This window comes from Hippoglossus stenolepis, chromosome 15, assembly GCF_022539355.2.
Source record: "Hippoglossus stenolepis isolate QCI-W04-F060 chromosome 15, HSTE1.2, whole genome shotgun sequence".
NCBI lineage: Eukaryota > Metazoa > Chordata > Actinopteri > Pleuronectiformes > Pleuronectidae > Hippoglossus > Hippoglossus stenolepis.
Window position 1 is genome coordinate 3,251,814 of NC_061497.1, and position 234,207 is coordinate 3,486,020.

The following is a 234,207-nucleotide window of genomic DNA, read 5'->3' on the forward strand; positions in this document are numbered from 1 at the left end:
CACTGTGCATCTGCACATTGCAAATGCAACATGTTGCAAACCACTGACAGTTATGTCCAAATAAAGACACATGTTCTTACTACGCAAAAACTGCTGCACGGTTGGTTAATGACCAACAGACTGATAACAGTTTTCCTGTCTGGCAGTTGCCTTTCCCACTGTCACTTAGCTCCCATCCCATTTTTTTATTGAACCAGTTGTCCAATTGACCTGTATCTTGAATTTTGATCAAATTCAGGCTTCGGTAGTGGCCCTGTGGGCTGAGACTAGAATACAGATCAAAAAACGTTGAGAGTAAACAAGGTAATCTTCTTTTCTTCTCCTCCAATCTCTTTGCCAGTTATAATAATAATAATAATAATAATAATAATAATAATAATAATAATAATAATAATAATAATAATAATAATAATATATTTTATTTAATGGCACCTTTCATGAAACTCAAGGTCACCTAAAATCAGATAAAACCAACAGCAATAAATCATATAATCATCATAAAACATAAAATCAACAGCAAAAGTAATAAAACACAATTTCCATCAACAGTGCAAAAAGCAGAACTTGAAAATCAATTTGTTGTAACAGAAATATAGATAAGGGGCAATAAAAAGGATTTAGAGTGAGTACGTTAGTTTAAACAGATGGGTTTTGAGAGCAGTTTTACATTTTGTAATGGAGTCCAGTATGCGGATGTGGTGGGGAATGGAGTTTCCGAGTTTGGGTGCAGCATGAGAGAAGGCCCTGGCACCTATTGTGCTGAGGTTAACAGTTTGTACCCTCAGTAGATTTGCTGATGAGGACCATATAGAAGGGGAGTGTAAGTGTGTAGGAGGTCTGTGAGGTAACCAGGTGATAAAGTATGAATGGCTTTAAAGCTTAACAGAAGGATTTTGAAGTTGATGCGTTGTTATACAGGGAGCAAGAGTAATTGAATAAACAGAGGAGATGTTCAGTGGGTTTTGCACATGTAACGATCCGTGCTGCAGTTTTGGATGAGTTGGAGTTGGTGAATGAGTTTGTTGGGGATGCCAGTGAGGATTGTGTTGCAGTGATCAATGTGTGATGTGACCAGGGCATTAAGTAGAACCTTTGTGGAGTGCTGTGTTAAGGCTGGGCGTAATCTGGAGATGTTTCGCAGATGGAAAAAGGCTGTGATACATTATTTATATGGCTGGAGAAGGAAAGAAAACTGTCCATTATAACGCTAAGGCACCAAACCTGTGTGGAGATTGGTATGAGGGTGTCAGCTATGGGGAGTGAGCAAATACTTGTTTTTGAAATTGTGGATTTGGACCCAATGATGAGTAGCTCATTTTTGTTTGTCATCCATGTCTGTAAGTCCTTGAGACAAGCAGTGAGGGTATTTGGGGGTCGAGGTTGGCTTAGTGGACACATTAGGGTACGTATCATCTGCTTAGGAATGAAAATAGATGCCATAATGGCGGGGGATGTTGCCAAGAGGGAGGAGATATGAAATGATAAACAAGAGGGGGCCCAACGCTGAACCTTGCAGAAATTTGTGGGCGACTATGGAGCTTTCTGATCGATAATTCTTAATTTGTACGAACTGTGTCCAGTTTCTGTGCTGTTTGGTGCGGATGCCTGGTGGGAATTTCTCAAAGTGGTTATTGTTGTCAAAGTAGCTTTGGAGTTGAAATGTGACTACTTTCTCATGGATTTTAGAGATAAATGGTAGTTTGGATATGCGCCACTAGTTGTTTTGGTCATTGGAATCTAGTTCAGGTTATTTTAGGGTTGCTTTGATTATGGCAACTTTGAGGGAAGGAGGGAGTATACAATTAGACAAAGAGGAGTTGATAATAGAGGTTATAAGAGAAATGATGGAGGGCAAACATGCTTTAACTAAAGTTGTAGGGATTGGATCCAGGTGGCATGTGGAGGTGTTGGACTGAGTAATGAGTTCAAGGATGTTATTTTCCGTTAGTAGGGTGAACTCACATATAGGGCAGTTGAAGGGGGCAGTTTAGTGACCCTTGCTGATGGTGTATCGGCATGCATGTTGTTGGCAGAGGCAAAGTTGGCTACTTTTGCATTGTTGCACTCATAACATGCTCATATTAAGTATTACTTTAATAGAATTCTTGAGAGGGGACACAGATATTTCACCTCACCTTTGTTCATGGTGACAAACTCTGTTTGCATGTCAATTTTCAGTTGATTTCAGCTCAAAATTAAAGGTAAAATTAGCTACTTTTTCGTAATGGCACTCATAACTTGCTCATCTTAAATATTGTTTTTGAAAAATGTTTGAGAGATGACACGAATATTTCACCAAAATGTTTTTCATGGTTACCAACACTGTCTGCATGTCAAGTTTCGAGGAAGGCAAAGTTGGCCACTCTTTCATTAAGTCACTCATAACTTGCTTTGATGAAATATATATTTTTTTTAATCCTTGAGAGGGGACAAAGATATTTCACATCAGTGACAGTTAAAGGCAAATTTGTCTACTTTTTCATTATGGCACTCATAAGAAGCTCATATTAAATATTATTTAAAAAATATCCTTGAGAGGTGACACAGATATGTCTACTCTTCTAGTCTTCTGACCCCCACTGTCGGTAAGTCAAATTACAGAAGATTTTACTGTAGATGTTTTGAGAAAATGAAAGGCAAAGTTGGCTACTTTTTCATTAAATCCCTCATAACTTGCTCGTATGAAATATTATAATTGTTTTAATTCTTGAGAGGTGACACAGATATTTCACCTCACTCTTGTTCTTGGTGACCCCAACTGGGAATATGTCAAGTTTCAGAAGATTTTACCGTAAAATATTGAGAAAATTAAAGGCAAATTTTGCAACTTATTCATTATTAGTTTGAGATGTGACACAAATATTTCACCTACCTCTTTTTCATGGAGACTCAAATTGTTTCCATATCAAGTTTCAGAAAACTTTTCTGCAGAGATTTTGACAAAATTAAAGGGAAAGTTGGCTACTTTTTTTTATATGAAATATAATTTTTGTATAAGTCCTTGACACAGATATTTCACCACTGTCTGTATGTCAAGTTTCAGAACACTTTATGGTAGAATGTTTGAAAAAAACAATAGGCAAAGTTTGCTACTCTTTCATTATGGCACTCATAACTTGCTCATATTAACACTATTACTTTTTCATTTTAGGATTTTAGGAAATATAATCTGTGACACAAAAGTGAATCTATCTGGCCCTGTATACATTATACACTGCTCAAAAAATTAAGGGAACTGTGGAGGAGGGATTGGCACAGGAGAGAGAGAGAGAGAGAGAGAGAGAGAGAGAGAGACACTTAGCTGAGCTGCAAAGCTGACACACCTGCAGAACGTGCTGGTGTATTTAAGTCTCTGGCTGTGTGTGGGAGACCCCGGTGGCATCGTCACATGCAACAGGAACCTTTAATCATCACAGTATAACAGATGATAAACAAGTCAGTTAAACTTCATGGATATAAATCTGTCCATTTAGGAAGCACAAGTGATTGTGAATCAATTTCACCTGCTTTGATGCAACTGAAGTGACAACAGGTGCAATGGAGAGTCAAAAGCAAGACAACCCCCCAAAGAGGGAATGGTTTTTCATTTGGTGGCCACAGAGGTACAGTACTGTGGCCCAGACAGTTACTCTCTCCTTATCCTTCCTGACGGATTCTTCTCTAGTCTTGTGTTCTGCTAGTGTCCTTGTCACTACCAGGGAGAGAAGTTTAGAGTACTCCCTTCCAGGTGCTGCACACCCAAACTTGTCTCGTGGGTTCCATTTTCCCACAAAAAACTCCATTGGAGGCAAATACACTGGAAATGAATGAATTGTGCTTTAAAGAAATTAAAAAGAGAGAAATAAATTAACCCAAAATGATATCTGGTTTGTTGTGGTGGTTTTATATCTGGCCACTCCATCGAGCTCATATTTTGTTACATTCAAATTACTTCAAATCTTAACAGATACAACGGGTAAAATAAGTATTGAACACGTCACCATTTTTCTCAGTAAATATATTTCTAAAGCTGCTATTGACATGACATTTTCACCAGATGTCGGTAACAACCCAAGTAATCCATACATACAAAGAAAACCAAACAAATAAGTTCAGAAATTAAGTTATGTGTAATAAAATGGAATGACACAGGGAAACAGTATTGAACACGTGAAGAAAGGGAGGTGCAAAAAGGACCGGAAAGCCAAGACACCAGCTGAAATCTATCAGTAATTAGAAAGCAATCCTGCCCCTTGTCAGAGCAAATGAATACCAGCTGGTTTAGTCCCACCTGATGGCCTATGAAAAGGTGTCTCATTCCCAAGGTGTCACACAAGAAACATGTCATGATGGGTCAAAGCAAAAAGCTCGCTCCAGACCTCCGCAACCTTATTGTTGCAAAACATACTGATGGCATTGGTTACAGAAGGATTTCTAAACTTCTGAATGTTCCAGTGAGAACTGTTGGGGCCATAATCCGGAAGTGGAAAGAACATCATTTCACCATAAACCGGCCACGACCAGGTGCTCCTCGCAAGATTTCTGACAGAGGAGTGAAAAGAATTATCGGAAGAGTTGTCCAAGAGCCGAGGGACCACTTGTGGAGAGCTTCAGAAAGACCTGGAATTAGCAGGTACAATTGTTTCAAAGAAAACAATAAGTAATGCACTCAGCCGCCGTGGCCTGTATGCACGCTCACCACGCAAGACTCCATTGCTGAAGAAAAAGCACCTTGACGCTCGTTTAAAGTTTGCTGCACAACATTTAGACGAGCCTGTGAAATACTGGGAGAATATAGTCTGGTCAGATGAGACCACAATTGAACTCTTTGGATGCCATAATACACACCATGTTTGGAGGTCGAATGGCACTGCACATCAGCCCACAAACACCAGACCGACAGTGAAGTGTGGAGGTGGGAACATCATGGTGTGGGGCTGGGTTTCAGCATACGGCACTGGCAAACTTCATTTAATTAAAGGAAGGATGAATGGAAAAATGTACCGAGATATTCTTGATAAAAATCTGCTGCCATCTACCCGGATGATGAAGATGAAACGAGGGCGGACATTTCAGCAAGACAATGACCCCAAACACACAGCCAAGGAAACTCTCAATTGGTTTTAGAGAAAGAAAATAAAGCTGCTAGAATGGCTCCTGATGGAAACCTATGGAAAGAACAAAAGATCAGAGTTCATAGAAGAGGCCCACGGAACCTTCAAGATTTGAAGACTGTTTGTGTGGAAGAATGGGCCAAAATCACACCTGAGCAATGCATGCAACTAGTTTCTCCATACAGGAGGCGTCTTGAAGCTGTCATTACCAACAAAGGCTTTTGTACGAAGTATTAAATAAATTTCAGTAAGCGTGTTCAATGCTTTTTCCCTGTGTCATTCCATTTTATTACACATAACTTAATTATTGAACTTATTTGTTTGGTTTTCTTTGTATGTATGGATTACTGTATGGTTGTTACCGACATCTGGTGAAAATGTCATGTCAATAGCACCTTTAGAAATATATTTACTGAGAAAAATGGTGACGTGTCCAATACTTCTTTTACCAGCTGTATATAGCCACACACTTCCTCCTGAACACAGACGGACAGGGAGATGCTGTCAGTGTGTGACCTGTGTTGGGCACAGTATTAAACGCTGTGGCTTTAAGAGAGCAGGAGGCCGCTGCTTCCATTACAACACACAGGGGTGTGGCGCACAACACACCGCATAATAAAAACCCGTGTACAGTTCCTGGCTGTGTTAGTGTGATATTACACAACATCTGGTCTCAACATGTCTGCCGATGAGTGGAAGAAGAAGTGTGAGGCTGAGTGGAGCCTGCAGGGAGCTCCGCTGCCCGACAGCCTGGACTGGAAGTCCGTCTACGAGGCGAAGCCGCTGGGGAGAAACTTACTGAAGAACCCTGCTCCTCTCGGTACCACGACTCTTCTGCTTCTGCTTCTGCTGCTGCTTTCCTCTTCAGGGCTGATCAACACTGTGCTGATAGGAGCGTGTAATACTCTAACTTGGGTATTAGCGTTTCCGCTCAGGTTCCGCATCGGTTCTACGTTGAGTGGAAAACCTTGGGAGTCTCTTTCCCAAAGTTTTGTTCTGATTCAGTTCAGATATAAAGTGATCCAGAGGTGGTTTCAGTGCTGGTGCTGAGTTCACTGTGCTGCTGCTCCTCTTCAGTAACACGTGGACATATTGAGCCAATACGGCACACACGTCCTCGTGAACATCTGTCAAACTGCCGTGTGTAATCTGACTAAGGGTGTGAAGAAAGAGTGTTCCAGAGCTGTGTTAATCCTCCTCACTGCTCCTCTTGGTTTGGTTTTTATTATTATTCTACTTATCACTGCAGCATCTGCACTGATGATTGGTTTAATGCAGCCTCATCTGTTCCAGTAGTACTTACACCAAAGGGGATACTAGTCAATGTCTGCTTGTTGTTTAATCAATATAACAGAACATTCATTTGTGTAAACCACAAAAACAAACAGCTTCATAGAGGCACAGAAAAACATGAATTAGTCCTTATTATACGGCATATCACGTGTCATATATGCATAGTGCAATAAGGTCACTCGTTTTTCACAATAAAAAGAGTTGGTTGACTTCTCACAAGTGATGAATTTTCCTCTGACCCATTGTTGCGTAGAGATACGCAGTTTTTTTTTTTAACCAAGGTTTTTGTGATCTCTTCTTCTGAGATCAAACAAAAAATAACTGCATGTCTCTGCTCAACAAGGTTTTTGTTTTATGAAGAATCGTCACTGGTAAAATTTTCACAAAATTCCAAATATCTACAATTGAAATAGGAAGAAAGTGACCGGGTGATAGTCTCTATGAGCTGTGTGGATAGAAAATAAAGGTAATTGTTGGATTGTTTTATTTTCTTAATTCTCTTATTAAAGATATAATTATACGAGTATCTTATTTTTAAAGAAGATGTTATAGATTGGTCCAGTCCAGTTTATAATGAGGAATTGCAGCCACATTTATCACCAAGAAGAAATTCGGAAAGCTACGTTCATTGAACACTAAACTATTGTTTCTTGCGTGGGAAGGAATCGGTGAACGAGGTCAATGCATTGTAAAGCTGTCATGTTTAAACTAAAATGATCAGTGTGTTTGCTTAGAGAAAGAAAAATAATCTCTTAAGTCTCAAAGGGCATACAGTATGTGAGATTTATGAGCTGCTGACTAATTCTTAAAGTGTGTGTTTTTGAAACAAGGGCACACCCACTGACCCTGTCTGAAAGATATATTCTTTGGCTTTGTGATATGTATGGTGTGATTACTGCGGCTTTAGTAGGTGTGGCCCCTTTTTACAACTGTCCCTTTGTCTTAATCCTGACACAGGTTTGAGTAAAGACGCTCCTCCACCTGAGCCTGAGCTGCATGATGTGCCAATGCATGGACCTCCACGTTTTCAACTTGACGGTGAGAGAAACAGCTGATCAGCACGTTACGCAGCAAATTGAAAGTAAAGAGAATGAATGAAGTTTTGCTGAGTTCATCTCTTAAATCTTAGGTGACTTCACCGGCTGGACCACGTCTGTCGAGATCCTCCCCTATGATACCAGTGGCATCCCACAAGGTGCCATGATCTGTCAGTTGCCTCAACACAGGTGGGTCGGATGTTAACCATACTATTGGTTATTACAGTGATTACCAATGAGCATTTTCAAAAAACTTGCATGTCTATATTAATTCCACAAACGTCTGTCTGTATCTGATACACATATCGCAATCACCGTTTATCCTATTGGCCTCACACTTGGCATGTGTATTCTTAGTGGCCCAGGGAAGTACAGTGTCACATTTGGTGTAATTTGGACAGTCCATATCTTGAATATTAATAAAACTTTAAAAAATAGTCGACCGGCGCCCTGTAGCAGGCAGTCGGGACGTAGTTGAACATGTCCTCTGCTATGTCCTCAGATAAACTACAGCAGTGGTCAGTAGCTGGCAGCCTGCGGCCATTAATATCTGTCCCACCAGATCATTTCAATGATATTTCACCATAACGGACTGACAGACAATCTTAGTGGCTGATCTCTGTCGTCACAACAAAATTCATAGACTCAATTCCTCTCTAGCAATTTGCATTCAAAGTCAAAACAGAATGTTGTTTTTGTTGCTGCAATTCTTTATATTGAGCTGAATTACAGAGCTTTTATTTTGAAAGGCTTTGAACTTGGGTCTGAAGATTGTGTCACTTCCTTATCAGATCTCTGAAATAGCTGACATGCAATGTATGAAAAAAATAAGACCAGTTCAATCAATCATTCAAACTTACTTAACTAAAACTATTGACTATAAAATCTTCATTGGAGATAAACCAGGTAGGATGAACACAACGTTTTCAAACTTCCCTCTGCTCCATAGACCGTTTATAAAAACATCTGTACACAACGTCCCACACACAAAGAATAAAAAGTGACTCACTAACATCAAGGAACAATTCTAAAGTAGCTCCGGAGCATAAATACAAGACAAGAAATCGGCCCATTCCAAATGGGCAGATTTACAATGGGTACTGCATTAGTATTTTTGACTCATGTCTGCTCTGTTGTCCTCAGCTGGTTCTCCATGGAGCAGGTTGTGGACTTGAAGGCAGAGGGACTGTGGGAAGAGCTGCTGGATACATTTCAGCCTGAAATAGTCATCCAAGACTGGTGAGTTGATGAGCACCACCGCCCTGTTTTCATAATAGACAGTGTATGATTCATTGTCACTGTCAGCATGATTGGTACACACTTAGGTGACACCATACTCTGCCAAGGTCTGTGCATTTGGAATTTCTTGGAGAAAAAGAACTTGCCCTGGATTATTTAACTATTTTAGCTTAGCATCGAAGCACAAATCCCCGTAGACAGAATCAAAGTGTTTGTGATCAGTAAAGTTGTATATAATCTAATGGGACTAAAACATGTCGTTAGTAGTTGTAAGGGGAATCCAAACATGAGCAGATATAATAATAACCTCATGTAACTCTTCTCTGTGGGAGCAAACTAGACATGGCTGAACACACACACACGCACACACACAATTATATGTATTTGCATGTTCAGCATATCTGCTGTTCTCTGACTGAAAGACTATCAGGTCAGTCTAACGAGTAAGAGTCAAGCATTTATCGGTCTTGATATCAAACCACACAGGTCTTTTAAGATGCCTCTTTGAAGTTAGCACAGCTGAGACAAGGTAGTCCATTAGTCAATTGAAATTAGAATAAATAGTAATGATGATTAAATAACGATTTCAGTAATTTTTCAATGACAAATTGATATTTTCTGGCATTTCATACACTAAAGAAACAATTGCTTGATTGAAAAAATAGCAGGTTTATCAATATAATTATCAATTAGTTTCAGCTCAAGACTCTTTCATGGAGTAAACTGGAAATGAAAAAATTTGTAAGCATTTGCTGTGCTGCCATCTGTCTTGAAAGAGCCTCCCAATGAAATGATGTGTTACTTTCAGCTATGAGGAGAGTCAGGTGCATAAGTTCATCTACCAGCTGCATGTGAAGCTACTGGGTGCAGACAAAAGCACAGTGATCTCAGAGCACTCAGTCAACCCCACTGAAGACCTCAGCACTTACTCCCACACCTGGAAAGAGGTGAGTGGCACAGTCCTCTGCAGAAACATCCGCTCGCATTCAGGTCAATCATTGCATTTCTCTGTGTTGGCCTGCAGGTGTCGCATGTGTTCTGCAACTATGGACCTGGGGTGAGATACGTCCACTTCCTGCACCGACTGAAGAATAGTTTCATGAACGACTTCTTCCCTACAAAGTTCACTGGCAGCTCAGTGATTGTCAGACCAGTCACAACCAGCTCCTAGGCTGAGTCCTGCTGAAACACTGCAAAGCACTTACAGTTGCTAACACGCTCAATCTAATCAACCTGATCAAACCATATTTGCTTTGAGATTATCAATATGGGTTTGGTTTGAATGCACTTTTAAATGATCAATCTTTGTCTTAACTTTTTATGCTGATTGTTTAGATTGACTTAATTGTTTTTTTATTTTGCATTTGCTTTTTTTAGCACTACACTTGTGTATAATAAAACATTTCATTTTGATTTCATTTTTAACTGTGAAATCATGTTTCTGAAAAGCACTAAAGGCCGACACTTGAATAGTACAAAAACATACACACTACATCAATCAACAGAAATAAGGACTCGAATGAAAAAGTTTGACTACTCAGAGGAGGAGGTGGTAGTTTTAGTTAAACTTTCCTTTATAAAGCTGAATTAATAAATCTCATTTAAACTTAAAACTGGTTGAAAGTTATGCAACCAGTTCCTCCATGGATTATATTGGTGTTATTAAACATTAAACATAAACATTTTAATTGCATTCTGACATTATGCTGAAACAAATAATATCTCCTAAATAACTTTCATGTTACCACCTTGTAACAAAATAGCATTCTCTTCTTAAATCACCTAATAATGCTCTAGATTATAAGCAGTCAAGAAGAACTCTTGGGTTTCCAGACTGAAAACTCTGACTGGTGTCTGAAAAGGGACTATCTGACCCAAAGTCTATTTAAAATCTTACAGCAGCCGACTTGATGATTAAATCCATTAATACTGACTTATCAGTTATAAATTCAGATTTAGTGGGCTAGAAAGTGTGATACCAATAAGCATTTATTAATTACTATACCATCACCAACATTCAGAAAGCACAATACCTAAATAAAATAATAAACACCAGCCAGAGGGATTTTTCACAGCCTGCCAAGACAAAATATGCTCTCACTATAGCATAAAATACATAGTACAATTTGTATCTACTTTCCAGTGAAAATTGTGTTTTAATTGCTTCCACATGCATTGTACTGACAGTCAAAATACAACCAAGAGAATATAAATTCAACAACATAAACAAACACTGAGAGCTAATGTGTTTCCGCTTAAGCACTTAACAACAGTGAAGAGAAGAAGAAGAAAAAAAAACAGGAAGAAACCTCAGACAGAACCAGACTCATTGTGGGTGGAATAATAAGTTGAGTCACCAGGGGAAGATCTGGAGTCAGAAACAACTGCAGAGAGAAATGATTGAATTTTGTGGATATCACATGCAGAGAAGCTAATGTGGGTCCTGTCCTATAGAGACTTATTCCAACAAGAATACACTACAATGCAAACATGCCAACACATACAGCACTGTATCACAGGTTTGTTGTGATTCTTATTCATCACAATCACATCATGGATGCACCTGATTAGTCCCAAATTTGTTCTGCAGCAGGACAAGGAGCCCAAGCACACAGACAGAACTGTCTTAGGACACAATAAGGAGAGAAAGTCCTGCTGCAGGTAGTTGGGCCACTGCAGAGCCCAGATCTCATCACCATGGAGTCTAGATTAAAGCCACAGAACTTCTGAGCCAACTTTTCTGAGATGCTTGGAACAATCCAAAGACAGATTGTGGATGTGTACTGCAGAGAACTGGTGCTATTTTAAAGGCTAAGGGAGGATCAGAGCAAATATTGATTGGACTGAACCATTCACTGCCGTGGTGCCATCTCCTCGACCTCTTGTGACCCCAGCTGATGAAGCTCTTGCTATCACTGTCGTCCAGGAGGTTTTGACCAAAAGCAAGACTGCACCAGCACAGCAGCCAACATCCAGCCTTAAAAAAGACTTGTTTCTTTTCTGCCTCCTCTTCTTACTCCTCCTGATGAGTCTCCTGGTGAACCAGCGAAGCAGCCAACTCTGCAGTGTGATGGAAGTTTTCTCGAAGCTGGTGAAAGGAGTACTCAGGCAGCAGCTGATGTCTTAAGGAGACCAGAAGGTGAAACAATATACAAACGCTAACAGAGTAACATGAGCAATTGTCACCCCCAAGTCTGAAGATGTCTCCCACAGCATCCCAATTTATGTCCCTCATCTTGCGTCACCCCTTCTAGAAGCACATCCATGAAAGCATGCATACCTAACCTTTACGTCTAGCCACTGATGTAATACGCAAATGAGTTGGATTTGGGTCCTCTCTGTCTGGGCATCTGAATTAGGTATGAAAGTCCATGAGCGTAGATGATACAATGTACTGTTGGTTGGCCCTTTATCTATAACCCAACCTTGGGTACTGCTTAGAGAGAGAAGGCAGTATCTGTGGAATGAGTCTGGCTGTAGTCTCTTCATGGTGAACAGATTTACTGTATCAGGATGGTCAAACATTCTCTCACATGCAGCAGTGTCAGCTCCAACATCTCCTCTGACACTACTTGTCTCCAGTCACTGCTGAGTCCACCATTCCTCACTGGAATCCAAGGCTTTTTAGCCAGATCAGACAAACTCTGCTGCCATTTTCCGCCTGAAGAAACAGGACTAGAAACTATTTTCCTCAGTGATTATTCACTTTTGCATATTCATTGTGTTTTAAAATAAAATTATAAATTTGTTGTTGCATTGCAGTAAGTCTCTACCAGTCATTTTCCTTTACTGTGAACTGCAACACGGAATGAAAACATAAACTATAATGGCACTCAGAGCTCATGCCTCCACCAAGATCCAACAGTCCCTTTACTTTCAATCAAGCTGCACCAAATTTCACACACTCACTCTAGATATCAGCCTCCTAAGTATGCCTGCTTTTTCATTAAGACCCATTCATTATTTACAAGGAATTTGGTAAAAAGGTTGAAAAATGCTCTTGTAATAATCAAGAAACAAACACACACACACACACACACACACACACACACACACACACACACACACACACACACACACACACACACACACACACACACACACACACACACACACACACACACAGGGAAGCATAAACAAAAGCCTGCTTCCATCTATGCCAGCATGCAGGGTAAGGAAACTGCCATGCACGGTAGGAGACAACAGGGGCCAATAAGCAGCTGGATAGTAAGAGGACAATGTTAACAGATGTTTTGCTATAAATTTCAACCTGAAACTATACAAATTTAATTCCCAGCAGAAAGTAGGGTATGCTTTTGGGAGTAATTACTTTGCAGCTCCACTAATGACGACTGTACAGTCCGCATACTTACAGTGTCCTATTTTTCGATCGCTAACATGCATTGGTCAAAACTGAAGTCACGTTGTCTTCACACAGTCAATGAAACAGAAGGTTATGTGGGCCATTTTTCATTGCTTTAGCACAAAATGCATTCAATGACCAAACTTTCCAAAAACCATGAACTCATGGATGAGTCAAACACAGTGTGAATGACACCGTTTCGAGTCGAATTTGAATTTCAAGGAGTCACCAGTTACTTTAATTATATGGATTTGGCTGCAACGCTGTTTAGCCCTGAGACTCCTAAAGTGTTTTGCGGACTCAAACACTTCACCCACTCCTCCATCGGCATAGTGGGGAGTAGATAACAAGTGACTTTTCATTTTTTGGTGAACTATTCCTTTAATTGTTTGGCCAATATGCTTGTTGCTAGTTGATGAAGAAAAATCTTCTGCACAGATATCTGATTATATGGCTGAATTTGCATTAGGCATGTGACAGATAGCAGTCTACATCACTACAAATTACAATACACTACAAGGTAAATGTTCATTGTGTAAGATGTAGTTGAACAGATCTATTGGCAGAAATTGAATATGAAATAATCCTAGTGAAGTTTTTTGTAATCATCTAAATTGTACAAATTGTTGTTTTATTTACCCTAGAATGGGCCCTTTATATTTTAATACTTAATATTTACATCAGGAGCGGGTCCTCTCTACGGAGACCGCCATGTTTTTGACAGTAGCCCAAATTGGACAAACTAAACACCTTTTGAGTTTTTATGACAACTGAAGTCTACCACAGGTTCTCGTTCATGTTTGGAAGGGGAGGGTGAGGTGAGGTGAGGGGTATTCAGTTGCAACATGAAACTTCACCACTAGATGTCCCTAAATTCTACACACAGAACCTTTAATGTCCATTATCATCATAAGATACAGACTGTGGTTGTTAAGCAAACACCAGAGACAGGATGACAACTCCAAACACAAAACATAAATATGAAATGTAATATAATATAATAATTTAACATAAAATAACTAATCTAAAGTCTGCTCAGGTCGACCTTCTGTTCATTTAGTTTAGGCACATATTTTGTCATACTAAATATTAAAGGTATCAAAATGTGTATAAGTAACATTCCCTGACAATATTGCTTAAGAGTTTTGAAAAAGTGGCTTCACTATTGTTTGATAGCAATTGAAAAAAAAAACTGTAACACCTTACATACACAATCTGTGCTTAATCCTGCGTGTGCTGCTTTCACGTGCTCTCAGTAACAATTAGGACGAGGCAGCCATGTATTATGTATAAGTATTTAAACAAACCACCTCTACCTGCATCTTGTAACTGGAACAAAAAATAGCAACTATAGCAGCAGGAAGTTTTGGAAGGAGACCGTGAAGGCAACACGTCAGCACATCATAGCCCTCCCCTCCTCCTCTCCACTCCTCCCCTCCCCCCATGTGAGCTCTCTCTCTCTCTCTCTCTCTCTCTCTCTCTCTCTCTCTCTCTCTCTCTCTCTCTCCCTCTCTCTCTCTCTCTCTCAGCAGCAGCAGCATCACCGTGCTGAGTTAACGGGGATGTGAGTGGACAGGAAAGTTCAACTGCATGAGTTCAGCTGCGGGCACAGTTTTACCAGGAGACCTCTCTGAGAAGCGATGGCAGCCTGTGGTGGAGCTGGACCCTAAAGCCGAAGGTAAGAGGGTGGAGGAGGCACAGGACAGGTTTATTCAGGGGGAGACATGCTGAAGGCTACGCCCTCGACTGTGACCCGTCTGTAGTCCTGATTGATAATGTGAGCCCGATGACCGACAGCATTAGTCACATAAAGTCTTTTATATACCGTCTATGGGTATTACAAGTGTTTTTATATGGTTATTACAAGTGTTTTATCGACAGTCTATTGTTACTACAACTTTTTTTATATACAGTCTATGGTTACTACAAGTGTTTTATATACAATCTATGGTTACTACAAGTGTTTTATATACAATCTATGGTTACTACAAGTGTTTTATATACAATCTATGGTTACTAAAAGTGCTTTATATACAGTCTATGGTTATGACAACTGTTTTATATACAGTCTATGGTTAATACAACTGTTTTATATACAGTCTATGGTTACTCACGTGTTTTATATACAGTCTATGGTTTCTACAAGTGTTTTATATACAGTCTATGGTTATGACAACTGTTTTACATACAGTGTATGGTTATTAAGTTGGTTAAATTATGGTAAGTGTTTTTACATGTTTTTATTTAAAGTTTAGTTATATAGTTCTTATAGTATACATGTGTAAATAGGATGAATGAGGTCAGTAACACCAAAACAAGTCAGATCTTTAATCATATGATTTTAATATAAGCTTTGGTTCGTTTTGAAGCCCCAGTAGCATATTCCAGTGTGAACTGGTGCCACAGAACATGCAGTCTTCACCATATACTTTATATTTCAACAAGTCAGCACTGAAAGAAAAAAGTAATGTCCCATATGAATGACGAGAGGAATCTGCAAGCTGCAACACATGTATGTAAATGAAAAATAACAGAAATATAACAGCATTTTCTGCCAGCTTCTTCTCACTGAATGAGGAAATTACAACTGCTCTGCCACTTCAGTCTTAAAGAAAGTGTAGTGATGTTTGTCCCTGAGGGAAACTTTGAGGTCCCCATTGATTTGTTTAATTCAGAAACATCACTCTGCTTGAGGGCTGAACTTCAGAGCTGACATTTAACCGACAGCATTCATTTAGCAGATTGGCAGCGCCATGTACCACATCCTCACTCGCCCATCTCCCGTGTCCATGGCAGTGCTGGCTGCCCAAGAGCTGTGTTAAGAGTTGGTGATGTGTGAGACAGGAGGGGTTGAGGGAAGATACACCTCCAGTGCCAGGCCATTCTAATTGAATACATAGGCTACATACCTCTTATATCACTTTGCACATAAGCATGCAAATATCAGTATACTTGTTTTTTAGTGTTTGCTAATCTGTGTATGTGTATCTTTTCTTCATGGCATGTAGTTTCTCATATCTTATAAATATGTCATTTAAATTGAATCAAGGTGTTTAAGAATGGATAACAGGAAAGTGTGGGTCATTGGCCAATAACACATTAAAACAGACATATATTATAATTAAACAGAATAATGGCAAACATATTCAACAAATGACGAGAGTCTTTGTTATATTATTAGAATGTATTTTGTTGGTTTTAGTGGGTGCACATGTAGAGCTGAAATTGTAATTAACATGATTGATATGTTGATCAGAAAATATTCTGATAAATGTTTATAGTTTTTGAACCACTTAAGTAGAAATGTCAAACATTTGCTGATAACGGCATTTTAAATGTGAGTATTTTGTTTTGGACCGGTTACGTTGATGTATGTGTCCTTAAGCTTTTAATAATTGCGACAGGACATTTTTATTTTGATATTGTATGGGGAAAACAATGAATCAAGAGCATAATTAGAAGGTTTATCCATGATATAAAATAATATTTGCATCTCACATGTTGTTCGCTGTATACACACTGGCTGTCGATATGTGTTATATGCCTGCGATAATAAGCTAAATCCAAACAATCCACCACTGACGCTCTGTGACATCCTGTAATGCAACCTCCTCCCCACGTATGTGACAGCACACGTAAACCAATGCTGCGGCTTTGTGTGCAGGCACCGATATGCTCGGCAGTTGCAGGTGCCACAGGACAAAGGGCTATACTACACCTCACTTTTCTCTCACGTTTCCCCCCACAAACTGCCTGTTAAACTGTACAATTGATCAGACTCCCCCCCAAAACCTTTCATCCCCTTCATTTAGGGAAGTCAATACCTATGGATTGGTCTCCTTTACCTCGGGTGAGTTAGATTACTGTACGTCATTTTGTAACGTATGTGTAATGTGACGATATGGTAATTATTTAGTCCAGAATCCCCTTTCATGGACAGTTGGAGCAGAGAAGTGATGTAGATTTTCTAGTTAAATAATAATGATCATGTATACCTTTATCTTTATGTCTAACAGTTTAATGCTGTAATGGACAGTATTTACCAGTCTCTCTCTCTCAGTGTGTGTGTGTGTGTGTGTATGTGTGTGTGGGAGAGGAGAGTCAGTGCCTGTGGGGGTCTGTTTTGTTTTCATTGACTCCCTGCTCTATTGTGTGTTCAGGCCTGCCGGCTGCCTCTGCACATTTTGTTAACATTTTGTTGGTCTAAACTCGACTGATGCCCTGAAATCGAGCGCTCACTCATGGTGACAACTTAAAGGCGCCACTACATCTGCATCTGCCGTGTTAAAAAGTGTTTGAAATGGAAACGTTTGTAAGTGCTTTGTTGAATTTCCCTCTTGCGTTATTCTTTAGGTTGTGTTTTCTCACCCAGTGAACGATCAGCATGAGAAACATGTTAACTCAGACTGGGTAATAAGTAGAGGTGTTCTTCTTAATGTGTCACATCATGGAAATTTCAGAGATTAGAGATTGCTCACAGAGCTTAAATAGTTAGAGCCCAGCTCTAGTGCAGTTTCTGTAAAGTGCATGTAGTGCCTGTGCATATGATCAGTGGTGGAAAGTAAGTACTTAAACTAAAGTACTGTAGTACAATATATATATTTTTTGTATTGCATATTCTTGTATAAGTATAAATTAATATAATAAATTCAAATTTATATTATAGCAATATTTAGTTTTTCCTTCTATCCTCATCTCACATGCCCTCATAGACAAAAGTAACTAACTGTATATAAAATAGTTATCTCCACCAAGGGGAGTGGTTTTCTGTCTGTTATTTAGCAGGATTACGCAAAAAACTACTTGAACTATTACCATGAAACTTGGTGTAAAGATGTGGTATGGGTCAGGGAAAACCGCATTAAATTTGAATGTGTATATTGATCAGGGGGCAGATCCAGTGGAATTTCTTTTCACTTTCTTTAACATTGCGAGATAAGGCCTTTTTCAAATTTTTTGTTGATTCCTCAGAAGATTACCTGCAAGTCCTGAATTCAAAATTATCGTAAATGCACAGACGTACTATCAACAAAATAGTAAGTACCATCAGTACCAGTGCAACAATTTAAAAATACTTGCAAGTCCTGCAATCAAAATCTTACTAAAATAAATGTACCTCTACTTTTGATATTTATATCAGTAATAGTACATTTTGATGATAATACTTCTGTACATTTACTTGTGCATAATTCTTAAAGCAATTTGAACCGTATTTGAGTGTTATTAAACTGTTGTACTTTACTTAAGTAATAGGTTTGAATACTTCTTCCACAACTGATATTGACACGTCACTCGTTGACAGCCAGCAACAGCCCTGTGTTTGTATATTCTAAGTCTGCTGTTGATGTTTCTGACAGTATCCTGAATATTGCATAACAGGTGTCCCTGTCTGGGTTCATGCTGAAGTTGAGAATGCTGTTCCTTCTAAGGTGACAGGGCCGCCAGTGGCTGGCCAGGGTGTCTCAGGTAATGGAAACCTCAGGAGCTGCTGTCTGCTAGCTGACAGTCGTACGTCTGACCGCCCCATGCAGCCTTGCTCCATCCTCCTCCTTCACAGTGAGCCTGTAGTGGAGACTTCTTAGGAAAAGGAAGTGTGTGACGATTTCAGTCGAGGCAGAATGACACGAGAGGGAGAAACGAGAGACTGGTTTAAAGATGTCAAATGGATTGTTTCCCTTGGAGTCAAACTGAGATGCTAAACTTCCTAATCACCCATGAGATCTCAAGGGGCCCTCGTCTGAAACGTAACAGGATTGAATTCATGCTTAGACCTGAAGTCACCCTTAGACGTATCGAGTAGGGATGGGTGACATGACAACACAAACGGAAGTTTTAGACACAGAGTAAGAGTGTGCATACTATCAAATAATGGAATGAGTAGTTCTTCTTAGTCATTTAACTTCATGCACCTTTAAAAACTGTTTGTCTTGTCTTGGCAGTTTGTTCCAAGTACCTCAGAGAATTTGTTCTGTGGATTTAGTCTCAGTATCTTCTTTCTCATGTGATCCCACACTGATTACAAGATGTTGAGGTCAGATGACTCCATGACGGGATTGATGGTGTTTAAGAACACAAATATCTGAAGTGGCTGAAACCTTTGCAATGTATAGATATTTTTTCTAATCAACCATTTGGCAGATGTGAAATAGAAGCAGTCATTTAAGAAGGAGGATCCTTAGAATCTGTCACATTTTTAAAAACAATTTTTGGTTCCAAAAACAAGGGGCAGGGGTGGTGGGGATCAAAGTAGCGGGCGATTAAATTTCTGTTGATCAACTAATCAATCAACTGATAATTTCAGCTCTCACAAAGATACTGTTATCAACTTCACATCTTGCCGGTCTAATGAAGAAACATTTCTTGTCTTCAAGAGTTACTTGGCTGAGGAGGTAGAAGAGGTTGTCCTCTGACCAGAAGGGTGGCAGTTTGATCCCGGTCTCCACCATTCCACGTGCCTAAGTGTCCTTGGGCAAGTTAATTAACCCCAAATTGCCCCCTGATGGCTGTGCCATGGTGTGTGATTGATGTGTGATAGATGCACTATATGAATGTGTGTGTGATTGGGTGAATGGCAAAGCTTTACTGCAAAGCGCTTAATTGATCATCAAGATTAGAAAAGCACTGATGGACTTCTAATCACTTTCTTCTGTGGGAGCTTTCCATGATGCAGCGCTAACAGTCCATAAAAATTTACTCGGATATTCTTTTAGGATATAATGGAACCAAAAAAACTCACTGTTGATTACTTTTACCCACTTTATTATATGAAGTTAAGTCGTTACACCTTCATCAGGCATAATTGTTGTTACCTGTTAAGATCATTGTTGTACCATCGGACATAAACAGGTTAGAGGAGTGGGGCTGAACGGAGGCGACTGAGAGTACATCACCGAGCAGTGTGGCAGTGCGCCCCACCCGCTGTAAACTAAACCTTGTGCTCAGTCAAGCTTTCACTGAAGCTGTCCAGATTGATGGTGATTTTAACCCAGTGGACACAGAGGGAACAGAGACTGTGCTCGACTTGGCTTCTCTCTCCGCCGCTACGTGAACCGTACACCTTTCTGTCAAAAACAAATTCATGCCTCTGGGGGACTGATTGAGCCAGTGTAGTCAGTTTATACTGTACTGAGTGACTTAACACATCGCAGAGATTGGCTAAAGCACTTTGAGTGACAGCTGCTGATGATGAAGTTTGTTTGTAGGTCATGATCTTGGTAACTAAATACTAAGCAGACACATTGTGGGTATGCGCACAACTGCAGCTGAAACTAAGAGGATCAGTCTGCATGGAGGTTAACAACTTTATGGACGACAGCGCGAGCAAGCATGCCTCAAAGTGTGCTGCACACAGTCATGCAATGCAAAACGCTCAGTTAGGGATCTTTAATGTTATCATGAGTGTAAAAAAAATGTTGTGTAAAGTGTAAAACAAATGTTGGCTCATTATGAAACTGTCACTGGTGACCCATCATCACATTTTAAATTGTCCAGTGACAAATTAATTATTCGTATTAATTATCATTACGTTATCATGCGATTAAGACATGTACTTGTCTATATAATGCAATTAAGGTCGTAATACTTAAAATTAGGGTTGTCATGATACCAAACTTTTAGCCTTCAATACTATACTATACAGAAAAATACTTGATACCAATTTCAACACCACACTATAAAGAAAAAAGGTCCTGTTATGTTGAGCAATATTGTTCATGTAAAACTTTTTTCAAAGCAATTCATATTAATTTAATTAATCAATTGATACAATGAATGGGTGGCCGGACCAGTCTGTAGAAAGCCACAGGTTGAGGATCAGTTGATTTTCCTCTGTGTTGTTGCAGCCTTGGGTCGAATATCTGATTGTAGATCTGCTTTGGTAATTTTCAGTACCATTGTAAGTTAAGTTTACGAAAATTGTATCATTTGTATTGAAAAACAATTTCTTTTGACAATCCTACTCAATTGTCTTAATTCAACGATTGTTTATTTTGAGTATGACCTTATTCAGGTCGGAAAATGTGCAGTGTCAGGCTATTGTCTTAATGAGGCTAATATTGGAATATTGATGTCCATGTAAACATTTCTAGTGTTGTGTATTAGCAATCATTTTAGACTCAGTGGGAAGATGTGGACAAAACCACAGACTTATCGTAATCATTTTTGCTACCAACACATAGGTTATTGTACCTGAAGTCACAGAAAATGCAACAGTTAGTCTTTTCAGTGGCGGATCTTTAAAATAAATCCAAACTCCAATTTGTACGTTTGGGTTTTTTGTAGCAAGTCATGGAAATTGAAACCATGGCTCTGAGGTCTTGTGTGGATCCATGTGTTCAGGGTGTAATCTGATGTGCAAACCTCCCGCACAGACTCTATTTCATCAGTCTGTCAATGCGTTTGGTGCATTCTTACATCCGGCCCTGTACTGAGCAACTAACATGACTAAACCTGTTTGTGTGAGAGATGTGGTAAAATAGTTTAAACATTTGCAGAGACTGTGCTCTGGAAAGTTTTAGTTGTAATGGAAACAACTTAACCAGATAACTGTTTAACTCTTTAACAGACCCTGGTTTCCTCCGCGTCTCTCTCTCTCTCTCTACAGGACCAAGCCTCTGGGTGTGTATTTAAAAAGTATTATTACTTGTTTTTTTGTGGAAAAGACTGATATTAATTCAATTCAGCTCAAATAATTCAAAATACTTTATTCATCTCCATAGGGCCAATTCAAGACCAGGGGGAGAGCTAACAATAGTGCACAGACAATTAATCCACACATAAAAAACAAGTGTGAGTACTGACATCTATAAATACAGACCATCTTAGGAGGTTAAAATATTATTAATTACCTTAGGCTTGTGGTTTAGATAAATATTAAGTCTCCTTAAATATTTCTCACATTTTCTGACACAACAAAACAGTTGAAATGAATAGAATTTCAGAAACAAAATATTTGTTGAAAATATTGGGAAAATTGGCTGTGTTTCCTTTTATTAAACTAAATTTATTTTAAACTGACAAACATCAAGTCGTGATGTGAACAAATGCCTCACTGTGGATTCACTCTTTAAATGTGTACGCCCAGGTTAATGTTAAAGAACTTGTTTGGTCCAGTGCTCATGTCTGTCTGTCTGCCTGTCTGTCTGCCTGTCTCTCTGTGCGACCTAGTGGATTATTTTACACTCTGATTCATCTGCTTCATTAAAAGGCCCACAGCAGCAAGCCAAAGCCCTGTGTTACTTATTAAAGGGACGGATCCCTTTCCTTTCTTTAACTGCAAACAGAGAGACTTGATTTGTGTGTAACTTGAACGGATGTTATTGTGCTTTAATGGATGTGTTTCAGACTGTTCTGTTCAAATCCAATGAATCATCTGAGGGGAGAATAGTTTGAAGGTGTAATAATCCATGACACCTCCACAGGGAGACAAATTCAGATTGCCTTGCATGCATTTCCTTAAATAGTGTAAGAAGCAGCACAACTTTTATTCTGAAAGTGACTCTTCCACCTTATCCAATAGTATCTTACTCTGATTATCCACCAAGACTGAACACATAAGATCATCCAGAGACAAAGATAACAGCACCAAACTTTATCAACACATCATTCAAGGAAAAGCTGACAACACTGAGAGACAAATGATCTTAGACAGGTGCGGTGAAGTAACCAGCAACCAGCAGAAACATGAACATGCATTTGAAAATAAAAAAATAGACATCACGACACAACCCTTCCATAGATTCCAAACACTTTCAGCTCATTAAACCAGTACTGATGTGCAGTAGTAGATGCTGTAAAAATAGCTGTGAAGACCTTCTGTTCTAAAGGTTATCAGGATTATTCCAGTGCTGTAAAACTGAAAAGTGTTGTCGAAAAGAGGTGGAAACACGTAAAGCTACATTTCAACACGACCCTAGGATCTTTATTTGCCCAGTGTGTTCAAAAAGAAAGCTGACTAGTTTGATATCACAACTATTATTACTGTTTAGTAAAAAGTCAAGACTCAGGCCTCCTTTCCTGTAAATCCTGAACGATTATCAAATCTTGTTTATACAGACAGTAATGTAAATGAAAATACAGCATGTAAATTCATATTTGTATAAAGGGCTAAAATGTTCTGCTTGAAAATATTCACATATACTTCTCTTTAACAGAAAGAGTAGATTCTTTTTAAAGTCCTAGGGGCGTTTGCAGTTCATTTTGACACAATCTGGGGATTTAAAATCAGGCTAAGATTAACGCCTGGTTATGTTTCTCCATCTGTGGAACAGAAGCCTCCGAATGAATTATTTAAAGCTGCTTTAGTCAATATCTTTAAATTTACAACTGATTAAATGATGAATCCAGAAAGAGCTAGGACCTGACAGGGGTGTGTTGTAGTGTCTTTTAGCTCATTGTTTAGTTTGGTTTTGTTTCGGAAAGAAACACTGTACACTACCTGCTCAGCACCAACTAGTAAACAGATAAAGTTAGCGACTTTAGCAGGTGAATATAGTGGATTATTTTGCAGCCAAAAAGCCAGACATTTCCCTCAGGAGTTCATGGACAGAGTGAATGTTAGACTTACATTCACAAGATAACTAAAAACTCATCTCGAAATGAGTTTGGATGTATGTTCAGTAAATGCTAAAATGTTTACTAACGTGTTCTCCTGATCAAAGGAGTTTCAACCATATAGCTACCGTGTATAAAGATGGATGATGCATCTGCACTGTCTCCCACTGTTCAGAAATGAAGCCAAGACATCCAGGATACGAACACTGCCATTTTGCGCCGATGAATTTATATGGAGTCAGAGTCTACGCAGTAGTATAGTTTGGTCCATGTCCCATCCACTAACTTGGAGGAGACAGGTTTTATGACCTATACTGCAGCCACCAGGAGGTGATCAGGACTCTTTGGCTTTACTTTTGGGGAGCTGTCATGTCGTCCATCCTTATATAGTCTATGATCAGAAAAATGAAGTTGTAACTGCATAGAGAAACTCACTTAAAAATGTATTAACTTATGTTGTGGCTGATGGTGGCTCTGTTTAGTTTTTTGGCATATGGAGCTAGTTCTCTTTCAAATGACAAACCTTACACCTTGATTCTTAAGGAAACACTTGGATACACAATTCCCTCTTAAAAAAATATTGTGGTAGCAGCAGAGGAGCTCTTGACAAAGTTTGTGAATAGCAGTGGAGTCACTCATGTATAGATTAACTTATTTGTTTATGGAGAGCTGCAGTGATGTTACACTCATGAGTGTGACCTTCTGCTATCTGGATTTTTGGGGCATGGGGCTTCACTGGGTGATTGACTGTTTAAGATTAAGTACAACGACGAGTTTTGATTGGCTGTCTGTTAAACTGATACATGTTTTCGGTTTACCTGGGCACAGAGTTTACTTCCTGGAAAGGCGATCTTTGTGAATCTGCACACAGGTTAATGTTCAAACTGCACGGCCAATGTATCATCACCTTTTGGTGGTGGATTGATGAGAAATTAGGGTGTGTGTTGTGTGTGTGTGTGTGTGTGTGTGTGTGTGTGTGTGTGTGTGTGTGTGTGTGTGTGTGTGTGTGTGTGTGTGTGTGTGTGTGTGTGCGCGTGTGTCTGCATATGTGTGTTTGTAATCATTAACGGTCTTTTTTCTTGTTACTTTAAGAACATTTTACAATTTGACTGAAGCTGAAACCATGTGAGTAAAATCATAATTTGAGCTGTAGAGTACACTTCTTGTAAAAATGTTCACTGAATGGTGCCCGTTAGCTGCCTGACAATAATGAACCCCACCTTGTTAAGGCAACAAAAGCTCTTCTGCTCTGCATGTCTGAAGGAGCATCCCTCACCTGACTGCACACCACCAGGAAATATTAAACTGTCACCGGTGCTAACTCTCTTTTTTGGTGGCGCTCACTCGATCAGGGTAAGATAACCCCAGGCAATCACTTATCATTGGTGCTGACTGATAGTGGCCGTGTCAGAGGCAGTAAGGGGAGATGAGCTGTCACCCAGCTCACAGCTCCTGTGTGAGAAGTGAACAAGGAGACCACAGTTGTGTCAGCACCTTATGACCCCCCCTTCCCCGCAGTCATAAGAGAGGCTTGTAAAAAGAGAGTGATTCTTTTTTTTTTTTTACATGATCATCTACTGTAGAGCTTTTTCCCAAAGCAGCAGCAGCTTGATATTAAAGAAGCCAGTGAAGATGACTTCTGGAAGAAGATCTGAATGGAGTTGCTTTGAATCAGAGTCACTGCCGAGGAGAGTTCTGTACTATTTAGGTTTGCATTATGAGTTTCAGTGGTCTGCCGATATATCACCCTGTCTCCTTGCTGGAAAGACTAAGAGGTAGTCTCTTTAAAATCTACCAGCACTCCATCTCAAAGATTACACAGCTATTTGTAGGTGACATGAAAGGAAACGATACACTGCTATATTTAGGTGAATGCATTTATCAATAATTCATCCAGCTCTTTCAGCTTCTTGGCTAGCCAGCACTCATAAACTGTATTGCCTTGGCATTGATGCATTATACAGATTCACCACTTACCAGATAAAACAAATCTGTATTTGGATCTTAAGTGCACCACACAGGCATTGGACTCTTGCTAAGTTAAAATACATTATTATAGGAAAAGCCAGTTGGTAAAAGTTTTAAAATGTTGATAAATGTTGATTTACACTAATCCTAATTGTTTGGGGGTCTGTTTGTATCTCTGTGTTGCATATTGCAGGTTTCTTAGTAAAGTGTTGGATGTTATGATAGAAACAAGGCAGATACTCTCATTAAAGCTTAGCAATATTAATGCGAGCATCATACAAGAATTGATTTGACATTACAGATGTATTTTACTGTTTTCATTATGATTCGCTGTGTTGTGACACGTGGCCATTCTGTGCACCATTGTTCTCCAAATATGAATGTAGAGGGAGTTATTTTTGGTGAGCCTACCCCCCATCAGCAACCGCTGGTGTAAGGTGGCCCTCTGTCTGAGGTCGTGGTAACCATAGCAGGCCTTGGAAAGTGAAATGTGATGCGGCGGGCCCTTTGGGCTGTGCTTCTGAATCACAACTCCATAATGAGCTGGCCGAGCTCAGGCTGCATCAAAGATGCAGCACCCAAGTATCTGTTTCAACTCATAGCGCACAATGGTGCAGTGTCACCTGTGCAGGTGGAGTGGAGGTGGGGAGTGAAGGCTCTCTGCCATCATGGTGTATGTCATCCATACATCCTCAGATTAGCTCACTGTAAAATACCTGTTACTAACTAAACATTACAGTTTAACATGTCTGCTCCACTGATACATTAGTGTTTTGATGTCATTATTACACACTCAGACTCACTCACGCACACACACAGACTAAAAAAAAATTACCCTCCCATCTAACATGACAATTATGAAGCATGCATTTCTCATGAACATAATGAGTTCCAATATTTTGTGCACACACAGATCACCTGCCACACACACGGACAGCCAGGGCCCAGTGTTAAAGGTTAAAGTGTATCGGAACGATCCCGATTCCCAATCCGACACCATCGATTAATAACTAAATAAATGTGAAAAGTGATAGAGACAAACACACGCATACACGCTTTCCTTTCAAAAAACGTGACAACTCTCTATAAAGTTCAGCATCAACACATTTAATGTACAGGTGATATTAACACTGTGTCTTGGCTTTAGTTCGTCACTATGTTTTTTTTTTTCAGTTAAAGTATTTTATAACATAATGAAATAATTTTTATTACTATGGTGACCGAGAGAGCTCAAATTAAGAATTTGTATTTTTAACACCTGCAAATTAAGAAAACAACTTCATCAATTTGATGACACTTACTGCAAAAAGTCATAACACATGCAAATACAGAAGTTATTGAAGTCTGCTACTTGTCAGTGGTGATGGAACTTTACAAAGCATTGAACTACAGCCAGGTTCATCCCTTTTTTGGAAACATATCCATCGTCATTTTTGCAATTTGCAGCGCATTTCTCTTTTTGCATGTGTTGTGACTTTTTGCAGCACATGTGTCGTCAAATTGATGAAGTTGTTTTTTCTATTTGGAAGTGTTTGTTTTTAATTTGCAGTGCGTTGAGCTCTCTCGGCCGCAGTATATTGCTATATTATTTCTATAAGTGGAAATGTGAGTTTCAAATCGGCAGAATGTGTGGTAGCGTCATGACCAACTGATTAGTTATAAGACCCCTGATGGCCATTTAATAAGTCATGTTAACACACATAAGGGTAACTCAAGCAGCTTGCCAGTAATTGTTGTCAATATTACAATATTTACCAAATTATTTTAAATCTGCAGACATGTCAAAATTCTGTCTGTTCTTTCATTCTTTCCATGAAATTGCAGAGGTTTGTTTAAAATTGAAATATACGTTTCTGCAGGAAGTGTTCACAGAGATATTGGCATGGAGCTGCTGACAGAAACACGTGAATTACTGCTTAGTCATTCTTACCACCAGGGTTCAGTGATTAGTGCCAGATAATGTTAACCACAGGAGCTGCATGATTTAACAATCAGGCTTTAGTTTCAGAGGTCATTTTGATATGCAGTTAAGACGACTCAGTGGGGTCAGTTTACTTTTAACTTCTAATAACAAGCCTTTGTGCTTGTGGCAATGACTACAGAAACAAAACATCTTGTCCCCTGGCTGAGTGTGCGGGTCAGGACAAAAGACGTCCCTGTAACTGTTTGAATGGGTTGGTGCTTTAGTCACCTGCTGGGTAAAGCATTAGGGTAAAACAGAGGGTTACCATGGGAACAAGGGGTTTCGACCAGGTTTTGACAGATGAAAGTGATGTACATTTAATAATCCAACAAATAATCACAAAACTGATGACACAGAAACTTTACAGTAGATGTGTATTTTCGTTTTACTTTTTCTGTTTCTGTTTTAATCCGTACTGTGTGCAGAGATATATTTTACAACCTGTGTCCTAATGTGTTTTTGTGTATTTTTACACAAAAACCCAGTGCTGGAGATAGTATTTAATTCAATTTTATTTGTTTAGCACCACATAATAATATACTTTTACTCAAGGCACTATTACATAGTAAGGTCGATACCTAAAAGTACACTTTACTTAAAGTACAAAAATGTACAAAAAAGTAAAAGTATTTCCAGAGTGTAGCCTATTCCCTAATGTAACTACATCATTAACTGTGTCATATTAATAAATGGCAGTAGCCCTGTATCTAGCTCTATTTGACTGAGGTCTGCGGGGTGAGCAGAACAAGGACCAAATTTAAATTCATTCAAAACCACAAATGGGTTCATATCTGGACACAAATTCATGGCAGTCCTTTCAAGAGCTATTGAGAAATTTCTGTCTGGACCAGACGGACGGACAGACAGACATCGCATCCACACAAAACCACATGATAACAATCTTTCTTTATTAGTAGTATTGATAGTGGGCGACTTCTCCTGTCTTGTTAATTTTTGTATTACTCTTTTAGAATCATTATTCTTTTATAACAGATACAATCTAAACCAAGATGTGCTGCAAAACTGTTACACCCCTTTGCATCTCGTCATTGAGAATAACATGGCTCTGTCTGTGTCTACAGGAGAGTCTTTTGACCCATCCGCTCCCCCAGTGACCACCGTGCTCCTCCTGACTCAGGGCTATCATGGGACGCCTTCCAGTTCACCTCTCCCCACCCATCCTCCTCCTCCTCTTGCTCCTCCTGGCCCACCCCAGCACTCCCTTCAGGCCACAGGTTTTGGAGCGGGCATCTAGCCCTGATGATGAGCCTCAGCCCACAGGCAACTCTACGGTATCTGGGCTCAAGTGTGCAGGCGTCGTAGTGTGTAGACCTGGTGTCCTGCTGCCGGTATGGCTGCCGCTCAACCCTCCACTGGGGGAGCAAGCGGGGAGGGCTATCATCTACTTCCTCTGTCTCATGTACATGTTTCTGGGTGTGTCCATCTTGGCAGACCGCTTCATGGCATCCATAGAGGTCATCACCTCTCAGGTATTATTGAACTTTGTGCTTTGGTTTATAGCGTTATGGTATTATGATGTCACAGTGAAGTTGACCTTTGACCTTTTGGATATTTTGGATCATCATTCTATCCTGTCAGTCATTTGTGTAGACTTTTTTCATGATTAGCATATGTTTTTTTGAGTTGTGGCGCAAACCGTGTTTTTGAGGTGACCTTGACCTTTGACCTTCGATCCCCAATATTAGTTCATCCTTCAGTTCAGTGAGCATGTGTGGAAAAATTTTGAAATTTCCTTCAAGACCTTACTGAGATATTATATTAACAAGAAAGGGATGGATAGATGTATGGACAACCTAATATTATAATAACTCGGCTGTTCCCAGCATGGAGGCATAAAAATATGTCTGTTCTGCGGCGAAGTTTAGTTTTAAATCACATAAATCTCAGTTGAGATTACAGTGAAGCCACAACATGTAAAATACTATTACAATAATATTGAAATAAGCTCACTACAGTTAATAAAATGTGGGAGATCAGACTGTGGAACTGCTCAAGATTTTGGACCTCCCAGAAATCCAACTGAACCTCAAAATCCAGCTTATTGTCCAGAAAATGCTTCTGTTACCATGACTCCCCTCAAACTGTATGTCTAACCAAAACCAGTCTGGCAAAAAATGACATTGATGACAGTAATGGAAACACATGTGCATCATCAGCATAATTTACATTTTCTCAAATATCCGTCCCTGCAGGAGAAGGAGGTGACCATCACCAAACCTAATGGTGAAACGACAGTGACAACTGTGAGGATCTGGAATGAGACTGTGTCCAACCTCACACTCATGGCCCTGGGCTCCTCTGCACCTGAGATCCTGCTCTCGGTCATTGAGGTACTCAGATACAGCAAACCAACACACAAGAGATAGTTGTCTTTCATTGAGAATGTGGTATTCATGCATCTTTAAAAAGAGTCTGACTTTTTCTCATATTGTAAATCATTTACATATGCATTTATATGAAAGTTGTAAAAGAACTATCACAATAAAATAAGTGGAAATTGGGGTAAACAGTAGGTCTTACAAACAAATACAGTACAATTACAAGTAAAATTTGCAGGTTTATGTCAACGTGGAAATAGATTATTCTCATTGTCTGTAATGTATAGTTATTCATTTAAAACATGTTCTATTTAAATATTCCCACAATTCTTGATAGACTGAAGTCCAGTTCCTTTAGAACTTCCTTTAAAAAGCTCTTTGATTTGCGTCTTTGTGATGTTTGACTTGTTTCACTGTGACAGGTGTGTGGGCACAACTTTGATGCAGGCGAGCTCGGCCCGGGCACCATAGTGGGCAGCGCTGCCTTCAATATGTTTGTGATAATTGGTCTGTGTGTGTGGGTGATCCCTGACGGAGAGTCTCGCAAGATCAAACACCTGCGCGTGTTTTTTATTACGTCTTTCTGGAGTATTTTCGCCTACGTTTGGCTCTACCTCATACTGGCTGTCATCTCACCAGGGATTGTAGAGGTGTGTTTCTGTATATTTGACTTTGGTAAACTATACAATAGAGTAAATCAAGTGTGTAAATCATGTAACGCTCATATTGCCTGTATTACCAGGTGTGGGAGGCCGCAGTGACGCTGCTTTACTTTCCGGTGTGTGTGGTCTTGGCTTGGATTGCTGACCGTCGCCTACTATTCTACAAATACATGCATAAGCGTTACCGCGCTGACAAGCGGCATGGCATTGTTGTGGAAATGGAGGGTGACCTCGAGCCCAAAGGCATTGACATGATCATGGATGGAAAGTTGTCGGACAGAAGCGCATGCCCTGGAAACTCCTCCAGTGTGACGGTCTCTGTGCAGACAGGCAATGAACTAGACCAGAGCCAAGAGGAGGTAAGACATGTGGCTCATGAAATACTTGACCACATTGTAGACACAGCTTTTTTCTTTTTGTTTGACATCTTAGTTGTGTTCAGTAATTAAAGCTCTTTGTCACTCTAGTGACTGTTTTAAAAAGAAAGACTACTTCTGTTGTATTTTTTTTAAAGGCACGAGGACAGTAAGAAAGCAGGCCAGCAGTAGTCTGAATGGCGGCAATGCAGCAATGGTAGCATTTTCTTGATAAAGATCCTCATATTAGTCTTCAAAGTTTTGTCTCCTGAAACACTAATACTTTTAACATTATAAGCTCAGTTATTTGCATGCATCCTGCTGTGGACTCCCACCCAATCCTCTGCAGGACCCGGCTTCACACACAGCTTGTTAGTCTTAACTTCAAACCTCTGTTGTAAAGGGAAACAACTTATAACAAGTTTCCTCTCTTGGATAGGTGATTCGCATCCTTAAAGACCTGAAGGAGAAACATCCAGACAAAGACTTGGACCAGCTGATTGAAATGGCCAACTACTCTGCCCTGGTCCACCAGAAGAAGAGCCGCGCCTTCTACCGTGTCCAGGTGACACGCATGATGATCGGTGCCGGTAATATATTAAGGAAACATGCTGCTGAGCATGCACGCCGCACGGCAGGCCAGGAGTCCGACAAGGCCACATGCTCGCACATCTGCTTCGAAAGTGCCCAGTACCAGTGCACTGAGAACTGTGGCTCTCTGAGCCTGGGGGTGATCCTGGAGGGGGGCACAGGTCAGAACACTTTCTATGTGGACTACTGTACAGAAAATGGCTCCGCCAACGCTGGGGCGGACTACGAATTCACTGAGGGAACCCTGGTGTTTAAGCCAGGGGAGACACGCAAAGAGATCAAGGTGAGTAATTAAAGTGCTAGGTATTTTGTTCGTCTTGAATTTTAAATGATATCATCTATGAAGTCATTATCCTACCATAAGATCATAAATCATTTTTCTGTCAATATTAGCTTTAGGTTGTGTCTATAGTCTCATAGGATACAGAGATACCTTGACATCATACAGTGCATCTATGTGTAGCACTTTCTCTTTCACACATCATTCCCTATCATATGATGAGGGAATGAGTTTATTGATTTATGGACCTCATGACATCATCTGGGGAAAAAAATATTCCAAACAAGTTTGGCAGAAACCCCACCCATGCATTGGACACGCACACACACACACACACACACACACACACACACACACACACACACACACACACACACACACACACACACACACACACACACACACACACACACACACACACACACACTTGTGTATATGCTGAGTAAGATTGCAATGTTAGTTTACATTAGACATCAGTCAGTGGAGAGAAGACTATTACTTCAGGGTTAGACATTAATGGATCCTCAAAATCAGTCAAATTATTAAGTTGTGTTGAAGTGACTTTTGAGAATCTACATCCATGAGGAGAGTGAAAACTTTTCATCCCCAGGTCAGCATCTTGGACGATGACATCTTTGAGGAGGATGAGCATTTCTCTGTGCGTCTTCAGAAACTGAGGTTAGAAGAAGGTGCAAATGAAGGGACAGGAAATCCATCCAAGGGTAGACTAGTGGAGCCGCTGATTGCCACCATCACTATCTTGGACGATGACCACGCCGGCATCTTCACCTTTGGTCAGCGGGTGCTGCGGGTGAGTGAGAGCACGGGCATGCTGACGGTGACGGTGGTGAGGAACTCAGGCTCCAGGGGCACTGTAGCTGTGCCATACCATACAGAGGATGGCAGTGCCAAGGCGGGGGTGGACTATGAGGAGACCGGAGGGGAGCTGGAATTCACCAATGAACAAACCAGGTGAGGCAGTGACTGGCAGGTATGAATGTAGGAGTCAGAGTCTGATGGATGTGTTTCCTCAGAGAGTCAATCTGTTCTTTTGAGACTGTGACTGACTTTGTGTCTCTTATGGTTATATAATTTGGCTCCTTAACATACAATACAATAAAACAAAGCTCCACAATGATTAAGAATCCTCAAGCAAATGTGTTTTGTAGGTCAAAGCTTGCAATATTCTATATTTGTCATTTTTTATTAATTCCATGAAAAGACAAAATGCAACAGTGAAATGCCCAACTTTGGACTGTGATAGTCAGTGCCAATCACATTAGTCCCTATGCTGAAGACATTCTTCTTTAGAAAGGGGCCACAGATACATAGTTTCATTTTTTGAAAGGAATAATGATTTACCATTTGTATCAAATGTTCCTTAATGATACGTACAGATTTGGAGTATTTATGGCAGCAGGACAGTTTGAAGTGGTGTAATTAACTAAAAATAGATTACAGCATCAGGGCAATAAAGGAACACTAAATATACGCTTTGACTCATTTGTGGGTTTTGAATCTTTTTGTAGACAACAAAACATTTATTTGTAGGATCAGTTCATTGTTCATTTCGGTCTATTCATTGATTAGTATATATAGCACATCAAAAGACCTTATCTTTAAGTTTTTGAAGGGAGCAGAAATTTTGAATGAAAGTGTAACTGCAGTATATGTAAGTCTTCAGAACAGGCATCTTCATTTTCTCATTCAGCCAACTTCAGCAAAATAACTGAAAAAGCTGAATTATGTTATGATAGTCTCTACATTCTTGGTATAATCACCACAAACACATAATCAAAAAAAACACTGACAGTTTTTCCAAACCACTAATTCTGAAACACACACAGCATCCTCAATGCTTCTAGATATATTGGCGTATTAGTGCTGTCAGTAAACAGGCACCTGAACCTCACTTAGAGATTACTATAGGTTGTCAGTCACCCGCTCCAGGTAGAGGAGGTCCTTTTAGACAGAATTACCGGACGACTTGACACCCAAAGATAATACCATCCCCGATCAGGTGTGGGAACCGCCAGTCACCCCATGTAAGGTGACAGATTGTTTTCCCATTAAACTTTCAGGTTATATAAGCTGTGTTTGCACATGCACTAATTGTACACTTAGTGAAAGACTCTGTTATGTAACAGCGCCCATCAATGGATGCTACACAGTCACAACAATAACAATTTGTGGATTAGAGTTAATGGGCAAGTGTTCAAGTGGTTAGCTTCATTATTTTATTTCTTTTTTTCAGCTGTGAACTTGACATGGTATTAGGTATTCAGACAGTGAGGAACCAGTGTTTACAAGCTGTTTTGCACTTCATTCAGTTTATCTATTTCCTTGGAAAACTGTGTACACAATGTTCATCCCTGAATTATTTATACACCCATTGTGATTAATTATTTAGGTTACATCTATTTGTGATGTGATTTAGATGGTAGAGGAAATGGTTTTGTGTCTTTATGTCCCTCATTGTTCATAAAAGTTAATAGCACGCCATTATTTTGTTACAGAAATAAAAATGTGTGTGTGTGTGTGTGTGTGTGTGTGTGTGTGTGTTTGCATATCTCCAGTAAGACGTTACAAGTGCGCATCATAAATGTGGAAGAATATGAAAAGCAGGAAACCTTCTTTGTTGTGCTTGAGGATCCCAAATGGCTGAAGCGAGGACTCTCTGGTGAGCTTTTACATTTTATCATTGATGTCTAAATGACTTGTGTCGTTATAATCAATAATGATGTGGTAATCAACAATAATCAAAGAAATATATTTTACTTTCTCACTTACATTAACTTAAAAAACGCTGCAAGCAAGATAACAGCAATATCCAAGATCAGGTATCAAAACAATAACAAGAGCAGCGCGGGCGGCTGCGTGCCGGGCACCTGCGTCAGAGCCAGTAACCGAAGATTACACGCTGTCATTCACTGGAGTCTCTGTTTCACTGTAGCACTGCAGCCACTGCAGCCAATTATGAATTAAGTATCCTTTAGTTCCCTGTTCCCTATAACCTCAATGTGACAACAGGATGGTGCAGGAACTGGGTATGTCCATGTTAGTGGAGGTCAACAGAATCAATTACATCAGTGTAAATGAACAGTAATTTATTTAATGAGGTAAAGTGGAAATGGAAGCTATCAATGTGGGCGTGCCGTGCATGCCAAACGAAGACAAAGGAGAGTGTCTTTTTGCTTTTGCAGTTTTAGATTCTTTGAGTCTACTCCGATGTGTTAGAGAGAGGTATTGAATCTTTGTCTTTCTTCCCTCACATGCAGCGTTGTTGTTAAACCAAGGTAAGGTTTGGCTGTTAAAGGTGTACTGTGCAGCATTTTCAAATATCCATACATAACTGGGAAATTGCACATTCATCCATAAAAACATTGTTGCTTCTTTGAGATCAGTGAATATCTCGCCCAATGCTTCCTGGTGTGAAAAAGATGTTTCTTCTTTATTTTATTCTCCCTGGCTTAGTGCTTCTGCTTGTTTTACTGAAGAGCATAAATAAGGTTTTAGTCTTTTGTTACTTCCTTTTCTTGTCATAAGCATCTCTGAAAGCTTGCTTTGGAGACTAATGCCACCAGTGGTTGTGGTGCTGAGACAAATTGTGAGGATGGGACTTAAGTTTTCCTAGGCACAATTCCTACTAAACACGAGGAAGGTAGGGACACAGGCTGGATGCCACCACCGGTGACAGGAACAAGAGCGATTCTGAGGCAGGAGCCTATAGTTACTGCAAGGACTAGGCCTCCTGTTGTTAGTGATGGCAGTGTCCAATTCACTAGAGGAGTACACAGGTGGCTGGAGTAGGTTCAGTAGTTAGTTTAAGAGATCATCTCTTTCATAATAATAATAAGAACTTGAATTTATATATCGCGCCTTTAAAGAGACCCAAGGACGCTTTACATATAAAGCACCGCGTTAGTTCATGCAGGACACGGAGTCATGTGCTCAGCTGTCATAAGCTGTCAGCTACTGATAGGTTTATGGGTGCACGTCAGTCACTCACCAATCACAGCCCAGGTTTAGAATGTGTGTGTTTTGTAAGTGGTATATTACAGACATGATCATTAAATAACTGCCCTCTCCTGACAGGAAACCCTAGCCCTGAGGAGGAGGAGGCCAGGAGGATCTCTGAGATGGGTAAACCCATTTTAGGAGAGCACAGCAGGCTGGAGGTGATCATAGAGGAGTCCTGCGAGTTCAAGGTGTGTGAGTGTCTGACAGACGACAGCCAGGCTCTGTACTCTGTGCAAATATATCATTTATTACAAGGAAAAGACAAGTTTGAAAAATATGAGCTTTTTATTATCTTCATTGGTTCATGAAAACAGTGGAGTGACAGAAGATTTGACATTTAAATTATTAATCTGAGTGATAATAAAAAGCATCTGCAATGTGGAAAACTTGATGTATATCTGTTATTAACCACCTGGTGCCCTCTCACACATCAGACTCCCAATGGAGTACTTGACCAGGTACAGTTACTGCCAGCATGCTGTGTGTTGTTGAGACTGATTAGACTTTTCTCATTCCATTCCCTGCTTCATCTCGCATCATATACTACTTCTGCCATTCCTCAAATTTTCTTGTTTCATGCATTTTAATTTGAGATAAATGTTGTAGATGTTGTAGATGTGGGTGTCAGTATGCTCTGTGTGAGCAATGTTAGAGTCGGTTTATTCTGAATTTAATTCAAGTTTTGCAGCAGAACTGGGAAGCTAGTGGTTTTGTGGATACACTATATGTGCCATATCCAACACTGTCATAATTGTACTGAATATTACGCTGGGCCTTTTGTGCATCAAAGCTCAAAATAAACAATTTGAGAGTCTGAAGAACAAATTCCAAAGAGGCTGAAGAGAGAAATGTGGACCCATATAATCTATGTGCAACCATATGAGCCGTCTTCTCACTGACCTTTTCAATGTGCTATAACAGAACACTGTGGACAAGCTCCTGAAGGACACTAACCTGGCTGTAGTGATTGGCACTCATTCATGGAGAGAGCAGTTCATTGAAGCAGTCACAGTCAGTGCAGGTCAGTGGCTGTTAATGCATTTGTTTTTGTGTGTGTGTGTAACCTGTTAATGGACAGTATTTACTTAGGATTAACTAGGAGTGAGTGTAGTGCAAAAGCTCAACATTAGTCACATTCACACAGTGCTGCTGTACTATGTATATATAGTGCTTCCCTATCAGAGACAATTTGGAGTACAGCTGCATGTCTGTTGTACATATATGTTTTTTCAACCAGGTAATTATGTGGTAAAAAGGTCCATTTAAATTTTTTCATGTTACAGACTTTGCCAGAAATTATTTAAAAAATCCTTTAACTTAATTTAAAATGTGAAATGAATCTGTTACAGAATGGTTAAATAAACTTGTATTTATTTAATGTAGGATTTGAAGCTGCAGTCTGACTTTGTATTGAAACAGAGTCAGAGGCATGGAGTATGTCAAAGAAGATTTAATGAACAATATGAAAATGTGCTACTAAATAGTGTGAGTCAAGGAAGCTAACCGATAACACAATTAAGGGCAAACCTACACCAAGGGCCAATAGTCTCCATATGAAACCACATTTAAATTCACTGCACCAAATTACGCACACTCATAAATATCAGTATATACTCTCATCTATTTTTTTCCTCAATTTTTTTTCATCCATGAATTATTCTCTGAGAAATCAAGGAGAATTTAGAAAAATGCTGTATCTCTCAATGTTTTAGAGAGGGAAAGTTCCTGGACCCCTGATCTGGATCCACACCACAATTTAATGTTGTCTTTCCTGACCCATACCACATCCCTCCACCAAGTTTTGTAATAATCCATTTAGTGGTTCTTGCAAAATTCTGCTAACTAACAGTAAGACAACAAACGCAGAGAAAAGCTTGGCTGAGGTAGCAATCAAACCAGGTGGTGTGGGGTCGGATCAGAGTGGTTTCCAGTGGGAGAGCAGGGGAAGTGTGACAGTTGTAGATGATCCTGGGCAGAGAGATAACAGAGGTTAGGGATCAGGCAGGCATACAAAATATAAGATTTATCAGGCTCAGAACAAGCTGAGTGTAAATACCATGAGGTAAGACACCTTCTTGGCAGAGAGGCAGTGTTCACACAAATACCAGAGGCCGGTGAGTTGCCGAGCCAGGATGGAACCGCAAAGGAAGACTAAATGTCCAGATTCACAACAACAACAACAAATTATTATAGCACTTACATGCAATATTCTTGTTTACAGATTAATTATAACACTATAAGCTTATGGACTCAAAATGTGATTGCATAATTTGCGGTCGATGCATTTTGTTGCTTAGTTTGATTTTTCTTCACTGTGTCTTCTTTAATCAGGTGATGAAGATGAGGGACAAGAGCAGCGAATGCCCAACTGCTTAGACTACTTCGTGCACATAGTGTGCTTATTTTGGAAGGTTGCGTTTGCCTGTATCCCGCCCACCGATATCTGGAATGGCTGGGCGTGCTTCTTAGTATCAATCTCTGTCATTGGTTTCTTGACCGCCTTTATCGGAGACCTGGCCTCCCACTTTGGCTGCACCGTGGGCCTGCGAGACGCTGTCACTGCAGTGGTCTTTGTGGCATTGGGGACTTCACTTCCTGGTGAGTGAAATGTACCTCAGTTTGTATTTATTGAAGCAAATCAGCCAGAGCTGATTTAAAAGTGGGCAGTCACTGTTAAGCTCTATATGCTGTATGTCCCCAGGTATGTAGGATAGTACACACTGCAACTAACCTCTTTTCTTCTCCAGATACGTTTGCCAGTAAAGTGGCTGCCACTCAGGACCAGTATGCAGATGCATCAGTGGGAAATGTGACTGGAAGCAATGCAGTTAATGTGTTTTTGGGTATTGGGGTGGCCTGGTCTGTGGCTGCTGTGTATTGGGAAGTCAAAGGTAAGGTCTTCCGTGTGGACCCTGGCTCGTTGGCCTTCTCCGTCACACTCTTCACCATTTTTGCCTTCTTCACTATGGGAGTGTTGATGATTCGCCGGAGGCCGTCCATTGGCGGCGAACTGGGAGGCCCACGGATCCCTAAAATCATCACCACACTGCTTTTGTTTGGACTCTGGTTCCTCTACATCCTCTTCTCCAGCTTGGAGGCCTATTGCCATATACAAGGCTTCTGAGAGGGCACGGTGTGACGAGTAATGACTGCAAACACACACATCACCAAGACATTGACCTGGTCAGTGCTGTTACAGTAACTACCACTGAAAGGCCTGTCACCACTTGACAACTGCTGCCATGGTTCAAGAAGAAATTAACAAAATTCTACAGACCGGCACATGCAAATTTGTGCGTTACATCCACTCCAGGACAGTTCCAGTCAGTAAAATAGACAGACTGGTTATTTTCCGTTAAGTGGATTAAATAACCTGCAGTGACCATTTTTGATAAAGGAGTTCAAATGGTCTGCACCTCTGTGAAGTCACTGGATTTTGCTTCATACTGGCTATAACCTGGACTTCAAGTTTGGTCTTGTTTCTTGTAGATGCTGGATCCGTAGATTAGACTCTGTAACCCAGAAAATAAATAAGAAAAGCAACGTCAGGTTGCTTGATTACGTGATATTACACAACAAGCTGCTCTAAAAATCAGGGTTGAACACCACTCTTCTTTGTGTTACAGCAGTGGAGCCTGCTGTTATTTTATATCATTACACCTCTGAGTTTATGCCATGGACACTACTCACAAGCAAAAAGAGGCTGTCATCAAACTGTCTTATTTAATGTCAGTGAACTTGGACCTGAGCATTATTCACCCTCTACAAGTCAATTTGATCCGTTACAGTTAATGCACAACATAACTCTGTGCAAATGTCCTGTTGCTTTGGCTACCTCCGTTTTTTTGTGAACAGATTTAAAACAATAGTTAGACTGATGAAAACTGTGTGAGTTGTCCTGGTGTCGATTTTTGATTAAACCCTGCCAGCCAATCAGAAACAAACAGCTTCTGTGGCCATGGTATAAAAACTGAGCACAGTTTGGGAGATGAGACCTTGTGAAATATCTCACGCTAAATTGTGTTTCTCCAAGATATGTGACATGTTTAGTGGAATGTACTGCACCCACTGAAGTTAATTTCACAATAAATATTGATGATAATAATGATGAGAAATGCACTAGATGGATCAAATATTGAAATGTAAATTGACAATGAGAAACACAGACAATGAATTTCTAATAAGCTGTGTAATGAAAAAATTTGACCTAGTATCTGCCATTTAGTGTGACTGTTTGAAAGTGATGATTCATACACCCTGATAAGTCTTACATGTTTATTTATCAATGCTGTATTTTAATGTCTTTATAATTCATGTATTTGACCTGATATGAACAAAAGTATATTATTGTAATTTATTGTAAATTGTCAATTACATTGAAATTTTAACTGAGTGTCTGCATCGGATCCATCATCCACAGTGGTCAAGAACTGCATTACTTCCTCATTAGTGCAGAAGAGGACATGGCTTTTATGAGGGAATGTGAAATTTAGGGCACACTGATATAAATATACAAACTTTTAAAATCTGAAGATATGTTTCAGGTTTGCAAATCTAAAACGCATATGCATTCAGGATTCCTAAAAGGGCAAAAAAATGGGGTATTTAGGAAGATTTTATGATGTTAAAATGTTTTTTTAAAGGCCATGAACCCCAAATAGACATATGAGATACAATCCAAGTAATAAATGCTGTGGTGCAAATACAGGGACAAGATTTATTTTTTGGGTCAATTTTTGAATTGAGTTTCTGATAAATGTCTCATTTACAAAGTAAGTTAAGGGGAAAAGACATTTCAGCATTCTGGTAATAAACCTACCAGGCTGTGTAAAAACTGTCATGGAAAAGTATTGAGTCCATAGAATTTACATCAAGATGGACAACACGTCTTCACTTCCTCCCATTGTACACAAATTCTGCTTAAATATTCTGGACTCTGGTATCTTGCATATTCGACGTAAAAGGTCAAGCCTATTATTCAATTCAATTTTATTTGTATGGTGCCAAATCACAACATCTCAAGGCACTTTAAGGTTGAGTCCCTACAATATTAAAGAGAAACCTAAAAGTCCCCACAATGACTGGCAGCCATGGAGAGAGAGAAAAACTCTGTTTAACGGGAAGAAACCTCAAAGAGAGAGAGAGAGGGAGAGAATGTAACATCCGTTTAAGCTCTGTCAGGTTGTTATAATGAAAATAATATGTATGAATAGATGTAATACATGGGCTAGACATATCCTTCTCAATTCTCAATAATGACGTTCAAATAACTAATTCAAACCAAATATATCAGAAACATTCTGACATACATCAGTGTTATAAGAACTACATAAATTGACAGAACCCATCTTTGAGAAAAATGTATTTAACATCTACTTTGAGTGTTTCATTTGGTCCATGTCTTATCAACTAACATGGAGGCAGTGGTACTTATGACCAGTACTGCAGTTAAGCACCAGCAGGCGACCAAGATGATTATCTACACTTTTGAAACCTGTCCATCTTATGCACAGTCCATTACTGAGTCAAGTGACAGTGGGGCTGGTTAGGTTTCGTTCTATAAAAAAATTGTCAAAAGTTCTCAGATTTTGCTTGTTGTCCAAAATGTTTTCAACCCTGGAAGATGTGATACATGTAATATGAATGATCAGGGTGAAGGCCACCCTCTGAAAATAAATCAATGGTTGTTCTAAATAATGTTGGTCTAAATACAACAACTACTACTACATTAGTACAATGACATTTAAAATCAAATTCAGCAAATGATATGCTCTCATGTCTAAAACCAAAGACATCAAATTATATAATGCAAAGTCTTAAATCAACGACAGTAGATACAAAAAAATGCAACATCACTTAGGCAAAAGAAAATGATAAAAGAAACACAAGTTATAGCAGAAAACTATCAAAAATAAGTGGCAATGTTAACTGTTCATTAAAAAGCCGTGATGCGATCACAATGTTTGATCACCACTGAGTGTTCATGTGTGGAAGATTTATAATTATTTGAATCTTTTTTGCACAATTTGCATAATAAAATCGGAGTTTGGGGAAAACGGGTGTCTCGAGAAAGGTGTGGAATAGAAATTCGTTTTTCCCACTGCCCGTGAAGGCGGCAGCGCTCGGGCAGACAGGACAACATGGCTGCTGCTGCGGGCCGATACTACGGAGAAGGTGGCAGAGCGACGAAAAGACAGAAAACTGAGGACGGAGGGATGACGACGGTGAGGCCCTGCGGGTTGTCTTTTACTGTCGTGAGATGCTGTGTTAAAATGTGCCAGGTTTTGCTTTTCTAAGAGATGAATTAAGCTTGAAAAAGGGATGCTGGTCTCGCCGCTAGCTAAACTGAAGAAGCTAACTAGCTCGATAAGTTAAACCAGTTCTCCTGTATGCTGGTCAGGCCATAAAGAGGGACAGGCTCAAATAGAAACACATTAGAGTGGTAACGGGGTTTATCCCGCTGTCTAATTAAAGATAAGTTACTGAATTATATGTTTATGCCTTTGTTTACGGACAGGGAACATGTTAAAGGTCTTCATAACATGATTAATATGAAGATAGTGTCGGGTTTTCCGCCCGTTATCGTTCATGACGTTGGTTGCTAACGTTGATCTTCTATAACCTGATACATATTATGAAACCAAATGATTTGGGTCACAGTGTTCACATCTCCAGCCGCTGCTCCGAGCCCTTCTGTGGGCGGTGGAAGTATTTTAAGACCCCACAAGCGTCATCTTGTTCCGTTTTCAGGAGAGCTACGAGGACCCTCACAAACCGCTGCCCTCCCCGGTGGTGCACATCAGGGGCCTGGTGGACGCGATCATGGAGGCCGACCTGGTGGAGGCCCTGCAGGAGTTTGGTGCCATCAGGTAATAGCAGGCCACTTAAGACCCCTGTGTGTCTCACATTCTCTCTGTGTTCTTCAGTGGTGTAATTCTTACGCTGTCCAGTTTCATAGTAACCACGAACAGACCCTCACAGAAAGCCCCACTGTCAGCGAATCAAGCGTTTCACTGTGGTGGTTGTGGGAGAAAACATAGTCAGCCATGAAAGACTATTATTATTATTATTTGCAGTCAGACACTAGACACTTTGTAACTCGTCTGTGCTGTGGAATGCCACACATGTAGTTGTCTGGGACCATAGATTGTAGTCTGGGACACTATCTATCTCTCTCTCTGTTTCTCTCTCTCTCCCGCTCTCAAAATTACAAACACATTGACAATGGTCACATCAGTTAACTCAGAGTGGGTTAAAGCAACATCATTTGGTCCTGATCACAGTAGTCACACAGGATTCCTTACAATACTAGGTGTGAACAGGTTTTTGTTATAAATCATTCCACTAGTGATCAGATCATTTGGAACATATGTTCGTGACATATATTGCACTTCTTACCAGCCTGTGTTTTTACATTGTCTTTTTTGGTAGTTTTTCCCCACTCTTGCTGATTAATGGCAGATGATGTTGCACCTTGCTAGGTCTAAATAGAGCCAGTGAAACTCAAAGCCTAAACTATGAGCTGTTCTAATAAAATGTAGTTAGGTAAAGGCAAAATCAGTTCCATCGAGTTGCTCAGGATTTTAAACATTTATATAAATGATGCTTTTTATAGATGAAGCATGGTTAATTGACTCGGTCAATAGTAATTTTTGTCTTGAAATATTTATTTACAGCTTTGTGGTTATGATGCCCAAGAAGCGCCAGGCCCTGGTGGAGTATGAAGACATGAATGGCTCCTGCAATGCTGTTAACTATGCCGCAGAGAATCAGGTTTACATAGCAGGCCACCCTGCCTTCATCAACTACTCCACCAGTCAAAAGATCTCCCGGCCAGGAGACGCAGATGACACGCGGAGCGTCAACAATGTGCTGCTGCTCACCATCATAAACCCCATCTATCCTATCACCACGGTAATGTGATTATGAAAACAATCATTGTGTACCACAATAGCTTCACATAATAATTTCTATAGTATTGTGCTAATTGGTGTACAATACTGTATAATTACGAATTCAGACCGAATCATTCATCAGGCCACCGTACTTTAAGCTTTGTTTGATTTGAGCAGTGATTGAAACTGACTTTATGAATAAGAAAGGGACTAGGTTCATTTAATTTACTGCTATTTGGCTGGAAGTACTAGTGCCAATATAGCCATCAAACAGTACTATAAAGGGGGATTGGTGACTTTTGTGGTATTTCAGTGTGGTTTTAAAATGCAGATGTCTTTTTTTCCACACAATATTCTAAACACAGGTACACTGAATTTCATGTCCACCTTGATATTAATAAATTATGTTTTTATTGCAAAATATAGTAACTTGGTTTTAGATAGCAATCACCAGCGCAGGATGATTTAGTGTTTGGTTGTGTATTAAAATTGAAATGTCATATGTGATGTTTGTATAAAGAGTACTGACAAAATCTAAAGTGTAAATGTATACGTGTGCTCCTGCAGGATGTGCTCTACACCATTTGTAACAACTGTGGTCCTGTGCAGAGGATTGTCATCTTCAGGAAGAATGGTGTTCAAGCCATGGTTGAATATCCTTTTTAAGAACTACTGTATTTTTTTACTGGCCACGATTCTCTATATTTGGATCCACTATGATTCTATAACAAGCTGACATTTAAGGATACTTGATTGATGATTTATTTGAATTCAGACTTCCTCTCATAATCAGATCTCCTTAACTTGCTGTTGCCACATTTGATTCGGTCCAAAGTGCCCAGAGGGCTAAAGCCTCTCTGAATGGGGCAGACATCTATTCTGGCTGTTGCACTCTGAAGATTGAATATGCCAAGGTGAGTCTATGGCAATATCTAATCCATCTTTGTACCAAGAGAATAAACATTAGGTCTTACTGAGAGGAAACTATTTTAAAAAATGTTTTTGCAATTCACAGCCAGCACGCCTTAATGTCTTCAAAAACGACCAAGACACGTGGGACTACACTAACCCCACCCTGAGTGGCCAAGGTAACATGCAGCCCCCAAGCCTTCCTTCTCCCATTTTTCTTCTTCTTTTCCTCTCATGCCACTGTATGGGAGGGTTAGGGTTGTCTGCCTCCGGGGGCACTGCCTCAGATCACAGATGTTCCACATGCCTATTGACTATGTGTTCATAGGCAGTATTCCTGTGATGCCTTCACAGTCTTAATGCATTTTCTCGTCACACTGCAGGCACAAAGTAAGGGCATGAGGAGCAACCTCAAGGGCAGCCAACTTCAGTTACAGTGTCATGCATGTGTACCGCTCAAAGCAACCGTCACAGTAGCATATGCAGGCACACCATTCTTCACATAGTTTCACATTCCCTATAGAGCATGCCACAGCTGCACAGCTTCACGTCCCTGCCTACCCTCATCCAGTAAACACTAAAGACTATCACACCTTTTAGCATCCTTTCAAACATAGTGGAGATTTTATAGCTGAAGTTAGACATTGCACTAGCCAGCTGAGTTGACTTTAGAGACAGCTAGACATGCCTCTGGTTAAAGGTCCCATGAAATGACCCTTGAGATGTGAATTGTTTCCCAGGCATTGATGTGCTCTACATGTATTTCAACATGAAGGTTGACCTGGGATTGAGGGCAGGTGGTGCATAAAGCTGTCATCAGGTGTCAACTACTTATTATGGAGCAAAAGAACATTCTGCATTTCATGGGACCTTTTTGGTGTAAAATATATATTACAAACACACTTCATGGCATCTACATCATTCAGCTTTCAAATCTATATTTAAAATGTGTATTGTTTTTAGAATCATTAATGAACTTTTAAGAAGATAGATCATAGTGTGTATAAATATAATTTTTGTTATTGGGTGCTTTCTTGATTATAAAGCAAAAACAAACATTCATAAATCAATGTTTTGATCTTTCTGAAAACTCCATCAGCCACTTGGCACATTATGGCCACACTTGTATGACCTAAATACTGGTTGAAATACAGGATACTGCTAAATGCAAGTAGACCAACTGTAATGTAATTAGATTTTCACTGAAGTATTATGTGCTCGGAGCCTTGTTCCTACTCAAACCTCATTCGAGTAGTAAACATTTTCTTCAGATTCGTTGTGGACCGCAGTAGAAATTTGCTGGTGTGTTTAAATGTATTTCATTTTTCTTTTCTTTTTTCGTCGGATACTCTAAAAGATGTAATTGTTTCTCTTGTACACAGCCGGTACATGTACATTGCAGGTTTCATACAGGTGTTTGACATCTCGTCCTCTCCAGACATTTCTTGGTATTCTAGTTTGTGCTGCCTTACGAACCAGAGGTACTCCTTGTGTCCTCACTGTGCAATCTCATACAGGCTTACCTCAACTTCTACAGCGACAGTATAACAGCAGCACCCACAGCTAAAGTAAATCAGCTCTGTGGCTCACATCGGACACAGTGGGGCAACAAACACCGGAACACAACTTCAACTCTGTACTTCCTTATTCCAAGTCCATCATCACCCCTATCTTCACCACCTGACATGGGAAACCGCTTTATTTTTGGTGTTGGACAGTAGACACCATTTCAAATTGAGGGACAGAAATATTCCAAGACCACGCAAACAGACACCTTGTATATCCACCACAGACTGACGATAGTTTGATAAGCATCTACCACCACCTCTCATCCAGTGCAGCACATCTGCAGAGCCCTGAGGAGTCGCCACTTTTGACACAAAACATTGATGATGAGGGCTGGAGTCATGCGTGTGGTCGTTTCTGCCACGCCTCTTAGCCCTCGGGATGTGCCTGCCATAACACAACCACAGGGAGCAACAGAGGAGTTTTCAGACACACTCAGCCTGACCAGGGAACAGATGACATCACATACTTGGGGCAATAAACAAAAAAGACGCCATTCTCTTTCTCAGATGCTAATACCGCTCGTCTCTGCCATCCTGTGCCGAACACAACATGACAACACAACGAGCTGAATATCCGCGACAACACACAGAGCTGAACCACCACGACAGCACATCGTCACTAGATGCCTTTTCAAATAAGCAAGCATCATGTGAACGCCCATTTTTACACAAGAAGAAATATCCACAGGGGGGCCCCATGAAGACACAAGCATCAAACACCTATCAAGCATATAAGCACAGAGGCAAACAGATTACAATCCTTTCGCAACGCTTCCTACATTTATGGACTCTGGTGTTCTGTTTTTCCTTGTGCCTTCCTCCCCATTTCCCTCCTCTCTGTGCTGTTCTTGTGTTGTTCTGCGTTATTTCATTTACCCTTTTTTAAATATTTTTTTGAACTGGCCCATAGTGATACCTTTAACGCCTCCCGTGTGATGCAGGTTTGGCTCAGTGTGTCTATGGACTGACAGCCCACTCTGAAATGGTGCAAATGTCCCGCTTTGTGATCAGAGCACGGTAAGCTGGAAATGAGCCTCGATTAGCAACTTTCAAAACAAACTGGCAGCAAGTCAAAACCAAGCTTGGACCATGGGTGTACTTTTCTTCCTGGTGGTGGGGATGCAAGGAAGGACAGAAGAAGGAAAGGACTGAGGAGGGAGAATGAGTTGAGGCTGGAATCAGAGGTATGCGGGTAGCACCCTTGCTGAAGACTGCCCCCTACCTGCCCACTGTGTCCCATGCTCCATGTGTGGTGCTGTAAGTACTTGAAAGAAATGAATGAATAATCTGACTGATGTGGGAGAAAAAAACAACTTGTTGCCATCATGTTCTCTTGTGACCTTAGTAACACCAGCAAATAATAGATGTAGGTAAATTATTTACAAATTTTGGAGTCCTTTTTGCAACTTCCCATTTGAAATTATAGTTACAATATTCAAAGAATATGTAAAATTTATGGCAGTGTGATTACACCACATTGTGTCCGTTAACCAAGCACCTTAGTATTTCTGGGAATGAGCTTGTGAGTGGTTGAGTAATCGTAAGTTTGATTTATAGATAAAATTAAGTGCGTTTGGAAAGCTGTACATGGATTGTACTGTGTTGGAGCAGTAGTGGCACTTCAGATGGATTTTCAATGTAAGCTTTTATTTAACTGATTTAGATATGGGTTTTAGTAATACACATTGTTATTGTGGTGGCACATAATAGTGACATTATCTGTTACCACAGGAGGTTTTGTTTGCTGTGGATGGGTGTGTGGGCTTGTTTTGATATGTGTGTGGGACTTCAATCTCAACACAACGGACAACATACCATGATGAAAACACTGATTCACCTAACACTTATGAATTAAATTTGGGTGTCAATAAGAAAACATGTTTGCTGATAGGCCACTATATTTCTGGTTTATAAACCTGCTGAGTGTAACAATATAGTTGGGCACATCTGTCCTACTTAAATCAATAATGTTTTTATCTTGATTATGGTTGGGCAGCATCTTCTGATGGTAGCTTAAGCGTAGATGTTGCATCAAATAAATTGTGAACACTTTAAAGGGCACAGCCAAGTTTTTTTCAGACGACTTGCACCCTACACTAATGCGGATATTTTGCAGAAAACATTTTTTGTCTGGATTTGGGCCGCTTGCCCACATGCATATGGCGTTTTGAATCACCAAAATGTTTTTACAAATGCATTTCAAATTGCAGACTTTCAAAAACTCTGGTTTCTATGTGCCTGTGTGAAGAAGTAAAATCGTCTGGGAAACGATGCTGTCACAGTTTACATAGCGCTTTCCCAGTGTTGCTTTGTAATGAGCATTTGCCAGAAATGACAACAACAATGGCAGCTATATACCAGTTGACATGAGTATAAGCTAACTGAGCATGCTCACAATGTTCTTCTCTGGTATTTACTTGCTTGAGCATTTGTAGTCATTTTTGTATTCTTGTCTGAATGGAGACATTTTGTTACACGATTGTCACATAGACATAGCTTCTTTTTTTAAGTAGGGGAAAATGTCTGTTCAAAAAATATCTACAGTAGTGTAGACAAGGTGGATGTGCTTTAAACAAATCCGTGTAGATGAATAGACTTGAATAAACATCAATTGTGGAGACTCGTGAGGCAGAAAAGTGTCAATACCCACAGGTCAGACTAAAAAATATTTCCCTGTTTTAATATTTACTGCTGATTATAGTCAGCTAAGAGTAGATTGTTGATCTGCTAAACTTCAGAAAGGGCCTCTAAAAGAACATGGATGCTGATGCACAGAATTCAATCTTGGTTTTATCAAATGGAGCTTTTAATTTTTTTCTCCACAGAGCTTTTAATTTTTCTTTTAAACATATATAATTTACTTATACATGTGAATATTTTAATTTTCCTGATGAATTTAAGCCAGTTTACAATTCTGTTTTAATTTGTTTCCCCTTTAACACTGTATTCTAGTTTAAATGCTTGATGTCTTGTCACTTCTGATGTGAAACCTGTGTCTTATCCTGATTTGTTGTCGTAGTTTCCAATAAAACATGCTTAGACTGCAGGTGTTGCTCATAACATTGATGCCTATTTTAATCTCTGATCCTCTCCATGAATGTTTGTTCCAAATATTTTCTAAGATATAAAGAAATGTGTTGATACATTTTTGCCAAAATTATAAAATTTCAATGTTAATTTTGGATTTGACATGTGTATGTATGTACCTGCACAGATGCTGATGGTGAAGGCAATTGGAACAATTCACAAGGTGTGTGTTTGTATTAGGATGGCAGATGTAGGAGGTCTCGAAAGCTATCTTTCAAACTCACCGTTTAAAAATCTCCATTATGTCACATTAATTTAGCAAAATAGAGCTTGCAGGTTTTTCTTTTACCTCATTAGATGTTAGTTCCTTTTGTTGCATGCCAATCACAGTTCTGCACCTTATCACAATGTAGCTCATGTAATTTAATGGTTTGATAGGCAACTTTTGTTTTCCCCATTTTAGATCCCAATGGCAATCCAAACAAACGGCAGAGGCAGCCTGCCCTTCTAGGAGACCACCCACCTGATTATGGTAAGTATTCAATAAATACAGTGGTCTTGCATTAAGAATGGTGGATAACACCCTAATACTGTATCTTTACCTTTTCTTTAATTAAGGTGGTCCTCAAGGAGGTTATCATGGCTACAATGACGACAGCTACGGCCCCCCTCCTTCCCACCGCATGGGGCAAGGGATGGGTGGGCGTGGTCGCGGTAGCCAGCGCTATGGCCCTGGATATGGACCACCGCCCCCTGAGTACGGTCCTCATGCTGACTCCCCGGTTCTTATGGTGTATGGCCTTGAGCCCTCCAAGATCAATGCTGACAAGGTCTTCAACATCTTCTGTCTCTATGGCAACATAGAGAGGGTAAGTAAAATGGAGCCTAACACCCCCTGAAGCTCTACTCTTAAGATACCAAATATTGATCACTGTAGTTGGAATAGTAACAAAATACACTGTTCATTGAAATGATGGGTGGAGTAAAAGATGAAAGGTTATGCTACCAACAGTTCTCCATCAACAATTTTATGATGAAGTTGTTTATGTGTAGTGAAGCTGGATGCTTCTCTTCTTCAGGTTAAGTTCATGAAGAGTAAGCCCGGAGCAGCAATGGTGGAGATGGGAGACTGCTACTCTGTGGACAGAGCAATCACTCACCTCAACAATAACTTCCTTTTCGGACAGAAACTCAGCGTTTGGTAAGAGCTGCACAAAATATTACAGGATAATAGCATTGACTATTAAAAAAACTAAGAAGATACGGTGTACGACTTCTGGCTGTCTTTCCTTGGCAGTGTGTCCAAGCAGCAGGCTATCGTGCCAGGACAGTGTTACCAGTTAGAAGACAACACCAGCAGCTTCAAAGATTTCCATGGCTCCCGCAACAACCGCTTCACCTCCCCAGAGCAGGCAGCCAAAAACCGAATCCAGCACCCCAGCAATGTCCTGCACTTCTTTAACGCGCAACCTGACATATCTGAAGAGATCTTCAACCAGGTATGGAAATCCTCCAGGGTCATCCCTGTGAATGATAGATTTTCTACAAACCACCTTCTCACATTTTCACTGGTGTGTCTTTCTAGGTGTGTGATGAACTCGGTATTAAGGATCCCACAAGTGTGAAGCTTTTCTCTGGAAAAAGTGAGTAATTTGTTTTTGTCATGAATGCTATTTATGATTCTATGTGTGACGGATTGTGATTTGTTGTGTAAAGCACTTTCAGGTAGGACTGTAAAAACACTACATAAATGCTGTCCATTTACAATCCATATAGCGTTTCTATATGTAAAGTGCAGGGATGGGGATGATTGCTAAGCTAGCTTTACACTCAGTCTGTATGTTGGCCTAACAGTTCCTATGGCATATGCAACACACTATCACTTGTATTTAGCTTCAACTGATCCGCATGATTAAAAAAATCACATCAAACCCCCACGCCATCATCTAAATCTGGCATACTAATCAAATTCTCTTGTATACAACTGTAATTTGGGAGGGTTATATCATTAGCATTAATATTCTTCACTGTTCAATCAATCAGACTTTATTTGTATAGCACTTTTCATACATGAAAATATGTAGCTCAATTTGCTTGACACAATTCCCCCCACCACCCCACCATCTACCCACCCAAAGCCCAAACACTTCAATAAAATGAAGTAACTAAAAAAGAACATTGCAGGAACTGTACTGAGGAAACACTATCAGAATTGAGGAAACACCAGGGGCAGGATAAGAACTTAAAACTAAGATGATAGAATAAATAAATACATACACACATACGTACGTAAGCAGTAGGTAGATAAGAAAAGTTTACTTAAAAACCTGACTGAAAAGTTAGGTCTTCAGTTTGCCTTTAAAAATATCAACACTATCTGCGGCCCTCAGGTCCTCAGGCAGGCTGTTCCACAGACGAGGACCATAATACTGAAAGGATGCCTCACCGTGAGTTTTTGTTCTTACCTTGGGAATAATTAAAAGGCCACTGCCAGAGGACCTCAGGGTCGAGATGATTCCTAGGATGAAAGCAAATCTGATAGATAGCTAGGACTAAGACTAAGAACTAAGAGCTTTATAAACAAGTAAAAGAATTTTAAAATCAATTCTGAAGCTCACAGGTAGCCAATGCAGAGACTTTAAAATTGGTGTAATGTGTGCTCTCTTTCTGGTCTTCGTCAGCATGCGTGCAGCTGCGTTTTGTAATAATTGCAGTTGCGCAATATTTGACTTGGTAAGACCAGAAAGTAAAGCGTTACAGTAGTCAATTCTGCAAGTAATAAAAGCTTGTGTTAGTGTCTCTGTTGGCTCGAGAGAAACTGTTATACCAGATGAACGTCAAATAAATGTTTGTTGAAATTTTATATATATGATAGATTCTATGAATGGGCTGTCTTTTTGTTTATGCTGAGGCTTTTTCAGATCTGTTTAGTTGAGTGCATTAACACACAGTTGAGTATAATCCATTGTGGTAATTTAATCAGTTGTCTTGTGTGGCACAAAAGGTGAGCGAAGTTCATCCGGCCTGCTGGAGTGGGAATCCATCAATGATGCTATGGAAGCCCTTTCTCTGATGAACCATTACCAGATGAAAAACCCTAGTAAGCACTCATCTCATTACATTAACATACCAACACAGTCATGTACATTTGACTACATACTGTTCATTTTACATTTTGTCTTCATAATGTATTTTAAAATGTTTCATATTTTTGTCTCTGTTACAGGTGGGCCTTACCCTTACACACTGAAGCTGTGTTTCTCCACTACACACCATGCCAACTAAATACTCTCCCTTCAAGCTATTTGTAATGTTTTGTGTCTTTGCATAGTTTACTGCAATTCAGTTGTCACATATTAAACATTCAACCAGTGATGACCAAACCTAGGATTGATGTGCTTGAACTGGTTTTGTATAATTTAATTTGAGTTTAATCATGTTTTTCAATCCGTTTGTTTATTTTGTATGTTAACACGATATTGGATTTGAATCACTGCACACTAACCCAAATATAACATTTAATTATGGGCCTGTTATTGGTTTATAAATAAAGTTCATAGTCACCAATATGTAGTCATTGTCTTTCAGTAAACAGTACTATGAGTATTACTTTGGTTGTGTTTACTTAATTATCTAAAGCTTTTTTAAAATATATATATCAGGAGAAGACCTAAGCCTGCATCAGACAGAGGCCACATCCAGACACTGGTTGTGAATTAGCCCTATGCTGCATTGCTTTTAGAAGTGCTGGGTTGATAAATTAACTTACCTAATATTTATTCTTTGAGTAATTGGCAGCACACCCAAAATGCATCACTGGAAATAAGCACTTTAGTTTTACTTGCAGACCACATGACATTATGCCATTAGTGTTTTCTAATTATTTGTTGGCTGCATGCACACGTCTGGTGGCCTTTAACATGAATTCTCTCTAAATACAGTCTTTACACATAAACCATGAGATAATGCTGCCATTATCAGGAAGTTGTATACTCTCTTATCTTTATAAATATGATAAATGTATGTTCAACAGCTCTACTGATCACGCTTTCACTTTGATATCGATAGTGTGACAGAAACAAACCTCAGTTGTTATTGTTCATAGTCAATCAACAAGACCCTGAATTTAATATCCATCTATTCTTCATCTTCCTCTGAACCTTTGATGTTCACATGGTTTCTAGAGCTAGACACATTTTCTCCACATTAACATTTTCAATGAACGTGTAATGACATCTTCTAACCTTCTAAGAGGCTTTGTTTAAAACAACAAATATCCAGGTATCTCGCAACAGAAACCTTTTTCCTGTTCCCTCTCCGATTATACAAATGGGATGATATTTTTATTGTGCTACATTTAATCATGTAAATCTGAACTTGTGCCTATTCCAGGATCTTTGATGAAGTGATAGTTCTGTCTAGTTTTACTATGTGTATGACTCTGCTTCCGGGATATTATGAAATGAGAGTAATATTCACAATACTAGACTGGATGTCTTATCTGGGAACGTAGACGAAAGGGATTCAAAAATAATCTTGGATCCGCCCATTGAACCGGATCCACAGCACAATGTAAATCTGTTCTTCCCTGGTCCACGTCACAACCCTCCACAGAGTCTGGTGCAACTTTATTCTACGTCCCTTGGACCAGAGAGACACGTGTAAACACATACGTTCAGCAAAATATAAAGAAAACGGCGAAAGGAGTTAAAAACTACAACTCCCACTCTGCCCCGCGTCATAGTCGCGTAGGTGTTTCCGGTGTCTTATAACATTTTACTTCCTTCCACACAGACCGACGCGAACAAACCGAGAGAGGAAACGTTGCTAACTTTTAAATGTCGTCACCAGCGGTCGCGTTTCTCTAGCTCAGATTTCCTTTGACTTTCCGTAGTGAAATCCGCGGCATGTGGCGGCTCGCGTCTGGGAACTGAAGAACAGCCGAAGAGCGCAGCGCGTTACGTGAAGGCCTCCGAAGAAAGTTTGGTCGAGGGCCTGTAAACAACATGTCCTCCGCCTCGCAGTCCTCCTCCAGACGGCAATGGTGCTACCTCTGCGATCTGCCCAAGATGCCCTGGGCCATGCTGTGGGAGTTCAGCGAGGCCGTGTGCCGGGGATGCGTCAACTACGACGGCGCAGACCGAATAGAGCTGCTCATCGAAACCGCCAGGCAGCTGAAGAGCACGCACGGGGTTTTAGACGGCAGGTCCCCGGGTCCTCAGCAGAGCAAACCCAGCTCGTCCGGGCCCGTGGAGCCAGGGCGGCAGCATGGAGAGCGTCTGGACAGGGGGAGGGGTGAGTATGGGGTGTCCTCTCGCCTCCCGAACGGGCTGCACAGAGCTGAAGATGTGGCCTTGTCCGAGGGCAGCCGGCAGAGTCCAAACACTCGCCGGGCCATAGCTGGGCCAGTTCCTGGTCTCCATGGCACCATATCCCACGCATTGCTAGCTCAGGGGTTAGTCGCGACCCCTCATGGGCTGCTAGCCCCTCTATCTAGCTCCAGGGGGGGGAACACACCTCTTGCAGTTTCAGCACCTATCATGAGTGATGCTGGAAGAAGACAGGCTGTGTCTCTGAGTGTGGGGGCTAGCACCTCTGCTCTGGTGGGTATAGATCCTGCATTGTGGAGGAACAATGAAGTGATGAGTGAACTGAATGAGATTTCTCGCAGCAGGGTTGAAGGCTGGCCAAACCGCCCCAAAGCAGTCAGGGACGTGCTCGTGGCTCTCAGCAGCTGTGTCCCCTTCAACGTGCGCTTCAGGAAAGACCACAACCTGATGGGCCGTGTTCTGGCCTTCGATGCCAGCGCGACCCCGGAGTTTGAGCTGAAGGTGTTTGTGGAGTATCCTTCCGGGTCAGGAATGATCTTCTCAGGGGTCCCAGACCTGGTCAGGCAGATGTTCCGCGACTCGGCCAAAGATGCAGGTAAAGCGGTGAACTCTGGGCTGCGATATGTGGAGTATGAGAAGCGGCAGGGCACAGGAGACTGGCGCGGGTTGGCTGAGCTGCTGAATGATGGTGTGCGGATGTTTAAAGAGCCCCCAATCCCAGAGGTTCTGCCACAGCCAGATGTAGTGTTGCCCATGGCAGCTGCTGGACGCCCTGTACAGGCAAAGAGCACAACTCGCCGCCGCAAGGCTTCTCCAGGCTCAGAGAATGGAGAGAGCGACGGGAGGCCTGAACACAGCGCAAGAGAGCCCTGGCCCAGAGGTGCTTACTCAGGCATGGAGCCGCTTCCTGGCATGGCTGCCCCTCAAGAAGGCCCGCCCCGTTTACACAGCCAGCCCTCACCCATCTCAGCACTCATGGGAGTTGCAGACAGCCTGAGCTCCAGTCAGATGGCCAGAGAAAGCCCCAGCATGTCAACAGCCCACTCCTCCTCAGCTGGGCGTCCCACCAGCAGCAGTCCCTCCACTGCCTCCACCTCAGTCTCCCAGGCATCCATGGGGCAGGGCTTAAATTCGGTGGGGCCCAGCAGCAACCCCACCGCTGGTGAGTCTTCAAGCAGCGCTCAGGGCACCTTGCTCTGCTGCACCCTCTGCAGAGAGCGCTTGGAGGACACTCATTTTGTCCAGTGTCCCTCTGTCCCGCACCACAAGTTCTGCTTCCCCTGTACCCGGGGATTCATCCGCAGCCAAGGTCAAGGAGGTGAGGTGTACTGCCCCAGTGGGGAGCGCTGTCCCCTGGCTGGATCCACCGTGCCTTGGGCCTTCATGCAGGGAGAGATCTCGACCATCCTGGCCGGAGACGGAGATGTGACAGTAAAGAAGGAGAGCGACCCTTGACGTCTCCATCCTGTTGTGGTGAATGGTAAGATGGTGAGAAAATTGTTCTACTTATTGTCCAACATCTTTCTTTTACAAGTGAATCCAAGGGATACATCTATCCCGAGAGGCTTGGTAAGGATTCGTCACCGTTCTGTTATTAGATTTAACATTTTAGTTACAAAACTTGGGGTGGCACAAAACAGTAGAATCAGTGTCATCAACAGCTGATGTGTTGTTTTGATGTTTTTTTTCCTCTTTCAGATGTGACTCTTCTTTACTTGAAATTGCACAATATCACAGCAATTGAAAGTCAATGTTAATGTTCCAATTTATTTAATCTCTATCCAATAGAATAAACAAAGGTGAAGACAACCTTAGACTAGTGACAGGAATGATGAGGTGATTAATGCCTCTGTCACAATAGCTATATATTTATTCATTGAGATAGTGTAGAAAGATTATTAAACATGCATCTAATCAACTAGCACTAATCATCATGGTATTTAGTATTCTACAAACTGCACAGGCTCCTGTAGGTAGAATGTGCATGTTGAATAAAGGAAGCTGTGGCTGCAGTGAAAAGTTACAGAGGTGAATAAGTGTAAATAAACATTTAAACAAATTTCTTAAACCTTGGATGTAATGAAAAATGACCTACTAATGTTAGTTCATCAGCTGGCTCACACTGGAAATATTTCCCCCACCGCATCCTTGGTTTTCAATGAGGAGATTAGTGCGACAGATGATTAATCCACAGATTTTTCTTTTAAGCATTTTCCTTTTAAGCTTAATACCAGGAGAAAGATTTGCAGCGTTTCTTCCTTTTCTTCTCTCATAGTGAATGTGACCTTTTGACCCGACAAACCAGTTTGTTTTCAGAGGTTTCACCTTTGAATAAAAAGCATTTTCACAATTTTCTAAACTTTTATAGATCAGATTCTTTATTTATGATAAATTAAGGTGAATCAATAATGAAAATAATCCTTAAGGCCTAATGGAATAGAAGCCACATGATCAACACACTCTTATGAGTCGTAATACTGTGTAGTCTGTCATCATGATACCTCAGTGGTTTTGTTGGATGCTGAGTTAAAAAATGGGACATTATAAACCGTTTCAATCGTAATAATAAAAACAATGAAAATAATAGAAATAGAAGCCTTTGAGGCATAATTGTCATTAACTTGAAGTTCAGTCCCAGTGATAATCTGGTGTTAAAGCCCAGTGGTTAGTTAATAACAATTAACTAACCACTGTACTCAATGTGCTGTAGAGCATCAGGTATTTGCTGGTTTCCTCAGACTCTTTAGCCTTTGAACTGTTGCTTGGACAAAACAAAAATATTTTTGAAAATGTCGACATGGGCATGTTCTGAGATATTCAGAACATTTCTGAGGACTTCACCCTCAGAAACATAGAAACCAACAGACATTAATAAGTGAAATAACTGTTAGCTGCACTCATGTATTGGGTGATGGAGAGGAGACACATCTTTGATGTTCTACAATCCTTAAAATTATGTCATATTTACAAGAACAATATGACAGCTTGTTCTGGTGATTTAATACAAGCAAAAAACGCTTGCTAACCCCAAATAATATCACTGCTCGGTTGTTTGAAAAAATAAAAAAGTTGGCAGTTGTTTGTACCGTTTGTTCAAAATGTTCCCAAATCCTCACACCGACTTCTCTTCTTTCTCCCCAGTGGATCAAACACTTTGAAAGCACTTCCCTATTATCTCAAGCAGAAGTCCTCTGGCTGCAGTTCATCATTTGTGCCTCGGAGAACACAATAACTCTGAACCCCTGCAGGACAGCGACACACACACACACAAACACACACACACACAGTCAACTCAAGACACATCAAGACTCACTCGTGAGTGGCGGGACATGTCCGTCCTGTCAGGGCTCGGCTCACCTGCGAGGGACGACCGAACGTTGAGTCCCGACCACGTTTCTCCCTCTCTCGTGTGTCCAGCGCAGCAGACTCCTCATCAGGCCTCGTTTCAACGCCCAGGATTGAAAGCACATGCTTGATTTTTTAAAGAATGACAATCTCTTCTGTCTTTCGTTTGTGTGTTTGTCATATATGTTGCATATTGTCCTACACAGATGGGTGACAGCGATAGTAATGGATGGTTTCACAGAATCCTACAATTCTAAACAAATGAATGTTAAAAATGTGGCAAAAACCATTGGGTCCTTAAAGCCAAGGATTAAAAAATGTAATCCCATACTATGTCTCTTAGGTATTCTCCCTATATTGTATGTCAAAAATGTGAATTTACTTTCAATATGGCTATGTAATTTCTATTTTTGATACAATACAAATTTATATGTATTTGTTTATAGTGATAAGAAGACCAAAGATGGCTTCATGCGCAATGTAATTTTATTGTATTGTAGCTGTGTATGCTGTATTCACTGATAACCTTGGCATCAGTCACTAATTTGTTCATCTATCACAGACGTAAGCTTGTTTTGTCTATTTACTTTTTAACTTGTATGTATGATGAAATAATTAGCACCACAATCTTCAATGGTTAACCCACATACTCATGTGATCTTAACAGGTCAATTCTACAATAAATTACAAAATAGTTATTAGTCATAGCTGCTTTTTTCTGCTGCTGGTTTGTTTTCTAATAACCACAAATGTTAATTCACGTTTTTAAAATAAAACTTTATTATATAAATATTATAAACCAAAACATGAAAACCCCTCTATTATAAAAGCCCATGAAAATGTAATTGTGGCAACATGAACAGATTAAGCCTGCATGCCTTGATACGCAGATCACTAGTTTCATAAACACACTGCTGAAGTGTGTAAAGTGCACGGGTCAATTTGAAAGTCATCAGCCACTCTGAATATAACATGCATGACTTGATTAAGATAATTACTGGAACACTGTAAACACCACACCCAAATTCAGCTAAGTTAGCTAATATCACTTAATAGATCTGCTCCTATGTAAACACGTCATCCATACAAAAGACAGTGGTATAAATCCTTAGCTTCTTTACATGTGGTTACATTTAGAATCATGTTCACGCCACTTATTTGATTATTAGACACCAGAATGAGTGATCGTCTATCAGACTCCTTCTGGAACATCATGGTGGTTCAGAAGGGGCAGCCGGTGTCTCCCAGGGCCTCTTGGGCGGCCTTCAGTGTCTCCTTCTTCACACACTTCCAGTAGCCAGAGAAGCCGTTCTGAGGCTGCACCTGAGAACAGGACAGAATTAAACTAGGCCAACAATACTGTGACGTTGAGAGGCGACACACTGGGGCATAAAAGACCATTTGATAAATGAACAGGTGCATCTTAAAAGTGTGTTTAGTGTTAGGATCTCAAAATTTCAGCAGCAGTCTGATTTGCTATCTGCACATTATGAAACAACTGAATATGAACATTTATCTAGACATATTTGCAACTTACAAAAACTAATCTAGAAACACCCTATCCCACAATGTTATAGAAAGTTATAATAAATTCCTGGATCCAGATCAGAAGCAAAACTGAATGTGTTCTTGCCTGACCCATACCACATCCTTCCACTAAGTTTAATGGTGATCCACCCAATATTTCTGCGAATTCTTGCTTACAAAGAAAGAAAGAAACAAACCAACAGGGCTGAAAACATAAACTCCTTGGCGGAGGTAAGAAGTTTCAGATGGATGACCTCACCTTCAGCCCTCGCAGTACTCGGTCTTTCATCACACCAATGAATTCCTTATGGCTCAGACAGTTGTCTCCGTCCATATCAAAGAGTTTAAACACGGTGTCCAGCACATTTACAGACAGATCATGTCCCGTGGCGATCCTCACAGCTCTCTTAAACTGGGCTACAGTCACAAGCAGAAAACATGTCATCCACTGTAAATAGTGTGAGGAGGATACTGTCCTAACCAGACGAGCTCTTACCCATTCCAACAGGACGGTTGGTTCCAGAGACCATTTTCATTGAAAAGGAAAAGTCCTCAATATTGTTGGTGAACAGGCAGAAGGCTTTGAACTCATCAAATGTGATGCTCTGCAACACAAAATGTGTCAGTTCACTGTCAAGTGACATTAAACGTCATTTTCACAGCATTTCTGGTGTATGTGAGAAGCAGAGTCAGTACCTGTCCTGCTGGGATCCTCTTCCTCATGTTTTCCCAGTAGATGTCATTGTCTTCTTCGTTGGTGTAGTGAAGCAGCCACTCTGCAAAGTCTTCTCTTCGCATGGTGTCCATACCTTTGGAGAACTGCAGGAACTCCATCTCCTGGACTTCAGCCTGCAGGTCCTCCATGAACCTGAAGGACACATGGTTTATTGGAAATGTGACGCTTTCAGTCCTGCTGAGCTTTGTGAGGAGACAAAATCGCCCCAACAATATCAGCTAGTCACTTTATTACTATTTCTAACACTAAAACCATTCTTTACAATGAAATCCCAATTCTTTGGAAAAAGTCCTGTTTTTTAAACACTGATTAACCTACTGTATAAATAAAGATGATATAGTTAGTGTGACTTTATTCTACTGTAAATTCTGCATTTATACGAGACAAAATGATGATAGCGATTAAACATCAGCTTACAGTTTTCCTTCTGTTTTTATTTCAGAGGTCAGCCTAACAGTTTTCATTCACTTGTGTAAATACACTACCATAACAGGCTTGATGCACTGCAACTTTGTGACTTATAAAAAAAGGACCTAGATCACGTCTGCAGTGATTGCGCCCTGCAAAATAGTGTTTTGGTGAAACATATGTATGCCGGGTGGCGAGCACTGTCAATACAATGGCTAATTCACTGCATAGAAAACACCACGAAAAACAGCAAGACGCTAGGTTGCCTTTGTGATTGCAGGATCCAAATCTTTGTCAAACCATGTGATTTTCAGCGTGTAGATTGTAGTTACAGTTTCCTGTAGTGAAGAGGGTTTTGAAAACAATAACAGGCAGATGGCAGGCAGGTAGGAGGATGCTGCATGTGACTCGCAGCCAATGGCAAACATATCTACAGTGAGTCAGACTATTGCTGCTGTCGTACATTAAAAAAACATCTTTTCCTTTACGGAAAACATCATGAGGTCGAAGAATTGGGGACAGAGTTACTGACGACTTACGAAAAGAAAACAGCCGTGCTAGAATTTGATTGCACGTACTCCTGGCTACATACATATACAGATTTTATTGGTCTGGAATTGTGCAGAACTTTGAATATTGCTATTTCAAGGAATTGTGGGATGGCATTATCTTCTTTCCCTTTCCAAAGGTAGGTGAGAGTGTTTCTGTAGAGGCCATTTTCTTACTTGAGGAAGTCCTTGTACTGCAACTTGTTTTCTCCTTCCTTCCCAAAGAAGTAGGCCTGTAGCGTCGTCTTCACATCTTCACCTTCCTCTGCTGGTTTCTGTAAACACCATGTAACGTGTATAGTTAACATTTAAACTGAATGGCCACATGTTACACTTTATAAGTTATGCTGAGCTATGTCTCTTTTTTTAAGAGAATGTGAATACTCACCTCAGTGTCCTTAGGAACTCTCAATTTACTTTTCCCAATAATTTTCTTGAGCTTCAGCAAATAAAAAAAGAAAAGAATGTTTTTTTTACATTTAACCAAAGAAAATTAAAAACATTTTATGAGTACATACATCCTTCTTCTCTGAACTACCAAAAAAGAGAACAAAAAAGTATAATTTCACCGATCAAACCAGAGAGGCGACCTTCATCTCAATCACACACACAGGAGACTGGAGCAGATCTCATGCACTTGGCTCGTATTATTGAGAGCTTTGGGCCTGTGCACCAAGTCACAACACGAAACCATACGACACAAGGTTCATGACGTGCCAACATGCAGTCTACTAGTCTAGGCCTGAGCTAGACAGCCCGCCGAGGTCTGCTTGTCATCACAGAGCACACGCCTGATTGGACGAGACAATAACTGCGAGTAATATAGTTATATAATAACTGGCGTAAATTTAGGAGCTGACTCAGGCTGCAAACACAGAACAGATGACACGAGCAGTGCAGCTGTCCCTCACCTTCACACAGATCCACGTCTCCATACTTACACTGTGGTAGCATCAGCGGCAGCATTAAAGGTGGTTATATTTAGAAATTGATGTGCACACAGACATGTGAACAAACAGAATCATAATTCTTTCTGTAACACATATTGGCCCTTGTGACTATGTCATGTTAAATATTCCTTTGATTCTTTCTCTGCTAAATTATCTGGATATGTCAGAGGTCCTACCTTGAGAAATTCCTTTTTGTCCACTTGCTCATTGCCGTCCACATCAAGCATTTGGAAAGCTATGTGAAATCCTGTGCGCGGCTCTGCAACAGCAAAGCATCGACAGTTATCAGGACTCTGTCTGGTTTTCTGAATACAGACGACTTCAAACTAATCAATTAATTTGGTTAGTGGACATCTGAGGAACAAATATCAGAAGCTCCCGATAAACTGTCGCTCTCATCTCTAAATGTGTAAGTGTGCAAAGGTTAAACAGAATTGTGGGGAAAAAAGCAGTATCATCACTGAATGCAAACAAAAGATCCCATGCAAACCCGTTACTGAGATTACTACTCAGTAGTAATCTCTTGAGTCAGGGAAGTACAAGGCCCAGCAGCTCATGTAAGGTTTGGAGATGTATGAGTGACTTACTGGTGAGGATGGTCAGCAGGAACAGGTACTCTGTGTAAGATATCAGGCCTGCAATACATAAAGACATGTACAATACATTTTCCTTTGGACAGAAGATAACCAAGAAATATAACGATTGATATTGAAAAGAAATAACGTGCAAACATGCAGACGTATTTTCCAATACACAGATAAACACAAGTTAAGTGTGACCTGAATCCAGTCTCAGAGAATCCAGACATACTGTGTGAACAGATGTCTGGATTCAGGGTATTAGGCCTGGAGCTCCTGTGTATTAACTCCACTCTGACGACAGATTAATAACTCACCATTGTCTCCTAAGGTTCTGAACAGATTGTTACCAGCACACGCTCTAGACGCAGTGACCAACATCTTATTAACTTCCTGGAGAGACGCCAACAGGAAACAGACGACAGCACTTTTAGTCCCAAAGTATGACTGTGCTCTACATGTGCAGAGAAAGGGAGATGTGACATACCTGTGTTGTTAGAATCTTCTTCTGCAGCTTCCCTACATGAAAACAAACAGAAAAGATTAACAGCAGGAGGTCAGCATTACATGTAAATTCATTTCATGCATCTTGGTTTTATATGTCCGAGTGTCTGCCGGGTATTAATGTTCAACATAGCTGCATTAATTTAAGGCCTTTTTGAAACCATCAACAATGAACAACCACATGACACAAGAATAAAACATGCATATTTGTAGGATTAGTAGGTGGACATTTTTACATGATTTCCAATGATTTCAATAGTTCACTTATAGCATTAATCTAACTGTAACTACTGCTATCACAAGTGAACTGCTGATTAAAACGGCTGCCTGAATTAAAAAAAACGTGTCATTAACACACATTTTATTCTCATAGTTTGTTTTTTAAGTAAAATATTTTTGTATGCAGCTGAGTTACATTTATAAGGGATGTTTCATTCGTCAAATAAAAGTAAATTACAAATCCCACCACAACCTAACTCATACATCATATTATATACATATACTCATCTATGATGTTATTGAGTTTTGTCAGTCTAATGATAATAAAAGGAGCGATGATGCTTTAAAGTGCAACAATTTCATATTTCCACTCTTTATGAACATTCAACTTCTAGGATGACGCAGGTAACTTTGTAATTCACCATTACTTATTTATTGTTTTAGTGGGCTGATCTGCTAAATTATTTACAAATCTATTACAATATCTTTCTGTATCTCCATGTCTCTTGATCCATGCCTCGGGGTGGACAATAAGGCCAAAAATGATATATCAAGATAAAAAATGTCATTACATTACATTTCATTTAGCTGAAGCTTTTATCCAAAGCGACTTACAGAGCATTCAACCATGAGGGTATAAACCCAGAACAGCAAGAATCAAGTAAATACAATTTGCTTCAAAAAAGCTAAACTACAAGTGCTACATGTAAGTGCAATATATAAGTGCAACTAACTTCTTTTTTTTTTGATAGACAAACACCAGCGTAGGCGGTGGTTATTAGACATCATCTTCTTAACCAAGGTATAGTCGGACGAGATGTGATTTTGTGTGTGGACTTCCTGCTGTCCTGATGTCAATAAGGAGCTCCTTCCACCATTTGGGAGCCAGGACAGCAAACATGATTTTGTTGGTGGCTAGCTGTCCCTCGCAGTGAGGGAGCAGCAAGCCGATTGGCCAATGCTGAGTGTGTATGTTCATATCAATTGATACAGATAATTATCACAATAGGTTTACACACAGATTTTCGCTCCTGAGTGAAGGTTGTGGTTTCAAACATTTTACAAATCTGAGGTAGATCGATCATGTGTTACACCTCCTCACTGTGCGACCTTCTTGTTTAATAACAACTAAAGCATGATTTATCGTATTAAGATGACTTTTCTTGTTTATTTATGACTTTATTCTCGTAATGACTCTTTTCTCATTATAACTAAAGCTTTATTCTCGTTATGACTTTTTCTCTTTAAATGATCCCTTTATTGTCCTGATGTTGACTTTTTGTCCTGTTGAATTATGACTTAGTTCTCAATTACGACTTTATTCTCTTAATATTACGACTTTGTCATAATGACTTTTTCTTGTTGAATTACGCCTTTATTCTACCAATAATATGAATTTATTCTTGAAAACTCAAATTCTTTTCTTCAATAATAACAGACTACTTCATCGTATCACTGTGGTTGCACAATGCATAAGCATTGAATCAATATATGCTGGACTATGCTGGACTATTCTGAATATATGCTGGACTACGTTGCTTTTCATGAAAGTTATATTGAGATAATTATAGATATGGTTTTATCGCCCAGTCCTATGTGAGACTCCATTCAGGCTCCACAGTGTCATGGGGAGGACAGAGAGCAGCTTACGGTCCACGTTCTCCAGCATGACTGAGAACAGGAAGTCTCTGGGGGTCATGTAGGGCTCCTGCTCGCAGACCACTGAGGCAAACTTGTTGAAGCGGACCTTCCTGGCGGAAAGATGAGGAGCAGCAGCTTCCTAAAGCAGCACAGACAAACACCATGATCATCACAGGCAGGAGCAGAATGAGCTTTAGGGAGGATCCACAGTCTGTGTGCTGTGTCAGTGAGTGGACGCTAGAGGGCGTCATTGTTGATATACTAAGTGTCCACGCCCTGTCTGTAGCTCTGACTCACATTTAGCTGCTATGTGTTTAAATAACTCACAGATGAAAGGTACCAGGCCCAGTGCGTGTGTGTGTGTGTGTGTGTGTCCGCTCTCACCTTCTGTTCCTCAGCGTGAACAGTGAAGGGCAGAGTCCGGATGTTAGCTCTGTTGTTAGCATGGTGCTGATAATAACAGAGGAGGCCTCCCGCTACAACAGAGCCCACAACAACCGGAGCCACAGCCCGGCGGACAGCGGAGCTCCCCAGAGTCCGGGGGCCCCTCAACACGTTCCTCAGCACCGCAGAGACCCTTCCCCAGCTGGCCATTTTCAGGAAGCTAACTCGTTAGCTGGCTACAATCAAAGGCTTCCGTAGCAGCGCCCCGCCCAGATGAGCGTGCAAGAGCCACAGGTCACGTGACAGCGCCACGCCCATGCCTGCAGTCTCAGATCCGATTTCACCGTGACGTCATCCTGACTGCAGCGCATGTCTCTGCTCATCCTCTCGCCACAGACATTCTGCGGCCTGATGCTGTCATCTGAAGAGACGTCCCTTTCTGATGACGACAGCCCAGCTGGATCAGTGTTCTGTATTGACTTCCGATTGTCTGATGTCTGTAGTCCCCTTAAATGTACACAATGTCCCAACACTTACCAGCAGGCTTTTAGAAACGGTTTGACCAACATCTGTCACTCTTTTCTAACTTAATTTATTATGTATCAATCAATCAATCAAATGTTATTTGTGTAGCCCATATTCACAAATCACATCTTCTGTCCTTAACCCTCAACAAGAGTGAGGGAAAAACTACCAAAACAACCTTTTCACTATGGGAAGAAACAAAAAAACGTAGAAAACTCATGTGATGGATCCCTCTCCCAGGACGGACATCACCATGTTTTGATATTCTGTTTGTAAATAATTATTTATTGTTTAATGTGTCTAATCATGATGTATTAGCCCGGATGCTTCAGGGGAAAGTGGTAATATATACTATATATACATAACAAATAAATGTCCCTTTCCCACCATGTGGCCTGAGAGACTGAGGGTTCTACAGTATCTTAGCTGTTCTCTGGACTGAGCTCTCCTGGATCTGGAGATCTCAAATGTTGTACCTGGAATCTGCTGAAGCCACTCACCCAATTTGAGGGTTACAGCCCGAGTGCTCTGATCACCACTGGCATCACTGTTGCCTTCACGTTCCACATCTTCTCTAGATCCTCTTTCAGTATATCTCAATCCTCTTGTGTTCCTTCTTCACATTGCATAAATCCCATCTCACTGGGGTTGCTTGTATAGTACCATTCCAACAATTCCACGTTTTCCGCCCTGGACCATGAATGTCTTGTTCCAGGTAGGCTGGTAGCATTGAGGTTAGTATTGGTGAATTCTGGTGAATGCTCATGGCTCCTCAGAGCAGAGATCAGAAGCTTCCAGATAAAGGACGATTTCTAGGTCGAGTGAGCATCAGGAAGGATCAAATGAGAGAACTGATATGTTCCCATACTGTTCTCCTCAGTACGTCCTCAACACATGACCACAGTGATGTAGCACAGAAATCGGGGCCCTGTTTATATGCCTCACGTCCTGCCCTTTTTGTACAAGGGCAACAACAACACAAAGACATATGCATCTATACTGGACATTATAAAATTAATGAAGAAGTCCTTACCACACATAACAGATTTGTTTCTTCTGTTACTGTATTTACTCTTTGATATTTTCTACTTTTGCAAGTTAGTCTGTCGTAGTTTTCATTTTACTTTGAGCACGAGACAGCATAACCTCATTATTGTGTGCATGTATGTGCATGTCCACAGAATCGATAACTAAACAAAGGGAAAATGAGCCACAAAGCAGCAACAACATCTATGAGATTGGAAGCTAAACTAAAAACATCAACCTCACAAAAAAACAAATCAGTGCGCATGAATGTAATCTTCTAATTCTGTATAATAACACACTATTATGTTGAATATTGGCGACCACATTTAGTAACCACATGTTTAAAAATCCCCTCTGGACTGAATAATTATAGTTATTTCGGTTTGATAGGGCGGCTTTTTTGTTTTGCCACACTGTGCTCACTTCCTGTAACTTTTGTGTTTCTTGGAACCGAAAGACATTTTGTCCTATGGAGGAAAATCATACAGTATTTAACATGTCATGCAGGGATCTGACTCCAAGTCAGTGGAAAAACACACAGCGGACGAAGCGTCTTTCCAAACAGGTCAACAAAAGGAGAGAAGCTGTTCAATACAGAGAAGTGAAAAATGATTGTGCTTGAGTTATGTACACATGCAGACTAAGTGGTAGAAGGAACAATGCAGGTGGTTCCTCCTCATGTCAATGTTGCTGCCCCCCCCACTCTGCAGCAGCCTGAATGACACCAGGCTCACTTACAGAGAGCAGCTTCCTGTCACAAAGAGCACGGCAGCAACAGCAAAGGTTAAAGTTCAAATTCATCTGCCTTGTCTCAGTGAGCTCTGTCAGTCACTCAGAGACAAGAATTTAACTTACACCTAAAGCCACGGCAGAGGGGCTGTTCTCCGAATGAGAAGAATTCCTTTAATCAATGACAAGCAAATGCTAAGATTCTTTAGGGAGAAGATATTTGAAGTCGTTACTGACAGTTTAGACAGGCATGCAGAATGTCCTCTATAATTTGTCCACAGAGCCCAGGCATTTCTCTGCAGCGTGACCTACACACACGTTATTTGCTGTGGAAACAGGTCTTTGCTTTGACAACAAATAACAATATTCATCATTTGTTTAAGGAGACAGGAGAATGTTTTGAATGGCTCCAAAATGGTCTTTATTCAAACAAGAAACTCTTCAGATCTCAGTGAGCTGCAGAGGATGAGTACTTACTCCATTGAGAAATGAACAGTGTAGTTTTAGTGTGATAGGAAATGTATTTAATATTTTGGTGACATCTATGTCAGATGATGCCAATGTGATACCGTATGGAAATGGCTTGTATGGCGGTTTTCCTGCCTTATGCAACACTCATAGCACTTTACAGTACAAGACACATTCACACATTACACTTTCATATAGTGCTTCTATATGTAGCACATTTTCTATCACACACTGTCAGCACAGCCGTTTAGGGTTCAGTACCTTGCCCAAGGACACTTCAGCATGTGGAACGGATCCTGGGATCGACCCACCGACCTTCTGCTTAGTGGACGGCCCTCTCGATCTCCTGAGCCACAGCCACGTAAGTGTGTGCCACTGTGATTTAAGTTGTGAGGTTCACAATCAAGTGAAAAGTAACAAGAAAAGGCCAATGTACAAAGGAAGATTGACACCTGGAAGTACAACTGACTGGAAATACCCTGTGACGAGTCAGCAACTGTTTCTTTTAAGGGTTTATGAGACAGAGAATAACCATGTGGCTCTTCTCTCCATGCTGCATGAGGTAAAGAGATTTGATTTATCACATCGTGCCTGTAATTCCTCTAATAATTAGCAACTCTCAACATTCATGAAGAATTTCTTCTACACAGCTCAGTTTTTCATGGAATGGCAATAGTTGTTAAAACCCTTTGGGGAATGGTCTACAAATATTTTTGCACATGCCACAATACAGATACAAGCTGCTCAGCATCCTCAGAGATGTATTGCCAATTGCAATCAATCAATCAATTAAATCAACAGTTCATTTGAAGCATTTTAGGATTGCTCACAGGATCATTTACTTCTAAGAACTCTCATGTAGCGTAGCATTATAACGTGTCCATCATTAGCTCGTGCTATAAAGCTATGGAGGGGAAATAAGACAATGGCAAAATGAAGGGATGAAGAGATTTTATGAGACAATACCATATTTCATATTTCCACAGACAGATATTGGCAGATGTTATTCAATTCAATAAACAAATCATATTTAAAATGTACATTCTTGAAACATACATCAAGTTGTGCAGAATTTGTGCAATACTGTATACATGTATGTATGTTTTTCTTTTTCTTTAATTATAGAATAGACCCTGCATCACCACTACTGTTTCACACTGTGCACGGGGCTGTACTTTAGTGCATAACAAAAGTTGCATGTACCTTTATTTTTGCTCACATGAATGAGGCTATTCACATGTCCTCTCACATCTTATTCAAAACTGCACGTACGTAACCTGGATGAGATTCAGCACTTTCATCGGTTGCTGTAAGAAAGCCATAAATACAGCATCAAAATGTCTGCGTTGCAGCGGTGACTGTATGTACAGAAGCGAGCGAGGTGGATTTGAAGCATTGAGATAAGTTGTTGACATGGACACAGTTTGGAAAATACCAGCCCTTCAGTTGATTTCCTCCAATAGTTCAGTCCTGTGGCAGAGTGTCAGTATAAAGGCTTGTTCAGCTCTACGTCCATGAGGCGATAAACACGTTAAGATGACACACACACAGAATCGAATGTTTCTAAGAAAAAAATTCAACATTTTAGTCCTCCAGATTTTGTGTGTTTACATGTCAGTGTCCTAGCAACATACTTTACTGTGGTTTGTCCTGTGTATGACCCCCGGAATGTGCTCCGTCGGTTTGGAAGCACAGAGTGAATGTAGCTGATCAGTCAATGTTAACCAGTGTTGCTGCGACCTCACGATGACAGAGTCATGCGTTTCAGCTGGAATTCATGGACACTGTGTCAGCTTCAGCAATGAGCAAGTTAGAAGAGAACCACACTGCTTGATTGTGTGTTTGCGTGTGCGTATGCGAGACCAGCGTGCGTGTCCACATCAATTCCACGTAAAGTTTGCATCAGCAGGGTTGGAGGTTTATTTAATGTCATAGCAGCAAAGTTGTCATGTAAAGTAACAAAGACATACACACTTGTAAGACCATCAATGAAGGAAACAGAGATTGCACAATATTTTTTTTTCTTCAGTCACAGTTTATGCTGCCTATTTCATTTCAACTGTCACTGTTATTATAGGATAGTGGGGGGGAAATCCTTTGTGTTTCATAAAAGTGATGGAAAGCAAATACTTAAAACGCACATGGTGATGCGGGATAAATATCTGCTGTGAGCGAATGACTCAGAATAATTACAGCCACATGAAAATATTATAGCTCCTATTCCAGTGATAAAAATATGTATTGCACTGACAGGCTCACTGTCAGATGACCGCGGAGTCAGATGAAGTGTTCTTCATCTCAATAACCAAAAGCTTTCTCCTCTGAACCACTCTCTCTGCAGACTGCATGACATGGCACGTATGTAAAGAAAAACAATGGCTTCCAAATGAAAATGAACATTCACATCGTAACATAGCTTATCTGTTCTCGTTCAACCCGATCTGAGGGCAGCAGCGAATGCAGACACAAACAGCAGCACTGTCACCAAAATCCTCAAGTCACTCAATTCAAACACTGCTGCATCAGAGATATGCTTTTGGTGTTTTAATAGAAAGGAAGACTCTTTTTTTTTCATATTTGCAGTTTGACAGGTTGAAATGTGGGAAAACACTGACAGCAGAATCTGAAGGAAGCCTCACTTACTGCCTGTGTTTCACTACACTGTATTTCCTGCTTGTCTGTAACGTGAGAACAATGTCAAAATGACCAATGCCTTTAACGGAAGCTTAACCGTCCTTATACACGTAAAAGAAAATATGAGAAACGATAGGGGGACAAACGCCTGTTCATTTCTCATCACAGCACACTGTACTTAAGTTTAATCGCCAATAAATTCAATAATCCAGAGGAGCACGTAGCTCAGGCTAGTTGACTATCTCTTGTTGGTAATACATACACTGAGCACACCTCTCACAGACACACTGACTACTCAATCAGCTATTGTTACAAGTTCTTACTGGGGCTGCGGGGCAACTCCTGAATCTGATATGAATAAATAGAAGCATATAAAAATACGACAAGCATACCTACAGTATGTCCCTGCTCTTCCCTGGTAAAAGGTGTTTAATACAACTAGATATGGTGTACTTATATACACTATGATAGTTAATAGTGACTCCTAATTTGCATATTTTTCATTTAAATGTGATAAACATTAATATATTCTCGAGTGATGATTGTTTTTTTAAATCTGTGGATTAATACAAATGTTTTAATTTTACCCATTTCGCTTCAGAGTATTGTTTTTATTAGAGCACTGGATTTATTGGTATACATACAAAGATAGATATATACAATTCATGACTTGGATCATGACAGTTTTACATTTAACTTGCCTTTGGTGGAGAGATTCCAATCGGGTTGAGCTTCAAATGAAGGACACAGGGTAAAGAGAGGTGTAACTCTCAGCCAACGGCCTTTTACAATTTTGGGCACCACTGACTCTGTGGCGAGTGAACATTTCACAGCTGAAATCAGTACATTCTGAGGAAAATAAATTGCAGTGATACAGTACAAACAGCAGAGGGGGCATTTGGCTTTGTAATTTATGTTACAGATCAAGAAGCAGTCAGTACTTCTCCCCTCTCCCTCTTCGTTCTCATGCGCACTATGGATGGGGACCGCCCACTTTGTCGGACTTACCGTGGCCCCGTGATAGCAAAATACAGTTACTCCCCCCTCTCACATTGAATTATTGCAATTCCAATACTGCCCAACGTAGTTCAAGAACATAAAAACAAAGGCAAGTTTTAACAGGTGCACTAACAGATTATTTCATGCAATGTTCAGATTTTTGTCATGTATACAAAGGCATTGTGTCACATAGGCTTAGTGTTACTTTGAGCATTGCCACTTGGAACCACACAACTCAGGTCAATGGATTAGAATCTGATGAAAAGCTCTTTTCTTGACATGGATAGTTATGAACTAATAATAATAATAATATAATAATAATATTAATAAAAATAACTCATATTAAACCGTAGAAATGTGTGTTTGTTGACACTGATGAAGTCAGGTGGGTAACACCAACATTCCATAATACTAACAGGATTGAAAGCTAGCCATGTGATGGGATTAAATGTCTTTATGATTAGTATACAGATGTGTCAGGTGTCTAAGGTGCACAACTGCCTGGCATAAGCTTAAGTGGAAGTGACAAATCATAGAGTTGCAACTATTTCTTGTTTCCTTTCCCATTTTCTCTCTCTAACAAAGAGAAGAAATAAAAAAGTATATTGCTTCAAAAATCTTTTTTTCTTTTTTTCTTTTTTAATATCGTGGAACATTTCATTCACCACTTCTTGGGTTTGTCTAGATAGACAGAGCATTACATTATCAGTCAAAGATACATACAGAAGGATGCTGTGAATCCAAAAGATTAAACGATCAACAATGGGACATGACAGTGACTAATTCCTGGGACCACTTGCTGGAGTCAGTCAGTCTGTCTGTCTGTGTCTGTCTGGGCCAACCTGCTGTCTACCAGCAGGTGGCGCAATGCAAGCACTGATGTATTGCCTGGGTGAAGGGGAGGGGCTGAGAGATGAGTCTGTCACAGTTACAGTAGTCAGTCCAAGGACTGTGGCCTCAGTGTGTTCCGGCTCTATGACTGAGGATCTGCAAACCTATAGCTGCACATGCTCTCCATCCATCCATCCCTCCCACCCACCGCCTCCTACGCCTTTAGTCAGTGAGTAAAATGAAAACACAAAGTGGCTCCTCATTTGCTTTTTCCAGACGTGCTGGAGCCCCCTGCCCCGCCCTCCAGCTTGTCAGCGATTTCTGACGTGTCTAACTTCTCAGAGCCATCCCCCTTCTCTGACCTCTCCTTCTCGGACCTCTCCTCCCCCTCAGCGAGCTCTGACCTCTCTGACCTGGCATCCGCGTCTCCCTCCGACTTCTCCTTCCTCTCCGAGTGGTCAGGGTCCATGGACGAGGTGCCAGGCTTGTCCCACTTGGCCATGTGCTCATGGTCAGATATACCCGTGGTGAGGTTTGAAGTCCACGCCTTCAGGTCCTCCTACACAGACCAGAACAGAAAGCTTATACAAGAACTCTCTTACTTATCTACTACTAGATTTTGGGATTTACAAAAATCTGTTTTGAGATTTACAGCATCTTGTAATTATAGGAGTGATAGACAGTATCTGAGCCTGAAACAAAGGAGAGCAACTAAAACTGTGATAATGCCCTTATTTGAACAAACTGATTTCAGGTGTCAGTGTTGTAAATTTACTCTACTAGTGTTTGCAACCCAGGGGTTGAGGCCCTCTAAAGAGCCACAAGATAAATGTGACGGGTTATGAGATGATTAATGTAAAGTTCTGATTCACAAAACCATATATTTTATTTGGAAATGTTTCATATCTTTCCTGTTTGAGAAATATTACCTCAGTGGTCCTCAAATAGTTATAGAAATGAAACTATCTCATGAGTTTTGAGGGACTTGACATCTGAAACTTTATTATGGGCCTTAACTAAACAGATTTTTGTGAGATAGCACAAGCTACAATGTTGGTAAAAGAGATTATTTTGTATCGTATTCTACAAGTTTAGTCCTTTTTTGTGCATCTTTAACAAAAGCTGGGACTGTGTTAAGGTGAATGAAATGCTCTTTAACACAGAAAAGAGTATCATGTATGTTCCCTTTGCTGTTGCCCTGAAATCTGAAATTACTGCCTGTACACAATACATTCTGCTGCTATTTTGGTAACTCAGTAGAGAAACACATTAAGGAAATTAAATTAAAAAAGTGATGCAATGTCTGGCATTTATTTGCATCAAAATCACTTAATTTCTTCAATATCAGTATTTTGTGAATATTGATCCATTTTTCTAAATTTGATATACTCTAGAATTAAACAAAAGATTGAGTTTGCCCTTTAATGCTTTCCCACACACATACCTTGTCGGTGGCTCTCAGCAGCAAGTTCAACAGTTCCTACTTAAAATTGAAATCTTAAATAACAACTGAGCCTTTCCTCAGTTAAAAGAAAGGTGGATTATGTCTTAACATTCGCTTCTCTTACCCTTGTCTTGAGTAAAAATGTGCTTACCTCATCCTTTGCATGGAATACAAAGAAGTGTCCATCGTTTATTCTGTTGCAAAGAAAAGCAACAGGGATTATTAGTTCCTCATCCAAGTTAGGGAACATTACACTTTGAAATTTGCATTTTAAATCACAATTTAAAATCTCATTTTCTGCTTTTAAAATATGAATAACAAAAAAGGTCTTACTGAAGAAGGAAAACATTTTTCTTCTTCTTGTATCCCATTGAAGGATCAAATGAGCAGTTACTAAGCTCGACGGGAGGCTCTCCATTGTACGTTGTGTTGTGGTTCCTGGCATCCTTGTAGAAGGTCAGCTGTCCCTCTTTCAGCACACAGTATACATTCACCCAGGACTTACTGTTGAACCACAACGACACATTAAGTAGATGGTAACAGATTGAAACCGAAATCATTGCTAGATTATTACATTATAATAAATTTAAATTTGACTTTTTCCCAATGTATTTTTTTTGCTTCAATATTGCTTTCATGTTTAAAGATTGACACGCAACACCTAACAAAAAAGGAATTGTCATCTTAGATGAACCATGGAGAATTTCCTCTGAAAACAAATTTTTATTCAATTTATTAAACATGAATAACAGGGCTGTCCACCCTCACCAGTAGAGAACATGGAAATAAAGAAACAGCCATGTTTCTGTAGTACAGTGAAGACCTAGACAATCCTAGTATTGTGTATTATTAAACAGATGCTGTATATACATTTTTTTTTGAGCTGTGAAGTAAATTTGCTGACTTTTATTTGATAAAATACATGAATGCTGGTTTTAATGTCACATTTATGGGTTGAACATGGCTTAAAGCCACCAAGTGTATTGGCCCCTGCAGGTCCAATGCCTAAGTAGAGTTAATATATATATATATAATAATCAAACTAATATTTGCTCTAACATAACACTGTGTGGATGCTTAGCTTATCATCATGCATATTTTCACAAATTATGTTTTCACTTTTAGCACAAAGAGAAAAGGATTTTAGAGTGTGGACTAACAATGCATTTGACAAACACTACCTTGTTTGCTACAGGGTTTCTAACTTGTAGTACATTGAAGAACAGGAAAGATCTGCTACTGCAAACATTAGCAGAAATACTGATAGCATCCAGGGTCGACTTCCAACCAGTGGGGAAATAAAATGTCCAACATGTCTGAGCTAATGCAACCCAACAAACAACTGTAGGAAGTTCACAATGTGCTCCTTGTCCTCGGTAACTCATTAGCTAGTTAACTAGTTAGTTATACTTTACTAACATTTGCATATTCCAGCACTTATGTCTTTTGGAAAAGCTTGTAAGAAAAAAGTCACCGACCTTTAAGTATTTAAATGCTGAGTATTGCTCTTGTCAGAGATGCACACCATGTCAACATATGAAAACATGTGAGGCTTCACAGATGTGTCGTGCAAAGCTACAACTGGGTTTATGTCTGTTGTATGATTTGTCAGTGATGGCTGTACCTGTTGGGGCTCCTCTGCTGAGCTTCTAGGTCAGAGCTGTTGGTCTTTTTGCGATAGAGGAAGCCTTCATTGTGGGCATTGTGTGAGGGTGGCTGGGGTGTCGTTGGGGCTCCAGTTGCTGGGGCTGAGCGAGAACGTCGTGTCTCCTCAGGCTCTTTTGGACGGGGCCTCCTCCTTGGTTTTGGACGGTCACGGGCACGAGGACGTCCGTCAAAACGAGTCACTGGTGCTGAAAGGCTGCTAGGAGGCCGATAGGGGTCTCCCCGTGCCTGAGAAAGCAGAGAAAAACATGAATCTGACGCAAAGACACAAAGAAAATGAACATTAAAAACATTGTATGTAAGCTAACTCACAGATGCTGCCTCTCTCTCCTGGACCTGTTCTACAATCTCTGCCATGGTATTTCTCTTCTCCCTGCAGTGACAACACAGATGAGTCACCCAAACAACAAACACAATCATTATGCAACCTTAAAAATCATTGGGATCACACTTGACAGTGCTGATGAGGCATTCGCTGTAAAGCCAAATTTTGCAAAGTTCATTTGAATTGCAGTGTGACCAGCACGACTCGTACCCTGAGCGCTTGTCAGAGCCATCTTTAATGGAGCCCTCCAGGTCACTAGAGTCCTGCCTCTGCAGCCTCGGCTTGCCGCTTCCCTCCTGTTCACTGGACGACTGTCTCTCCAGGCGTCTCCTGTAGCGCTCCTGACGCACAATCATTGGCAACTCGTTTAGCCTGGCCTGGATCTCCTGTTCACTGGAGGTCTGTCTACCCAGCTTGTACTCCCTCTCTCGCCTCAGATGGTCCATCTGAGGGTCAGAGCGACTACCGCGGGGATCCCTCTGGAGACGGCCATGGAGGAGCTCCAGCCCAGACTCCGGTCCCATCATGTCTGCCATTGGGATGTCACCGTACTGTTCCCGCTGCACTCTGCTGGCTTCTAGGAGGGGGTTTACAGCCTTGTGGATGTGGTTGATCCTGGGCTGCATGAAGTCAGCTTTAAGGTGCTGCCATGCGTATGCCATTTTAGGGTCCATGATGCCGCCACTCTGAGCTAGGTAATTGGAACTGCCCAGACTTCCACTGCTGTACTGATTTTGTGCCAGAAAGCCTGAGCTACCAAATCCCCCACTGCTCGGATAATTCTGCGGTATGTATCCAGAACTCCCCATATTAGGCTGTTGCACCAAGTACCCAGAACTCCCCATGTTAGGCTGCTGGGCCAAATACCCAGAACTCCCCGTATTAGGCTGTTGTGCCAAATATCCTGAACTCCCCGTATTAGGCTGTTGTGCCAAATATCCTGAACTCCCTAAATTAGGCTGTTGTCCTAAGTATACAGGACTTCCCATATTTTGTGTTTGGGCCAAATATCCAGAACTGCCCATATTCTGTTGAGCGAGTAATCCAGGGTTTCCTAAACCTCCACTACTTGGCTGCTGAGCTAAATTACCCGAACTCCCTAATCTGCCACTGCTAAAATGGTTTTGGATACTACCCACACACCCAGCAGTCAGTCCAAAATACCCAGAGCTTTCTGCACTGCCAACAGTTTGATGGTTTATTCCAAGGTAAGTAGAAGTGTCTGCTCCACCACTATGGGAGGTCAATGCAGAGAAACCGGAGTCACTTCCACCTCCAGCTGCCTGGTGGTTCATCCCAAGGTACGGGGAGCTCATCAACTTCCCACTGGACTGCTGTTCATGACCGTGGTAGCCTGATCCATTTATGACTGGGTTGTAGTTGGCTAGCGTTGAGGACAATCTCTGGGTGGCCGGAGTGGCACCCATATCCAGACAGGACTGTAAGGGTTTGGGTTCTATATGTGCCAGTACCGTCTGCCTCAAGAAAGGTGAGGTAGCACTGGTTGAGGCAACGTTTGGAGTCAGACAAGATAATGGGAACATCCTTCTGCTGGACAGTGGGGTTGTCTTTTTCTCCTCCTCTTTCTTCTTCTCAGCCTAAAAGACAGAGTTTAAATGAATGATAGCAAGACATAAACCCAGTTACAACCAGAAATCAAAGGTAGGATGGATCCAATAAATTGTTGATATAACAACTTATCAGGGATATTTGTTAAAAGCAGTGTTTTACTGGCTACTAAACCACGCTGCATGAGAAGCAGATGGGGTGCAGTGAGTGACGGTGCACGAAATGCAGTAAACGTCACAAGACGGATTTAAGCCCATAACAATACATGCACCCATGTCTGCTAGGCAAACACAACAAGCCAAGGTCACATTTTTTCCTTTAGCAGCATTAAATTCTGACTCCACCAAACTGATTAAACATTTATCTACAGTCGAGCTTACTGCGGAAAGCTGGCGGAGGGAGCTGAAGCGTTCTTTCCAGGTTACAGCAGCCTTGCGGAAGGCCTCGTGGCGGAGGATGAGCTGCTCAGCCTCGTCTGTTTGGGCCGGGGCCTCTCCTCCTTCTGGCTGCTTGGAGGTGATCAGCGGCTCCTTGGCTTTTAGCCAGGCTTCCGCCCTCACCGTCTCCTGGGCAAACTGGAAGTATTCCTGCTCTGGAGGTGACAGCAGACCAACAAGATGGTTACCATTACACCGCATTTTAATGCACACTCCAGTAGAAATCTGTTGTTTACATACAGTTTGTGTGTACACATTGTGTGAATTATGGTGATGGTTATGTTGTTGTTATGTTTTAGCTCACATCTTAGATTTGTATCTGTGGGTGAGCGTGTAATGTTGGCACAAACAGGAACAATAAGATTCATACATGATTCATGATACATTAACTGCACATAACAGGATGAAAGGGAGTTTAACTCCACTCCACATTTAACACTTTGCTGTGTTATAAGCTGCTTCTGCTCTAACAGAGACATGTATTGAGCTACTCACTGCGCTGTAACCTTTCCTGGTGCTTGTCCCATTTTTCAACAAGATCCTTCTGCTTAGACAGAAGACTGTCCAGCTTCTCTTTTATCTGTGGTGACACACAAATGGCAGTCATGACGACAGCAACATACTGCTCCATCTTAATTTGAATAAGTATTGTATTGGTTTTTTGAATTGTATTTGTGGCTGATCGATAACCAACCTCTTCTGATGCAGGGTTTCCTGCAGCTATCAGGATCTTGCCCAGATCCGCACACTGCTGTATGGTCTTGCTCCGGCCGTCTATTTTGGCTTTCAGCTCCATGTGTTGTTTTATCATCACCTCCAGAGCTGTCAAATCCCTGAGGAGAGATTAGTTTGGATAATTCAGATTAGATTAAGGAAAAATACTTTTAGGGTACTCTTGTATCTTCAGATTGTAAAATCACATCTGTATGATTTACAACTATACCAGTTTACATATTGCACTCCAGCTAATTAAACATATGAGTAATTTATTTAAAATAATACACAGAGCATTCCCTGGGTTAAGCTTCATGAGTGGAAACAATTTATCAGGATAAATATTTTTCATGTATATTAATTTAAAATCACACATTTGCCTCAAAGGGTTTAGAATCTGTACAGGTGAAGACAACCCTTTTCCAGACAATTACTGATTAATGTGAAATATTGTTTAAATTAATGAGTTATGTTATACTTTAAAATGGCAGAAAATACTGAGAAATGTCCTTATGTGTAGGGTGACATCTTAAAATGGATCATGATGGATACAATATGCCTACTCACATATACTACTATTACTGGCAATATCTGGCAATATTATTTTGTTGATGTGTTCAGCTACATGAGACATCTATTGCACTTCTGTTCATCCTGGGAGAGGGATCCCTCAAAAGTGGGTTTCTCTGAGGTTTCTACATTTTAAATAAATGAACAAATAAAAAGTAAAAAAATAAAAAATCTATCCCTTAAAGAACACAAATTAAACCTAAGAAAAATAGAAGCAGCAAATCTCACCATGTAAGAAACTGGAAATAGGCCATTTTGAAACTCAATTAACCAGTTATCAAAATACTTGCTGATTGTTTTGCTGAATCTGTTGTTATTTCAACATTTACTTAAAGATTTCAAGCCAAGTTGGAAGTGTTTCAAACTTGTAGCACAGTTATACTGGGAAAAAGATAATGGCAGTGATTACAGTGTAAAAGTGATAGCCCACAGCTACACCATATGAAAAATTTAATAACAGATGTCGTCAAAATTAGGCCGAGGTAGCACAGCAGCTTAATTTGACACTGCATGGTAATGAAATTCTGTCTACAGGGACTGTACACGACTTTCAGTTTAACTGAACAGTGAAAAGCTAAATCAGAATAAACCTGGACCACACACTGTCAACTATCTAGTTTTCATCTCAACACAGAGGAGTAGCCAGTGCAAAGCTGGGCAGGAAGATGGCAAATGTCTCACCTGGGCTCATCCCATCCTATCTGGCCCATGATGCCTTCCATCCACATCAGGTTTTCACGCACTACCGAGAAGAACTGCACCTTATCGGTCACTGAAGTAACCTGGACGCGACTAGCCCCGCAGGAGCTCAGCAGCTCCTTCCACGCCTCCATCACCTCCTGCTCTTTGACCATGATGGCCTCAGCCTTCTCACCAGCATAGATAGTCCTCAGCTGGGCGGCGTTCTCCTGGAGCTGCCTCACCTGCACCAACACAGGATAAATGAATGGCTTGAATGACACTGAAGCCAATGTAAGTACAGTCAGTGAGGAAGAATTTATTTAGTCTGGGTTTCAGATCGTTAATAAAACAAAACAAGCTTTTTCAAATACATACACAAACAAAAAAGTAAATAATGAAATATAGTTGTATAGTCTAAAGGCTGGGTTAGGGTCACTTGTATAGGTTTTTTAAAGAAAAATAACTCCAACTACACTATGACTCATAGGTTTGGAAAGAAGTCATATCACTTGCCTGTGCTACTAGCAGTTGAAGGGCATGCTCAAAGGAGTGCATGAGTCTCTGCAGGGTGGCTGGATTGGTGATGTTGGCCTGGCATGCCCTCACCTCTGGCAACTGCTTCATCTTCCCTGCGATCTGAGCCAAGACCTGCAACACAGGACAGTGGCGTCATCACGAGCGCTTTAAAAATAGAAGGCGCGTGTCACGGCCAGACAGGCTCCCTTTGAAGCGGTACGACGCACCTAAGTCAGAGACAGATATATGTTTTGACTGTACCTCTTTGCAGTCGGTGAAGAACTTGTGCAGCTGGTGCGAAGCTGCCAGCATCTGTCTGCGGGTCTCCATCAGCTCCAGGAGGTCCGCCCACGACTCATTTAGTCCATCCTTCCACTCAGCGATGGTGGCCGCGTCCGAGTGGCCACAGTCGATCATCTCGTTCACCATTTTGTTCACCTGCTCCATGCGCTGCTGCCCGATGTTGTTGGTTTCGGAGGCAAACTTGGTGAACGTCTCCTGAAGCACCTGAAACACCGACAATTGCACATCACTACAGACACTGGACACAGTAACGTGAACTCACTCATACTGATACACCAGCCCTGCGATAAATACCACCTTTGTGAGGCATATTATTCTTTTTATTCAATGAGACAATGCATGATTTCCATTCAGCTAAATATATTTAATCCCATGACCTGGAAATCAACCATGTTCTGCCATCAGTGAGGATGATAATGTATGTTTTGTCATGCTCATACAAAGACTGTGTGTCAGGTGTGTGTGCATATGGATAGAAATATGAGCTCGTACAGGCACAACCTCATTAGTGATTTATTTTACTGTGCTGTCAACAGTATTTATGATATTCAGCTGTATATATAGGAAAATATATATCTATACAGCGGCACACATTCCTTCATCCTCACATCTCATCTTGGAGCTAGGATGATATTTTACCTGCACCAGCAGATATAAATAGAGTCCATTCTTCCACCATCACATGTTTTTATTAAACTGTTTTGTTTCACTGTTTGGAGTCAATGCAAATTGGTCATCTAAAATGTAGAATGTGATTGCGTTCACAAAACTTCTGGCACGCCGCCTCATTCTGTTAAAGTAGAAAGGATCTAGACCTCCTTGCCACTTGATGGCTGAACGATGTACTGGTTCACATAAAGTTGATTAAAATAAAATACAACCTGCAGGGAAGTATATTCAAATTGTACAACGGTGACCAATCCTAGAGAATAGATTACAACTCTGGATTAGTCCAAGTCTTCTCTGTCAGTATTAGGATTGTTACTGTAAGTGTATGTACTATATGATTTATTCATTATTTGTTTAATTGTCATATATTTAGTTTTTACTTATTCTTTCTCTCATGTAACCAATGCGAGGATGTTGAGGAGAGTTGGTTGTGGGTTGGAGTGAATTTGTTGTTTTGTGTACTTTTCATTTTATTAATTATAAATGTTATCTCTAATTTAAGCCAGGCCTAACTTTCTTTTACATCACATGTCAATTAGCTGACACTTTTATCCGAAACGACTTCCAATTAGGGCACTCAACGTCTATGAGGGGCCAATCAGGGTTCAGCATCTTGCCCAAGGACTCTTCGGCATGTAGATGGGGAAGACTGGGGATCAATCTGGTTGGAGGACAACCACTCTACCCCTCAGCCACAGCTGCCACCAAGTTTATAACTTAAAACATGAAGAATTCATACAGGGACAAACAATTACCATTAGGGTCTAAACTGCTGCAATGCCAAATTGCTAATTATTTTCTTAGCATGAGGCTGTAAAACTATATATTAGTTGCAAATTATTATTTTTTTTAGATCAAATCATAAGACAACAGTAATAAGATAGAAGTTAAGTTCTATATAATTACTTAAAGTATACTTAGGCCCAATCCCATTTCACCCCTTGGCCCATCCCCTACCCCTTGTTTTCGGGGCTTATCTTGCCCCTTGAAACGGAGTCACAAGTGGTAGTGGTTGCAATCGTCCCTTACGAATTGGGACAGCCCTTCAAGAAGCCATTACATCATCAGTAGTTGTTGCCAAAACCCGACACGTCATCAGTAGTCGTCGATGTATACAGACGAGACAAAGGTTTTGCGGGGATGTCTTTGTAATAACATTGTTTAGATCTTAAATAAACCAATGCTATTGTTTGCAGTTACTAAAATGACAAACCTATAATATCCTAATAATGTCATTGATGCAGGTGAATCAATGACATTTGAAATTGAAAAGCTTGGCTGCTCTGCATTATTTCACATATGAATCAAAGTCTCACTGCTTCAGGCTGCTAGCAGGGGTCTGTATGCTACCCTGCCAGGATGCTTTGTTATTAGAGGAGCAGTTAAGTTCAGTTCTGCTATATGCTAGTTAAATTAAGTGCATTGTGTATCTTCAAAGAGGAGGGGTGTGATATGAAATTATGTGAAAATACGGGATTATCATGCAAAAAAGATCGCTATCATGCCAACGCTAGCTCTTTTTTTAAAGGTTGTTGTGAAAAAAATGACCATAATAAACTGAAACGATATTAAACTAAGATATTACAATCATAATCGTAACTTTAAAATCCATATTAATGGAGAAATTGCCACATTTTTGCTTGCCGGGGATTCACAAGGCATTCTGGGTACCCCTTGGTTTGAAGTGAGGGTCTGAAAATCTTCGTTTCGAGGGCTACACAGCCCCAACACTTAGCCCTATCCCTCCGTCCCAACAGGTATTGGGACAGCCTACCCCTAAATTTGAATGTGCAAAACGAAGGGTAAGGGTTAAGAGCTAGGGCCAAGGAGTGAAATGGGATTGGGCCTTAATCTACAAAAATAGGAATACACCCCTCTGTAACATATAATATAATATAATATAATATAATATAATATAATATAATATAATATAATATAATATAATTATGGGTCAGTATAATTCATAGATCTTGATGAACTAAATCAGACATGTTTAGAGGACTGATATTTATGAGTGTGGGCAGATCTGGTGTCAATAAGAATCAGTTAAATAATTGGTAACTGTATTCGGTGGACCCACGTAAAAAGATGTCGTATTATTACACTGATCATGACTGATATGATCATGGTTCATGCCGTTTGCACAAAAGTTTTTATCTGTCTGCTGTGGTTACAGTGGTGTAGCTGCTGAAATGATGGACTGACCGTGACGTCCTCGAGGTCGTGGCCCAGCTCGGTGGAACTGGCCACCGCCTCGCGCTCAGTGATCCACCTCTCTAACTCCTCTACATCCTTGTTGAGCTGATAGAGCCAGTACTGCTGCTCCAGTTTGGTCTTCCTGTGCTCTACCATGTCCTTCAGAGACACGTACAGCCGATCTATGTGGGACTGCTGCTTGGTGATGTGCTCACTATGGAAAGTGTTAGAGCAATCAACAGGGGAATTATTGAAAATGTTATTCTCATACCATTTTAGAAGAAAATGTAGAAACAAGACATTTTAAGTGTGAGGGGTGTGAGGGCAGGTCATGCCACACCTGTCTGGATGTCCCATTTCCAGTAGACGCTGGCATTGCTGGGATAACATGCCGACTGTCTCTGCATATGTCTCCACTGTTTGCTCCAGAGCCAGGTGGGCCTTCAGCAGCTGCAGGGTGCTCGCCTCATCCTGAAAAATATGAGACTAATGTGAGGTTGTCGGTGTCATATGTTCACTGAGGATTTACCAATATGAAATACCCAGGGTTGTCCGTACCGTGCCTTTTTCCTCACTGACGAGATAGAGCTTCTGACCTGACAGCCAGGACTCCACTTTAGCTGCCTCGCTGTAGTACTGCTGAGACTGCAGCATGGCGTCCAGCATCACAGACCTCCTCTCCGTCTCCAGCTGCAGAACTTCCCACAGCTGGCGCACGTGACTCGCGCCTTCACGTACAAACTCCACCTCAGGAGTCCTCAGTGAAGCGATGATGCCCGCCCGATCCAGAACCTCCTCTACACGAGCCCGGCGCCCGGTCAGATCCCTCTGGAGTGTCTGAGGGACCAATCAGAGGTAAGTTCCCTGACTTAGAAGTTAGGTCACATCCCAGCTGACCGTCACAATATGTCATTTTTGACACTTACCTGGTTCTTCTTTACATGCTGCTGTACACTCTGGAGGTTATTCCCATAATCCTTACAGGAGGCCAGGGGAAGCCTCTCCTGAATCCACAGCTATCAAGTAGACAAAGTCAGGTCGTTTTTCAGAAGGATTTATTCGTCTAAATTCTGATTCCTTAAATACATAACACCATAAAACATAACCCTCCTACTGCGGTTTAAACCCATAATGTTCGTTGATAACATTTGACAGGTTTGAAAACAGTAACAAGCACGAAAAAGAGACCTCAAAATGCTAATATTATATAAAAATATTTTTCAAATGCAAGCCAACACTTGTCGTCTCTAGTAAGGTAAAAATGTGTGAGTGTGAGACTGTGTGTGTGTGTGTGTGTGTGTTTGTGTGGTCCAGGTATTACTTATGTTCTGGGGACCTAAATCTGTTTACACAATCACATTATGGGAAACTGTCCTTGTTTATGGGGACATAAATCAAGTCTCCATAACTTAAATCATTACATTTTAGAAAGGTTAGGTTTAGGTTTAGGTTTAGGTTTAGGTTAGGGTAAGGGTAAGTGCTAGGGTTAGGCAAGTAGTATATATGTTACAGTTAGAGTTAGTCTCCAGGAAATCAATGTAAATCTCCAGGAAATCAATGTAAATCAATGTGATGTCCGCTATAGTCATGGAGAGTGTGTTTGTGCATGTTCTTGTACCAGTTGAAGTTATACACCTTAGAGAGTGAGGTGAGATTATTATAAAATTATTATTACTAGATTTCACTACTATTATTTTTGGTTTTATCATTTCTGTTATTCAAGATGGTTTGCCAACATTTGCTATACATTTCTTTGCACAAATAACCCTACCTGGTCACATTTGAAGCATACGATGATCAACATGAGTTTTATTGTATTCAGTAAGTCATTGTTGGGGTTGTAATGACGCCTTGTTTTGATCAGAAACAATTAAACGTATGCAGGTATTCAGATTTCAAAACTGATGAAATTTGACCTGCAAACAGTAGGAGGGTTAATGCAGTAACTCTAACTGGTGTGTGAAACGGATCTGTGTGTATGGAGGAGAGCTGTGCCACTCACTATCTCATCCTCCAGGTCCTGGGCGACTTGGTGCATCTCTTTGGAAGCCAGCAGGATGCGGCGTCTCTCCTTCAGGGGCTCAATGAGGCGGACGATGCGCGTCTCCACCATGCCTGACTGCTCGCCGCCTCCCTTGTCACCTGCCATCAGGCCTCGCTGGGGTAGGCAGACCCCCTGCAAGCTTCCCAGCTCCCCCACATCCTTGTAAAAGTCCCCTATCTGAGACTCCATAGCCTGCACGGGGGGAAGAGGGAGGTCATGTTACAGGCATGGACAAACACAGCACATCAGCTTTTTCCTATCAGAACATTTCAGGGTTATGTAATAGACTGGCTCACTTCAAAGGAAAAAAAGCATATGGTGCATATTTGAATGCCACTGAACCGCGTGTTTAAGAACATACCACAACAGTGGCCTGTGTGAACACATGTAACAGCTGGGAAAATTACATAAACTACAATGAGCTGAACTATACAGTCTGTCAAAATCATGAGCTACAACAGGGCTGATTATAGACTTTCAGTCAGACTGCTGCTTGAGTTAAATGTCAAATGGGTGGAGTCCAAAAAGTAGAGTTATGATGATATATAGGTATTGTGCTCTCACTGTATATATTCTATTTACACTGTAGATATCATTTCTACTCTACTAAAAACATTTTTGTGTTTATATTGCATGTTGACTTATTACTTTTACTGATATCTATTTTTGACTGTCCTTTTTTCTCCTGCAACACATCAAATTTCCGAGTTGAGAGATTTATCTTATATCATTTCATCTCATCTCATCTCAATTTATCAAAAAGATTAAAAAAACTATATAATTATTCTTGGAGCGGAAAATGAAAGACTTGGGTGAATATGCCCGGATCAGTCTGACTTTTGGTTGGCTGGATCATTTACTGTCACTCTCCCAACCCCTCTCACCCTGTTGTGTGTCGTATTGTCACTGTCACTATCTAATGAAGGCTAAGTGCCAAAAAAATCTGAACAAATCTATATTTAAATAATATATACTTCCCTAGTAGGCTGTGCCATTTTGTACATAAGCAACATATACAAAACGGTTTAATCTATAGAATGAATGTTTGTAGGCGCTTGAGTGCAAACATGCAGTTTAAACAGGGCAGTGTAAAGGATGACAATGAGCTAGTGATGGCTGAGGATTTACAGAGGTGACCGATTGTTGGTGGTAACTCTAACAATTGTATCATGTCTGGCCTCAGAGCACCTGCAACTTGCTTCACATATGAAGGGTTCTTCTCAGAACCACCCTGGGGAGCCTTGACACTTGCCTGAAACTTCTGCAGCTGCTCATTGAAGGTGGGCAGGTGGTGCGCCTGCTCCAGCTGAGGGGGCTGCTGCTCCAGGTGGGAGAGTTGGTTGTCGAGGTCTGAGTAGCTCTTCACCGCCGGCTCAGGCTTGTTGTTTTCAAAGAGCTGGCGGGCCTTGGCCTTGGTGGTGCTCTCCAGGTCGGACCAGCACTCTCTGATCTCCTCCAGCTTCTGCTGGACCACCGGACGCAGCTCCGGCTTCTCCTGGATCAGCTCCTGACCCTCCTGGAGCCAGAAAGTCAAGTTTATCCACTGAACAACACTGTTCGGACTTTACTGCAACTCACAGTGTATTTCAACACATGCTAAACCTGACCTATTTAGAACTTACATTATGTGTTGGGCTGTCATTTCCTGGCTGAGTGATTTATTTTGCCTCTAATTTAAATGTCAGCTCTTTCTTCAAGGGATGGTTCTTATGGGCTGATATGATTGTTGCCTCACTTGGGACTAGAAATGAATTACAGTGGAAACGTCCACCACTTGAGATGTTAAGATTAGGTATCTGGTAACCTTGTATCAACTGTTTTTTTTATTAAAAGGCACTTGTTGTTCATAGAAAGAGTAATATTGTAGGAACTAAACAGCCCTATTCTCTACCATGAACCTTTGGACCTGCTTTATTCCATATAATTCCAATTTAAGTTTACACCCTTAACTCGAACTCTTCTTGTTTTAGTTAAATTGTTTGTTTTAATTCATAAGTTAGCTTTAAATTAAATTTCATGTACTGTATTTATTCCTAAGGCTTTTAATTTTGCACTTGCTTTTGCTATTTTGCAAATGTTTCTGTTTCATATTTTTGTTTACTTGGTTTGGTGGAATGCTTTGTTTATCTAAAAAAAAATAAAGGTTGAATGAGTGAATATTTATTTCATTGTATTTATTCAATTATTTCAGATCAAGACTATGAGAGTACCATTACATAGGGTTAAGAATCTGGGTAGCATAATTCAGTTCTTTCCCCAAAATAACTTGGGACAACTCAGCTCCATGCCAAGGCTCGGAGCCCCCAGCTCGCAGAGAGGCAGGTGTATGGAGCAAAGTGTGGCCCCGGGCTGACCTAAAAATCATGCATGGTAAATCTAATAAAGCCCTGCTCTGTCCTTTGCTTGTGCTCCTCTGACTCCTCTCCCCTCTTCTAAATCTCCAGCTTCGTTCACGTCGTGATCTGGATGCAGGGAGATCGAAGATTGTGGCATTTTCCTTTGAGACAATGAAGCATTTCCCTGAAATACACTATCACCACTCCCCTCCCATTACCTATGGTAGGAGGTGTTTGCCTTTTATGACACGATTTGGGATATTTTTTAAATATGGCTCACAAAAGCTCATTTGTAGTGCAGGCATTTGAGGCTTTCAGGTCCTTGCAGTTGCAGTGTCTTTCTCTCTGTGTTTTAAGAAACAAGCTCTGTTTTTCTCCTGATCTATACTGTATGATAGTGGGTGATGTATTCATCATTTACTTAGCTTGTGTTGTAATAACAAGTGTGCAGATGATGGATTTTATCTTCTAAATCCTGCTTCACTCCTTCATCTTTCACAGAGAGCTGGGCCTATATCCTATGGCTTTCATAATGCAGTGCTGCATTCCTCCTCTTGGCACAGGCTCACTGCTTAACTGCTGCTAGTGCTCACTCTCTCACATCCCTCTCTCTCGCTCCTATCTTCCCTCAGCCTCGCTCTCTGTCTCATAATGCAGAGCCAGCAGAAAGCAGGTCTCTCTCTCTCTCTCTCTTGGCTTTACTGACACACAGAGTGAAGCAGAGGGAGAGGGAATCAGAGAGGGGGTGGAGAGAGGAGAGGAGAAAGGCAGAGTAAAGGAAGAGGGGAAGCAGAAGGAGAAAGAATCAAAGGTTTGTAGAACAGGGATGGGGCTGCGGGTGTGTGCTCGGCTCTGCTACAGCCTGGGCACAGTTGGATCCAAAGGGCATCTGCGAGGTGAATTTTCCAGGCAGTCATGGCTGACATAGTGTGATATTTTAATGGCTATACCACAAATGAATAATGCTATTATGGCATCACTGTCTTCTTCTGCGGGCTTTTTTAAAATGCTGATGAAGCATAGTGAAACAGTGGGTGTTATTACAAACAACAATGTATTCACACCTACTGTGTGGATAAAGGTAACACTGGGAACTTCTGCATAACGTTAAGCTTCTGCTAACGTTTAATCCACAAAAACACCTAAACCCTGAGCAGATGTCCAAACTCAAATCTGGCTAATCAAAGAGTCATCATACTGCGAATGTCACTACATGTTATTTTGTCCCCTGCAGCCCAACCCACAATGCAACACTAACATTACCATATATGTATTTACAGTGACATCAGCAAAAGCAAATTTTTTGCCACCAGCGGCCTCTGTTTGCAATTCTGGATTTTTCTATCTGGATGTAAACTAAGTCATTCTGTGTAAAACTCACACTCATGAGCTGCATAGATCATTTTTGAGAAGGCTGTGGCCTGTGCTTTAATTTTGAAAAAACGAGAAACAAATTACTGACCAGTGTAGCATGGATGGCAATTATTATATAAGTACCATTATCATAAAATGGAAACGTATCATCCAAACAACTGTCTAATATTACATGCCGTTGTCTGCCTTTGTTCTAAAATGTATTTCTCCTAAATAGCAGAAATGACATTAATCTATTTTACATGATGGGACGGTGATGAGCTCTGGCAAAGATATAACAAGATTATTTAGATGTAAAGTGAGGCATGTTTTTAATCTGGAGGAAAATGTAAAAACAAAAAGGTTTAGCAGACAGAAAATACAGACACGTGAGGACAGATTTCAAAAGAAAAAAAAGAACCTCGATATTGACTCAAACACCACTAAAAATATCTATAAAAGCTAATGAGGTAATTAAAGTAACATGTAATATAAGAATCATCTGAAAAGTAACTGACTTGATTAACAAACATACTAAGACAAACTACACAACTGAAAGAAACTGCAGGATGTTTAATTCATCCCTGTGATACTCATCAACCTATTACAGGCAGGACCACTGATAATTGGACAATGAGAAATAATACCAATAGGTGTAATGTTACTATTTACTGCCCATTTAGTTTAGTATTACTTTACTGTTTCATATAACTTATCTTATTTTCATTTCTATTATAATTTCCATAAGGCACTCATTTGATCGACATCATCTCTACATATTAAAATTTTCACTTCTACTTTTAGACCAAATACTCTATTGTTACATTCTACTGAACACTATTCAATTGTGTTACTGTAATCTTGGAGAAAGCTGGTACAAGAATCTCCTATTCGCAAGCATCAAGAAAATATTAGGTTTGTTAAACTACTGGATGTGAATGCCACTCATCAAATCCAAATATGACGCCAGGTTTATTTACATACCAGTGTGTTTGGTGGGACCCGGTTAGAAAAAGCCCTGAGAGGTTAGTTACATGCAGCTTCAACTGAGCCTGTGTCTTTTTCTTGTGCATTGCCAATATATTTACAGAATCCTGTGAGGATGAAATGTATATCACTACTAGTCTAAACCAGAGCTGGGGTGTTTCATGAGCTCTAGCTAACAAGTCTTTGGAGAAATAAACTTGAGATTATTTGCATTTTGTCCCTGATTTAACTTTATTCACTTCACTGACCTTGTGAGTATTGATGCAAGTTACTGAGATCCCTATTGCACAACTAGGAACTGTCTGAGCAGGACATTGTTTCACACACCACATGCACTTAAGATCTGGTATAAGAGGTTAAAATTAGCTTACGTAACAATTCCAAGCAGCGATATTGTCAAAATCCTTAAGTAGATGCGACCTATTATGGAAATGTGATAGCAAGGTTACCGTCATGTAGTATTGATACTGCTACAGTATGCCTGGTATTAAATGATTAGCCACCCTCATAGTAGAACATGTAGTCTTGATACAGATTTAACACCATGAGATAATGTGACATACATGTTTCAGTCTAATATCGCTTGGTCTTGAATTAAGTGAGCCTTGAGCGATCATGTTTCAGCACTGTTACTTAATGTGTTAGACACAAATAAATGACAGGATATAATAATGTAATAACCTTAAAGCTGACTGGATAATTCATAGGTCAAAACATCCAAACTGCTCAGGAATTATATGTTTATTATGGCAGGAAACAGTAAACCTCCCTCTTTAGTTGCATCTGCTGTGTGTGTTATAGTTCTTGTTGTTTACTGTTGGAATGAAATATAAAACATTTCTCCCATAGAGTAGATGTAGACAGTTAAGGTATGTTTGAGCTGTGGATCCGAATTAAAGCAAAAATTGAATCACTTGCTTTAATCTACTATTTAATGTGTTAAATATAGGATGAGTCAACAGTTTCCTTAGAGTATTTCATTCTTCTGTGCCATAGTTAGATAATCAGTTCGAAACTATATTTTGGGAGATGGTGTTTACCTGACATCACTATAACAACACCAACCAATAAAGAAAAATATATAAAATCTGTAAATTTATGAAAGAGAAAAAGAGTAGAGGGGCTGAATGGGTGATTTATTGTTATTTGGATGCACAACTTAATTTGACCACAGTTTTTCACCATTAAAAACACACCAAAGAGTCACACTTAAAACATATACACCCTGAAAGGGAAAAAAAATGTCTTCCTTAAGGCTGCGGATCTCTTCATGTGTGAATTATCAGGTCATGTTGGAATGTAAATATAGTGGCAGAACTTGGTGCTGGTATTTATTCAGTTTACAAGGTCAATGTTGTTTTTTAATATACACTAAGAAAAATAAAGAGATAAAGAGATATTTTAAGAAATAACTTGAGGGATATGAGAAGGAAGTCTTTGCTTTTTATTCCCCACAGTCAGATTTTTTATGCAATACATGATGGAAATGGGGCATGTATATTTACTGGAAAGAAATGATGATAAAAAGGGCTCCACCACTGTACTGGGTGACATGTTCTTTCCTTAAATGGAAATCTATAAAACACAATATATATAAAGTACACCATCCTGCTAAATACTCACCAGAGCGTCACATGTGTTCATTCACCCCTGAAAATAACTGAGAGCAAATGCATAGTGTTTCCACCCATTTGAGCAACACTAGGAATAATTTAGTTTTAATTTGGTTTGGAGTGAAACAGACAGGGAAAGGATGTCCGACAGTGTAGGGCCTTTTCACAGCAGACCCTGACTTAGTCATAGGAAATAGGAAATAGGCGTTGCTGATATGAACGTTGGCTCTGTTCTGTTCAGGAGCCCCAGTGGGTCAGGACAGTGTGACATTAACAAAACAGGAATCTGCGAGTGAAGCAGCTACATGGGAATCAGTGATGGATGAACTCGTATCTTAGTTTTGGTTTTCTGGGATTCACTGTTTGATCATGGAATTTACTGATAGTTAGAATATTGTCAGCTAAACATAAACTGAGGCCTGGTGCACACTCTTAACCGATTCTAAAAAACGTGGGTGACCACATAATGAGAGATATAAACGATGCACAGACTAGACGATTTGGCCAGAACGTAAGACCACACACTTGCCAACGATTTCATAGTGGTGATTTCCGAGACTTGGGATCTCACAGAAACTCGCGTGATCAAACGTGACCTCAGAAAAAAACACAAAAAGCAAGGAGGAGGATCCATGTTGTCACTATATGCAGTTGAGTGTGGTCTGTTTTGAGCGAAAAACAAATAAAGAGAAAATAGGAATCGTTATCAGGGAGGCTCCAACACAATCGGTAGTATTAAGATTATTTTTTAAAGCCCTCACACCTAAAGATTATTTGGGCAGATAATCAGCTCCAATTGGCCTCTAATCGGAAACGCCCAGCGATAGTCGAAAGGCGCGTATCAGGTCCTAAATCAGCCCGATTATCCTTAAGTGTGCACCAGCCCTGACACATATGTGGAATGTATGTAATACAGTGAAGACATCATCCTATTCCCTACCATCTGATTTCCTTTCCTCTCTCTCTCTCCACAGTCACCAAAGCGTTTGCTTGTTGTGGGAACTGTTGGGTAACATGGACCTGACTACAGTGCCTCGAGCTGATGTTTGTTGTAATTTGGTGCAATACAAGTTGAATTGAATTAAATGTCTTATCAATCACATACAAAGGAGGAGCTGAAGATTAAGAGTGATAGATGATTTAACTGTAGACTGTGTGAAACACAAAAATCTCAAACTGACTCTTATGTTGATCCCACATCACCAGAAGGTGTCCAGCAGCGAGTAAGTCAGAGGTGAAAAACTACGACTGATGACAGTGGTGTCACTGATCTATGATCTCCCGCTAGGTGTTTACAAAGCATTGACCCCTGGGCCCACGGTGAGCCCTGGCACAAGGTCAGCTGTGAGTCCTCTCATTGAGCACCTACAGATCCTCCACATACACGCGGCGGCGTGGAGCTGTGCGTCCGGCATCATGTGCTGAGTAAGTACTGAGAGAGAAGGGAGGTAAGGGGCTGAGGCGGGAACCCTTCCAAAAGGACGCAGAGTTCTCCGATCATGGCAGGACGCAGCGTCATCTCTTCTCTCTGTCTCTCAGGTAACGACAGGGAGAGCAGTGGGGGTAGATTAAGTAATGCTAGCAGGGCTAGGAAGACATGAGGGTCGGTGGAAGTGTGAGTATGGGACTACACACAAAGGCGCTAGCTCATGGGAGACATCCACTATGGAGCAGCCATCTTCTGCACTCAGAGTCAGTCCTTTCAGCTTTTTTCTCTGCTGTTTAGCATCAAAGGTTCAAAAAATATGCTCATGATTCAGAAGTAAAGCAGCACACAATACTGTTTACTGTAGCACCTATAATGGCAAATTAAATTAACATAAAAATATAGTTGCTAAGAAATGTTCACAACATTGTATAACTGTGGTCATTGTCCTCAACTAATATAAAACATGTTGCTCTACATTACTCATGTCCAACTCCTCTTGAAAAATCATCTATCCCAGCTTAATGCATTTAATTTTACTGGTAAAAATGATGACAGAATTGTATAACCAGAAATTTTCAAGAGGCCTTGTTGAGTTTGCTTTTATGTATAAAAAAAATGCTTTTTGCTAATATCACAACTCTCATTTCTTATTCTTGAAATGCTTTTCTTTTGACATCTCAACCCAAACCTGGCTCATCACTTTAGATGATTTGGGATGTGGCATGTTGAGAAGTTGGTTTAGGAATCCCAAAAACTAAACCTAACAAACAATGACACCAAAAAAAATGTCATGATGTATTTTTGATTGAATCACTTGCTCAATAAAATATCAGTGATGTCAGTCACAAATGCACACCACAATTTTCTAAGGTGCAGTGCAAATCCCAAAGAGATTCTCCATGATAAACAACCAACCAAACTGAGATGTTGGGAGTATTTTTTTTTTTCTTTAAGCTGAACCCATCATCCTGTTTTTGAACTTAAACATTAAAACTTAATTTATACTAAAATACTGAATACATAAATTTCTCAGAAAATACCTCAATGGACTCATAATGATCTCACAACCTGTATCTGTTTTATAATATTGAATCTTGTACAGTTCCATTTGAGCTGCTGCAGTACAGCATATTTGATTATTAATTTTCCTATATATGAGCGTCTGTGCATTTGACTTTGTAAGAACACCATCCCAGGTGTTTCCTCCATGTGTTGTGTACTATTAAACCGGCTATACTTGAACGAACATAATATCCTGCACTGCTAAGCCACAGGACATGACACTGCTGAGAACACAAATGAATATGGTTGCACAGATTCAGTCACTAAACCTGAATTAAGAAAAATAAATAAAATGTCACCTGGTAAAAAGCACAAACCTGTCTGCACACATTGATTGGTATGCAACACAGTCATATCACAAGTCATCTCTCAGCTGTTTAGCATCGTGACTGAACTAAAGCAAGGTGTCTGCTGGCTCAATGGGGGGGTTCTAGACTATAGCACGATAAGCCTTAAAATACATTTCACACATGGGTGACTCTGTGAGGATTTCTTCATTAGGTAATATACAGTCGCACACAATCTATACTTTCTTAATGTCTGGGGAAAAAAAAGATTAATTAAAGCACAAACAAATGTCAACAGAACTGGTACTACAGACACAGATTGTTTTACATGTGTCTATAAGGGACCGTGTTATAGTACTGTATTATATTGTACTGTGTTATAGTCACAGCTTTGACTTACTGATACTGGATTAATCGGAGCCACTTCATTAATATTAGAGTAGGTGCGAAAACTAAGAATCAAATAATCAAAAACAGACACATTAAAGGTTTTCTAATGTTCTTATTATGCTTGGGGCTAAATTCATCGTACACTTCCTGGTTAAACACATCACAGTTTCGTGTAATTATTATTATTATTACGATGAATCATTACAAAGGTACAGTGCATCTGTTTAAAAGTCAAACAGATGCACGTATCAAAGCATCACATTTTCCTCTTCCCCGTCTCCAATAGATGCTCATGGTTGGTACTTTTGGGTTTCTCAATATAATATTGGAAGTTCTTGACTGTACTATGTAAAGTACCTTAGATAATGATATTGTATGTTATAATTTGGTGTTACAATGTTATATTGTGCGGAACAAACAGACAAACAGCAGGTTTCTACATTGTAAGCAAAAAGGACAATTTATACAGACTGCATTGATGTCATATTCTGTGCATCAGCATCTTGACATGTGACTGAGCTGAACACACATTTAAATGTCCAAATGCAATGTGCCATTGGCAGAAATGGAGTCTTATTGACTAATTCACATGTAAAGAGCCCACCTGAGCTCCACTGAGGCAGAGGGCATGGAGAACATTCTGTGTGGATGGGATGCTGCAAAGCATGATGGGAATGCAGGGCAAAAAGAAGCAAACCTGAGAGGATTTTCTTGTGAACTGACTTCATTTTAGCTGTGCGTTCCTTGAGGACATTTTGTAAATAAAGAAATATATGTTGAATGTGCAATCTCTGTACGTTAGGCCTTCACTACTGCAGATGTTTATGTGTGTGTTATGTGAAAATAAATTTGCATGGTCTGTTCTGAGAGCAAACAGACCACGGAGCCACAGGGATCACACCACCTGTGAACCTGAACACAACACAGCCACTACAACGGTATAACCTTGAGAATGTAATTCAGGATGTCCCCAAGCAAAGCGATGAAATGAAAACTGGGTGATGACATCTCTCCCACTTTCACATATTCCATTTCACTGCCACCACACCCACCATCATCCCTGTTTCTCGGTCATGTGCTCTCTTTGGCGTGGTACCTTCCCCCCAACTCACCTGCTCTGCCTATCTGTCCTCCCCATCTCCCCCTCCCTCCATCGCCATGCCCTGGTCCCCTCCACTCACCTGTTCTATCTTGGCCAGCCATTCTTTATTGCGGGCCAGCTCTGCCATAAAGGCCTGGTGCTTCAGCCACTTCCTGTGTAGCTTTTGAGCCTCATCCCGCGCCGTGTCTCGGGCCATAAGCATCTTCTCTTCCACCCGCTGTCCCAATCACTCAGCTAAGGGAGACAAAAATAGCCACCATCAGGAGCCCAACACTTGAGCCAGCCCTTCTTCACCCCTTTCCCACAGGACGTCCTGCCTGCGCCTCTACGCAAGAGCCACCCGCAGGGGCCTGGGTACCTGTGCTGTCACCACCCTCCCCAACCCCCACCAGACACCCTTTTCTGGAGGAAAAAAAAAAATCAAGATAAGCACCTCAGCAGCAGTGGTAGCAATGGAAGCACTCAAGCCCTTCCGCTGGGTCGCCCCTGGGTCCTCATGCCCTACCTCTTCATGGGTCTTGCGGTCCTGATGCTGCAGTGCCTGCTAGCCAGTCTCAGAGAAGGCAAAAGCAAGCAGTGAAATAGAGGAAATGCGCCAATGACAACACTGGTAAAGAATGACACACATCCAAGATTCCTTGAGGGCTGTGGGGTATCTTCAAGCTCCAAATGTCAATTAGAATCCAGCCATTAGTGGAGGTGTAAATGTAGCATAGCCATAGAAGAATCTTTCAGCCGGGGCAAAACCTGACCATCCACCACTCTCCAGTCCCGGTCAATCTGTAGTCCTGTCTAACGATGCTTTAGACAGGAGGAGGAGGAAGAGTTGGAGTGGGAGGAGCAGGGTGAATGGGATGCAGAGTCAGTGCAGAGGAGGCCGGATAACATAAGCTATCTGCTCTTGAAATGCATCATCCCCGGTGCTGAAAAGATGCACACACAGGCTGGTGTGAAAATAGCACACTAATTTCTCTCCTCTGTTCCTCTGCCTCGTTCCCCCGAACAGCTCAGCCGCGGATGGTGCATGCTGCTGCAGTCCTTGCCGCTCAGCTACGCTCCTGTGTGTGCTTGTGTGAGTGTGTGTGTGTGTGTGTGTGAGTGTGTGTGTGTGTGCAATCACAATCAGCACTGCAGTGCTAGAGCAGGGAGAGAGAGAGGGAGAGAGAGAGAGAAAGAGAGAGAGAGAGCGAGAAGGAGGGAGGAGAGGGAGACAGCAAGAGGAGAAGGGGAGAGGGAGACAGGGAGAGGAAATAGAGAAAAGGGGGAGCGTCAGAGCAAAAAAAAAAGAAGGGGAGAGCAAGTCAAAAGAGGGAGAAGATGGTATGGGCAGGGGGGGTAGTGAAACAGAGAAAGAAAGAGAGAGCCTGCGTCATCCCTCAGTGTCACCAGGGACATTTCTCTGCACTAGAAATGACTGCACTCGGAGCGGGAGCAGGATTTGGAAAGGGAGGGGGGTTGTCGTTTTAAAACAGCTGAATGGGAGGGAAGGAGGACGCATGCACACATGGTCCACGGTGCAGCTGACTGATTCTCTGTGCTCTCACCCTCTGTAAGGGGACCTGCATTTGATCCTCCTGCTGCAAATATGTCATGTGTGTACAGAGGGTGCATGCATTGCACTGTGTGTTTTGGCTAATACATCTCCATTCAATCTGAATTACACAAAAAAACGCTTCATGTCATCAAAATGTTCGCTCTGAATTTGGTTCTTATTTTTGAGTGTGTTTTTGCTGCAGCATCGAGTTTTTTTTATTTATTTATATATTTCTTTTTTTTTTTTTTGAAAACACCAATTTTTATAAAATGGAATCATCATAGCATCCAGAGAGGATTAAAATTTCATGAGTAGAGGCAGAGAGCACTACCTCACACCAAATTCTGTTGTTCAGGCTGGTCGTGGGTTTCGTGTTTAGTCCAGGATTTAAATCCCTCTTTGGTTTATAATAAAAATCTTAATTATTATACTAGATAGCATTTTGTCATAACATTATACATTAAACAACATTGCATGAGACACTTCTTGCTGGCATTGATCAGTTCCTATCAAAACCAACTTCAACCAATATTTTTCCAAATATTCACAAATATATACTCAAAGAATTTGTCTCACGGTAGATCTGATTTTTCTTTTTTACTCATCTGATCATAACTGTAAATACAGGCCTATGCTAACCCAGTGTGTTCAGTGATATAGTGATAAGTTCGGTGAGCCTATCTGGGCCTAAATGCAGACACACAAATACAGGCTGATGGAGCAGAGGAACTTACAGGTACTCAGGAGGCAGCCAGATGGAGAACAGGTTACAAAGCTGATAATCCAAATTCAAAAGTCTGTGGGAAACATGAGCAGAGGCCTGAGGTAGGACAGGGGGACAGAGGAGACAGACTGACACCCAGTGAGGGGAAACAATGAGGCAGTGTTGCGATTTGTCCACTCACTCACACATTATGTTTCTATATGTGTTTACTACATGGAGGACTAACCAAGGCATACATTCACACAGCTGTTGATGCCTTTCGGACATTAGTTGGATGATACACAGCCAAATAATTATGAACTGGATGTTCCAGATTATCTCTGTTGCATAAACAAACAGCAGAGAGACAGCAAAGCATCTGCATCACATGTGAGACAAAATACACGTTTGTTTTTAGCAACATTTTGTTACGACTCATGTCATGCAAATATTTCATAAGCGAGCTTGTTTCTCAAATGATCCCAATAAGTGTTTTAATAATCATTGGGAGACCTACGGCTACACGGCTGAAACGCTGCTCACCAGAAATCAAGAGGAATATCACATTAGCTAGCAGCTAATGTTAGCATTGTGTTGTTATGAGACTCACATTGTGTACACAATTAAAAGTGTGTGGACACCTCTTTAATTAATGAGTTCAGCAGGTTAAAGAATCAGAAAAAAGAAAACCTGTAACTGTCCATCTCTCTCTCAAGTCTGACAATGCCTCTGACGGTACAAGCAATGCATGATGGTCTGACTCGATCGATGTAGGGTCCAGCATCTGTTCACGAGGTCCACTACAAAATGGCTTATTCACTACACTATGATACTACACTACAAAATGGCTTATTCACTACACTATGATACTACACTACAAAATGGCTTATTCACTACACTATGATACTACACTACAAAATGGTTTATTCACTACACTATGATAGAACACTACAAAATGGCTTATTCACTACACTATGATAGAACACTACAAAATGGCTTATTCACTACACTATGATAGAACACTACAAAATGGTTTATTCACTACACTATGATAGAACACTACAAAATGGCTTATTCACTACACTATGATAGAACACTACAAAATGGTTTATTCACTACACTATGATACATTACACTTGATACTACACTACAAAATGGCTTATTCACTACACTATGATACTACATTACAAAATGGCTTATTCACTACACTATGATAGAACACTACAAAATGGCTTATTCACTACACTATGATACTACACTACAAATGGCTTATTCACTACACTATGATACTACACTACAAATGTTATTTCGAATATTCACTACACTATGATAGTACACTACAAAATGGCTTATTCACTACACTATGATAGAACACTACAAAATGGCTTATTCACTACACTATGATACTACACTACAAAATGGCTTATTCACTACACTATGATACTACACTACAAAATGGCTTATTCACTACACTATGATACTACACTACAAAATGGCTTATTCACTACACTATGATAGAACACTACAAAATGGCTTATTCACTACACTATGATACTACATTACAAAATGGCTTATTCACTACACTATGATACTACACTACAAAATGGCTTATTCACTACACTATGATACTACATTACAAAATGGTTTATTCACTACACTATGATACTACATTACAAAATGGCTTATTCACTACACTATGATACTACACTACAAAATGGCTTATTCACTACACTCATTCACTACACTATGATACTACACTACAAAATGGCTTATTCACTACACTATGATACAACACTACAAAATGGCTTATTCACTACACTATGATACTACACTACAAAATGGCTTATTCACTACACTATGATACTACACTACAAAATGGCTTATTCACTACACTATGATAGAACACTACAAAATGGCTTATTCACTACACTATATAATGAAAAAGTTGACTAACGTCCTGTCCACACTGTATATTTTGCAAAACAAACTTTTTCCTCTTGTCTCTCTTCCACACAAAAACATTTTAAGTCACTAAAACAGAGATTTTTACAAATGAATTCCAAAGTGCAGACTTTCAGAAACTGTATCTTTCTGTGTGCATGTAAAACAGAGCGTTTGGGAAAGGATGACTGTTTCTCTGCGTTTGGTTATTGCTGCTAGGTCTCATTCGAAGTTTGTAGCTTAATCTAGCATCACTGCACCACATTACCAGCAAGGCCTTGTCCAACATTAATTGGAGGACAGCGTTGTTCTCTAGTATTTGACAGATGGTTGATGTAGACTTTATTGCCACCTACTGGCCTGGAATGCTTGTTTGAGTGTTTGTGGTCATTTTTATTTTCTCGTCTGTATGGAGATATTTTGTAAAATGAAGGTTGTGTGGACGGAGACTGTTTTTTAAACAGAGAGGATAAATAAAATCTGTTCATATAAAAATTTGCATTATGTGTAGACAAGGCATTAACACATGAGGCGGTGGTAAGGAGACATAGGGGAAACACATTAGGGTGGGGGAGGCAATGACAAAGACTGGGGACAAACAACAAGAGTAGACACATGATAGTAATTTACAAAAAAAACAGGAAATAATGCAGAGTCCAGAAAAAGACTACAGGAGCTCATGAGACCACGATGCTGTGATTATTGTTGCTTCCTGCTTCACAGTCCAAAGACATTCAGATTGGGGTTAGGTCAAATGGAGACTCTAAATTGAGCGTAGATATGAATGTTTGTCTCTATGTCGGCCCTGTGATGGGCTGGCCTCCTGTGTGCCTCGCCTCTCGTCCGATGCCAACTGGCTCCAGCTCTTTACACGACCCTAAGCAGGATGAGCAGTAAAGATAATGGATGGATCATTTACACTAAAAATAATAAGTAAATAAAAGCTGGAAAGGTGATGCATAGCCTACACTGCATGCATGCTGTGTCATGCTGGAGTCTAAATGTTTGGAAGGGTGTACCACCTGACCATCAGATGGACGTTACTTGTGTACGTGTTGTCTGTGTAGCAACTTGATGTGAATCAAAATGAATATGAATTAAAACGATTATTAATTAGTATTAGTTCAAAATTAATAAACAATAAAAACAACTGTTGAAGATTATGCAACACTGGGCTGGAAATATAATAAAAGAGCAAAGGCTCACATAAAACGTACATGAATATATAACATATCACTTTACAATGATTTAAATAATCTATAAAATACGAACCAGGAGAAAGCCTTTGTATAATTATTGGTTATAAGAGGAGACCAAAACGTTGAATCTGAGGATCTCAAGGGGACTCTAGTAGAAAAGGCCCAGTCGCCCTTGATGCTCAGCTGAGACTGTGACAATGGTTGTGTTGACAATCTGTTTTTCCAGAACAGGTCACAAAAGTCAAAAATCAAATCTTACCATCAATTATAAAATGGACAACAATGCAAATGCAAACAAGAAGGTCAAATGGTAGTAATGTGCTCTCTCCTTTTTGTTCTTGGTTAGAAGTCTGGCTGCTAGATGTTATTTATGTCGATATGATTATGTATGGTTAATGCATCGTATCTACTAGTGTCCATTCATCCTCCTGCTTTTTTTTTTGGTAACTTCAGAATAACAAAAAGCAAATACAGCCTACTCACACCACCTACAGGGAATAAAGGGTATATCTACCTCCTGTCCTCACACACTATGACAATATCCTTCAACCTTTTTGGCCTGTCACTCCATTTTCACGTTCTCAAGATGCTGCCAGTTTATGTGCATGAATAAAGTTCCAAAAGGGAAATAAGAGGGACTGGGGATGTACATTTTTAAACCTAGGTCTTATTGTTGAAAATACTATGTAATATATATATATATATATATATATATATATCTGTGTTAGAAATCTTTCAAACCTGTGAGATGTCTGGAGTAAATGGGGGAGAAACTCTATGACGACATGTTTCCATCAGGTCCCCCGTTTCCTTCTCAACTGACAACTATAGGACAAGTATCTCCCTCTTACTGTCTGTCACCCTCCCGGACCCTTCCCCCTTCATTAGGAAAAGAAACACAAGTCTAAATCTCATCACAAATCTAATACCTTCAAACAAAAGCATTTCTCTGTGAAAACCCTTACAGGGAGACAATAATTATGCCATTTTAAACCACTGACATTACATGGACATCACAAGGCTGGAGAAATATTTCTAATTATATACATTAACTTAACCATCCCTCAGATCAGACCCTATCAAAATGTCACTTTAAGCATACAATGACAATATGTGTTAGTTAAATAGTAATTTTAAAATTCTGCCTGTTGGATAAGTTTAAACATCTTAAACAGTTTTAAACAATGGTGATCTGCTATCTGGCAGATAAACTAAGTCAATATTTCCCACTTGATATCTCCACTGTCACTATCAAATAAAGACAAGTGCCAAACTACTGTTTAAAAATCTATATTGTCTGATTGTTAGCAGGATTACACAAAAACTACTGGATGGATTAGCATGAAACTTGGTGAAAGGATGTGGTATGGATCAGGACAGATCCCATTAAATTTTCGTGCGAATCCAGGAATTATTTTTCAGTCTATTTAAAATAGCACGAAAGGGTGTCTTGCAACATTTTTGTTGATCTCTCAGAGAACATTTCATGGATCTTGATGAATAAAATAGGCGTGTTTAGGGGACTGATATTAAGTGTGTGAAATTTGGAGCAGATCTAAACAAAGATTTGAAACTATAGATGATCCTTGGAGGTATGTGCTCTCTGAGCGCCCTTCTTGTTTTAAATTCTGGCAATAGATTGCACACTGAACAGTTCTGTGTTTCTTTTGGGTTGCCTTTAATCCTTTCTCACAGCACCTCTACCTGGCAAGACTTAACATATTTAAATAAGCTAATTTCCTGGTCCTCACATAGATAAAAGACTCCTCTACATTGTCATGCTTCCTGGAGTTGCTGGTGTCCTCCAGAGCTATTGTCAAGTTGGATTTTGGCTCCCTCTACAGTCATTCTGCCATTTCCCATCTAAAAAACAGCACAAACCAACTGCATTTAAATAACCAATCTAAAGCAGCCTTAGTACTTGTGTGTGATGTTACTACCACTAGAGGGCAACATTTCTACAACAGTTCTCTTTCCCTGCCTTTAATAATATGACAGCTATGAGAGAGAGAGGCCTTCTTATTCCTGTCACTAAGCGGCACTGATGTATAAAACTATTGTCTTCCAAGCTGGAGTTGGAGTTCAACATGTAACTGCATTACAATAAGTGTGACACTGTAAAGATGGGAAATGTTTGAGGTTTTAATAATTTTTGTACAATTATTTAGGAGCTATATGACAGCCATTTTCCGTCCTGTTTAAAGTATCATATTCTCTAAGGATGTGTGCAGCAGTAGCAGAGTGAAAGCCTGGGAAATGAGATCAGTCTCTTGGATTGACATCAACCGTGGTCAAACAAAAATACTTGACAAATTACTCTTGGGTAACTACCAGTGTTTCTGTAATAGTTGAAGGGATAATAGCAACATGTACAACAAGATAAATGCAGTGTTTCAGTGTTGTGTTGCAGAGGAATGTAAATTGCATTTGAAACAAGTCAGTCTTGAAACAATCGTCAGGTGGTAATATGAGCACTGAAACAGACTGTTGTTGTTTTAATAATTCCAATTATTCCCCACTTTTTATACTGACCATTAAAACATGAATTCTTATTCAATGAGCAGTGATTGGGGACAAAATACACAGACTCATTTCAAAGTGTCATGTTAGCTTAACTGGAAATACTTCTGAATGCATTTCTGCACAAAACAAAGACCATCTAAAACACATGGATCACTTATGTCCATTCTGAACATTATGGAGTGATCACAGCAAGCAAAAACAGTCCCACTGTTTATATTCACACCGACTGTAGCTTTAAGATAGACTTTGACATTGTAAAACCTATCATTTGACTTATTCTACAAAAAAGTTGATATTCAGGATTAGAGAGAATATTATATATATTTAGTTTAAGATACAACTGTGGACTTAATTTGGTGGAACAAGTTCAAATCTTTCTCTAAAAGCTTGTAGAAGGTGTGGGATCTCTGTTCTGCTGTGAGAGAGGTTGATGGCCAGAGGCAGGACAAGGTTATAATTGACCCCAAACACAAAGCTACAATTATCAGCCATGTAATGACAAAACTCCTTCAGTTGATTGTAACTTTCCTTTGTCCTTAAACAAATATGCTCCCAGTCAACCAGCCAGCTATTCGATATTTTTATTTAGATGTATTTTTTAACTTATTTTACAGATCACAGATGATAAAAGTAAAACCACGGACTTCTAGCACCTGTCAATCAATCTCCATTCCCAGGACGAGACATTTCACGGACATCACTTTAGGGGAGTGCTGTAAACGTATTAGAGCCATTTAACCAGAGTATTGGTCTGATGCTTTGTTACCACTCCTGTGGTCAGAGGGCTTCACTTTAACTGCTGTGGGTTGTGTGGGAACTAGCCTACGGACAGTTAACCTTGACCACATGTTCCAACACTCCAAATGGACCCTTTAATGACAACCCCGAGTAATGACTGACTTCTCTTTGGAAGGAATGCACGATGAACATACACCGCGGCGTTTCGGGATTCTCTTTTTTCCAACTCTATGCATATTTTTTGGTCATGTCGTACATTAACCTCAGCGTTTGCATGGCACACAATAAAACGTGATTTAGAAGCTTAATGCCTTCCCACTGCACCGTGCAATAAATACAGGTCTTTTCCAGCAGTGCCTTTGGTTTTCAGTTCATATGATTTTACAGTAAATGCTCTCCTGTAAAAACCAGTGATTCATATTGTGATTCAAGTATTTAGGGCAGGGGAGGAAGTCTACTGACATTCCAATGCGGACGAAACTGTTAGACATGTCATGACATCAGTACTGACAGATTTGCATGGTTTTGTTACAAGGTATAAATCACTAACAGCAGAGGTTATAGTAATGTTCTGCTTATGGCTAAATTAGAGAGCACAGTATCTCCTAGTGACCCAAACATTAAAAGTGCTATTTTTCTCCACACAGCCATCAGCCCACCTTCATGACCTGACTGAAAAGATATGTCTCATTAATCAATTGGTTACTGTTATTATAAAGACAGGGTTGACATAAAAAAAAACTAAATCAGATATTTCCATGTCAAGAAATTTGAATTTGAATAATAAAAAAATTATTAAAATGTTAAATTGTGTCTTTTTTTCCTGGCAAATGTATCCTGGTATGATTAACTGCTCGATGAAAGATGATGACAACTTGAAGTATTTATAGGCCTTAATCAAGATATGCTCTTCCTCCTCTTAACAACCATCTATTTTACGTTTTATCACAGCCCTGGAAACGTCTCTAATGTTGCAGAGTACACCTCAGCACACCTTTGTGATTAATAGCCAACGCTGTGACAGATATTGTGTGAATAACACTTTCGATGCTGGGCAGTGCCTGCTCTAGTACCCGAGGCATCGTCTCAAGTCAACAACAGAGATTTTATAGCTGCCGTGCACTCTGACAGGCATCACAGCAGCCAGCTACACGTAAGTGCCAGTAATTTCCATCAGAATGATTCACATTTGTTGTGTCAGTATGAATTGCTCTCAGCAAGTTCTGTTTTTAACACGTTGGACGAGATCTCTAATGCAGACACTCTCTCACCATGTCACCAAAATTCAAGAAGCGTGTCTCACTCAAGTACGTCTCTGCGGTACACGCTGACGGAGGAGTAGAACAGCTCATACACAACCCGACTATAACTCAGATCTTTTTTTTTGTTCAAATGTTTCTTCAAGACTTCATGTCTCACTTTGTTCAAGAAGAGTGTGACTCAGGGAGGCCTGAGAGTCTCCTTCACTGGAGGCTTTGAAACTATCAGACATGGCAGACAGCATTTGGTTCTGACAGAAAAGACACAAAATGAAAGGTGGACTGAGCTGCTGAGCTGCTGGATGAAGACTGTAAAGGCCACAGCCCACTGGAGCCCCTGTATTTGTACAGTCCCAGAGAACACATGCTAAAAACATCCGCCAAGGAGGTTTTGTTTTCATCTGTGTTTGTTTGGTTGTTTGTTAGTTAACAGGATTACGCAAAAACTACTCGACTGATTTCCACAACATTGTGTGGGGGTGTGGGGCATGACCCAAACAATAACTAATAACATTTTGGTCTGGATCCAGATCAAAAGAGGGATCCAGGATTTCCAGGAAATCAGGCATGCTAAAGAAACTAAAGAGTTTAATCAATTTAGTGCAAATCCAAATAAAAATCAGCATCTACTGAATTTAAACCAGGTTTCATAAGGTGCACTTCCACTATTTGTATCATCACCAACATGATGCATAATTATACATTCAAATATCCAGCAGTAATACAAATGTATTAGAATGCCCTGCATCTTAACCAGCTGTGATGTTCAAATGCTGCCTACATGTTACTGTATGTGTAATAAAATCCCACTCAAAGAAAATATACTGTATTGAAAGGACAATTCTGCATGACATGTAGTTTTACTTTGATGCAAGTTGATTTTCATGTTATCACTTTTTACTTTCACTAGACTAGAAATCTGAATGAATACAGGAGACTGGTTTTACAAAGTTACACGTGTTTAGTTTGGTTAAATTTGTTTTACTTGAGTACTTCCTCCAACATGGGGACTGAATAATTATCCTTGCACCAAAAAAAACTATCAAATAAACTTGGGTAACACAAAATTCACAAAGAACCAGAATGGATGAGGTTGTATTACCTTCTCTGCCATTTCTGGAACATGGAAAACATAACTTTGTCCTGAAAATAAGGAATGTTCCATGTAAATCCCATCCCTTAAGGCAATGCAGTATTTCTGCAATAAAAGCGATTAGACTATGACAAATAGCATAACTGCCATGAAAGGCCACAGATTGGCAGTTTACACTTGATAACATTGATTTTTCAGACAAGGGATTGTGTTGTGGTAAATAGTGGAGGGACACAGATAAGTGCAACCCTTTCTTTTTTTTGACTGGAGGCTTTTTATTAAGGTGAGAAAATTCCATGGCAGACACCGAAAACATGCATTAACATACCACTGCAAAGCCAAGGTTAGCGAACCCGGACCTTACTCACTTATTACCCCTAACTACCCCTTAGGAAATATCTATAATGTTTGGCACACAGACCTCTAATAACAAACGGCTAACAACCAGTCATTATGGGGGCTATAGCAGGAGATTTACAAATCTAAGGTTCAGGGGCGTTGGACAGATTCCCCTTGCTTGAAAATGGTTATTCCATCAAGGGCACGGCGAGCAGCGTGATAAAATCTAGTGATTTATTCCTGGCGGCTGATAATTACTGGTGTCTTGTCACCTGTCAAAAATGAATGGACGGGGAGAGTCCGAGGCTGTAGTCTTCATGCTCTTTACACCACAGCAGTAAATCTGACATGTTTGTGAAGCCATAAATCACAGCATGTGATAGAGCCTGCATACTCCGGAGCGGTCCGCGCTGAACATTTCAAACAGTTGAAGCTATAAAGGTATGCAGTAGATCAGCAGGGTTATTTAAAAGGTGTGCTAATTAAGAGGTTACTTTTTACCTTTAACATCATCATTGTGATTAAACTGCTATAAACAATGACACAAATAAAAACTGCATCATATTCAGGTTGTGAACATTACTAGCAGTGATTATTTAATAGTAGTGATTTAGGCTCATGACAAATTTCACTGGATTTAGGGGCAAATTTAAATTTAGAAAACACAAACATAGTGTGATTTGCTACTTTGATTTATGAATGGCTTTTGGATCCAGGTCTTGACATGTTAATAAAGGGATTATTGTTATGTGTTACTTACATTGTATAAAATGCATCTGGTTTATTCAAAGTGTAATAGAGAATATTTTGCAAATTAAAGAAATGTGTGTAGATTTTGCAATAAACTTGGAGCAATAATAAATTGTGCAAACCTCAGGATGTATCAAAGCATTTGCATTTATCTTTAACTTGGGGGTATACGAATAAAAAACTTTATAATGAGTTAATAATCCAGGTCTAAGTTGATCCTCTGGACACAGCAGTAAAATGACCAGACTGAATTTTCCCATCTCTTAGCTGTGCTTTAAGAACTGAAACTCTGGGCTGTAATTGTTTTAAAGGTTGGCGTCTCTGAGCCGCAACACGCACAATAAAACGAAGAGGGCAGGAAGGAAGCAATGCTTCTCAACGACCCCCAGTTCAGTGTCTGAGGTCCTACCCTTTAGTTACCTGACCCATTGCACTTGGCCAGAAGCCTATAGCTAAAGGTCAGTGCAATCACCTTTCACTGTCCACATATCTGATACAGAGATCCTTCATGGGGTTGTAGGCTTTTCCTCCAGCTCCAATATTCAATAAACCATATTGTCTTAACAGATCTAAGATGTGTAAAGAAAACACAGGATAGTCTATTTATATTCTGCATCTGGTATGTACTGTATTTGTTTAGAAAATGACATGTAACTCATCAACTTACTGGGTAATTAATAAAAAACTATTACAAAGCATTTATTTATTTAAAAATATATATTTTGAAGAAGAAAAAGGCACCATATCTTCACTATAAAAGATCGATAGCTTAAGCCAGCAGTAATTGCAGGCTCTAATTGTGAAATTTTTGCCCTTGTTTTTTCCCTCTCTTTGAAGTCGAAGGCTCGTTCTACTCTTGTCCTCGGGTGCTGCCCGGGCCTGATTTATGGGGACGGGTTCCAGGGAAGCTATTCTAAATTACATGGCCCTTAAACCTGAGCGGAGAGAGACGGAGAGACAGGAGAGAATGGCCACTCTCGAGACAGCTAATTGCAAGGACAAATCTGACCTACGGTGGATAAGGAGGTTCTTCTCTTCCTGCACCTGAGAAAAGGGGAAATGTGTTTAATGGATCAGGCCACTTGGGAAATCAAGTTTTTCAACAAATGTCCCTCAGACGAACATTCAGAGAAGACAGATGTAGACAAATAACCCTTCATAGATAACGATGATGAAAAGAAAGACATGTAGATGGTGCAGAGAAAGAATGTTGGTAGTCATTCAGCTCAAGTGTTGTTCTTTACAATGTCAGAGAATGGAGCTTGAGTTTGAGACTATATGAAGAGTGAAGGAGTGAGAACAGACAAATCTAATTAGTTATAAAGCTGTCACAGGAAGTGTGAAATTAGTTTTCCAAATAATTAGTGGGCTTAGATTCTGTTTTTAAACTGATGTGCAGTGTTGAAACTGTTCCGTAAGATCCTGTAAGAGATGTGAGGGAGAGTCAGAGGAGGAGGAGGAGGTGACAGTGCCATTTGCCTGGAGGGCGCCCATAAACCTGCAGTGGGAGAGAGAGAGAGAGAGAGTGCACCATTCCTCAAAGGTGACTGTGCCATGTGACTTCAAGAGCTTTTAAAAGCAGGCCAACCTGTACAAGAGTTAGGTGCAAGTAATCACAAGGCAGCAGAGGAGTCGGAGGAGGAGAATACCTGGGCTGTCGGCACAGCAGCGCAACACCGACAGCCCCACAAAAACAAACACCCAGGGAGCAGTGGCAGGCTGCACACGCACCTCTGACTTGTCCGTCCGTCTCTGATATCGACAGAATGAGCTGCAGCAGTGTTGAAGCATCAGAGTTCTCTGAGGAGGAGCTGGAGCTTGGAATTCTGGGAGAAGAGGAGGACGACGGGAGTCACAAGGCCTCTTACGAAGACAGCGAGAGCTCAGCCAGCAGCCCGAGTGACCTGGAGGAGGGCCAGACCAAGAAGCGCAATCGACCGGTGCGTTCAAAAGCTCGGAGGATGGCAGCCAACGTGCGCGAGCGAAAGCGCATCATGGACTACAACCAGGCCTTCAATGCCCTGCGTGTCGCCCTGAACCATGACCTCAGCGGCAAGCGGCTGTCCAAGATCGCCACGCTGCAGAGGGCCATCAACCGCATCTCCGCGCTCTCGGTGTTCCTGAACTCCAACCCCCCCGGCAAGGCCTGCAGCCACCGGGAGTGCAACCGGGCCACCGCGGGGGCAGCTGTCACGGGAGCACCTCGCCCGGACCAGACCCGGGTATCCGTTCCGCGCCTCGAGCATCAGAGTTACATCCCCTGGCACACGTCCCTCTCTCACCAGATGCAGCCACAACAAGGGCCCCACGTGCACAGGCTGCCCGCGGAGCCACATGTCTACATTGACAACATGGTGTCATCGTGCCCTCCGTCACCCCACTATCCCTGTTACCCCACCGAGGGACAGCTTTACGCCTCGCATGGACACTGCAGCAGCCCCCACCACCACCCGCCCAGCCCTCTGGGGTACCCTCAGGTGGGCGAGGGGTTGGGGTACCAGCCGGGGATGTGGGCCTCCTGCACGCAGGGATATGTGGACACTTTTGTGGAGCCGCCTCCCGCGCTGGGGCTTCCATGGCAGGTGAGCTACAAGTCAGAGTCGGAGCACAGCCTGCCTCTGTGCTCTGACATACTGTAACAGGTACATCCATCCACCCCCCCCCCCCCTGTGCGCCCTGACGACTGCTGACGACACCAGTGGTGGTCTGTGACACCATCTCAGGGAGAAACGTGACATGACGTTTTTGTGTTTTCTGCTGTTGCAATCAACTCCGTATAGTAGGAACAATGTTACTGACAGGCATACATAAAAGTTCAATGGCAATCGAGACTGCAGAATGTTGTAAATACTAACAAATGTATTTTTGACCTTGCATTTCAAAATGGTTAACTCCAAGAATGTTGTACAATCTGCTGTTCTAGTTGTTAAAGCTGCAATATTGCTGAATTACTGTACATTATTTGACTAAATGTGTGCAACCATGAAATGCATAAGCCGACTGGTCGACAAGGACAGCCTGCATTTGCTGTGGTATACTGTTACTGTTCCTACGCAATATTTTCAAGCAGTGGAAAGTGGATCCTACAGAAATGTGATTCCGATTAGAGCCCAAAGCTCAACATTTGTAAATGTATTTATTCTCTGTGTGGAATATAAAGTCTCTGTGGGTCTGTTGACCCAGTGTTTGTAAAATTGTAAAGAGCTTGTACATCGTTTTCTAAACTTCAGAATTAAATGTTAAAATGAGATCGCTCTTGTTACTTCCTTTCATGACAACAAAGTTTCATTTATTTGCTTCTCTGATCTTCCACATAACACAAAGCATTGTTGTTGCATGAGTGCAAGTGCGAGAATGCATGTCTGTGTGCATGCATGTCTGTGTGTGCGTGTCTATGTGTTTGATTATAGCCTAAGGTCAGAAGGCTCAACCTCTCGGGGGAAGAGATGACAGAGGTCCTTCACTCATTAGAAAAATGTCCTTACAAGTCCATTCTTGTCACTGTTCTGGAAGGAAAGAGTCAAGGTGCTATTTACACAAAATAAAATAAAAGTATGGGCTGACAGCTAGAAAGACAAGACCGACGGTGGTTTTGCTATGTGAGGCAAAAAATCTCAAAGTATGAGAGGTGAATGTGGTGTATCATGCACACTTAGCTTTTCTGGATATTTTTTGCTTTTTTTATGGGTAAAGCTCTGCAACAACAGCAAGTGAGATCACTTCTAGTGCTTGCTCAGCTCATCCAGAGGGTCAGAGGACAATCAAGAAAAGTAAATTCTAACCACAACCTCTCATCCCGGCCTCACAGGCTCATGTTCGTCAACAACAGCTTTCCCTCCCCTGCCGAGCAGCATGTCATGGAAAACAGCTTTAATATTAGACTGTAGGACAGAGCCCACCGACAGATTTATGTGGTCTCAGGAAGGAAGAGTGTGCCCCGTCATCAGTGCGGTGAAATCCCCTGTCGGGCTGCGCTGGCCCGCAGGTGCAACTGGGTGTGGGAGAGGTTTTTTTGAACATCCTGGAGGTCTCCCAACAAGGGCCTGGAGATGCTGCTGAAAGGAGCTGGCCCGGGGAGAGGCACTGCAGGCTGACTGGAGAAATAAATGGTGTGGTACGACAACAATTAGCAGGCAGGAAGGAAAGCGAACGCAGACAAAGAGATGAATGGAGAGGAGGAGTGGAATAATAGTAAGAGGAGGATAAGAAAAAAGGAGGACAGTGACTCCACTTTGGGCCCGTTGCTCAGCTTCTGCACAGACGTGAATCATTGGAAAACCTTGACTCACAAGCGAGTGTGGCTGACAGCACTCAGTGACGGCATGTCTCTTTCTCCTCCCTTTTTGGCACAAACACAGATCTCCACTCACTACAGCCAGTTTATCTACTTGTCTGGGTCCTCAAGATACTCTGAGAGTGAAAGTGGGCTGATAGGATCTTGCTACTGATGCTGCGCCGGTCGTCTAGTTCTTGTTGCTGGTAGAATTCACAAAGAGGAAAATCTCTACATCAGATGAATAGGAGAGTAATAAAAAAAAGGCCGTCTCTTTGTTGCTTTATAGAAAAGCTGCCGTATAGAAAAGATTGAATAGTATTTTCACCGTCAACTCGGCTTTGCTGACAAGCGCAAGAAAAGTCTGACACAGAAATATTCTCATTTGAACTGTTAGCCTACTGAATTAATGAATTGAATTGGTTTCTAAATAATGGTGTTTCACGTTTACAGTGAATTTCTTCACAGTGAAATTTATAAACATTTAATCAGTTACTCAATCAGCACAAATGTGATGAGCTCATCTGTCTTCAGAAAGCTTAAAATAGTGATTGCGGATTATGATGATGGGTCATGTTCTAGGTGGTGGCTAATCATGGACTATGATTACAACAATACTGCTTGATACACAAAATGCCCACTCACACATTACTGTTAATAACTGAATAACATAGCTGCTCCCTTCATCTCTATCAGACATTTTATTATGTATAAATACTTTTAACATTGACACACCTTTCCATTATGTTAAAAACTGTTTCATCTAATCAATGTTGTAAATACTGTTATTTTGTTGATGTGTTCAGGTACGCACGGGATCTATGGCTCTTTTGTCTGTCCAGGGAGAGGGATCCCTCACATGTGGCTCTCTGAGGTTCCTACGTTTTTCCCCTGTTAATGTGAGGACTAAGTATTTTTTGATTTTTAATGTGATGTCAAACTGAATATGTTTGTGGTTTCAATCTACAAATTAAAATAAAATCAAGAAGTATTTGGCATTGAATAGTGCTTGACTAGGTCATAGTGTCATTTACGTGCAATTGTGACTCACCTGAGGATTTACCTCACTTCTCCGACATGTGAGCCTGTCAGTGAGGCATCTTTTTTCCTTTTTTTCAGGACGTTCCGCCTCCTCGACTGCCTCTGCTGCCAAGCTGACGGGAAAGAAAACAGGCAAACATGAGAGAAATGATGCCAGGACACGAGGGTGTGTTCGCTTGATATATGGGGATGAGTCAGACTTCAGAGTGAAGATGCCTGTTGCACACACACACACACGCACACACACACACACACACACACACACACACACACACACACACACACACACACACACACACACACACACACACACACACACACACACACACACACACACACACACTATTCCGATATGACATCACTGATGAAGGTGAGAGAAGTGCCAGAGGGCATGATGTGACAGACCTACTATAGCTTGTTCCCGTAACATGCACAAACATATTATACTGTATGTTTATAAGACTTTTTCTGTGAGACTGTGTCAGGACGTTAAATCAAATGTCACAGACCTGTTGAGTCACCCACTGAAGTTTATAGTAGATAAACTATACTTAAAAGAATATAGTTTTCATGTGAACTGAATGACAGCAGAATGATTACGGCAAATAAATCCAATCATGTATTTTACTGCTCTCTCTCATTTCCTGTCTATCTCTACACTATCAACTATCAAATTATAAAAATCACATGGTATGATCATATCACCAGGTTTTCAGCTGAAAGTCAATTAACAATATAAAGCAACGGACATATTAACGGTAGGACAGTGATTTAGATTAACTCCTACATTAAAAACAGGAACTTTACAATAGCAACTTTGTTTCCATAGTTTTTCGGATAAATTATAATTTTCTGTCCTCATTATTCAATAGGTCTTTATTGTACAACATTTTGTCTTTAGTGGCTGATCCCATTCACCTGTTTTCAAAAAGAAAACTTGAAACAACTTTACCAGGTGTAACATTTACATAGAGTCGGTGTTCACAAAAGCTGCTGAATTCTATGACAATTAAAAACAACCTTTTCATACTTTCTTGTTTCAGTTTTTTTCTTTTACACTGATTCACCTTGTATTTCATTATTTATCAGACTTTTGTCCTTGTTAGAAAAAAAGCACAACAACGCTTGCCTCACCCACTCAGGAAGTGTTATCTCTGCCCTTTTCTCTTGACAAATGGAACAAGATGCAGCTTATTTTATTGATTTGTTTGTCTCAGCAGAGCCACGTGTAGTTTCACTAGTGAACACTAGATGGAGACAGCATAATACATCTCTGCGACTCAGGGTGCTCAGAGTCAGAGGCCTGTGCTCCACAAATACTCAGTAAATGACAAGAACAGCGGCAGGAAAAGCATTGAATTGTAAACCAAAATAAACTAAAAAGCACAATTAATTTTGTCTACCATTATAAAGATCTTGCTGTTTTCATTGCCATAATGATATACATGGTAAGGTTGGAAATAAATGTGTGTCCTGTGGAGATTAAAGTGCTCAAGGTTTCAAATCTCATTTGATGTTGCAGTACTGTCAGTGGGAATGCGACAACACTGCTGCCTATTATTCACATTCTGTTTCATTTCAGAGGCTTCAGGGTTTTGTTTGCTTCTCTGTTATGGAGCAAGTTATATAATTTACAGGAACTGTGGATAGTTCTTTTTCCCTGGTATAGCAAACCATCCTTCTGTTTAAGAATGAAAACTCTGGTTTGAACTCCCTCCAACAACATATAATATCAGATGGTGTATAATAAAACAAAAAAACAAACAAGAAGAAACAACTTCAATTAAATCCATGGTTTTTACATTTTTGATACTGAACTCCACCACTGGCAGTCCAGATTAACAGAACTGTCCCACCAACATTTAAAATGTATACAGCACATGCAAGGCATGTCAACATGGGCAGGTGTGGCTCAGTAAGTGGAGTGGGTTGTCCACCAGAGGGTCAGTGGTTCCATCCTCTCCAAGTGCTGAAGTGTCCTTGGGTAAGAGAACAAACCCCAAAATGCCTCCAATGGTGTCTATCACACACTGAGTGATGTGTGAGAGAAAGTGCTGCACATAGATGCACTGTATGAATGTGTGTGTCAATGAGTGAATGACAAAACTGTACTGTAAAGAGGTTTGAGTGGTCATCAAGCATTTACCATTTGTATAACCCACTGGTGTTTATGAGCATCGTCTTTGTATCTGTGAGGAGTTTCTCTGAGGATCCTCCCACAGTCTGAAGACCTGCCAGTCAGTTTGAATCCTATCTGCCACTTGATATGAACATAAGAGTGTGGGTGATTTCCTAATCTGTGACTACATCCACACAGACATTTCTCATGTACGTTAAATTAAAGATGGACCAATTTGTCCTCCACTCATAAGAAATCTGTTCTAGTAGTGCAGCTTCAAAGAGGTTACTTTGAATCGGAGGAAGAGAGCAGGATTATTACCTATTTCTCTCCAGCTGAGATGGAAATAATGTGGCATAATAACGAAAAAGGCAACGGGGGGGCTGCAATTTTTGAGAGTGAGGCTCTTGCTCGTGAAGTGCTGGTTATTTGGCTCATTAAAGGCTCAAAGGGTTTCATGTGAACATACTGAATGACTCCAGTGACTTTGAAGTGAACTTGTGATGTTAAAATCATCTCCCCATTATCTGTGAACTGTGCATGTCACACAGTCTCCATTAAGTCATCCCAGACGAAACGTAATTATCTTAGACTGGGAAATGGGGAAAAAAAGTGAAAAGGCGACCTGGTGACCTGAGCTGCCTCGAACATGACTGCAGCAACTGTGCCGGTGAGCTTCAGCAGACTGTGGCAGGAGAGCACAAAGGTGACTCTCTGACAAGATGACACATCTCCCAATCCACCGTGGATAACCTGCCCAGATGACACTGAGGTTACAGAGATACGGGGATGAGCAGAGAATAGAGGGCGGCAGCTCTGGCTCTGGGATTCGAGGGGCTGAATTCAGCTTAGAGGTGAAGCGGCCACAGGTTTATTAATTTGAACAGTCTCAGTTTGGTGTCGTGCAGTTAGATTTTTTTTTGTAGATATTTAGCAGGAAATAAGAGAAAGCAGCAGGGAAATTTGACATTAACTGTTTTGGTCTCTCTCTCTCTCTCTCTCTCTCTCTCTCTCTCTCTCTGAGAGTGAGAAAAGTACAATGTCATGTTTGGCAATGTATTTTCAAACAGTGTGTACACAACTGTTCTGTATTGTCCTTCATTCTTTTGCTGCCTTCAGCATGTGAGGATTCCTCCTCACATCCAAGGACAGTGTGCTCCAATTAATCCTGCATCATAAATGGAAGCAGAGAACCTGACAAAAACACACAGTGTGAAAAACCTTTTAAAATGTCTGCACCCAGATGGGAACTGCTCAGATCTCCGTGTCCAGCCCTCTCAGCAAAAGCGGTATCTGCTCAGTGTGTGAGAAAAGTGCTGTTCAGAACAGTCAGCTGTAACAAACAAACCGAATCGTCCAGACAGAGGAAACACTGGTAAATGAAGAGAAAAAGCTTCACCAATTTGACAACACGTGAACGGCAAAAACACACATGGGCAAATTTCCTTACCCATAAATAGAAAACAGAAAAAACAAAAACATACAAACACACAGTGCAAATAGAGTTTCAAATGTGTATCCTTGTGTTTTCTCTGTTTGCCTGTTTTCTGTTTGCTGCGCTCCACATTTGCATAAATTGCTATGCTGCATACAGTATGTGCTGTCAAATAGGTGAAGATATTTTCCTCTTTGATTGTGTTTGGTCTGTCTGCAAGTCTCAGAGCGCTGGGCTCTGGGGGCAAACATAAAATACAGTGCCTGCGCACTATATGTGGAAAAGCTGCTTCTCTCAGAGAGTCACATATCTGAAGGAGACAGCCTGTGGGCCTGTGACGAGTGGTTCCACTGAGTAGAAGCTCAGTGGAACCACTCGTCTGACACAGAAGACAGTGTTGGTATCGTGCTGTGGTTTGTCCACACTGACCTGTGTTCTCTTCATTAGCTGCAGATTTGTCAATATCCCTGATGGTCGGAACATTGTCCACTGGGCTTCAATAAGATTTAGTTCAAAGACGCTGCTGCCCTGACCTCGAACAATGTTATCTTCTGTTTTCACGTGAATTATAATCATTATAATAATAACAAGTATGATTATTACTAGTACTAGTAGTGGTAGTAGTAGTAGCATGTAGCAGTAGTAATAGGAGAAATATTAGAGGTAGTAGTAGTACAATAAGTAGTAGTAGGTTTATAGAAGTAATATAAATAGTATTACTAGGACTAATAGTAGCAGTATTAGATGTAGTAGGAGTAATAGAAGTAGTAATAGTGGTAGTAAGGTTATAGAAGTAGTATTAGTATTGTTAGTAGTAGTTGTGGTAAATGTAGCATTAGTAGTTGTGGTAACAACAGTGGTATTAGTAGTAGTAGGAGTAATAGAAGTAGTAATAGTAGTAGTAAAATATGTAGAAAAAGTAGTAATAGGAGTGGTATTATTGGTAGTAGTGGTAGAAGTAGTCGTAGTAATAGTAGTATGTAGACCAAGGGTTGGTGAGCTGGGAACAAACTGTGACAAGCACACAATCACTATTCGGCTTACAGATACACAAAAATACACAAAATAGCATAATTTCAGGTCTTTTCCAACTCACCTCAAGGATGTCAGGATAGATGTGATTTCTTCAGATAGTCGCAGACATCATTTGTCGAGACGCCAGGCTGCAAAGACGGTATTAATGTCAACGATGCAGACGTTTCCCTCGCTCATGCTTCAGGTGCCTCGGATCCTGACAGCGCTGACACCTGTGTAAAGAACAGCACCTTTGATGAGAACGTTGAGCTGTGAGTGTGTTCAGATCATTTATTAAAAAGTCCTCTGTGAATACTTCTCTTCCTCCTGTGTTTTTTTTAAGTAGCGGTGTGCACACGGCACAGTAGGTTACAGACTTTACAGGAGACTTAATAATAATGTATCAAACTGAGGTGAACTTCAATTTCACAAACTGACCTCTCCCACAGACAGCTTGTACACATCTAGATGACCCTTTCCCACAATCCACTGCCTATTAACTCAAAAGGTCAATACATACACTTCCACACTGAACAGATTTTGAGCTGCTGTCAGTTGCTGGCATTTTCCATGATGTACTTCCAATTTTCTCAGTAAATTAAAATAAAATAATGTGCTCTGACAGATGTCAGGGTGGTGTATTTGTTTATTTCTCGTTCAATTAACAGTAGGGTTTATTAGAGAATTTATGAGATTATTTTTTGCAAGAAACTTTTGCTTATCCAATTTAAAGTTTGAGCTGATTTGGAACGGTCAGACGTTTTCCCGATATGTCCACTTGAAGGTAAATTCATTGGTATGCTGTGTAGCCCCTAGTCTGGAGAGTGCAGAGGCTAGATCACTTAAAGTTGGTAATTTAGTTAATAGAGTGGGTCTAAATAATTGTGAAAAGTAAATTGGTCTTTTAAAGGGTTATCTGCACTCTGACACAGAGCCACCTCTCAGGAATATAAAACAACACCTTGCTAAGTGATTGGACAGGCTCATTTCAGCAGCTTCTTTCACTGCTGCACCATGGATATTTAATTTTCCCTTCCTCTTCTTGGAGGCCACATCTAATGGATTGATTTTTTTCCAGGGAAATTGGTTTATAAAACGTTCGTGTGTGGAGAGGGCTGCAGGAACGTGTCAGATGAGAGGGTAGAGAGCTGAGGTGTGGACAGTTTGAAGAGAAGTGCCAGTGGAGACCAGGGCTGAAATCCGTGTTTGCGCCTTCACAGGCTCGCCAAGCAATTACAGCTCCTCTTATTCCATAAGCCCCCTCGAACCAATTGTTTGAATCCATTTCATCACAGTCAGGAGGAAGAAAATTAACATTACTGATTGAACTTCAACATCCTGAGGTGAAATGAACACGCGACCCGAGCTGATGTCTTCCGGGGGAAACGTAGATATTCATGCACATTTTATCTCATTCAAATCAGTGTCCTCCGGGAGAGATAGCAAAAGGGCTCAGCTGTAATGAGAATACCAAAGAAGTTGTGTCATTAGTCACAGATAAAGAAACATTACATGCCAGACTTACTTGGCCTCTGGGGCTTTACCGTATTTTTCTTCGACTGAGGTTTGCTTTTTTTCCCCACTCTATGCAGCTGAGGCTCACAATTTAATCAATTCCCTTTTCTGAGGCTGAGAAGTAGAAAGAAAAGCCTGTTACTGAAGGGGAAAACATCATATGGGTAAAGAATTGAAGCCCAACTGCCAGAAGAAGATGGATTAGGTTTGTTTTGTTAGGTAAGTCAAACAGGCTTTATATTTACAGTGTGGTTGAGGAAAATGAAACCCAAACATCATAACGTTGAGGTTTGACTTAGCCTACATGCACAGAGAGAGCATCTCTCAAGAGGGAGCTAATCCATGATGGCGTGAGGCAATCAGTGAAGCCTAATGTAAACTCACCCACATGAAGCGAATGTTAATCCTCACTTGGATAACAATGAAAAGCAGCTTGATAATGGATGGCTAGTTCCTGAACACCACCAACTACAGGATTGTATTAGGTTTCATGAAGGTCTTTCAGATGTAATTATCTGCAGTAAAATGTTTATTCGTACTACACACAATTTTACCCTTTTATCTATTTTTCACCTGACACCTCCAGTTTTTTCCTTCTAATGCAAATCCTTGTTGCTGCTATGCAGATTTTATGGGAGATAATAAGAGCACAAAAAGAAAAAAGGAGGAACCTATACTTAGCTTTTTAGTTATTGAAGGACAACACATTAAAGAGTTAATAGGAGCTAGCAACATTTTAGTGATGCAGATAAGCTGTTACAATGTAGGGAAAAGTAAGACTTGTAGATAACCAAGACCCAGGCTGTGTCCGATATCCCCCACCTACTCACTAACTATATAGTGGACTACACAGTGATTAGTGTTTGCAGTTTCAGGTTTACAGTCCCTCAACCTTCCTGCTCTCCAGTCCCTCTGAATCTGCACTGCAGAGTGAGCATCAATACATATTTTCATTGTTCTTTGGGCTGTTCATTTCTCCTTTTGATGAAATCCCCATTAGGAATACGTTTGAGAAACTCTTCCCACATAGCCTCCAAATATTGATTTGCAATTTAATGCTTTTGTCTTGGTGTGTGATCTGCTTCATTTGAATTCCTCTGTGTGGGTTCAACTTCTACTGCATGTACAATGAGCTATATAGTGCACAGTATGAACTCATTTTCTTATCTAGCTTAGATGCATCATGACCTTTTTGTTCTTTATATTTGAGTATTGCACTATTTCATTCCTGTTTTCCCCTCCGTATCTATCTAGCTATGGCTGGTGACATTATGTTTTTTGGTTGTCCATTTGTCCGTCTCATTCTGGTGAAATCTCAGTAATGCTTTGAGGCCTAAGGAATCAATTGATTTTGGGGGTCAAAGGTAAAAGGTCAAGCTTCGGTTGACCTTCACATTTCTGGACCCTTGACTCTAGTGTGTAAAGAGCTTGGACTCAGGGATAAACTTATTAGAATTTAGTGGTCAAAGGTCAAAGGTGACTGTGGCTTCATTGGACTAGTTGGAGGATGCAGAAAATCTGGAGGATGTTATTCTATTTTTTTTTATATATATATAATCGATTATATAAATGAGTTTCTAAAATCAATAGCAATAAAATAGTTTTAAGCTTCAAGATATCAATATATTTATATAGATTCTTGTTGTTCTGGGTTTGTACCCTCATGGTTGAATGCACTTATTGTAAGTCGCTTTGGATAAAACCGTCAGCTAAATGAAAAATGTAAAATGTATATCTCTCATTGTGCAAACACAGTGAGGAGGTACAACACATCTTTAATCTACCTCAGATTTGTAAAGTTTTGCCGTTTATCAAGTGTTTGTAATTCTCTGCTCATAGAGTTTAAAACCACAGGAGCAACAATTAGTCTTTAAACTTGAAATACATAATAATGTGACATTTATCACGAGATTCATCAATATCAACTGATAAAAACATTTCTATCTTGATATCATTTTTGGCTATATGGTCCGGTCCTACTATTGGTGTTTTAATATATAGCCCCTTTTCCACTGCAGACATTTTGACTTATTTTAGTGGAAATTGCAGGTGTTACTAATACCATTAATAACAAGTGCTTTCCTTTGAGGTATGCAAGTTCAAGGTCCTTGTGTTGTGCATCCTGTCTACTGGCAAGGCTTACTGAGACACTGACCTGGAACAGAGCCATCGTTAACGTTAGAAGTAATGCCTTCCGCTAAAACAAGTGGAAATGTCTGCTGTGAGAAAAGATCTATTCCAGAGCCCAGAAACTGAAGCAGCTAAATGAAATTCTGCCATCACTCATTTTATTATTGACACTTTTCCTACCGTGACATGTCAAAACATGTTTTGAGAAAAAGGCCTATTGTTGAACTGTTGTTTGTCTTTCACTTACACTGGGACCTGATAACTGATTGTCTGTCTATGGGCCTCTTTGTATTGTGTCTGTTGAGATCTTTCTCTCAACAGACATCCTCACTTGTCAAAAACAACTGCAAGTTAACATGATTCATGGCTGAATTCCATTCAGGTGTGTCAGCATTGTCTTGCTGGGACATTAAAATGGAACAGACCCATCATTAATGTAATTACAACTGTGATTTTCCTGTTGTGGCATTCGTAAATGTCTGCTGTGGAAATAGCAAACAAACTAGCACACGACTGTACTAACACAGGTCTTTTCTATTGGACTTTTTCACCCATTCATAAAGTGACATGAATGTTTTGTTATTTTTTTTATCATTTGATGTGCTCATGCATTGCAACTGGAATCACTGTACCTTAACTTAATAACTAGGCAACATTAGGCAGTGAACAGTCAAGCTTCAACACAACAGAAGAGATTTCTTGCTTCATCACTTAACTTCTTTCACCTCTGTTGTTCTGTAATTGCCTTTGAAAGTGTACATGCTGCAGAACTAATGTGCTTTGCTTGCTTGATTCTAGTGAAATGCCAAACTGTTTCCTCGCTGGTCAGTGATCAGCTGCAGAGGCAATCTAGATGAACTGCTGAGTACAAGCTCCAGGATGTGAAAAAATGTGAATAACAACCCTCCCTTCTAAAATGTGAAATACATCAATATAAATATCCCCCAAAAATTGATTTATTGTACATGATGTGTTTGACTTTTATTTCTGGATGCACAAGTATTTAGAAAATATAGATATTACTAAACAAGTAGACTTGTAAACACTCAATACCTCCATCATCCTCTGAACAGCTCAACATTAAGCAGGGGGGTAATTATAATGCTTGAACATTACCATAGAACTGGAGAGCACTCACCCAGAGGGCAATTAGCCTCATATAACCCTCACATGACGGCTGAAGTGAGCTAAATAAAAGCAGATGTTCACAGCGGGCCAGAGGTCGGTTTTTGATTGTGAAAATGTTCTTTTAGTCTTAAACCCGTGGTACGCCCCAGTAATACAATTGTAAAGTGTATAAACAACACATTTTAAATAACAGCATGCACATTAAGTGTTTTTCTAATAACTTACATGAATGTGGATGGTTTTGTTGTTGAGATATCCATTAACCTTGTGGTCAGTAAAGACAGTAAAGCAAAAATTAGGTTAAAAAGTGCCTCCCTCAACCCTGCAAAACCGATCCCTGTTTGCGTATTCACTTTGAATAATGCTACACAAAGCACAACACACTAATGAGGATGCCGAAACCCTCTCTAGATAACAGATTGTTCTTGACAATATAGAGCATAACTGGCTCATTAAGACAAGGGCAATTTACTGTGTTATCAGCCACGGCAAGCTTCATCTAGCTTAAAATAGCACATTAACTCTGTCAGCAAAGTGACACACTGATAAATGTCTGAAATGAGTGCAAACTGAAACGCTGCGAGGCAGGAGAGTTTCAAAGAGGTCAACAGACAGCCAGCGCGGGAAATCTGTCAAATTACAGGAGTGCAAACAAGATATAAGATGAATTTGGGAATACATTGATCAATATTAAGATGGACTGCTAAATGATTCAGGGAGGCAGAGCTGGATAGGAATTCAGGAACATGGCAGAAATGATACAATACGTGTTTGATGTGTCGAAAGCGCTGGTGAAATTTAACAGCAGATGACAACGAATGTTAGACTCTGCACTCAGTAAGATTTTGATATAAGCACAAACCATTAAACTGAGCTGCTAAATATGTTTGCAACTAAGCTGAGTGTCTAAATTGAGATTATTGTTAATTTCCTTAATGCAAATGATGAAGAAGCCAACCTTTTTACCATGACTGAGATGAGACAGGGACAATGACTCTATCAACATTACTGTGACAAAAACACAACATGGAACTTGAGATTTGCCCACTTGAAACCTCCTAGGGTTCAAGGTGATGGCTGACAATGATACTTTTTATTGGTGATCAGACACTTGAACTTTCAGTGCGGCCTCCTTGTATACATGAATAAAGCATGTACTCTTTACAGTATCCAGGTTGATAGAAAGTATTATCCTATTTAAATACAATCAGTTATACTTTATGTTGATTGTTTGGCATTTACAGTGTATGTCTAAATTTGAGTGTTCACTTTTTCTGGTAGGAGGTCAGAAACTCTTTTACTGCACGTTAACAATGACAACAGAGCTTGAGAGAGAGAAACAGGGGGATGTTTGAGCCCATTTTTGTTCAAGATAAACAAAGAATATAAATGTATTGCTGAAGGGAAGTGGCCATAAAATAGCTGGTAAAAACACCACAAACCTGAAGAGACACATTACGGCTCATCACAATAAAACTGAGGTAAATGTTATGTTGTCTCTTAAGCTTTATAATGATGTATTTCAGGGCTGCTGTTCAGGCTTCTGATTAACTGTGTAGACCTTCCTCTTTTCTAGGACTCTAAAAATCTAAAAATAGCTGACTACATCAACACTAACTGAAGGGGTACTCGTTCTTTTCACACGTACATGCCCACGGTTCCATTTATACTTAAATGAGGTTCTGTGTCGGCCCTCCAGCCATCCGTACCCGATCCAACATGCCATTCCAGTATAGGTGGAGTGGTTGCACCTGGAGCATGCACAGTTGACACGAACAGTTAGCTCAGTCACACATCTTGGGCTGCACATGAACGACCGCAAAGGGGTCTGTGCCTACCCTAGTGGACATGGGTGGGTGATTATACACGTCACAAGGATCACAGCGGACCCCAGTGGACTGACAGACTCGGAAACTATGAAATCACATTTTCCTCCTTTGGGTTCGTATATCGTCTTGCCTACAACGCTCTCTGTTCATAAAGAGTAGGGGGAGGGGAGGTCCATGAATATAACACATAATAGCCTTTTTCTTCAGAGGTAGCTACACATACACGTGTAGGAGATGCATGAAATCTATATAATAAATTGCCTCAAGTGTCACTGAGTCAACGTTAGTTAAAAAACGGGATTGTGTGGAGTCAGAGAAAAGTGAGATGACCATACCTCTGTAGCCTGCACCTCATCTCTGGTTGAGGCTAGCAGCTTAATGCTACATTAGCTACCACTAGCTTAGCATGCTCAAAGCTCAAACCACACTGGTCCAAACCAAATGAGTTGCATTGTGGTAATGTAGTCACCGGCGTTTACAAGGAGTATGTGTGAAATATATGACACCCCTAGCTCTGCTCCTTCAATTTTGTACAATGCTAAATCAGGCCGGGACACTGTTTTACGACAGAAATTCAGACTTCATTCTGAACATCACTGTTCACAGAGAGAAGTTGTCTCATCAGTGTTTAATCATTTGCTGCTGTGGTTCACTTCATTAGAATTGCATCACATGAATTGAGGATCAAGATGTCAAATCATTTAAATACTTTTCTCTCTGTCATTATCTGGCTGCAGATGAACAAAGTTTCCCAGTGCAGCTTTGAGGAGATTAATCTTGTAGTTAGTCCAATAAATGAAATGTCAGATATCAAGTACGCTGCTGCTGCATTATAATGAGTGACTTGTTTGATGAGCAAGCTCAAACCAGGGAGTAATACAAAGCAGAGGCAGTGTCTTTCCTAAATGAATCACACTCGTGTGTGAATATTCTCAGACAAGTGATTAGCCTTTGAAATAACAATCAGTGCAGGTCAGATTGTATCAGGTGAATATTACTGCAGCATTAAGACATCTACCACAGCAGCACTGGTAACAGTGAGAATGTCGTGGCCCCTTAACCAGCATCAGTCTAATTTGGACCAAAAGATATGATTAAATGTGCAGTTTGGCTTCATTGGTCCAAATGATTACATTTCCAATCCCCTGGAAAACCACAGAACAAGGCAAAGAACAGAAGGGCTTATTGTGGAAAGCCTGTATTAAATGAGTTTGGCAAAATGATCCCAGATTAAAGTATTTCATGAAGCCAAAGTAGAGCTCACATGATAATATTAAGACTAATTCATGATTTAAAGCTGCTATAATCAATATTTTCATCTTATCAATGATGTGATCACTTTTTTTTTTATAAAAGGTGTCACTTGTAGTAATGGCAGAATTCTCAGAATCTGACTCCATTCTCTCATGGCTCTAAGGAGCTTTATTGTGTTTTACCTCCTAGTTTGTGTCTTTTGCACCACAGCGATCCATGAGATTAGACGTTTTCAGGGACCTCTCTTTGACGAAGTGTTTCAAATTACAGTGTCATATTTGTGCAAAGCAAACTGCTTGCAGAAAATCTTTTTTTTTTTAAATCATAATGCAGAGCTTGAGTTGAACCAGAAATAATGCAGTTTGATTTAGCAATTAAGCTCCTTCCTTCCCCTGAGACCACAATTAACAATAATAATTAATAAATTATTAGTCATGGCTTTCAAATTAGAGTGTGTCCTCTAGCTAGGAAACAGATTAAAATTTTATTTCAAAAGGAGAAACTGCTTCAAAAGTTTGAGAGCTGCACTTCTAACTACAGTTCCCCAAAGACCGCCAAGTGTGACGGCTGAGTTGAAGTGGCCATCCTTAAAGTGTGACCCCAAGGAGCCGTCCTGTTTCGAGGATGTTATCCAAAGTGGCACAGACAGCGCCCACAACGGTGAAAAAGCATTTGTTGTCATTTTTGGCTGCTAAGAGTCAGCCTTCAAGCACGAAAGCCTGTAAGTCTGAACAGCTGCCAGAGGCTGAAGTTGGTCTCCATCAGCTCCCACATTCGGCTGTGTAGCAGTGGAGCCCCGTGACAGCTGAGCAGTTGATCTTAGAGGAGTTGCCACAGAATAACAGCGGGGAGGGTGATTGGTGCTTCTTCAAAGATGAATGGACCCGAAGGCCTGTCGTTACAAGAACGTCCTCCAAGCTCCATTATTGCTGCTTAATATGCAGACAGAAAAACTGCAGGCTCATGTCGCACATGGTAACAGCCATGACACTAAAGCCATTCCACTCAAAGAGGCCCTCATGGGGAGGGCCAGAAGGGACAGTGGCCCCCATGGTAATATAACTGCCAACCCCCACAGGCCTGCACAGCTTAAGTGCCCTTTTCAAAGTCTGATATAAATTCAATCCTGGGCAGAAGCACTGAGGTGCTGGCCGTGAAAAACAACACTCCTTTGAATGAGCCCACTGTTCAGAACAACACTGTCTTCCTGTGGCCAACAAAATGTCCAGAACTAATCTACAATATTGCCACATAATTACCTAAGGAGAGTCATTCTCCACTAAATTATGATTTTTTAATGTTCAGTTTAAAGAGTCAAAGCACAATAAAGAAGACAAATTATCAATGATGCTAACAATTTGATCAACGGGAAAAAAATCCTTATAATGATCTATTAATATAAATTTGAATTGACCAATACAGTGACTGATTATTTTAAATTTTATAGCCCCTTAGAAAAGTCCACTGAATATTGATTATTCATGGCTGGCTACAGCCCTGTGCATCATCAAGAAAAGTCAAAGAAGTCCTTCAGTGTGTTCTCGATGGATAGGAAAGCCTCTGTGATGACCCAGTGTTCAATTTCAGAATGTAGTGTGCTAATTTTAGTTGTAAGTAAAGACATGATTGGAGATTAGAACTGAGACAGATTTTCAAACACATCCGCCCAAAGTTACCAACGACCTTCTCATGGCCTCAGACAATGTACTCTCATCCTGATGGATCTTAGTGCTGCATTTAAAAATCACAAGATTTTATTGCAGAGGCTGGAACATGTTTAAGTCATACTCACCTTGTAGATTTCAGTTTGTTAATGTTAACAATGACTCTTTCATGTACACAAACATTAGTCATGGAGTTCCACAGGGTTCTGTGCTGGGACTGATACTTTTCACTTTATATATATATATATATATGCCTTCTTTGGGCAATATCATCAGAAAGTGCTTCATAAATTTCAGTTGTTACGTAGATGACATCCAGTTGTATTTATCGATGAAGCCAGATGAAACTAATCAGGGCGTCACAAAAGTCAGAAGTTATTGCACTTTCCCCAATTCACAGAAACATTATCTCATCATACTGTTACTGTCCGGGTACACAAAATGGCAAACGAGAACCCAATAGCACGACACTTGCAGTTTAGATGTAGCAAGAGTTCAGGTTTAATGAACGAGCAGGGGTCAAAACCAGGCAGAAAGTCAACGAGGGCAAACAAATCCAATAGGGAGCAAAAAGGGAATCCAGGGTCCAAGAAGGCAGTTCAGAACAGGAATCAGGCAGAGCAGAGAAACACGAAACAACCCTGGAAAGGTAGGAAAACACACTAGACAATCTGGCAAAGAACACAGGAAATGGGCTGGTATATATACTGAGTGACTGATTGACTGATGGAAAGCAGGTGAGTCTGGGGGTGGGGCAGGCCAGGTAATTGGTATCCGTGGGAAGACGTGATGCAGAGCAGGGGGGAGTGGCTGAGTTCTGAAACGACATGAGAGTTATGGCAAAGCAGAAAACAGGATAGCAGACAAGGAAAATACTATGAGCTGCCTGAAGTTGTGACAGTTACTTTAGATTACCTTGGCCTCCAGTTCTACTATAAGGAGCATTGGAGTTATTTTTGACTATAGTGTTGAGTGTTAATTGCAGGAACTGTTGTTCTTTTTATAATATTGTAAGGTCTTGACTTTCCTATGTTAAGTGCCTTGAGATAATCATTTAATTGAATACTGCCGCAGCAAGTGCAACTAACATCCGTTTTCTGCATTAGCACATTCTGAGCTTTTCTCTAGCAACAAGTGAAACCTAGTCAAATCATCAGCTTTGCACATAAAATATCAGAATCAGATTCAGCTTTATCGGCCATGTATGCGTACACATACAAGGAATTTGACTCCGTTTTTTTCGTTGCTCTCAACGTACATACACAGAAATAGACAAATAAGGAAAAAAAACAAGGACAACAAAGCAGAACAGTTTAAGCTTCTATATACATTTAAAATCTGAATATAAATATATATACAAAAGTATACATACATAAACATAAAAAAACACAACAACAATGAGAATGAAATGGGGAAACAGTGTTATATAAAATATACCAAATCCATAAATCCATGAGTCCCATCAATGGATATGAATGATCTGCAGATGCTGATGAATCTTGATGTTCTTGGTAACATCATATCCTTTCATCCAGTATAGGCCAAGCTGCCCACTACACAACGAAATATAAAAATCAGCACTGAATCAGTGTTAAGCACACATACCAGCAAATCTTTCATCAAGTGAACTGACTATATTGAATCACCACAATCACTGACTGGATGGGTACTATGGTACATTCAGCATACTGAAGTGGGGACAGTCAGAGTCAGCTCTGAGTGTCATAGTGGTATAAATGGTAAGTCAGCATAGGAAGTGAAGTGTATCTGAACAGAGGTGCAAACTCCTGTCTTGGAAAAAAGTGAGCCAACGACAGTTACAACAGATGTTGTGAACCAAAAAGTCTACATCAGCAAAGTGATTTGTAATGGACATTTGTAATACATACTGAATACGCCATTACATTTGCTATCAATATTAAATTATATATTACTTTATTGACCTCATAATCATTTGAAAAACAAATCCATCCAGTCAAATAATGTGTCTGGCTCTGCTAACTGATGGAACGATATGCTTTATCCTTACCCTGTGCAGTGATATACTGTGAGACTATTGAAAGTTTCCACTCTTAGTAGAAATGTTGGAAAGGTTAAAAATGTGAAAAATCTAAATTATTAGGCGAGTACAAACGATTAAATCAAACACGTTGAATTTGTCACTTAGACATCTACTGATGCTTTTACTCCCTTGAAGACAAACTGCAACAGACAAAAACACCAGATCAGTGTAAAATACTTTGAACAAATAGAAATGCCATGTTACTATCATGTTTACGAATAATGTCATTTTTCACCATTTGAGCTTTGAGTGGAGCTCTTTTAATTAAATCATCTCAGTGTGTATTCTTCTCGAGCAATGCTTTGTTGGCTTCCCAGTGAAAAATTTGTGCAGCCAACTGTTTACTTCCATGAAACAAATTTTAATTTCCTTTCTTTTTTTGGATAGACTTAATAATTGGTTTACCACTTAAAACAAATCTTACAAATTGCTTCACAAAAAACAGACAATAAAAAAAATACAGGTTAAATGAATGAATCACATCAGGATTAATTGAAACTCCTCTGGATACACCACTGATTGCAGTCAGCATGGGATCACAAGAGGTCTAGGTACAATCATAACAAGTGTGAGGGTTTGAGTGAAGCTTAAAAGGCTAATGTTATGTGATTGAAGGAGAAAAAAACATTCAGACCGTGGGAGCTTTTTCAACTTCATGGGAAATGTAAACCAGTCAGCGCAGTTAAATGGACACAAATCGAACAGACATCAGTGGAATTGGATGGGTTTTAATGTTAATTTGATGATTGGTCACTCATCTGTACTGTCGACCATAGACTGTGCATAAAAAGCTCTAGACTTGTCATCATTTCTCATAATGGTGAGGGATTTTGGAAACGTTTCAAGATTTTGCTATGAAACTGACGTAGAGTACTGAGTTCAGAGCCTGCTGAGATTGATCGGGAGAATCAAACTGCACCAGTGTCCAAAGCATTGTGTAAAGTGACTCACAGGGCGCATTGTTTGCCGATTAAGCTGAGTCAGCTTTCAGTGCACAGTAGAGAGATCGTTGTTTGTGTGATCCTGTATGTGTGGATCTATTATGCTCTTGCTGCAGTAAATATTTTTAATATATATTGTGCTTGTTATTGAGATAAAACTGCATTAAAAACCATTTCATGAGAAGAATTCCTGTTTGGTATCATGAAGATAATAAGAAGCAAGTGAACTTTTTTTCTGAGTGTACTGACTTTTACCATTAAAGTGCTTTTATAGGAAGAGATTTGAATCTGGATATTAAAGAGATCACACTATAGATACTGAATATCTGCTGCTGTACTTGCACGAGTGCACATTGCCTAAAGACAGAGCACTGTAAAGTTGATTGTTTGGCTTTTGTTTGAATACAAAAATTCCAATTAGTGATGAATTATAAGGGTGTGAATAAGAATTTCTGCTCAGTTTCTCTTTTTGTGTGGTCACTCATGTGGTAAGGGGGCAGCTAAGAGGGGATTCTTCTATTGAAAAAGTCAATTTTGTTCTGCAGCAGAAGCACTGCAGGGTGATATTTTTGATGTAAACAGAAACATTGCAACATAAAATTTCAGATTCTTTTTCTTTCCATAAAATACTCTTAATTTGTTAGAACAACAACTGCTGTCATTGCAACACAGCGATTCACCATTGTTTTGTGCTCTGTGGAACTCAGTAGGTGGATGTCTAAAATTATCAGCGTTCACCACCAGCACAAAAACACCTTTTGGTTGACTTTCACCAAGCAATTTATTGATTTTACACTGTTGTGTGTTTTCTTATTTTATCACCGTGTGCTTGTCAGATGGATTTACTGTGACATTTATTGGAGGCTGCAGCTCCTCTGAATGCTGAAAGCTGTTCAGACGCAGTAATCGTAGGTTACACTAATTATGTAGAGTTTGTCCTCTTACATGTCCTCTATTCTAAAAAGGCACCACAGGGAGAAAAACATCTTGTTATTTAAAGAAGAGGAGAATGGCTGGGTGGATGAGAGCAGGATGAGGAATAATGGCAACTGTCACACACCCTGAGACAAGGTGCACGTCAAAATCGTAAAGTGTATGGAAGAAATACAGTATTAATAAACTCTCCTTCCCATATAATCAGATGTGTTTTATTTAAAACCATCTGGGGCCCATTAATGTAATAATAATTTACGACGGTGAAGACGACATTAAAAGAGAATGGAGTGTGTGTGCTGAGAGCATGAGCGGTGAGCTCTCCCTATACACCGCCTGCATGTATACTGTACTTAGACACTGATGACTGTGGGTCTAGCGTGAGTGCTCTCTGAGAGGGTATCCATTAGTTGAAATTAAGTCCAGCCCAACAACAGCCCTCATTAGAGGATAGGTTGCAAAATTGAATGCTCGCTCGAAAATTGGGCTCCTTTTTGTTCCCCTATCTGGTTGTAATCATGGAGCAGAGACAGATGCAGAGCATGGCATATGCAGGGGATGGAACTTGCATCTAATCTATTTAATTTGCACCTAATGCACATAATGACCAGTGGAACTCTGCTTTTACTGGAACAGAGCAGTATATATGGACCTGTTTCATGACGTCGGTGAAATTGCCTATTTTTTCTGATCCACAGCTTTTGCCATAAATATATAAAACAAACATTGGTCTGTTTATAAATATGAGACATTTTCCTACTTCTCGGTTGTGCACTTTACATTTTCATATAAAAGGTATGTGTATGTGCTCCCTATTTGGAGTGTATAAATATTCAAGCTATATATATTTTTCATGAAAGCTTTAGCATTTGCATGTCCTGTAATTTTGTTTGTTAAAGTAAAACCAATTCATGCAGGACTCAGTTTATGTTTCATGGTTTGTTTGGAATAAATGGAACAGCTGCTGCGTCAGCCATTGTGTCTCCACTTGAGATACAAAAGGAATGACTAACCTACCGTTTAATTTCATCATCAATTAATAAATGGTTTTGCTGAATTGGAAAAATCTTTGTCAGAATATCTCTGGGTCCAAGGTAATGTGATAAAAAAAATTGTTTGTCAACAACCAAAGATATTACATTTACAATCACAGAAAAGGCACAAAAAACAGAGTCTGTTTGCTTAGAAAATAACAAACTAATAATAATTGGTTGTCAAATAGTATTTCTGCCTACTGAATACAGTCATTTTAGCAGTTGTGACTCAGTGTGTTTTTTTATCAATAGAAAACTAAATATGATATAGATGTATAATACTAAAATATAATATAGCAAACAATATTGGTTCATTGCACATATGTTTGTATATTATGTACATGTTCATATTCCTATTCTTCTGTGGGTGATACCTTGCTGCTGCAATACAGGAATTTGCCAGTTTGAGATCAATAAAATCCGTACATCCATCCATCCATAAGACATCCATTGTGAAAACTGTGTGAATTAAAATAAAACAGTTACAGCGGATTACTCCATTTGTGTGTATGGAATAACATAACGTAGGGCAATTAGTTACATTAGACATATGTGACTTCACATACTACCAGCATGCACTGATGAACAGTTAACATGTTTGAATATACACAAAAGGTCTATTCACATTTTCTTTGAATTTCAAGAGAAGGTTATAATGTGTAAGTAAAAAAAAACAGGTCCTTGTGCATGAGAAACAGAACAGTAGGAAAACAACTGTAGCCCATAAACCTCAAATAACCATCATTAAAAAAATAACAGATGGAGTTGGCATCAAGCACAACAGAGCCCGAGGATGTGTGAACAATCTGACCTTGGTCCCAGACGTCTCTATTGGCAGAAACCAACAGAATACAGTCGGTTGTGATTTATACAGTGAGATGCAAGTGCTCCTGTTTGGATGGAGGCTGTGCTGCTGCAACACAATGTTTCTCATTGAATCATATGTGGAGCTTTATTTCCCCCTGAAAGCTCTGCGGCAACACAACCAAGCCACGTGTGTGGAGCTGCCAATAAACTGTGTCATGCGGTCTTTTGTGTTCTCGGCTGCTGTTGTGTAAATAACATGATATAAACGAAAGATAGAAGAGCAATAAAAACATTTAAGATGACATATACAATGACTGTTTTAGGACAAAAATTTGATAAACAGCAGGTTTATAAACTAAATTAATTGGCTCAAAAGATTGAAATGTTTCACAGATGCTCTTTTCATCACGATTCTAACCATAGGCCTGATATAATTCAGTAATTATGAACATTTAAATGAGTAAGACCCATTTACTCCCTCCAGTATTACTCGGTGGTACAGTGTTTCATTAGCATTCACCGCTCTGCCATTACAAATCGGGACTTAAAGGCTCTTTATAAAAAGCAAACTTTTAAAAGATTAGCAGCAGTAATCTCATCCAGGCTGATTTAATCTTTTTGTTTCTTGGATGTGTGCTTAGTGACAGTCTTTGTCTTTCCATGTGTTTAACATCGTCAAAGACAGCCATTAGAGACAAGGCTGGGGACACTTCACAGAGCAGTTCCAGGTCCATTTGCCTCCCAGTGGATTGCAGTCACTTAGCTCACCATTTATCACTTCAGAAATTAGCCTGGCCTCCCGTCATTACATTGAACTCCTGAAAGGTAATCAATCTGCAGGCGATGCCCAAGGAAAGGGAGAGCTGAGTGATTGATGCAGGAATGAAACAAGACATTACAAAAGGTGGAATTGGACTAGTGCAAATAAACATGTGATCCAGAGGAGGTGTTCTGTGGGAGGCAAGAGCTGGACTCACCACAGCTACTTAAAAGGATGAAATCTATTGTATTTCTCATCTCGTGTCTGTGTGAGAGAACAAAGAGAATGGTGCACATGCAGTCCTTGGCTGTTGTGTGTGACAGCACAGAAGGCAGGGTGAGACTGGCACAGATAAGCCTATTGTGTGATTTGAAATTAAAACCACCCAAACAGATATTCACACAGTCTGTGTGTGGCTCCATCTCCAGAACTGGCCCTCTGAGACTTGTCTTTGAAGCTGGCAGGTGGAACGGCAGATTCAGCAGCACAATGGTGCATCCACTGCCATCGCTACATGACACAAATGGTAGCTGTTGACAAAGGCAGGCAGACCAAGTTTAAGAAAATGGCTCTTGAATAAAAGTGGAACATTTTCATAATATGCCAGAATTGGGTGATTGTCGGTTCAGTCCATATTTCACTGTGCTAAAAACATCACTTTCCAGCACCCACACTTCCATCATGGTTCAAGAGCAGTCAACCTCCAAATTGCCTGCCTCAGGGATCTGCTATTACCACCAGCACTGGCTTTTCTCTCCCCCATATCACAACATCAATAACTGCAAACTTGAAAAATTACACCCTGAAATGTATGACCCTGGAATTAGAAATAAAAACTGACACACTCGCTGAGGTAAGGCTTTCTTGCTGTTTATTTAGCAAGTGTGTTGGAGATAGGGGGATCTGTGGGCAGAAATTTATTGAAATATTTATAATGATCTTTTCATTACTTATTAACTAAAACTAAGAATCAAATTTTTTTTAAAAAGTCTTTGGAATTAGCCATTTATATCGGCATGTGGAGTGGGCCCTCTTCCACTGATTCTGCCATATTACACTGCCATGTTACACTGCCATATTACACTGTCATGTTACACTGCCATGTTACACTGCCATGTTACACTGCCATGTTACACTGCCATGTTACACTGCCATGTTACACTGCCATGTTACACTGCCATGTTACACTGCCATGTTACACTGCCATGTTACACTGCCATGTTACACTGCCATGTTACACTGCCATGTTACACTGCCATATTACACTGCCATGTTACACGCCTACACTGCCATATTACACTGCCATTTACACTGCCATGAGATGTTACACTGCCATATTACACTTATGCCATGTTACACTGCCATATTACACTGCCATGTTACACTGCCACCATGTTACACTGCCATGTTACACTGCCATGTTACACTGCCATATTACACTGCCATGTTACACTGCCATGTTACACTGCCATGTTACACTGCCATGTTACACTGCCATGTTACACTGCCATGTTACACTGCCATATTACACTGCCATGTTACACTGCCATGTTACACTGCCATGTTACACTGCCATGTTACACTGCCATGTTACACTGCCATGTTACACTGCCATGTTACACTGCCATGTTACACTGCCATGTTACACTGCCATATTACACTGCCATGTTACACTGCCATATTACACTGCCATGTTACACTGCCATGTTACACTGCCATGTTACACTGCCATGTACACTCAGTAGCCCAACATTAAATCCAAACACTGGCTCTGGACAGGGACTTTCGTGTTTTAATGTATTTTCTCCTACATGCATGCAAGGGGTATTCATTTGGTTCCAATGTGCAACTCCACGACTAGAAACCACTACATCCTACAAACTGAACCTTTGAACTTTAAAACTAAAGCCAACATTGACTGGTCCCCAAACTACATTTATCACGAAAACACTCTCAGTGAGTCTGACTGATCTGTCACAGCCTGCTGCAGTTAATAATAGCTGGACTGAGTTTGTGTTACACTGTCCTTCACACATATGATTATTGTTATGTATGTAAGTAAAAACTCAGGGGCACCTCACCACTACAAGAACCTTCACCGCCATGTGCCCGTCCTGTGCTCTGATTGGCTGGAGTGGGCTTGAGATTCTGATGACTATTACAAGATTCGAGCATGAAAATCTGATCAGAGTCTCCGAATCCCTAGGAAGACTTTCTGATTACGTCTCTGTAGAGCTCACACATAGCAATTGGTGACTGTCAATCAAGCGCTCATCTGGGGCTTTTGTCAGCGACTTGCAAACTTTAACTACACTTAAATAGGAAGTTATCGATGTATCGATCCCCTTCCTGGACAAAAATATCTTTTGTCAGTGTCCTTGGGCAAGCCACTGACTCCTGTTTGGACTGGCACATCACTTGTTTTTTTATGGTTGAATAGCTGTAGACTGTGAGCATAGGCAGTATATGATCAAATGTTATACCCCCGTGAAATATCTCTTTAAATGCACCAGGGAGAGCAGACAAGAAGTTTTCCTTAAGTCTTTGTATTCCGATGAGTGAGTGCGATGCCGGTGAGGGGGTGACCTTTGATGCTGCCAGGAGGAACTGAGGATGGTGAGTCATTATACCCTTGAATGACAAGTAATACACTGCATTTGCACAGGCGGATTCAGCCCAGGGATGGAGAAAACATTGGATGAATAGATGAAAGAACTGGCTGTGAATTAAATCAAGGCTTTTTCTTCATGACAGTGCCCACAGTAACAAGAATGTCCCCATCATAATTTAAAATTGAATTTCCTCAGTCTCCATGTCTAGGTTCTCTGAGTCATACATCAGGTTTGATGTAATCACGGCAACAGCACAGCAAAACGTACACCAGGTGGTCCTTCAGTAGCACCTACTTTATCTCTGGTACTCAAAAGTACTTAAATGAAAGTATTTAAAGAGTGTGTACTTGACTCTACACTGCTCCTGTGCATTGGAGCCTGACTGATTAATAGCCTAAGATGATAGGCTGATTTAATGAAAGCTTTAAAATCCCGTCTGGGACATTAAAACAGACTTTTGTGTTCCTGACATGTTTTTCCTCTCTTATTAGTGGTTGCTGCTGCTCTGTAACCTTTGTGGGGGTTTTGGCTTTCAAACACAGAAAACCTAAGAGGGACATTTTGATGAACAACGTGGGATGCTGAGTCATTCAATGTGCCTGTTTCTGACAGTTAAAGTGCTGCTACTTCATTTGTCAGGAAGGTAACTAAATTAGCTGACTACTATGTTACTGTACATGCCAGTGTTACAATCCTCTGACACATAAGCAACTCGTCTTCCCGCACATTTATTTTTGACAGAATTTTGTCAACATCTGCTTTTCCTCAGCAGTACTGACATAATGTTTTTGTCAACACTGTGGGAGTCGGCTAACAGCTAACTTTTGATGCTAATAGCAGATGTCCTCATTGAAGTCTACTGGCCCTTATGGGCATCAGCTGATATGAAATATGACTCGTGGAAGTGAATTGACGTGATCAACAGCAACTTGTGTTGTTGAAACATGAGGTTGATGTCTCACAATCTTTGACAATGACTGCACAAAGACCACATTTCATTACATCTGCCCAGGAGGTTATGTTTGTGTTTGTTTGTCAGCAGGATTATCCAATTACTACTGGCTGGATTTCCATATAATTGGGTGTAAGGATGGGACGTGGGCTAAGAAAGAACCGATTGAATTTTGATTCACATCCATTTTCACCAAATTTCCCACTGAATAATTAATTGATCTTGATGAATGAAACCAGGCTTTTTTAGGGGACTGATATCTGTGAGTGTGTGTGATTTGGTGCAGGTTGCATGATTGTAAGGGAACTGTTGGGGCTGGCAGATGTATGCACTCCACTGGGCCATTCCAGTTTTGTTTTATCATCGATAAAAAATCATCGTTGTGAAATATACATTAATCAGCATTGGCTGATGGACCTGCCACCAGTGGTTTCTGATGTGGAGTGAAGAAAGGATCAGATTTTTTCTTTCGCCAGTAAAATCCAAATTGGTCCAGATAACAATCCTTATTGGCTCGGGATGTGTCAAATAATAATGAAAATAAATTGGAGGTACAAGGGTACTTACATTTTCAGGCTTCTGGTTGACTAATGGACCCTGTCCCCCTTTTATGGTTAGAGCAGTCTGTGCATTTCCCTTCACCATGATGTCCCTGCTCCCATATCAACAAAAACTATGTTTCTTTTTCAACTGTTAAAGGAAAATAAATTGTTCCTCAACTCCTTATAAGTCTGCAGTCATTTTCACCCCAAACGGTGGAGACAAGAGAAAGTATTGCGGCAGATATAGGCTACAGTAACATCCAATCATCTGAGGGTGTCAATCAGTTAGCATTGTGTTCTGGCAGGATGCTTCTAAATGGGTCTTTTTGTGGCAGCAATGTTCCAGAAAAGATTCAATAAATCTGCTGTATATCATCTCTGTGCATCTGAGCAAAGGTGTGAATCAGACTACTGATTTAGAAGACCTGTATAACCCCTCCCACACTCAGGCCGTGACCCATCATCTGGTGTTCATTAGGAGAAACCTGCAGATAAAAATAGTCATGCTCATATCACGCATGAGCTCCACACACACAGGCGAAAACAATTCGCAGGATGACTAATAACAGGTAGTCATGAAAATGACATAAAAATGTAATGCATTTTGAGCCCAGTGTGAGCCCCTACACGTCATGGAAAATTCAATCTGTGTTTTTCATGGGCACAATAATACAGAGCTCTCATCGGACTGAGTAAGGTGGAGACTCGGCACAAAGCAGCGAGGGGGCTGAGAGTTTATAACTGCCGATGCTCAGGAAATGAGACACTGGGATAAATATCCGTTTTTGGACATAGCAGAGTGGATATTTACGGTTTAGTTTCAAAGCTGCACTAAATAAATCTCAGTCTGTGCTGCTTGCTATATTGGGCTCTGCTTTAAAGGCTCCTGAAACTCAAAACTGAAAGAGAAATCTCAGTATAACCCAGACACATTTTCAACCACTGAGCAACACCATCGTCTTTATCTGCTCATTATAGCAGGCTAACAGCATGCTGGGGGAGAGGGTTGAGTCAGATCATGTTGTAACTGTGATCACAGGCTAGCTACTTTGTGCATTGTCTTCCTATAGCTGACACTGATAATGATAAAACCGAAACAATATTTACAATATTTTCTTGAAGACATTAACAACAACATAAACAACTTTTGCCTATGTACACATGATGAGTTTGGTTTCTCAGTCTAAAATATGGAATCCCTTATCTATAATAAACAGAGCTACTCAAGCAGTTTATTATAATAATTATCAAATTATATAACATTTGGGAGTTAAAGAATGATGCTTCCTACAGAGCGTTACTAATTCTTTCCATCAGAAGTCTCATTTATATTTTCTGCAATGAATCACAGTCTGCTGGTAATCATGTCAAATGGAACAGATATGGTCCAAGAATATGATGAGTTATTTTATATTCTTACACTTACAAGCACTAGAAAATTGAATGTGCATGACGTAACCAAAAGCCTGTGACTCTGTATGTACCGGTACTGAGCACTTGCACATCCATAAACGCTGTCAAGCATATACATAAATGCATGCGTACACGGAACACCATAACACCAAGTGGCTGGCATAGTGTAAAAGAACATCTGCACCCAGTATGGGCAGGAGGTAGTCATAGATGTAGTGATCTCAAGTGACAGGAACATCATGAAGAAGGAACACAAGAAGCTCGAAAATACCAAGGGTACGTATGTATTGCATTGTATATTGTATTGCATGCATGTACTGTATGTGAAAAATGATGGTATTTTAGGGGCTTATGGGAAGGAATGTGATGCAGTATTTCTAGTTGTAGTAGAATTGTATCTATCAAACCAACACGATCCTATAATGTCATTTAATATCCTATCTTAGTAAATGGATGAATGTGAACAAAATCACACAACAAATGCCGTGTAATTGATTTGTGTTTTTGCTCCATTTCATCTCAGGAAGCAGCATTAATGAGATAAAATGTCACTACATCAAATTTAAAGCTACAATGTTAATCAAGTTTGCACAAAAACACAACATTCGATTTGAGAGAAATCGCTGTACTGAATCGATGATAAAAGACTAGTCTGAGTTAATGGTCCTTGAGAAAGAAGATTTTTAAAAGTCAGCAATTACAATGGAAAGCTGGGTGGTAAGTGAAAATCATTTCTGTTTACATTGTAATGGACATTTATTTTGGAATGCATTATAGACAGATCAATTTTAGCAATTTGCCCAGGGAGGAAAAAGACACGCAAGTTAACAAGGACTCATATGAAGACTATCATCCAGGTTCCCCCAGCCATGTTAGCAGCTCATTGTGGCTTCACCTAGGCACAGAGGTTCTTTGAGCTAAACCTATACTAACATTGTGCTTAATATCTTATTTTAGAGTAGTATCTGAACATTGGCTAACTAGTAACACACGGTATATGCCATATGGTTATAATACTTATTATAGCATACTTATGTATACTTATCCATGAACCAAAAATAATGACGGCACAAGATGAAACGAGATCAATAAAGTTATTACAGCTCATCCCGAGGCGGTCACAAATGTCTCATTATTTCATGGCAATCCATCCAATAACACTCATGGAACCACCAAAGTCAGCAGAATTAATCCCGTGACCTTCAGTGTCTCTGCAAAATTGAATGACAACTCATCCAATAGTTGTGGAGCTATATCAGGTCCAAAGAATGAACAATAGAGCAGGGAGAACAAAGCAGCGTGTAACTAAAAGATGAAGAAAAATAAATAGAATCGTTTTTATGGCCTTCCTGTATCTCAATTAGAGAACTGAGTTTATTTATTTTCACTTAACTTATAAGTTTTCTCTCTCTCACACACACACACAAAGAGAAGACAGAGCAGTTGATGTGGTTCAGACGGTGAAGATCCTCGCGTACACAGTGGGAGTCCTGAAGATGAATAAAGAGCAGCTACTTCATGTATAAGTCATGCAGTATGACGCGTAAACACTGGGGGCTATGGTTGCAGCTCCGGAGAGGGCTGAGGAGGACGGTGAGGCAAAGATAAAAGAGCAAAGGCCTTACAGAGAGATTTAACCTCATGCTTCAAAACACGTCCTTCATGTTCATCCCAAGAGGTCAAGGCATGACTCAGAAAGCCAAATAGGTCCCTCTGTCATCACTCCAGAAAGAAGGCTGTTTAAACACTCTGTAGGACAAATTGTGCCTTTCAAAATGTTTTACTGGATGCTAAAGTATATAGTGAGTCATTCTAGTTTTATTTAAAAGTCCTATATTCTGCCAAAACTATGTGAAGCAAAATTTATTTAATTGCTCTTATTTTTCTCTTGGTAGAACAATTTACAATACAATCTGCAGATTCTCCAAGAATTGCTTGCTTTAGGGATAAAAAATGAATTTATTCAAACTCAAAATTAAAATGCTGTGGCCCAGCAAGGCACACTTCCTGTTTATTTCTACCCGGGGTGTTTGAGATTGATTACAGTGAGATTAGAAACCTGGCTTTGGTTTGGTAAAAACTATCTCTGAAGACAAGTAACAATTCTCAAAAAGTCATAATCATGCCAGTAAAGCAGCAGACCATTTTGTGAAACTGCCCTAAAAAAAAGACCTGAGTAAAACATTTAATGTGGAGTCATGGCTCTTACTTCTGAGTGGAAAACTCATAAATACAGTAAATTTTTATGTGTGTGTTCAGTTTCAAGAAAAATACAGAATCTGAGATTACATTGTCGTCATTGGATGTCCAAAAAGGTACCAAATAAAGTCAAAAGAAATACAAAACATCAGTTTACAGCCATATTAGCAGGTCTGAGAGACTATACTTTATGATGGTGCTTTGAGCTAAATGCTAACATGTTCACAGTGATAATCCTAGTATGCTGATATAATAGCTGTGACTCAATTCAGGGGCCAAAACCTTCGGATGACACGTTCTACGTACCCGACATCCTTCATCGGCCGTGTAGACCACATCAGCCGAATTGAATTGAGACAATCTGGTATTCTTATTGCGTCACCAGCTTGTCGCCTAGCAACAGAGGTAGGGACAAAAAAGTTATTTAATTGTTGAAAAGATGTTTTTTAACATGTCTAATGTTAGGTTGAACACTAAATGCAGCTTTGGCAAGTTCTTCATGCAGATGGCTCCCCCATCTTTTCACTGTTCACTGTGTTATTAATTATTCCAAGAGCTCTTCTGTCCTTTGACTGAGAATGAGTCAATTGTGATTTGTGAATATAGATGATTTGATAGAAGCATAATGAATCATGGCATATGATGGGCTCGTAGGGATCTACCTGGTTGAGCCTCCGTTGCTCTGGGGTGGCAGGACACGTTTGTGGTCCGCATTTGAAGGATCCTTGGAAATGAGACAGTCTAGTCTCGCTGCAATGACGCTAACGGTATTCAAATGCAGCCCCCGAAGGAATGCGGCCCCCAAATCGAGACACAGCTAATGTTGGCCATGTTCCCAATTTTGGTTTAGCATGTTAGCATGCTAGCCTTTTCTTTTTTGGCTTTGAGATCTACAGAGAGAACAGCTGAAGTTGATAGGAATTTTTAGTCATAAAACAAAAATTCATTAATTAATTCATTCAAATCAATTCGTCTCGAGGGGAAGAGGAATGTCTGCACCAAAATCAATGGGGATCCATCTGCTACTTTTTGAGACATTTGACTAAAACACACGGATGTCAACAACAGATGATACAATGGTAGCATTAGACAAAAACATTGGGCCTCATTGACCAACTGTTCTTAAAAAGAAATTCCTTCTTAAAACCCACTTACGCAGTTTTTACGAAGATTCTGACATACACCAATGTTTTCTTAAATGTTGAAGAGGAGAAGAGGATAACACACACACACAGAATATTTGGTATATACTGCAAAAGATACAACTTTTTGATCACATGAACATGTTGAAGAGAATATTTTGTCACAAAAATAGTCACTTATCTTTAGGGTTTACACACTGGTATTTACATGTTAAATGTGTCACATGTTCCATAGTTTTACTGATACAGCGTTTAGTTAAAATGTTCTGTCCAAGTGTAGCCTGTTAATTCTGAAAACCAGGTTTATTTCTGTTCTGAGATGAGAGATGGCTCAGGAGATGCAACCGCACCACACGCTGTGCACTGCAGCCGGGTCTGTGCACCTTATTGGAAACATTTCCAGCAACATGTCCAGTCCGATGGGTCCCGTCAGGCTCAGGTCGAGTATCCAGACGTTCAGCTGAGGGTTCAGAGAAGATATTGGTGAACGAGGCCCATTGGGTGGTCTATACACGCAGCAGGTTCCATCCTCTTGTAACCATGAATGTTTGTGCCAAATATGATAGTTTATTCTGGTTCCATCTGATAAACTGACATCTTCATCTGAGGATCCATGCTGCTTTGCACACAATTGAATATAATGCTAAGAAACTAAAATTGTTTGCTCTAATCAGGACCGGTAGATAACAGCATTGTTTATGCTTTGAATAGATAGTTCCTAATTTCATTGAAAATGTTGCCATTGTAGGACAGTTACATTTTGGCAAAGAGTTTTAAATATAGGTTTCATTGTAGAGCAAGTATCAAACTGGTCAGGTTACACCTTAAAGGGACAGTTCACCGAAGAATGAAAATTCGCTCATTTAAAAACATAAAATGCCTCCATACTGCTCCTGTGGTGTCATCCAGGTGTCCGTAAGCCACGGCATTAAATGTTGTTTTTCTGTTGTTTTTTTAACGTTTGAAGGTGTGGTCCCCAGTTACTTCAATTGAATTGAATTTAGCTGCAGCGCTGTTTACCTCTGAAACTCCAAAAGTGTGATGTGGACTCAAACACTTGTTTGAACTATCCCTTGAATACAGCTGCTATAATTTTGGTCACAAATATTGCACAGCTAGTTTATACTGTGTCCAAAAATATTTTGACATGAACAGTGGCATTTTGAGTCCCTGAGAAGAAAATGTTTTCAGCACACAGTCAAAGACAGATTAATGCCCCACAGGAGTGTCCTGAGGTTCTACTGCACTTTGATGCTTTACACTTGGTGGGTAAACCAACTGAATTCCCTCATGGGAAATTACAAACTAATAACACTCTGACAACTTAGCTATTACTATGCCAAGCATTTGTGTTTGTGTGTGTGTGTGTTTGCTGTAGAAAATATATACGTAAACATTGCACCAACATATGAAAAGGATTTAGGCTTTTTCTGCTAAGACGTATATCACCAATCTTGTACATCAGTACTTATGATCCATCTTGGTATAGAAAATGAAGCGATTCCTTCCAGCTTTTCAAAATGATCCAGAAGAATAGATACAGCAGTATGAATTAATTTCACACTCATCATTTGAAACTGTAATGGTTTTAATATTCCAAGAATATTAAGATGCATGGATGATGCACTGTAAAATCACAGACGCCCAGGAGAGACAGGCGCTCTTAATGCAGCATTTCCATGCAGTTAACAAGATTTAGAAGTTGGTATCTTAGAATATTACCTTTGGTACTGAGTACCACGTTTTGGGTGTTGCTGCTCTTATGTTCAACATTAAGTACATATTTATTCAGTATCACTATGCAAAGAGATCCTCACGCAGATGCACATGAAGCCTTACTACAGGGATCATATCTTTTGATGTCATGTCTTTGTCTGACTTGCAAAGTGAATGGGGTTTTCCATTTGTGCCATGATTGCTTGTGGATGATTAAAAGAGGCAAGGCATTCAGAGACATGCTGATTGTGTTTGCCATCTCTACAGCTTTAACCGTACGGCCCTCCCTATACCTTAATCCAGTTTATCCCTCTGAGGCAGAAACAGCGAGCACGCTCATAGTCAATCTCTTGATTGTTCAGTGACCTTGAGCAAGCAAATAATAAGAGTGCTCGGTTAGCACAGACCATTGTTTGGCAGAGCCATGTCAAAGAGATGGACACCTGAGGAAAATGACTCACTCATTAAAACTAAGACCTGCAGATTAAATCAGGGAGGCGGCAGAAAGGAGCAGCAGCCTGAGAAGGCAAGATGGATGAAGAGGGATTGGAAACAACAGTAGCCAATTAGTGTTTTAATGTAGGCACCTATTAATATATTAGCTTTTTGAATTGTGTGGAGTCTGTGCCTAAGTCTACGTTTTAATCATTTTTCCAGCAGGGCACTAGGAACAGCACTTTCTGTCGGTCGGGCCCAGGGGAAACAGCTATTGGATAGATTACAATAAAATCTGTATAATCATGGTTCTCAGAGGTTTTTCATTACTTTACATTTGCAGTTTTGAAACATCTTAACAATTGTTAAACGGTAAATTGTCTATATTCGCGTTTTTATAGGATCGACGACCACTGTGCTTTATAGTTTTGTCATTTACGCACACATTCATCCAGTTGCTGCTATGTGCAGCACTTTCTCTATCATACACACATACATTCATACACTGCCGGCTCATCCCTCAGGGGCAATTTGAGGTTCAGTATCTTGCCCAAGGACACTTCGGCACACGGAATAGAGGAGACTGGAAGTGGACGCTATGTTGCCATGAAAGTTTCACCCTCAGGATGAATTGTATTGATGATGCCTTGATGCTTTTAAGCTCGAACCATCGTCTGGTCAAATTCTAAATTTGTATTCATGGCTATATAGCAAAACTATAGTGACAGGTGTGAACATGGTGGTCAATATGATTGTTAACCACATTACATGCTGAGATTACCATACCTGTGCTCTAACTAAGACAAGACTAAAATACTAAGCCTATAGCCTCACTAGGCATTGGCACAGCAAAGCACTGCTGTGCTGTGAAGCACTGTGAGCATATACTGCACTGACGTCCTGTCAACCTGAATATGAGATGGAGGACTACTTGTAGAATATCCCACTTGATTTACAGAGAATTTACAGAGATGGTTTAGTGTCCAGTGCTCAATAAAAAAATAAACAGTGATACATTGACTACACTTTTTAATATTTCCACAGCGAGGTCAGAGAGCGGTAAGGAGGAAGAGCTAGACAACACCTCTAACAACTGGGGTAGCTAAGGGGAGGGGGGGTACGGGTTGGGCTGATGGGGGAACATGCAAACACCCAAATGACAGGCACATGACAGGACTTGGTCCGAGCCCCTTTGCGCGTATCCCATTGACAGTTGACAGTTTTACAGTCCCATTTAGAGTATTGACACCGGATTCTTTTCAGTGCGCACTCAGAATGATCGGCGAGCAGGCCTTGAGACACGATCTTTAACTAAAAGTGTTTGGGATTAGAATTGCTGCCTGTAGCCAACCTTTAAACAACAGGGAGATAAAATCAAAATGCATCCCTTCTTCAGTGACTCATTCTCAGTCAAAGGACAGAAGAGCTCTTGGAATAATTAATAACACAGTGAACAGTGAAAAGATGGGGGAGCCATCTGCATGAAGAACTTGCCAAAGCTGGTTTAGCTTTACTGAGGCACATTCTGCCCACACACAAAAATGCTAAAGCAAGTTGTCGTGGCTCAGATGAGGTGTTGGCCTGGCAAATAGGTGGGAACATAAAAGTCAGAGTTACTGCAAAGGGTTTCATCTATAGGTTTATTGCTCTGCACTCTAAGAAGAGTTGTGGGATTGTCTTTTACACAATGAGAGTACCTGCAACACACCATAAGCTGCTGTGTTTAAAATCAGCACAAAAAATGAAAAGCAAAAGTGCACTTTGAATCTTTGAAGGGATAACTGTCCATTTGATGAGCTGTTGAATGAATCTGTGCCCAGACATGTTTGATTTTAAGAGAGTATTTTCTAGCTGAAGTGCTGCTGAGGGATACTAATTCTACAATTAGTCTGCAGCTTTAAAAGCATGCCCCTCCACTAGTCATTCTCTGTTGTGTTGCAGGCCTCACCGCCCCTCTCTTTATCCCCGCTCCGACCAGTCTGAGGCCCCCGAAGGGGAGAAGGATGGTTGGAGACATCCCCGAACAAATTAGGCCTCACTAAGCATTCAGACAGGGAACACGCTGGATTCAGCACAACTGAAATGATACTGGAGCCACGAAAGAAATGTGATTTGGTGACATCACCAAACAAATATAACCCTTTTTTTTGTTCTTTCAGTTTGAGAGCAGGACTTGTTTATTTCAAGTTCAGATTGTGCAGTGCTTTCACTCAAAGCTCCACACTTGCACTCAAATATACCCCTCAAATATTGCTCTGCTTGTTCTCAAACGGCGTGCTTGCACTCAGGGATTTTGTTCCTATAGGACAGATGAGTTGCAGCTCTTCTCCTCGTGCTAACGCCATTTCTGTGCGCATATGGAATTTTTCTTCCGGATTTTTTGTGCAACAAGTCTGCCAAAATTCCCCTTTCAATAGAATGCCATGTGAAATGTTAACAAATTAAATTGTCCACTCTTGTTATGGGTGTTGTAGCTTCTTGCTTGAGAGTAGAAATCTTAGAGCAGATATTTCTCGCATGCACAGAAGCAGCATGATTGCTAGGAGAAGAGCTGTAACTCAGTGCTAGCACACAATTTGAGCACTAACAGAGTAAATCTAAGCCCAACCAGTGACTATTTGAGCACACGCGCAGGGTTTTGAGGGAAAGCATTACAAAATCTAGATGTAAAATCAGTCTCTGTTCTACTACTCACACTGAATGCACAAAAATGCTTTCTCAATTCATTGTCAAAAGTTAATTTATGGATACCGCTCTCACATCTGTGTGAGCAATATAAAGCTACAGCCAGCAGCTAGTTATCTTAGCTTAGCAAGATTGGAAAGAGGGGGGGGGGGACCCTCACAAAGATGTGCATGTTGTATTGTATCTTGCTTGTTGAATACAATGGGATTAGGTTTCAGAAGTGTGGGGGACGCACTAAAGTCAGAGGTTCCTCAACACCAACAAAAGTATTTAGAAGTAATAGCGATTTATTGTATTCTTTTATATTACTTTGCATAATCTAAAGAATAAATTATGAATAACCAGTTCATCAATATTTCCATAATAATGTTGTGTAATTTTTTTTATATAATACACTCGCCCAATAATCAAGTACAATTTCCTCAAACCTGAATTTTTGATAAATATTGTTATGTGATATATAATGTTGGAAAAAGAAAGTCAAACTTTTTCAATGATCTTAAAACTCAATAGATAATGTTTGGTTTCTATCACCACCGCAAAGAGCTCAGCCTTTTACTGCATTAGCTCAGTTTGAAGATCGATTTGGCATCTTCTTGGACCAAATATCTGAAACTACCTTGATTTACCTTCAATAAGAAGGTGAGTGTCTATGACACAGAATGAGTGATGGTTTTGATGAATACACTTATATCTTATATGTGTTGTATGTGTGTATGAGTTGATGGAGTTGCCTGTTTCTGTTGACAGGGTGCATCACTGTGTAGCCACTAGTGGCCTAGATGCATACCTAATGTGAACAACCCAGTTCCTGACTATTTGTCTAAAAATACCTTTCTAGTTTGATATATCCATCACACATCAGTCATTTAAAAATCAATCATCTGAGCTTATGAGTCACCCTCACATGAATGTTCGCATTAAATAAATAAAGGATTGTGTGCTCTGACAAATTATGTGGGGAAAAAAACATTTCTTGTTGTAAAAATATAATTTTTACGGCCTCTGACTTTAGCTTCGATGCTTCATGTAGCAATTATTCTTCACACATCAGCTCATCTTGCTTTTGGCTGTGGTCTGAGTCTGTGTTAACAGTTCTCTTGTAGTGTGTGCTGAATATATTGGCAGGTCAGTAATTGAGCAAACATCCAGCGGAAAGCCAGACAGCTAAAACTGTAACCACTGCTGTGTTTCGCATCACAGATTCCTCCGACTCAGCTAATTCGACTATCTGTGACATTTGAAAAGGTAAAACGGCAAATTTGGATCAGCAGAATTAAACATGAAGAATATTTCATGTGTTTGTTGTGATTAAGAAATTAAACGTTAGAATGATGCAGTTTTAAATATGCAGAGTGTTTTTATTAGCATTTCTCAAGGTAAATATTGCATTAAACTTAGGGCTAAAGTGTAAATGGCCATAATACTATACACTGGAAACAAAAGAAACAGTGTTGTACTGTATAATTTGTATTAGTCTATCATCAAGAAACCTGTGGATTCTACAGTGACAGTCCTCTGCTTGTTTCTATTCTAATATTAATCAGCCATGGAAACAAATCTATATTTAATTTATTGAAGTACTGCTTCAGAGGTCTAGCTGCTGTGGAAACTAGATATATTATGTTTAAAGCTAAAGCTCTGGCCACGCATTGATATTCATGCATGCTGACTGTTCACGTATAGAGAATTGGGAAAGAAATGTACAAGTAAAAAGAAAAAAAAACAAAAGTCAGGCATGAATAGCTTTCGAAGCAAGAAGAGATGGATCAGATGATATTACACATGGAAGATAGGGGATGTGAAATGTTTTGGCTGGATAGAGCTCTGAGTTCAAGCTTGAGATCGAGATTGACTGTGTACTTCTGTCAGGAGTGGGGAGGTCATAGCACCACTGGGAACACAGGGAGAAGAGAGTTGAGGTTTTGAATTCAGAATGAGGAGCTGGGGAGCTGGTGAGAAGGGGATGAAATGGAAGAACTTAGTGTGGAGGAAAATGAGACAGGGCTTCTGTATTAGTTGTGGAGGCCAGAGAAAGGTCTGTTGGGAGTCCAGCCAGCAGAAAGTTGTAGCAACACAAACTAAAAACGATGACTAGAATTTGGAAAAGACAGGGTGGTGGTTACAGTTGCACTGTGTGAATTCACATCAAGATGCTTGGTAGTACAACAACAAGACTGCTTGTAATACAATATTGTTGTACCATTACTGGCATTAACTCCTCCTGCATCTCTATCAGATTTTTCCTATGCATGAATACTTTGAACATTGACACACCTTTCCATTATGCTAAAAACTGTTTCTTCCAATCAGAGTTGTAAATATTGTAATTTTGTTGATGTGTTCAGCTACACACTGGATTGAGTGATTGATTGATTGATTGATTGATTGATTGATTGATTGATAGTACGTGCAGCAGACTGTCGTGTTGTCAGTGAGACCAAGGGCTTCTACAAAAGGTAGGATTTGCAGGAGAGGGAAGACAAATTTGAAGATTGATGTGGTTGGCAGAAAACCAGCTGCAGATGTCAGCTCAGCAAGCAGAGGTGGAAGCCTCGATGTGTCTCGGTCAGAGAAAAGGGTTTGGTGTTGTCAGCATTAACAATGGCAGAGAAACCTGTGGGATGTGATAGCTGAGTTGGGGAGCAGCAGCGGGAATGTAGGAGAGAATGGAGACCCCAGTGAGGGTCGGACTTCATATCAGTAAGGAGTCAATCGCAAGAGATTCTTTGGTGAGCAAACACGGCAAATACAAATTGAGCTTCACAGGGTTCGAAGCAAAGAAAAGCTTCTGTGGAGATAACTCTGAAAGCCAGACCTCTCAAACAATGAACAGTATTGATTTTTTTCAAATGAAATTTTCTCCAGACCTGCATGAGGTGGGGGTTTGGCTATGACACATTACAGTTAAATAGGATCAATCAATACATAAATCAAGTGATTTATCTACAGCTAATGTTACCACCAGCCCTATGCTACAACTCCCTAAACAAATCATCGAGCACCGCATCTCTTAGTATCTGCAGGACGGTGGTCAGACAGCGCCTTCATTTTCAATCAGCAAAATCCTTGTTTCAAAAATATCGTCTGATATAATGATAACACTGACAGCAGATTAGCTGTTGTGTGTTAGACATAGAATGTATTATTCAGTAAACAATTAAGTTAGCTGAGATGCACAGATAATACCTGACGAGTAAGCTGACGACAAAAGTGTCAGATGATGTATTGTCCACCCCAACATTTAAGCCTTTTAGCTTTTGTTAGAGAGTCCTTAGGCAATTTGTGCAAAGACTGTGCTAGAGCCGCCTCTAACAGAACAAGGGATCTGCTTAGATCCCCCTCCATATCCTCTAGCTTGCTAACGAAGGCGTAACTGCTTCTCCTCAGAGGTTTGCCATTTGGAAATAAACTCACAGACTGGCTGTGGTCGAGAGAGGAACTGCTCTCATATTGGTGAAAAATAAATATTTCTCGGTCTTAAATCAGAAGACAAAAGAAAGAGAATGTCACTTATGATTTAGAATCAGTTTGGTCAGCAGAGGATACGAGGAGGGAGCAGAGGCGAGTGGTTTGGAGGAGGAAACTAAGATGTATGTACAGTACAGTATATATGCAACATTTTAATAAAAGCACATTGGAATGCATGAATGTGGAGCAAGAAGAAAGGAGAAGAAAGAGACTAGTTTCCACTTAAAAGACTTGATTTCAGTGAATTGCTTTTGCAATTCAGCTGATGCTGACGCAATAAAGATAGAGGGAAATGAAAGTCCAAGACAAATTCATACAAAGCTGATTTTTGCCACTTTCAGTCAGCAGGATGAATTAATAATTCATCCCGCTGCCTGTTAATTGTCAATTAATTGTGCAGGGTTTTGGCAGCCAAGCTGCAGGAGGGAATCATGGCAGTGAAGGTCAAAAGGAGAAGTGCAGCCTGTGAAGTTAGTGAAGACTGCAGACTCTACTAAGCAGTGATAGTGTGTATTGAAACCAAATTAAAGGGTAAGTTGTGAACATGGAGGCTGGCATATGTAATATTAACAAACTCAATAGAGTTAAAGAAGTGTATGAAACTGAAACAGGGAAGCAGTGATAATAAGACAGGCATAAGTCTGGTTTAATGTTGCTCTCTAATTGAGAAAGAAGGACAATGCTATGCACAGAGCAGAGACATTGCTTTGAGAAGATACTGAGGTGTTGTGGTGCATACAGACAGCAGCAAGTGTTTCTGCCTGGTCCGAGGTGATCAACGTGCAGCAGGCAGCACAGAGAGGCAGAGGGGAGATGGGAGAGATGAGCTCTGGTGTCCTGACTGCCGACTGACAGCTCCAGCATCTTGTCTCTACAATGGTCTGAGCACAAGTCGGGCCTGAAGGGTTGAACGAGCCAAAGTGACGGCAGAGCTGGGGACTGATGCCCCCCCCTTCCCTCCCATCCTCAGAAAAACCGAGCAGGAGATATGGATGAGGATACAGTGAAGGAAAGAGTAATAAAAGCAAATAGGCAGACTGGCATGGATTTACTCTGCCCTTTCTCAGAGGACTCCTGCTGTCGAGTTTTTGTGCAGCTCTTTGTGCCAAGAGGGCACACTACAGAGCCTGCCACTCTGCAGTACAACTACAGGAGCAAATGCTGAGGAAAAAAGTGATATTAATGCTGAGTGTAATAATAACAGGGGTGATAAGCTCCGCTCTTTATAAAGACAATAAGAAACAAACCTACAGCACGACATCAGTCAGCTGACGGATGACAGCAAGGTAAAAGCTAACTGCAGCTTACTCCCACGAGGCAGCAAACAGAGCTCAGGAAGCTCATGATAGTTTCAAGGCAAAGAAACGCTATTTCATATCTATAGCACTTTCCTTTTCTGTAAATGGAAACTCACTGTGCTTTACATTTAAGTACACGGGCAACGATGTGAGGATGTGCTCAATAAAACGCAAGAACAAAGAACAGCGACAACCACACAATCTCCAAACGACACAGACAAAGCATACACACAGATGAATGCCCAAGATGTAACTCATAGTCAGGCTTCAGATAACTGTCTACATTCATCTCTTGTACAAGGTTGTCTGGGTCTTCATTATCTTAATTACTATTTTCTATTTATTTAATAATTCAAGAAATCTCTCCCTGCTTACATATCTCAAGAACCGTTCATCTTATCTGCTTCACACTTGGCATGTGTGTTGTTAAGGGCCCACTGAACTGCAGTATTGAATTTGGTGCGATGTGAATATGCGATGCATTCAAAATTGATAGTTTGAATTGACAGCCGACCAGTGCTCTGTAGCAGTGGCAGCTGGGACCAATCAATGTAAGTGATGTTGTATATCACACTAATAGCACGTTTATGACAACCGCAACCACAACCGATTCTCCATTTCTGGTTTCTGCTTCGTGAGACGAGCTTCACCAAACTTTGAATAAACAGGTGAAGAGCTATTTATGCTGCAGCAGTGGCGTCGGAGTTCCGCTGACTGAGTCCAACAGTTTGTCTTTACTTGCTCAATTCCTGCAGGTCACTTTTACAGTTTCAGAAAAAAAGCTGCAACCAGCATTACCACAGGCCAAGCAAACAGCCCATTCCAAACAGGTATGTTTACAAAGGCCACTCAACGAGCTAAATTAAGTATTTTATTCAAAGTAAATAACATGCTCAGACCGAGCTACGACTTCAACCCATCAGCTCTGATCTCCCCAGCAAAGACAATAATATAATATAAAACGTTTCCCCTCACAGTACAGTGCAGACCTAATTTTAACAGTCTATGGTACATATTGTATTTATACACAGCCCATGGTGCAGACGTCTTTATACACACACTATGGTGCAGACGTGTTTATTTACAGACATCCATATACTGTCTGTGGTGCAGACGTCTGTATATACTGTCTGTGGTGCAGACGTCTTTATACACAGTCTATGTTGCAGACGTCTTTATATAAAGTCTATGGTGCAGACGTCTGTATATACTGTCTTTGGTGCAGACGTCTTTATACACAGTCTATGTTGCAGACGTCTTTATATAAAGTCTGTGGTGCAGACGTCTTTATATGCAGTCTGTAGTGCAGACATCTTTATATGCAGTCTGTAGTGGACATCTTTATAAACACTTTGTGGTGCAGACGTGTAGCAGCAAGAGCTGCTGTGGATTCTCACTGGCAGGACTCAGAGCTTCTGCTAACTCACCAGTCAGCTCAGACACAAGAGAATGACTGACAGGTTACTGCACTCTGCCTTCTCATTACTCACTCCACAACACTGTTAGCAAGACACAGATTATGAGGTGTCATTGGTCAGCAGGTGTCCCTGGTTGTTACCATGGAAATACCGGTCAGCAGGTGTCGGGATTGTTACCGTGGAAATACAGGTCAGCAGGAGTCTCTAATTTGCTACTATGGAATTATGGCACTGACAATTCATCCAAATTAAACGACAAAAGGTATTGCTTGTCTATGCCCTCAACAGAACAACACACAAGTTTCTGGACCTTGGTCGTACTGTGTGTGTGCCAGCAGACAGCAAGTTACTTTATTTTGTTTTCAAACTGTCTGTGCACTCCAGTTGTAGGACTGTGTCGCATTGTGTGGGCATCTGCTGCCTGTGATCACTTAGTGGCTCTATTTTATCAAATATCTGAGCAGCATTTTAACATGACATACAGCAGGGAGGACTGCCAGAGCTAAAGGAAAGTAAGAGGATGTAGTCAGTGCAGGACAGATATACAGTGCGGAGCCAGAGCATTCAGTGATTAAGACAATAAGTAGAATTGTATTACACTTGGAGCCAATGAAGTGATTTAGGTACTGGAGTAATGTGTTGCTGGATGTGTGTATGGGGACTCTACATAGTGACAAATCTGGAACCTTCCTGTTGTTTGTTTATGTAATACAGTAATTTAACAGAGATGAGATGAATGCAAGAACCAGCTTCATCAAACTTTATGTTTTTCATGTTACTGTGGTTATTTAAAAAACTGTCCTGTTTAAATTAGTCCAAAATACCTCAGAGACTCCTGACTTATTCACAGTGACTCTATTTTACAAATATAGATTTTTTTCTTATCCAGCTGTATAAAACTTTATTGACATTCAGCAATGTACAATTGTTTCATCTGCATATGAGTGATACGTTATGTTCTTTTACAAGGTTGAGAATTTGGACAAATTAAATGCATAGGTCCAAGAATTGATCCTTGTGGAACCCCTGAGAGAATATTTGTTTAAGCAGATGTGAAACCACCGGGGACACACACTGTTCTGACACTGACAGCAGAGGCAGCAGTGAGACAGGAACGATTTAGGTAACTGATTACTATGATAAGGAGTGTTTGAGTACATGGTTAGATTTGGAACCTGACTTAAACCCATTATTGTGTGAAAGTGACATTATCTTGTTTATATTCAACATTTTGCCATATTTTACCAAAGGTTTCAACTCAGCAAGGAGCTGTTGATAATGTTCAATTCAGCGATGTGGGCAACACAGAGAGACAGATTTACCGAGCAGACTCTAAGGGGGCAATTGTTAAAAAATTTAAAACTAAAACACCACAATAAATTAGGCACTGTTCTAATACTTAATTTCCTGGCTCAGCTGATCTCAGCCAGAGGACCATTGTTCTTTTGCTTTTCTTATTTATTACCATAATTTCAGCAGGCAAAATCGATTTCTGATTCAGAACTCAAACTGCTGAGAAGGAAGGTAATGTTAAAACTGCTCACCTCCTGATCTAATGCATTGTTTTGTTGTGTAATATCTTGATCAACACATTCATGAGATTTTCTGCTCACTTTAGTGTATTCTTCTACATCGTCTTGTGTATACTTGGCATTTTCTATCTAGAGGCATTCAAGGAGGTGAATAAGTAAACACTTGAAATGCTTTACCGGTTGCACATTTTTCTGGATTACTTCTTGTATGACTCTGCAGTAGCCTACACATAAACCAGTAACAAAGTGTAAGAGTACTCTGATATGAATGCCCCATGACATGCTCATGTCCCAGTTAGATGGAGGATTGGAGGGCAATTAAATTCGCATGGAGGCCAGAATGAGAAACAAAGATGAAGAAAAATCTGTCAAATCCTGACTGTACTGTATGTTTTGAAATGCTGATCAGATCTCCCTGAACATCTCATCCTCCCCACATTTTGAAACTTCTTCAAACCACTACACTTAAAGTTGAAGAAATAAGTCAAGTTGTTTTAGATCCCCCGGATTTCTTCAGATGTTTAATGAAACAGAGCCTTTTGACTTGCGGAGACTCCAGCTCAGATTAACATTTAAGAACCTACACTAAATCAAAAGACCGTGTGCGCCCTTGAAGACACTTGTGCGCTTCTCTCCATTTTTGTTTTTCTGTCACGCGCGGCAAATTTGCGGGTGAGGCGCTGTTCGTGGTGCTGAAAAGCAAAGTGACGTCAACAAAGTCAACCATGGCCAATACATGTTCATAATGGATCGGAATCTTTTACCCTGATCGGACCAATCATATACATATACGGCTGCCAAATAAATGTCATGACATTTTTTGTTGTTATTATTATTTTTTCTACCTTGGCGAGCGTGACCTTGCAGGATCTGTCACTTTCTTTGCCAAACAGCCTCACACGACTGCTGGGAGGTTTGGTATATTTGCTGTTCGGAAGACGTGTTACATTGCACCTAGTGTGTGGTGAAGCCACAGTTTATAATGAGCCCCCCCGTGTATGTGTGCACTGCAAAGCTGTGGACTGGTGGACACCATTCTCCCGTTCGCACAGCGGAGGAGCTGTGACGCGTTTAGATCACCAATGCAAATGAGACTGACGACCCCTCCTCCTCCTCCTCCACACTCCCGTCAACACACACACACACACACGCTCACACACACACAGCGCCTGGGCTTTATATCGCCGTGCCAGCCTTTCAGAGTGACGGCACTGGCTGAGAGAGAGAGGGAGGGAGAGAGACAGAGACAGAGAGAGAGAGAGCTTATATAACACCAGCTCTGGGAAATGCTGGAGAGCCGGGGGGACGTTTGCCGGACAATAATCGGGGAAAACGGCGACCACAGCGGCCACAGACTGAGATGCGGTGGCTCGACACCGGGATGCCGTCGGACGCGCACCGCGGCTGAAGGTAAGCCCCGCACCGCCTCTCTACTGTAAATGGTGGAGGCACAGTGAGAAGGGGTTTTTTAAGATGGAAGACCTCGACTCCTTAAATAGGTGACGCGTGTTTACTCTCGCTGTTTATTCATTAATGCTTCGACCTCCCCTTCTTCCCACCGAGCCAAATCAGGCGGCGTGCTGGATATTTCAGGGACACAGTTATTTCGTGCGTAAAGATCCGGAGTTGAGCATAACTTGGCCACTCGGACTTGATCAGAGGCTGTTCATTCTGCAAACTGTTGCTTCAATCCTCGGGAACACCACCGCACCCCTACTTTTTTATTTGATTTGTTTATCTGAGGGTGGGGGGGTGTTAACAAGACAGGCCTGAAAGTGTAGAGCTGACGGGCATGACGGTGTGTGACGGCCACCGAGACATTAGTAGATATCACTGGATGTGAAAAAGGGGGGCATCTATTGAGGGGTGTACAGACAGACTAGCTGGTGTTACTTGGGAACTTGTGTTGGCTGTAAATACAACCAGCTGTATTAATGAGTAGGGGGCTTGCATGAGACCGTCGTGTCAGAAAGACACGGACACAGACAGACATCTGCAGGTCAGGGCTGCACCTCATTGCCCAAATCTTTAGTCAAACCATCAGCATATCGCCCTGACATCACCAGGATGCTTCACACCCTGATTATTCACAAATCTTTGCATGTTTTTCATCCACCACTTATCCGTCTCTCCACAGATGAGTCTGCTCTGATAATCCCCATCTCATAAGCGGCCCTAATGCTCTCTCCAGACAATTTTTTATCTCATCATGTCATTGCAGTGATAACTGAGATTTAAAATGTGAAGCTGGGAGATACAGCGTTAAATTAAATATAATCTGACGGAATTAGGCCTAAATGAAATCTCTGCACTGGAAGAGAAACCGCTTTTTAAAAGTCCTTTTTAGTAGAGGTGAATGTCATTTCTTTATTCTAATAAAATGGATTACTGTGATAGGAGAGCACAGTCTCAGCACACTGACGAAACATAGCAGAGCACAACTTCAGGCAGGGTTTTGAATTAGAAAACAAATGGCACCAAAGCGAAGCAGCAGACACCAAGGGATCCATTGCTGCAAGACAGAAACACAACCCCATATGTCAACATAAGCCGTTCATCCACCATACCAGACATATTGAGTACATGCAATCCCTTTGATTGTGCTACCATAAAGAAAAATACACGTGTGCTTTAAATCCAGCTCCTTGTGTCTTTCTCTGATTTTGTGCTTCAGCTTTTCCTCACGGATCATCCTGGAGTCAGTGACCAGAGCCTGGATATGACATCCCTCTCTGTCGTAACACATTCACTGTTTCTGTGCTGCTATTGGTCATTGTGGCAATGAAGGATCAAGACACACCGTCTATACCACTGCCAGATGCTGTCGGACTGTCTCAAAATCATGAAGTTCTAAGTAGGCTACACATCCATCTTCTTGCTCGTAATCCATGAACTGGCCTTCCGCTGAGGTGAGAGACAGTCAAACGGCGTGGGAATGGTGGCACCTCTCTACAAGCTGCACTGCCTGTTGAAGCGGGCTCAGATGCTGCTGCTCTGCCTCGGCATCGCCTATCTGATGGCCGGCAGCATCCTGCTCCTGCAGCGCTCCAGCATCAGAGTCGCCCAGCCAAACCTCGCCATCCTGCCGCCCATGCTGTCCCTAGCAGCGCCTCCCACCGCCCTCAGGACAGCGGGCCTGGCCGTGAGGGCCCGCTCCAGATGGGCCGCCGTTCAGTCTGTCTCTGGAGGGGGAGCCAAGGCAGGGCGACACTGGCCCGCTTCCCGCAGCCTTGGGGTCCAACACTTGCATCGCCGCTGGTTTCACAGTCTGCTGCCAGAGAGTCCAGAGCAGAGAGTCCCTCTGCACAGGAGCAGCAGGCACAAGGGTAAATAACGATACAACTTTCACTGTTCTAAGAGGGTATATATTAAATAAAAAATATAAATTGTATATATTATATATAAAATATTAATCTTAACAATCAGTGTTAGGAGTTGGATTTGTCTCCACACTGATTTAACATTGTCTTATATTCAGTCCAGGTCTAAATTAAATCAGAGGTGTAGCTTCTATAGCTTCCCTTATAGCCAGCTAGCCAGCAGGCAAGCAAAGCAAAGCCACGAGTGTTAATATTCACATGTGACTACTGAGCACTGCATGCCCTAATTACATTAATTACTGCACAAGTAAGGTGTTAACAGTTTGGCAGTGATAGTTTACTATGGCTACTGCAGTATGTTCAACTAGCTGACTAGAATTATGTGAATACAAAATTACTATTGCTCCCCACAAACTGCACAAAAATAAATAAAGCCCAAATTCATTTTCTTCAGGCCGTAAAATTCTGATCAGCTACTTATTCTGCTTTTCCACAACTCATGAACCTCCACAATGTCTGCCCCTCAGATATGTTACCTGAGAGGCTTGTGGTTGTGTGGTCTCCTCCCGAAAGCTAATGTGGTTTTGCCAATAATTAACTGCCTCTGTGTATGTGTAGCCAAGGTTGTGCACCTCTCCTGCCGTTAAACAGGAGCAGATATCACTGCGGAGTCAATGAAAAAGATCTCAGCTCTAACACTACCTTTGCCATCTGAAGTGAAGCAGTGGAGGAGGATATGTGGGACAGAAATATCCTGGCGAAGATGTGTTGACTGAGACTGTGGTTTTCCTAGTGAATAATATATGAAGAAGCAAATATACAAGTTTATTTTCTATTCTGTGATTTACTTTTTTAGCTCAGACGGCCCTGGGGCGAGGTAACGCACTCTCTGCTTCCACGGCGCACTCACATCAGACATTCTACATTTACGAACAGATGAGCATGACCTTAGAACATTTAGAGGAGCTTCATTATACATTTATATGACATTTTACGTGTGGGTGCCTCAGATCTTGTAGATGTGTGAGAGAGCTCACTGATCCTCTCGACACCACAGGGGGAGGGGGCAGGCAAACACTAAAGAAGTTTCTAAAAAATAAATTAGTGATTATGAAGATAAAAATCATACTATTCCTTCCTTGTACGCTCCGTCAAAGAGCCTTCACCATTATACAGAAAGATATCTCTAGAGATGTACTTTATTGTTTAACGGTGCCTGTCAGTGCCATTGCCATTTTGTTGAAAAGATAAATATAGTGGAATTACTTTCAGTGGAACATTTGTTCCTCCAGCTCATTCTTGAAAAGCATCCTATAAGAGCTCTTAATCCTTTTTTTAAACAGACACTACATAACCACTCAGTCACTAAGCAGGGTAATAAAGATGAAAAATGTTGGGAGGCAGGAATGAGATCAGTTTCAGTAACAGCCTTCTGGCAAAGGCTCCTGTTGAAAAGTATTACCCTGGACACAGAATTGAATTAGCCAGGTCTGTTGTGTCACATGTCCTGGAGGAGGAACTGTAGCTGTCAGAGAAAAAACACTGGACCACAATGTATGATATAACACATTAACATTCGTTTAGCTGATCGTTTGATAGAAAATTAACTAATCTGATAATCGATTATAGCTTAAAAGAAATGATTTCTTGCTGTGGGTTGGATGATCCCCTGTCACATCTGTCCAGTGAATATCAAGCTTCAGCAAGCAGTCAGCTAGCTTAGCTTAGTATAAGGCATAAAACAGGTTGGAGCTGCTAGCCTAAAAATCCACATCTAAAGCTCACCTATTAAAATATCTTGTTTGTTTTATTCAAGCCACGAGAGGGAGCCTCATCGTCACTATGAGGTTGCCAGGCAACCGCAGAAGACCTCAAGAAGTCAAACGAACAAAAAACCTTTGGTTCTAGTTTTTCATCCAAGCTAAGCTAACAGTCTGCTGGCTGGAGGTATATTTAAGATATGAGGATATAGTGATATGAGAGTCATATCAACCGTCTCTAGTAACAGACGAATTGCATTTCTCAGAAAGTCAAACTAATCTTTTAAGTCATTTATTGATAAAAGACACTTAATCATTTCACATGGTTTCTCTTATTTGCTTCTGTAATTGTAAATTCAATGACCTTTTGTTTTTGACAACAGGTCAAATCAAAGACGTAATCTGAAGACTTTCATCTTATTTTGGTGACAAGCAATTGACTAAATGAGTAAAAGACTAATTTGAAAGGCGAATTTTATGGAATGAATTAAATAAAACCATCTTAAGCTGCAGCTGTAGTTTCAATGTTGCACCAATGTCACATCCCATTTCAGTCTGTCGGATTAAGACCTACTTCTTACTCAGCATAATAAAAGGGAGGGAAATGTTTCTTTACAAAGTGAGTCGAGTAGAAAGGATAAGGTGGTAAATCGGGACTATCGTGATGTTGCAGACACTGAGCAGCTCTCATTAATCCGACACAATGTTGTTATCCAAATCTCACAGCCAAAGTCTCTGATTTAACTCCAACATATACCAGATGTTTGAAGCAGATACATATGTTATATCAACACTTTAAAAATGTAAAATGTCCTATATTCTACAGTGTAAAATAAAAACTCCTGAGTGTTGGATAATCTACAGCAAGTAGCTTAAACCTATCTTTGTATTGCAGTCACTGAAAATGTATTGACTGATGCCAACTTTACACCTAACTGCACAATATGACAGATTGAACTCCTGCACTTCTAATAAGTCTCCTCCCCTCTCCGTGTTTGTAATACAATATTTTAGGTCTATGGTTTCCTATCAAATCTTTATTTCTCTTATTTTCTTTCCTGGATCTTTATTCAGTGACACAGCAGTAATAATATTTCACCGCTGGGAACAATAGTTTGCACATGTGTTTTCCAGTCTCAGATATTCTCAGATTCAGGATGCTGCCTACCTATTCAAACACTTTATAATAAAAGTGGGAGATGTATAATACTTGTATAATACGTTTTGTCTGCTGCTGGAATATTCGTACCTTGCAGGGGTGAGTCACAAATTCCTTGATATGTAAAGTACATATCCGATGTATTACACGCCCAGAGACTTGCAGAGGGATCAGAAGTGAGACATATTGCAGTGGTTGCATAGTGAGAGTCACACTCACTGTGTGGAAATGTCCCAATACTTTGGATTAAGTTTGTGTTGATTCACCTGTTAAGTTTGAAGTAATCAGGAAGCGCTGGTGATTCGATTGTTGTTATTTGCTGTCATTGGGCATTTAGGGGCCGCTGTGTTTCAGGGGGTAGAGCGGGTCTTCCCCTAAACAGGTTGTTGGTTCGATCCCAGTCCATTTCCGCATGCCGGAGTGTCCTGTGCCGTTCTCATAGAGAAAGTGCTGCACATAGATGCACTGTGTGAATGTGTGAGTGAATGGCAAAGAATATAATGTAAAAATTGCTTTGAGTGGTCATCAAGACTAGAAAAGCTCTATACAAATACAGACCATTTACCATTTAGACATTTCCTATCAGACAACCTCTATGACATCACCCTGTCCGACCCCAGCATTAGGCAGCCAACCATGTGTTGAGACCCTCTCTGCTGTGGTTTTGATGACTCCCCTCACAATAGTGAGGATATTAGAGAGCCCGCAGAGAGACTGTGACCCTTCTTCAGCCCGTTTTAATGAACAAACAGACCGCACGTCTCGACCGTGGCAGTAGCACATGTCCTCATACTCTGTCAGTCATTAGCCTCCTCCATCCTCTCCTGATGGGAAGAATCTGCTCCGGCACAGCCATCTGTCTTAGTGTCTAAGAAAGCTACACAGTGTCAGACCTAAGTGTGGTCGTCCCTCCATTAACACTCAGCAGCGTCTGCCCACGGCTTCTCCTTCACTTTGATTAAAGCAATGACCTGCCCTGCTCGGTGGAGGGGGTACGGGGCCTCGAGGTGATCTCTCTTGAGATGCTTCTTGCCTCAGATGTGGCAGACCTGGCCTCTTGGAGCTTTCAGGCTGCTGGTGTTCAGAAGACAAGCAGACTGATTGAATCATGAATTCGATATGGTGGTGCTTGGCCTGCCAGATATTTCACAGACCATTGCTTGCTTCCATCTTGTCTCCGAGCCTTGCTGCCACATCTCTCCAGTCCTACTGACATGTATCTCCTCTAACACTCTTTAAATCCTCTCTTTGACCGGTTGGCATCAAGTCTATTTTTATTCTCTCAGTAAACACGAAAACACTGAATCCTCAGTGTCCTTGAAACCTTCAAAACATCCATGAATACAAATTCATACCCGGGTTTGTGAAATAAACCTAACAACCAGCACTGGTGAATTATCTGCATATATCCCATGCACAGAAAGAGTGACTTTAAAGAAGAAACATCCAGCATATAGCCTAAAAATATTCCAGTCTCAGACCCAAGGGGCGAGATGTAAATGAAGCCACCACACAAAAGAAATGCATACGCTCTCCTCCACACAGATATTTAGAAAGGTATTTATAAAGAGACTTTAACGTGTCAGCTGATCTAGCTTTGATGTGGCAGTGTGGCAAAGACATGGGTAACATCAAACACTGAATTTAGGCGACATTTTATATGGAGCCTTAATCTTGTCAGCACATCACAATAGTCTGTCGGAGCCTATTATGCATTACATGGAGATGATTTTGTATTCCAAGGCGAGCAAATAAGTTCACAGTAATGTGGGAATAAGAAAAATCTATACTGAATGATAAATTAGGCTTGGTCATGTTATAAATTATGGCTCACAATGCATGCTGGTGTGTATAATTACAGCGAGTAAGTGGTGATGCAAAGGCTGCTCTGGCACCGTTAGACGACAGTACCAGTGCCAGACTGGAGGCAGAGGAAGGCTGGTTTATGTCCAAATGTAGTTTAAGTGGAGTGTGTGAGCATTCATATGCGGCTCTTAGAGCAAATTGTATTATTGTCAAGCACATGCATGCGATCTTGATTTGAGATTTAGAATATTTAGAATAACAATGATTCTAAATTATTAAAATTTTTATGAAAATATGCACAGAATCTAGCGAAAAGAATGAGTCTGAAAAGCATCTTTATATTTGGTCTAATGTTATTAGGTTGTGATAATTTGGATTATCAATTAATCTGTAATGATCCAGACTGATTAAACATTTACAGTCAAATGAAAGAACTGGAGCAATCCCTCACATTTTCAAAGCTGTAAATAAAGATGGTTTAGTATTTTTTGCTTTGCAAATGCTTTTTCATCGACCACCTCCATTTTGTGAGGGCATTTGCTGATGCCTAAAAAGGGAATTTTTCCAACTTCATTTTTTTTCTTTTTTCTTTTTTCTTTTTGACACATGCAGGGACCTACATCGGTTGCTTTCTGCACAATGCCAGTGATCGAGCCCTGGGAGGGACCATGCTTTATGACCTGCGCAAAATGACCAGTTCTCTGTGTCAGGACACCTGCTCGGAAAGGTAATGCGTTTGCGGCGTGCCCCTGTGAAGGGACCACAGAAGGCCTGCTGTTTGAGTAAATGCTTTGGATCTCAGTCTCCTCCATGAATGCCTCCTGTGTTTGGACTCAGCGGAGAGCCAGGTGGCTGGATGACAGTAAAAGATGAGGGGGGAAAGAGAGAGGGGAAGAGTGAGGAGCAGGCCAGGACAGAAGGCCTGATCTGTTGCAGAAGAAGGAAGGAGGGAGGTGGGTGTGTGTCAGAAAGCTTAATGAGCCGACTACAGCAGTTGTTGAATAAATCAGTGGTTAGATATGTGCTGCTCTGTGGCTGCGGTGCGATAAACTCTGATTGGGTCAGTGTGAGCTAAGTTTGCAGCAACTCTCCAAACCTGCAAGACAATATGGGGAGGAAGGTGGACATTTAAAAAAATCCTCATTGAATGACCCGCTTGAATTATTCCTTTTCATATCTCAGCAGCAAAGAAAGCAGTGTAGCCCCAGTGAAGCAGAAGAGCAGAGGACAGATGGAGGCAGTCAGACTGAGTGTTGGTGCTCACATCTCAAGCCCACTGAGCATTTCCCCCTGTCCGACCCCCCCGCCCCCACCCATTCACATGGAAAGCAGTCATGCTCGTTACCTGAGCGGGCCAATTACCGCAATGAGAAAAAAGTAAAAAGTCAAGGCAATTTATGAGGAAGCTTCAAAGGACATATATGAAAAGGTCAATTTTGATGAGGTCTCAGTCTTTTTCCAAAGAGGTAGGGGAAGAGAGAGCGAGAGAGAGGGGAAGAGGGATGAGTCACAACAGCTTTGATATGTAAAGTACAGATCAGAGGTGGCCGCAGTTCAGCCGGAAAAAAAGCATTACACGGTCAGACGAGTGCCGAAGAGGAGCACTGACAAATATCACAGGGGACAGACCATCCACATTTGATGCTAGGAAGTTTGAGTTAATTGATGAGTTTGAAATGTTAACTAACGTCCTGTGGGATGTTTTAGCCTAAGGCCAGGAGCTTGAGGTTATGGAGTGCCCTTGGCTAAGGCAATGACAATGTGTCTATCTGTGTGTGTGTGTGTGTGTGTGTGATTAGTGGGTACCAGTTTGCAGGTCTGGAGTACGGAGCTGAATGCCACTGCGGGAACCGGATCACTAGCCTACGGGCTCCTGAGGAGGACTGTAGTCTGGTCTGTCGGGGTGAGCGAGGTTCTCCCTGTGGCGGTGTCGGCCGACTCTCCATTTACAAGGTGGAGGAGCAGCTGCCGGGTCACAGAAAATGTGAGTCAACTTCCCTCGGGGAAGGAGGAGGACTGTTTGCTGTCTCTTCTGTGAACAAGCTACAGTGTGGTTGACTTCACAGACGAGCGAGAAAATTGTTGTGCTTCAAAAACATTATCAAAAGGGTAAAATTATATCAGTAAGGATTGTGCAATTTTCACACAGGAATGTTAAACAATCTAAAAGGTTGAATTGTAGTTTATTTCTACATTATCACACATATATACTTTCCTGCTGCAAGAAATACTCACTAGAGCAGGGGCTGCCTTTTATGTAATGTTCTACCTTGTTTTATTGATTTAAACATGTCTTTGTTTTTATGTAATGAGCTGATGTGAGAACACAGTTGGAGATCCTCAAGAGGATTGATGACATTTCTAACGTGACAAATGCAAAACTGAAAAAAACTGTTAAATATAAAAATATCTGAGGATGTAGACGCCCTGCCATAAAAGACATTGACAAAGGTGTCAAGAGAGCTTTTGTTGATAAGGGCCGACTCCGGTGTCAATGTGATGTAAACAAAAACACGTGATCTCCACAGCAAAATGTATATGTTGAGTCCTCTCTCTGCATGCTGCTCCACCCCTCACGCTCCGGAGAATCTTCTATTGCTTTGTTTATATGTGAAAGGTAAACTGCGAAGAAAGTCTCGACCCAATTGTGCAAATGCACCTTCTCCGGAGTTCATGTCTGAAATTGGCAAGTTTGTATGTCCCTATGGCAGTATTCCAAAATATGGCAGTTTTGCAGTTAAAACATGAAGTTAAACCAAACAATTAATAAAAATCAAGTATGCTATTTGTAAAGACAAAGACCTTCAGCAGCCATGAGCCAAACAGTCTAATTTGACTTCCTTTGGTTACCTCAGTCTGTGCTGAGGGTGAGATGCGTCAGCAGTTTTTCGACCTGTTTGCAGGAACAAATCTTTCCATCACTGCTGACAGTCGTCATATCTGACAGCCGTGCATCTGGAAAAGTGTAGGAAAGAAAAAACGCCGGTGAGCTGGCGTCAGCAGTACAATGGCCCATTTAACAGGGCTTTGAAAATGTAATATGAAAATGTAGTTAGTGTAAATTATTTTTTTTTAAGTGATGACGTAAAGATGAGGACACCCTTGGCCTGGAGAGAGGGAGAGGGAAATAGAGAAATCCTTCTTTTTCTTGACAAAAACATTCATAATGTAAAATAATTTAAGTGGAGTCGTTCGACTAAGTAATGAGACTCTCTGCTTTGTTGTTGTTCCACTTCATGATTTAGGCTGAATAAACAGGTGGATTTTTGCATGAAATCATGCTTAGCGCAGCCTTCAACTTGATTTATGACATTTGTTGAAACATATTTCAGTGAAGAATATTCTCTGAGGCTGCGACTGGAGTATTTTCAGTGTGAGTCAGAGGATGGGATAGTTCTTTTTGGACAAAGATGAAGATTTCCTCAACAGACTCTCACACTGACCGTGATGCACTATGATTTAAGATACTGTATATTTTATCTGAAATTATTTTAGTTGTATACTGGTTAAATGATAAGCCATTTGTATTACTTATTATTATTTAAGTTTCATTATTTCATTATGATAATTGGCAAATTCAACGACACTGATCATCCATGAAGATTTCTAATGCAAGACATTTTTTATACAGCCCCTTTCTGTTGTTGAAAAGGTCAAATCTATTATAGAAGGAATTAATTTCATATACAGTATTAATATTCATGATTGAATGCTTCTGCATCTCTGGGGGTTTGGAGCTGAATTTTGAATGTACTATACACCAAAATTCAGTCATGTAAAGGAATATATTGCCAGCATAAATTTTGGAATAGTTGCTGATTTAAATTAACCCTGAAACCAGATTATAGTTTTTGGTTTGTCATTTAACAATATGATAATTTATTGCTGAGTAAGATGTTTACTTGCTCTCATCTGCAGGTAAATAAAAATCCTTCCCAAATCTGGCCAATGTAGACGACTGCTAAAGGTCCATTTTATAGTTATCCTGCCACTAGCATGCTACTCTTTGCTCATGTATTTTTCTCTTTTCAGTCAGAAATGTTCACTTCCGCGGCTGCTTCAAGTTGAAGAACAGCACAGTCGCCACCTTCCCCGTCTACTCCCTTCAGCCCAACCTGACAACACAGTCCTGCATAGAGACCTGCACTGATAAGGTTTGAGGGTGTTCTCTGAAATTACAGATCTGATGATCAATTTATTGCACACACTGTATCTCTCTGCAGTGGTTCTCCTCTCCCAGGAGATCACATGTGGGCGCACAGAGCTCCTTGAATTTTGCTGAATATTTAAGGTTTAATGTGCCTCTGATTAGAAGTAGTCTGGATCCTGCGATGAGATCTGACTGGATACAGCTGCATCTCCTCCGAAAAACTGAAACTGCTGTTAGAAATACTGCACATCATCTGGTGGCGACCGCAATTTGATTAATTCTCACTGTGTGGAGTGTGTCTGCATGTGTGTCTGCATGTGTGAGTGATTATGCATTAACAATTCTCAAATTTTTACTGCAGTGTGTGTCCTTGTGCTTTGACATTGAGCATTCTGACCTTCTGGAGCTGGAAAAGGGACAAAAATAATGAACATTAAAAAATGAAGAACAAAGAATTTGCTGTTGAAGTGAGCTCACACATCGGCCTTGGGTAGAAAAGAAGCATTTGGAGAGAAAAGTAAATACGATGAGTCATATGAAAACATTGAGCCTCTCTGTGCTTTTTGTTTGCAGGAGCTGCCGCTGGCTGTGTTCAAGAAACCGCACTGTTTCTGTACTTGGACGTCTCCTCTGTTCAGTCTCAACACTGCTCTGAACACCACCAGCAACTCCACACCCACAGCATCCACCGAGCACGACCACTACCAGGTGTATCACACGCCTGTGCTTGGTGAGATACTTGCTCCACAGATGCAAGCCTGTGTCAATCATCTGCACATCACGCGGTTATGTTTAATACTCCAATCATGTAAAGCCTCATTGTGACTGCTTTTACAGGGAGAATTGATAATGTAATAATTACCAGAGCGTGCCTGTGTTTTAATCCCATCCCGTTCTGCTTTGTCAGTAATTTTTACGGATCACACACAGCAGTTAAAGTTCCAGCCTGTATTGCCTCCTGTAAAAGGTCCTGTAAAAACAACCGTGACTATTCTATTCTCTGAAACTGTGTGTGAATATTGTCCTTGTATAAAAGAAAAAAAAGATACATTTCCTTTGTTCCATGTTAACTTTGTCCTGAAAATGAATCCACACTTTACAATTATTATGCCCCTCTGCTGCTCTATAACTGACACTGACAACAAAAGCTCTGTGGCTGCAGACTCCAGGTGCAAAGAGAGGATGTTTCTGCCTCAGAGATCCAGCTCCCTCGTGGCTCTTTCCAGTTTTCCTGGTGCAGGCAACACCTGGGTACGACACCTCATCGAGCTTGTGACCGGCTACTACACTGGCAGCTTCTATTTCGACGGCACGCTATACAACAGAGGTGTGTGTGTGTGTGTGTGATTGGGGGGTTGGTCACCACAACTCTTTTTATATAAGTGTTGAAGTGAAATTTTGCCCTTCAGCTGACACTTATTTGTTGGTACCAGGTTTCAAAGGAGAGAAAGATTACTGGAAGAGTGGCCGCAGCATCTGCGTGAAGACCCATGAGAGTGGTCAGAAAGAGATTGAAATGTTCGACTCGACCATCCTGCTGATTCGAAACCCTTACCGCTCCCTCATGGCTGAATTCAACCGCAAGTGCGCCGGACATTTAGGACACGCTACAGATACACAGTGGAAAAGTAAAGGTAATACAGTCCAATCCACACAGACATAACAACCGAGTGCTTTATGGCTCTGCTGGAGGATTCTGTGCTTATTGCTGCATAATGTCCTGCTGCTGATGTTACAGCAACATTAGACCTCAGGGCATTCTGTGAACTGACTGTGAGTTCATCACAAAGCTGTTTGGTTCTCATATATACAGGGAGGACTGCAGTGCCCGAGCTGTATCACAGCTTCTATACTTCTAACAGTAACATGCGGTACATATAAGTCATTCAAATACAAAGATCTGAAGCTTTAACAGAGGAATACTACATCATGTAAGGAAAACCCAGTAGTGCTTCAGTATCACACCCCCCTACAGTGTACTGTTTGTAAATTGAAATTTCTGCATCCAACAAAATATACAGCGAAGATGAAGGGGACTGTATGTGTGATGTACATGGCACTGAAAAAAGAGTTATATATGTGTGTATATATAAAAAACCTGGTACTATAGGAGCAGTGTCAAAGTAACACATATAGTAGCGGGGTTTTTTGGAACAAATTTGTAGTCCATATTAAAACACTGTGGTGCCCAGGTGCTGAAGTGTGCAGACAATCACAGCAAAGAAAGAAGCAAAGTGTGGACAGTGTTATGTAGATTATCCAAAGAAAATGATTTAACCCCTTGAGATGTACCATCTCTTTTTCGAGGGGGTTCTGTTATGATGTTGATTATTTATGTTGCAGTATAGTTTGAGTGAATTGACCCTTTTATACTGATCCCTTCAGACTTGACATCATATCTGCACCTCAAATAAATGTCTCTAATGTGAAAAACAGATGCAGCATTTTAAATACCTTTCTATTGTTATATAAATGTCATACATACTGCATATAAGAGGAATACTTTTACCCTGTTCAACAGTTAATAGTTCTGTAGCCAATTATATCCACAAATCAAATCATCCTTGGTTGAATGTGTTATGTGAATAATTCTCAACTATGCTCACTTTCACCTGCAGAATGGCCAGAATTTGTCTCCAGCTATGCCCCCTGGTGGGCATCCCATGCACTGAGCTGGCTGAAGTTTGGACACCGCCTGCTGGTGGTGCATTACGAGGAGCTGCAGAGAGATCTTCTCCCTCAGCTCCGTCTCATCACAAGTTTTCTAAATGTCACTATGACTGAGGAGAGGCTGCTTTGTGCCCAGAGCAACCAGGACGGCCATTTTAAGCGTTCGGGGGCGCAGAAGTCCTCCTTTGACCCGTTCAACCCCGACATGAAACAGATGATTGACTCCTTCATCCACACTGTTGACGAGGCACTGCAGAGCAGGAACTTTAGCAGACTTCCACAGGAATACCTCCCTAGATGATGATGATCTGAAAAGGTCACCGATGCCTGGTCCAGCAGGGTAGTTCTTCACGAAGTGCTCTGTGGGGAAGAGACACACGCTGGCTTATACAAGTGGACCACCTGACTGTTTGATAAGCCAGACGCACTATGAATGGCTGGAGAGTCATGGAAACACAGCAGAGGTCACTGGAGAAAACATGACAATTCATCGTGAGATCCGCCGGTGAAGAATGATGAACGCCTCAGGGCCGGGGACTGCCGCTCTGCGAGCAGCAAATATGACAAATACTCAGAGAGGATTTGATGTGATTTGTTGGACTGCAGCGCCGGGATTATCCAGCAAAGTGCCCGACTGCACAAATATGAATGTGTGTAAATCCAGGGCAGACTCATTTCAGTTAAAGAGGGGTTTTTCTGTGACTCTTCCCAAGTTCACTTTAGTACATATATATTATGTTTCTAATATACGACCGTGTTAATAAAATGATCTGTCATACTAACACAGATGATAGACACAGGAGCATTACTCTGATTGTACAGTGTTTAAGGGGGGATTCCACTGGTTGCTCCATCATGGTGGATAAAAGCCTTAAAGCCGAATGATGTGACTGAATGGACTCTCCGTACGACTCGTACATGACTGTACACGAAGCAGAAATGTGTTGATTACAGTGAAGCTGCTTTAAACTGTATGTGACACCCAGCTGTTTCAGTTATGAGCATTTTATTTTATTAAATGCATTTGGGTTGAATTGAAAGACGCAAGTTTGCATTAGTTCAGATGTTTTTTCACTTAAATGGACCAAGGTGAGGCACATCCCTGTCTCAGTAGCTTTGTGTGTTCAGCGGCCACAACACGTCCAATGGAAAAGGATGATAGTCACAGGACAACCCTGACCATAAAACTCTGTTTACATATTGTTCATGTGAAGACCAAACACTTTAATTATCCTTGATCGTGACAGAAAAAACAGTGCCACCTAATGGTTGGATTTTAGACTCTGCAGTAAAACAAGCTTGATCATTTTAGAATGAGGCATGCACACCTCAACCTGCTTGAATTAATTGAACTTAATAGCAGTGGTTCTCAAATGGGGGTCTGTGGACTCCCAGAGGTCCATGGCACGCTACCAGGGGATCCAGGAAAAGTTTCCAGATTCATCCATTAAAATTATGATATATTGGTATTCTGTGTTGACATGTTAAAAATATTTAGAGCACATACCTCCGCCAATTCCCTGGGGGAACCCAGGAAACACCAAAATTTAACCTGTTCTTCCCTAACACATCCTTCTGTCAAGTTTTGTGGAAACCCGTTTAGTTGTTTTTCCATAATCTTGCTTATAAACAAACAAACAAACACACCAACTAACAAACAGATGAACAGGGTAAACATAACCTCTTTGGCTGGGGTAGTAACAAAAGGGAACATCGATAGATACTGTCAATATGTCTGTCACTATAAGAAGAGACACACAATGTCAAGAGCACAAAATAATGCAATTAAATGCAGTAGTCTGCAAATAATATTTACATCGTGGTTCAGGTTATAATATAAACATAACATGGGTGCTTGAATATAAGAAACTGCAGAGAGGCTAAATCAACGAAAACTGAACTTTATAGTTTCACAAAAGTACGACTGATTCCAGGACTGTTGTATTGGACTGAACAGATTTTCATTATAGTCTGTCAACCCACTGACACAGAGAGACAATACAACTCTGCTTCCAGCTACAAGCCACAAGGTTAAAGTCCTTCTGCAGCAACAAATGCCAACATTAAATGTCACAACAACATTCCATCCTGAGAGGAAGTGTCCATCCCTGGACTGATGAGCTGGTTCTTAACCCTGCTGTGAGCTAGGTCTTCATAACACATGTATTGAATGCATGCAGGTCTGTGCAGGAGCCCTTCTATATGTGTCTGAAGCGCCTGGAAGAGAATACTGACTGCTATCACATGAATGCTGGGAAAATGAAAATTGGAGTGAATGAAAATCATGGAGATGGTTTTGCAAAAGCAAAGCAAGTGTCCCAATAAGAAGAATTCAGGTTTACAAAATGGTGGGTACAGTGCTGCTAACAGGGTAACATGGATATGTGCATCTTGGTTCCAGAAAGGGTTTCACACAGGGGCAACATCACACTGAAATTCCTTAATGGTGCTTGTATGACAGCACCGGTACAGCCTCAAAAACTCATCACATTCACCCCATACACTTTGCTAGAGTTTCAAACAAAACTATGTACACTTTGTGGTGTAGCTACTTGATCTGAAGAACTGTGATCACACTACAAATAAAAGATTTTGTTGTCAGTGTTAGACTGAGCTGTTTTATTACAGGAAACACACAAAAACAGCTTGTTCTATAAAACTACATGTGATTTCAAAACAATAAGCTCTTTGAAAAAGGACGACTCTGGTGGTAGTTAGCATGCCAACTTCAGTGGAAGAAAAGAAACAGAAAACAGAAGCAAAGTTAACATTAGATTCTTTCCCCAGTGAGGATCGCTCCTGGCGAGTAAAGGATGAGTTGGTGTTAACTCTTCGCTTGACTGTGAAAACCCGCTGCTCAAAAGCATCTGAGCTCCCTCAAGACCAAAACTACAGTGATTCCAGACTGACAGAAGCCTCAAATAAATTTAAGTTGTGTTGTGATGTTTAAATAAAAGTTGCTAACAAGCAACTGTATGTCTGTAATGAGTTTGAAAGCTACAGACTTGCGGGTGAAATTTAAATAGATGGGAATTGGCCCAGAACAGCACAGAACTTGGCCACAACCAGTGAGTTTGGACGATTATTATCACAGACACACGAGAATAAACATAAATAAACTTCAACTTAAAGCAGACTAGCTTTGCAGCTCAGTCCGGGCGTCCCTCGAGTGTCTGAGTTCTTCCGTGAGGCAGCGCAGACGCTGCCTTTTAAGCACGAGGACCAATCAGCTAACAGCTCTCACCTGCGCTGATTGATCCTCTGTGGTGCAGGTGAGGGGGCTCTCCCAGCCCCCTCACCTCCACAGCCGTAAAGGATACTATAACCAAGTCGTGAGGTGATGAAGGCGTGGATGAGTGTTTCAGCTGAGAAGGAGAGGAAGTGGCGTATTCGGGAAATGTTTTTTAGGTGGAATAAGGCTGTTTTTGTAATGTGGTTGACGTGGTGTTAAAAGGAGAGGGTTGGGTCGAAGTGGCCGGAGTGATGGATTCGGTGGAGATATAGAGTTGGGTGTCGTCATTATAGCAGTGGAAATGGAGGCCATGGTGGCGTATGATGTTACCGAGGGGGATATATCAGCCAAAGAATGGCAGTGTGCAGTGTAGGTTGGTTGACAGGCATGTAAGATCACTGTGTTTTAACACTTGTGTTATTCCCAGAGGGCCGTGAGTTTGAGACCGAGCTTAACTAGTGAAGCGGTGCCATAAGGCCTCACAGTCAGGTGTCTCTCACAGTGAATGGACTGACAGCTAGTCTGGGATGTATTAAGACAGCAGACACCATCTGCTTCAACAGCATGTGATGTTTTACTGGCTTTCTATTCCACCGATTTGCAAACATGAAAACGATTAAACTTGCGAAAAAAGAGAATATATTGATACACAAGAATAAAGTTCCAGCAGAGGACAGATAAATTAAGGATGTTGTCAGACTGTGGATGATGTTCAGGCGGAGGGAGAGTCTACACATTAACAGAAATCGAGCTTGTTCCCTGTGCAGCACAGACAGCGAGATGAGCCAGTCCTGACAGATCACAGGGAATCTCAAAGGACTCACTATGCCAATACCAATAAGGCTTTAGTCTTATGTTAAAGGGAAGGTAAAGGGGATGCTAGAGGATGTGATTATATATTTCATATGCACGTAAAAGAAAGTCCAAAAAGAAAGAATGTCACAAAATGAGATATAGACATTGCATGATTTTCACCTCACACACCGAGACCTACAATATGTTATTACTAGAAATAATCTTCAAAAAAATGTATTAAAGTTGTATTTGTTCAATTAATTTCCACTTTGATATTTGTTTTCCTTGTCTGTCTTTTCCTCTAACTCAAGAGAAATACAATGATATTGTTGATGTGAAATACTTCAGTAAACATCAATACAGGCCTGGTGTGTGTGCGTGTGTGTGTGTGCGTGTGTGTGGTGTGTGTGTGTGTGTGTGTGTGTGTGTGTGTGTGTGTTTTAGAGCACAGATTGAACTGCAGCTTGCAGGCTTTATGGTTTTATAAACATTTTATGTTAAACATTATTCAGCCTGTCCCTCACGTGTCATTAGGCGGACAGTGGCGCCCAAATGAATACCGTCATCTTTCATTTTAACGGCATTTTATGAAATTCATCCACTTCAGCCCAGTCTGTTCTAACTGTGAGCCACAGGAATTCATGATGCTGTTTAAATAATCATGAAACATACACTACTTATTCCTGTGTTTCGTGCCATTCCTACAAAGTGTTACTGCTTCTGAGTTCAGTGGTTTGACTCCAGGTGTTAATTCACATCTTTCATGATGAATTCAGCTTCGCATCATTTTAATTCTCCACCCACACAACAAACCCTCAGATTGAATCGTCATTATGTCAGAAGTAAAGGTGAAATTCTCAATCAACTTTTAATTTAATTTATTTCAGTTTAATTAGGAAAAAACTCAATCAAACACAGAAAAAGGAGATTAAAGAAAAGGTTGCTGCCTGTCTTGACCAGCTCATTTGATTAAATTAATTAAACCAATGAGAACAACAAAAAGAAAAGATGCACTGACTGTAATTACTCTTTTTTTTTAACTCATATTAAAACATGACTTTACGCCTTCTCATCAACACTAATTAGAACTAGCATAACCAATACAGGTCTCCCAGTCGACACTAGGCTTTAATGTGACAATGCCCTAACCCCTCCTTTGATTACAAAATTGACCAGCAATGATTGCTCTCATAGAGACTGCACAGCTCCAGTGAATCCCTCTCACCACACAGTATAAATCCCAGAATGAAAGTGGAGTTATTGTTCTGGCCCCAAACAACCTCAGAAACACATTATCTAATGATATAAATACAATGGATGACACCGCCCTGGCCTCTAGCGCTATTGTAAGAAATCTTATCTTGATCAGGATATGTAGTTCTAGAATAAAACTACAGGTCAGCCTTGCTTCACCTACATAACATTCCCATCCCACAAAAAAAGATGCTGGAAAACTAGCAAATGCATTTGTAAATGTTGTAAAGTCTCTACAGACTCTCCAGCTGATCCAAAATGCAGCAGTGTGAGTCTGACAGGAACTAGTAAGAGATCATATTTCTCCCTTATTATCTTCTCGGTATTGGCTCCCTGTAAAACACAATTTAAATCCTCCTCCTCAACACTAACAAAGCCCTTAATGGTCAGACACCATCGTATCATAAAGAGCTCATAGCACCCTATTACTGCACTAGAGCGAGGTGCTGTGAAAGTGCTGGTTTTCTTGAGGTTTCTACAGTCTCGAGTAGAACCTTCAACTAATGTGAAGTGGGAAACCTTCTTCCACTTTGGGTTCGGGAGGCAGACACTGTCTCCACATTGAAGAGTAGACTTAAACTGTGCCTCTTTGATAAAGCTTATAGTTAGTGCTGGCTCAGGCTTGCCTGAAACATCCCCTAGTTATGCTGCTATTGGCCGGGACTGCTGGGGGACTTCCCATGATGCATAGAGTCCCTCTCTGCTCCTCACCATGTGTTCTCATTCACATCTCAATCTCATGAATGCATAACTCTGCATTTTCCCTCTCCTGTAGTTTTGGCTCACTCATCTCTCTCATGTCACTTTGTAGATATTTCTCCCTCCAGAGCTGTAGATTCTAATTGTTGGCCTGCAGGCCACCCACTGACCCATGATCCTCCTTAACACCTACTGCTATGAATATTATTCTTGTTACATATTTTCATGTGGAACTTGCATCGTGATATATTCTCTTTCCTTGTGCTCTCTCTGTGTCTGAGATAAGTTCTGTTATGATTTGGCATATGTATATATCAACACAATCGAATCAGTAAGAAGTGAGCAGCACAGAGAGCAGATACACACTCTACATATAATGGAAATCGGTGCTGATAAGTTATTAAAAAACAAAGGTCATGTGGTGGAAATCTGAAAATAAAGGTCGCACATCAGACCTGTCTTTGTATATTTTATTGTATATTTTACTTCAAACCTTTGCAAAGGGGTCAATACAGAGACAGAGTCACCAAACGTCTGCCAGAGATTGACAATGTCTCTCTTTTATTCTCTTGATGTTATCAAACCAGATGTCCTAAGCATTGATGTCCTAAGCATTGATAAGGTCTGCCGCTATAACAATGATTTAATGATTGTTTTGCACTTAGAAGGAGTAAATCAACGTTATGGCAGCACCCTGCAGTTTTGTCACTCCTAAGTAAGCAGAAAGAAAGCAGAACAGGAATTCCATTACAGTCACTACTCCTACAACATAAAAACATGCCACTCTGATTTTCTTCTATTTTCTATGAAGAATGAGAACAAGATGATATTAACTGGCTGATGGGAACTTGATGGTTGATGTAACACCAGAGGATCAGACAAATCAATATTAGGATTCATCCCTGATGGTGAACTGTTGTGTATTACCCTGTACCCTTTACTTTTATGAAACATTTCCCAACAGCCTCTTATAATACTATCAGTATGACTATAAGAGCAAATAAAAATAAAACATGTCTTCATGCATCAATGTGTTCAAACACAATTTATGTTGGCGTGCTGGAGTGAGGGTATTGAATGAAGAATAACTGTAGTCCATATTTTTACAACACTGAAGTCACTGCAGTCAATAATAAAGAATCTTCACTAAAATGTACTTTTAGCTTCTTAATACAAACTTTTTAAGGTCTGACTTTTTATGAGAGTTTATGGATTCATAAAGCAAAGTTTAGAAGCTTTGTACAGTTTGGCATAAGGGTATCAGGTCATGTACCATGGTGTGAACTCCAAGCAAACAATACACTGATACCTCCCACGTGTTTCTCTTAGCTGATTTAAGATGTATTAATTATTCTAAGGGTTCGGTTGGAATAAAAAACCTGCAGCAGCCATTGTTATAGATTATAGTAACATGAAGCAAACTCTGAGGGAGTTGAAGTATTGCGAGTATGTACCTTTAGTCTGGTGAAGGCAGCACATTGGAGCCACGTCCTCTGGTTCTACACTGATCAGGATTTCACTTCCTCTGCTCTCATCGGTCCGAGCTGCTGTGTTCTCCATCTGCTCCTGCTCTGTGGACACATGAAGTTCACACATGGTCTCCATGAAAATGAAAACAAATGTATATCACACAGAAGGGATGGGGATGTGTTACAGTTTCTATATTGGCTGATCGTTTTTCAGATTATATGAGCCTTGTTGTAAAACATATGACGACAGCAGCAAAGCCCAGGCTTTAGGACAAACAGAGCCAGGGGCTGTTGAGAAATGATGCTGTGTTGTTTGGTGCCACTCCACCCCAGCTATCCAACCTTTCTTTTTATTGGGTCTTTTATGCTTTGAAACTAAATCAGCAGGTGCCACAGGAGGGATAAAGCACAAAAAAGAAAAAAATCATAAAACTGTCACAGGCTGACTAGATCCATGGTGTTGTAGCTTCAAGTATTATCTCCCTGCTGGACTGCTAATATAACACTTGACTATAACATGTCTGGATGGGCGCTGGGCTGTAGATGTCAGACCCCCCACTCAAATGAAAATCCCATGGCCTTTTCCTCTGGATTCCCTTCAGTCCTCAGCATGAGTGAAAGGTTAAGAACCCCTGTGTGGATAAAGTGCAGCTACACACTCAGAATCAAAAAAAGAAACTGACAGATGTCACCTCAGATGACTTTCAGAATTCATCATTAATGTACATCATTCATCCCCACATTCACAGTCTGACTTTTAAAGGTTGTTAAAAGTGGTTTCTATCCTGAAGGATTTACTGAAGGCTTCTAAACAAATTACTGTGCCACACAGACACGTGGATAATACTTCACTTGTTAGCCAAAAAAGTAAAAGTGTAATTATTCACTTTCATAATGATGACAATGAATTATTGCTCAAATTCATCAAACTTGGCACATGCGGCACCTCGGTTGCTGTGAGGTGGTGGTCTATGAAAAGATATAGGATGGGACCAACTATCAACACTTGTAAGACACAGAGTGTCATCCCCTTGGCAACCTGTGGGGGAATATTTTAGCTCAACAACAATTATCTCGCAGCTTTGGGAGGTTGTTTCAATAAATACATCCACATATGCTATTGGTGACAATGCTAACAAGCTAATATTAAGCAGCTATAACGTTTCCTATGTTTTAATATTCAAGTTTAGCATGTTGAATTGAAATCTCGCCAATATTTCCCTCCCTTCATTGGCTGCCATTTAAATTTAAGAATAATTTTATTAACTTTTAAAGTTAGGAAGTCCATCTTCCAGTTATGATACAGAGCCACAAACTCCCTACACTTCTTCCAGCCACAATCTTAGATCCTCAAACCAACACTTTTGCCATCAGGGCCCTGAGGCTCTAAATCCTAGTCTGAGGAGATACAGTTTTTTCATAAAACATATTTCACAGTGAAGCCTTTTTAAGCCTGATTGTTAAACTGGTTTTAACTTATGTTGTTTGTTTTTCATGTTTTCTTGTAAGTTTTCTTTTGTATTTTTGATTTGTCTTGTTTCGTTCTGTGTTGTTTTATTCCCATGAATGTTGTAAAGCACTGCAACCTTGTTTAAATCAGTGCTATAGAAGTTGTATTATTAATATTATTATGTTAGCATGCTAACATTTTATTTCTTTAGCTCTGACAACTGAAATTTATGGGAGAGTCATTAGTGTGACTCTGGTTACTTTGAGAATTAACTTTAAAGTTGATAGCGACTAATAGAATTATGTAAACCATTCCAATAAATCTATCTTTATCTATTTATCTAAAAAATAAATCCTGACAAAATTTAATCTCACCTCTCAATATTTGAGTGAGTATTTAGTGGTAAACCAAAAGGATCACCAAAGTGTTCATGATTCATCCTGTGGGGAGCATGAATGTGTATATTGCCATTTTAAGCCAATCTATCCTATAGCTGTTGAGACATCTCGCTCAAAACCACTAATGTCAACCTCATGATGGAACTAGAGGGGATCGGCAGAGTCTGTGTTATTTATCGTCTGGTAATCATTCATTCTGGAACAAAACTTTCTGATCTGTTCAGTATGTGTTAAGAAATGGGAAAACTTTAACACTAGAGGAAATGCTAGGAGATCACCAAAACCCATTCAAGTCAACCATCAAGCGACTATGGAGCTTGATTAAGAGATCTGGTGGCAATAAATCCAATCGTATATGAGGAGCTGTGGTATATGAGGACACTGTGCTATCTCTATGGAGCCATGTGATTAGTAGCTGACACATGTTACAGTCAGTTTAAGTACAAACATACTCCAGATGTTGCCAGTGTCATTTCCTCGGAGTGGTTGATTGATTCAGCTTTGAACAGCTCTTTGTCGAACTGCATTCGCTGAATACTGATGACACGCACATTATTCTCACTGGGGCTGTGTTGATTGCGAGCTGATTCCTTTCCAGTCCTGGTACTGGCTGCTCTTGGAGACATTAATCAGTGATGGACCACAAAGTTAATGGACTCCATCTTCATTAGAGTATACAGTATCCATCAGACTAAACACGGGCTCTTTATTTGCATAAAGCAAAGCTACAGCGACAGACAAAGAAACACTGCAGGCTGTTGAGATACAACAGGGTGCACTGCTGGTACCGACTGGTAGATCTCTGGGAAAGAGCAGTGTCAGTAATGTGTACTGACAGTATGGCAGCCTGGGTAGCTTGGTCTTCTTCTAAACTTGAAAACCCCACTCTGTGGTCGCCCACTTCAGCCCACAGCCGGTTACAATCCCACCATGTTCTGCCACATTTAATACAGTGGTGTGCTGCGTAGTTTCTGTAAGGCCACAGGATAACATGAGGTTTGCTAAATGATAATTTAAATGGGTGGAAATACAGACAATGTGTCAGCACTGCAGTGTTTATTTAAGCAGGAGCCGAGCTGACAATCTTCAGCGACTAACACATCATAGGAAATCACTGTCACCTCAAGTGGTTTATACCACACAGGCAGTTTTATTGATATCTGCCTCCACCACAAAACAATATCTATGATCAGCACTTTGTTTGTGTTGCCCACAAACCATTGGAATATGACATTTAAAGCCCCCATGAGAGGTTTAACTTGGATTGTGCCTAGTTAGACCTCGCCCGAGGCAGTGGTGGAAAGTAAAATGTAATCTAAATGTAAGTCTAAATTACTTTACTTATGCACAATTTTGAGTAAGTTTTACACTTTTATATAACGTAAAGTCTCACTGCAGCAGCTTATTACATTCTCTAAAATTCTTTGCTACACAAAATTACAAATTCAAAAGATTGTCAAGAAAAAAATGTCTCTCATGACCATAAAATGGTTTAAATGTAACTTTACACATTCCTTCCTTGTTAAGTGACTGTGATCATTGTCCCTGCTTCCTGTCGCCTCAATCTCACAGCACCATCTGCAGGTAAGGAGCCTTTTCCAGCGACTGAGACCCACCTACAAGTTGACAGGATTGGTCTCTTAGGTTTGTGACATAACAAATCCCAGTTGTCTGAGGGCGCTGGCAACCAATACGCAAATGCAGAGTGAATATCGCAGGTCACCAAAGTTGAACTCCAGGAGAAGCCATGCAGCAATTTGCCTCGCTACAGGATGCAAATGTTTTGTTCGCCTCCTCACTCTCACAGACTGGAAAAGAACAGGAGGTGAAGGTTTACCACAGATACATTTGCTTATGTGTGACCGAAGCAGCTCCGTAGCTTGCGGGGAGTTCAACTGTGGTGAACTATGACCAGTGATTTCAAAGCCTCAACCAATAGCCCCGACGTTTGTGCGGTTGACCCCACTTCGCTGTCATCGGTGCATCCTCCTGCCTGCAACAACCCATCTCCTTCTCCTCTTAATCACCACCAACAACGCCAGCATCTTCCTCTGTTCTTTAACCACAAACACAACCTCAAACAGAGCACACAACTGATTTCTGTGTGCGTCACATCCTGCACTGCCCACATTCTGCAAGTGATGGTATGTAATTTGCCTCAGCAGGTAATTATCCATTTCAAATTATTTTTCAAAAGGTCCTTAAGAGGAGACAAAGAATTTTAATCTCACACTTGTTCATGGTGATCCCCATTGTCTGCATGTCAAGTTTCAAGAGATTTCGGGAACTGAAGACATTTCGAGAAAATTAAAGGTAATGTCAGTTTACATGATGGCATTCATAACTTTCTCCTATTTAATAAGTCTTTAAATAGATTGTTTATAAAAAAAAGTTCTTTAAATCTAATACTAAAGAGCTTAAATAAATGGTTAGGTAGTAGTAACAATTTCAAAATAGGCAGCATTGGTCACCATGGGGACCACCACACACAGAATAAAGTGCAGAGAAAGGAAATGTCACGCTAAGTGTATCAATTTGTTGAGCAAAGAAGAAAAACTAAAAAAATACTCAATTGGACAATAATGAATGCCTGTTACTTCCTAAAGACCAAAATAAAATAACATGTTCCACACTTAACAGCCACAGTTAGAGAGAAATGCTGTCTGTTCTAACAGCACACCATAAAAGTAGGAATCAGTTATGGTGGCACGGGTCACGTGTCAGTATGAAAGTTTAGACACTGACTAGTAGTTTATGTTAAATTCTAATCACTGAGGTGGATGATGTAATGACATTTGAGGCAACTTTCCCTTTTAATTTTCTCAAATTTCTACAGTAAAATCTCTTGACACTTGACATGCAGACAGTGAGGGTCACCATGAACAAGAGTCACGTGAAATATCTGTGTCACCTCTTAAGGACTTTTTAAAAATAATATATAATAATGGAAGGTTATGAGAGCTGACGTTTCCTTTTTCATTTTCTTTCAAAAACCAAGCATATAGTATTAAATTTCATTAAACGTGTTTATGTCTTTTGTGGAAAAAGCTAAATCGTTTTCACTCATTTTGTCAAACGTTGTTCATCAGCTACATTAACTTTTTCAATATAAAACGTGCTGCTGGAGTGAGCGGGTTTTCGACGGACCACATGAGCTCAGTCCCACATGAGCATCCACAGCTAGTTACTCACCAGCCTGACAGACATGTTGTGAGCTCAGCATCGAACTGTTCACCTGAGCTGAGACGAAACATCCTCTGCTCCTGCTGAAGTTAGCATGCTAGCCTCCATAGCTTCTGATGGTGCGTCGCTGCAGTGCTCAGTCTGTCCAGCAGGGGCAGTGTGGCGCAGGGGACCAGTTAGAGCCTCTTGTCCCGTGAACGCAGAGATGATTGACGCTCACCACCGCCCCCTTCTGGCAACAACACGCATTAGGCGGCAGAGAAATCTTCATAACACCTTACCTAAAGAACCTTCTTATGGTCCTTTTTTAATTATTTAAAAGAATTTGAAAGATTTGATTTCTCTGAAATAAATATTAGACTGCACAAAATGTAGACAAAGGTTGCAGTCTCAAACCTGAATATCACTCAGCACAGTGCGTTTCCTCCACCAAGTCCCAACACTCTCATTAAATCTAATCGAGCTGTACCAAATTTGACTCAGTTCTAGATATCAGTCCCCTTAACAGGCCTGATTTTAAAAAAAGAATCAAGATCCACGAATTATTCTCCATGAAATCAATGATAATGTCAAAAAAACACCCAGAACAATCCACAATCTCACAATGTTAAAGAAAGTGATGTGTACATTTCTGGAATCCGCCCCTGCTCCGGATCCGGTTCTTCCCGTACCCATACCAAACCCTTCATTAAATGACCTGGTAATCCATGGTTACCATCTTGCCTACAACCGACAAACTGACATGGATGTAAACCTAACCTCCTTGGCAGAGAAAATAAATAAAATGTATTAAATAAATAAAGTGATTTCTGTTGAATAATCACAATTCAGTATAATATCTGTTTCATTAAAGGAACAGTTCAACGTTAGGGTTTCTACCTGAAAGTTGGAGAATACCATTCTTAGGATTGTATAGAAAATTCTAAAGGTACAGCCAGCAGCTGATTAGCTTAGCTTAGCACAAGGACCTCCAACCTGTCTTCAGTCAGACAGTGAGTGGCCTTCAGAGGTGCTGGGAGATGGTTCTGTTTAAAGATAATAATTTCTTCTTTTGGAAAAAAAACAGCTTTTTCCTTAAAAACTATAGCCTCTAACTTTTACATTAACATGTAGCTGTTGGAATAGCTGCAGAATGGGCCTCTTTTAAATAGAGCCATAATGGTTTATAATGGTGGTAACACTGTCGTGATATGGGTGGCAGGAAATCAGGTAATTAACTGATGCTATCCATCAAGTCTACCACAAGATGGCGCCAGAGCACTCTCTAGTGTTAAAACAGCACTGCAGTTTTCTCATCCAATCAGCAGACGGTGTGATCTGCTGGTGTACCAGACCTGAGGATGTTGGTCCAGAGACCAACAATACCACTGACTCATTGTTACTGTGATGTTTCAGATAAAGCTGAGGAACATCTGAATGTGATGGGACAACATGTGTTTTTATTACACAGGCCTGCGAGGAGCTGTCAGTCACGTCAGCCTGAAATATTCCCATATGTTTAAACTTGAACTAGCTTCTTCTCACAGATGATGCACAGGCTCCTCAACACACTGAGAACATGGCAGCTCTGTCTTTTCTGTCATAGCAGCTAATTGTGACACAAGTCTGTCCCCTTTGCTCATTTACATCATTAAGACAGAGCTGCAGTGGCTGTGTCCTCCGTCTCTGCACTGATGGATTTCGGTCTGACAGGCCTGAACAGCAGCAGCAGCAGCACCAGCAGCAGTGCTGTGTGTTTGCTGTCTGGTGTGCAGGCACCAGTGAGCCTGTGAGGGACGGAGACATCTGTATATCCAGGTTTTCTACTCCTGCAATGCACTGCTCAGTGTGCGTGGCAGGACAAGAGGAGGTACACGCTCGCCTGGCTGCGTGGCGGGCCATGGCAGCCATCATTGTTGTGTAAGACGGTGAAATAAAGATGAATCAATAAGTAAACTACAGTTTATATATATATATATATATATATATGTGTGTGTGTGTGTGTGTGTGTGTGTGTGTGTGTGTGTGTGTGTGTGTGCGTTGTGTTCAGTGTAGGGCCTAAAACATTTGAGCTAATTTCAGGATTTCACATTGAGAAGAAGGAAAGGATTACATGAGTGGAAGTAGTCAATGCATTTCCTGTCACTGGTGAATGGTGAAAGAGGATATATATTCGTCTATATGTTTATATAAACACCAAGAAAAAAATATAACTGGCATCAGCACTCACTTAAAAGCGGTGTTAGACTATGCTGCTTGGCTGTGGAGATTTAAAACTTACAAAAAAAACGTGAGCAGGTTCACAATAAAGTCATGAGGTACTTTCTGGGAATAAATAAATATGCTCCAACAATAGCTGGGATGGGGATGTGGTGGGAACCATGTGAGTATGTTGGGATGCTTGTATGAGTAGCTATAAATTCCTGCTGTGTTGCTTGGGCAGAGTATGTTAATGTCATTAAATATGGTGTGAGGAAATATATTTATAAAGACGGTTCATTCTGGTTTGAAATAAGATTTTGTTACTGTATTGTTTAAGGACAAATTTGCTTCTCGGCTCTGGAAAGTGAGTTTAGTTCAGAAAATGATGTGGAACTGAATCTACCCAGAGTGAAAAGATCTCTCTTTACACACCGTGTCTTATCTTATTATCTGGAAACAATGAATAAGATAGGGTATGTGAGTGGAACTAAAAAAGATTATTTCTTTCATTAGATGGAGACATAATGAAAAGCATATGAAACGGGCTCTTGCCAGGCCTAGGGACACTAGGGGCCAGTTTAAGATCTTTAGCCAGAATAGAATGTGCTGTGTTAACATCAACTCCACTGAATTTAGTTCAATTGTACAACGCTAAATTAAAACATACATTATTATAAGAAACTTGGCAGATTAAAGTGGAAGTGGAGGAATTAACCCAACAACACTTGGCAATCGTGAAGATAAAAAAACAGAACCAGAGTCAGGTTGTAGGGGGGGGGATGAGGTGATGGTGGCATCGGTCTCATTCTCAGGTGGCAGGTCAGCAGGGAGCATAGTAAATACAGACCAGGGGCAGTTATTCTATTGTATTTATTCACCGTCAGACTAGTTGCTGTAATGACAATTACAACAGCAATACCCATAGGTTTAATGGAGCTATCAATAATTACAAAAGTAATTATAACAGTACCAGGTCATTATCGTAAGAATAATAATAATAGCGATACCAGTCATACATAATAAGCTGCCAATAATCATAATAGTTGAGTGGTAGTTGCAGATCCGGATGCTGCAGCTCTTAGAGCTCAGTGCATGATAGGAGTTGCCCGAGCAGTCTAAGCCTGTAGCAGCATAACTGAGGGATGGTTCAAGGCTCATCTGATAAAACCCCCAAACTATAAGCTTTATCAAAGAGAAATGTTCTAAGTCTAACCTTAAATGTAGAGATGGTGTCCGACTCCCAAACCCAGAGTGGGAGCTGGTTCCACAGGAGAGGAGCCTGGTAGCTGTAGACTCTACCTCCTGATCTACTCCTACCGTATCTAGGGTTATAAATGAGCCTGTATTTAAGCAGCAAAGTGATCTATTGGGGAAACACGGTGCAATTAGCTCTTTAATATACGATGACGCTTGCTCATTGTGGGCTTTGTTTGTACAGAGAAGGATTTTGAATTCTATTCTGATTTATACAGGGCAACAATGCAGAAAATCTATTATGGGACATATAGTATCTTTCTTGTTCCTGTCAGTAGCTGCGCTGCAGCATTTTGGATCAGCATGTTAACATACTCACAACATGTCGATGCTGAATATTTATCATGTTTACCATGTTCCCAATCTTCTATAGCATATTAGCATGTGAACCAGCTGTGTCTGGTGGGAATGTCATTAGCTTCGCAGGTTTTGGACAAACCAAGATTTTGAGTCGATTATGGAGCTGGATGAAAAGTCAGAGAACACTGAAGATCTTTTAATGTATCCTGAGGAGAGAGAGGAGTTATTCAGAAGTTATACAGATATTTAACTCAAAACAGCATGAGTCAAAGGTTGAAATGACACTAGAAGTCAGGGGTTCACTAAAGCTGTGATGGTCCATCCTCTGAGAACAATGAATGAGTGAAGTCCTAACCATTCATCCAGTACAGTTGGAGAGGTATTTCGGTCTGTACCTAAGTATCAGATTGTCCATATGAATTTGCAGAATCTGACGGTGAGGGACAAGACCTTAGGGTCGTGAGGTTTCTCTTTTCAGTTTGACCAAACACGTTTGAGCAGGCTTTGGTTGCCCGCAGGTAAACAGTCCATGTGGAGCGCATTGACTGACATGCATCGGCTGACGGTTTTTAAATTGATCAGTTTATAGAGCTGCTAATAGAGATGAGCCAAGATGTTGTCTGGACCTAAACAACTTCAAAAAGTATCTGTTTGTGTTTTGTGTGAAGAAAAGTTTGACATAAAAGAAACTAGTCGGACTGTAAACTGAACACAGAGTCTCAGCCCAGATATCAGCTGTCTACACTGGAAGCCCCAACATATTGACAGATGCCAACAGAGGCTAATTCTTCGTGCAAGATTGATACCAAAGTGATGGATCAACAATGACAACTGCTGAGCCATGCTGTTAGCACTCATGGCTAAATGTGCGCAGGAGCGCTTCAAGGTTTTAAGGGCGAAGGGTCCTGGGGCTCCTCACATCAAACCAAACTGAACCCCTACCCCAAGAATCACATGATACCAAGCCACATCATTCAGATCTTCAAATGATTTCTCTTATCAAAATTATAAACAGTGCGTACTGTGCATATACATAAATCATAGCAAAGCAGTAGTGTTTAAGAGCGAACCCCCACCACAACTCACAAAGTGGATGTTGCTGTAAACATTTATAGCCTTTCTAGGGGCCCCCTCTCAGCTCGGGGCCCCAGACAGGAACCTGATTTGTGGATCCTATTGCAACACCCCTGAACATGCTGCACAGGTGTTTTTATATTGTTTGTCTAAAGCATGTTTTACCTTCTTGTCTTGTCTTGTTCAGGTACTGCTTAGCATTTGTGATATTTAGCAATGACTTGATTTCCTTAGAACCATGAATGTAAACCAATGGAGCTCTGTTCATGTGGTCCTAGTGTATCATTAATGTTTGTATGAAATGAACATAAAAAAAACTCTTAATTTATTTCAATATTAGTTGGAACTACATTGAATTATATTTCAACAATAAATAACATGTAATTTACTTTTGCATGTGAACATTAAAAAGCATAAAAACTAAAAGTTTGTGTATCCATCTGCTGATAGGTTTACTGCTGAAACCGCACACGCATACACACAAACAAACACACACATACACACACACACACACACGTCTGGGTTTGTATATTTTCAAGCCTCATTTGCAACATACGAGAAGCTTTTCCTCTCTTAGTGTGAGATTCCCGGAGGCCACTTAACAGAGAGGCAGTCAACAGATTCTGATAACATGTACGAGCATGATGTTTATTTTACTCATCAGAAATCAAAGTCGCCTTTGTGGCGAGCAGAGGTTGCATTCCCAGGCTTCAGAGAGGTCTCTCTGAGCTCAGCGTAGCGTTTCCAAGCTGCGGCTGAATCACAGGCGCAGGGATTTCAGAACAGCTGGGAAGCTCCCTCCACAGCCCACATGAAGACACCTAAGCAGAGCTAGTGGGGGATGAGTTGGCATGAAGACACCGGCTCATCCATTATTGCTAGTACTGCATAATAACATCAAAAAATAAAATGATCGTGCTGCATTCATGTCACGTGGGAATCAGTGGAGAAATGACTCCTGGTTAGAAGGCAGAGGGGTGGATGTGTTCATGTCTGATGCACTTTGAAGCCATAATGACACAGTGACTGCAGCTGTCCTCCACACAAGCCCTCTCACATGTGCACTTGGTTATGGAGTTCATGTTTTACAGCAAGCCAAACATAGACATGTGAACCACAAATGACTCATCCAGCACACTGGATGCTGGATGTGGCATTTTTACATGTCAGCAAAAAATAAAAATGATTAAAGTCGTGCAGTTCTTTAGGTTTATTTTAAGGTGAACGTATGATGCTCTAACTTATGGTCCGACTGAAACCAATTTCTCACCACTCCAAAGCTCAACTGTGTGGCCATTTAAAAATGTAGCATCTTGGCCAATAATTATTTCATAATAATCCACTTATCAGTATCGTTTTTGACCAGAGACAATAAAAAAAACCAAACAATAGATTTTATTTGTGTGGCACCAAATCACAACATACATTATCTCAAGGCACTTTACATAGTCGGGGTCAAGACCTTACAATGATATAGAGAAACAGTTTCCATAATGATCCATCACTGTGGAGAGAATAAACTCCTGAAAACAGTATCTTTGAATGTATTACTTCCTACAAATATTTTATTTCAATCCATTTAGCATTTATACATTTACAATAAATCGTCTATACCACACACGTATGTATATGTAAGATATAAGGGATGAGGACGTTTGTCTCCTGTATAAACAGTTAATGAATAATAAGTTGCATTTACTGATATGAGTTCACACCAATGCTGCTGCTTTATTAATTGTTGATACGTGTGTGCAAATCCTCCACAGGCCCGTTTGAAACTGTTTATAAATGACGTGAAGAGATGACGGAGTGAGGAACTCCTCTTCTGGAGCTTTAGGCTTCATCTGGTGGCCTTCATGGAGTCTGCTCAAGTGTAACACAATTATTATAGTGAGTTATACTATTCATATGCTGTTTATAAATTCTTTAGTGGTGTTAAAATAAAGTGTTAGCAAATAAAATGGCCACCATTTACATCATTAAGTCACCGACTGTTATGTCACACGTCACTTTTACATGTATTCACTTTACACAATCGTGACATTATAATATGCAGCAAGTGTTTTTGGGGTTTTATTTGTTTAACTCTAAGTATGCAGAAGAATTCCACTGTGTAACATACATTACCTCCCACCCAACATCGGCACTGAACGTGTTTGATCCCAGCGCTGTGTTCCACTGATGATCAAAGATCTGAAGCAGGCCCCGTCCTCACAGCTCTCATCACACCTCCATGGCTTTTTAAAGCCGTGACAGTGGTTGTTCCCACGTCAACCCTAACCCTGGGACAAAACCTACTCCCCTAAATAAAACCTGAATACGTATAATGTGCATGAGTAATAATACGCAGGCATCTGTCCTGATGTTTAGAGTCTTATATTTTTGCAGGATAAGCTCATCACCAGGATTATTTATGAGAGCAGACAGTTTGTGTGGTCTGGTCTGCTTTATTCAAAAGAATATAAAAAAAGGTTTAAAAATAGAGAAGATAAAAATAGGATCACTTGAGGGAGAAGAGTCTACTATCGGCATTCATTCAAAATGTGGAACAGCTAAAATAAATTGCCTGTGTTCCTAGTAACTCTGATGCATAAAGACTTTTTCTCATCTTTGGTTTCATCATATTTTCTGAGCCTTTGGGGAATGAAAACATTCCTTACAATGAACAGATCTTTATCTTGCTTTATCTTGTATTTGGGAACAGGAGTCAAGTGATTGTATTAATTATCTGGAATTAATTTTAATTCTTTAAGATCAATGAGCAAAAAGAGCAATATATATTTATATATACACGCACACGCACGTAGATTGGGGTTAGGTTAATTGGAGACTCCTCATTGATCTGTGTATCGTCTCTATATGTCGGCCCTGTGATATGCTGACCTGTTCATGGTGTAACCCACCCCATGTCCCCCCATTGTATATATATATATATATATTTGTATTTGTATAAATGTCCATTCAAGTTTATACTATTCAACCTATTAAGGGAGAGTTTATGAGTCAATAGTTTCTGCATTTCAGTTACAATTAATCAATTAGTTGAGTGAGAGAAAATTAAGTGGCAACGATTCTGAGATATGATTAATTGTTTAAGACGACATACATTTTTCAATCAGAAATTAAAGCAATTTGTTGGTCGGACAAAACTGAGAATTTGACGACAGAACCTTGGTCTTTGGTGACTGAACTGTAACACACATCTGTTTTTTATACCTTATAAACCAAATGACTATTCCGCACAAATAATCAGATTATATCAATAATACAATTAATTATTAGTTGCAGACCTAATTGAAATAATCTTTTCAAAATACATATAATTCCATTGTTCTATGTATTTGTAACTTAAAACATAATCCTATAATATTTATATAAGATATAATATATTCAGTTATATATTACATTATGTCGATCAACTCGTACACACTGTTTGAGACTGATGTAAGTGAAGACCTGTCAGTCATTAAGTTGATTAGATTTGATCATGTGACCTGCATTTTAACTTCCTCCTGTATTGAAAATTAAAATAACTCAATCAGCACAAATGCACGTTTGGTGATTTAATTTGTAAAAATAAAAGTCTGAGTAACAACTTTATAGCAGTTACACACAGCACATTAATGAGTCCTGATTTAATCGTAATGCCAGCGTCTATCTGAAGCCTGCAAACAGAGACAAATAAAAACGTTTGGTAAGATGGGAAACCAAGAGTGTGTGTGTATATAACAAAGGCTGTAGAATGTCTGACAACAGCTTTATAACACAATTAGTCATGGCTTAACACAAAGCATGTAATCCATTTATTACACATATTGTGAGGTGGACTTTTATATATAAAAAAAGAAAAAAGCTTCACAAATGAATCCACTGCAGTGTCACCATGCATCAGGCTGTAATGGGACCTCCGGAGTCGATCGGACTCCAGAATTCATCTTATTTTGAGGTGTGTCTTGAAATGTCCAGCAGTGTGAGAGGTGTAATGTTTTATAAAGTGGACTTCATGCTAAGTGTGTGGGCTCAGAGTTGAGGCTGGTGCATGATGGGAGCTGATATGACAAGCTGCCAGTGGTGGCCCGGGCTGAGCTCCATGCTTTGTTCCAGGATCGCAGGGTTAATGGTTTTCCATACTGGGTGGTGAGGGAGGAGCTGCATAGGTTTTTTTTCTTCCAAGCATTCTGTGTTGGAAAATTAGGATGCAGCCTCTGTTGTCAGAGCTGGGGAGCTGTCTGCCACTTTCCCAGCAGCCCTTGGGCCGGTGACAGGGAGATGGATGATATCTGCAGCCTAGCTGCACTGCTCCCCCAAAGCACGAGCACGCACGCACACACGCACACACACACACACACACAGATGGAGCAAATAAAAAACACGCCTACACATAGACTCTCTTTCCCCCTCTCCTTGTATTTTCTTTTCTTCACACACACACACACACACACACAGACACACAGACACACACACACACACACACACACACACACACACACACACACACACACACACACACTCTTAACGAGAGTATGACTATTTGTCTAATACACCTCTCTCTTTGTAGCCTTAGGCAACAAATCCAATATCCGACATATCAAGGGGGAATGAAAACCTCACAAACAAATGGAAAATGTTTTGAGGGGAAACTGCAGCATTCTTTCACTGTTTACTTACATTAAATAAAACATTACATTTCAAAATAACCAAACACACACAACATATTCAACAGAGACCTTTATTGAAATCATTCTGTACAAATATAAAATGTAGAAACTGTAACATCTGCAATTATACCATTTTCTATGGAGACACAAAATGCAGGTGATAATGAAGTGTAATGCATTTTGGAGACTGCACCATGTAAAATGCGGTAGGTTTTATTAACACAGATAAAACTGCACAAGCCACGTTATTACTACAATAACTCAAGTAGCCCATCTCTGCCCGTAGTGATACTTTAATTAGATAAAACGCACACTGTCCTTCACTGTTTGGCTTTGAGAGGGAGGCTGAACTTGAACATGAACATATGTGTATGAATCACAACAGTGCGTAAGTGTGTGCTGTCCCATCACCCATCTCTCGCCCTTTTCTCCCTCCTGCTCTCACTGTCCTTACCTGCTATCCCGCTCCCCGCCATGCTGCTGATCTTCCTGCAGTCGGGACCGGCTCCAGCGGCCATGTCACCTGAGCAACAGCTGCAGCATGCTAATGAGGAGCTGCGGGGAGGGGGGTGGCTTGATGCTGCTCGCTGCTCGCTGCTCTGCGCTGGCAGGGAACACCTCCTCCACTTCACATCAGCCCCCCCAACCCCACTCCACCTTTCTTCTTCCTCTTCCTCCTCATCACTCTGAAAGAACAGAGAGAATGGGAGGCAATAAATAGGACGGTGGAAAAACAAGGAGCGGTGAGGGGACAAATAAGGCAGAAGTGGTGTTGGAGCAGCGCAGAGAAGAGGAAAGGAGGGGAAAATGGTGAGATGAGAAGGAGGGAGGGTGGAGAGGGGGAACGAGGGCTGGTGGGGAGCAGGGTGTTAGGGGAAACATCCATCACTGTTTTAAGTGACTGCAGTGGGATGGAGCTGAGTAAAAGGTCATCTGGTCTCTTTCTGTGCACAGTGGGCACCTGGGCAGAGCTGCGCTGCTTCCAGATGACTCCAGGCTAATTATCTTGCGCACGCCGTCTGTTACGGCAGTCTGACACTTTTACTGACTCACTCGTCTAGTGCTGGTGCACAAGCAAAACAAGGCAGTCAAAGACCCAAACCACTGCCCCCCTTCTATTGTTTGCAGGTAAAATGGTAACTAAGGTTTGGGATCTCTTTTTCTGTGATTTGTGATTTGTCTTACCTCTGAGCGCGGGGAGAGAGACAATTGCCAGGGCTCCTAGACAAAAAGAGATAATGATAGCAATTTAGCATAAATGTGGGAAAATACAACTACCTTCTATTTCAGAGGGTTTCCACTGCTTCAAAAGGATGGAAAGACTTGAAATAAAATATAGCAGAGAATATGAAACGTCAACTCTGGTAAAATATCAAAGGTGAAATCACTCAGATCACTTGTGATTATCCAAGTGTCCATCTGCGCACAAGCTGAGTGGATGCACTTGAGAACACACAAGGAATTTGTGGCCATGACCTGTTTCAGCAGGGACACAAAGCAAATCGGTATGAGACAAGGATCTTTGAACGTGTGTGTGTGTGTGTGTGTGTGTGTGTGTGTGTGTGTGTGTGTGTGTGTGTGTGTGTGTGTGTGTGTGTGTTACCTGAAGTCAACTCATTTGAAACGGTGGCACTAATGCAGCACTGGTGTATAAAAGGCAGAGTCACAGAGTGGCCGAAAGCGTGACCTCTGATTGGACATCTCTGCCATAGACAACAGTCTGGTGGCCAATGGGTTAAAAGCTTTTTCTTGCAGCGACAATGCGGGGCCAGCTATAGGTTGCAGGTTGGCTGTCCAGTGGCTGGATAGACAGAGCATAATTATCCCAGCCAGTTACAGTTCAATAACTCCATCAAGCTGCTCGCCAGATACCAGGTTTCCCCGGCAACGCCTCCGAAGTGAATCACAGATCAGAAAGAGACGGGGGATAATACGGGACCCGGGGAGGGAGCAGGGCCAGGGGGGCCGAGGGGAGATACTCCCCTTAAACACTGTGGACCTTTACTCAGAACACACACATTCACACACAACACACCAGGTCTGAGAGCATTCCAGTTGGCTGTGCTGAGACCTCTGGCCTGTCAGGCCGCCAGTCTGCTCCCTTTGAGCGTTGTTGTTTGGTTTTCAATCATCAGCCTCACTTTCCAGACTCCTGCTCTGTGCCCACAGGCCCACTGCGAACATCCTCGGGTGTCAGCGCAGCTCGGCCGTCCTTTCAATAGACACCCCCACCTCCCACAGCACTTACTGTAATCTGAAAAAGCTAATGGAGTTTATCTCTCTTCTCTGTCGCCCTGAGAATAATAGAGAAACTTTTGTGCTTTCGATGCACAGGGATAATTACATTACAAGTGGCAATACGATTTATGCCCTTGATTGAATTAAAAACAAAATTGATTTGGCTTTAGTGCAGAATTCAAGGGAGGGGGCTGTGTGTATAAAGTGGGTGTCTGCTTATTTTTTAACAGTGCATGTGTGATGTGTCATTGGCACACTTTAATGTGAGTGTGTGTGTGTGTGTGTGTTCAGGTGACTGTCTGGCCTCCTGCCGCAGTGTCTGGAAACTCAGACGCCACCCCCCCCCCCATCTCCATACCCCCTCTATTCCGAGCTGCTGCGCTATCAGGCTTACCTGACGCTCCCACACACACACACACACACACACACACACACACCTGCGCTTTCCCCCCCACCCTGCTGCGATAAGAGATCCTCTGAACACTGAGCTGCTTCACCGGACAACAAAACCTGACAATCAATGCAAAAGAAAAGAAAAAAAAAAACAAGCCCTCTTATTCACTAAATCCATCTGATTTCCATGTCAGCTCCAGCCCAAATCCAAATGTGGCGGATAAATGTTAATCTGTTCTTATTACTTTTATCGGGGAGCGATGTGGTGGCGTGGCGTGTTACACAACCACCTCTGAACAATGGAGTGTAATCTCTCGCACACACTCGGGTCCATCAGCTGGAGCCTTTGGTTTATCTACACCTATTCAAGGTCTGAATCAATCTTTGCCGCAGTAACTTGAAGACCAGCTGAGTACAGAAGCCACATCCTGAATGCTGTCTATTTAGTATTGATAAAATGTGCATCATATTAATGTTCGGCGTTTTGCTGAGGCACTGCATTGATTACAAAATGAGGCAAAAGCTGGAATTTTGCTTTTTAATCAGTTTTATGATGATTTCATGAACTCAATCATAGAAATTTGTTGTGTCTGAATTGTATTAATATAATTCTTAGTGTAGTGACATTACATGAATGATCGTGTCCTTCGTACACACAGTACATAAATGCTTTTTTAAAAAGATGAAATCGACCTATTATTGCATTCTGCCGTTGACCTTGACAACATCTTCCACATTAATGATAACTGTATCTCTTTTTATAAAACCATAAAAAGTTAAACTGTGCATTTTAAGAATCATAAATACACTGCTCTTATATATCTTATATATATTTAAAAAAAAAAAAAAATCATATTTCATCTTCAGTAATTCATAGCCGATTGACATTCATAAGCAGGTTTCTCATTTTTTACGTTTCCTCTGGAAATATTAATTATCAACTTATCACGGTTAAAAAAACGTAACCTTAGCAAAAACATGTTTTAAATAAATTATATCTGAAAGGTCAGCGATGCATTAATTGGCCTAGTCAATAAAAAGAAGCTTTTACAGAAAAGGCTTCTGCAGCTTTTCTCTGAAGCAGATTTTCTCTCTTATTTTAGCCTCACTATCAGATGCACTGTAATGTTTAGATAGCACAACAGAGATCATTTAGCAGTTGCTCATTGAGAACTAGTTTGACTTTGAACAAAGTTTGTATTCCCCATTCTGTGGAGTTACAAAGTAGCCGGGAGCTGATTTTTACGGGGTGATGTTTATTGGATCCTTGGCGGATCGCTCCGAGCATGCTGCTTTGTTACTGTTGGGGGAGCAGTGAGGATTTCATCAGTGGGCTTGGGTGCTGCCAGACTTTGCTGTGTGTCAGACAGACCCTAATAAAACTGTCTGGCTGTTTTGTGGGCACCAGCTCTGCTCTGGCTGTGCTGCGTCTGACTGTTCAGCACTTGTCGCACTGTGCCTGGCTGTTTGGTATTCATGGGGCATGGCACTCCTTCAGCTGTTGCTGGGGGCTCTGTGGCATAGGCACAGACTGATTAGTTGGCATCGGCATTGTTCACTGTGAAACCAAATGGGGAGACGAGGAGGAAAAAAAACATAATTAGGGAGAGAGGGAGACTGGGAGAAAGATGGAGAGGAGGGTACTAGAGAGAAAATCAATTGTTTTCAACTGCATTCCTAATATGGGTAATTTAGCAGAAATTAGGTTTTCAGAAAAGCATGCTGCCTTGGGTAAAACTGAAAGTTTAAAAACCAGGTCAAGCTGTAATGGTGAATAAATTCATACCTTTCAATATCGCAAAGGAAAATATCATTTTTTTTCAACAGGCCTAATTTATTGTAATTGCACTTCTATAGTCATGTTCTTAAGAGACAAGTCCAGTGTTTTCATTTTCTGTTCAATCTTTTTATTGTGCCGTGTTGCTGCATTACAATGTCAGTCTGAGTTGTCCTACGTCTCCGCTTTAAATATTGATTCAGACCACTAACCAATTTGGTTGTGACATCTCATGAAAATGGCAAATGCAGACAGAAATGATCAAATTGGGAAAGCATCAAAATTCCTGTGGACACTGATTAAACATTGTAAAACGGTGATCATTGATTGTAAGATATGTTTCCTCTTTTCTCAGCAACTTCATGCACAGGAGATATAACTTTCTGTTTACTGAGAATTAAAATATTATTTTTATTTTGATTCATCCAAGTCACAGGGAAAATGTATTTAATTCATTCAATTAGAAAACGAACAATTGCTCTAAAATCGTGATATTAATACACACACACACACACACACACACACACACACACACACACACACACACACACACACACACACACACACACACACACACACACATATATAGATATATATAATCTATATAGATATAGATATAGATATAGATATATATATATATATTTATATCTATATATATATATTGCTTTTGTGCCTGGGGTATACAATGCAAGTAAACACTTTTATTTTATACTTGTTATAGGATACTATATTCCGATATTGATTTTGAAAACTGTAAAAAATGTTAAACCAATATTTGGCTGAAGTGCAGACATTTATGAAGTTTTTGAACTGAACCCTCTGATCATGGATGTGTTTTTACAAAGAATGAATAATAAATAAATGAGTTAGCTCATGGCGAGCGATTAAGTTAGCGAAGGGCTGCAGACAGAACAATAAAACTGGTGTGTTACATTTAGAAAACAGCAGCAGCAGCTGAGCATTAGTGTGAGGTGTCTAAATGAAGCTGCAGTGATCACGTTCAGAGCGACTGTCTTGGTAATGGTGGATCAGATATATTGGCTGGGTCTCGGCGATGCTGTGCTGTGGTGCGGTGGTGACAGGGGTTAATCAACACGAGTTTGGGGTGTGGTGGTTTGGAGTGGTTGGTGTTCTGTCATTTCTAATCAGATCATGTGTTACTTGAATGCTATTCAAGCAAAGATGTTGGCACACAGATAAATTATGGTGTTGGATGACAGTGCAGTGCAGCGATGACGGGTATTTTGCTTTTTATGCCAGTGACACTGCTGTGATCACAAGAGGCATCTTTTCATTCATCTTTTGGGAAACAATGAAATTGGCCGGCTGCACCAGGCATGCACATTCCTGCAAATACAGTTTCATCGATGCTGCAGTTGAGTTGACAGTTTATAAATCATGTGACGGGAGCTGACTGAACAAAAATCTTACAAACATTTGGTCTTTATTGTACTCAGCAACTTCCTCTTCCTTTCTCTATGTCGTCGCTGCCACGTTTGGAAGCAGTAAATCAGTTACTGCTTCATCCCGACTGCGCCATGGGAACATTCGGTAGAAAGTCGATTGTGCCCTCCGCCCGCGTCCCAAGAGCCTAACCCGTGATTTTTTATCAAGAGAGCTCACAAGTTAGGGTCTCAGGGAGCAGGTGAAGTACGAAAGAGTCAACTGAGGAGCCGCAGGCAGCTGCAGGGCACAGAGTGGCACTGACACCTTTCCCCTCTCTCGCCCTCACGCACGCACACACACACACACACACACACACACACACACACACACACACACACACACACACACACACACTTTCTATTTCTGCTACTTAAAAGTACTCAATTTCTGCCCAAAGGCACCGACAGCCACCAGGTGTCTATCTGAAGGGAGGGCTGCAATCAGAAAACAACAAAGCTCCCAGCCTCGGACGGAGGGAAAGGTCCCCATGTTCCTCCTTTCTCCCACTGCAGAGAACTTATTCTGTTCACAAGGCTCAGCTTGATTCCTGTGCACACAAAGACATGCAAAGGTAGAAACATTTTCAGACGAACACTTACATGCACTAAATACCACAAGACACTAGACGACAGCAGCAGCATCAAAAGAGAACAGAGATAACAAAGGAAGACAAAGAAGAAAATTAGATGCACACAGCGGTAAATTCGATGGCGACGGACCAGACTTCAATTATCTTCATCGCAGAGTCCAGACAGAAGCAGGAGCAGGGGATGAGACAGACAGACAAGCCTGCGCTGCCTGCGCTGCCTGCGCTGCCTGCTCTGTGCTAACTAGCCTTTGTGCTGGAAAAGGAAAAGCCCCCCAGCCAAGGAGCCGGGCTCGCCTCTTTGTCCTAAAGAGCGTCGGCTGATCATCACTCTACATTTCTCTCGTCCAGGATGGCAGGACCGCCGTCTGTTAGACCATCCGCCCCGTTTGCACTGACTGATGGAGGCAGAGAGACACCTATCAGCCTCAGCATCTGGCTTCCCACCGCAGGGGCGAGCACTGACAGTTTGGTCAGAAATGAATAAATAAATAATAATAAAATAAAAATCACACACAGAGCTTCGTGGTTCTGCTCCATAGCTGCTCAGCACCGATGAGAGTGCAGGTAAAATTCCAATTCCAAAAGCAAAAAGCGGAATCGGACGGGCTCGTCTCCAGCACAGGTACAGGTTTTCATGATGCCTCCAAAACTTATGACCCCCCCCATCCCCCACCCCAACCCGCCGGCAACTTTCCACCACTGACTGCAACACCCTTGACGCTGGATGCTACCACCCATCTGCCCAACTCTGCTGGGCACGGAATAAGTTGTAAGCGTCAAAGGCGAACAAGCTTCAGTGAGACTTCGGGCACAGTTTGAACCATAAAATGTCGAACTACGGTAAAGATTAACCTCGCAATGTTGAAAACATTCCCATGTCATTTCTGCCTGTCATGTTCTCAAACACACCACTGATTGCCCCCACCCCCTCCGCCACCCCGTTCTCCCATCCCAACACCCACCTCACAACTCCTCCCCTCAGACAAAAAAAAAAAAATTGGATAGATGTCTCTGACTGTCTCCTTCTCTCGGGAACGCCAGGCAAAGTGGAGGCTTCCGGAAATGAATGCTCCGTGCCACCCGACGCGCTGCCTTGCACGCTTACTCGTCTGTCTGCCACCGACTACGCCTTTTGTTATCCGCCTCTGAGCTGAGGCTGAGGAAGAACAGAGGGAAAAAAGGGGGCAGCGGTGGAAGAGGGGAAAAAAGAGGGTGAAAGAAAGAGCTGAAGGGGGGGGGGTTGTTACTAAGCCCAAGCTAAGGTGTCCGAGGGAAGCTGCAGCCTGAAACAGGTCAGTGAGGTGGGACAAACCCCAACATATCCCCCTCACAACCACCTACACAAACACACGCACACACCTACCCCTCAGCACACACCATCGCTCCATCCCAGCGCTTGCATTGTCAGCTCCATCTCAGCATCTTAACACCCCCACACACACACACACACTCCAGGTACTCCCCCTCCTCATTGCTCCAGACACTGGGACATCAGCCATGTCGTGACACTGTCATCTACCCCGTCTACTTTTATTTTTTCCACCGTTCCCGCTTTCCTCTGCCATCACAGGTCCAGCACGATAGGTTGCCAAGAAGCAAACAAAAACATTTGCTTCCCCCACCTGCCACCGCCATTTCACATACAACACCCCCACCCCCACATTTGACCCTTCCACCCCCCCAAAGCCCTGCCTCTCCAGCATCCACTGCCCTCTACCTCCACAGCCCCAGCCCCCACCCACCACCACCACCACCCTCCCACCACACCAGGTCTGTACCTGTCTGCTTGTCTCGCTTGCTGTTATTCCCTGTCTGCAGCTGCTTGCCCAAAGTGAGATACTGCAGCAGGAGTCTGCAGCGACAGCCCTCGCTCTTCCTCCTCTCCCTCGCTCTCTCTCCCGCTCCCTCTCTCACACCCTCCATCCAGCCTTTGCTGGTGAACACGTTCCTCCCTGTGCTGATCAATTTCTTCTTTTTTTTCCTCCAGCGACACACACACACACACACACACACACACACACACACACACACACACACACACACACACACACACACACACACACACACACACACACACACACACACACACTGCAGTGATCTGGTTGTGGAGGAAGATGCACTGTAGCACACCACTGTCTTGTAACATGGATGCAGCTTGCCCTGTTTCATGCAAACACACAAAACACATAAAGCTGCTGATACTAAATTGAGAGCAGACAGACGACACACAAACACAACTCATGCGCTGGCTACAACAAACAAACTAACAGGACCGCCAACAAAAAAAAAAGGAAAAAGATGGAGACACCCAGATTGAATGGAGAGACAGGACACAGGACACAGAGTGACACTACAGCGGTTCCGCTCGGCACACGCAGACAAATTGTCACACACAGACAGCAATGTGGTCACCGCAAGCACGATCACAAACAGCCACTGTCACAATATTATGACGAGACTTCAAAGTAGAAGCGTAAGGGACACGACTGCTGATGGGGAGGCATTCGCTAACATTGTGTCATCACTCGGAAGTATTTTTCAAATTTTTGCAGACGTACTGCCCATGACCACAAAATATCTTCCTCTAAACTATCTATATGTAAACTGATCCATTCCCCATGTGCCTCTCTGTCAGCTTATTACCACAGAGACACGCAGTGGCCTTTACATAAAGAAATATGTCACCACGCTGCACTGCCAGATCAATACTTATCATATATATTTAAACATACAGCTATTAAATTAAATATGATCTCTGCAATTACAATATTATAATCAAATTGTTTAAACTTGTATTGTAAGATTTCTGACAAAAAAAAGGGTAAGTGAAAAATGTGTTTTGTGTTATTTTGAAGTGAATTAACTAATTTACAGGAATAAAAATGATTTGATTGTAAATGTTTCATATCTCCAGCAGAAATAACACTATGAGGATTTCATGTTTAACAACATGCGTCACACATGAATACAGCAACAATCCATTCATTAAATATTACTATTATATTTGGATATTACAAATGCTTTTATTTGTGTAGTATGGGATGTTTATATATATGTTCGATGAATGCTATGAAACAGCAGGTCAACTGTGGGCGGTATAAAGAAAAAACTTAAAGGAGACATTTTTCTCATTCGCCTTCTGTCTGAATAGGATCTGCCCTTGATGGCTTGCTCTAATCTCAGAGCTTAATCAGTTTCAACACCCTGGATAGATTAGGGTTATGACCCTGTGTGACAGAGGGGGCAGGGAAAGAGATCGGCAAATGTTATCATTGATTGATTATGCCCTTTAATTCAAATGGAAAACAGCAGCTTTTTAACTCAGACGCAATACAGAAAAGGCTAAGTTGGATAATGTCACATCATCAAAGATGGCGAATGCGCAGCTACCTTTCCGTCCCGCAGAAACATAAAGAAGCAGGGCGAGCCAAGAGCCCAAGAGGTGTTGATGTAAATCCTGCAGCCAATGTCAAAACCGTGGCCAGGTTGAAGTCTATGGGGGATGGTTGGTCTTCTAAGATTGGCTTTAGTGATGGCGGTGGTGACGCACAGACGGGGGGTTGGGAATGTGCTGTATGTTAAAGCCAGCGGGGCCAGCAGGCGGCCATATAGGTGATCAATCAGCTCCATTACAGCCATGTCACTGCAGTGTCTGGAGCTGTCGCCGCATTCCGCCCATCACCCCTCCTCGTACACACACACACACACACACACACACACACACACACAAACGATGCTCTCTTCGTTTCTAGTCTAGACTGGAATTGCAGCCCTCTGGTGTGATGAAATTGGTCCACAAGAGCAAACTGCATACAATGGCAGATAAACAACCCAGGCCTGTTGTGTATCGATGACACACGTCTTCAAAGAAGCGGCGGCAATCAGGGCACATAGGTATCTTGTTAGGGTGGGATTTGCCACTGATCAGAGAATACACAACCAAGTTGTTGTGACAGAGCTGAAGCTGATTCTAATTCACTATCTTTGAATTGTGCCAGGAAAATGCTTTTCAAAGGGTCCAAAAATAGGACCGCCTCCATTGTGAATGTTAAGTACGACGCAGAATGAGCTAAGAGACATTATGCAGCAGACACTTGCAATGACACCGTTTCCCTTTTTCTACAATAAGCTCAAAATATCTCCACGCAGCCTGGAGATGCATATCTGTGCCACAGATGCCAGGCAAGCCTCAGACAGGTATCCAAACAATGGACTTATCTTTAGTCGGTGCAAGCAGCATAGAATGGGAACATGGAGCGGCAAATGTAGGAGGGGTAAAGGAGGACAGCAGAGGAGGACGACAACGAAGGGTGGGGACGCAGGAAATATGTGATGCACAGCGCCTCGCCAGCCAGCCAGCCAGCCAGCCAGCCAGCCAGCCAGCCAGCGGGACATTAATGACGATCATGTCTTGTCACACTAGCTGTCGGGCCAGTCAGCAGATCCTGCCCTTGTCCCTGCCCTTCTCCAATCAATGGCATTGATCTCTCGTAGGGGTCAAGGGGCAAGAGCGTATCAATAGGAGGAGAGTGGCTGATGCAGCAGGCGGAGAGGGGCTGACTCCAGACAGATCAATGACAACCCCCGTCTGCCATTGGTGTGTTATGATTATTCATTTGCCATTAACCCCACCACATTAAGGGAATATGTTTCCTCGGGAAGAAAAAGTGCTTGAGGCTGCTCGCTTTTATAGGGAAGTGAGATTTTATGAGTTGGGGGGAGCTGAAGTACTGGTATGGCGAGAAATGACAGTGTTCGTGTCTCAGACGATTTGTTACTAAGGTTTCCACCCGTCTGTGACGTCATGAACAATAAGCCAATCGCTGCTCTCAAAGTGGATACAGATGCAGTTGGCTGATTTTACCAGTATTTTGTGCCTGAGCGTCGCTCCCTATGATAGATTAGTGTGGCTCTTGAAAACTTGAGGAAGAGAAAGTATCAGTATTTTCCTGTGCTACCCACGTCTCCACCAAAACAATGTAAGTGTAATCTGCTGATCACAATGTACAATATATACTGACAATGGGGGTGGTGTGTGTTTCTGCTTTTCTTACTCCAACTGGAGATTTCAGAAGAATCACCATTTTCAACCTTTCAGTAAATAAATGTCAAGGCTGACATATTGAAATGGTCAAGGATGAAATAAGATCATTTCGAATGACTGATTTGAGGATTTGTGTTTTTAGTAATAGTTTTTAAAATAAAAAAGTGTTGCAATGAGAGATTTAATGTGTTGTGTTAAGTTGCTAAAAATACAGAGTTCAGGTCTTTTGTTGTTTCTCACTGACAGAATTTGGTGTAAAGGTGACAGTGACTCACTGTGCAGCTAAATAGCATTGCCAGCACTTTGCTATATACAGTACATCATTTGGACTGCAGCACACAAATTCAATAAAGAAAAATCCTTATTTTATTAATTCTGAAAGTCAGCTGAAGAACCTTGAGGCTTCTGGCCAACTGACTTCTCAAAGAGGTGTAACAGCAGTGGAGACCCATAGCAGTGGAGACCCATAAAAAAAGGAAAAAGGAAAAAAAGTCAGTGGCCTGAACCGCCCCTATCTAATCCCATAATTTATTTGTTCAACCATCCCATAAATGAAGGCCCAGCTGGAACCAATGACTTTTAGCTGTTCTGCTGGGGCAGCTGGACAGAGGTTGTGCTGAGGCAGCAGGATTCTCAGCAGCAACGCTTTCCTCTGCACATCTGGAGGAACAATTGGAGTTCAGAGGTTAGTGTATATGAGAAAATTACTGTTATTAAAATAAACTCTATTAAGGCACATCTTGAGTCTCTATCCTCAAGGAGGATGAAATTATACATATATATAATTTAAATGTTCCCTCCTGCCCAAAGTAATGCTTCATTTCAAGCGGACAAGCATGACATCCCCTCAGTGTTGCTTTTCAGCAGTTATACTGACTATTTTCTGGGAGTGGAGGCGTGATCTTCCTGACGCTGGGGTTGCAAAATAGGAGATAAAAGGTGTTCTTGAGTTCCCAGGGATTAACCAGGATCATATTTCCTCACAGAAACCTGTTTGATGGGAGTGATTCTGGTGCAAAGCTGAGCAGGATCTCTGGCCTTCAGTGGAAGTATCACTCTAGATTTAATTACTGATCAAATGAAAATAACCGTTTCCAAATTTATCTCATCCAATATCTGCATGGAGAGAAAACTACGCAGGGGTTTTCCACGGTTGTTTTGGACCTATTATCATTTGTACAGCTTTAGCACTATGGTTCACATTTACATTTCTATGAAATGAATAAGATATTTATTATTATACAGTTAATTTATATACAATCCTAAAGCCAAAATGAATCAAAAGAACAAACAGCCAGAACGATTATTGTAAATGATTACCAGTTTACAAAGTATAACAACATCTGTCTCAGTATGATTAAGTGAAAACTCTAAGCATCAAACACCACACACAGTTGCGGTCTCAACCACTTGAATCCAAAGAGCAAATTGGATAAATGACAACGGTTGGAGAGAGGTGGTCCACTCAGACCTGGCCCCAAACACTGCAAATGCAGTGCCATTCATCAAAGTGAAAATCCACTGTCACAATGATAAAGAACTAAAGCAGAAATTACAACAACACTCCCTCCCAAAGCAGCATTTCAAATCAAGTCGTCTTGAAGAGTAACAGACTGTGGTAAACCTTGGGCTGATCTACCAGGCCATTTTTCTCTTGTGTGGTGCTTTGGAGTCATTTTACAAACCATGGCTTAGTGCCAGACAGAAATGAAGTCAGATGCATTCAGCCTAGTGCACAAGTCTACAGTAAACAGAGACTTCAGTGTCCCCGAGTCAAGCTTCAACCTGAAACTAGACCTCATATTACAAATGCTCATTGTATGGAACTGCGGACAATATATCACAAGGCTCAGAAACAACGTATAAACATCCAGCTTTTCCCATGCTGGAAAACCTGGAATATTGCTGAGGTTGAGTGAAGCAGCTTGAGGCAAACATCTTAAATTATTGTAAGTGTGATAATCAAACCTCGGAGTCCCTGAGACATGTATCCAACCGGAGTCAGCTGCTGAAAAATGTGAAAATGTAATGTGAAAATGGCTCCGCTGTAAAACCACAGGGCACGGCAATCACCAGGAATGATGTGTTGAACAGAAAAAGTCAGATTTATTATGATTACTATATTTTATACTTGGTGTTTATGTCAAACCATCTGTGCATCATAATATTTTGGCACACGGCTCACATGCGACTGACTCGGGAGACGCCACAGCCCCGTGCTGACGACACAGGCTGAGGTGTAATACCAGGCTGTAGAGATGGAGCAACTGTTTGAAAAGCAAAGTCATCACTGTGTGAAATAGGTTCCACCACAAAATTTCACCTCGAAGAGACAATGGTGATGTCAGATAACAAAATACATAAAGCATAGTTGCAACATTCTCATTTTGAAATGCCACAGGGTTGCTTCAACAATTGAACACGTCATTGGGCCTATTCATTATCACTTAATTCAAGGACTTGTCATTAACAGGACTCAATATTTCAGAACATAGGGACAGGAGGCCAGTAGCCTGCTCATTTGTTTGTTCTGTGTGGTTTGCAGTTAAAGGGACACCATTATGCAATCGATGAGGTGCGGTTACTGCGACAAACCACAATGCATTATGTCTAAAAATACAGCATATGTCAAGCTAACGCTAATTGAAGATTTTGAGCCAGGATGGCTGACCATAGCTAAAGGTCAGCTATGAAATGAGATCCTCAGGTGGGCAAAAATTATATTAACACGAAGACCATTAAGGCTGCTTAGAGCCGCTATAAAATGGAATGCAATGTCCGTACTGTATGCTGCACTGTAAGCAAAGCAATTTTCTGTACAAATTGATGTCGTACGTGTACTCCAAGGAAAGCTAGAAGGTTGTACAGTTAACTCCCAGGGTGTAATTCTAAACCATACAACCTACTACCTCAACCCGGATGCACACATTTTCTACTAAGGCTCCTCTTCTCTATTTATTAAACAAATTATATCATCCTGTGGCCCAAATGGCTCCTTGTCCTCCATATCTAAACACAAAGCTTCATCATCACCTTCATCATCATTATGTTGCAGCTTTAGGCTGTTAGGCTCATCATGTTTCAGCTTTAGGGTAAGGGTTTTGCAACTAAAGGACAAGCTGTGGATTTCTGGGACATCAGAGAAACATATATATATATATATATATATATATAAATAATTACACATATACAGATCCCCTATAGAATTGACATTGGGGAAAAAGCCCCAAAAAGTTAAAAGACGACGTTCACACCACAGTGACAAAGACCCACAGAGGCGAGCTTGTGCTGTCAGATTTGCCACAAGATCGGATCTACGGGTTTGTGCCAAATGGTTATGGCCAAAGTACCAAAATAAATGGATAAAAGACGAAGAATGTTACAGAAAATCTGGGCACTGTAGCACGGAGCACTCAGACAATGGCACAAAAGAACTATCTGTGTACGTACGTGTGATGTGTCTCAGATGATGCCATTTACAGACAGAGGTGTACCTAACAGCAGCTGACAGCGGAGCCGTTTTGCAGTGTTCATACAGGTCATGGCAGTGAATTGAATTGCTGGAGCTTAAGGACTATGCATTAATATAGGTGGTATATAGAGAATCTGCAGCCAGACCCATTGTTGAGATTTTCCCCAAAAAATTGAAAGTAACTTACCCTTCGCAGATGTGTCTTGCTCATTGGGTTTTGCTGCCTGGCTTTTTAGATCATCTCTCTAAAAACAAGACAAAGAGAGTTGTTGTTAAATGACATAATGGTATGTAAGTATTGCACCTGTTGATGAAATGCTACAGTGCTTTGTGAGATGCAACTTGAAGAAACCAATGAGTGGTACGATGGTGAGAAAAGAAAAAGAGGAACATTACGATGATGGAACAGAATTTGCAGTGACTGGTCTGACAACATCAAATCCACACAGGGGAAAATATTTAATTACATTCTTAACTTGCTGTGCCTTGGTCTGTGATGCCTCAATAGTTCCTAAATAGGAAATTAAGGCCATAATAATAACAATTAAAACTCTGTCATAGACTGCTCTCCCAAACTAGCCCTGCAGAATTGCCGTATCAGTCTGCTTCCTGGCCACAGCGATGTCGCTGTGGTGAGAGGTTAGCTCAACTTAGCCAAGACCGCAGATAGCAGAGAGCAGGGCCTGAGAGGGATGCCAGTGTAATCAAGCATGCCACGGTCAACTGTGCCAGTCCCAGAGAGCCACAAACAATGGAATATTCCTATGGCTGCAGTGCGACAAAGTCTGAAGAAGATAATGAAAATACTACTAAACCAGATGCTGTCTGACTCTTACTTAATTATTCTCAATCAACACATTATACGAGCATGAGAGCAATGAGCAGCAAGGGTTACTACTTTTTTTTTGGTAATGTGAGGAATGATGAAAAGACCGAAGGGGACTTCTAAACTGAGCTCACTGACATTACAGATTCAGTTCAGCGATGTGCTGTCCGCCCAATTTCTACAAAACAAACAAGAATGTGAGGAGAAAAAGACCAAAAAGACCAAGAAAACCATTTGCTTTATTTAAATCTCCTCCCCTCTCTCTGTCTTTCTTGCCTCGCACTGTTCCAAAATCTTGGCAGGAAAGATCACATGATTTCCTACCAGAAAGCCGCAGCATTCCCACTAAGTATTTTGCTGACAAAGTTACAACTGCTGACAATTTTTTGCCCAAATCAAAAACGTTAGCCCAGTCTGCCCCCTTCCAAAACCTGGCACCTTCTGGGTTGGTGCAAAGGGTGGTGTTAGGAGTCATGGCAACCTCTACCTGGCCGGCTGCCCAGCACCCCGAGGTGGGGCGAAGTAGGGGCTAATGTGGTGTCGAGCAGGAATGCTTGTTGCCTTCCAAAGTCAACTCTACGGGCGTGGTGGTTGTCTAAGATTTCAGCTCAGATGCCAGAACACAAATACAAAAGACTGGATGCATGACAAACTAATGACAAACTCATACTGTATCTCCTCATTCAAACATAATTGAAATCAAGTTTACATGCCCCTTTGCTAAAACATAGGTCATCTAAAGCACATTCAGCTAACACAAACATTAGACCACATTTATGACATTTATTAACATATCATATATATGTAAATCAAGTGAGGTGGAGGCCAAAAAATGGTGAACCAGAGGAATAAGGAAATTCATATGACTGTGTAAGTAACTTTCCATACACTGCAGTTCAATTCCTGTTGAAGTCCCGTCTCTCCAGTGACTGAATAAATACAGCGGGGAGATTATTTCCGGGTAGGCAAGCTCTGGCTTCCAACCGGAATTTAAATATGAATCTCTCATGCATCAACAGCAGACAAACGTGTTTTCTCACGCTGCGTACTCCTACAGTTTAGCCAGAACAGTAGCCAACAGACAGCGTGATGGTTTGTTACATTTGTTACAAAAGCATTGGTAAAACACCTGACTCACTAAGGAGCAAGGTATCCATCAGACAGTGGCAGTCAAGCTCTCTCACTCAAAGTGTCGGTGGTACTGGCTCAACTCTGGACATGATTAAATAAGGGGATGCTCAGTTTCTCATTGGTTTTTTTTGTGTTTATATAGCATATGTTGAAATGTTTTTCATAACTGATTGTCAGATTTTTTTTGTTTGCACTTTTCATAACAGTATAATTATAGTAATAGCATAAATGTATTTACATTATTATAATATATATATATGGGCGTGCTTAACACACACACACACACACACACACACACACACAAGAAAAGTAATATGCAGTGGCAAAATATATCAATTGGTATATCTGAATAGCTCCTTATGTTCTGCAGTGTTTATCGTGTGATTTTTTTTAGTAAGTAACTTAAGACTGTGTAGCTACTGCTAGAAAAGGCACTCTGGTTTATAAGAAAGTGAATTATACTGGTTAGAGAAGCCAGTAAAATATAAGCAATCATGCAGAAATCATAGAATATTTATCCAAAATCAATAGTAGCCGGTCTGTCTTATGGCCGACACTGTCGACCGCAGACTGGTGTAGTGGCCAGGACAAGCAGAATTAGATCTCTTTCCCATGGTCGTGCAAGGAGTGGTGCAAACAGCATGACTACATCTTGGTAGTTGAATACATTTTTCGTCATTAGAGCAAAGGTGAAAAGAGAGGTGTAAGAAGTTTAGAGGTCAATGCAAACCATAAAAATACCAAGAGATGATTTGGTATTCAGTGTCACTCATTTGATAATCTGGAAATTGCACAGGCAAATTAAACCAATGCAATGCATTTACACAATAATGCTAAATAAACCAGTTGACACATTTAGATAAGCATGAAAAATACATGTGTAATGTAATTATATTTGCAGTAAAGCAGTCTGATGATTCTTACTATTATTAACATCTGCTTGTGTTAACAAAATGTTCACCTTCAGTTGATAAAATCTCTGCATCCGTCTGAAGGCAGCCAGTCTGGCATGTGTTTTACACCTGCAGCCTCTAACTTGAGAAGTGGCATCGAGGTTACATTGATTAAATCACGTTCATTCAGCAACTTATTGCTGCACTCATATTTGTATTTACTACAAATTAGCAGCTGTAGTAAACAGCGACATTCCAGCTATATACTGTACTACAGTCTGCACCTCACAAATAATACAACTAATTTTGCATATCTGCTTATTAAATATGAGATGAGTGTTAGTCTCTGAGAATATGATGATCAACCACCACACCCATTTGAATGTCACAGCCACAGTCCTTCTGCAAACAGCACACTAGTCATTGGGATAAAATAAAGAGACCTGTGAACAAAATGGCCCTGAATCCCTCTGAGCTCCTCATCTGCTCTTGCCTGCGTCAAACAGACTCAGCTAAAACTGTTCCAAAACATTCCCCCACTGAGTGGGTCATTTCATATCCTGGAAGGCAGGAGGCCAGGGTCAAAGTTCAGACTGGAGGGTGGTGAGTGGGGGGTGAATAATATCCCTTGGGAATGGGATATACCATTGTGAACCAGACAGAGGTGGAAAAATCATGCAGACTTCTCAACCTGGTAATACATAAATAAATATTTAATAGTCTGTAATAAACAGGAGTTGTTTATTTGACAATTGATATTGTAAAAAGTCTGGTACATGGCATATTTTAGTTATATTTACTAATATCTGCTCAGGGGCAGCCATAAGACTGAAGGAAGATAATTTGTGCTTTTTCCCTCTCCACAGACACACCAGAGACGCTGTGTTATTTTTGGCTCGAAAAGCTGTTATCTTCATTAATTTAATGTTGCCTCAAGCCGTGACAGAAAAACAGTCAACAGGTTAATCCCGACTGAATTTCTGAGTCCAGCCTCATGAGAGACACACTCATCCAGCCATTTTGTAGCATTGACTTGACTTGCCAAGGATAGAATAACACAATAAAAGCCCTAAATGCTGAAATTTGACATTCTGCACAGAATATTTTGGATCAGTCTGTTTCCTGAGTTATTGTGCATATACTGGAAAGAAACTGCAGACTGTGACTGGCTGCACACAAGCAAGCTCCCCCTGTAGAGGGGCCTAGGCTCACTGTGGCCTGATCTGGCCTCTTTTTCATAGTGTTCAGCCACTTGCAGAAAAGGATTCAAAAATAATATTTCTTTAGTATAACAATAATATATAACTTTTCGACAGGGACTGGTAAGAAACACACACAAAAAAAGGGAACATGACACTTACAGTAGACATAGCACAAATAAAGTTATATTCTTCTGTCTTGTACCATTACCATACATTTGAGGAATTTACCCCTGAGCGCACACACCAGCCTCACAGGAGGATATTGTACATGTAAACAGCTCAGTAAAATACAGCATTACTGGTTAAAAAAGCCGAAATGAGCATTGAGTCATGAGAGCAGAGCCATTTTCTTTATGTTAAGCGTTGCTGATGCTCCCAAATGTTGACTAAACTCTTCAAGCGGACAGATGCCATGTTGTGTGACTGTTACACCAGAGTGTAATGTTGCTTTAACGGTGAACAGAGCTTTGCTGTGCAGCCAACCGGGGCATTGAAGACTTTGCTTGACCCACCTGTCTGTTGATCCTGCTGCCTAGCACCAGACTAAACACTGAGATTTTCACCAGGGCCTATTGGCTGCCGCTGACTAAGCAGCAGCCAATCAGTGCACAGGGAGGGATGGATGCAGGGTAAGACTCAGATTGTGTGAGCAGAAGTGAGAGGACGAGTCTGTGCCGAGACAACCAAACCCCATCCAGACTCCAAACATCAAAGGAGGCCGAGACAAAAACAGCACTAACTAGACGAAACTGGTTGAACAGTCGATACTTTTTCTACAGAATAATCTCATCGTTTTTGTTTTTTTTAAATCTCCGAACACAGATTGTCTATTGGAATTGACAAAAAGACTGTATCTTAATTTGAAATCATTGGGGACAGAGATAGAAGTATTTGCAGGGATATCAAATGTTGATGCCTAACAATAACAAAGTAAAAGGGCATCTATTTCTGAATGGCACTGAATTGATTACCTGGCTTCAGACAAGGCTGCTATCAGACTGTGCTTTTACCGTCGCTAAAAGGGATCAATACCTAATGAATTCCAAACGGTGGAGTTTCAGAAACATAAATGTATCTTACACATGAGTGCATGAAGTAACCTCTACGGATCGATGGATATGACATTACACACAGCCAGAGGAATGCATCTTCTTAATTGACTTGAGCATTTTCAAATTAATTCCAACGACAATTAAAATGGATCGGACAGTGTGGCACCTTCGTCCTGGAATCTCGGAGAGCTTTTTATTGTGTGCTCGCCTCACCTCCTGACCCGGCCTTGTGTTTTAATTACCACTGTCTCCTATCAGGCTGCTCAGGCTATATGGCAAAAAGGAAAAATCAAAGGGCTTAGTTTAGCATTTACACAGTGATAGAATTAGTACCAAACAAAGATAAGGCTCTCACTGCCATCGAATAAAATGTAATTAAACTACACTGCTACAGAAACGTTGACCAAAGACGCTACAAAAACTGGTGATGTCGATATTTTAGACATTTTGTGTTAGCTAGTTTAGATGTTTGTATTTTTCATCATGACCCGCAAATAACACATTGCAAATCAGTGTTATAAATTTGGACAACAGAAGGCTGCCTTTAACCACCGCCTACGTGCCTCAACCTTATAAGTAGTAGTTTCAAAGAGCTTAATATTATTATTTGCCACTTTAACACCTAACTACCTAAAATATGATTCAAACAAACAAGACGCTTTGAAAATATCCCTGTGATGTTTAGATAAATTCTCTAATCATTATGCTCATTTGATGTCCTTTGAGTAGGCAGATGCATGGTTTTGATTTTAACGTTGGCTGGCGATGCCATTAGAAGAGATACTTGTGGAGAGAAGAGACAAATGCTCTTGACATTAAAAAGCAGAACAATATTTAATGTGGAAGCTGTTACAGATCAGCGCATGGCTGCTATTAGTTCATTTCAAATATATAAAACAATAATAAACCAGGAGAGGATTAAAACAACAAAGTAGTAGCGGTGAGCTAAAACTCAAGGTGTCCATTAATACAACTCCACTAACAATTGACACAACAGGCTATGTCATTACTCTACATAAAATCCAAATGTATCTTATTATTAATATTGTTTTAACAGCCTTATGCAGCAAAAAAGTAGTCAGTAAAATACTGTGTGAATCTGGTACGTCTCTAAAGGTTATTTGAGGAATCAGTGCACATTCAATACTCTGCTCTACTTATATCCCAGACGAGTAATGATACCAAACTAAAAAACAGTTTTCTGCCTAGGTTCTTTATGACGGGTGTGTAAATTTCGAAGGAACTTTAGAAACATTATATGCTACAAATCATTTTCCACAGGCTATCTCCAGAGCAGAGGAGCGTAATTGACAACATTAAGGATGACTTCTCATTTAGGAGGCCGAGCAGACAGTTATCATAATGATACCTTTTCACGGCATGTCCTTACCGAATGCTTTCCCAAAGATAATGCCTCTGCACAACCTCTCATTATCAAAGCAATCGCCTGACAATGGGAAGAAGAACACTTGAAATTACGTGAATTAGTGTACGACTATGGAAAAATGACTGCCGATTCAATACTTTAATTAGGCTCTTGCAAAACAATCAGACACAATTAGGCGGTACCAGTCAATAAGTTAAATCTCATAGCAAGTGGTGCCGATTTAATATTTGACGATTTTTAAATTGCTATTTGTGCTCAGATGCCTTTCGCTCACAGTTGGGTACTAGAGAGTGGAACTTCTTCACATCTCTTATTGTGACTAATAAAGCAGATGACTAGCAGGTAAATCAGCAGGTGAATCAGCGCTGTCTTCAAATGAAAACCACCATTAGCTTGTAATTGACTTCCTAAGCACCATCTGAGTGGGTCCAGAAACATGCTTGGAATCTTTAAGAGGTCCACGTTGCACCATTCAGATATCAGCGAGGTCAAACTATAACTTTTAAGATAAAACTTTTCATTGAACCAAACTGTTTCCATTTATACCTGGACCTGGTCAAACGTCAGATGTAATACAAACAATGCCAAAGTTTCATGTTGATGTTTAAAATAAGCCATCATCAAAAATTATGTAGTTGCTAGAGTTTTTTTATGAATTTTCCCACTTAAAACTCATGTGCACGAGAAGAGAGTCACTGAGGAAACAATTTCCTGCTTTTCATAGAAATACTTCCTTGTATTATGTTTTATTGTCCTATGCAGAAAACATTTTGATCAAGAAAGAGATCCACAACCACAATATTTCACAAAGGTTTGACCCAGGACTGACTTCAGTGGAAAACCAACCCTAACTGGCAAATGCAACCCTGCAACCCTGCAGCCCTATGTTTCTATCTATACATTCATTTTAATTAAAAGGGGGGCATTGATATTCATTATGGTAATTCTTTATTTCAAATAATGACTTGTGTTATAGAATATTCAAGAACAAAAAAAAGAAAAAAAAAGATGGATATAGAATTAGAAGATTTGTGGTTTATGGTGATGTCAAGGTAACTTCACACAAATGCCAACTCATTATATTATATGTACTGAGTTTTCATTGTAATGTACGTGAAATTAATAGGAAATGCAGGAAATGCAAAACCAAAGGTTCCTTTGGATTTCATATTAAAAAAACATACACAGAAATGTGGTCTGACATTCATCTAGACCTTTCTGATCTCCAGCACACACAGATCCTACTCTTTATTGGAGGATACAGCTAAATGTATATAATGGAGCAGGACGTACAGCATGAAATCACATGCAGCTGGTCAAAACAACAAAGTCAGGCATCTGCTCAAAGTTCATGTCCATCCATTTGGAATCAAACCATTCGTCTTAGATTATCATTTCTCTAGCCAGCTCGTACAAAAGCGTGAAATATCCTCACATGGCCTGGAGGGGTGTGAGTGTGTGTGTTTGTACAATATGAGGTCTTGGAGGGAATTCTGCAGAGATGTGCTCCTCTCACCCCAAAGACACGAAGCCTCACACAGCACATGTCAGTCAGCCGTGATTGCAGGCAAGGCAAGCAGGATGGGACGGAGCGGGGATTATAAGGCAGCCGGGTGTTTCCACTGGGGTCTCCCCTGCTGGGCTACATGGTCCCAGCTCCCTTTGTCTGCTGTTAACCCGTTAAATCCCGCGGAAGAGCCCATTCACAAATGTGTCACACACCCCGGGGGTGCATTTTGTGTGGAATAATCATCTTAAAGAGGTTACATAGCATCGCCAATGATTCCAAACTGCCCCCACACACACACTCATCACCCAGGCGCACACATTCATTTGTTTCCTGGTGTGTTTGCAGTTTCAATTATTGTCAACTTAACTTCTTGTAAACACCTTCAAATGACATTCTTTAAGAGGATGTCCCAGTGTAGTCAATCCACACCAACACATTAAAGCAACTCATTGGCCTCACTCGTCACAGATGAGGTTAAGGACATTGACTTTAGCATATTATTAGAGGATATTGTACCTTTTATTACTGTCTGGATGCACACTGGTATGTAGCTTTTTTGCATTAGACACCAGACAATTCAGCACTCTCCTGTGTTTTTGTGTTCAGCATACTTCGCAGCTGACTACATCCCGACAGTGTGTGTTTCCGTGCTATAGACAGAGATAGAGCGCACACGCACGGGAAATGTTGCGGGTTCACTGAGAGAAAGTGTAATTATACTGCAGTAATGCCCTCCATGATTAATGATGTGGGCCTCTGAAACCAAACCATTGGGCCAATTGCAAATTACCACTATAAAAATAAACCATGATGTGAACAGGTCAGCGAGGCCAGAGCACAAAATGTCTCTGAGTGTGTATTTATATACAGTGTACGAGCGAATGAGGAACGAGCTCTAGTAACCCAATTAGTGTCTGTCCACTGTCAGAGAGCAGCTCCGTCTGCATCCATGTTACACACTTCTACAGTCATACAAGAAGGTATGTTCTTGTTAAAGGATGAATTCAAGACACACAATTAGGAGGAAAAAAAGTTTGAAAATCATGTGTGTTTGAATGAATTGTTAAGCCACTCAGAGAGACGGTATTATAGCAGAGATAGAAAGGAGAAAAAACTGAAAAACAAAACAAAAAAGCAACAAATTGTATAATTCTTTGTGAAAACATACAATCGATGCTCCGGTGGGGAAAGTGGTGTGTGACCTAATGCTCGTGACACAAATCGTTCCCAGAAAGAAAGCAGGCTCGGCTGAATCTGAAGAGGACAAAACACCTACGACTAAACTTCTCCACACAAAACTCCTGAAGGGTCTCTGAAGTACCGCAGAGTCGAGTTCACATTTCTTGTCAAACACTGACTACACTGCTCTGTGCATCACCACATTTGATTAGTTTTCGACAGACCCCTCCACGCTACAACACACACACACACACACACACACACACACACACACACGCACACCCTTCTCAGATGGAGAGCACTTGATTCGTACTCAGATTGAACTCTTATGCACTCTACTTGTATGAAAAATAATGCCTTTTTGTAGTTAAACGGCAATGGAGTTTTCATTGAGAGCAGGGCACTCGACATAGCAGCAAATCCGGGATTCTTGTGGTTATGAATCAACATTTGGAGACGTCTGAACTGGTATCATAAACGTGACAACCATGTGATAATTTGCCTGTGTATTAAGATACTTGCAAAATTTAAATTGTGTCTAAATTTCACAAAGAAAAAAGAAAGAACGAATAATCGAAAACGATTGCAAAAATATATTTTTTGGTTATATCTAAAAATAAGCAACAGATCAAAAAGTGAGTAAAAATGTACTTGTGAATAATCTCAAACATTCACAGAAAAACACACAATCCTCAAAATGTTAAAAGCAAATATAATGACTTGGTTATGGAAATGTCCAGTCTTCTAAAATAACGCAGAATACTTTCCAGATGATGTTTGAATGTGAGCATCTGTGTTTTTCTTTTTTTTTTATTGCTGAAATTTGCACTCATATCACAGAGGGGAATCCTTGAGTGATAAATAAAGAGCTACCTGTCTGGACATCATGAAACACTGATCATTATCCCAGTTTTGACATGTTATTTTTTTTGATAATTCATTTGTATGGTTTACAATGGAGCTTCACACTTGTCAGCATCCCTCTAAGTGGTATCTTCATAAATTCCAATGTCGAGATGAAATGAGCAAAACACAATGTTTCAGTGCAAGTCATCCATCTAAGTTTATTGCACATTCAAACTGTTAATTAATGACCCATTAAATGCATGGCCTGTGGTTTCTTATGAGTATGAATTTGAAGTGTGCATGCAACTTAACATCAATCAGATGAAAGCCTGACAAACGGCCCCATTCTTTTTTAATAACAGTAAATCAAAGCGCGCACATGGCTGTCTCTCTGAGACACAGATAATCAAAAGCAGAGAGTGAGATGGCCAAACATCATGTCTAATGTCCCAACCAACTGAGGATCAACTGTTTCCAATTAGGATTACAAAGGCACATGCAAAAAATAGAATGAACCCCACAACCCAGTGTCCCTATGCACACACACACACACACACAAAATCATATTTTTATGTGTGCAATATGTTTGGTGTTTAAAAAAAAAAAATCTAATAGTAAATAATTTTTATGGGACTCTCTTCATCCCATTTTTCACTCCAAAGCACGATGTGAGAAAATGCCTGCACTTGCACAAAGCCATGTGCACTATAGTCCATGTTAGTTTTCATTTCTCACTTCTTTCATTGCCATTTAATCCAGTCACATCAGCTCCCTGAGCAGGTGAAGTCAGCCAAAGACTTTCCCACGGTCTGAGAGCAAATCCAATGCCCCGAGCCCTTCCTGAGGGCCGGCCATCTGTCCGCTCTGTTTGGAGTGTGTTAGGGGGTAAAGCGTCAGCTGCATGACCAAATTCAACGTTCCAACACACCCCTCCTTCACGAAGAAAAGCCCATCCATTCAGCTCAACACACACACACAGCTTGTGCCCAAACACAAACAAATCAACAAACAAACAGACAGATGTGACTCCTCACATTTGACAGATATTCAGTCCAAAACCCTCACACACATTCTCTGTTATTGTAACAATTATGCACAGTTCGCCACAACTGATCTTTTACCACCTGCCAATAAATACTGACATTTTTATCAGCTTACAATTCTGGTTATTAAAAGCTAAAAAAGTTAAAGAGTAAATTCCTACGGAAAAGTAAAAATGTGAAAACCCCTCAATGCATAGTTTCCATTCCTTCCTCCTTTTATCCTTAAAACAGTAGCTGGTTTGGGAGAACCCTCATTAACATGATATCTCTGCCTCTCAACAAAGGAGTTCACCACATAAACCTTGACCTTTGCTCCCTCCGAGAATAAATCACCTGAGCCGCTGACTTCCACAGAACAATACAATTTCACACAAACAACTCAAAATGAAGACCCAGCTAATTTGAGAACATCGCTGCAGCTCATCGAAAAAATCATCTTACTTTGAATTAGGATTTGCCAAGATCATGTGACGCATTTCTTTCTTTCTAAAGCACATGCTGCCGCCCCCATCCCAAAGCGGTCCCCCCTACTCTTTTTTTTCTCCCCTCCTCAAACTGACGTGCTATCATTTTATTTCCCCTCTCAAAGAGCGACTCTGCCGCTGGTGGATATGGTCCTCGCCCCGACCTGACGCATTTTTAAAATGCGTGACATTGCCTCTGTGGGAGCATGAGAACGGAGCTTCCTCAATAGTAGGGTCCCCATACCCGGCCCGTAACCATGGAAGCAGATGCCTGCCCTCCCGGCCCTCCTTACCTCCTGTCGATCGCGGGCTGTGAGCTGCTTCGGCAGTGAAAAGAGGCTATGCCTGCCTTTCTCCTCGCTCTGACCGAACTTGCCCCACTCCTCAAAAGGAGCCATTGAACAGGTCACTGGTCTAGACTTGTTTGCACGGTCCAGGGAGCAGCCTTGATGTAACCCTTGCTCTCCTCTCTCTCTCTTTCTCTCTCTGCCTGCATCGCCAGCCGCCCAGCGACTGCAGACTGTGGAGGGGTGGCGGGGGGGACATTGGAGACGTGGATTTGAAAAGGAGCCCGTCCGATTTTGCCATTGTGCCTTTTCATTCATCGATCGAATGAATATCGAACCTTCTGTCCCTGTGTGTGTGAAACGGATAGCTTAGCAAGCATTTTTTTCCCTCTCTCTTCAGGTCTGCATTGTGGGCCCAGAGCTGTGATTTATTTTCTCACTATTTGCAAGAATTTTACTTTTGTTTCTAGTATGTTTCCTTTTTTATTTCCTGCAAAGTTTCCTCTTTGATACGGTTGATTCTGATATCTTGATAAGTGATTAATGCACAAGTTAGGATTAACAGATTTCATCAAGCTACACTGATCTGATGAATTTGACTTTTATGTATATTTTTGCTGTTTGATTTATTGATGAAAAGATTCTGCAAAATAATAAAATAAATAGGAGTTTTGAGAATTGTGATGAATCAATAAATGAGAAAATTACATTGGGTTCAAAATTAGGTGTGAAAAAACTATTAAGTATTTCATTTTGAATGCATTTACAACACTCTTATAATAAATCTAAAACCTTTGTGATAAATCCTAAAATCGTATAGAGGAGAAAAAAAAGGCAAAATAGACTTATTTGTCCTTATTTTCATAAGAAACATTTCTTCATTTTATAAATAGAGAATTAGGACTAATGCATACATCATTACATTATGTGACCAAAACTAATATATAATAATGAGTCCAGGTAAAAATACACTTAATTGTCAAGTCATGGTAATTTAAAACAATTTCTAAGATATGATCATTACTTCAGACCAGATCAAATTATATTTTATATTAATTTAAAGTGTGTGTGTTTACATATTGACCTCTTGCAGTAAATGGTTATGGGAGAGTATAGGTGCATGGGCGAGAGAGAGAGAGAGTGGTGGGGGAGAAAGAGAGAGAGGGAGAGAGAGAGAGAGAGAGAGAGAGAGAGAGAGAGAGAGAGAGAGAGAGAGAGAGAGAGGGAGGGCGAGAGCTTCGATGACAGTTTTAGTAAAAGGTGAAACAATCAATGCCGACATATCAATATTGTTCAATCAGGGATGAGGCCACAGATAAGGTGACTGTTTGTGTTTTATCTGATTCATAAAGAAAAACTCTGTTCTTCAACTGACACATGATATTATGACGTTCTCTGAAACATCGTTTTAAAATTGGGTTTAAAAATCCCTGGTTTGTTTTTCATAATTTATCTTATACATTTTATTTTATAAATGTACAAAATCTAATTAATAAATACAAACAAATCAGTGTTGGACTTCTTTGTTATTTAGATAATATCTGTTATGTATTTATATATTATGCATTCTAACATATATTTCAAATGTGTTGCATAAGGAGAGTTAAAAATATGGTGAAATCAGATGAGGTGAAAAACGCACATAGTTACGACTTGCAAATAAAAAGTCTGCAAAGAAGAGCAGTTGCAGCTTCCATGCTCCATGTGACAAGTTGCTGTGCAGGGGCCAATCAAAGGGGGCAGAGAGGGGAACAAAACAGGGCAGAAAATGAGCAAATTCAAAGGCAGAGGAAGGAAAGCAAAGGAACCAGTGAAGTAAGAAGGCAAAGGCATTGTGTTCGCACAACAATCAAGGCTGCTCCCACAGTGACTACCAGGCCTGTCTCCGAACATATTGCTGCTACCCCAGCCCACATCCCAAAAGCACAAAACCAAAGGGCTGCTGCAGGAGGTCTGCGACTTGTTTGCGAAAAAATATGGCTTTATGTGAAAATAAATGATCGAACTAAAGTGAGGGGAAAAAGCTGAATCGCAGACAATAAAAACCTCCGCAACAATTCAGCGTTACAATTTAATTACCTTGGGTTTTATGACAATAAATTCAGAAAGATTTTTAACACAACAAATGTTGATCTCAATAATACAAGAGGTTTGTTAAATAATTCAGATTCTGCGCCATTATGTTATGAAATACAGTGTCATAAAAGCAGGGAATTCATGAAACTAAATTCATTTTAGCATTTTAAAAGCCAAATTGGAACAAAACAGAATTATAAAAATAAAAAAACGGTACATGTTTTAAGTTTAAAGAATAATGTAAATGTTGAAGAAGGTGAGGTTATATAACATAAATATTTTTGTAATTCAATCCCCAGTAGTTCAAAAATAAATATAGTTACAAAAACAATATATAGATGATAAATATAATTAAGTGTAAAAAAAACAAACAATTCACTTAATTCACCCTTTAGGTTACAAAAAAAAACTATCTGTTACAACAGAAGTAGAATGTTGAAAATAGAGCTGGCTGATTTCAACAGGAACAATGGTGGAGATGGGGGTGGGGGTGTGTGTGGGGGTGTGTGTGTGTGGGGGGATGATCTCAACTGAAGCAACATACAACACACTCACAGGGACAGGCTGGACAAATCTGCCACAAAGACACGCTCACCCTCCTCGTCTCACATTACACACAAGCCCCAGCCAATATTTCACTGAGCAGGATATACAAAATAAAATTATAAAATGACGTACTTTCTAAAACACAGCAGGGAGCCATTTTATATTTCTCCAGTTCCAGCTCAAACCATTTTAAAACTCTTTAAACCAATTCCAAATTGTGCCTATTTCCTAAATTTGTTTTAAAATGCCACATGGTTATATAAAAATGCAAATAAAATTTGAATCTCTTTTGATAATGTCTCTTTTCATCATCACAAATGATGCGTACTGCAGAAGAGTGGAACAGAAAAACACATCTGGTATTGTTCATATTAGCACAACCACATTTTGGTTGTAACTAAATGACAAGCAGAGCGAAAATCTAATGAAAGATAACAAAGAACAGTGTTGGATTTCATTGCACCGCTCACTGTCTCTCTCAAACACACACACCCTCCGAAAACAGCTTTGGCAGATGTTCCCTGGGACATACAAGCAAACCAGCGTCCCATCATCACCATCATCCTGCCTGGAAACGGTGGCAGGCGAATGCCAAGTGCAGCTCCACAGTGTCTGCTCCCCCTGCCGCAAAGACACGACCCAGTGTCAGCAGCACACACGCATCATTACAAGGCAGCGAAGCTAAGCAAATACAAGAGAGAGTTTGCAAAGGATGAGAAGTTCAGCTTGCTCTGTCTGATTTCTGATTCCCACCCCACCCATCGTCTCTGAACTGATCCTGTCCCGGGCTCCTGAATGCAGATTGAGCAGCCGGCTAACCGTGTGACTACGGCTTACATGTGACATATCTGAGCAGCTAGCATTCATTTTAATGTTAGCTGAGCAGAGAAGAGGACCGAGGCACTGGTGATGGCAATTACAGTTTGACTGAGATGAATATAAAATAGAGCTTAAATCACACTTAATTCAGCAATTATATTTCTGGTATTATTCAATTAAAATTATAATTATGTACACTACTTAAAAAAAGATTTCTCTAAACTATTACAGAAGCATTTTCATATCCTGTATCCTGGTATAATTGAGACAGGTAAACAAACAAACAAATTAAACCAGTGTAATTCCTGTGTTATTGTTTGACCTAAAATCGGACACACACACACACACACACACACACACACACACACACACACACACACACACACACACACACACACACACACACACACACACACACACACACACACACACACACACACACACACACACACACACACACACACACACACACGTATTTTAAATATTAAAAGCCTTTCAAACCACATTTAGTGCATCATGAGACACTAATCCTCCCCTGAAATTTAAACTTCAAACTAATGAAATTCTTTTAGGGTTGTTAGGGCGACAGACCTCACTAACTCAAAGCCATGAAAACCCTCGGGGATATTATGCCTTAAAGTAAAGAATTAATTTACAAAATAAATTACTAAACAAAGTAATGTGAGAAGAAAATAAAATGTAATGTAGCTCAGGTCCAGGAGGAACCTCTGGATACAATGAATAGCTAAAATAATTGTTGTACTCAAAGACAGATATCATCCCAGGCTATCACCATGCCAACACACCCATCTCACACTGCTACTGACCTCACACAAAAAAACTATGAACAAACTTAGACACCATCATGATTTGTTGTCCCTTCTCAGGGCAACAAAGGCATGTGTGTTCCTCCCTTAGGTCAAGCCCATAGGCTGGTGCACAAAGCACAGAGGGCATCATAATCTCCTAAACCCCCTGGAGTCGGCCTGTTCGAAATCCACAATGCTAAGCAGATCCCAAACATCTTCACTATATTATCTACCTCGTGCTGTTTCACTGCATTTGATTCCTGAATTTAAAAAAACTCACATTTTAATAATGACCACTTATTAAAATATTGCTCTGGAACATGAAAGCATTATTAAACCAGTGAGTTTGATAATGGTTGTGGACTTGATTGATCATTTCAAGAACAATCTCTGTGTGAAAACTTTTCTAAAAGGAATTTGAGAGATGAAATACGACATCGACGGCCACTGTAGATCACAAACGATGTGAAGGGTAATGATCATTGTGTACGAAAGGCAGCTCCGGTATTTGTCACAGCAAGGCTGGTTTTCAGGCGAACACCATCACTGTCACCAAAGTCAAACTTTAAGCTTTCGAAGGTGCTTTAGAAGGTGAAGGAACAAAGGGCCCCTCACCATAAAAGCACTGTTTAATTAGGTGTAGAGCAACAAATCCTCCCTATTCAGTGGCTGGACACTTGTGGTGTTAGAGTGGAGTGCATCGCTGGTGAAAGACTCCCATCATAACACTAGAGGAGTGTTCCCTCCCTCACAAAGACACACACTGATTCACTAATGCCTGTGTGTTAACAAGCCCATCGTCTGCTTCTCTAACTCATTGTCTCTTGAATGGGTGCTAATGGAGAGACAAAACAGCACGCACACACACTGAGGCCCTCCTGCAACCCACTGCTCTTTTTATAGACTGACGCAGGACACTTGTGTTTGTAAGTCGAGAGACGACATACCAATGCTCCTGCTTGTGATGTGTTAAACTGCAACTGGATTTAACAACGAACAGTGAAAATGTAACAAAACAGCAGACAGAAAGATTCATATAAAAGTGAAACCAAAAACAATTAGATGTACAAATTTGCCCGAAAAAGTGTTTGATTCAGTTTTGTAACATTATATAATATATTTAATTGTAAATAATACTATTATCATGAAGTGGACTGTTATATCTATATGTGTTAAATTGAAATTAAATCTGATTAAACTGAATTAGAATTTTGTTCTCTCTTTATTTGTATTGTTGACTTTAATTCTGTATTAACTTTTTTTTAAATCATATTATAATTTTTCGAAAAGGTTTGGATAAATGAACAAAATTACAGAGATAATTGTGAAATGCTTGGAGAGAAAAATAATGGTCAGATTTTTTACAAAATGAATTAAAACTCTCCAGACACACTTTTGGTAAATGTCTAGATGCATAAAGGACACAGCAACTCAGACCAGGGCTGAATATGGGTGGTGGGCTCTAATCCTGAAGGACAAAACCAGAATATCCACCGAGACAAATCTTGTTTGATGGATCCCTGCTGCTAGATCCAACCGCAGCAGTCCGGTCTGGGAAGCCCATTGTGTAAGAGGCGATCAGGAAGGAAACACACTAAAAATGTATTAGATTCCTCAAATACAATATTAATTCACAGACAGCAAAGCAAAGGCAAATCATCTCGATCAAGCCAGGGCCCGTGCATTCTCTCACACAGTTTTATTGTTCTTGTTACAATGTCCTCACACAAAAAATATAATCTAATCTTAAAGATTTTTAATTCTTAAATACTTTTAAAAGCAAAAAAAAAAACTTTTTAAAAATATCTATATCTTTTATCACATTATTAAACCTTGGTCTAACACTACAATTCATATTTCTATTTTAACTGCAGCTGTATATTTAAATTATTTATTGAATGTGCATTTTGGCATTCATTCAGTTTTTAATCCAAAAGTAGGTAAACAACTCATAGTCAAATGTAATTGTTGAATTCAATGTCATAATTTAATAAATTAAAACAATTACATTAGCTGCTTTTAAAATTCTACGCGCTTTCTTTTTTGTGTATTACATAATTTATTGGCCGGTTAATAATTAAAATGCATTGAAAAACAACCAAAATTAAGTCTAAAAATTAAAATTCCTCCTTACTGCTTAAGGAGCGTCATATCGGGTGATGGTGACCGTTTTGGAGGGAAAATGGAGGAACTAAGGGGTAGCAAAAATAAAGAAGAGATTTGAGAGAAAAAAAAGAAAAGCATATTGCAACCCTAGCGTCTCCCTGGGATTTAGCATAACTGTGTGTGTATATGTACGACAGAGAAAGTGACAGAGAAGGAGACGACGCTTAGTGTTCCCAGGTGCTCAAGTGCATCTTATCGTGTGAGTGCAATTATAAGCTTCTGCTTTTTTCCATCTTTAGTGTACTTTAGCGTCTCAATGGGAGGACACCGGCGTGCATGTGCTACAGCTGAAAATGCTCCCGGTTCTCAGCTCCGTGGTCTGAGGGCAGAGGCTGGCCAGTGCCTTTAAGCCAGCTCTGGGTCAGTCCAAACACTGGCAGCTATTCATGACCAGATCAAGTTGATGTGAGCCTCCGTCCCTCCTCTGCCCTGCATTTCCATATGAATGTGGAATATGCTAAAGGAAAAAAAAACAAGCAAGATCCTTGTCCCAGGGAGCCACCGCAGGGTGAGAAAACACACATTTGCGAGGAAAACTCTACATCCTCCCCCAATGGCAAATAACAGAAATATAGGCATGAGCACATTTAGATAGAAAAATAAAAAACACACACAATTTGTTTTCCCTATCTTCTCTCCACACACATTCAAACCCAGCCAAGGTCAATGTTGCTATCAGCCTAGTAGCTTATGAATGAAAATACAATTGCATACACATATGTAGAGATGCTTTATCATGATTGGACACACACACACACACACACTCACACAACAACAGTTCCATGCAGGCTACATCCCAGCCACAATGAATAAAGGGCTTAGCCAGACAAAGCAATTGTCCTGAAAGACAAACAGCAGGAAGCACCAAAACGGCAATGACCGTGATGCACAGACGTACGCACCGAACAACCCCAGAAGCGTGAAGCCATGTTGGAGAAACAGCAGCGGACTGGCGAGATACGAGTCTAAACATGAACAAATAGCACAGATCTGCATACCCTGGATGTCCTGTATCCTCTCTCTGCTACCTGGCAGACCCCGGCTGAAGCCGGCCGCATCAGCACCATGTCACCACGCGCTTATACACGTGTTTCGCACAGACACGGGCCTCCTAATACACACGGACAATGTCACTCGCTCCTATTGTTCCACTCCATCGTTTGGCCAGAGACAAACCCCAGGCCAGTCTGACTGTTTTAAGGTGGGCTCAAACCCGGAGCGATGAGGCCATCTATTACCAGGAGAGATGAGGGGAGGGGAGACAGTGACCCTCTAAATAGGGGGAAAGCTCCGTCACCTTGGTTTGAAACTGCCGGTGAGCACTAGGAGCCAAAAGCCTGCCGCCGCTCTGAGGACGAGTGCGTCCACAGCAACACAGACACAATGAACATCAAAACAACTTTTCAGATGTGCTACTTTATAAGGCTAAAATTATTTTTCACTTCCATATTTGACAGTAGAGTTAAAGATGTGGTGTAAGATTACCTTTTGTCGAAATAGGTTTTACTCACCATTTAGCCTCATAGAAAAACACAAGTATATGTGGAGAAACAGTTGAGAAAATCTAACTGTAACTCATGTTAAAGAGAATAATAGAGAAGGTTTTAAATAAGTCTTTTTGCAGTAAACAATGATTTTGTGTTTCTGTTGTTGATTCTGTCTTCTATCTTTCAAATGGATTTTGTAGTTATTACTATAGTTTAATAGTCACCATAAAGCCATAAGTCTTAATTAAAAAGAACAAAAATAAAAAAACAAACAAATATCAAATGTTTTCAAACATTTCAAAGGATATGTTGATTTTTTTCTGCACCCAAAAAGCAATCATACACCCGTTAAAGGAGTCACAGTGATGGGAATAAAACTGTTACAGAAAAAAAAAGAAAAACTGCAGAGGAAACCATTATCGTGTGAAGAGCACTTCCCACTGAAGGAAATGTGTTTCAGCTCATATTTATTACCAATAATGTGCCAGTAAAATTTCTATTTGCGTAGGCTTTGTAAAACAAATAGCCCAAATAATGTCTACTAATGTCATTGCTGGCTGCTGTGCAGTTACCATAAACAAAGCACCACAAACAAACTCTAACCCAAACTCTACGACGAAGAGGACGGCAAAAAGCCCGATATTTTGCAACAACATTGCACAGTAATTTAATTATATCCATCCCATGTGCAAGTTAACTGAATTAATGTAAATTCCCTGGCACAACAATAATTCCCACTCCAGCGTTCCTGAACACTAGTCATTTTCTTTTTTGTTTTCTCAGCCTTGTCGTCTTTTGGAGACTAACCCTGGGCACCAGTACACAACTATCGCAGTCTCCATTAGAGTGAATCATGCTTCTCCTATATATCTGTCCCAGCTAACCACTGTGCTACAGCTGGACGTGCATGTGCATGTTTTTTTATTTAGTAAGAACCAAACAGACAGCAGGGATTTTGATCCTAAAAGACACAGATGATATTTGTCAGGACCGCTCAATGTGAGACCTCCTTCCATTTACAGAGCTCACAACCTGAGGATCTTTAACAACGTTTGACTGTGCTGCTACTTTAGAGTTGGCTCCTTGTTTTGTGCCGTGAAATGTATTGTGAAAAAACCTCTTTAGAGTGTTTCACTGACCCTGACTTTCTGTGATATTACAGCAGAGATTTATTTTCTGTGTGCAGACATCAGTCTGGTCTGGTTACCATCAGCCCAGCGCCAGCCACCTGTGCACAGGCCCTCCTGTATTTACGCTGTGATTATCACAAAGGGGGAACCCGACCAGATTGCAATTTTTATCTACAAAGAGTGCTCACTCCTGTCCAGATCAAAAAGTTACAAGAAACTCAAGCAGATTAAAAAGCTGAAATGTTGGTTCAAGATTGCAAGTCAAAACAAAATCGAAGAAGAAAACCAGAAACTCACAAAAACAAAAGGCGATGGAGTTTTGTGGGTTAAAAAAAAAAAGGAGACTTGATTTTCTCCTTGTTTTTGGACATTGTCCCACTGGGCTGTTCTGGTCCTGACTGAGTCATAGTGTGCGACCCTGTCCAGCATGCCGGCCTCTGCCAGCTACACAAACAGTGAGAGAGAACATGACATCACCCCTCTATCATCCACGAGATACACTTGAGGCTCACAGTTCAACAGGTTCAAATGGCTCACGTTAACTCAGTGAAGCAAGAGCTCCTTCGTATTTCAGACACCTTTTTAAAAAAAACGTTTTTCAGTAATTAAACACACAAGCATAAAGATACACCCCCCCCTCCACGGACACCTTAGAAGAAAGCAAATACAACGCAAAGAAGAGAAAAACAATAGAAATAATAATAATATTAATAATAAAAATAAAAAAATAAAATTTTAATAAATATTATAGTGAGTAATGTAGACGAAGACAACGAAGAGAGAAAAATCAATAAAATAAAAACACAGACACCTTTTTAAAAATGTTCCCCAAAGCATTGGCCTGCTTAACAGACGCTGGAAGTCATTACAAGGGGATTGTGTTACGGTTTGGTCTGAAGCAGATTTTTTTTCTTCTACAAGACACTAAACTGGTGACAGAGGGAGTGAGATGAGTCAGTCTTGACCGTGCTGGATGTTAGTATAAAGGGAATACGGTCTCTCTGGGCAATAAGCCTCTGCAGGCATGTGGAGGATGTTCCCTCCTGACTGTGCCCACTGTAATAAGTACGGCCGGCCTCAGCAGGAGTAAACAGAGACACAAATCTCTCTTCCCTCTGGGCGGCCCAGGCAGGAGACATCAATCCCGACTTGCAATCACCACGTCTACATTCAAACAGATTTCATTACACCCTCGCGACATCACACCCTTCAACAGCTAACATGCGGAAATGATTTTGGATTTTGTCTCTGGTTTTTGTCTCTAGATTTGACAGTTGGCAAAGGACAAATAAGTGTATAGCTTTTTTAATGGGTCATTCTCAAAATGGGGGTATTATTATGATGACATAAAACCTTGTGGTGCATTTTTCAATTTACAGATAACATGAAAAACAACAGTTTCTGGCAAGAAAAATATAACCTTGTCCATCTGAGGACGAGTGAAGGCCAGTGGAAGAAGGAGACGAAGGAAAAAACGGGAAAAAAAAACAGTAATCCACCATGTGGCCCACAATCTATTCATTGCTCCCGTTTAATTTCTTTTGGGTGCATAATCCTTTCAGTTTCAATAGCAAATTTAACAGTCCCTAAGGTCTAAGCACCAGACTGGTCAATACAAAACCAGACAACTAATTACTGAGCGCACCACGCTCTCCTCCACCCCCTCCTCCCTTCTTCCTCCCATTTTCTCCCCCTCATTTCTCTCTCTCTCTCTCTCGCCAGCAGCTGTGGGGTTCATGTACACAAGAGCAGCAGTCAGGCAGTATTAGGTTTCCACTTCCCAGATCTCCCTTAAAAGCCTGTCCCATAATGGCCCTTCAGTCACACAAACACGCATAGGGTTTCATACAAAAAAAGCACACACAGTTGGACAACCACCAGTGAATATATAGACATTCGCTGAAGCCATTTTGAAGATAGGGATCTGTGAGTTTGTCTACCTACATTTGTTTTCCAGTTTTTCTTTTTATTGGTTTCTCAAGTGAGATTTCCTTTTTTGATGCTGAGCGGCTAATTGTTGTGATTATACCGTTTCCCAGTGACTAAACAACCCTAAAGTAAATTGCCTGTTTACTAAGAGACAACAACATAAATGTTCATAATGTCTAGCAGTTAGGCAGTAGCTTTAATAGGGCGTAATTACCATGTAATTGGCGCCTTGTTTTCAAGCAATAAATTAGAGCACAACCTGACAAGCAGTTTAGCTAATAAAAATTGCTAAAAGCTAACCTACGTCGGAGCCCTGGAGTGGTTTAGAGTGCTAAAACAAGCAGCCAATGTAAAGATGAGTCGATGAAGCAATTTATCAGTTTTGATAATTGATTAATTGTTTTAGCCATCTTTAAAGGGAAAAAAAGTTGAAATTCTATTTTACCGGCGTCTACAATGCTTGTCTGAACTTTCTACAATGCTGGCTTGAACTGCTTGTCTATAAATTCTTTCACGGTAAAATGAACATCTTTTGATTTTGGTCTATCGATCAAGCAAAACAAGGAATTTGAAGACATCAAACAGGAACTTGTGACAGATTTGTTTCACTTGTTTCTGACATTTTATGGTCCAAAAGATCTATGACTGAGTTGAAAAAATAACTGGCAGATTAATTAATGGTGAAAATAATTGTTAGTTGTAGCTCTATTATTGACACAGTTAGGATGATCTGTGTTTTCGAGAGCAAAATCAAAAACAGCCGCGCCTGAAAACCTCATAATATTTCATGATTAAAGAAAACAACACAAAAAAAATATCAATCGTTATTTTCCCATGGGAACCTAAATGTAAGTTGTATAGTTATTTGAATTGATTGGAGAATTTTATTGTGCAGAAGAATACAGATAATGATTTCCTTCAAAACAAAGGACTGGCTCTAATTCTGGATACAGAGATACCTTGATTGCATTTTGGCTAATTTGAAAACAGAAGTGGATGCATATGGTGCAGGAACCCTGAGCTGACCCTACAACATATGGTGCTTGTGGTGTTTATAATGTAGATGAGAAAGAACGGATCCTTTGCTTCCCATGAGTAAATACCCTGGCTGTGACAATGATAACATGGTCATGATAGCATGTTCAGCGCAAACCCAGCCCCATGTTGTGTCGTGTTGTGACTGCTGTCCTGTGCTTTACAGCCCTCGTCTGTAAACAGACACACTCTCGAGGCTTTGATCACACCAGCAAGTCAGCACAGCCCCTAATTTGCTGATGGCTTTAAAAAGTCCCTCAGTTAAGAACACTTCCCTCAGATAATGGGAAGAGTTGCCCCCACTGTGACCTGAGTAGAGTGTCCTTTGTCTCACTCCTAATGTTTGCCTTAGCCCATTGTGTCTGCATTATCCAGCTCCTCCACCCCTCCTCGCAGCACAGCTTTGATGCGACAACCCTGCTGCACCACACTGGACTGCCCTCAAAGAGGAAATACTAAATGTATGGAAGCCATTTCCCAGTGTGCCGCCGAGCTCTGCAAGGACTCCCCTCCCCCACGCCCCCCACATCTGTGTGACCACCGAGGGGCTGAGATAGTTAGAGATGCCGAGCTGTTTATAATGGCGCAGAGCGTCATGTGGCTGCAAACACTGGGTCCGCCACACCCGCACGCATACAGCTGATTCCACAAAGACATCCTGCACCCTCTTTGCTTGCAAACAAGGAGGCTGATCCTGAATCCTGTCAACGCAGAGACAAGCAGACAAATTGCCAATGATCTCTTGACCCGAGAATCTGGCGTCTATCCAAAACAGACTGCCCTTAAAACGGACGAAAGACATATATACTATAAATATGCTACAAATATAAAAATGGTTGAATTAAAGTACTAACAAAGATAAGCACTTTTTGAAATAAGGTGTTTAAATTATCCAAAATTGTTGGTCTCGGCACCTTCAGCTAATGACAGGGTCATATTAATGACAGATATAAAGCTGGCTGGAGGTGGATGAGGAAAAGGATATGAAAAATGCTCACTGGTGGATCGTCTATCTTTCTTTCTGTCTTTTTATTCTTTCTCTCTGCTTTGTGTCACTGAGGACAGCTGGATAAGAAATGGATCATTGGTAAAGGGACACACAGTCGCCATCACAGACATGACATCACCCACTTTATAACCAACCCACTGGGGGCCATTTGTGGTAGAATTCAATGTGTGTGTGAGTGTTGTTGTATAGTGTGCGGGCGCATGCGTGCAAGCTGTAAGTCATTGCAATAACCTTTTTTTTTAATATTGCTTTAGGTTCAAAGACCCACATATTGCTAGATTTTTCTGATTCATTTTATAATAATGGGTTAAACTGAAAATGTAGCAACTTGTGTTAATTCGTCACAGCAAACAATGAACACACTGTCAGTGTTGTTTTTCACTATCACGGCCAAGACTTGACTCAAGTCATAAATAATTCAAGAATTCAAGAATCTGACTTACGACACATATCAGCTATCTGTAGTCATTATCTCAGTGTTGAATGACAACTTGCATCCATCTGGCCTTGATACTATTCATCAAAATAATTCATGCTAATGGGCCATAAAATCATGATTTCATTTCACCATATGAATAAAGTGGAAGCAGTTCTCATGACTTCCACCAGGCAACTTTCCCTTGGTCATCCTTAGGTCTCTGATTCACAGCTCCATCCAGGAGGAAGAGTGAAAGTATCAAGCTGACAGAGAAGAAGAATATCTACTGACATCTGACATCAAACTGTGGCAGTGGTGGTACCGCAATAACCACGTCAAAATGTTTTCTTTCAGAGGTTGAATCTATGGAGAATCCTCTCAGTTTACATTGATGCCTGGATAGAGCGACGGTGGAGTGAGCCACAGGGCTTTGGCCACAGAAGCTTGTAAAAGTGTTGACAAATCATTGGGAAAGATTTCAAATTTCTTATCAGCATAGGACACAAACACAAAGTAGTAGGGTCCTTTTTGAAAAACTGGAGAGTTCTGAGTTGCCACAAGGTGTACAAATCTACTGTATAACTGATTATGTCTTGAATAGTTGCACTATAGGAAAAACATGACAAAGAGTTAACCAATAACTACAGAGAAAATAAGACACAGCTTGTCAGGAGGAAAGGCCTCTCAAGAAACAAGACAACATCTATGAGCTGAACTTTAATGGAGCTGCTTTCAACGAACAAAACCAGAGATTATACAAATACAAATATAATACCAAACACAACATGGTAGCATTTAAGTTTATGAGCCCCCTCCATGGCCAGCAACCACCACATATGGAAGTTAATTTTGTGGTAAACTCTATAGCATGCCAGCCTTTCAGAAACAGTACAACACAGCAGCATCGGTATCCTTTCCCACCATGTCTCTCCCCTTTACACAGAGGCAAACCCAATTCTATGACTTTGCTTTGCACCTTTTATACAGAATAGTAAAGTGAAAAACATTCCCACCTCGAACGAGCTGTTTATATGGGCCTTGTGACATTAAGCAATGAACAGCATGAAAGCTTTTCCTCCCTTATAACAGAAAAAAGTTAGCCATCCATTTTGGAGCTGAACCATCCAAGTTAGAGCTTGATCTCCTGCTTATTACCTGCATAGTCAGCGTAGTGCAGGATATTGCAACATAATGAAGGAGTCACCATCCAAGCTCCATCAACAAACTGAAGAGGTCCTTCTAAGGAAGTAATGAGTGTGCCACTCATAAGCTGTTTTCAATGACCTGCGCATGCCTTTCAACTATGCACAACACAGCGGGAGGTTTTCTGCACAGACGCATTCACAACAGCAACAAATCTCCACATTATTTAGGCGGGAGGTGGAGCAGCCGGGTGCAGCAGACAGAGGCAGGGAGCGATGTATTAACTCCACTGCGGAGATCACGTGATTTTCTTGAGACAATAGTGTCGGCTCAAACTCTCTAGACATCTTCATCTGTGTCTTCTATGTGTCTGTCGCCGCTTTTCACC

General features: G+C 40.7%; 8 protein-coding genes and 2 long non-coding RNA genes across 20 annotated transcripts; 6 read left to right on the plus strand and 4 right to left on the minus strand.

Moving 5' to 3' along the window:
• Positions 1–5,665: 5,665 nt before the first annotated feature.
• Positions 5,666–10,080, plus strand: nccrp1 (P1, F-box associated domain containing). The gene is made up of 6 exons (XM_035178386.2): positions 5,666–5,913; positions 7,344–7,424; positions 7,516–7,612; positions 8,567–8,662; positions 9,471–9,609; positions 9,687–10,080. Exons 1-6 carry the CDS (start codon positions 5,772–5,774, stop codon positions 9,831–9,833), a joined length of 702 nt encoding a protein of 233 aa, XP_035034277.1. The 5' UTR covers positions 5,666–5,771; the 3' UTR covers positions 9,834–10,080.
• A 4,475-nt stretch (positions 10,081–14,555) lies between these two features.
• Positions 14,556–41,449, plus strand: slc8a2a (solute carrier family 8 member 2a). 5 transcript variants are annotated; one of them, XM_035178350.2, is made up of 15 exons: positions 14,556–14,703; positions 21,589–21,641; positions 28,590–28,997; positions 29,721–29,858; positions 30,269–30,496; positions 30,589–30,867; positions 31,304–31,738; positions 32,346–32,707; positions 34,312–34,415; positions 35,014–35,031; positions 35,831–35,943; positions 36,190–36,213; positions 36,677–36,776; positions 38,087–38,353; positions 38,503–41,449. In XM_035178350.2, exons 3-15 carry the CDS (start codon positions 28,653–28,655, stop codon positions 38,877–38,879), a joined length of 2,790 nt encoding a protein of 929 aa, XP_035034241.1. In that variant the 5' UTR covers positions 14,556–14,703; positions 21,589–21,641; positions 28,590–28,652; the 3' UTR covers positions 38,880–41,449. The 5 variants fall into 5 exon arrangements, with proteins under 5 accessions (XP_035034241.1, XP_035034240.1, XP_035034243.1 ...); XM_035178349.2 differs by lacking the exon at positions 21,589–21,641; XM_035178352.2 differs by lacking the exons at positions 21,589–21,641; positions 36,190–36,213.
• Positions 41,450–41,859: 410 nt separating this feature from the next.
• On the plus strand, positions 41,860–52,721 carry hnrnpl (heterogeneous nuclear ribonucleoprotein L). 3 transcript variants are annotated; one of them, XM_035178369.1, is made up of 15 exons: positions 41,860–41,979; positions 42,506–42,624; positions 43,432–43,669; positions 44,218–44,303; positions 44,468–44,564; positions 44,666–44,738; positions 49,342–49,377; positions 49,618–49,686; positions 49,773–50,023; positions 50,234–50,355; positions 50,452–50,653; positions 50,740–50,797; positions 51,545–51,601; positions 52,159–52,254; positions 52,381–52,721. In XM_035178369.1, exons 1-15 carry the CDS (start codon positions 41,896–41,898, stop codon positions 52,437–52,439), a joined length of 1,647 nt encoding a protein of 548 aa, XP_035034260.1. In that variant the 5' UTR covers positions 41,860–41,895; the 3' UTR covers positions 52,440–52,721. The 3 variants fall into 3 exon arrangements, with proteins under 3 accessions (XP_035034260.1, XP_035034262.1, XP_035034261.1); XM_035178371.2 differs by lacking the exon at positions 51,545–51,601; XM_035178370.1 differs by lacking the exon at positions 49,342–49,377.
• Positions 52,722–53,749: 1,028 nt separating this feature from the next.
• Positions 53,750–58,530, plus strand: LOC118121986 (interferon regulatory factor 2-binding protein 1). Of its 2 annotated transcripts, none has more exons than XM_035178362.2 (2): positions 53,750–55,972; positions 57,626–58,530. In XM_035178362.2, exon 1 carries the CDS (start codon positions 54,161–54,163, stop codon positions 55,937–55,939), a length of 1,779 nt encoding a protein of 592 aa, XP_035034253.1. In that variant the 5' UTR covers positions 53,750–54,160; the 3' UTR covers positions 55,940–55,972; positions 57,626–58,530. The 2 variants fall into 2 exon arrangements, with proteins under 2 accessions (XP_035034253.1, XP_035034252.1); XM_035178361.2 differs by having other exon boundaries at positions 53,754–55,964.
• Positions 58,531–58,585: 55 nt separating this feature from the next.
• Positions 58,586–65,735, minus strand: micu2 (mitochondrial calcium uptake 2). 2 transcript variants are annotated; one of them, XM_035178378.2, is made up of 12 exons: positions 65,325–65,735; positions 64,950–65,079; positions 63,064–63,095; positions 62,894–62,969; positions 62,586–62,633; positions 62,175–62,257; positions 61,437–61,487; positions 61,226–61,323; positions 60,053–60,224; positions 59,853–59,961; positions 59,616–59,773; positions 58,586–59,146 (listed from the first exon to the last, which is right to left on the minus strand). In XM_035178378.2, the coding sequence occupies exons 1-12, from the start codon at positions 65,532–65,534 to the stop codon at positions 59,051–59,053; spliced, it is 1,263 nt and encodes a 420-aa protein (XP_035034269.1). In that variant the 5' UTR covers positions 65,535–65,735; the 3' UTR covers positions 58,586–59,050. The 2 variants fall into 2 exon arrangements, with proteins under 2 accessions (XP_035034269.1, XP_035034268.1); XM_035178377.2 differs by having other exon boundaries at positions 58,586–59,152; positions 65,325–65,734.
• Positions 65,736–71,662: 5,927 nt separating this feature from the next.
• On the minus strand, positions 71,663–97,356 carry sptbn4a (spectrin, beta, non-erythrocytic 4a). 3 transcript variants are annotated; one of them, XM_035178345.2, is made up of 20 exons: positions 96,662–97,356; positions 96,308–96,462; positions 86,922–87,185; positions 85,628–85,861; positions 84,552–84,641; positions 84,184–84,462; positions 83,966–84,096; positions 83,635–83,839; positions 80,719–80,964; positions 80,455–80,589; positions 79,942–80,183; positions 78,671–78,809; positions 78,472–78,556; positions 77,920–78,131; positions 76,181–77,568; positions 75,958–76,018; positions 75,605–75,873; positions 74,314–74,484; positions 74,132–74,174; positions 71,663–73,095 (listed from the first exon to the last, which is right to left on the minus strand). In XM_035178345.2, exons 2-20 carry the CDS (start codon positions 96,428–96,430, stop codon positions 72,796–72,798), a joined length of 4,617 nt encoding a protein of 1,538 aa, XP_035034236.2. In that variant the 5' UTR covers positions 96,431–96,462; positions 96,662–97,356; the 3' UTR covers positions 71,663–72,795. The 3 variants fall into 3 exon arrangements, with proteins under 3 accessions (XP_035034236.2, XP_035034235.2, XP_035034237.1); XM_035178344.2 differs by having other exon boundaries at positions 96,308–97,356; XM_035178346.1 differs by lacking the exons at positions 71,663–73,095; positions 74,132–74,174; positions 74,314–74,484; ... (4 more) ...; positions 78,472–78,556; positions 78,671–78,809 and having other exon boundaries at positions 79,938–80,183; positions 96,308–97,356.
• Positions 97,357–109,802: 12,446 nt separating this feature from the next.
• Positions 109,803–111,557, plus strand: bhlha9 (basic helix-loop-helix family, member a9). Its single transcript, XM_035178382.2, has one exon. It carries the CDS (start codon positions 110,074–110,076, stop codon positions 110,944–110,946), a length of 873 nt encoding a protein of 290 aa, XP_035034273.1. The 5' UTR covers positions 109,803–110,073; the 3' UTR covers positions 110,947–111,557.
• A 16,637-nt stretch (positions 111,558–128,194) lies between these two features.
• On the minus strand, positions 128,195–129,256 carry LOC118122007. Its single transcript, XR_004698420.1, has 2 exons — positions 129,147–129,256; positions 128,195–128,526 (listed from the first exon to the last, which is right to left on the minus strand). It is a non-coding gene; the product is annotated as an uncharacterized LOC118122007 (long non-coding RNA).
• A 27,530-nt stretch (positions 129,257–156,786) lies between these two features.
• wscd1b (WSC domain containing 1b) lies at positions 156,787–171,560 on the plus strand. The gene is made up of 9 exons (XM_035178367.2): positions 156,787–157,071; positions 158,336–158,987; positions 164,319–164,433; positions 165,506–165,690; positions 167,739–167,860; positions 168,430–168,586; positions 169,019–169,183; positions 169,290–169,490; positions 170,475–171,560. Exons 2-9 carry the CDS (start codon positions 158,597–158,599, stop codon positions 170,825–170,827), a joined length of 1,689 nt encoding a protein of 562 aa, XP_035034258.1. The 5' UTR covers positions 156,787–157,071; positions 158,336–158,596; the 3' UTR covers positions 170,828–171,560.
• A 5,507-nt stretch (positions 171,561–177,067) lies between these two features.
• On the minus strand, positions 177,068–183,148 carry LOC118122004. Its single transcript, XR_004698417.1, has 3 exons — positions 183,016–183,148; positions 177,961–178,077; positions 177,068–177,217 (listed from the first exon to the last, which is right to left on the minus strand). It is a non-coding gene; the product is annotated as an uncharacterized LOC118122004 (long non-coding RNA).
• Between the last annotated feature and the right edge of the window lie 51,059 nt (positions 183,149–234,207).

Coding starts and splice junctions, on each gene's coding strand:
- sptbn4a (XM_035178345.2), bottom strand. CDS start 96,430: ATGCTTATGGCCCGAGACACGGCGCGGGATGAGGCTCAAAAGCTACAC. Junction 87,186..96,307: donor GGCTGGCCAAGATAGAACAG/GTGAGTGGAGGG, acceptor TTCTGGCTCCAG/GAGGGTCAGGAGCTGATCCA. Junction 84,463..84,551: donor AGCATGTAAAGAAGAACCAG/GTAAGTGTCAAA, acceptor TTGGTCCCTCAG/ACACTCCAGAGGGATCTGAC.
- bhlha9 (XM_035178382.2), top strand. CDS start 110,074: ATGAGCTGCAGCAGTGTTGAAGCATCAGAGTTCTCTGAGGAGGAGCTG.
- nccrp1 (XM_035178386.2), top strand. CDS start 5,772: ATGTCTGCCGATGAGTGGAAGAAGAAGTGTGAGGCTGAGTGGAGCCTG. Junction 7,613..8,566: donor TGTCAGTTGCCTCAACACAG/GTGGGTCGGATG, acceptor TGTTGTCCTCAG/CTGGTTCTCCATGGAGCAGG. Junction 9,610..9,686: donor ACTCCCACACCTGGAAAGAG/GTGAGTGGCACA, acceptor GTTGGCCTGCAG/GTGTCGCATGTGTTCTGCAA.
- hnrnpl (XM_035178369.1), top strand. CDS start 41,896: ATGGCTGCTGCTGCGGGCCGATACTACGGAGAAGGTGGCAGAGCGACG. Junction 43,670..44,217: donor CCATCTATCCTATCACCACG/GTAATGTGATTA, acceptor GTGCTCCTGCAG/GATGTGCTCTACACCATTTG. Junction 49,687..49,772: donor AGACCACCCACCTGATTATG/GTAAGTATTCAA, acceptor TCTTTAATTAAG/GTGGTCCTCAAGGAGGTTAT.
- LOC118121986 (XM_035178362.2), top strand. CDS start 54,161: ATGTCCTCCGCCTCGCAGTCCTCCTCCAGACGGCAATGGTGCTACCTC.
- slc8a2a (XM_035178350.2), top strand. CDS start 28,653: ATGGGACGCCTTCCAGTTCACCTCTCCCCACCCATCCTCCTCCTCCTC. Junction 28,998..29,720: donor TAGAGGTCATCACCTCTCAG/GTATTATTGAAC, acceptor CCGTCCCTGCAG/GAGAAGGAGGTGACCATCAC. Junction 36,214..36,676: donor CCAATGGAGTACTTGACCAG/GTACAGTTACTG, acceptor GTGCTATAACAG/AACACTGTGGACAAGCTCCT.
- wscd1b (XM_035178367.2), top strand. CDS start 158,597: ATGGTGGCACCTCTCTACAAGCTGCACTGCCTGTTGAAGCGGGCTCAG. Junction 164,434..165,505: donor CAGGACACCTGCTCGGAAAG/GTAATGCGTTTG, acceptor GTGTGTGATTAG/TGGGTACCAGTTTGCAGGTC. Junction 169,491..170,474: donor TACACAGTGGAAAAGTAAAG/GTAATACAGTCC, acceptor TTTCACCTGCAG/AATGGCCAGAATTTGTCTCC.
- micu2 (XM_035178377.2), bottom strand. CDS start 65,534: ATGGCCAGCTGGGGAAGGGTCTCTGCGGTGCTGAGGAACGTGTTGAGG. Junction 63,096..64,949: donor CATGCTGGAGAACGTGGACC/GTAAGCTGCTCT, acceptor GTTTTCATGTAG/GGAAGCTGCAGAAGAAGATT. Junction 59,153..59,615: donor GAGTACTGCGAGGGCTGAAG/GTGAGGTCATCC, acceptor TCCTGTTCTCAG/GTGCAGCCTCAGAACGGCTT.